This window comes from Pseudophryne corroboree, chromosome 8, assembly GCF_028390025.1.
Source record: "Pseudophryne corroboree isolate aPseCor3 chromosome 8, aPseCor3.hap2, whole genome shotgun sequence".
Classification (NCBI taxonomy): domain Eukaryota; kingdom Metazoa; phylum Chordata; class Amphibia; order Anura; family Myobatrachidae; genus Pseudophryne; species Pseudophryne corroboree.
Window position 1 is genome coordinate 401,095,557 of NC_086451.1, and position 288,358 is coordinate 401,383,914.

A 288,358-nucleotide genomic window follows, 5' to 3' on the forward strand; every position below is an offset into this window, starting at 1 on the left:
TATATGACTGTGACAGCCCACTGGGTATATGTATGGACTCCCGCCGCAAGAACAGCAGCGGCGGCACCAGTAGCAGCATCTCGCAAACGCCAACTCTTTCCTAGGCAGGCTACGCTTTGTATCACCGGTTTCCAGAATACGCACACAGCTGAAAACCTCTTACTGCAACTGAGGAAGATCATCGCGGAATGGCTTACCCCAATTGGACTCTCCTGTGGATTTGTGGCATCGGACAACGCCAGCAATATTGTGTGTGCATTAAATATGGGCAAATTCCAGCACGTCCCATGTTTTGCACATACCTTGAATTTGGTGGTGCAGAATTTTTTAAAAAACGACAGGGGCGTGCAAGAGATGCTGACGGTGGCCAGAAGAATTGCGGGACACTTTCGGCGTACAGGCACCACATACAGAAGACTGGAGCAACACCAAAAACGCCTGAACCTGCCCTGCCATCATCTGAAGCAAGAAGTGGTAACGAGGTGGAATTCAACCCTATATATGCTTCAGAGGTTGGAGGAGCAGCAAAAGGCCATTCAAGCCTATACAATTCAGCACAATATAGGAGGTGGAATGCACCTGTCTCAAGCGCAGTGGATAATGATTTCAACGTTGTGCAAGGTTCTGCTGCCCTTTGAACTTGCCACACGTGAAGTCAGTTCAGACACTGCCAGCCTGAGTCAGGTCATTCCCCTCATCAGGCTTTTGCAGAAGAAGCTGGAGACATTGAAGGAGGAGCTAACACGGAGCGATTCCGCTAGGCATGTGGGACTTGTGGATGGAGCCCTTAATTCGCTTAACAAGGATTCACGGGTGGTCAATCTGTTGAAATCAGAGCACTACATTTTGGCCACCGTGCTCGATCCTAGATTTAAAACCTACCTTGGATCTCTCTTTCCGGCACACACAAGTCTGCTGGGGTTCAAAGACCTGCTGGTGAGAAAATTGTCAAGTCAAGCGGAACGCGACCTGTCAACATCTCCTCCTTCACATTCTCCCGCAACTGGGGGTGCGAGGAAAAGGCTCAGAATTCCGAGCCCACCCGCTGGCGGTGATGCAGGGCAGTCTGGAGCGACTGCTGATGCTGACATCTGGTCCGGACTGAAGGACCTGACAACGATTACGGACATGTCGTCTACTGTCACTGCATATGATTCTCTCCCCATTGAAAGAATGGTGGAGGATTATATGAGTGACCGCATCCAAGTAGGCACGTCAGACAGTCCGTACTTATACTGGCAGGAAAAAGAGGCAATTTGGAGGCCCTTGCACAAACTGGCTTTATTCTACCTAAGTTGCCCTCCCACAAGTGTGTACTCCGAAAGAGTGTTTAGTGCCGCCGCTCACCTTGTCAGCAATCGGCGTACAAGGTTACATCCAGAAAATGTGGAGAAGATGATGTTCATTAAAATGAATTATAATCAATTCCTCCGTGGAGACATTCACCAGCAGCAATTGCCTCCACAAAGTACACAGGGAGCTGAGATGGTGGATTCCAGTGGGGACGAATTGATAATCTGTGAGGAGGGGGATGTACACGGTGATATATCGGAGGATGATGATGAGGTGGACATCTTGCCTCTGTAGAGCCAGTTTGTGCAAGGAGAGATTAATTGCTTCTTTTTTGGTGGGGGTCCAAACCAACCCGTCATTTCAGTCACAGTCGTGTGGCAGACCCTGTCACTGAAATGATGGGTTGGTTAAAGTGTGCATGTCCTGTTTATACAACATAAGGGTGGGTGGGAGGGCCCAAGGACAATTCCATCTTGCACCTCTTTTTTCTTTAATTTTTCTTTGCGTCATGTGCTGTTTGGGGAGTGTTTTTTGGAAGGGCCATCCTGCGTGACACTGCAGTGCCACTCCTAGATGGGCCAGGTGTTTGTGTCGGCCACTAGGGTCGCTTATCTTACTCACACAGCTACCTCATTGCGCCTCTTTTTTTCTTTGCGTCATGTGCTGTTTGGGGAGTGTTTTTTGGAAGGGCCATCCTGCGTGACACTGCAGTGCCACTCCTAGATGGGCCAGGTGTTTGTGTCGGCCACTAGGGTCGCTTATCTTACTCACACAGCTACCTCATTGCGCCTCTTTTTTTCTTTGCGTCATGTGCTGTTTGGGGAGTGTTTTTTGGAAGGGCCATCCTGCGTGACACTGCAGTGCCACTCCTAGATGGGCCAGGTGTTTGTGTCGGCCACTAGGGTCGCTTATCTTACTCACACAGCTACCTCATTGCGCCTCTTTTTTTCTTTGCGTCATGTGCTGTTTGGGGAGTGTTTTTTGGAAGGGCCATCCTGCGTGACACTGCAGTGCCACTCCTAGATGGGCCAGGTGTTTGTGTCGGCCACTAGGGTCGCTTAGCTTACTCACACAGCTACCTCATTGCGCCTCTTTTTTTCTTTGCGTCATGTGCTGTTTGGGGAGTGTTTTTTGGAAGGGCCATCCTGCGTGACACTGCAGTGCCACTCCTAGATGGGCCAGGTGTTTGTGTCGGCCACTAGGGTCGCTTAGCTTACTCACACAGCTACCTCATTGCGCCTCTTTTTTTCTTTGCGTCATGTGCTGTTTGGGGAGTGTTTTTTGGAAGGGCCATCCTGCGTGACACTGCAGTGCCACTCCTAGATGGGCCAGGTGTTTGTGTCGGCCACTAGGGTCGCTTATCTTACTCACACAGCTACCTCATTGCGCCTCTTTTTTTCTTTGCGTCATGTGCTGTTTGGGGAGTGTTTTTTGGAAGGGCCATCCTGCGTGACACTGCAGTGCCACTCCTAGATGGGCCAGGTGTTTGTGTCGGCCACTAGGGTCGCTTATCTTACTCACACAGCTACCTCATTGCGCCTCTTTTTTTCTTTGCGTCATGTGCTGTTTGGGGAGTGTTTTTTGGAAGGGCCATCCTGCGTGACACTGCAGTGCCACTCCTAGATGGGCCAGGTGTTTGTGTCGGCCACTAGGGTCGCTTAGCTTACTCACACAGCTACCTCATTGCGCCTCTTTTTTTCTTTGCGTCATGTGCTGTTTGGGGAGTGTTTTTTGGAAGGGCCATCCTGCGTGACACTGCAGTGCCACTCCTAGATGGGCCAGGTGTTTGTGTCGGCCACTAGGGTCGCTTATCTTACTCACACAGCTACCTCATTGCGCCTCTTTTTTTCTTTGCGTCATGTGCTGTTTGGGGAGTGTTTTTTGGAAGGGCCATCCTGCGTGACACTGCAGTGCCACTCCTAGATGGGCCAGGTGTTTGTGTCGGCCACTAGGGTCGCTTATCTTACTCACACAGCTACCTCATTGCGCCTCTTTTTTTCTTTGCGTCATGTGCTATTTGGGGAGTGTTTTTTGGAAGGGCCATCCTGCGTGACACTGCAGTGCCACTCCTAGATGGGCCAGGTGTTTGTGTCGGCCACTAGGGTCACTTAGCTTAGTCATCCAGCGACCTCGGTGCAAATTTTAGGACTAAAAATAATATTGTGAGGTGTGAGGTATTCAGAATAGACTGAAAATGAGTGGAAATTATGGTTTTTGAGGTTAATAATACTTTGGGATCAGAATGACCCCCAAATTCTATGATTTAAGCTGTTTTTTAGTGTTTTTTGAAAAAAACACCCGAATCCAAAACACACCCGAATCCGACAAAAAAAATTCGGTGAGGTTTTGCCAAAACGCGGTCGAACCCAAAACACGGCCGCGGAACCGAACCCAAAACCAAAACACAAAACCCGAAAAATTTCAAGTGCACATCTCTAATATAAACATCTATTATAATTATGTCAATGGACTATCTGACTAACAATTATTTTGTTGGTCCCTGAATCTGGATTATTGAAAAATACTGCTTAAAACCATTTCTGACTGACTGTCCGTCCATTTTTTGGAGAGAGTAGATTATAATATCCTATATATAATAACCCCTTGTAAAATATTCTTTCCTTGCTTTATCTAAATAGTGAAATTAATCTATTTCTTGTTACATTTAATTGTATGACTCTTTTATGTTCAAGGAGTGCTATATTGGTCATATTTGTTACACAAATTCAATGTATTTTTAGAAAATATGTCACTGTGTCTTTAAGTTGTTACTGTGTCTTTAAGCGGCCATTACTAGTTACTGCTCCAATCTGGGGTTTTTCTTTTTTTAGCATTAGAAGTTATTAGTACAGATGGAACCTCCGTTATCTTGGCTGTTTCTCCGCCTAAACGGAGGTTTAGTCGCACCTAAGCAATAGCTTAGGTTGCTGAGTTTAATCATGGATAGGCACGTTAAGGTACGACTACATACTCAGCATGCAATACACATCACCACCACTGGGTGGCTAATGCTACACTAATACAGTACTTTAGAGTGAATAGCGGCGGAATGATCTACAGTACAAGCTCTGGCAAATGGTCAGTGACGACGGTAATGTTAATGTACACACAAACCAATGGTCAGATGGAGAGGGTCAATTAAAAAATAAATGCAATAGACGCAAACGAACGTATTAAACGAATGAACGTATTAAAACACTTGTCATTTGCCGTGTTACTGCATGTGAGCATCCAAGTCCCGTAGACAAAGCAATAGTGTATGCAGACGCAACTAATGTGTGAAAGCAATAATGTAGTTCATTGACGTTAAAGTATGTAAAGCATACTGTATATTTTGTACAATATGAGTATCCAAGTCCCTTAATGGCATAAACAGATACCAATGGGAAGGAATCGCTGCTTACAGTACTTTTACACATGAGCTTGTGTGTCTTCCATGTAGCAGTGTGGGCAAGTGGTGAAGTCTTTCACCTCCCATGCTGAGAGTCCCGGGTTTGATGTCCAAAATGCGGGTATATTTATTTATTTTCTGACACTTCATTAATTGTTTTTCTTAATCTATTGTAATATACCTCCACATTTAATAGAAGTGTGCACACAGGTTTTGCATAAATCAGGGTAAATCTGCAGGAGCGACTCATTACCGCTATCTAAAATACACAGTGGCTATGAGGACCCATAGACATACCAATTAATATAAATTAGTGTATTCTGATGCAACTAACTATTCAAGCAACACAGTACTGTAGATCATTGGTGTAAGAGAATCTGTGTTGTACTTTATGAGAAGGGATCACTGCTTTTGTACCATTTACACATCTATCAAAGCGACTGCAGTTCTCTATCTGATTTTTATATACAGTACAGTATTGTGTTGTACATTTATTGTAACCTGACCTCCCTCTGTGTCTACTATATGAACTGAGAAGGCTCCCAGGGGGGAAGTGGGATGGGGTAAGGGGAGGTGGTGGCTAAATACCATGTTCTGCAATATGAGTGTCCAAGTCCTTTAATGGCATAAACAAACACCAATGGTAAGGAATCGCTGCTTACAGTACTTTTACACATGAGCTTGTGTATCTTCCATGAAGTGGTGTGGGCAAGTAGTGAAGTCTTCCGCCTCCCATGCTGAGAATACTGTGTTCAATTAGCAAAGAGCAAGTGTATTTTTTTTCAGACACTTACTTTATTATTATTTTTTTAATCTATTGGTATATACTTTCACATTCAATAAAGTGTGCACACTTCTAGCCATTACAGCAGAGTACAATACAAGCTGTTCATGCTATTTATTACTCAAATAAAAATTACTGTACAGAGATACTAAGCACGGTAATTTGGCATCCATGAACTAAGGAAGGCTCTTTTATCTCTCCCCATTATACTTAGAAAGATAACACTTGCCGCTGTACGTTACAAGCTGTTCGTGCTATTTATTACTCAAATGCAAAATACTGTACAGATATGCTAAGCAAGGTGATTTGGCATCCAGTAACTTAGAGAGGAGCTTTTATCTCTCCCCATTATACTTAAAAAGATAACTCTTGCCACTGTAACCATTACAGCAGAGTATGTTACAAGATGTTCGTGCTATTTAGTACTCAAATAGAAAATACTGTACAGAGATACTAAATGCACTGATTTGGCATCCAGGATCTTAGGGAGGAGCTTTTATCTCTCCCCATTATACTTAGAAAGATAACACTTTCCGCTGTACGTTACAAGCTGTTCATTCTATATAGTACTCAAATGCAAAATACTGTACAGAGATGCTAAGCACAGTGACTTGGCATCCATGAACTTAGGTAGGAGCTTTTATCTCTCCGCATTATACTTAGAAAGATAACACTTGCCACTCTAACCATTACAGCAGAGTATGTTACAAGCTGTTTGTGCTGTTTAGTACTCAAATACAAAATACTGTACAGAGATACAAAGGACAGTGATTTGGCATCCAGGATCTTAGGGAGGAGCTTCTATCTCTCTATTATACTTAGAAAGATAAAACTTGCCGCTGTACATTACAAACTGTTCATGCTATTTAGTACTCAAATGCAAAATACTGTACAGAGATGCTAAGCACAGTTATTTGACATCCAGGAACTTAGGGAGGAGCTTTTATCTCTCCCCATTATACTTAGATAACACTTACCACTGTACGTTACAAGCTGTTCATGTTATTTAGTACTCAAATTCAAAATACTGTATAGAGATAATAAGCATAGTGATTTGGCATCCAGGAACTTAGGGCAGAGATTTTATCTCTACCTATTATACTTAGAAAGATAACACTTACCACTGTTCGTTACAAGCTGTTCATGCTGTTTAGTACTCAAATGCAAAATACTGTACAGAGATGCTAAGCACGGTGATTTGGCACCCAGGAACTTAAGAAGAAGCTTTTATCTCTCCCCATTATACATATAAAGATAACATTTCCCACTGTACGTTACAAGCTGTTCGTGCTATTTAGTACTCAAATACAAAATACTGTATAGAGACACTAAGCACAGTGATTTGGCATCCAGGAACTTAGAGAAGAGGTTTTATCTCTCACCATTATACTTAGAAAGATAACAGTTGCCACTGAACATTACAAGTTGTTCATGCTATTTAGTACTCAAATGCAAAATACTGTACAGAGATGCTAAGCATGGTGATTTGGCATCCAGGAACTTAGAGAGGAGCTTTTGTATCTCCCCTTTATACTAATAAATATAACACTTGCTGCTGTAACCATTACAACAGAGTATGTTACAAGCTGTTTGTGCTGTTTAGTACTCAAATATAAAATACTGTACAGAGAAACTAAGGATGGTGATTTGCCATCCAGGAATTTAGGGAGGAGCTTTTATCCCTTCCCATTTTTCTTAGAAAGATAACACTTGTTGCTGTACATTACAAGCTGTTTGTGCTATTTAGTATTCAAATGCAAAATACTGTACAGAGATGCTAAGCATGGTGATTTGGCATCCTGGAATGTATGAAGAAGCTTTTATCTCTCCCCATTATACTTAGAAAGATAACACTTGCCGCTCTAGCCTTTACAGCAGAGTACTGTACATTACAAGCTTTTCATACTATTTAGTACACAAATCCAAAATACTGTACAGAGATGTAAAGCACAGTGGTTTGGCATCCAGGTTCTTAGGGAGGAGCTTTTATCTCATCATTATACTTAGAGAGATAACACTTGCCGCTGTACTTTACAAGCTGTTTGTGCTATTTAGTACTCAAATGCAAAATACTATACAGAGGGGTAATTCTGAGTTGATCGCAGCAGGAATTTTGTTAGCAGTTGGGCAAAACCATGTGCACTGCAGGAGAGGTAGATATAACATGTGCAGAGAGAGTTAGATTTGGGTGGGTTATTTTGTTTCTGTGCAGGGTAAATACTGGCTGCTTAATTTTTACACTGCAATTTAGATTGCAGATTGAACACACCACACCCAAATCTAACTCTCTCTGCACATGTTATATCTTCCTCCCCTGCAGTGCACATGGTTTTGCCCAACTGCTAACAAAATTCCTGCTGCAATCAACTCAGAATTACCCCCAGAGATGCTAAGCACAGTTTTTTGGCATTCAGGAACTAAGGGAGGAGCTTTTATCTCTCCCCATTATACTTAGAAAGATAACACTTGCTGCTATAGCCTTTACCGCAGATTACTGTACGTTACAAGCTGTTCATGCGATTTAGTACTCAAATGCAAAATACTGTACACAGATGCTAAGCACAGTGATTTGACATCCAGGAACTAAGGGAGGAGTTTTTATCTCTCTCCATTATACTTAGAAAGATAACACTTGCTGCTGTACGTTACAAGCTGTTTGTGCTACAGTATTTTAGTATTCAAATACAAAATACTGTTAGTATTCAAATACAAAATACTGTACAGAGATGCTAAGCACTGTAATTTGGCATCCAGGAACTTAGGTAGGAGCTTTTATCTCTCCTCATTATACTTAATACTACTTGGTTTGGACGCTCACATATTCCTAACAATAGACCATACTGTACCTATAACACGTTCGTTTGCATCTGTATTTGCTGTACTATTATCATCTAAACTGTATATACTGTTATATACTGTATGACATACTGTAGCATATTGCAGTGTAATGAGATGCACCACTAAAGTAGTTCTTACGCTGTAGTTCAGTATTATATTTTATTGGAGACCACACGCATGTGCAATGGTGATTTTAAAAAGCAACATCTGGTGGATAATCACAGGTATTATACTCAAAGGTAATGCCAAACGCTCTGTGAGCCTCCCTGTGAATAAGCGCGCCTAATTGCGCCCGGGCACGCTGCGTTTGCACGATTGCGACTAACAACTCAGCCAGCCAAGATAATGGAGGTTCCATCTATATATAGTTGTCTGCTGCTGACCACTAGCGGTCGCTTATTTTCCTCTTTCTTTTTTGAATATCAACATCTTTTAATCTAACAATAAATCGTCATGATTAAAAATGTGTCTGATATAATTAATAAATAATAATATAAATTACATACAGGAAATAATGATAATGAAAACTAAACTAATATTAAAATGAATGACTTGAAGAGATCTCAGGGACTTGAACCCAGTATGCCAGTTCTCTTTGCTGGGCAACATACAGCTATAGCCCATTAGGATATGGGAAACATACTGAAAATACTGGGTATCTAACATATTTGTTCTCTTGTTGATTATCCAACACTGTTTCAGACTGATGGCCATTTATTATTGTGTTATATTAATTCCTTTCTGTATTGTGATGCTCATGTATTATCCATATTAATTATATGACTCTTTTGTGTTCAAAGAGCACCATATTAGTCATCTTTGTTACACAAATTCAACATATTCTTAAAAAATGTGTCACTGTCTCTTAAAGTTGTTACTGTGTCTTTAAGCGATCACTACCACTTATTGCTCCAATCTGGGGTTTTCCATTTTTGAGCACTAGAAGTTATCAGTATATAATTGTCTGCTGTTATTCTCTAGCGGTTGCTTATTTTCTTTTTTATTATCAACATCTTTTTAATTTAACAATAAATCTTCATGAATACAAATGTGTCTGATATACTCAATAAATAATAATATAATTTAGACACAGAAAATAATGATAATGAAAATGTTAATTAAAATTAATAACTTGAAAAGATATCTGGGACCTGAACCTGGTATACTGGTTCTCTCTGCTTAGTGATATGCAGCCTTAGCCCACTAGGTTACAAGAAACACAGTGAGGATAATGAGTATCTGACATTTTTGTTCTCTTGTTGATTATCCAACAATGCTTCAAACTGATGGCCATTTATTGTTTTTTATACTCTGTTATACTAATTCCTTTCTGTATTGAGATGCCTATATATTATCCATATTCAAATTTTTTCTACTTTGATGTACTTAATTCAGGGAGAAACTACTAGTTACATAAAAACCTTTTCAAACAAACCTGGATACTGATTTGTTACACCTGCATTGCACTAATTAACCTGCTACCATTGGAGGATTCACATTAAATATGGGGCTTATTGGACACTGAATCCAACCTTCTGATGAAACCGCCATTTCGGGATAGTGGAGAAACGCGTCAAGGAACCCCTGGTGATTATAGTAAACTACGCACTATGCTCCTAAATCTGCATGTTGATCCTTCGCAGCAAGAATCATGATGGATAAGTGGACATATACTGCTCATATTTCACTTGCAGAGCTGGGCCCTCCCTCCTCACTTGAGCTACAAACTCCCGCTTCTGATTTAGGACACGAGAGAGAGAGAGAGAGTATTGTCCCCCGCTGGACATACACAGCTCAAAGATCCGGCGGTCCCCCTTGCCTACTGGGAGGATTCACATCCTATGTGCGGTGAGCATACATCTAATGTGGGAGGTGTTAACATAGCGCAGCTTTCCTATATAGAGAACGCTTGATCCATCAATCTATATTTACCCAACTTGCTGTGCTTGCAATACCAATCGACCAGCCACAACACTCAATCTATTTGCTGTATTTGCATCATAAATTGAACATCTGGAACCACACCAATATAATCCAGCATATGCTTAGGAGCAACAGTGGGACTGCACCAGTTACTCAATTTGAGGTTTTTTTTGTATGCAACAAGCTCTTTTTAATACTGTGAAACATTATCTTTTATTTTGTATATTAACAATTACATTTGTATCTTATTAATATTCATTGTGCTCTCTTGTATGTTGTTTTGTTTACCTGGATTGATACATGAAGAGTATCTATTGGGAGCTGCATTTTTTATTATGTGTAATGGTGTAACCTTTTTTAATAGAATTTAACTCCAATGTGCTTTTGCGCCTGATTGATATTTCCAGAAAAAGTTCTCTTTGGTAATATTTATACATCCTTAAAAACAATCTATCCTTTTGATTCATCACATTGTGGGTAATGGTATATTCAGGATCTTGACTACTGTATTTCATCACAAAATTTTTAACTTTGTAAATGTCAAACTGTCCTCATATATGGAAACAACTATAATTCTAGGCAACACACCAAGGGGGTCATTCCGACCTGATCGTTCACTCTCTGCAGTTTATCGCAGCGCAGCGATTGGGTCAGAATTGCGCATGCGCCGGTGCCGTAGTGCGCCAGCGCATGCCGGGTGGCTGAAGGCCATCGTTCAGTAGCGATCGCCTCTGCCTGATTGACAGGCAGAGGCGGTCACAGGGCGGGAGGGGGCTGGAAGGCAGCATTATGCCGCCGTTTAGGGGGCACGGTCCGGCCAATGCAGGCGTAGCTGGACCGTTGGGGGGGCGGGCCGCGGCGGCTGCGTGATGTCTGATGCAGCCGCTACGGCCAGTGGCAGCGACGATCAACTCCCGGCCAGCCGCAATAGCTGTGCTGGCCGTGGAGTTACTCCTGTGCAATGCTTTTGTATTTGTGCGGGGTGGGGGGGGGGGGGGGGGGGCAGACTGACATGTGGGGCAGACTAGCCCTGTGCTGGGAGCCCCTCCACATGTCAGGGAAGATGATCATAGCTGTGCTAAATTTAGCACAGCTACGATCAACTCGGAATGACTCCCCAAATGCCTTTGATGAGCTAAAAGGCAACATTTGGATTTAATTTCAGGTATAAATGAATCACTGTTTGAAACAAGATGTTTTGTATCACTTATTCATATAAACACAGTGACTTAAGAAAAGCAAACACAAGGAAGACGCTCAGCTGTTTTTAAATATTCAGTGTATTCTTTATTCTTCTCTCTTTTGTTATTCAGTGTTGTCAAACTTTCACATTATTTCTATATATGGTTTTAATACTTTGCAAAAAAAGTTTATTTTCAAGATTCATGTTAATTAATAGATATTATCTATTTTAAATAACTAATAAAAGTAAAATTTAAAATTTTTCGTGCACCAGAAACAGATCATTTTCCTCTCCTTTGTTTTCTCTACAAAATAACTTTGATTATGGCCAGAGCCGGAGATACAGATGTAGCCGCACTCATCGGATGTGACCCATCGCAAACATGCACTCCCAGCGGGACTAGGCGATCCGTCTGCCTAGTCATGCCGGGAGTGCACAGAGACGCTCCCATTCTGAGCTTCTCCATCCTGGCGGGTGCGCCCGCCCTGATGGAGACGCTCTCCATTCAAGTGAATGGGGCACATCTCTGTCATGGGTGCGCGCGCCGGGCAGGATGAAGACGCTCTTGGCATCACAGACGGAGCCATGACTAGCATGTCTCCATCTGTATTAGCCTTCCAGCAGTCCCTGCTCCAGCTACATGCCTGAGGTGCAGTTATATATTTTTGTAGGCCGATTGCTCCGGCACCTGAACACCATCCCCAAGTACCCAGTACCTCTTGATAGGTGGGACTCTCTAGTTTTTTTATCCAATTGAAACCTAAGAAATGCACTCCCAGGAACCAGAGATATCCGTGGTCAAGCAAGCTGCCCTCTTACTGAAAAATTATGAATATTAAGCCCACTCCACTATTCACCCCTCCCTGCATAGTAAACACCCACTACCACCCTGGACGTCATGTACTTACTACCACCCTCAAAGTCATGTACTTGAGCCCCTTGATTCAGCCCGGTGCCCCCTTCTACAGTTTAGTGTTCTCCCTTCTGCCCCATCTCACTAAACCACCAACATCCATGCATCAATGGAGTAATTAGCAGTAATTATTGCTCCCAGTCTTACATTTGTAGCGAATTACCCCTACTGCCCACAAGACATCACAGCCATAGCTGATAGCACCCCCCCCCCCCCCCCAATGCTGTAGGATGGGTAAGGGCCCAGTGCATTGCTTCGCCCAGGGGGCTATACTGTGAAGACAGCCTGGAGAGGGATGTGGGCCATATGAGATGGTGCAGGCTGGACTCTATCAGATTAGGGACCTGTCCACTGCCTCAGAGCCCCACCCTCTACTGTGTGGGGACAGGGGTTAAATCTTCTGCAAATTGTCATAGCTGCATAGCCTCTCACAGTAGTCCTGGACTCCCATTCTACAATGTGACTCTTCTGGATTTCAGATGTCAGAGATGGAGGAGACTGAGCCATGTTGGGACAAGAGGATGGGGAGTGGGACGGGGGGGACAGGTACGGACTGGGGGCAGAGCCTTGATAGTGTGTGTGGAAGGGTCACAGGAAGGTATGGAGTCCATTGTGGCATCGTGGCAAAGGCAGCAGATGATTATTCACACTGAATCTGTGGGCACTTCAGCAGTTAGTGACTCTAAAGGCTTAATTGTTAAAGACTGGGGTCTATCCATGAAGCAGTGAAAACAGTAGAGAAGTGAGCATGTGGAGAAGTTGCCCATGGCAACTAATCAGCTGCATCCATACAACTGTATAGTATGCAAATTATAAATGTTACTTCAATGCTGATTGGTTGCCATGGGCAACTTCTCCACTGGTTCACTTCTCCACACTTTTCACTGCTTCAATAATAGACCCCTGACAGTTAAAGTGGTGGCTGGAGGCAGAGCTGGGAGTGACAGGCAGTGAAAGTGGGGATAGGAGCTGGCTATGGCAGGCAGCAAAAGTGGGCCCATGAACTGGGAGTGGCAGGTGGTGATAGTGGGGACAAGAGATCGGAGTTGCAGGATGTGAAAATGGATTCAGGAGCAAAGTGCAGCAGCTTGTGATCCATTTTGCCAGTAGAGAGTACGGCGGGACCATGCCAAGTTCAGCAGAATAATTGGTTTTATTTGTTTTAATTTGATCTTGCACTGTATATAAATCCCTCCAAAGTTGTGGCACTCAGCAGAAAAACATGGACACAGGTATATCAATGTATCCGTGTTTTTGTCACTATCTTCTGTATAAAAATAACACCACAATTTTACCTTATACATCTTAAGACACCTAGTAAATAGCCGCACCAGACTCTGGGACATCACACCTGTCCGGCGTCCATGGCTGAACGTTCATGTGCCCGGCGTATACACCAGATGAATGACGCTGTGCTCACCATCACCAGGGAAAAACAAAAAAGCCACTACAAAATACATATAAATGACATAGAACACTTGGCATGTACAATAGTCAACATAAAAAGATCCAGATAAATAAATAAATATGGATAATGCCACATATAATAAATGCAAATTACCTGATAGACATCTTACAATAAAAACATAATCAAAAACATATAAATGACATAGAACACTTGCCATGTACAACACTCAAAATAAAAAGATCCAGATAACAATATATATACATATATAGACATCTTACAATAAAAACAAAAGGAACTGTCAAAAGTAGATAGCATTGATGATTCATTTAATCCCCTAGAGCAGTGGTTCCCAAACTTTTTGGACTCATAGCACCCTAGAGTATCAGAATTTTATTCACGGCACCCCTAGGCCAAAAATTTCTTAGCGATAAATTTTGAAATGAATATTAAATCAAAAATTGTGTTTATATGTCATCTTTAGGTTCCACTGTGTGGTGAGGAACAAGATCTGCTTCTGTTTGTCCACATATTTTATGATTGGCACCCAACAGCACTGGTTTTGCTTATTACATTGACCAGAAATAATTTTGATTGGTCCTGGACCACCAACCCGAGGCACACCTGCAAGTGTTCTGAGGCACCCCAGGGTGCCTAGGCACACAGTTTGGGAACCACTGCCCTAGAGGCAATGAAATCTAAGTGGTGTATCCACCGAGCTTCACACTGAAGTACTGTAAAAGCAATCTGCAATCACCCCGTCTTGCTGGCTGTGGGACATGACCATGCAGTAATGGATACTAGCAAGACTTTGATTAGCAGCAACAAAGTACCGTGCAAATGGCTGTTCACTAGATCCACTACATATTGGTTGATTATTGAATCTGATTCATCTTAGCTATTGACTGCTACCCAAAGTGCAGTGGCATCACAATAGGGGGTGCAGGGAATGCAGCCCACTTCCGGGTGTCACCAAAGTGATGGCTCCTGCTCAGTTACAGGTACCGGCTGCACCCCTGTAACATTACATGCAGCATCAGGCTCCTGCCTCTATGTAGAAGCCAGCACCATCCATGGGGCGCAGCCTGCATCTTCTGGACCCCTTAGGTCATAGAAGTGGGAGCCAGGATGGTTAGTTACACCCCCATCCCACAAAGCCACACCCTGTCTCGATACTGACTGCGGCATCCCAACAATGAAAGTGCAGACATTGGAGCGGGTAGGTATTTGTACACCCCTGTCCCCTACCCTAACTCTTGGGGGAGTGTCAGCTATGGCTAACCCTCAAAGTACCTAACCATAACCCTTTCCCAACCTGGGCCCTAACCCCATGCCTGAACCCCAATACTCACCTGTGGGATGTTGGCTATCGGTGATCTGGCGCCGGTCTCCTGAGTGGTGTCAGGATTCTGGCGTCGGTCACATCCCATTGCAGATGTACAGTACCTGCATGACCTGAAGCTATTTAATCCCGGGAGATAAGTTCTTTGCTGCATTTGGGGGGGGAAATTAAGATCATGACGCTTGTCATTTATCAAATAATTTAGAAATGCCGTCTTTCATATGTGGGCAAGACCGAATGTAAATTTAAGATAGAATGACTGGAAATAAATCCACTATATGGCAGCCCTACTTAGTGTAACCAGTGAGCAGCTGGTTGCATGGCACTTTGCTGCTTCTAATCATAGTCTTGCAAGTATCCATGTCCCACAGCCAGCAAGAGGGGGTGATCTCAATTTGAAGCTGGGTACAGTGTATCTGGAAAGTATTCACAGTGCTTCACTTTTTCTATATTTTGCTATATTATAGCCTAATTTCAAAATGGAATAAATTCATTTTTCCCTCAAAATTCTACACACAATACCCTATAATGACAATGTGAAAAAGGTAATTTTGAGATTTTTGCAAATTTATTAAAAATAAAAAACTAAGAAATCACATCCGTATAATTCCAGTGATACTGCTGTAAAATTCCAGTAATACTGCTGTAAAATTCCAGTGATACTGCTGTATAATTCCAGTGATACTGCCGTATAATTCCAGTGGTACTGGCATATAAATCCAGTGATACTGCTGTATAAATGCACTTTAGTGGTACTGCCGTATAAGTCCAGTGATACTGCCGTATAATTCCAGTGATACTGCCGTATAATTCCAGTGGTACTGTCGTATAAAACCAGTGATACTGGCGTATAAATCCAGTACAGTGGTAATGCTGTATAATTCCAGTGATACTGCCGTATAATTCCAGTGGTACTGGTGTATAAATCCAGTGATACTGCCGTATAAATCCAGTCCAGTGGTACTGCCGTATAATTCCAGTGATACTGCCGTATAATTCCAGTGATACTGCTGTATAATTCCAGTGGTACTGCCGTATAAATCCAGTCCAGTGGTGCTGCCTTGTGCTGCATCAGTCCAGTGGTGGTTTCTTTAGCTGCCATAAGTCCAGTGGTGGTATCTTGTGCTGCCATAAGTCCAGTAGTGGTGTTCTGTGCTGTATACATTCTTCAAAGGAAGAGAAGTATTAGAACTTGAGGACATACACTGAGACTGGAGGGGGGGGGGGGGGGGGTTCAGGGGAAATTTAAGTAAAAATGACTTCACAGAAAGTGTAGTGGATAAGTGGAATAGCCTCCAATCAGAGGTGGAAGAGGCTAAGACTGTAGAGCAATTTAAACATGCTTGGGATAGGCATATGAATATCCTTACAAAGAATTAAGGTTCAAAAAGGGTTGAGATTTCCTAAAGGATAAAAAAAAGGGGCAGACTAGATGGGCCAAGTGGTTCTTATCTGCTGTCAAATTCTATGTTTCTATATTATTTACTCCAAATAAAAGGGTTATATACATTACTTATATTTTTATCCAAATAATTTTTACAGGGTTAGCTGTTTTATTGTTTTATTTCAAAAATCATCCAGATCCAAAACCAAAACCAAAACACGAAATGGTGGTTTTGGCAAAACCAATCCAGATCCAAAACACGAGCATGGAACCAGAACCAAAACTAAAACACAAAGCACGAAAAGTATATACAACAAACAATGAAAGTGGCACTCCTTGACTCTTTTCAAGGTGTAAGAAAGCTGTGTTTAATCAATTTTTGGGTGTTCTTTCCCCATCATCAGGAAACACAAAAACGGGAGGAAGTACCCCGAAACATTGATTAAACACAGCTCAAACAGTGCACCTGTTCAAGGGATAGTATGATAATACTATATATATATATATATATATATATATATACACAGATGTGTCCGCATACATCTTTGCTATATCCCAACATGTATATCACAGTTTTGCATGCGATAGACTTAGAGATTTAGCCATGTCTTGTGATTTTTCATAATTTGCTTCTTTAATATGTTACTTTATACATATTCTATTATGGCAAGCAAAAATTTTAAATTACATCCACTCACTACTCGTGAAAAACAGCTTAGCCGTGTTTTGCATGTTGTGCTAAATTTATCAAAATAGCAAAGATGTAAGTGGACACATCTGTATATATGTATATATATATTAAGCCAAACACATTCTACACATTTTACATACATTTCATACTGTAATACCAAATATCCAAATATATATATATATATAGGATGTAGTTATGTGACCAGTAGTCAGGAGACCGATGGTCTCAATACCTCACCATACATCTCACCCCCTTACAATCCCGATGGTCGGCATGCTGACCAACAGGGACTATTCCCACTCCTGGGTATCCACGGCACTCATAGAGTGGGAATAGAATCTGTGGTGATTGCGGCGTGGCGAGTGCAGCAAGACCACAAGGGGCTTCTTGTGGTTTGCCCCCCTTCCATTTTGCTGCCGGGATCCCGCGCAGGTATGTTGACCGCCGGTCACGCATGCCCAACCTTATATATATATATATATATATATATATATATCCAATGTATCCACACTCTCAGCTTCTATAAATAAATGAGCGGTGCTCCATAATGGGCCTCAAAAGTCCATACATTTCAGAAACCAGTAGTACAGGCACTCACCACTTAAGTGTCAAAACGTAATTTATTATACCTTACAGGTACATAACTGGAAGTCAGCAGCAATCTTAATGGCAGCATATCAGCAGCAAATCTGTCAACTTTTCGGTTCGCACAGAACCATTGTCTAGAAGGACAATATAGCAACAGGTCTTCACCCAGCAGTCACAACTATATATATATATATATATATATATATATATATACAGTATATCCCACCCGTCCTCTTCGCTCTGCTAATGCATGCCGACTCTCCTGTCTTCTGATTACTTCCTCCCACTCCTATCTCCAAGATTTTTCACGTGCTGCTCCCTTCCTCTGGAATTCTTTACCTCTCCCCCTCAGACTCTCCACCTCTCTACAAAACTTCAAACGGGCTCTTAAGACCCATTTCTTTACCAAACCCAGCCAAAAATCTCATCCTAACCCTCTGTTCCACACTCTCCATGTACCCCATTTGTGTCACCTCTGTCTGTCTACCCCTCCCCTTAGAATGTAAGCTCTCACGAGTAGGGCCACTTCCCTCATGTGCTTTACTTTTCTTACTTTAATAATCCTCAACTGCCCAGATCCCGCAGTTTTTTGGCCACCTGGAACTTATCTCTATGTTGTTTACTGGTGTACATATGCTTAGTTACCCTGTACTATATTGTCTTCAGCTGTAAGTCACTGTTTTCCTGTTTTGATTATGTGCATATGTACTCTGTAATTGGGCGCTGCGGAACGCTTGTGGCGCCATATAAAAAAAGGATAATAATAATAATAATATAAATATATATATATATATATATATATATATATATATATATATATATACTGTAATACCGAATAGATGGATGGATGGATGGATGGATGGATGGATGGATGGATGGATGGATGGATGGATGGATAGATAGATAGATAGATAGATAGATAGATAGATATTTGCTATTACAGTGAAAAATACTCTGACCAGACAACTCTATTATATACAAATAGAAATCTGTTTATGTTGTAGCACCCTGTATGAAAAAAAAGGTGATTGCTGCACCTTAGAAAAAAACATTGTGTAACCCTTTACATAATCGCAGCATTCTGTGATTTTATTCCTTCCAGAAATGTTTGATAATCATGCTCCACCTACATATTTTTTTAAGCAACTTCATGATCCTTCTTCTATCATACAGTACATACAGGAGGTAAAACTGACTGTCTGTGCTCAGTGTGTTGTCAGACCATTAGACGCTCAGAGAACACAAGCCATTGGGAAATAACTCAGAATGGATTTACCACAAGATTTTGCACTACTACTGGTTATATGTGCCTCATGCCTCTTCTTGTATTTAAGATTGAAGAGGTTTTGGACCTGTCAAAACTTTCCCCCTGGACCAACACCTCTACCACTGCTGGGGAACATCCTAGAGATAAAACTAGGAGGCATGGTGAACTCTGTGATGAAAGTAAGTCCTTTTTAACATTTTCTTTAATTGGCTGAAGTTGGTCAGGTGTTAAATATTACACAAGTGACATATTATTAGATTCCTATTTCGAAATATTTAAAGTCTCGAACTGTAAAAGTGCATATGAGTATAGGATAGGGAGAGCTGATCATTGCTAGTGGGGCAGACCATGCTGCTTTTGTCATTTCTTAGATTGACCCCACTTGTGTGAAACATGATGAGACATATCTGAGGATATTTATAACATGCAACTGCAGGGCATACAGAAAGCTAGAAACTCCATAACTGCAATATAATGTCATCACGTTGTGTATTTGTGGTTAAGGGCAGGATCTTACGACTTTGTTAGAGGATGGAAGGGGATGCGGTCATGTGACACGAGCGATCAAAATGCTGGCAAACAGAATACCGACATACAGGGACTATTCCCACTCATGGATGTCCATGACACCCACAGAGTGGTATTAGAACCTGTGGTGAGCGCAGCAAGCTACTGAGCCCACTGCATGGTGAGCACAGCAAGCCCGCAAGGAGCTTTTATTGTGCTCATACCTCCGCCGGTATTCTGCTGCTGGGTTCCCGGGGTTGGTATGCTGACGCCAGAGTGCCCAGTGCCAGCCTCCCAGCCTCAATCCTTAGAAAGTAATGTATCGGTGATGGCTCCGTGAATGTAATGGTGGGAGCACAGTGACAGGCTTTTGGTTCCACTATGTAGTTATAGACATGCTGGGAGCGAAAACAAAATGTGCAGGTTATTAATAAACATTTTGAAATTAATATACAGTTACTGGTGTTGATTGGTCAACATAGATGTGCCCTTCATTGCGGCTCCTGTAGACTTTATAGAAATGATATAACTGGATTTCTGATCAGGGGCAGCAAACGTGAATGTTCAATATGAAGTTGTGGGTATTGACATAGAGATACAATGTATTTAAAAAGTTTTAAATTGATAATTGCTTTTAACCAAATTGCTATTTTTTGGTTGTTTAGGACTTGCTTGCTGGCACAAACAAATTATAATTTATAAAATTACTGATAAAGCACCCAGACTAAGAGGGTTTAATTACCCTGCTACTACACATTTGAAGTTGATCATTATAAAATTATAGTAACAAAATAAAGTTGATTTTAATAGGGTTAGCCAATTCAGAATCTTGGGCACCTGCTTTGTGTTCAGATGGGACATACAAAAGTGTGAAAATCTCAGACAGTAAAGCTAGGCAGACATTTGTACAAACATACATTAGATGCATGCAACTTTACTTTTCATTACAGTAGGTATCATAAGTCCTGAGCAGAAGTGCCAATTTGTGTGTACACCATTAGCGCATGCAGGAGGAAGGGGGTTCTGAGTACCCAGAACCCTCCCACCCCCACCCTTGCCACCCCCCCCCCCCCCCCCACCCCTCCCCCCGACACAGTAATGATTTTTTTTTTCATTAAAGAAGCATTTGCTGCAGCCCTATATTTAAGCACTGCCACCTTGGGGAATTTTCTCCATACACTTAAAGACCAGCAAATCACGGGTTGTGCAATGTGCACTTATCCCTATATGGCTTGGCAGCTGCATCCTCCTGCAGTGTAATTTCAATGTGTATATGTGATGAAGTCTATTTGACAAAACGCGTTGGGAGACCTGTACTTACCTCATACCCAGATAAGGAAACATATTTTTACTTGATCTTATTGTAGTTCTATATTTTTAAGTGTTTTAGTTCAGTTGTGATTGTATTATTGTCCCATTTTTTATGTCTCTTTCTTATGTCTCTTTTTTATGGTAATAAATTATTGTTTTTATATATTTTTTGCTGGCAATTTTATCTTATTATTTGACACCATTGGTCGCTGTATATCCCTCATCCCCCCACTTCTCATATATATATATATACTAGGTGCTTCATCGCGCCCTACGGGCGCTCTTCACACCGTCGCAAGGGGCTACGCCCCCTTAACCCTTGCATTCCTTTCTGGGGTTCAATATTTGTATTATATGGAGTATTACCTGCATTCCTTTGTTAGTGGTTAAATATTGCACAATGAAAGGGCGTGCGATGGTGAAAGAGGCACTGCCCCTTGTGACGACGTGAACAGTAGGGGGTCTGGAGGTGCCGTGGGTAGGGGAGGGGCAGGTACGGGTGGTGCGGTGGATGGGGAAGGGGGTCTGGAGGCGCTGCAGGTGGTGGAGGGGTAGGTGCGGGGGTGCCATGGGTGGGGGAGGGGTGGGTGAGGGGGGGGACCGCAGATGGAGGAAGGTGTCTGCAGATGCTGCGGGTGGAGGGGGGCAGGTGTGGGGGAAGACATATATGGGGGGTGGATGGTGGAGGAGGTCTGGAGGTGCTGTGGGTGGTGGGGGAGTGGGAGCCACGGGTGGTGTAGGGGTTCTGGAGGCACAGCGTGTGGGGGAGGGGTGAAGTGCCGCATGTGGTGGAGGGGAAGGTGCGGAGGTGTGGTGCATTGAGGAGGCGTCTGGAGGCGCTGTGGGTACTGTACCTGCCAAAAAGGTAGTTGGAGGGCATGCAGTAACAGGGCCAGGACAGGAGTGACAGGGTCAGAACAGGGGTGACAGAGCCAGGATAGGGGTAACAGGGCCAGCATAAGGGTGAAAGGGCCAGGATAAGGGTGACGGGGCAAGGCCAGGGGTGACAGGGACATGACAGAACACAGGGCACGGGAGAGATTGGTATTAGGGACAAAACAGTGGTGACAGACAGATGTGTCTTACCGGAGTCACTGCTGCTGGCTGCTGCTGTTCCACTCCAACCTGTTGGGATCTGCTGCTGGTGGAGACTTGGCATGGCTGACGCTCTCAGGCTGGAGTCCTGCTTCCTCTGCCCGTCGGCATCCCTCCCCCCCTCCTCAGTCACACACCGTAGACCTCGCGCAGCTGCCGGGCACTGTGGTAAGGGGTGACTGGTACCCCCAGGAGACGCTGCGGCTGGAGGGAGGAGGGGGTCAGAGCCTGCAAGCAGCTCGGACTTCTGCAGCGCTACCCGCTAGCTAAAGTACGGAACCTGCACAGCAGCAGGTGCCCCACAAAACTGCAGCTAAGAAGTGTGGAGTGTGCTAGAAAGTGACGCTCCTCCGCGCCAGAGAGCCCCTGCTGAGTATGCTGATGTGGGGGGTCAAGCACACAGTGAGCCGGTGCCCGTCTGTCTGTCCGGCATACCCCCTCACACACCCCCATACCTCCCAACTGTCCCGGGGTTCCGGCAGCAGAGCCGGATATAGGGGGGGGGGGGGGGGGCAGGGGGTACGTACCATGGGCCCCACAGTTTTAGGGGACCCCCGGCTGGAGTAGCTCTGTCCCAGCTCAGAAGCTCCCCCGTCCTGCCAGTAACAGCGCCAGCATTGTACTATAGTCAGCACACGCTGCTGCGTGTTGGCAGGTCTGTGGTGGTGCAGGGAGGCAGCAGTCTCCCTGCTTTCTTCTGCCTGTGCGGGTGTGTAGGGGGGAGCAACCACCCCCTCTGGATTTAGCCTTAGCTGAGGGGCCAAAATTCCATACAAAAAAAAAAAATCCCGGAATTTGAATATGGGGGCGTGGCCACGTGTCCCGCGATTAGGCCACGCCCCCATCCCCACTGCAGGCACAGCCATGAGATATGGCTCGGCTGTCTCAAGTGCCCTGGGCCCCCCGGACTCATAATCAGCCCCTGGGGGCATGCCAGCAGCTCACAGAGCGCTGGGCATGACCCCTCACTGACGAAAATGGGGGCAAGCCGGTGAAGCCACGCCCCTTTTCGCTGACCACGCCCCTTTTCGCCGAGAGTGTGTGTGTGTGTGTGTGTGTGTGTGTGTGTGTGTGCCCTCCTTCTGCCTGAAGAAAGCTGGGAGGTATGCACCCCTGTCTGCCTGAAGAAAGCTGGGAGGTATGCACCCCTGCCTGTGCCATTCCCATACCATCTGCTTCTGCTCCTCGTCTCCTATAGATTTGCCCAGATCTGTGACTCATTCGACTAACTCCGCCCAGTGTTGTGACTCCGCCCAGCGTTAGCAAATGAAGCACAAAGTCACAGATCTGGGCTATTATATAGGAGATATATGTGTGTGTTTGTGTGTGTGTGTGTGTGTGTGTGTGTGTGTAGAACCAGCGGTGTCTGACACTCTATTAACAAGGGTACCCTTCTGGTGCCCTCATGGCCATGATTGAGAATTCCACCACACTTATAAGCACTTTGTCCTCTATTCTTCTAGAGTGACACACCACTATATATATATATATTTATATATGTGTGTATGTTTGTGTGTGTGTGTGTGTGTGTAGTTATGAAGAATGATTGTTCTCATAAACTCAGGTGCGGATCACATTACAACAAACACAAACACACACACACACACACACACACACACACACACACACACACACACACACACATATATATACTGTTTATGTACACACACATTATTTGCAGGATGGAGGCACTCAAGGACGACTTTAAACTGATAACACAGAAATCCTCAATGAGATGTCATTGTGGACTTCTGTATCATCTATTTAAAGTTGTCCTCTGGAACTGCATTAAAAATATTTGCACTGGTGCCCTTCCAGGTCAATCAAGCCCCATTTAATGGACCCGGCAAATACTGGGTAGGGATGAGCAGGTTTGGATCTCTGAGATCCAAACTGCCTTGGACTTCAGGATCCGAGTCCGGAACCGACTCTGTCTTAGGACTTCCCACCAGACTCAGATCCCAGATCGAGGCAAAACGTCATCATCCCGCAGTCGGATCTCGTGGGTTATGGATTCTATATAAGGAGACGCGTGTTGTCACTATTTTCACTCCAGACTTTAGAGTGAGGGAGACAGTCCTCTGTCTGTGGGTGGTGGCATACAGCGGTGCTTCTGTCCTGTGCTGTTCTGGGTTGGTGACTTGTGCTGGTGTACTGTGCTGTTAGGGGTTCTGCTGTCCTGTGTTTTTTCTGGGTGGTGTCCTGTGCTGGTGTACTGTGCTGTAAGGGGTGCTGCTGTACTGTTCTGTAAAGGGGGCTGTTCTGGATGTCCGGTGCTGTACGAGGTACAGTACAGGGGTGCTGCAGTCCTGTGCTGTACAGGGACACTGTTCTGTGTGGTGTAAAACTAAAGGGGCACTGTGACCCTGTCAGGAGCTGTAAAAATAAAGGAATGCTGTGGCCCTGTCAGTATGCTGTAAAAATAAAGGAACACTGTGGCCCTGTCCTGCATGCTGTAAAAATACAAGGGTGCTGTGGCCCTATCCTATACGCTGTAAAAATACATGGGTGCTGTAGAAATAAAGGAACACTGTGGCCCTATCCTGCATGCTGTAAAAATACAAGGGTGCTGTGGCCCTATCCTATACGCTGTAAAAATACATGGGTGCTGTAGAAATAAAGGAACACTGTGGCCCTGTCCTGTATGCTGTAAAAATACATGGGTGCTGTGGCCCTGTTCTGTATGCTGCAAAAATAGAGGGGTACTGTAAAAATAAAGGAACACTGTGGCCCTGTCCTGCATGCTGTAAAAATACACGGGTGCTGTAAAAATACAGGTGAGCTGTAGTCCTGTCCTGAATTCTGTAAAATTACAGAAGTGCTATAAAAATAAAGGAACGCTGTGGCACTGTCCTGTATGCTGTGCAAATACAGGGGTGCTGTAAAAATGTAGGGGTGCTGTTGTCCTATCCTGTATGCTGCAAAAATACATGGGTGCTGTAAAAATACAGGTGTGCTGTAAAAATAAAGGGGCACTGTTCTGTGTGCTGTAATAATAAAGGGGTGCTGTCCTGTGAAATGGAGAACACAAATTTGGAGGAAAAAACAGTGAAAGATCAGGATCCACTTCCAGTTCCTAATACTAGTGCTGAAGCTGCTGCTGCCACCAGTCATGACATTGATGATGCAATTCCATCAACGGCTTCTGCTAAGGCAGATGCCCAGTGTCATAGAAGGCATGCAAAATACTGAAGCAAATATTAATAACAAAACAAAAAAATAAATTATCTGATGAGAAACGTAAAATTGTCAATATGTTATTCATGATGGAGTGGCATGGAAAGGCTAAGGCCTTGGTCTATGGTGCAAGGCTGCAAGGCTGAGAAGTTGGGAAAGTACTTACTGGCATTGGACCAGTCCAAGGCCTTTGACCGAGTCAACCATGAATACCTATGGACTTTGCTTGAAAGGTATGGCATTCCAGTTAAATTGGTAAATTGGCTACATGTATTTTACAGCAAGGCCAAGAGCTTCCAACTTGTTAATGGTTGGGTAGGGCCTACCTTTGTGGTAAACTCGGGAGTCCATCAGGGTTGCCCCATGAGCCCTCTTCTTTACGTGTTCGCGATCAATCCTTTTATTTGGAGGATTGAGAACGGCATGGTGGGAGGGGTACAGCTGGGCCCGGGTGAGCCACTAAGGGTAACTGCCTATGCTGATGATGTCACAGTGGTTCTGTCATCAGGGACCGAGGCTTGTGATGTTGACCAACTGATAGGTGAATACTCTGGAGCCTCGGGTTCCATGATAAATCAGGACAAGCGTGAAGTTTTCTGGATGGGGGAGGAAGGTAAAGAATTTTGCGTTCCTGACAGCTTCCCCATAGCCAGTCAGCAAATTAAAATTCTCGGTATAAGATTTGATCAGGGCAATTATGCCACAGCAAATTGGGAACGGAAACTGGAAGAGGCGACCGGAAAGTAAAGTGCTGGAGAGGACGGAAGATCTCTCTGAAAGAAAGGGTTGACTTGTGCAAAACCTATCTGATCCCATTGTTTTTATATGTCAGATATGTATGTTTTTTGCCGCAACCACTATGTAAAAAATTGGTTCGTTATTTTTCCCGCTGTTGTGGGGAAACGAAATGAACATGGTCAAAAGGGGCATCGCATGCAAACCAAGGGCCGAAGGGGGACTGGATATGGTCAACCCTGTCGTTTTTTTCATAACAGCTTTTTTAAAGATGAACTTCGGGGGTCTGCTTTCAGAGACCCCCCCTCGGTGGGCACACGGTTTCAGAGAATGGGTATCCCCCTTTCTCACAGCATGGGTAGAAGGAGGTCATTTAAAAAGTATTCGGGCCAGGAGAGGCTACCTCCCGATCTACGTGATCCAGTGCTTGAGAGTGATTGGGCGATGGGGCTTGTGGGTGGGGAAGTTAAGGGACCTCGGTAGGAAGGAGTTGGGGAAGAGGGTCTTGCAAACTCAGTTCCATGTCTCATTGGCTATGAAGGATTGCCCAGGAACTGTTTGTTCTGAAGGGATCTCTCTGTTAAATTCTCAGAGGATCCCGTTGAAATTTAGGGACATTGTCTGGCTCTCATTCCAAGGGAAACTCTATGTTGGGGGAACCTGAAGTTTAGAAGACCCGATTATTGTGATTGTCCACGGGAGGAGTGTCAAGGTCAGGAGGAGAGTATGGACCATTTCTTGCTTCAGTGTCCCTTTAATGTAGATATTTATAAAAGAGTGTCAAGTGCTCTGGGCATACCTTGTCTTTCTGGTTTGGATTACCAGGGAGGGGCATATGGGACACTCAAAAGGTATGAGAATTTTGATTTATGCACAATCTTTATTATTAGTTTAGAGGTCAGGTATCACTTATGGAATGCACGGTGCCAAGTTTCTCTGAGAAATAAAGTCCTTCCCTGTGAGGAGGTGGAGGGTTTAATATTACATGAGGTAAAACGGATGATGGAAATGGAGGAGGAGAGATTGGACGTCATCAGCTGGTCCCTTTTGTGGCGCCAGCTGAAGCCCCCTTAGTGGGAGGCGGAAGATCTCCAGTCCTTCAAATTACTGGTATAACTTTGCTATAACTGTCTCACTTTTTAGTTGACTAGATTTTCAGGCTTTGGTTTGTTTTTTGAAAATGGTTGCATACACTGAAACGGCTACCTAAATTCATTAATTACTTCTCATCTAAATGTTGGATATGTCCAGGGTGAAAGCAGAATGCAATTTGAGAGTGTGTGTGTGTGTGGGAGTGGGGGGAGTACGGAGGTGGTGGAGGAGGTTTATATTGGAAAAATAGTAAATTTTGGGTGATCGTTAAATCAAGTTATAAATTAAATGAATAGGCAGGATTAAATTATTTGCCAAATGAGAAATGGTATGTGATTTTGCCAGTATAAAGATTTGTAAATGCTGTTCCTTTTATTTATTTATTTGTAAATATGTATATATTATAGTGTATGTAAGTTGCAATATTTAAAAAAAAAAATATTGCCTTGATCTATGTTCATGACTGTTGGTTCTGCTTCTCATGAAGATAGAAGCCCTCCTCCCTCTCATAAAATTAAAAAAATAAAGCTTGTCAAAACACAGGAAAAATACTGTGCGTTCGCATTCAGAGATATCACAAATCCCAAAGGAGAGTCAAAGTATGTCTGAGGTTGCGATAGGCCTTACCTTTCCGAGACTGTACTGGAAGAGGAGGCTCCTACCACCATTTGCACACACTCTGCAAGTGTTGGGAAGATCACCATTAGTCCAGTTGCTGAAATTGCGATTGAAGATGTCACTGTAGAAGTACAAAAGGATGTGGAGGATATTGGTGTAGCAGGCATTGTGGAAGAAGTTGATGATAAGGATTCTGATGGTGACGTGGTTTGTTTAAAAGATGCACCAGTGGAGACATTTGTTGTCCGTGGGATGAAAAAGCCATAGTCATGCCTCTGCAAAATACCAAAAAATCCACCTCTAAAGTGTGGAATTATTTCTCCACAAATCCGGACAACAGGTGTCAAGCCATGTGTTGCCTTTGCCAATCCATAATAAGTAGGGGTAATGACGTTAACAATCTAGAAACATCCTCCTTTATGCATCACCTGCAGCGCATTTATAAGTCATTCTCAAGTTCAGAAACTTTGGGGTAAGAGCGTAAGCAGTCCATTGACATCTAAATCACTTTTTTCTGTTGTATCCAAGCTCCTGCAATCCACACCTCCAACTCCGTCATCGTAAATATCCTCCTCATTCAGGATTAGAAGTAGTCCTGCAGGCCATGTCACTGAGTCCTCTTCTATCTGGGATTCCTTCGGAGGATCCGTGAGCGCTACACCTACTGCTGCCACTTCTGTTGTTGCTGTTGGGAGTCGATCATCATCCCAGAGCGGAAGTCAGAAGACCACTTGTACTACTTTAAGCTATTTACTGTCCAACAGTCCTTTGTGAGGAAGCAGAAATATGACAGCAGTCACCCTGTTGCAAAACAGATTACTGAGGCAATAACAACTATGCTGGTGTTAGACAGGCATCCGGTATCTGCCAAAAGTGCATTGGGATTTAGACAGTTGATGGTGTCCCCGGTACCAAATCCCATTTAGATTCCACTTCACTAGGCAAGCGACTGTACAGGGACACTAAGAAAAGTGTCCTTAAAAATGCAGTTATACCCACTGTCCACTTAACCATGGACATGTGGACAAGTGGAGCAGGGCAAACAAATGACACATGACTGCGACAGCCCACTGGGTAGATGTATTGCCTTCTGCAGCAACAACAGCAGCTGCATCTGACAAACACCAACTTGATCCTAGGCAGGCTATGCTGTGTATCACCGGTTTCCATAAGAGGCACACTGCTGACAACCTCTTACAGAAACTGAGAGACATAATCGCACAATGGCTTTCCCCACTTAGACTCTCCTGGGTGTTTGTGATATCTGACAATGCCACCAATATTATGCGTGCATTACATCTGGGAAAATTCCAGACGTGCCATTTTTAAAAAATAACAGGGGCATGCAGGAGATGCTGTCAGTAGCCAGAAAAATTGCGGGCCACTTCCGACATTCAGCGACTGCTTGCCGAAGACTGGAACACCAGCAAACACTCTTGAACCTGCCCTGCCATCACCTGAGGCAAGGGGTAGTAACGAGGTGGAAATCAACCCACTATATGCTTCAGAGGATGGAGGAGCAGCAAAAGGCCATTCAAGCCTATGCATCAACCTGTAACATAGGCAAAGGAGGGGGAATGCACCTGGCTCAAGCGCTTCCATTTTGTGCAAGGTTTGCCAACCCTTTGAACTTGCCACATGTGAAGTCAGTTCAGACACTGCAAACTTGAGTGAGGTCATTCCCCTCATCAGGATTTTGCAGAAGCAGCTGGGGAATTTGAAGGAGGAGCTAAAACGGAGTGATTCCGCTAAGTATGTGGGACTTGTAGATGGAGACCTTTATTTGCTTTGCCAGGATTTAAGGGTGGTCAATCTGTTGAATTCAGATCACTACATTTGGCCACCGTGCTCGATTCTAGGTTTAAAGCTTACGTTGTATCTCTCTTTCTGGAGGACACAGTCTGCAAAGACCTGCTGGTGAGAAAATTGTCAGCTTAAGCGAAACGTGACACATCAATAGCTCCTCCTTCTTTATTTTTTCTGGCAACTGCCGGAGAAAACTAGATTTTCCAAACACACCTATGTCTATAATATGTCTGCCATATAATTCCAGGGGTGCCCTGTTTGAAATCGCTCATCTTTAGTAGATATATCTTCTAGTGTGCACTGTGTACCCAGCATTAGAGAGAGATTCTTCTCAAATATTTCATGTTAAGGACTCAAATTAATGGCTCCAATTATTCAACCTTAATTTTGATTTACTAATGTTCCACATTTTGGGATTATTTTGACAAATGTGCATTTGTTGTACAGTGTTCTTTTCCTATATTTTGTAAATGTTTTCTCCTTAACAATTGTACAATGTAAGGGCTGCGTAAGGTTATCACAATACTTCACGGTGTTAGAAGAACAGAGTTTCAGCGATCTTGCATAGCAAAATGAAATCTCAGCTTTCCATTGCACTGCAGCACTAGATGGGCCAGGAGCTCCTGTGAGGCACAAACAGTTACTGAATAAGGCCCAGTATGGAGTCTCATGGTGACTTACAGCCAGGAAGATGTCTGGCTTGGCAGGCTGAGGCATGCTGTGGGCACAGAGGTTAGCATTGCTTCCTCCCACAGTCCTACTTATAGTATGAAATGAGTTTGGACTGTAGAGTGTTAAGCTCCACTAGGGCAGGGGCTCAATAACAAAATATTTACTGCACAGTCCTGCTTAGTACTGTACCTAACCCACCCGAACTCATCTTGCCTGATCCGGGGCTGCTGTGGGGGCTCACAAGGCGCTGCTAAATCATCTAAGTGGCTGCTTTATTTAAAGATAAAATATGAATAAAATAAACAAGACACACAGGTATGCTCACATGCATGTAACTGGGAGCTGTGAAAAACAAAAAAAAGGCATCTGCCACAAAATGTGTAAATAAAAATGCAATTGAAAAAAATGGATGAAAAGAAACCCACAGAAACCCAGACTCCGTGGAGGGGAAAATATCCAATCTTGATCCTGTGGTATAAACTAGAGATGTGCGGGTTCGGTTTTACTCGGATTTACTCTGGGCTCGAAACGGCATCTTATTGGATCACGGATGACACGCATTTTGGATAGCCAATAAGCAAAACCCGAAATACCCAAGTAAATCCAACTAAAACCGAACCCGCACATCTCTAGTATAAACCAATTTATTTGCATCCCAGCATTAAATACGAGACTATCAGAATCCCAGAAAACGTTGAAGGGGATACAGATTCGGAGGCTTTGGCCCCTAGTTTTTCAGTTTGTTCAGTAATTGGTTAAAGTCCTTTCTGTTCCACACCAAGGTAGGAGTGAAGGTGAAAGCCTTTGTGTTGTTCCCGATTGCAAGTGCATATCTAATTTATAATCACCTTCTTGGCGCTGTCCTCTTGCCTCTTCTAATAATGTGAAAAGTCATCAAATATGGAGGTGGTATGTTTGTAGCTAGCTATGATTCAGAGAACTTGGCAAGCTTTTTCCCGGGGCACCACCTGTCGCTGAAATGATGGGTTTATTAACTGTGCATGTCTTGTTTAAACAATATATAGATGGGTGGGAGGGACCAAGGACAATTCCATCTTGCGCCTCTTTTTTTTTTCTTTGCATTATGTGCTCTTTGGGTCTATGTTTTTAAAACTGCCATCCTGTCTGCCACTGTGGTGCCACTCCTAGATGGGCCATGTGTATGTGCGGCCCACTTGTGTCGAATAGCTTAGTCATCCAGCTACAGTAACTTGGTGCAACCTTTTGGCCTAAAAACAATATTAGGAGGTGTGAGGTGTTAAGAATAGACTGGAAATGAGTGGAAATTAATGATATTGAGGTTAATAATACTGTAGAAACAGACAAAAAAATTATGTGATTTTAGCTGTTTTTATGTTTTGTTTTTTGTTTTTTTTTTAAATCCAGATCCAAATCCAAAACACAAAACATGAAAAGTGTCCAGTGTACATCTCTAATACTGGGTCACCTCAGCCTCCACCCCCATGCTTGACTCCACTCCTCTCTGGAAACCCCTTTCTACAAATCCTGTGTTTGCCCCTGTAGACACCTTTACAGTCTGTCTTGTGATCAACAAAACTCATTTGTCTAAAATATATGCTGAAAAGTCATAAAAGCGTCACTGCTGCTGGAAGACCTTGGGCAGAGCATCAGACAGAATGGTCCATAGTGTGTGCACACCTTAAATTTTAGAGCTGATTCAGAGGTGGACATTGTAGCAAATTTTTCGTAATTTTTGGATGCTTACAGATATGTGCATATGTAGTAGCTACACCGCGTATTATGTCACTCGCAGTGCCCCAAATGGTACAGCATGAGTGATATGATGTCGGTGTTTGGGGGTTGTGTCAGGAAGCATACAGAAGCCAAGAGAAATATATTTTCATGCTTTAAATAAACCCATGTGGAAATATACTAAACGTGGTTTGTGTGGCAGTTATATATATCTCACCAGGGGTGTAACTCCCAGAGACAATGGAGACACCTGCCACCAGGCTACAAGCCCTGAAAAGGCACCTGCATGTATAGCAGCACCTATGGGGTTCACAGTGGGATCAAAGTGTGATCGCTGCTCTTCCAACTTCTGTGGGGCACCTTCTGTTGCTTCAGAGTTAATTGGCTCTATCACAGGAGCCCTCCTAATATCTTAAAAAAAGACATATTGACCTTTTCATGTGTCAAACATTTGTCCATGTCGACCAATAGTGGTCGACCTAGTGAATGTCGACCTTAACATTTTCGACCATCTGAACGGATACCACCCTAACCTCCCTCATCCCCCACAGGCTAACCCTAACCCTAAAACGGAGTGAAAGGAGCGCTTAAGATGTATGAAAGAAAAAAAAAAAAAAAAATAAGGGAAAAAGAAAATAATAATAAATTTAAATGAAAAAGAATTTTTCTGCAAACACCTGTGAAAAGAAAAAATGGTTAGTGAGAAATGTTTACAGCACTTTCGTGCTAATGTGAGTAGTCCTGTGTGGGAGTCCTTTTTATAAATGCCGGCACTTTTGTCCGTACTGCGGCTGCAGTTGGGACGTCTAGCTAACTATCCCTATTGCTGCCTACCTTTCAGTCACGTCCAGACTGTAATTCTTTCTTGCGGATCGCGTCCTGCCGGCTGGTCCCAATGCTGGTGCACGCGCTCCCGTCTTTACACCTGTTCGGCGCAGGTGGGATGACGTCAGGGCTTCACTCACAGATTGTTTTCCTGCGTGAAGCCCTGACGTCATCCCACCTGCGCCGAACAGGTGTAAAGACGGGAGCGCGTGCACCAGCATTGGGACCAGCCGGCAGGACGCGATCCGCAAGAAAGAATTACAGTCTGGACGTGACTGAAAGGTAGGCAGCAATAGGGACCAGCCGGCAGGACGCGATCCGCAAGAAAGAATTACAGTCTGGACGTGACTGAAAGGTAGGCAGCAATAGGGATAGTCCTTTTTTAAAGGAGCAGCTCCACATTATTTCTAAAGCGCGGGTTATCCATTACATATAATCCTAACCCTCCTCGGTGGTGCCTAAAACAAACCCCCCCTCCCAAACAACCTATACCTAACCATTCCACCCCGCTGCAGCCTAACCCTAACACTTCCCAGTGGAGCCTAACCTTAATCCCCCTCGCCCACAGTCTAATCCTAACCATCCCCCTACCCTGCAGCCAAAACCTAATATCCCCCCCCCCACCGTCCCCCCCTCATGGCCTGACACTAAGGCGCCCCGGTATACTTACATTTGGGATGCCAGCAGTTGAGATTCCGCTGCCGGTTTTTTGATCCATGTCAGGGTTCTGTTGTCGGCAATGTGACCGGTGCCGGGATTCCGGCGTCTGTATTCCGACTGCCGGCATCCTGAATGACAGTATGCTGACTGGATCCCCCGCAAACTGTTGTTGATGTGTGATGTTTAGAAGCCAAATCATCAGCAGTTTCACCGAACCAGCCACCACACACTGCCAGAAATATATCTGTAATCAGAAGGTGAGGGTCAGTGTTACTTACTGAATATGCTAGGGGGTCAAATTAATAAGTAATCAGATTAACAGAACAACACTATTTATTACTTATTTTAAGTTGACGCAGAGTAAATGATTGCTTATATTGACAATAAAAATGTATTTATGATGGCAAAAATATAATAATAGTAATAATAATAGTAGTAATAATAATTATTATTATTATTTTATTTCTATAGCAAATTACTTCAAAAAGGTCTGAAGAACGGTTTACAGAAAGTTGCAGAAAATACAGAAGCCATGAACATAATAGAGAGGTGTAAAAGTCATTTTGGGTCATCAATTCCAAGGATTATTTATCCTGCCCCAAAAAAGGTACCAGGCAAGGCAGTCATCATGGGTGCACTACTTAGTACAGTAAGCAATATAGGCAATGCCTGAACAAAATGGCACTTAAGAAGGAACTACAGAATACTAAAGTGACAAACATGACCCTTAACAAATCATCAGATCCATAATTTGTTCAATCTTCTTATGAGACTATCGGGAGAGTCAGCCTTCTTGGTCACATTACATTGGTTACAATGTGCCAGATAAGCAGTACATATGCCATATAAGCAGCACCCAGTGAACAAATAGCTCCATGTGTTGTTCAACCTGTCCTTGAAAGGAAATGCAACCATCTGGGCCGCACTACAAAGCTTATAGTGGCAAGGATAAGCAATTTGTAGAAGTGTAAAATACTGTACAGTGGAGAACTGAAGAATAAAAAGAGAGAAAACAGAGAAGCACCTAGAAGGGGACAGGGGACAGATTGAAGAAAAAGGAGAGAAGGGTGCATGACGGTGTAATATGGGGAGACATGGAAAGTTGTCAGCATATTGCAGGTAAAGTTTAAGATAACAACAGATTAATAACAAAGTTGACATACTGCATAATGGGGGTCATTCAGACCTGATCACTTGCTAGCATTTTTTGCAGCACTGCGATCAGGTTAGAACTGTGCATGCGTATGCACCACAATGCACAGGCGCGTTGCACGGGAACAAAGCAGATCATTTCTGTGCGATGGGTTTTACGAAGAATCCATTCGCACAGCGGATCGCAAAGAGATTGACAGGAAGAAGGCGTTTGTGTGTTGGCAACTGACCACTTTCTGGGAGTTGTTGGAAAAACGCAGGCGTGTCCAAGCGTTTGCAGGGCAGGTGTCTGACGTCAATTCCAGTCCCGGACAGGCTGATGTGATCGCAGCGGCTGAGTAAGTTCTGAACAACTCAGAAACTGCACAAAGTTTAGTTGTGCTGCTCAGCAAGTTCGCACACTTGCACAGCTAAAATACACTCCCCTGTAGGTGGCGACAATCTGATCGCAGGACTGCAAAAAACTGCTAGTGAGCGATGAGGTCTGAATTACCCCCTATGAGCGAAGTGTGAAGACTGATTGTAATAACAGTAGTAATAATAGTGAACACTAGAATTTCCAGATGATGTTTAAGGGGGATGGAGAAGTAGCTTGGGATGTAGTGCTTGGAAAAGTGTTATATCTGAGCATAGAGTAGACCAAAGTTAAGTCCAAATCAGATTCAAATTCCAGTTTTATAAGACATGCTTAAGATGCTTGCTTGCAGATGGCAGGCAGTCCTGTAAGCAGACCTTTAAAGGGGATGTGGTCATGAACCCGGTTTTTTGGATCCTGGCAGTCAAAATACAAACTCTGGAAACCCGACACACCTTGGAATGCCGGCGCTGGCATCCTGACTGGGATCACATTCCCAGTGCTGGCATCCTGACACCCCGGATCCCGAACGAGACATTGCAGGCTGCTGGAGAGGTAGGCCGCAAAGTGGGAGGTTAGGATTAGGCTGTGGGGGGAAGGGTTATGTGTAGGCTGCGGTGAGGGGAGGTTAGGTTTAGGCTGCAGGAAGGGGGGTTAGGATTAAGCACCATTGGGGAGGGTTAAGGTTAGGCTAGTGGGGGGGAGAGGGAGGGTTAGCTTTATGCTGCAAGAAGTGGGAGTTGGGTTAAGGAAGCACCAGGGAGGGTTAAGGTTAGGTTATGTGTGTGGGGGGAGGGTTAGACTTAGGCTGCATGAAGGTAGGGTTAGGGGGCCATTGGGGGAAGGAAAGTGGGAGGTTAGGTTTAGGCTGCAGGGGGAAGGTTAGAGCTAGGCTGCAGTGAGGGGAGGTTAGGTTTAGGCACCCCCGGGGAGAGTTAAGCTTAGGCTGGCAGGGGGAAGGGAGGGTTATCTTTAGGCTGCAAGAAGGGAAGTTTAGGTTAAGGATGCACCAGGGAGAGTTAAGGTTAGGCTATGTGTGTGGGGGGGAGGGTTAGGTTTAAGCTGCATGAAGGTAGGGTTAGGGGGCCATTGGGGGAAGGAAAGTATCTTCCCCCTGTTGAGATTCTGAACAGCTGGATGTCGCAGTCAATATTTTGACCATTGGCATCTCAAACTCCGGCATAACGAATCCAACCCCTTTCAAGTTGTAGACTTAAGTTATAGTCACTGGGTAAGCTGGTACAAGGAGAAGAAATGTTTTATCAGTTTGTTCATCAATCTATTTATCACAGTTGCTTTTTGTTCAATAAATAGCTATGTTTGATTAACACACTATATCAAATATAATAAGCTAATGTTCTTCATGTGCTTTATTTATGTCATTCAGCTCAGAGAGAAATATGGTGATGTGTTTGTCATCTATCTTGGGTCCCGTCCAATTGTGATTGTCACTGGATACAAATTAGTGAAAGAAATCTATTTAGACAGTGGAGATGATTTCATAAATCGGGGGATCATACCATGCTGGCAACCTTTCTATAAGGATCACGGTGAGTAATATTTTTTTTTTTTTTTACATCAATAGTTTATATTGAAATTTTATACAGATATGGGGAGTACAGAAAAAAGAGTGGGGAGTATAGAAGGGGGAACATTAGAAAACGGGGAGGGGGATGTATACACCAATAACATCATACATATATTCAATAAAGATAAAGAGAGGGACACTTTAGTGAACCAGATAATATTGATCAATAAATGAACAAGAGAAAACTACATAGCAAAAGTATGTAGAGGAGAACAACCTCAAAATTAAAAACAATTTGACAAACTAGGTAATAGTATTACAGTTATCGTGACCAAGGAAACAATTAAGAGGTAGGATTCTCAGTGAGACTAAACTGGAATAGAGATGAGAGAGAGGGGTGAGATATGAGGGCAGCACCGTCTCCCGCTGTAACATCGTCATGCCAGGGTAACCTTCTCACAATGAGTGAGGAAGGGGAATAAGGAATGTATGCAGTCTCCATGGTATAAAGAAAGTGAATCTTGTGAAAAACTTTTTTAGCAGGGTGTGCTACTGACTGCTTCCAAGCCTGAGCTATAGTGGCTCTTGCAGCTATACAGATGTGTCCCAGTAAATATCTATGATGAGCTGGAACTTAGGGTAAATATGAAGCAACGCCAACATAGGGGATGGGTGTAAGGTCATTTGCAAAACTTTATTTATCAGTGTGAAAACATCTGACCAGAAAGTTCGGCGTGAGGGACATGACCAAAAAACATGAAACAAGTGGTCTATTTCCCCGCAATTCCTCCAGCAATATTGAGAGCATGAAGGCCAAAAGGAGTGTAACCTATCTGGTGTTAGATATAATCTGTTCAATAGTTTGACATGCATTTCTGAATGATTTAAACATCTATACATATGGAATGTTAAACAATACAATTTTTCCCATTGCATATCAGTTATGGTGACGTTTAAAGCTGTCTCCCAGCGTTTCTGAGCATTAGACTTTTGGGATGGAGCTAATGCTATAAGTGTATTATACCCAAAAGTTATATCTTTAGAGGAAGCAGTTAAAGAGACACGGGATAGAACATATTGAGTTATAGAGCTGGGAGGGGTTTGTGAATGGGGCAGGCTCTTAAACCAGTGTCTAATTTGGAAGTAATGAAATAGTTTGTTATGAAGGAGAGAGAATTGGTCATGTATTTGGGGAAACGTGAGGAGAGTGTTGCCATCCATCAAATCTCCTATAGAAGAAATACTGCAGGCGTTCCAAGCAGAAATATTCAAATGAGGTATTAACTTACTTAAAGCTTTCAATGAAAGTGCTGCATATGGGCAGTAAATCCTGGAAGTTTGCCTATTAGATTATCCCACACTCGTAAAGATGAAATCATAGAAGGAAAACTGGATACATTTGAGGGACAGAGGGCTTTTGAAGTCCATAGCAAGTCCTCTAGGGGGTAATCCGAACATCCAACACTCTCGACATGTCAACCGTCAATATTTTAGTTGAGCTAGCAGACAAGCGTCCTGGTATAAAACTAAATCAGGGAGAGCAAGACCTTCATGAGTATGAGGAAGGATCATTCTAGTGCGTGCTAATTTAATGCGATGGGATTTCCATAAATACTTTGTCAAAATAAGTCTGCATTTATCAAGATAATATTTAGGGAAAGAATAAGGTATGGTGCAAAACAGATACATAATCTTGGGCAATAAGGTCATTTTAAATGCAGCTAAACGTCCTAACCAGGATATTTCATATAAAAGCCAAGAGGATGTCAAAGCTTGAAAGGTAACTATCAGGGAAGGTAGATTCACATAAAAGACTTTAGCGGTCGAGGAGGGAATATGTATCCCTAGATATGTAAACAAGTCAGATTTCCAATTACGTGGGTAGCGAGAGCGCAAAGAAGCTATAACTGTATCTGACAAATTGATAGGCAAAGCGTCAGTTTTGGTTGTGTTTAATTTGTAATAGGAGACTTTGCTAAAACTATTCAGTAAAGAGTGTAGATGAGGCAGAGAGGAGGAAGGTTGTAAAACAAAGAGAAGTACATCATCAGCAAAGAGACATAGTTTATGAGAAAATTGACCACAAGGTAATCCTGGAAATGCATTGTCCAATCTAACCTTAGCAGCTAAAGGTACTATCACTAGCACAAATATCAGGGGCGAAAGAGGGCAACCCTGACGTTTACCATTAGAAATTGGGAATGTGTCTGACAGGAAGCCATTACTGAACACCCTTGCCATCGGTGAACTGTATGATGCTAGGATTGATGACAAAATCTGATCAGAAAAACCATATTTAGTTAGGACAGTGCGCATGTAAGATCAGTTCAACCTGTCGAATGCTTTCTCGGCATCCAGAGAGAGCAAAAGAAAACCATCGTCTCCAGAGGATGCATCAATCAAATGAAAGACTGTATGGGTCTTATCGGAGGCCTGCCTGCCAGGCACAAACCCAACCTGGTCCAAGTGTACCATTAAGCGTTAAGACGGGAAGCTATTATTGTAGCATATAGTTTTACATCACTATTAAGCAGTGCAATTGGACGGTAATTTTGGCAATAGGCCGGGTCCTTCCCTGGTTTAGGAATTGCTACTACTTAGGCCTCTAACATTTCTCCTTGGATGGAGCCAACATGGGTAACTTTGTTAAATAAAGAAGCCAACGTATTAGAAAACCAATCAGCAAAGGGAATATAGAAATCATTACTAAATCCATCAGGGCCAGGGGCCTTGTTTTGGGGAGTGATTTAATTACCATCTCAACTTCGAGAGAGGTCCAAGAGGCATTTGAGGAATCTAGCTGGTCGGGAGTCAGGAAGGGTAAATTAACAGAGGATAAAAAGGATTGTCTGGATTCAGCAGAAGGTTGGTGTGTTAGATGGTCAGATTGTAAATTATACAACTGTGCGTAATAATCTGCAAATTGGTTAGCAATATCTAAAGGATTTGCTAATTTAGAACCAGTAGAGGAAATAACATATTTAATCCTATTACGAGCTTGTTGAACCCATAGCCGATGTGCAAGCATTTTACCAGGCCTATTGCCAACTAAATAGAACTTTTGTCTATTGAGAGTTGCCTGAGTTTTAACAACTAAAAGTTTTTGTATTTGGCTACGAATATCAGATAATTCCTTGCGTAAGGTGTGAGTAGGGTGTCGTTTATTTTTTTATCTTCAGCTATTTTAAGTTTATCTTCTAAATCGGTTTGAAGTTGTTTGGTTTGTTGTTTAAGGGTAGCTCTGGCTTTTATAGCTGAACCACGGACCACTGCTTTAAATGCGCAACAGAAATTTTTAATAGAAGTATCAGAGGGGGAGTTTGTATCTATGTATAAAGAAATACAGTCAGAAAAGTTTTTCGCTATTGGGTCAGATAAAAGGTGGGGAGATAGTCGCCATGGTCTAGGGCAGAGGTTCTCAAACTCGGTCCTCGGGGGCACACACAGTGCATGTTTTGCAGGTAACCCAGCAGGTGCACAGGTGTATTAATTACTCACTGACACATTTTAAAAGGTCCACAGGTGGAGCTAATTATTTCACTTGCGATTCTGTGAGGAGACCTGCAAAACATGCACTGTGTGTGCCCCCGAGGACCGAGTTTGAGAACCTCTGGTCTAGGGGGTATGAATGCGTTATTGATATCCCATTTCCAATAGAGTGGTGCGTGATCGGACCAAGTGATGGGTAAAATATCTACGGAACCAGAGTGTTGTAAAGTCCATTTATCACACAATATAAGGTCAATACATGAAGAGGAATTGTGAACTGGTGAAAAAAACGTATAGTCTCTACTGGAGGGATTGTGAATGCGCCAGATGTCGTATGGATCAATCTCAGTTAAAACATTACAAAAAGCCAACGATGGGACTAGCCTATGGCTGGCTGTTGCAGGAGAAGGCTGAGTTGATTTATCCAGTTTCGGGTCAAGTACTAAATTAAAATCACCCAATAGAATTAAGGATCCGACACGTATCTTTTGAATAAATAAGCAAAGTTTTCTAATAAAGGCTACCTGATTTGAATTGGAGGCGTATAAAGACACAATAGTAACAAGCTTATTTTCCAAAGCACCTGTGAGAATCAGGTAACGACCCGATTTATCAGCATGCTGAGAATGCAGGGTGAAAGAAATATTTTTCAAAATAAAATAGCCACTCCATTCCTCCTAAATGAGCCATTAGCGAAATAACCCATGGGTTATCTCTGATCTTTAAATATAGGTGGGTTGTGAGAGGAGAAGTTGGTTTCTTGTAAGGCATCTATATCAGCTTTATATTTGTAAAAGGAGGACAAAGCTAACCTACGTTTGTTAGGGGAATTCAAACCTTTAACATTTAAAGTAGAGATGAGCGGGTTCGGTTTTACTCAGCATTACTCGGATTTACTCGGTTCTCAAAATGACATCTTATTGGCTCACGGGTCTCTTGTTTTGGGTAGCCATTAAGATTCCGTTTTGAGAATGAGTAAATCTGAATAAAACACAAACCCACTCATCTCTAGGTTAAAGAGACAATTCCTACCATAACGGTTTAGTCAAAAAACTTTGGAACTGGTGACATCCCATAGGGGAGGGGGAGGAAGTAAGAGAGAACAGATAAGGGAAATAGAAAAAGAAGAAAAACAAAATGACCCAGTATATCAGGTCTGCATTGCTACTGTAGGGGAAAAAGAATACAGTAGATAATAGGGGGGGCAAGTGGCCTTGGCATGCCACCCAGGGTCAAACAGGGATAACTGAAAACATATACAAATAAGGGTAAGGAAGGCCCATCTCTAACCACAGTAATGTGGTATATGAAAAGGAAATCTATAGCCTTATAAAGGATGTAGCCTTCATTTGCAATCCCAGTTAAAATACCAATATAATCTAAATGAAAACATAATCTAGACATATAGTAAAGATAGACATTTAGAACCAACATAAAGAATTTTAAACTTTTTCAACGAACCATAGCAATCAATACTACAAATCGAACCTGTATGAAACAGTATATCTCTAAGAGGGTATAGTAAAACAAGTAATGGAAATGGTTACAGAGCTTATTCAGGTAGTAGACCATTCCGACCGAGGCGGGGGACTTCTTTATGAAGCCGTCGGCAATTTTACAGAAATGTCCCAGTCCGCAAGCAATTTTACTCCGGCCTCCAAATCAGATATAATAAACAAGGAACTGTCATAGGTAGTTATCAATTTCACTGGAAATCCCCATCTGTAGCGGATCTCTCGAGCTCAGAGGGCAGATGTAATAGGGGCCAATTATTGTCTTTTAGAGATAGTAAATGTGGAGAAATCCTGGTAGATTTGTAATCTGCCTAGAATTTCAGAGTCTTCTGCGTCCCACACTGCCTGAAGAATACGCTCCTTAATAGTGAAGAAATGTACTCGTAGTAAATGTTATGAGCCACGGCTGTGGCTCATTCCTGTTTTGCATGTCGGTTAGGTATTTTATGTTATACTTCTGTTTATGTTCCCCGTGGGTGTCATGGGGTGCTTGGAGCTCTCCCTTAAGGAGACGATACTGTTATGAACCACAGGTAGTGGTTCATTCCTATTTTTATGTTTATAGTTCTCTTGCAGGCCAGGATTTCCCTTTGCTCTGGTTTAGAGGATTATTGTTTGCTGTCAGTGGTCAGTCTGTGTAATTGCAGTCTGTTCCCATGTGTTCAGCCTCACCTGGCTGCTAATTGCATCTTGTCAGTTTGGAGTCATGCAACAGGGCAGCTGCATGACATAATTAATTAGGCCTCTCTGTTATATGCTGGCTGAGTGCAATTCACAGATGCTGGTGATATTTCTAGGTTTCCAGTCTGCTTGAGTTCTGAGCTTGTTCCTGCCAGTTCCTGAGCTCCTGTGTAGCAGTGTCTATCGAGCTGCTTCCTGTGTCGATTCCTGTGTCAGTCCCTGTGTCGATTCCTGTGTCTCATCCCGTGTCCTGCCGTGAAGCATTCCTGTCCAGAAGTCCTGTGGCTTTGCCTATGCCTGGTCGAGTTTCTGGCTTCTTGGTGTCCACCGGTCTGTCGTTTGGGATTCTGCCTGTCCTCCAGTTCTGAGAGTCTGTGTCGGCAGCATTGGGGGTTCCTGTCCGTTTGCCAGTATTCGTACCGGTTCCATGTGTAGCGGCTCTGCCGCGTCCGTCGGCCTAGGCCGCTGTGTTCCGTTATTATTTCTGTCACTGGTGTTTTGCAGAGGGTTCTGCTTATGCTGTCACTGCCGGTACACAAAAGTATTGTGTCGGCGTGTGGTCAGCATTTCCTTTGTTGTTCTTTTCCTTTGGCGGCAAGCCGCACATACTTTGGTTTTAGGTTTGTTAGTAGCCCCTGGCCTTGTTGTTTAGTTAGAGGGCCCCTTGTTATCACCCTGTCTCGGTTCACTCTTTGTCTCTCATTAAGACCTGAGGGGGCATCGAAGTTGGGCAGACGTAATCCGCCCTTCAAACGCGGCTGCCATGGGCTCAAGCAACCATAGTCTCGCAAGAGTGTACTGACAGCACGGGCGAGACAACGGAGATAGGGCGCCAGGGGCTATTCCCTTTCCATTCCCCTTTCCCAGCATTACGTCCTGGTGCTCTGGACTCACTTCATAACATCTCCCTTGTTCTGAGCACCAGGAACCTAACATTATCACCAGCCATACCACAAAAAAGAAATAAAACTTTTTTCTTTTTTGGCCCAGTCCAGTGTCTAGTTTAGAATCCAGTCCTGTCTAGAATTCAGTGTGCAGAATCCAGTCCGGTGTTTAGAATCCAGTCCGGTGTTTAGAATCCAGTCCGGTGTTTAAAAAATAACCAGTCTTGTTTTGTCTAGTTTTAAAATTCAGTCTTGCCTTGTCTAGTCTTGCCTTGTCTAGTCTTGCCTTGTCTAGTCTTGCCTTGTCTTGTCTAGTTTTAAATCCTCCTATGTCTACTATGCAAGCCCTGCAGGCATCTCTCTCAGCCCTGAACTCTGCTTTCAGTGCTTTGAGACCAGAGCGACTAGATGTTTTGCAGCAATCTTTAAAGCAACTGCAAAACCTTCTGACTAAAATCTTGCTCATCTTGCCAGAAGTCGTTGAGAGTACATCTATCTCTAAAGAGACTCTTGTTCACAGTATGGTGACAAGAGAATCCTCTGGTTTAATTGAAGAGAAAAGGTTTAAAAGTTTTCTGCGGCCCAGGCTCTCAGAAGAGGAGCGTCTGCATCGCAGAAACTTAAACTTATGCCTATATTGTGGGGGTTTAGGCCACTATTTGCAGACCTGTGAGTTGCGCAAGCCAAAGTGGGGTGACGAGTCTTGCCCTCTGGCCAAGTTGAGTCAGGATACAAGACCTACTCCTGTCTCTACTGTGGCAGAGGTACTTGTCACACAACCCACACTAAAAAGCTCTCTGTCCTATAATTGGGGTCCTTGGGCAAGGGAGCCCCATTATAGATTCAGGAATCAAAAGAGAATGTTTCTCTCAACTCTTGAGGTTCCTGTCGAAGCAGAGTTGCAAGCCCCTGGAGTGGTGCCCGATGCCCAGGTTCCTGGAGTGGTGCCCGATGCCCATGTTCCTGGAGTGGTGCCCGTTGCCCAGGGTCCTGGAGTGGTGCCCGTTGCCCAGGGTCCTGGAGTGGTGCCCATTGCCCAGGGTCCTGGAGTGGTGCCCGTTGCCCAGGGTCCTGGAGTGGTGCCCGTTGCCCAGGGTCCTGGAGTGGTGCCCGTTGCCCAGGGTCCTGGAGTGGTGCCCGTTGCCCAGGGTCCTGGAGAGGTGCCCGATGCTCAGGATCTTGGTGCGGTAGCCAATGCCCAGAGTGCTGGAGCGGTGCCCGACGCCCAGAGTGCTGGAGCGGTGCCCGATGCCCAGAGTGCTGGAACGGTACCCGATGCCCAGAGCGCTGGAGCGGTACCCGATGCTCTAGCTTATAGAGGGACATCAAATATTATAGCTCAGGTTTCCATACCAGAAGGGGTCTCAGAAGCTGTTATCCCAGGTAGGGACTTGAAGAGCGCAACCCCAGAAAGGGTATCTAAAACCATAGTTCTAGAAGGGAACTCGAGAAGCAAAACCCCAGAAGGGATCTTTGAAGTAATATCCCCAAGTGGGGTCTCGAGAGATGCAGCCTCAAAGAAGGGTCTAGAGGTCGCTTTCCCAGGAAAGAACTTAAGAGGCATAGCATTTGTGGAGGTTCTGAAGGTTATAGCTTCAGCAAAAGTCCCGGAAGTCATAGTCCCGGGAGAAGTTTCGATAATTATCGACTCAGAGAGGGAGGCCAATGGCTCACTCCCAGTGAGGGAAGCCGATGGCTCGGTCCTAGTGAGGGAGGCCGATGGCTCGGTCCCAGTGGGGGAGGCCGACGGCTCGGTCCCAGTAAAAGAATCCGAGGTGCTGACCCCAGCGGGGTTCCCGGAGGCCACTGCCCCAGCGGGGTTCCCGGAGGCCACTGCCCCAGCGGGGTTCCCGGAGGCCACTGCCCCGTGTGGGGTTCAGAAAGTCACTGCCCCTGGTGGGGTTCAGAGAGTCTCAGCCTCGAGTAAGGTCAATAGTGACCAGGTCCTAGCAAAGCACTCCAGTCAGTCAGATGGGAAGGAAACACATCCTGACTCTGTTGATATCTCAACATCCATAATCTTTGATGGGGACTTAGCCCAATTTCTGGCGCTTTACAAACACTATTACATTATTATGTTGTCTAGACCATTTCTGGGCATCACTTCAGAAAACCTTGTGCTCTATCTGATTTATTCTTTTAGAGGAGAGCCTTTTGAGTGGGCGACCAGCCTAATGAAAGCTGAAGATCCCATTCTTCAGGATCCTCCAGCATTCAGTGATGCAATTATTAAAAGATATGGTTCCAAAGAAATTGGTTCAGGTTCCTCTAAGTCACCCGTCTTGTCTGCTGAGAGTCCACCAAATACTGTAAACTCGGCACAAGAGTCTCAGCCCGTTGTTTTGACTGCAGGATGTGCTTTTCTGACTTCTTCTTCTAATAGGAGTACTTTGCCTGAAAGTTCAGCTCCCAAGGGTAAGAAACCTATCTCTGATTTGAACGCAGCCTTGCTGGGTGGTACCATCAGTTCAGACAATGTTTGGGGAATTACCTTGGTCAGACCTAAAGAGCTTTGTAAAAAGAAGAAGAAGAAAAATAAATAATTTTTGACTCTTGCCTTGATAAAAAAAAAAAAAAAAATCCTTGTCTTGTGTCCAGTGGCCACCGTCAAGGGGAGGGCACTGTTACAAGCTGTTGTTACAGCTTGTTTCTGTTTTCTTGTCTGTTAGACCAGTGTGTCAGGTTTTTTTTTGTATCCCTTGTTTTGGATAGTCTGTATTTTGGGGTCCTTTGACCCCTCCTTAAGGGGGGGGTACTGTTATGAGCCACGGCTGTGGCTCATTCCTGTTTTGCATGTCGGTTAGGTATTTTATGTTATACTTCTGTTTATGTTCCCCGTGGGTGTCATGGGGTGCTTGGAGCTCTCCCTTAAGGAGAGGATGCTGTTATGAACCACAGGTAGTGGTTCATTCCTATTTTTATGTTTATAGTTCTCTTGCAGGCCAGGATTTCCCTTTGCTCTTGTTTAGAGGATTATTGTTTGCTGTCAGTGGTCAGTCTGTGTAATTGCAGTCTGTTCCCATGTGTTCAGCCTCACCTGGCTGCTAATTGCATCTTGTCAGTTTGGAGTCATGCAACAGGGCAGCTGCATGACATAATTAATTAGGCCTCTCTGTTATATGCTGGCTGAGTGCAATTCACAGACGCTGGTGATATTTCTAGGTTTCCAGTCTGCTTGAGTTCTGAGCTTGTTCCTGCCAGTTCCTGAGCTCCTGTGTAGCAGTGTCTGTCGAGCTGCTTCCTGTGTCGATTCCTGTGTCAGTCCCTGTGTCGATTCCTGTGTCTGATCCCGTGTCCTGCCGTGAAGTGTTCCTGTCCAGAAGTCCTGTGGCTTTGCCTATGCCTGGTCGAGTTTCTGGCTTCTTGGTGTCCACCGGTCTGTCGTTTGGGATTCTGCCTGTCCTCCAGTTCTGAGAGTCTGTGTCGGCAGCATTGGGGGTTCCTGTCCGTTTGCCAGTATTCGTACCGGTTCCGTGAGTAGCGGCTCTGCCGCGTCCGTCGGCCTAGGCCGCTGTATTCCGTTATTATTTCTGTCACTGGTGTTTTGCAGAGGGTTCTGCTTATGCTGTCACCGCCGGTACACAAAAGTATTGTGTCGGCGTGTGGTCAGCATTTCCTTTGTTGTTCTTTTCCTTTGGCGGCAAGCCGCACATACTTTGGTTTTAGGTTTGTTAGTAGCCCCTGGCCTTGTTGTTTAGTTAGAGGGCCCCTTGTTATCACCCTGTCTCGGTTCACTCTTTGTCTCTCATTAAGACCTGAGGGGGCATCGAAGTTGGGCAGACGTAATCCGCCCTTCAAACGCGGCTGCCATGGGCTCAAGCAACCATAGTCTCGCAAGAGTGTACTGACAGCACGGGCGAGACAACGGAGATAGGGCGCCAGGGGCTATTCCCTTTCCATTCCCCTTTCCCAGCATTACGTCCTGGTGCTCTGGACTCACTTCATAACATCTCCCTTGTTCTGAGCACCAGGAACCTAACAGTAACGTATCTCTAGGTGAAGAAGTAGGTAAAGAACGAGGTTTAGACAGGCGATGTATCCGATCAATAAGCAGTTCTGAGTCTCCTATGTTGGGTAGCAGATTACAGAACAATGACATAGCAAAATCCAGCAGTTCCATTAGCTACGGAATCAGGTAATCCACATATTTTTATAGTGTTCCATCTGGAATGATCCTCCATAGCCACCATTTTCTTTTTGAATGCTTCCAGTTCACTTTGTTGGTGATCATGAGCAGTAATGAGGTCATTGTGTGATGCCACTAGCTCCTCCATTTCAGGGCCGAAACTAGGATTTTCTTCACCCGGGGCAAGGCAATAGTTTGCGCCCCCCCAAAAAAAAAAACCAAAAAACAACAGTAAAACAAACCCTGTCAGACTAAAATATCAGATTACCAGGAAATTTGAAAAAAGTAGATACTATTGGACAATATTCCCCTATGTGCATCAAATGCCCTACAGTATGCATCACATGCCCTGCCAGTGTGTTCAACTACATGATCCACTGTGTGTCCCCATACATTGCACTATATCATAACACTTCGTCACTGCACTACATTCTCCTATCCACTGCACTACATCACTATACTACATCCCCTACACACTGAACTACATCACTACACTACATGCCCCTATGCTCTGCACTACATACCCTATATGCTACACTACATCACTACACTACATCCCCTTATATGCTACACCACATCAGTGCACTACATGCCCCTATATACTGCAATACATTACTACACTACATACCCAATATGGTACACTATATCACTACACTACATCCCCCTATAAGCTACACCAAATCCCCCAATCTGGGAGGCAAAGTGGAGCTTGATACTGCTAACTGAGAGCACAGTGCACTTCTATAGCTTGTACAGTGCACCGCACGCTAGTCGCAGCACTGCATGGCAAAGAAGAGAGTTTAAGACAGTAGCTGGCATAGAAGAGATCCCAGGTACTGGAGCTCACCTGCACAGCATTGGAGCCAGCTGTGGGCAGGCAGGTGGGTCAGAGACATTGCCAAGGGTGCTGTCTGGTACCTCACTGGAGCAGCACAGCACTGCCGGTAAAAAAAACCCTGTTCCTCTGTAACTCCTTGGCGCCCCCTCAAATCCTGCACCAGGGGCACGTACCCCCTTGCCCCCCCCCCCCCCCCTAGTTATGGCCCTGCTCCATTTTCTGTTCAATGTTAGCCATCCTATTACCAATAGCTGAGAGTTCGACCTTGACTTCACGTATAGCAGCTTTCAGGTCTTGAGAAAGATCCGATTTAAAGCCCGCCAAGACCTGGCAGAGGGTTTTCACCGTGAGGGGGTTCTCAGAGTTGGGATCTACACCTGGTACCTTGAAGGAACTGGTCGGGTCATTCTGATTAGAATGTTTGGTAGGAGGAACAGGATTTCCTTGCCCTGAGGGCGATGACCTTGGGTGCTTCTGAATCGAAAAAGAAATTGGAGGAGGGAGCGTTCCCTTAGTTTTCTTGTGTGGCATGATGAAAGAGACAGAAAGGAAGCTGATGGAAAAGTAAGTGGAAGGAGGCCTTAGAGGGAGGTATGGTATAGAGTTGAGGGGATATCGGTTCTAAGATGAAGCCATCTATTCAGCAAGAAGACCCTGGCATGGAAGGCACAGACAGGAGATCACATCTCTCACTCACTGTGAGAATGCATTGCCATGTAGTAGCTTAATAGCAAGCAGAAGTAGACTGTGGAAGTGCCAGGGAGAATAATATAACAGGCCGGATTTGTTTATTCACAGTGCCTTCCAGTGAAAGGGCAGTATGTAACTTTACAGTATGAGCAATAGCAACTGCATTGCGGAGTATGAAGATGGCCGCCGTCAATGCCACAGCTAGGGGATTCCACGCTTTCAGCCTCTGCCTATAGGCAATTGCTGGGGGTCTGCAGCAATGAGCCAAGGGGAAAATGGAAGTGGTAGGCCGCCTCAGAACTTCACTGGCCGTGCTCTGGTTCTGGAGCTCACGCCAGGGCCGTCCCCAAACTCAAGGCCCCCGCTGCATCACACAGAGCCCCGTTGTATCCAGCAGATTGCAGTAGCACTGGGTCTCCAGCTGCCGCTCCATGGTCATGGAGCTCAACTGCAGGAGAGATGACCTCGGCTGCTAGAGGGTCACTGCTGGGCCACCAGTAGCTCCCCGATATGCAGGAGATCAGCATGGCGGCGGGCAAGAGGAGGAAGCTGCGGCGCGAGGCAGACGGGACCCGCGCCAGGAAGGTGAGGGTGTCGCTGTGGGGAAAGTCCTGGGCGGTTGGGAGCCTCCTTCGGTGATTCAGCAGTAAGGCTCCTGGGCACAGATGAGGGAGGGATGTGGGGCTGATCAGCGGGCAACACAACTTTGTGTCCACGGGAGGAGTTCACCGACTCCTGGCTCCTATAAAAATCTAGCTCCTGGCTTCTGTGGGGTGTGCAGCCCCCCCCCCCCCCCCCCCGGCTCCGAGACCATGCACATTTGGATCAGACAGGAGAAGGGAACTGCAGATGGTGTGGAGGGAGCCAAACGTGGGCGAAAGAGGTGCTGCAAATGGCTTATAATTATCAAAAGCCTGGAGCTCCACATAAGCATGTCTGTCCTAGTCACTGTTCAGGCCACGCCCCTCAGTAATAATTATTTTAATAACATATTCTAGTTTTTTTAAGAAGGAATTTTCCATTTCTATTATAAACACATTTATTGGGGGAGATTCAAATGTTTGAAAAGTCGGTTGGGTGTCTGTTTTTTCCTGTCTATTAGATAGGAAAAAACAGACTCCCAACTGACTTTTCAAACATTTGAATCTCCCCTATTGAATCACTTTACAGTACTGCTTCTATAACTTGCATTCTGCAAATACAAAGACACCTGCCCCGAGGTTACCATTTTGTCTATAATGTAAGCCTGGTCACATAAATGCACATTTTTTTTGGAACTCTTGGTTATTTTCAGTCAATGTGTAGACCCACAAACAATTATCCTTAAAGATTAAGGGCCTAATTCAGATCTGATCACAGCAGCAAATTTGTTGGCTAATGATCAAAACCATGGGGGTCATTCCAAGTTGATCGCTCGCTAGCTATTTTTTGCAGCGCTGCGAATAGATAGACGCCGCCTATAGGGGAGTGTATTTTTGCTTTGCAAGTGTGCGAACGCTTTTGCAGCCGAGCGGTACAAAAAAGTTTTGTGCAGTTTCTGAGTTGCCCAGGACTTAATCAGCCACTGCGATCAATTCAGTCTGTTTTTGTCCGGAATTGACGTCAGACACCCGCCCTGCAAACGCTTGGACACGCCTACATTTTTCCAAACACTCCCAGAAAACGGTCAGTTGACACCCACAAATGCCCTCCTCCTGTCAATCTCCTTGCGATCGGCTGTGCGAATGGATTCATCGTTAAATCCATCGCTCAGCAATGATCTGCTTTGTACCCGTACGACATGCCTGCGCATTGCGGTGCATGCGCAGTTGTGACCTGATTGCAGCGATGCGAAAAATGGCAGCGTGCGATCAACTCGTAATGACCTCCCATATGCAGTGTAGGGGGGGGGCAGATATAACGTGCAGAGAGAGAGTTGGGTGGGGTGTGTGTAAACTGAAATCTAAATTGCAGTGTAAAGATAAAGCAGCCAGTATTTACCCTGCCCAGAAACAAAATAACTTACTCAAATCTAACTCTCACTGCACATGTTATATCTGCCTCCCCTGCAGCGCACATGGGGGGTCATTACGAGTTGATTGCAAGGTAGCAATTTTTTGCAGCCGTGCAATCAGATAGTCACTGCCTATGGGGGAGTGTATTGTAGCTTAGCAAGTGTGCGATCGCTTGTGCAGGGGAGCTGTGCAAAAAGTTTTTGTGCAGTTTCTGAGTAGCTCTGAACTTACTCAGCCACTGCAATCACTTCAGCCTGTCAGGTCCCGGAATTGACGTCAGACACCCGCCCTGCAAACGCCTGGACATGCCTGTGTTTTCCACGGCACTCCCAGAAAACTGTCAGTTGCCACCCAGAAACGCCTTCTTGCTGTTAATCACCTTGCGATCACCTTCTCCCACGCTGCCCGTTGTTTCCCGTCGCCGGTCAGTGGCAAGCCTGCACATTGCGGTCACGGCACGTGCGCAGTTCAGGCCCGATTGCACTGCTGTGAACAACTGCAGCGTGGGATCGGGTCAGAATGACCCCCATTGTTTTGCCCATTAGCTAACAAATTTGCTGCTGCGATCAGATCTGAAATATTTTTATTTATTAACAGTTTCTTATATAGCGCAGCAAATTCTGTTTAACTTTACAATTGGACATAATCAGAAGACAAAACTGGGTAAAAACAAACAGTCATAAAGGTAGGAGGACCCTGCTCGCAAGCTTACAATATATGGGGAAATAGGCATTGATAGACAAAGGTAGGTGCTAGCTATTGCATAGTTGTCCACTAGATTGCAAAGGTTTTTGGTGGGCTACATGATAACACATCACAACAGTGATGAACCAGAGTTAGGAGGAAGGGAGAGTGTAGAAACAAAACATGTGGGGGATATGTGTGGACTGTACTGTGGGGATATAATTGGATAGGAAAGCTATGAAGGTAATGTGAGCCGAGCGGTTCTAGAATTTGAAAAGCTTGTCTGAATAGGTGAGTTTTCAGGGAACGCTTAAAGGTTTGAAGACTAGAGGAGAGCCTTATTGTACGTGGTAGGGCATTCCTCAGAGTGGATGCAGCCCGATGATAGTCCTGTAAATGTGCATGGAAGCAAGTAATGAGTGTGGATGATAGACATAGATCTTGTGAAGAGCAAAGAGGACGGGTTGGTAGACATTTTGAGATAAGCAAAGAGATTTATGTTGGTGTAGTATGGTTAATAGCTTTGTGTGTAAGTAACAGTATTTTATATTGAATACGGTAGAATAAAAGTAGCCAGTGGAGGGACTGACATAGTGGGTCTGCCGACGATGAACGTCTAGCGAGGAATATTAGCCTCGCAGCTGCATTCAGAATGAATTGTAATGGTGAGAGTCCTAAATTCATCTGAATCACATTATAATAATAAGATGGGAAGGCCAAGTGAACACTTATGGCACATTGTAAGACAAAATACCTTTATTTTCAAATCTGGCTATTCAGCATAAGTTTGAATAAACCGGATTTGTATCATTTGATCTTGTAAATGTGTTGCCAATTTGTCACCTTTGGAAATACAGACAGACAGATAGTAAAATTCTGCATTCTGTCACTGCAAATAACTACAGATAGTTATACAGGTTGAGTATCCCTTATCCAAAATTCTAAATCCCACATTTTTGGGTCCCCTACGCTGTATTGAAAGATGAATATGCAGATAATCCAACATAACCCCCTTCATCCCGATACATAATATGCTACTGCCAAACTTCCCATTCAACTATTGTAGTGTAGATGCCTGTGTTGAATTCATTAATTGATGAGCAGCATTTTTTATTAAGCACCAATTAATTCAGCACAACTGGCCAAAATATCTTATTAGGTTGGATATAAAAGGGCAAACATTTTGTATTAGATGGAAGGTGTCACACTTGGGATGCCGGCGGTCAGAATACTGATAGTAGCATCCCAATGAGCAGGATCCCAACACCTGGAAGATAAGTATGCCAACCCTCCCCTTCCACCCTGCTAACCCCAACCATCTCCCCTTTCCCCACCACAGCCTATCTCTAATGGTTCTCGTGGTGCCTAAACCTAATACTTCATCCCCCCCAGCCTACACCTAACCCTCCCACTCCAGCACCCTAATCCTCCCTGATGGTGCCTAACCCTAACCCCCCTCCCCACAGTCTAAACCTAAATTCCCACCCCCCACAGCCTAGCATACTTACTTTTAGGATGCCGGCAGTCAGGATTTTAGCATGGGCATTCCGACCAGTGTCGGGATTCCGTCACTGCCAGCACCCCAGTATGCTGACCGGATCCCTCTTGCTCTTTGCTCTACATATGTATTTGATAGTTTTTGTCATAGGGGCCCCCTCAAGTTTGTTGCCCAGGGGCCCCCACAAGCCTTAATTCGGTCCTGTACTACGCACATACATTTTGACAACATCAAATAATGTGATACCTTCTAATCCCTAAAATGCAAGCTAAGGTACCTACCTACTTGACTTTGATATACCATAAAAAGGAGACAGTGCAGATTATACACATTAGTAAATGGTGTGAGATTACATTGAACTAAAATAAAATTATTACAATACACATCTAAAATAAGTTTAGGTACTGGTACACATAATAAACACATGGTTCTGGCGTAAACATAGGTGTGCGCACAGGGGGTGCCTGGTGCGCACAGGCACCCCCTAATGTCCAGAACCCCCACCCCGCACGCCTGTTGCTGCTGCCACCGATTCCAGTCTCAGTCTGACGCTGAACTTGGAGGGAGTAGAGCGCTGTGCGCGTCTCTCCTGCCCCTCACTGTGTGTCCCTGTCTCCGGCAGTCATTTACAATGTCTCTCGGCTGTCAGCCAATCAGAGCTCGCAGGCCAGCTCTTGATTGGCTCACAAGCCAGCGCCATATTTCAAATGGCCGCCGGAGACAGCCAGGGACTCAGTGAAGTGAGGCACAGGAGAGACACGCGCTGCGCTCTCCTCCACTCAGGGGCAGAGACGGAAGTCATTGTCACTGGCAACAGAGGAGGGTGAGCACAAGTGGGGGCAAGTGTGTATCTGGCACCGCTGGGGCAAGTGTGTATCTGGCACCGCTGGGGGTATTGAGTAAGGTGCACCGCGGGGGCATATGTTTATATTGCTTTGAGTGCCAATAGGCGGTGCTAGATACGCCCAATAGGTGGTGCCAAACACACCCCTCTGACGGTCACCCCCTAATAAAATGTTCTGTGCACGCCTATGGGCGTAAACATGTATTAATGTACATCCATACATACAAAAGGTCAACCCTGAGCTTGATTGTTGTATAGTAAATTGCCAATAGTCAGTAGCCACTGTGGAAATTATAAAAAAAGAAATGTTCTTTGCTTAGAATGGAGGAATAAATTACCGTGTCCACATGTAGGTGTAAATTTACTAAGATGGGAGTTCTATTTAAGATGGGATGTTGTCCATAGCAACCAATCAGATTGTACTTCTCATTTATTTAGCACCTTCTAGAAGATAATACCTGGAATCTGATTGGTTGCTATGGGCAACATCCAATCTTAAATAGAACTCCCGTCTTAGTAAATTTTCCTGTAATAGTCAGGGATGTGTGGTGAGCTAAATTGCTCAAGAGGCACTGGCTAGAACCAGAGCCAGATTTACACTAAATATATAAGAGCCAAAGGGTACGTCTGGGCATTGGGGGTCATTCCGAGTTGTTCGCTCGGTAAATTTCTTCGCATCGCAGTGATTTTCTGCTTAGTGCGCATGCGCAATGTCCGCACTGCGACTGCGCCAAGTAAATTTGCTATGCAGTTAGGAATTTTACTCACGGTTTTTTCTTCGTTCTGGTGATCGTAATGTGATTGACAGGAAGTGGGTGTTTCTGGGCGGAAACTGGCCGTTTTATAGGTGTGTGTGAAAAAACGCTACCATTTCTGGGAAAAACGCGGGAGTGGCTGGAGAAACGGAGGAGTGTCTGGGCGAACGCTGGGTGTGTTTGTGACGTCAAACCAGGAACGACAAGCACTGAACTGATCGCAGATGCCGAGTAAGTCTCGAGTTACTCAGAAACTGCACAGAGATGTCTTATCGCAATATTGCGAATCTTTCGTTCGCAATTTTGATAAGCTAAGATTCACTCCCAGTAGGCGGCGGCTTAGCGTGTGCAAAGCTGCTAAAAGCAGCTTGCGAGCGAACAACTCGGAATGACCCCCATTATACACAGGTGCAGCAGTATATACATGTGGGCATTATACACAGGTGCAGCAGTATAAACTCCTGGAAATTTGCTGAGTTTTGATCAGAAATGTGCGTGAAAAGATAGGCAGGGGAGGCATTACCTCACCTGCCATAGACTTTTTACTGCAGAGTTTTAGCTATAAAAATGTTTAGAATAATGCAAAGAAAATATTTCAAACATATTCTTTGTATTTTTCATATAATTAACACGGTCAAAACTCTGGCACAAACGTTAGTATGACAGGAAAAGCTTTGCCTCACCTGCCTCACCCCACTGCACGACACTGCTAATAGTCCAGATAATAAGGCGGCGAGGTACCAAGAGGGGAAATGCAGTCAGAGTATGTGGGTGATGGGGGGGGGGGTATTCAAAGGTTTGGGTCTACTGTAGGTATACACCAGGATAATAAACTAATATTTCAATTTGGTTATTTATATATACAGTCTATCTATCTATCTATCTATCTATCTATCTATCTATCTATCTATCTCTCTAATCTATGAACAATGGGGGTAATTCTGAGTTGATCGTAGCAGGATTTTTGTTAGCAGTTGGGCAAAACCATGTGCACTGCAGGGGGGGGGGGCAGATATAACGTGCAGAGAGAGTTAGATTTGGGTGTGGTGTGTTCAATCTGCAATCTAAATTGCAGTGTAAAAATAAAGCAGCCAGTATTTACCCTGCACAGAAACAAAATAACCCACCCAAATCTAACTCTCTCTGCACATGTTATATCTGCCTCCCCTGCAGTGCACATGGTTTTGCCCAACTGCTTACAAAAATCCTGCTGCGATCAACTCAGAATTACCCCCTATAGGTTTTGATTAAGCCTGTGCATAGAATATGAATTCATTCATTCTCTCTCAGAGCAAATTGTCTGGTCTCTACATTTACTCTGAAATCTCCAGACATTACAATACGAAAAGTAGGCAACTATGATCTGTATTAAAATACTTGTATTTTATGTATATATATTATTTTAACCATTGTTATGCCCAGATATGTTAAGTAAAGTTTCTGTCAGGAATTGCAATTTTTTTGGATCCAAAACAGTAGCCGAGTATGTATTGCTGGAGGTCATGTAATAGAAACTTTGAGGTTTAATTAAGTCTCTCCGCATAGGTAATTACAACAAACATTTTTATTAGATAACTTCAAAGAAATGGCAGGGGCACTTGAAACAGTCTCTGAAAAACCAGCGGTGCCAGCAAATATGATCAATCTCCAGGCAGCTGTAGGGAGTGCCCAACAGTACATAAGTCTCTGTGATTCCTAGAAATAAATTATGCATTCTAGCAGCAAGGAACAGGAGGAGGTTGAGCAGGGCTAAGAGCAAATATGAAAATGTCTCTACTCAGGTTTTCACCAGAGTATGGCACTCTGGAGCTCTTACTGGTTGCTGGAAATGCTGCAGATGTAGGAGACTGTAGATGCCAGTGGCGTATCTGTAATGAGTGCAGTGTGTGTAGTGCACATGGGCACCTGGGTCCAGAGTGGGCCCACACCGCACACACTGCACCAATTTCTTCTATATAGCTGATCCTTGGCAAGATGGCAGCTCCCATCTCCTGCCAGTGCTTTATTCAAACGATAATTGGAAACAGTTTTAAAGATGTTTAAGATCTGATATATGTTTTGGTAACTTAGTAGAGTGTTGCGGAGCCAGGAGGTAGCCGCTTTGTGTGCAGACATGGGCTTTGCCAGTCCAATGTGTGACAGGTCAGATGCAGTTACGTGACTGGCGGTCAGGAGTCCACCGGTCACAATGCAACCTCTGGATCCCGTCCGCTCAGAATCCAGATGGTCACATGCCGTGCCGACCAACAGGGACAATTCCCACTCATGAGTGTCCACAACACCCACAGAGTGGGAATATAATGTGTTGCGAGTGCTTGTGTCGGTATGCTGACCAGCAGTCTCCTGACCATCAGCCACGTATACCCAACCCGTGAAAGGTTGTAATGAAGCAGGGAAAATGAGCCAATAGGTGATTAGATAAACTTGCCCTAAGTTGGTATACATGGATAAAAAATAATTGTATATGTAATATTTAAGTTCATATATTCTTTAAGGTCAAAGAGCGGTCAGAATGTAACCTCCACTCAATGGCAAGGATTAGAAACAAGGGTCCCAGAATACAAAACAACCAGTTGCATACTGGATTTTACCCAGGGGTGCAGCCCCCCCAGTAGAAATCAGCCACCACCAGTGAGTCCTGAGTGATTGTAGTGGCTTCCTATTGGATGTACAATCTGCTAATCACATGCAGGACTGTGATCGGCAGATAGAGCTGTCCTGTCCCCGACAGTGGCTTTGGCTGGCGCACATGCTCAGGCTGTGGGCAGTGCAGTGGAAGTTGCCTGCTCCGGCAGCCCCCTGAAGACTGCAGGTAGGACCCGCCGCTGAAAACAACATTCATAATGGATAAGGGACAAGAAAAAGCTGCAGATCTTCTAAATCGTTGACATGGAAAAGATTGCAGAACATAAATAATGTTTCCATTAACGCTGAGATGTCAGGAAAACAAGAACTTACAGTATTTATTTCTTTCTTTTTCTTACTAAAATTAAGGTTCCACTGTTAAAGAACTCTAGTTCCTGTAACACAATCAGTTTAGGCCAATATTCTAGGACCATTTCCAGCGCTGTCTATATAGTGTACATGGTTGAACTACTTGAAACAGTTTCATCACCTATAAATGAAGACATTTCACAATTGTTCAGACATGCAAAAAAGGATTGGCAAGATCTTGACACAGTAATTGTTATAGGACAAATATGTCTTGTTTTAACTAGTATGAAATGAACAGAAATGTACTCCTCTAATTACATATACTGTATACAGTATATACTGTATACCAAACACTGATCATATTATGAATTATAGTCAGGCATTATTCATATCATTCCTTTAGTCTCATCTAAAACCAGATCACAGTATTAACCCTATTGAGAATTGCGAGTTATATACTCCTTTGTAATGAAAAAAAAAATTTGATGCTACAGTACATTTTTCAAATCTGGAGCAAAAACTCTCCTGACTCCTGTGTCAAAATAACCATTGTAGGGGGCGTGGCCTGGAGGCCGAACGGACTGGCAGCCCGAAAGGGGAGCTCTACTGCAGCTGGGGAGATAATTCCTCCGTGCCTCTCCCCTCGTGCCCTGTATCCCTCCTAAACATTGGCCCCTGCTCTCCTGTGATCCCCCTCTCTGAGATGGACCAGCGCCGCGGAATCGGGGAGCCGGATTCCTGGCTCCTGCGGATTGCAGCCTGTCCACCATCCAGACGCCGGGGCCTCGATTTAGGTCCGGCGCCGCCAGCCGCCTACTGTACCTGCCTGTGGAGAGCCAGCCGGGGGCCCACGCCCTGCCGTCTGTGCCCGGACCCCCTTCTTCGGGACCGCTGTGGCTGGTGGTGCTCGGGGGGGGCTGGAGGAGTGGCCGTATGCGGCCGCGGGGAGTCCGGAGTCGCGGCGGCGGCAATCTTTGACCTCCTGAGCCGGGGGGAGCTGCGGGAGACGCACGGCCCGGTTGACGCCACATAGAGCAGAGGTGAGCCGCCCTTCTGCCCGGAGATGTTTCTCTTCCCACTGCGGCCTTACACTCCCTCCCTGTGGGTGCCTGCCGCCGGGGGCCCTGGTTGGAGTGCCGGGGGAAGCACCAGCCTGTCCCTCCTGAGCTCTTGTCCTGGGGCTGGCTCCGTGGGCCTCTACTATTGCACCGGCCCTACCTAGATTACTTTGCCGGACCCCATCCCCCTGTGCTCCCGCTGTTTGGAGGGCTCTGCCTTCCCCCTCCCCCTGACGGCCTGCGCCTCTCTGTCGCTCCTGCGGATCAGCACCCCGTGTTGGGGTTCCCCCCGCTGCAGCCCTCCGGAGCCCACATTATACTCTGCCTGGGGGCCTCAGCTCCCTCTCTGGCCCTGCACGCTCCTGCTCCTCCCTGCGGCCTCTTGCTGCTCCCGGTCCCCGGGGGGGGGGGCATCACTGCTACTGAGCACAGACGCCCCTTACCCTGCTGCCTGGTCCTGGTGCTGCCCCGGTCACTGGCTGGTCCATGCCCGGGGCTCATCTCCGCAGTTCCTAAACAGGGGTGGTCCTCCAGAGAGCCCTGCCTTCTACAACCTCTGACTGTCTGGCTCCTCTCCGGGACCACGTGGGCCCCCCTCTCTGCCGAGACTCCCGGACCTGCTCTGCCCGCCTTGCTGGCCACGTCATGATGCCTCTCTAGGGCCCCCGCCTTACCCCCCCCCCCCTGGTCCTGAGCCTTACTGCTGGAGCGCCATCTCTACTTCCCACCCTGCTGTCCACCCCCTTTCTCATATGTTCACGATGCCCAGGGGTGGCAAAAAGTCACAGAGGTCCGATCTCACACCATACCTTACTAAAAAGAGCACCCTGGAAAAGAGCAGGCCTGATGCTCCTGAACCCCAACATGGTCCCTCCGACTCTGAGGCCGAAGACGACGACCTCACACCCCTTACCCGCAGGGACTTTCTCTCCCTCCTTAAGGATATGCGGGATGTTAAAACCTCTGTCCAGGCTCTCCACTCCCTGACATCCGATATTGCCGACATTGGCTCCAGAACCGATCAACTTGAACGACGAGCGGAAGAGGTGGTGTCGTTCCAGCAAACGGTCGAGACCGACTTCCATCAACTCCGCCAAGATGTTGCCCACTTGCGGGAGGAGCATGAGGACCAAGACAATAGGGCGATGAGAAACAACCTGAGGATCCGGGGTATTCCTGAGGAGGTCGAGGCGGCCCACCTTGACCTTTACCTTAAGCGCCTCTTTGCCCACCTGTCACCTGACACCCATGAAGAACATCTTCTCCTAGATCGAGCGCATCGAGCCCTGCAACCTCGCTCTCAAGACTCCTCCCAGCCCAGGGATGTCATCCTCCGACTGTACTACTTCACTGCGAAATAGGCCATTATGAGAGAAGCCCGACGGCTGGGGTCTGTGACTTTCCAGAATACCCCGCTGCAGATTTTTCAGGACTTATTCCCGCTCACCCTGGCCAAACGTAGAGACTTTAAACCCGTCACTTCCCTGCTCTCCCGTCATATGGGTATATGCAATTAGCGGCAAATCGCGGCAATTTTTCGGCCGTTTTTTAATTCGACACAATTCAAAAATCTAATTTCGGCAAGTGGGTGCCGAAATTGACCATATTCAATAAAAAACGGATTCGACAGTCCCGCTGACGAAAAACGGCCGATTTGACGGATTTTGTTTCGATTTTTAAAAAGCGGGGGAAAACGGGGAAAAACCCGAAAAAAAATTGCGTGGGGTCTCCCCTCCAAAGCATAACCAGCCTCGGGCTCTTCGAGCCGGTCCTGGTTCTAAAAATCCAGGGGAAAAAATTTTATGGGATCCCCCGTGTTTTTAAAACCAGCACCGGGCTCTGCGCCTGGTGCTGGTGCAAAAAATACGGGGGACAAAAAGAGTAGGGGTCCCCCGTATTTTTTACACCAGCATCGGGCTCCACTAGCTGGACAGATAATGCCACAGCCGGGGGTCACTTTTATACAGCGCCCTGCGGCCGTGGCATTAAATATCCAACTAGTCACCCCTGGCCGGGGTACCCTGGGGAAGTGGGGACCCCTTCAATCAAGGGGTCCCCCCCCATCCACCCAAGGGCCAGGTGTGAAGCCCGAGGCTGTCCCCCCATCCAAGGGCTGCGGATGGGGGGCTGATAGCCTTTGGAAAAATGAAAGAATATTGTTTTTTCCAGTAGTACTACAAGTCCCAGCAAGCCTCCCCCGCAAGCTGGTACTTGGAGAACCACAAATACCAGCATGCGGAGAAAAACGGGCCCGCTGGTACCTGTAGTTCTACTGGAAAAAAAATACCCAAATAAAAACATGAGACACACACCGTGAAAGTAAAAGTTTATTTCATACATGCCGACACATACATACTTACCTATAATGACCCGCCGACTGCCACGTCTGCAATGTCGCCGACGATCCGGGGTACCTGTGAATAAAATTATACTCACCTCAATCCAGTGTCCAGGTTATAATCCACGTACTTGGCAAAAAAAAAAAAAAAACACCCGGACCAAACGGACTGAAAGGGGTCCCATGTTTACACATGGGACTCCTTTCCACGAATGCCGGGACCCCACGTGACTGCTGTCACAGAAGGTCCCTTCAGCCAATCAGGAAGCGCTACTTCGTGGCACTCTCGTGATTGGCTGTATGCGCGTCTGCTGTCAGACAGCGCATCGCAAAGCCTCTCCATTATATTCAATGGTGGGAACTTTGCGTCAGCGGTGAGGTCACCCGCGGTCAGCGGCTGACCGCGGGTAACCCCACCGCTACCCGCAAAGTTCCCACCATTGAAACTAATGGAGGGAGCTGTGCGATGTGCTGTCTGACAGCAGACGCGCATACAGCCAATCAGGTGAGTGCCACGAAGTAGCGCTACCTGATTGGCTGAAGGGACCTTCTGTGACAGCAGTCACGTGGGGTCCCGGCATTCGTGGAAAGGGGTCCCATGTGTAAACATGGGACCCCTTTCAGTCCGTTTGGTCCGGGTGTTCGTTTTTTTTTTTTTGCCAAGTACGTGGATTATAACCTGGACACTGGATTGAGGTGAGTATAATTTTATTCACAGGTACCCCGGATTCTACTTGGACAAGTGGACCGAACGTCGTGTCAACATAGGTAAGTATGTGTGTGTCGGCAGGTGTGAAATAAAGTTGTACTTTAACGGTGTGCGTGTCCTGTTTTTATTTGGGTTTTTTTTTCCAGTAGAACTACAGGTACCAGCGGGCCCGTTTTTCTCCCGCATGCTGGTACTTGTGGTTCTCCAAGTACCAGCTTGCGGGGGAGGCTTGCTGGGACTTGTAGTACTACTGGAAAAAAACAATATTCTTTCATTTTTCCAAAGGCTATCAGCCCCCCATCCGCAGCCCTTGGATGGGGGGGACAGCCTCGGGCTTCACCCCTGGCCCTTGGGTGGCTGGGGGGGACCCCTTGATTGAAGGGGTCCCCACTCCTCCAGGGTACCCCGGCCAGGGGTGACTAGTTGGATATTTAATGCCACGGCCGCAGGCCGCTGTATAAAAGTGACCCCCGGCTGTGGCATTATCTGTCCAGCTAGTGGAGCCCGATGCTGGTGTAAAAAATACGGGGGACCCCTACTCTTTTTGTCCCCAGTATTTTTTGCACCAGCCCCAGGCGCAGAGCCCGGTGCTGGTTTTAAAAATACGGGGGATCCCCTGTCATTTTTCCCCCCGGATTTTTAGAACCAGGACTGGCTCGAAGAGCCCGGGGCTGGTTATGCTTTGGAGGGGGGACCCCACGCCATTTTTTGGGGGGATTTTACCATTCCATTTAAAAAAATAATAATAATGATAATATTTTTAAAAATATATAAATAATACTTGTGCCTCCAAAATAGACAAACCAAGTACCTAATTCATTCTAATATAAATAGATATGCTATTACCAATAAAAAAAACACCAAAAAAAACATGTTTTAATTTTTTTTATTAGATTCCCCCACCAAAGTGTGGCGGATTGAAAATGACGAATTTACTGTCTAAAAGCACTGTTGTCGAATTTCCAAACTTCAATTGAATATACTTTTGGCGAATTGCTGCATTTGTACCATTGCAGAAATGTCGAATTTGACAAATGTCGAATTTCCAAAAGTCGAATTTTGAAAGTCCGTTTTTTTTGACGGAAAGTACTGAATTGCATTGTCGATTTTTTTTTTTTTGGCGAAAAAGTCCAGTTTTTCAACAATTTCGGGAATTCGACTGCAATTGCATATACCCCATAATGTTAAATACCGCTGGGGTTTCCCTTTCCGTATCCTGGGATTGGCACCAAGGGAAGCTCCTCACGGCCAGGAATCTACCCGAGGCTCAAACGCTGCTCTCCAAGCTGGGTATCCACACCGCCGAACAGGATATTCCTACTCAACGCCTGCCTCCCTGGACACAGCGGGACCCGCTTCAGCCCCCTCGATCTGAGTGGTTTACGGTCCCAACTTCTGTGGCCTCCCCAGCTCCACCTCCAGTTCCCTGATGGACTTTCAGCTCTCTAATTTAATGCCGTCTCTATATAATTATGTCGACCTTTCCTGGTCGCACTCCCCTACCCGGGGAGTTGTTTCACTTTAGATCTCCCGTATCCTGATTTCCCGGCCCCTTAGTTGATTCTCGACTGTTTCGTTGTTACCTCTTGTTAAAATGTTACACTGTTGACATGTTAATATGCTGAAAACTGATATTCTGTTTTTTTCTCTAACCCCTGCCCCTCCCTTCCTTTCTGGAACTGGCGCTCCATCTGTTCTTTGTCCCTGTTTTCTTTCCAGCTTTTTCCCTCAGGTCCTCCCAGGGGAGGTTTGCCTCCTACCGCTCGCTATGTGGTTTGTGATCCATTATCTGGACCCCATGCCGCGCCCCCTTAGGGCTTTGAGCCCCCTTGCTGACCTAGGTGCCCTCCCGACACCTAGTATCCCTTCCCCCTGTCAGCACTATCGGTCCTGGCCCCTACTGCCGGATGACCAACCACCCGTCCTTCCCCCCGGTTTCCTTTCCTTCCTCCCTCCCTTCTGACCACGTTGTCTCACGCTTTATATCCTTCTTCTCTGTCTCTCTTCCTCCTTCCTCTACTTTCAGTGCTCTCCGCTCTTTCTATTCTGCCTACCTCTTTGCTGCTTGCCCATGGGTCTCTGGGTACTATCCTTTAATGTGAAGGGCTTGAATAGCCCTCAAAAGAGAGCTCTTTGCCTCCCTTAAACTCCATAAAGGCGACCTGGTCTTTCTCCAGGAGACTCACTTCCTACATAACTCCCATCCTACGCTGCAATGTAAACCATACCCTGATTCTTTCCATGCCTGTGACCATTCGGCTAAGAAATGGGGGGTTGCGATTTTATTTGCCCGCCACCTCACCTTTGAGCTTCTAGATTCTCATGCCGACAAGGATGGCCGGTTTCTTGTCTTGGTGGTTAAACTTAATAACAAACTCTGTACCCTAGCCAATGTCTCTGCCAGGCATTCCCAACCACGGTCCTCAAGGCACACCAACAGTCCAGGTTTTAGTGATATCCAGGTTGAATCAAAATAACTGAGCTACTAATTAAGTCACCTGTGCTGAAGCCTGGATATCACTAAAACCAGGACTGTTAGTGTGCCTTGAGGACCGTGGTCGGGAATGCCTGGTCTATGCCCCTAACCAACGACAGGAACGATTCTTTACAAAGCTAGATACTCTCCTTACTCGAGTCCGGCAAGGCAACCTCATACTTGCTGGGGACTTTAACTCCGTTTTAAACCCACAGATAGACCGCTCTCCCTCTCCCCCCACTGCTTCTCCGTCGGACTCCCTCCGCTCCAGATCCCTCCTCCGTCTCATGCGATCCCAGCTTCTCTATGACTCCTGGAGGATAAAAGACCCCTCTGCTCGTGACTATACCTTTTATTCTGCTCCTCATAATTCCTACTCCCGCATTGATATGGTCCTGCTCAGCCACGATCTCGCCTTAAATCTCCACGATGCCCATATTCACCCATTGATCTGGTCTGATCATGCCCCTATCTTCTGCGATCTCTCGTGTCTGATCTCACGCCCCCGCCCCATGACATGGCTTCTTAACGACTCCCTCCTTCACAACCCGGAGATACGTTCCCATCTTCGGGACACGATCTCTGACTATTTTACCCTGAACGATGCCCCTGACATTTCTAGGTCCACTCTCTGGCTGGCACACAAGGCAGTCCTTCGTGGGCACGTTATCAGCCTGGCCTCAAAAACCAAAAAGCAATCCCTCACCCAGTTTAACAAACTCTCTATTAAACTCCACACACTTGAGACCCAGCATAAGGCGTCCTCCGACCAGGCTGTCTTGTCTGAACTCCGTACTGTTAAGGCAGAACTTCTCGGGTGGCCAAACGTCTTAAGTGGCTTTGCCAGTCTTTTTACGAGAAGGGAGACAAGGCGGACAAGATCCTAGCGGTACGACTCCGTTCCACGAGAGCCAAAACTAATATTATCTCTGTCAGAAACTCTCTCAATCAGCTTGTTCAAGACCCCACCGCCATCAGGGCTGCCTTCCAATCCTATTACGCTGACCTGTACAACCTTCCACCCCCCTCACCTGGTTCTTCCCCTCTGCCCCACTCCGACCTAGTCTCTCACTTTCTTTCTGCTTCTAACTTGCCTAAATTGCCTCAGGACGCCATGGACCATCTTAACAGTGAGATCTTGGTGGAAGAAATTGCTCAGACTATACTCATGCAAAAAATTGGTAAATCCCCGTCCCGGATGGGTTCACAGCTCTTTACTACAAATTTTATTTCGATCTTCTCTCCCCCCACCGTCAGTCCCTGTTTAATAGGATTGTCCATGGCGACCCCTTTCCCCCTGAGATGTTGGAGGCTAGAATTGTGATGATCCCTAAGGAAGGCAAGGATACCCTTAACTGCGCTAGCTACCGCCCTATATCTCTCTTGAACTTGGACTTGAAAATCTTCGCTAAGATCCTAGCCAACCGCCTTAACCCGTACCTCCCTTCCCTTGTCCATTACGACCAGGTGGGGTTTATCCCGGGCCATCAAGCGAGAGATAACACCAGATGTGCTATTGATCTTATACATATCTCGAACTCCAGGAGATCCCCCACTATCATGCTCTCCTTAGATGCTGAAAAGGCATTTGACCGGATCTCCTGGAGTTTCCTGAGTGCCGCCCTGGAGGCCTATGGCTTGTCTGGTGGCTTTCTCACTGGTGTCCAGGCACTATACTCCGCCCCCTCTGCCACAGTCTTAATCAATGGCGTCCCGTCTGCTCCGGTCAGCATTTGAAATGGTACACGTCAGGGATGCCCCCTCTCACCGCTAATATTTGCCCTCATTATTGAGCCCCTCGCTTCTCAAATTAGAGCTCATCCAGATATACACGGTATACAAATAGGCTGTATCGATCCTAAAATCTCCCTCTTCGCTGACGACATTCTACTTTCTCTGACCCAACCCCTTATCTCACTTCCAAACTTATTTTCAGTCCTGCATTCTTACAGCCTTATATCAGGGTACAAGATCAACTATTCCAAGTCCAAGGCTATGCTGCTTCATGTCCCTCACCGAGAGGCTGAGTCCCTTCGCGCCAACTTTAATTTTAATTGGCAGCCCACAAAGATTAAATATTTGGGGATTTATTTGACCTCCCGCTATGACTCTCTCTTCCAGGAAAACTTTCCATCCCTCCTCACCAACACACTCGCTGACCTGACATCCTGGAACAGTCTTTTAATTTCGTGGCTGGGCAGGATCATAGCGGTTAAAATGACCATAGTCCCCAAATGGCTTTAGCTTTTCCAGACCCTCCCGGTGGCAGTCCCGGCCTCCTTTCTTCGCACTATCCAACGAGCCCTTGTGCATTTTATCTGGAACCACAGACCCCCCCGCATCGCCGCCAATACCCTGAAACGGCCAACCTCCGCTGGCGGTAGGGGTCTTCCTGATATCAAACTCTACTATCTAGCCTCTCACCTATCCCATATTGTCACCTCTTATGCTCCTCCGGGATCTGTATCCTGGTTGGATATTGAGGCAGCCCTCGTTAGCCTCTCGGACCTGACCCCCTTATGGGGTCTGCCCTCTACCTCCCGACCCCCAACCTCCAAACTTCTCCCCACTATTAAATTTAACCTTAAAATTTGGGACTCCCTCTCCCTGAAGATGGGTCTTACCACTACCCTCTCGCCCTTGACCCCTATCTGGCAGAACCCTATGTTTCCTCCTGGATTTTCAATTACGAGATTCCGTTCATGGATAACGCTGGGCTTCAAATTCCCAACTAATTTTGCCGATCGGGGTCAATGGCTGTCCATACCTGGCCTCCAACATAAGACCCCTTCGTATCCACTTAATCCCTTCCAATTTCTACAAATCCGCCACTTCCTAGGTTCTCTGCCCTCCTCGGCCTTGCTTCATGTCCTCACCCCCTTTGAAAGTTTATGCATTAACTCTATCCTCTCCAAAGGCTTAATCTCCCAACTTTACTCCCTTTTACTAGATTCTTCCCTTCCCTCCTCCCGGCCCCACGAGCTTGCATGGGAACGTGATCTTGGGCCTCCCCCAGAGAGTGAGGATTGGGAGGACATGAGACTGGTGATTGCTAAATGCTCTATTGCTACTGCTTTTAAGGAGACGTCCTACAGAATTTACTACCGTTGGTACTACACTCCTGACAGACTTACAAACTCTTTCCGTCTTCCTCCCCTAATTGCTGGAGGAACTGCGGGTCTAGAGGCACTATGCTGCACATATGGTGGACCTGCCCGTCCATCGCTTACTTTTGGTACCTAGTCCACTCCTTCCTTAATTCGCTTTTGGATTCCCCCGTGCTGAAAGATCCCTGGATCTTTTTGCTGTGTTACCCTCCCCTGATGCTAAATAAATTCTCCCAAAAACTGGCCACAGATATTCTAACGGCGGCGAAGTCGCTGATAGCTCTTAACTGGAAGAACCCCTCTCCGCCCTCTTTCCCATCCCTTAAAACTAAAATTTGGCATATTGCGTCATTGGAAAAGATTACATATTATCTCCACGACCGGGGTCACATTTTTGAGCAGGTCTGGGCCCCCTGGCTCGCTGCTGAACGTAGATTGCTGTCCCCCCCCTCTTGCTCCTAGTTTCTTCTGCAGACCCATGGGCATTGCCTACTGCTCCTCCTTCATGCCTCCCTCCTTTTCTTCTCTTTTCTCTCTCTCTCTCCCCTTCCTTCTCTCTTTCTTATCTTCTCTCGTCTCTCCCTTGACCTCATTCTCCCTCTTTCTCCCGATCTTACTATTTCCACGATATGTACTGTAAATAGATTATACCGTGGTTTCCCCCCTGTCCCCCTTTCCCTTCTCCCCTTCCCCCCCGAATCTCATACTTGATTGTTATTGTTCTTTCTTTTTTGATTAATCTCGCTGTTTATTTTAAAATCTGTGGTTTCTGCTGGACGTTGGATCTTATGGCCACCTGTCCCATGTGTTCATGTAATGTTTCCCTATTATGTTTAACCACGTACAAATAAAGAATTTAAAAAAAATAAAATAACCATTGTAGACTAGGCACAGTAATATGTGGGTTGGTATTGAAATACCGATAGTCAGTAGCCTGACAGCGGAATCCTGATGTCAGAATGCAGATGGAGGATCCCAGTCAGTATTGTAAGCCTAACCCTCACACGGTGAGATTTTGACTATCTTCGATTTTGACTATGCGATATGGACTATGCAATTTTCACTATGTGTGCTTGCAATATTGCCTTCGTGCAATTGACTAAGTGCCAATTTTGACTATACTTTAGTACTAGATGGTCAAAATTGACTTGCCTGCACAGTCTATCTAACCTTGCGATACCGACCCCATGGGACCACGGATTGGGATCACTGTGATATTGCAAGGTGGCTAATACCTTGTGATTTGCACTAACTTTCCTTGCGATTTTGACTATATAGTCAAAATCGCAAGGCAATATCGCACCTTGTGTACACACCTTTACTCACCCCTCCTGCCGCCTACCCCTAACCATCCCCTCCTTCAGGTTAAACCTAACAGCCCCACCCCAGCCCGTAGCCTAACCCTTAACCTCCCACTATTGCCTCCCATCCTAGCCCTAATCCCGACCTTAATCTGAGTATTTACCATTGTCTACTGTTGGTATCCTGACCACATACCTAATACTGTATATTACATTTCAGGTAATATTATAACATATTAAACTGAATGTTTACTATTTGAAATTGAAATCTATGTTAGGTGTCATACAGTTAATGGTCGATTCAATTAAGTGCAAGTTGAGTCCTGCAAACTGTTCTCATGGTGATCTCACACTCTGAATTACATTTGAAATTTTAATGTTGGGACTTAAATGTAAAGAACCCCTTGGACACTCCCGCTAATGACTAATTAGGAAATTGGAGATTTTAAATTAACTTAATTGGGCCAATAATTGCATGTCATTATTGTGGTGGAAAAAACAATGGCCTCAAATTACCTCAATCAACTTTTTCATTTAGCTATTCACCCCTAATTTAAATTTAAGTACTTATTTAAAGGAAAATAATTTGGTTTTTATAATTCTTTTTTTATTTTTCTTTAAAGTGGCCACAAATTATCCCAAAATTACCTCTTTACTACATTTTTGTTTTATTCAATTATATTTAAAAGATAAAAGTTTGTTACTTATAATTTTTTTTCTTAAAATTTTATGCTCAAATCAGCCATTTGACATCTTTTTAAAAACCTCCAGTACTTATCTTATGTAACCCCCGGAGGTGGCAAGTTCAAATGAGCAAAGTAACCCATTTGGGCACACTAACGGCACTTTTTGCTTTGGTCTCAGAACGTTTGTTGGGTTTAGTCATTTTACGTGGCTAAACCCAGGATGTCTGGATATGATCAGCATGAATAATAAACATTTTAAATATCACCCCCTCGATCTCCCATCACTTTAGACAGGAGATCGGGTGCAATAAACAATTGAATACCACCCATAATTTCCCACTCTTTCAGAAATGAACATGAGGACAAAACATCACTTTCCCATAATGCTGGAATCTCATGAGATTTGGTTTATATAAAGTGCATACATATCACTAGCTCATTATGACCATTATTTTGTGTTGTGAGATGGTCCAGAGCCTGGAAGACTGATGGGTTTACATACTAATGGTCTATTTGAATTGTTTTTTATCGATTTTAATTGTTCTTTATCAATTTAAAATCAATGTAAATAGATTTAAATTGATATTGTATTTCACATGCTAAAACAAACTTAACTAACATTAAAAACTAATATTAAAAATTCTCTCAGTAAATGTGTGTTTTAAGGGGATACACACTAGGCGATTTCAGCCTAAAAAATTAACAATAACATAATAAATGTCTTTATCGTTCATTTTTAGGCTTATTGTATATTGTCCAGCATGTATGGGGATAATATTGGTGACAGATGACCAATGCACAGTCCTGCACACCATTGAACGATAACCAATATTGAGCTGACATGCAGTTCAACCTGTCAATGTCAAGCTGAGCTGCCTGTTCGGGAATGCCGGCGGTGACGTCACTGAATGTTATCGTTGAACGATAAGATTCAGTGTGTACGCACTATATCATTGAATGCTATATCGTTCAATGAAATAGTTGACTATCGCCGGCATTCAAGAATCGGCTAGTATGTATCCGCCTTTAGCCACTGGAAAACATCGACTGAGATCGATTTCCATAATTTAAAAATCAACCTTTAGTAAATATTTCCCAGAGTCCGCAAAATATAACTGTGCATTTTAAAGCTGCAGTGCAAAGCAAATGCAAACAACTTTAATATTAACAATAACTTTGTCAATTGCTTATGTAGCCCATGCCTTGCCATGCATCTGTGTGTTCCTGGCAAAATAAAAATGGTATCAGTAATTAGCGTGGGATTAGGTAATTATGATCCAAACAGTATTAAAGACTTAACTTTTAGCATGTCATCACTTGAACCTGGAAGTGAGCCTAATGTGTGCAGTATTCACACTCAAAATTACAGGTCCACACCTTAGACTAATCAGCAAGTAATCAACCCAAAGGCGATAACATGAAATAACAAGAACACTGTAACACTGTGACTTGGGGAAATGAAAACAATTGGCATAAGTCTTGACTCTGAGACAGACAACATAAGGTACTGTAGCATCAAGTAACATTGATTTTTAAGCACAAATAGTAATGGAAATTATGTGGAGTAGCCCAAACAATATTAATGACTACTATGGAGTAGGGATGAGCTGGTTCAGTTATCAGAGAACCGAACCCCCCTGAGCCTAGGGGATCCGGGCGATCCGAGCGACATCTCATACCTCCCTATCTGTCCCAGGGTCCCCAATCGAGGCAAAACCTCAGGATTCCACTTTTTGATCTTGAGGTTTTGACTCGGACGCCAGTCTCCATAGTAACCTATGGAAGACTGCTGATTGGCTGAGAGAGTCATCTGTCATGGGTCTGAGCCAATCAGCATGTCCCCATAGGCTTCAATGGCCAAGATAGATGCACCCACATCGCTAATAGTGCTGCCTTCCACACTGCCGACACCACCTCCTGCACTGCCAACACCATCGCCCACACTGCCGACACTCCCCCACTGCTGGTACCCCCGTACTGTCCACACAGCCCGCACTACAGACACTGGCAAACATGCACCAGGGACACTGCCAGCACTCCTGCACTGAGGACACCTCCCACACTGTCGAAACTGCCAGCACCCCTGCAGTGAGGACACCTCCAACACTCCTGAACTGCCGACACTGCTGGTACCCCTGCACTCCTGCACTAAGGGCACCTCCAGCACTCCCGCATTGCAAACACTACTGGAATCTCTGCACTGAGGACACCTTTGTCACTCCCGCATTGCCTACACTGCCGGCACCCCTGCACTGAGGACACATCTGACAGTCCCGCACTGCCGACACTGCTGGCACTCTTGCACTGAGGGCACCTCCAGCACTCCCGCATTGCCTACACTACTGGAATCCCTGCACTGACGACACCTCCGGCACTCCCGCATTGCCAACACTGCCGGCACCCCTGCACTGAGGACACTTCTGACACTCCCGCACTGCCGACACTCCTGCACTGAGGACACCTCCAGCACTCCCGCACTGCCAACACTACTGGCACCCCTGCACTGAGGACACTGCCAGTCCTCCTGCACCGATGGCACCTTCCGGCACTACTGCAATTGCTGACAATGCAGGCACCACTTCACTGAGGACACTGCTGGTACCCCGGCTATGCCGACACTGCTGACACCACCACAGTGAGGACACCACTGGCACCCTTGCACTACTGACACTGTTGGCACCACCGCACTGGGGACAATGCTGGTACTACTCCTGCACTACCGACACTACTGCCACCACAGCATTGAGGACACCACTGGCACCTTGCACTGCCGACACTGCTGGCACCACCACACTGAAGACACCTCTGACAACCCCACACTGAGGACCCTCTGTCACACTAAGTTCACTATTGGTATATCTAAGTTCACTATCGGTATATCTAACCTGCACTTTATCTGACCTGCATTGTAACCTGTGTGGTATCTGACCCATACTGTCCGACCCACAATTAATTTGGCCTGGAATGAAAGCCGTGCTGTATCCAACCTACAGTGCATCTGACCTGCATTGTATTTGACCTGCTATTCATCAAGCCCACACTGTATCCAACCCACACTGTATCCAACCCACACTGTATCCAACCTGCACTGTATCCAACACACACTGTGTTTGATCCACAATGTAGCCTGCACTTTATCCGGTCCATGCTTTATCTAACCCACAATATATACAACTCACAGTGAATGTGACCAGTACTGTATCTGACCTGCACTGTATCTTGCACTGTATCCAACATGCATAGTATATGACCTTGCACTGTAGCCAGCCCTCACTGTATGTGATACGCACTGTAATCAACTTAGAACTGTAGCCTACACTGTATCCAACCCACACTATCGCCCTCATTCCGAGTTGATCGCATCAAGCAACTTTTTGCTGCTGGTGCAATCAACTAATCTCCTCCTATGGGGGGTGTATTTTAGCATAGCAGGGCTGCGAACGCTTGTGCAGCCATGCTATGCTAAAAAAGTTTCACTCAAAACAAGACTAGCCCTGCAGCTACTCACCCAGTGTGAGAGATCTGCAGTAGACTGCGAGGTTAAGTGGGGCAACCACAAGAGTGACCACACTTAACCTCGTGGTCTACCACAGACCGCAAAGTTCCCACCATTGGATACAATGGAGCGTCTATGCACTACATTGTATTTACAGTGCGCAGCCTGACTGACAGCTCAGGCGCGCACAGCCAATCAGGAGAGTGCCATGACGTGGCGCTCCCTGATTGGCTGAAGGGACCCTCTTTGACAGCAGTCACAGGGGGTCCCGCCAGTCGGGGAAAGGGGATCCATGTGTAAACATGGATCCCCTTTCAGTGCGTGGTCCGTGTAATCCATTTTTTTATTTTGCCAAGTCCCTGGATTACAAATTTAAAGAAGAGGACCGATCTACACAGGATTGTTTGTGAGTATAATTTTATTTACAGGTACCCCGTGGATTCTACTGGAGAAGAGGACCGACTGCTTCATGTCAACATAGGTAAATATGTATGAATGTAAGTGTGCATGTATGTTTAATAAAATTGTACTATCACGGTGTGTGTGTTTTTGTTTTTATTTGGGTATTTTTTTGAAGTAGAGCTACAGGTACCAGAGGGCCAGTTTCCCCCCCGCATGCTGGTACTTGTGGTTCTCCAAGTACCAGCTTGTGGAGGAGGCTTGCTGGGACTTGTAGTACTGCTACAAAAAATATTCTTATTTTTACACAAAAGGCTATTAGCCCCCCATCCGCCACCCTTGGATGGGGGGGACAGCCTTGGGCTTTACCCTTGGCCCTTGGGTGGCTGGAAGGGGGGACCCCTTGATGTAAGGGGTCCCCACTCCTCCAGGATACCCCGGCCAGGGTTGACTAGTTGGTGATTTAATGCCAGGGCCACAGGGACCAATATAAAAGTGTCCCCCGGCTGTGGCATTATCTCTCTGACTAGTGGAGCCCGGTGCTGGTGTTAAAAATACGGGGGACCCCTACATCTTTTGTCCCCTGTATTTTTTGCATCAGGACAAGGCGCAGAGCCTGGTGCTGGTTGTTAAAATATGGGGGGAACCCCTGTCAATTTTTTCCCTGTATTTTTACAACCAGGACCGGCTCAAAGAGCCCGAGGCTGGTTATGCTTAGGAGGGGGGACGCAATTTTTTTTCCTGATTTTTAACTCTTTCACACCCCTTCCCACTGATAAACATGCACGGATCTCACTGATCCATGCATGCCTACTAGAACATGGTAAAAAAAAGCAGGTCTATTTTAAAACTGCTTTTTTTATGATTTGTATTTTTTCACGGCAGTGTTTGGCTATTGCCGGCAGTGTTTGCGAATTCTAATTTGTAGTAAATTACCGCGTTGTATAAAATAACAGGCGTATTTGACCGATGGTGTATTCATTCGTATTTTTTTTCTTTGACTTCCAAAAAAATACGAATGCCCTCATCACTGCTGACATTTCAGTTTAGTAAATTCCCGAGATGACACTTTGATGAAAAAGCACCACATCGGTCAAAATCGGGAGCTTAGTAAATATACCCCTATGTCTGATTCTGGATATATGTGTATTGAAAACCTTAAGAATTTTTTTTATACAAAACAAAAAAAAAGTTACACAATTCGATAATACAAACTGATGTGAATATAAATATGTTACTCACACAGATATACTTGTTTTTAATAATAACCACTGGTAATGGATTCTGTAGCTGTGAGTATAGAACTGAGGGGCAAATCATCATGAAAAAAATGTGCAATGAGAATTTTTAGTTCAATTTAGTTTCAATTTTCATTGCATTCTGTCACAATTTTTTCAGTATTCGTTATGCCCTCATGAGAAATTGATCACTTTTCGAAAAACCGTTCTTTTTGAGAAGACAGTTTTTACGAAAAGTAAACAGGTTGCAAAACAGTTTGTTTCAATCTGTAATTGTTAGTTTACATTTTTAATGTTGTTATATTTTTTTAAATCTGGAGCTGTGAGAGTGCATTGTAATTTCACTAATGCAATTTTAATGTAACAATAAACAAATTAAATGGAATGAAAATATATTGCTCAGTATTTAGCAACTAATCTGCTCCACAGGAGGTTACTCTCCTCCATGAGCTCATACAGTTAATTAAAGTAACACAAGCCAGAATCATGGGTTAGATACAGAGAAAGTCATTTACATGGGTCAGAGTTAGTTGCACAAAATTGTAGTCAGGAGTGAAAGCCAAAGTCAAAAGAACAATTGGTTACTACTGTAGCAGAACGATCACTGGCTATGAGGCTGATCACACTGCATGTTCATGAAGAAAGGAACACTTTCCTGTTTGTCTGAGCACCACAGCTGTAGTTCACTACAATATCATTAGAGCACAGAGAGAACTGTTTGTGTTCTCGATCAACTTTTCTATCATGTGACTCAAAAAACCCAACCAGTCAACATCAACATGTCATCCAAAGTAGTACTGTGTGCTTCCACAAAATCTCAAATTTAGATGTACAACAAAAACCATGCTACTGATCCCCAGTAATGAATATCTAGGAATACTGTATAATTACATGATCAATGTTCACTATGAATTCAAAGTCTATAAAGAACAGAGTTAAGAGATTACCGTGAGATTCCACTCTTTAGAACTGCATTCACAATATGTTTAATTGCAAGTACAATTTTAACTAGAGAAAAGTAGGTCCAGTTCTCTGAGAACCATACCCACCCTAACAATGAGATCCGAGCTAGGATCCGAGTCCAGCTCAGGTTTTCCCACCAGACTCGGATCCCAAAGAGAGGCCCAACATCATCTTCTGGATTTTGTGTTCCTGATGGTTTTGGATTTTATAAAGGTCCCCGTAAGGTCCATCTTCACTACAGCTATGGAGAGTGTAAGGGATGGAGGTGACCATCAGTACTGTGTATATTTGGGGTGGGGTGTATCAGTCCAGGGGTGCTCTGTGGGCTCTACTGTATCAGTTATGGGGTACTCTTCCAGCTCTGCTGTATCAGTCCAGGGGGTGCTCTGTCAGCTCTGCTGTATCAGTCCAGGGGTGCTTTGTCCATCCATCCAGGGGCTCTATCCTACTGTACAATTAAAATAATAAATGCTAAAAACAAAAAAAATAAAAATATAATTGTAAATATATATATAAATATTTATTTATAGTTTTATATATATATATATATATATATATATATATATTTATTTGTTTATGCTGTACCCCAGTGTACTATACAATTTTTATATAAGTAGTACTGTGATACTGCCGGTCAGACTGCAGTATATTATTATTTCATAGTCATACACGTATTGTTTGACACTGTGGGTGAAGGTGGTACGACAGTAATATATTGTATTTCCTACTCATACAGCTATTGTGTGCAGGGGAGCTTTAATAGAGGAGGAGGCCTGTGTGCTGCCTATTCTGTTCATCCCCCTCCTCTGCCAGCAGCGCTGGAGAGACTGAGTACTAGAGGGCTCAGACTCTACTGCGCATGCGCAGGTAACTGGGAAATTGGCACGGCAACCATTTTCCTAGTAATTTCTCTACTGCGCATGTGCAGAGCACAGTAAAAAGGTGATTCCACAGCGCTGCTGATGTCAGCGTGAGACTCTGTATGGGTAAGTATTAAAAAATGGGTGCAGCGTGTGCGGTGGGGGCCACCTCTGGAATCAGGGGCCTGTGCACAGAGTGCATCCATTATAGATACGCCAGTGATTGTCTGATGCTGTGGGTGAAGGTGGTACCACAGTAATATATTGTATTTCCTACTCATAAAGGTATTGTGTGATGTTGTGGGTGAAGGTGGTACCAGGGGTGTATCTAGGGGTCTGAGCGCCTCTGGCAAAGTCTGGAAGTGGCACCCCCCACCTCCCCCACCCAGAGACACAGAGGGGGGAGTTACAGATAGGCTAGGGTCGGGGACACTGAGGGAGAATTACAGGGAGGGTGTGGGTAGGGACAATGAGGTAGAGGGCTTACAGGGAGGCTGAGGTCAGGGACACTGAGGGGGCAATTACAGGGAGGGTGTGGGCAGGTACACTGAGGGGGAATTACAGGAGTGTGCGGGCAGGGACACTGAGGGAGAATTACGGGGAGGGTATGGGCAGGGACACTGAGGTGGAATTACAGGAGGGTGTGAGCAGGGACACTGAGATGGGAGTTACATTGAGGCTGAGGTCAGGGACACTAAGGGGGAATTACAGGGAGGGTTCGGGTAGGGAAAATGAGTGGGAGGGGCTACAGGGAGGCTGAGGTCAAGGACACTGAGTTGCAATACAGGGAGGGTGGGGGAAGGGACACTGAGAGGGAATTACTGGAGTGTGCGGGCAGGTACACTGAGGGGGGAGTCACAGGGAGGTTGAGGTCAGGAACACTGAGGGAGAATTACAGGGAGGGTGCAGACAGGCATACTGAGGGGGAATTACGGTTAGGGTGCGGGTAGGGACACTGAGGGGGAATTACGGTTAGGGTGCAGGTAGGGACACTGAGGGGCTGAGGGGGAATTACAGTTAGGGTGCGGGTAGGGACACTGAGAGGGAATTATGGGGAGGGTGCGGGCAGGCATACTGAGGGGGAATTATGGGAAGGGTGCGGACTGGGACAGAGGAAATTATAAGGAGGGGGCAGTTACAGGGATGGTGCGGACAGGGACACTGAGGGGGATTTATAAGGAGGGTGTGGACAGGGACACCGAGGGGATATATGCACACATACATACAGTTAAAAACCCCTCTCTAGGTGTGATGGCACTACATGTCCCAGCAAATCCAGCTGACAAGGTGTGCTGGGACTTGTAGTCTCAACACAGTTGGACAGGCAGTCACTGGTCTAGATACCTCTCCATACAGAGCTCTTTGCAAGCTGTGATCCAGACTGCCAGGATAGACCATGCAGTGCAGCTATGGTACCGTAGAAAATGTACAGGTATGCTCATGCTTCACTGCTGACTGGTGCTGATTGTAGGGGCCGGTGTTTGATGACCGAACAAGTGGGACCAATGAGAAGGGGAGCGGATGAGGAAAAGGAGGTGCCTTGCCCCTCCCCATACCTGGAAGTGCCCCGCTCCCTGGCTATATTCACCATCATTGTGACTGTAACTGTAGTCACAGAGAGTGCCAGAGTGCAATACACTTCTGAGAGTCCAGCAGTGGATGAGCACTGCTAAGGGATGTACTCAGTGAGAACTACTATGTCATTCTACTCCCTGGCGTGGGTGGCACTGCTGGGCGGCACTACCCTTCCCCCCCCCTCTTGGCCAGCACCCCCTGGCAAGTGCCATCCTGGCCAATAGGAAGATACACCCATGGGTGGTACCACAGTAATATATTGTATTTCCTACTCATAAAGGTATTATGGTACTACCTCGCTGCAACCTTTAGGCCTTAATGGATGAAAACAATATTGTGAGCTGTGAGGTTGTCAAAATTGACTGGAAATGAGTGGACATTAATGATATTGAGGTTAATAATACGGTAGGAACAAAAACAGGCCACAATTCTGTGATTTTATCTGTTTGTATGATTTTTTTCAAAAAAATACAGATCTAAAACCAATACAGAAAGCATGAAGGAGATATAAAACCAAAACCCAGAGAAAAGGCTCGGCGCACATCTCTAATTTTAACACTATCATTTAATGATTTCCTAGATTAGAAGAAACAGTGTACAGTATATTATATGATTTACTTTTCTTTTCATAGGTTTGGTTTTTACAAGGAATGTAGAGAGGTGGAGGGAGCTTCGTCGATTTTCCATGTCCATTTTGCGTGATTTTGGCTTTGGAAAAAGGAGCGCTGAAGAGCGCATTCAGGAAGAGGCTAGTTGGCTGGTGGAAGAGCTGAAGAAGACTCAAGGTTAGTACGGGAAAAACACAGGGCCTAATTCATGTTTGTACACACATGCAATCGAAAATGCAATTTTTTCATATGCGTCTTGCTAGGAAAACCATTGTCCTTTTAATTGTCTGCCATAAATATGATAATATGGGCCGGGTTTTACAATGTGATGTTTCATAAATAACCTCCCTGATCTCTGGCATCTCAGAGGTAACACATTTATCCGACAAGGATCCGACATGTGAGTATTCAATGCCCGGCCATACACGACAGGTTTGGCCCATTCCCAACATTGCCAATCCTGTCGGGTTTGGCCACACTTCCGACAGAACACGTGGATTCCGACAATCCACATGTTTTCCGACAAGTCGGGAATTCCAGACTTGTCGGAAAAATACAAGGGGCATTGAATAGGTAAGAAACCTTTCCGACCAAAACCTATCGGAAACAGCCATCTTTCCGACAAGACGTCAGTTTCCGACAAGAATTGAGTCCCCCATTAGCAAGGAAGAATCAAGGTCCTCTTTATACATCTGTCCACTCATGAAAAACTTATGTAGGATAAATTATATCTGCTAAGTTCAAATTTCCATATCCATTGACAAGGAGGCTTCTGTACAGTCGTACAGATCAACAACAGGTTGTAATTTTCTTTACAGTTATCATTATTCTGGGTTCGCTTTAAGAAAAGAAAAACCCAGCTGTATTTGATTGATGAACATACTGTATTTCTCTATCGTCCTAGTGGATGCTGGGGTTCCTGAAAGGACCATGGGGAATAGCGGCTCCGCAGGAGACAGGGCACAAAAAGTAAAGCTTTACGATCAGGTGGTGTGTACTGGCTCCTCCCCCTATGACCCTCCTCCAAGCCTCAGTTAGATTTTTGTGCCCGGCCGAGAAGGGTGCAATCTAGGTGGCTCTCCTAAAGAGCTGCTTAGAAAAGTTTAGCTTAGGTTTTTTATTTTACAGTGAGTCCTGCTGGCAACAGGATCACTGCAACGAGGGACTTAGGGGAGAAGAAGTGAACTCACCTGCGTGCAGGATGGATTGGCTTCTTTGGCTACTGGACATTAGCTCCAGAGGGACGATCACAGGTACAGCCTGGATGGTCACCGGAGCCTCGCCGCCGGCCCCCTTGCAGATGCTGAAACGAGAAGAAGGTCCAGAATCGGCGGCAGAAGACTCCTCAGTCTTCTTAAGGTAGCGCACAGCACTGCAGCTGTGCGCCATTTCCTCTCAGCACACTTCACACGGCAGTCACTGAGGGTGCAGGGCGCTGGGAGGGGGGCGCCCTGGGAGGCAATGTAAACCTATTTTTTGGCAAAAAATACCTCACATATAGCCTCCGGGGGCTATATGGAGATATTTAACCCCTGCCAGAATCCGTTAAAGAGCGGGAGACGAGCCCGCCGAAAAAGGGGCGGGGCCTATCTCCTCAGCACACAGCTCCATTTTCCTCACACAGCTCCGCTGGTCAGGAAGGCTCCCAGGCTCTCCCCTGCACTGCACTACAGAAACAGGGTAAAACAAGAGAGGGGGGGCAAAATTGTGGCAAAAATATATATATTAAAGCAGCTATACAGGGAGCACTTATTATAAGGCTATCCCTGTCATATATAGCGCTTTTGGTGTGTGCTGGCAAACTCTCCCTCTGTCTCCCCAAAGGGCTAGTGGGGTCCTGTCTTCTTTAAGAGCATTCCCTGTGTGTCTGCTGTGTGTCGGTACGTGTGTGTCGACATGTATGAGGACGATATTGGTGTGGAGGCGGAGCAATTGCCAAATATGGGGATGTCACCCCCTAGGGAGTCGACACCAGAATGGATGGCTTTATTTATGGAATTACGGGATAGTGTCAACACGCTAAAGCAGTCGTTTGACGACATGAGACGGCCGGACAATCAATTAGCACCTGTCCAGGCGCCTCAAACACCGTCAGGGGCTGTAAAACGCCCGTTACCTCAGTCGGTCGACACGGACCCAGACACAGGCACTGATTCCAGTGGCGACGGTGACGAATCTACCGTATTTTCCAGTAGGGCCACACGTTATATGATTTTGGCAATGAAGGAGGCGTTACATATTGCTGATACTACAGGTACCACAAAACAGGGTATTATGTGGGGTGTGAAAAAACTACCTATAGTTTTTCCTGAATCAGATGAATTAAATGAGGTGTGTGATGAAGCGTGGGTTGCCCCCGATAAAAAACTGCTAATTTCAAAGAAGTTATTGGCTTTATACCCTTTCCCGCCAGAGGTTAGGGCGCGCTGGGAAACACCTTCTAGGGTGGACAAGGCGCTCACACGCTTATCAAAACAAGTGGCGTTACCCTCTCCTGAGACGGCCGCACTTAAAGATCCAGCAGATAGGAGGATGGAAAATATACAAAAAAGTATATACACACATACAGGTGTTATACTACGACCAGCTATAGCGACAGCCTGGATGTGCAGTGCTGGGGTAGCTTGGTCAGAGTCCCTGATTGAAAATAGTGATACCCTGGATAGGGACAATGTTTTACTGTCTTTAGAGCAAATAAAGGATGCATTTCTTTATATGCGTGATGCACAGAGGGATATTTGCACACTGGCATCACGGGTAAGTGCTATGTCCATTTCGGCCAGAAGAAGTTTATGGACGCGACAGTGGTCAGGTGATGCGGACTCAAAACGGCATATGGAAGTTTTGCCGTATAAAGGGGAGGAGTTATTTGGTGTTGGTCTATCGGATTTGGTGGCCACGGCTACAGCCGGGAAATCCACCTTTTTACCTCAAGTCACTCCCCAACAGAAAAAGACACCGACTTTTCAACCGCAGCCCTTTCGTTCCTTTAAAAACAAGAGAGCAAAGGGATATTCATATCTGCCACGAGGCAGAGGAAGGGGGAAGAGACTGCAACAGGCAGCTCCTTCCCAGGAACAGAAGCCCTCCCCCGCTTCTACAAAAGCCTCAGCATGACGCTGGGGCTTCTCAAGCGGACTCGGGGGCGGTGGGCGGTCGTCTCAAGAATTTCAGCGCGCAGTGGGCTCACTCGCAGGTAGATCCCTGGATCCTGCAGATAATATCTCAGGGGTACAGGTTGGAACTAGAGACGGATCCACCTCGCCGTTTCCTGAAGTCTGCTTTACCAACGTCCCCCTCTGACAGGGTGACGGTCTTGGAAGCCATTCACAAGCTGTACTCTCAGCAGGTGATTGTCAAGGTACCTCTTTTACAACAAGGAAAGGGGTATTATTCCACTCTATTTGTGGTACCGAAGCCGGATGGCTCGGTAAGACCTATTCTAAATCTGAAATCCTTGAACCTGTACATAAAAAAGTTCAAGTTCAAGATGGAGTCACTCAGAGCAGTGATAGCGAACCTGGAAGAAGGGGACTTTATGGTATCCTTGGACATCAAGGATGCGTATCTCCACGTTCCAATTTACCCCTCACACCAGGGGTACCTCAGGTTCGTCGTACAGAACTGTCACTATCAGTTTCAGACGCTGCCGTTTGGATTGTCCACGGCACCTCGGGTCTTTACCAAGGTAATGGCCGAGATGATGATTCTTCTTCGAAGAAAAGGCGTATTAATTATCCCATACTTGGACGATCTCCTAATAAGGGCAAGGTCCAGAGAACAGCTAGAGATGGGATTAGCACTGTCTCAAGAAGTGCTAAAGCAGCACGGGTGGATTCTGAATATTCCAAAATCCCAGTTAATTCCGACAACACGTCTGCTGTTCCTAGGGATGATTCTGGACACGGTTCAGAAAAAGGTTTTTCTCCCGGAGGAAAAAGCCAAGGAGTTATCCGAACTTGTCAGGAACCTCCTAAAACCAGGAAAGGTGTCTGTACATCAATGCACAAGAGTCCTGGGAAAAATGGTGGCTTCTTACGAAGCAATTCCATTCGGCAGATTCCACGCAAGAATTTTCCAGAGGGATCTGCTGGACAAATGGTCAGGGTCGCATCTTCAGATGCACCAGCGGATAACCCTGTCTCCAAGGACAAGGGTATCTCTTCTGTGGTGGTTGCAGAGTGCTCATCTATTGGAGGGCCGCAGATTCGGCATACAGGATTGGATCCTGGTGACCACGGACGCCAGCCTGAGAGGCTGGGGAGCAGTCACACAAGGAAGAAACTTCCAGGGCGTGTGGTCGAGCCTGGAAACGTCTCTTCACATAAACATTCTGGAACTAAGAGCAATCTACAATGCTCTAAGCCAGGCAGAACCTCTGCTTCAAGGAAAACCGGTGTTGATCCAGTCGGACAACATCACGGCAGTCGCCCATGTAAACAGACAGGGCGGCACAAGAAGCAGGAGTGCAATGGCAGAAGCTGCAAGGATTCTTCGCTGGGCAGAGAATCATGTGATAGCACTGTCAGCAGTGTTCATCCCGGGAGTGGACAACTGGGAAGCAGACTTCCTCAGCAGACACGACCTTCACCCGGGAGAGTGGGGACTTCATCCAGAAGTTTTCCACATGCTTGTAACCCGTTGGGAAAGACCAATGGTGGACATGATGGCGTCTCGCCTCAACAAAAAACTGGACAGGTATTGCGCCAGGTCAAGAGACCCGCAGGCAATAGCTGTGGACGCGCTGGTAACGCCTTGGGTGTACCAGTCGGTGTATGTGTTTCCTCCTCTGCCTCTCATACCAAAAGTATTGAGAATTATATGGCAAAGAGGCGTAAGAACGATACTAGTGGTTCCGGATTGGCCAAGAAGGACTTGGTACCCGGAACTTCAAGAGATGATCACGGAGGATCCGTGGCCTCTACCTCTGAGAAGGGACTTGCTTCAGCAGGGTCCCTGTCTGTTTCAAGACTTACCGCGGCTGCGTTTGACGGCATGGCGGTTGAACGCCGGATCCTAAAGGAAAAAGGCATGCCGGAAGAAGTCATTCCTACCTTGATTAAAGCAAGGAAGGAAGTAACCGCGCAACATTATCACCGCATTTGGCGAAAATATGTTGCGTGGTGCGAGGATCGGAGTGCTCCGACGGAGGAATTTCAACTGGGTCGATTCCTACATTTCCTGCAATCAGGATTGTCTATGGGTCTCAAATTGGGATCTATTAAGGTTCAAATTTCGGCCCTGTCGATTTTCTTCCAGAAAGAATTGGCTTCAGTTCCTGAAGTCCAGACCTTTGTTAAGGGAGTACTGCATATACAGCCCCCTGTGGTGCCTCCAGTGGCACCGTGGGATCTCAATGTTGTTTTGGACTTTCTCAAATCTCATTGGTTTGAACCACTAAAAAATGTGGATTTGAAATATCTCACATGGAAAGTGACCATGCTACTAGCCCTGGCTTCGGCCAGGAGAGTGTCAGAACTGGCAGCTTTATCTTACAAAAGCCCATATCTGATTTTCCATTCGGACAGGGCAGAACTGCGGACTCGTCCACATTTTCTCCCTAAGGTGGTGTCAGCATTTCATCTGAACCAGCCTATTGTAGTGCCTGCGGCTACAAGCGACTTGGAGGACTCCAAGTTGTTGGACGTTGTCAGAGCTTTAAAAATATACATTTCAAGGACAGCTGGAGTCAGGAAATCTGACTCACTGTTTATACTATATGCTCCCAACAAGTTGGGCGCTCCTGCGTCTAAGCAGACTATTGCTCGCTGGATTTGTAGTACGATTCAGCTTGCACATTCTGTGGCAGGCCTGCCACAGCCAAAATCGGTAAAAGCCCACTCCACAAGGAAGGTGGGTTCTTCTTGGGCGGCTGCCCGAGGGGTCTCGGCATTACAACTCTGCCGAGCGGCTACGTGGTCGGGGGAGAACACGTTTGTAAAATTCTACAAATTTGATACCCTGGCTAAGGAGGACCTGGAGTTCTCTCATTCGGTGCTGCAGAGTCATCCGCACTCTCCCGCCCGTTTGGGAGCTTTGGTATAATCCCCATGGTCCTTTCAGGAACCCCAGCATCCACTAGGACGATAGAGAAAATAAGAATTTACTTACCGATAATTCTATTTCTCGGAGTCCGTAGTGGATGCTGGGCGCCCATCCCAAGTGCGGATTATCTGCAATAATTGTACATAGTTATTGTTACCTAAATCGGGTTATTGTTGTAGGGAGCCATCTTTCAGAGGCTCCTCTGTTATCATACTGTTAACTGGGTTTAGATCACAGGTTGTACGGTGTGATTGGTGTGGCTGGTATGAGTCTTACCCGGGATTCATAAATCCTTCCTTATTGTGTACGCTCGTCCGGGCACAGTATCCTAACTGAGGCTTGGAGGAGGGTCATAGGGGGAGGAGCCAGTACACACCACCTGATCGTAAAGCTTTACTTTTTGTGCCCTGTCTCCTGCGGAGCCGCTATTCCCCATGGTCCTTTCAGGAACCCCAGCATCCACTACGGACTCCGAGAAATAGAATTATCGGTAAGTAAATTCTTATTATTTCTGCATTTGGGAATGTTGCTGCTATATTACTAATGTAATCTGTCATAAAATTAAATTAAATAATATTCCTTTTTACTTATAGTAAATATACAGTAAATATCACACTTAGGCTTATAGATAAAAACTTTCTAATATTTTTCTTACCTTCCAGAATCATTCTTTGATCCTTGGCACTGTGTCAGCAAAGCTATTGGCAATATAATTTTTTCCATCATGTTTGGAAATCATCATGAATATGAGGACAAGGACATGGATAATGTTTTGTCTTATATAAATGAAACATTTTTGATTATCTGCTCATCCTGGGGGCAGGTAAGTATAACATTATTTTAACATAGTACATTTATTGAACCAGGGGATGAAAAAGCATTTCCAGACCCCATAGCTAAATGTGGGTAAGGATTTAGTGATTTTACTCCAGCTTTTTTGGTGGCAGTTCTGCTCTAGAGAACAACAGTATTAAAAATTCTGAAAGAAGTAATCAAGGTTTTAAAACTATAGATTACACTTTACATTTTTGAGTGACACTTCTCTTTACTTGCGGATGCAATATGTACAGTATCTAAAACTCACATGCAGTACTCAAAAAAATTAATACACCCAATGCAATGTTATAAATCTGGTATTTCAGACAGGGCCTGTTCTAGACTTTGTGGTGCCAAAGGAGAAAGTTTCTTTTGGCGCTCCGCAAAATTAAAAATAGAGACAGTGCACAAAAATATAGCAGTATTGCTTCATGGGGAAGGGGCCACAGAATAGTACCAGGTAGAGCCTCTTTTATATACTTTACAACAATTTGATCTCCTTATACACATTACACCAAGTATAGCTCTTTATACACATTATGACAGGAAGAGCCCCGTATACACATAACATCAAGTAGAGCCCCTTACACACATTACACGCCAGCAGAGCCATTTTAATTGTCTCAACTATAAATGTCCTATACTCAGTATAAATGTTATGGAAGTGTCTCACCTTGGCAGCATACCGCTGGTGCAGATAACTTAACAATGTTCCTATGTGTGTTGTCCTCCCTTTGCTGTCCTGCAGTGAAATTTGGGTAGCCACAATGTTCGACCTGCTAGGTGACTCTGCAGCTACTTCACATCCTCCTTCGCTTCAGTGGTGGTCAGCAGGGGCACCAGGCTCATGGTGCCAGTGGTCCTTGTGGCAAAGGACACTGTAGAGCAGGCCTGGCCAACCTGTGGCTCTCCAGATGTTGTGAAACTACACATCCCAGCATTCCCTGCCACAGTTCTAGTATTCCCTAATAGCAAAACTGTGGCAAAGCATGATGGGACTTGTAGTTTTACAACATCTGGAGAGCCACAGGTTGGCCAGGCCTGCTGTAGAGTGTAGCTCCTATGGCCGTGACTTCCTGGTTGCGGGTCATTAGTACAGTGATTTCATGATAGATGATAGTGTGGGGATTGCAGGATAGCTGCCGGGGAAGCTAGTGCACAGCGAAGACTGCTGTTCTGATGCTGGTGTGGACCCCAACACATGTACTCTACAGCCTTTTTTGGGTACAAGTATATATATATATATATATATATATATATACATCCAAAAAGGACCGGCACTCCCACTAATACTTGCACAGGTGCTCCGGTGCCCTCCAGGGAAAGTCCACAATCAAAAAAGAAGAGGCGGCACTCGAAGGCTTAAAGGTGCTAAACTGTATTGTCACAAATGAGAACTAACGTTTCGGGGTCACACTACCCCTTTGTCAAAGTGAACATGTGTATAGAGAAACAAATGGTTACCTTAAATACCCAAGAATCCCCCTCAGGTGAGCCGACGCTGATCGGGCCGCGCTGGCTGTGCACTTCGTTTCCGGTCCTGTACGGATGACGTCAGTCAATTCGCGTCTGGTTGTCATAGTAACTGGAGACGCCAGGCGGCCCGGCTACAGCGCTGTATATATATATACTCAGGACTTGGAAGCGGCACTCAGGACACAGACACAGCGATCCAAGTCCTGAGTATATACTGCTGCCATGCAGTGCTGAAGGCACCGGACCAAGTTTTCCTTGTCTATGGGAGTGCCGAGTCTCTTGGTGTTTGTGTATATATATATATATATATATATATATATATACAAACAGAAAGTTCAGCACTCACCAGATGGGGGTTTAGTTAGTGAATTGGCCAATGCATGGAAGCCTGCAAACCGCTCGCCAAGGTACCCCACCTTCTTGCAGGTCCTACACTATCACAAAGTCTTAAAAATGGAAACCTGGCCACTGCATCACACATAATATAACTGCAAATATGCCCACTAGGTTTAATGTGTACCTGCCACACATCTTATGGCTTTTAAAGGTACACTAGTCACCTGACACTGGCTGATAAATTACTAAGGAGTAGCTGACACAGGTTTAGAACAATTGAGTTTACACAGGGGTGCATGAAAAGGCCTGTGGCCACAGTTAATAAGAGTTAACCAAAGATTAACCCTGCAATATGCAAACAAATATAAAACCATATGGGCGGCGAGTGCTGCGGTTTTATATTTGTTTGCATATTGTGTAAACTCAATTGTTCTAAACCTGTGTCAGCTGCTCCTTAGTAATTTATCATACCACAAAAAATGTCCAAATTCTGCAACTCTAATGTGATATATGCGGTTCAGCGCACATGTACAATCAACACTAAGGCTCCTGGGTGGAACCTTCACCAAAGAGAGCTTGATAGTGGTAGATATCACTCTGCTTCTATCAGGACAGGAGTTGTTTGCAAGTTCTGTCCCAGCATCTGTTAGATAATAATTGCAAGTTGTAAGTTACATTACTGTATTGCAATTATGGGAAATATCTTAATACATTATAAAGTACACTAAAAGAGAATAAGATATGAGATTAATACTAGCCAATTAGATTGGGGCAGAAGTGAAGGTTAAACAGACATCATTATTATTATTATTATTATTAATTATTATTATTATTATTATTATTAAATTTTATTTATAAGGCACCACAAGTGTTTTGTATGACTGTACATACGGCACACATTAGAACAATACAGGGTACACAGAACGTAACATTACAGTAACTGAAAAACTAAAACAGAGCCCAGGTAAGAAATAGCAGCACAGTTGTCAGTATACACTACAGCTGGGATGTCAGGAAACAAAGGAGCAATGGGCATACTTCTAGTGGAAGAGATAAATGGTAAAAAGCAAGAGGAGATGTGGGTATGCAGTAGATATTCACTGAGTAGTAAAGAGATGCAATTGAAGTGCGAGAGAAGAGGGTTGTGAAAACAAGAGGCAAGTGGGCCCTGGTCAGAGAAGGTTACAATCTAGTGGTGAGGGGGAGACAGACAGGTGACATGAAGCACGAGCAAGCATAAGGTGGTCTGATGGCAGGAAAAAAGTGAGACAGAGATGGCTATGGCATGAGGCAGGGGTTTGGGGGAGCCACCTTGAAACTAGGTTATGCTGAAGGGTAATGAACAGGTGGGTTTTCAGTGACCATTTGAAGTTTTGCAAGGTCAAGGAGAGTCTAATAGAGCAAGGGAGCTAGGGGGCAGTGAGGGCAAAAGCTTGGATTCACGCATGGGATGCAGTGACCAATGTAGAGGAGAGGCAACGGTTATTGGCCGGGCAGGAGGGAGTATGTAAGAAGATAAAGTTGGAGATGTAGAGCACAGTGGAGTTAGAGAGGACCTTGTATGTGAGGGTGAAGAGTTTGAAGAGGATTCTGTAGGGGATTTATAGCCAGTGCAGGTTGAAGTGGACTGGCATATGTGGAGGGCTGAGAGATGATAAGACTAGCTAAGAACAGATTGGAGTGGAGTGAGATGGGAGTGTGGGAGGCCAATGAGGAGAATGTTTCCATAGTCGAGCCATGAGATGATCAGTGACTGGATAATAAGTTTAGTCACACTCTGGGAGTGGAACGGCCTGATATGAGCAATGCTGCTTAGCTGTATCCAATAGGATTGGACATGTGGGGCAAAAGAGAGGGAGGAGTCAAGAGTGACACCCAAGCACTGGAGTTGGGGAACTGAGGAGATGATGGTGTTGTCAACATTGATAGACATATTGGGGGGGGGTGGGGGGTTAACTCTGGATGGAGGAAAAATTATGAGTTCAGTATTGTCCACATTGAGCTTTAGGGAATACTCACACATCCAGGAAGAGATGGAGAAGAGACAGATGGATACTCGAGAGGACAGGGGAGAGTTTAAAGTTTAAAGTGGTTGTACTAAAAGCATTTTATTTCTGTAACCTCATATGTATAATTATATTAGCAGTGCCCATGAGAGAAGAACAATCAGCACTGTACAGAGATCAGTAACTTTCCGCAGCACTTTATCTAGAAATATTGTGGCAAAAAATAAGTTTTATATTTCAAAATATAACACTTGATTGTAATCAAGTAACCTAAAATGGGGATACAGTTACATTGCTGGCAGTCAGGATACCAGCAGTCAAGAGACTGACGCCAGAATCCCAACCACTGGCAATGCTGCCAGCCAGAATCCCAGCTAACAGGGGCTATTCCCTCTCGAGAGTGTCCATGACACCCATAAAGTGGGAATATAACCTTTGGCGAACATAGCAAGCTACCGAGTCCACAGCTCACCGGAATTCTAGCGGCCGAGATCCCGGCATCAGTATGCTGACTGATGGAATCCCGGACGCCGGCAACGCCTACCCAATGCCTTAAAATATTTATTTTCTTTGCTCCACAGTACAGATGATTACTGAGGTAGGTTGTGTCATTGTTAACAAGTGCTGACCACAATTTATTATGAACAGAATTTATCATTGATTAAAAAAAAATTATATCATAAATATCTTACAGTACATAAATTTGTATGTTACATCATTCATTTCCATTCCCAGATGTATGATACATTACCATGGCTGATGAGATATATTCCTGGCCGTCACCACAAGATAAAACATCTGCTAAAGAAGCTCAGCCACTTTGTTGAAACAAGAGTCCAAATTAACTTGAAAACTTTGGATCCTAATAACCCAAGAGATTATGTTGATGCTTTCCTCATTAAACTGGACAAGGTAATATGTAAAGATAGTAATTAGGAAAGATTAATATAGTTTTTACATAATTACTGTACCTATAGAAAACAGATTTGTTTCAGATAGGAAGTATATGAGCTATAGTGACTATCGCATGGAGTACTTGGAAGAGTTATGAGGATGTTCTTTAGTAAGTAATAGGAGGAACATATTGGAAAGAATTGTATGGAGTCATGTGAACAGTTATATTGTTGGAAGTAAATTAAATGTATTTTCCTGAGGTGTTCAATTTCCAATATCCCTAAATTGGGTGTCACATATGGTTCCTGTATGAATGGTCGACCATGTTATGGTCGACAGTCATTAGGTCGACCACTATTGGTCGACATTGACATGGTCGACATGGACACATGGTCGACACATGAAAATGGTCGACACATGAAAGATCGACATATGAAAAGGTCGACGTAAGTTTTTTTACTTTTTTTGGTGTCGTTTTTTGCGTAAAGTGACTGGGAACCCCAATTAGTGCACCGCGTTCGCTCGCCATGCTTCGGGCATGGTGCCTTTGCTCCGCTACCGCTTCGCTCGGCACACTTTACCGTTCCAATCGTAGTCCATGTGGATCGTAAAGTATGGAAAAGTTCCCCAAAAGAAAAAAAAGTTAAAAAACTCATGTCGACCTTTTCATGTGTCGACCTTTCATGTGTCGACCATTTTCATGTGTCGACCATGTGTCCATGTCAACCATGTCAATGTCGACCAATAGTGGTCGACCTAATGACTGTCGACCATAACATGGTCGACCATGTGAACGGATACCGTCACATATACAGAGACAGAGAGGAGGTTGCTAGAAAATCACAGGTGAACTGAAAAAGTTTTATGGGCGTGTCACACTGCAAATTCTCAAGCAGCTAGAGAGGTCCACTCATCTAAGGTGAGTGGATCTCTCCACTCACTTCTGAGGCACTCACTTCTGAGGCAGGATAGAGCTGCTCAGAGATTCGGTTATGCAGTTGATGTTCCCACTTTTGTACATAAGCAGCTGATGTGAGATGCCAGCAGTGGGAGTCTCTAAGCACAAGATGGTGTCTGCGTCATTAGTATATTTTAGCAAGTCCGCTGCATAGGAAATCACAGCTGTGCGTGCAACTGTGTGTACCTCTGTATCAGGCCCTGTGTGTGAATGCATCTGCATCCGTAAATGACAAATTGTTCCTGGTGCAAGTGTAATTTAAAAGGTCATATATAATGTTCAGTAACAACAAATTTATCTTATCCATATGCATCCATGCAGATATAAGGCCTGGATGAGAATTCTCAGATACAAAACAATTATACCCATTCACCCAGAGCCGGATTTAGGCTATGGGGTCCTGGGAACTTCAGACTCTATCTATCTATCTATCTATCTATCTATCTATCTATCTAGCTCTATAATAGAGATATCTCAGGTGCGCAAATGAATAATATCAAATAGAGGAGCTTCCTTCTTCTAAAATTACCCTTTGGTTATATAGTCAATCAAAAAATAAAAATGTATACTATTGACACATAGTCAGGTAGCTAAAACATTAATTATTGTTATACAGACAGAGTTGTATCATAACTTCACTTGGATTACAATACAATAATTTTGCATGGACAATAGTAACATATAAACCTGCCCAAACATGGAGGGTGCAGTATGATGCTGATTGTTACCTCACGCACTCTATGCGCGTTTCGTCCATATGTTGGACTTCATCAGGGGTATGGATCTTTAAAAATATATAAGACAGCATACAATTAATTTCTAAAACATAACTAAAATAGCATATAATAAATTTCTTAAAAAGGAGTGACATATATAGATAAATAGCTTTAAAGGATTTATGTTTTGAGGGTATATCCATAACATTTGCAAATCATTCACAATAGAATGTATGGGTAGTACCCTTAACATTACCTAAAATATTTCTCATGTATGTATTTATGGCTACCTGTATCACACAAGCAATTCTGTACGTATCAATAGATTCAAATTGTGTGTTAATCGGCGATGTTGGATTATGTTTCTTCACAGAATCAGGAGGATTCAACAGATCAACTTTTGTGATGCCTATTGTAAAAATATGGAGTGTTAATTATACTATATAAACTTAACCCCTAATTGGACAATGGAATTTACCTATTCTGATACATACTAAATAGGTACACATAGGAGTATAATTATAGATAAGTATGTTTTTACAATGGGTTGACACCCAAAGCCTGGAACCCGGTGTGGAAAGTTTTAGGACACAATAAAGCCCAGTACTCACGGGCCGATCAAGGAGAGATGCGTGCTGAGCGAACCGCTCAGCACACATCTCTCCTGCCGCTCAGCACAGCGCGATCTGTGCTGAGCGTGCGGGGGGAGACGGGGGGGCCGCTCACTTCACCCAGCGGGTGAAGTGAGCGACCCGCTAGATTGGCCTGCATGCAGGCCAATCTAGCAGCGGCGATAGCGATGTGCGGGGCCGCGCATCGCTATCGCCGAGGGGGCTACACACGGAGCGATCCTGCCGATATTCTAAGCAATCTAGTCAGATTGCTTAGAATATCGCTCCGTGAGTACCCCCCTTAAGTCAATAGGTCTACTCCTAATTTACTTATATTTATATATATGTAAAGGATCATAAGGTCCAAGTTCCTGAGTGTAATCTATACACAATCTGCAATGAAATAATTGTTTTATAAAGTTATAAAGGTTCCCACCACCATTTTTTCAGTTCATTTATTATGGATGATGGCATACCCTCCAATTGCACCATTTTAGCAGGTATAGTACCTTTTTTATGGTCTGTACCGATTTTTGGCTCTCCAAACCTACATTGAAAGTATAGGAAAAGGGGCATAGCCACGCCCCGTTTACCCATGGCCATGCTACTTTCCCTAATTTGTACCGGTTTTTATGTGTAAAATGTTGGAGGGTATGTGATGGTACCACAAAAGATCATATCTAAATGAATTCTGCTAGATCGATTCTATCAACACAAATTAGCTGTTTTTATATGTGTATATGTATATCTCTTTATAGGGACAATATGATATATGCCCTATCTTACAGTTAGGGCCACTATGCGATTTATATACAACAGCTTTTAAATATACGGCTGTAATATAATATAGCATTGTAAATTATAAACTATCATAACATAAACAGCTATAATGTGATGTAGCATTACATACAAATTATGAACAATCACAGAATAGAAAGCTGCATATACATAGATGGCTATATTATAATGCAGCTTCTCATAACAAATATACACAATCAGAGAGTGTAATATTGTGTACTCATATTAGAGATGTGCGACAGGCACTTATCGTATTTTGTGTTTTGGTTTTGGATCTAATTCCCCGCTTATGTTTTGGTTTTGGTATGGTTTTGCCAAAACCACTCTTTCGTGTTTTAGTTTTGTATCTGGATGATTTTTGGAAAAAAAAACCAATAAAAACAGCTAAAAGCACAGCATTTGGGGGTAATTTTGCTCCTACGGTATTATTAACCTCAATAACATTAATTTCCACTCAATTCCAGTCTATTCTGAACACATCACACCTCACAATATTGTTTTCAGGCCAAAAGGTTGCACCGAGGTGGCTTGATGACTAAGCTAAGTGACACAAGTGTGCAGCACAAACACCTGGCCCATCTAGGAGTGGCACTGCTGTGGCAGACATGATGGCAGATTTAAATATTAGGCCCCAAACAGCACATGATGCAAAGAAGAAAAAAAGATGCAATGAGGTAGCTGGATGGCTAAGCTAAGTGACACAAGTGTGCGGCACAAACACCTGGCTCATGTAGGAGTGGCACTGCAGTGGCAGACAGGATGGCACTTAAAAAAACTAGTCCCCAAACAGCACATGATGCAAAGAAGAAAAAGAGGTGCAAGATGGAATTGTCCTTGGGCCCTGCATCCCACCCTTATGTTGTATAAACAGGACATGTACACTTTAACAAACCTATCATTTCAGCAACAGGGTCTGCCACATGACTGTGGCTGAAATGACTGGTTTGTTTGGGCCCCCACCAAAAAAGAAGCAATCAACCTCTCCTTGCACAAACTTGCTCTATAGAGACAAGATGTCGACCTCATCCTCATCCTCCAATTCCTCACCCCTTTCACTGTGTACCTCCTCCTCCTCACAGAGTATTAAGTTGGAATCCACCATCACAGGTCCCTGGGTACTTTCTGGAGGCAATTGCTGGTCAAGATCTTCCCGGAGGAATTTATAATTCATTTTGATGAACATCATCTTCTCCACATTTTGTGGAAGAAACCTCCTATGTCGATCACTGACAAGGTTACCGGCTTCACTAAATACTCTTTCGGAGTACACACTGGAGGTGGGACAACTTAGGTAAAATAAAGCCAGTTTGTGCAAGAGCATCCAAATTAGTGATGTGCACCGGAAATTTTTCGGGTATTGTGTTTTGGTTTTGGGTTCGGTTCCGCGGCCGTGTTTTGGGTTCGAACGCGTTTTGGAAAAACTTCACCTAATTTTTTTTGTCGGATTCGGGTGTGTTTTGGATTCGGGTGTTTTTTTCAAAAAACCCTAAAAAACAGCTTAAATCATAGAATTTGGGGGTCATTTTGATCCCATAGTATTATTAACCTCAATAACCATAATTTCCACTCATTTTCAGTCTATTCTGAACACCTCACACCTCACAATATTATTTTTAGTCCTAAAATTTGCACCGAGGTAGCTGTGTGACTAAGCTAAGCGACCCAAGTGGCCAACACAAACACCTGGCCCATCTAGGAGTGGCACTGCAGTGTCAGACAGGATGGCCCTTCAAAAAAATACTCCCCAAACAGCACATGATGCAAAGAAAAAAAGAGGCGCAATGAGGTAGCTGTGTGACTAAGATAAGCGACCCAAGTGGCCGACACAAACACCTGGCCCATCTAGGAGTGGCACTGCAGTGTCACGCAGGATGGCCCTTCTAAAAAATACTCCCCAAACAGCACATGACGCAAAGAAAAAAAGAGGCGCAATGAGGTAGCTGTGTGACTAAGATAAGCGACCCAAGTGGCCGACACAAACACCTGGCCCATCTAGGAGTGGCACTGCAGTGTCACGCAGGATGGCCCTTCAAAAAAATACTCCCCAAACAGCACATGACGCAAAGAAAAAAAGAGGCGCACCAAGGTCGCTGTGTGACTAAGTTAAGCGACACAAGTGGCCGACACAAACACCTTGCCCATCTAGGAGTGTCACGCAGGATGGCCCTTCAAAAAAATACTCCCCAAACAGCACATGACGCAAAGAAAAAAAGAGGCGCACCAAGGTCGCTGTGTGACTAAGATAAGCGACCCAAGTGGCCGACACAAGCACCTGGCCCATCTAGGAGTGGCACTGCAGTGTCACGCAGGATGGCCCTTCAAAAAAATACTCCCCAAACAGCACATGACGTAAAGAAAAAAAGAGGCGCAATGAGGTAGCTGTGTGACTAAGATAAGCGACCCAAGTGGCCGACACAAACACCTGGCCCATCTAGGAGTGGCACTGCAGTGTCACGCAGGATGGCCCTTCAAAAAAATACTCCCCAAATAGCACATGACGCAAAGAAAAAAAGAGGCGCCCCAAGGTCGCTGTGTGACTAAGATAAGCGACCCAAGTGGCCGACACAAACACCTGGCCCATCTAGGAGTGGCACTGCAGTGTCACGCAGGATGGCCCTTCAAAAAAATACTCCCCAAACAGCAAATGACGCAAAGAAAAATGAAAGAAAAAAGAGGTGCAAATTGGAATTGTCCTTGGGCCCTCCCACCCACCCTTATGTTGTAAAAACAGGACATGCACACTTTAACAAACCCATCATTTCAGCGACAGGGTCTGTCACACGACTGTGACTAAAATGACTGGTTGGTTTGGGCCCCCACCAAAAAAGAAGCAATCAATCTCTCCTTGCACAAACTGGCTCTACGGAGGCAAGATGTCCACCTCATCATCATCGTCCGATTCATCACCCCTTTCACTGTGTACATCCCCCTCCTCACAGATTATTAATTCGTCCCCACTGGAATCCACCATCTCAGGTCCCCGTGTACTTTCTGGAGGCAATTGCTGCTGTTGAATGTCTCCACGGAGGAATTGATTATAATTCATTTTAATGAACATCATCTTCTCCACATTTTCTGGAAGTAACCTCGTACGCCGATTGCTGACAAGGTGAGCGGCGGCACTAAACACTCTTTCGGAGTACACACTGGAGGGAGGGCAACTTAGGTAGAAAAAAGCCAGTTTCTGCAAGGGCCTCCAAATTGCCTCTTTTTCCTGCCAGTATACGTACGGACTATCTGACGTGCCTACTTGGATGCGGTCACTCATATAATCCTCCACCATTCTTTCAATGGTGACAGAATCATGTGCAGTGACAGTAGACGACATGTCAGTAATCGTTGCCAGGTCCTTCAGTCCGGACCAGATGTCAGCACTCGCTCCAGACTGCCCTGCATCACCGCCAGCGGGTGGGCTCGGAATTCGTAGCCTTTTCCTCGCACCCCCAGTTGCGGGAGAATGTGAAGGAGGAGCTGTTGACGGGTCGCGTTCCACTTGACTTGACATTTTTCTCACCAGCAGGTCTTTGAACCTCTGCAGACTTGTGTCTGCCAGAAAGAGAGATACAACGTAGGTTTTAAATCTAGGATCGAGCACGGTGGCCAAAATGTAGTGCTCTGATTTCAACAGATTGACCACCCGTGAATCCTGGTTAAGCGAATGAAGGGCTCCATCCACAAGTCCCACATGCCTAGCGGAATCGCTCTGTTTTAGCTCCTACTTCAATGCCTCCAGCTTCTTCTGCAAAAGCCTGATGAGGGGAATGACCTGACTCAGGCTGGCAGTGTCTGAACTGACTTCACGTGTGGCAAGTTCAAAAGGTTGCAGAACCTTGCACAACGTTGAAATCATTCTCCACTGCGCTTGAGACAGGTGCATTCCACCTCCTTTGCCTATATCGTGAGCAGATGTATAGGCTTGAATGGCCTTTTGCTGCTCCTCCATCCTCTGAAGCATATAGAGGGTTGAATTCCACCTCGTTACCACCTCTTGCTTCAGATGATGGCAGGGCAGGTTCAGGTGTTTTTGGTGGTGCTCCAGTCTTCTGTACGCGGTGCCTGTACGCCGAAAGTGGCCCGCAATTCTTCTGGCCACCGACAGCATCTCTTGCACGCCCCTATTGTTTTTTAAATAATTCTGCACCACCAAATTCAAGGTATGTGCAAAACATGGGACGTGCTGGAATTTGCCCAGATGTAATGCACGCACAATATTACTGGCGTTGTCCGATGCCACAAATCCCCAGGAGAGTCCAATTGGGGTAAGCCATTCTGCGATGATCTTCCTCAGTTGCCGTAAGAGGTTTTCAGCTGTGTGCGTATTCTGGAAAGCGGTGATACAAAGCGTAGCCTGCCTAGGAACGAGTGCATATAATGTATATTATTATTAATATTATTATAATATTATTATTCTGTATATATAATATATACAGAATAATAATAACAACGGACCTGGTGGACACTGTCAGCAGACTGCTAAACTAGTATGAAGAAAAAAAAAGCCACCACAGGTATACAATGTAGATGGATGGATAGTATACTATTATTACTTATGGACGACGAGTGACGACACAGAGGTAGGTACAGCCGTGGCCTACCGTACTGCTATATATATAATATATACAGAATAATAATAACGGACCTGGTGGACACTGTCAGCAGACTGCTAAACTAGTATGAAGAAAAAAAAGCCACCACAGGTATACAATGTAGATGGATGGATAGTATAGTATTATTACTTATGGACGACGAGTGACGACACAGAGGTAGGTACAGCCGTGGCCTACCGTACTGCTATATATATAATATATACAGAATAATAATAACGGACTTGGTGGACACTGTCAGCAGACTACTAAACTAGTATGAAGAAAAAAAAGCCACCACAGGTATACAATGTAGATGGATGGATAGTATACTATTATTACTTATGGACGACGAGTGACGACACAGAGGTAGGTACAGCCGTGGCCTACCGTACTGCTATATATATAATATATACAGCATAATAATAACGGACCTGGTGGACACTGTCAGCAGACTGCTAAACTAGTATGAAGAAAAAACAGCCACCACAGGTATACAATGTAGATGGATGGATAGTATAGTATTATTACTTAGGGACGACGAGTGACGACACAGAGGTAGGTACAGCCGTGGCCTACCGTACTGCTATATATATAATATATACAGAATAATAATAACGGACCTGGTGGACACTGTCAGCAGATTGCTAAACTAGTATGAAGAAAAAAAAGCCACCACAGGTATACAATGTAGATGGATGGATAGTATAGTATTATTACTTATGGACGACGAGTGACGACACAGAGGTAGGTACAGCCGTGGCCTACCGTACTGCTATATATATAATATATACAGAATAATAATAACGGACCTGGTGGACACTGTCAGCAGACTGCTAAACTAGTATGAAGAAAAAAAAGCCACCACAGGTATACAATGTAGATGGATGGATAGTATAGTATTATTACTTATGGACGACGAGTGACGACACAGAGGTAGGTACAGCCGTGGCCTACCGTACTGCTATATATATAATATATACAGAATAATAATAACGGACCTGGTGGACACTGTCAGCAGACTGCTAAACTAGTATGAAGAAAAAAAAGCCACCACAGGTATACAATGTAGATGGATGGATAGTATAGTATTATTACTTATGGACGACGAGTGACGACACAGATGTAGGTACAGCCGTGGCCTACCGTACTGCTATATATATATAATATATACAGAATAATAATAACGGACCTGGTGGACACTGTCAGCAGACTGCTAAACTAGTATGAAGAAAAAAAAGCCACCACAGGTATACAATGTAGATGGATGGATAGTATAGTATTATTACTTATGGACGACGAGTGACGACACAGAGGTAGGTACAGCCGTGGCCTACCGTACTACTATATATATAATATATACAGAATAATAATAACGGACCTGGTGGACACTGTCAGCAGACTGCTAAACTAGTATGAAGAAAAAAAAGCCACCACAGGTATACAATGTAGATGGATGGATGGATAGTATACTATTATTACTTATGGACGACGAGTGACGACACAGAGGTAGGTACAGCCGTGGCCTACCGTACTGCTATATATATAATATACTGTATAATAAATGGACCTGGTGGACACTGTCAGCAGACTGCTAAACTACTAGTATAAAGAAAAAAAGCCACCACAGGAGTGTTTTTCAGGCAGACAAACGTATACTGGACTGGTGGTCACTGTCAGCAAAACTGTGCACTGTACTCCTGCTAGAACTGCTCCCCAGTCCCCCCAATTAGGCAGTGTGAGCAGTGCACTCAGCACAGATATATCATGCAGCACACTGAGCACAGATATGGTATGGAGCGTTTTTTTCAGGCAGAGAACGGATTAAACTGGTGGTCAGGTCACACTCACTACTATCAGCAAAACCCTGCACTGTACTCCTAACAGCTGCTCCCTGTCCCCAATCCTCCCCACAATTATAACAATGTCACTCTTAGTCTTTTCTATTATGACTATAACGGAGAGGACGCCAGCCACGTCCTCTCCCTATCAATCTCAATGCACGTGTGAAAATGGCGGCGACGCGCGGCTGCTTATATAGAATCCGAATCTCGCGAGAATCCGACAGCGGAATGATGACGTTCGGGCGCGCTCGGTTTACCCGAGCCACACGGGAGAATCCGAGCACGGCTCGGACTCGTGTAAAAAGGCTGAAGTTCGGGGGGGTTCGGTTTCCGAGAAACCGAACCCGCTCATCACTAATCCAAATTGCCTCTTTTTCCTTCCAGTATATGTACGGACTGTCTGACATGCCTACTTGGATGCTGTCACTCATATAATCGTCCACCATTCTTTCAATGGTGACAGAATCATATGCAGTGACAGTAGACATGTCAGTATTCGTTGGCAGGTCCTTCAGTCCAGACCAGATGTGAGCACTTGCTCCTGCCTGCCATGCCCCACCACCAGCAGGTGGGCTAGGAAATCTTATCCTTTTCCTCGCAGCCCCAGTTGCGGGAGAAAGTGAAGGGGGAGCTGTTGGTGGGTCACGTTCCGCTTGAGTTGACAATTTTCTCACCAGCAGGTCTTTGAACCTCTGCAGGCTTGTGTCTGCTGGAAAGAGAGATACAATGTTGGCTTTAAAACTAGGATTGAGCATGGTGGCCAAAATGTAGTGCTCTGATTTCAACAAATTGACCACCCTTGAATCCTGGCAAAGCGAATGAAGTGCTCCATCCACAAGTCCCCCATACTTTGCAGAATTGCTCCATCTTAGCTCCTCCCTCAATTTCTCCAGCTGCTTCTGCAAAAGCCTGATGAGGGGAATGACCTGACTCAAGCTGGCAGTGTCTGAACTGACTTCATGTGTGGCAAGTTCGAAGGGTTGGAGAACCTTGCACAAGACAGAAATCATTCTCAACTGCGCTTGAGTCAGGTGCATTCCCTCTCCTTTGCCTATATTGTAGGTGGCTGTATAGGTTTGAATGGCCTTTTGCTGCTCCTCCATCCTCTGAAGCATATAGAGTGTTGAATTCTACCTCGTTACCACCTCTTGCTTCAGGTGATGGCAGGGCAGGTTCAGGTGTGTTGGATGGCGCTCCAGTCTTCGGCACGCGGTGGCTGAATGCCAAAAGTGGGCCGCAATTTTTCGGGCCACCGACAGCATCTCCTGCACGCCCCTGTCATTTTTCAAAAATTTCTGCACAACCAAATTAATTGTATGTGCAAAACATGGGACATGCTGGAATTTGCCCCGATATAATGCACGCACAATATTGGTGGTGGTGTCCGATATCACAAATCCCCAGGAGAGTCTAAGTGGGGTAAGCCATTGTGCAATGATGATGTTTCCGTAAAAGGTTGCCAGCAGTGTGCCTCTTACGGAAAGCGAGGATACATAGCGTAGCCTGCCTAGGAACGAGTTGGCGTTTGCGAGATGCTGCTACTGGTGCCGCTGCTGTTGTTGCAGCGTTAGGCCATACATCTACCCAGTGGGCTGTTACAGTCTCATAGTCCTTAGTCTGCCCTGTTCCACCTGTTCACATGTCCGTGGTTAAGTGGACAGTGGGTACAACTGCATTTTGTAGGACACTGAGGACACTTTTTCTGACATCTCTGAACATTCTCGGTATCGCCTGCCTAGTGATGTGGAACCTAGATGGGATTTGATACTGGGGACACAGTACCTCACACAATTCTCTAAGTCCCACTGAACTAATGGCAGATACCGAATGCACGTCTAACACCAACATAGCTGTCAAGGCCTCAGTTTTCCGCTTTGCAAAAGGATGACTGCTGTCATATTTAATCTTCCTCACAAAGGACAGTCAATTGCTTAGTTGAAGTAGTACAAGTGGTCTTCCGACTCCCAGCAGCAACAACAGCAGCGGCAGCAGCAACAGCAGGCATACCACTCAAGGATCCTCCGGAGGAATCTCAGTTAGGAGAGGATAACTCAATCTTGCCAGTAACATGGCCTGCAGGACTACTGACGTTCTTGACTGAGGAGAAAGTTGACGTTGAGGGAGTTGGTGGTGTGGCTTGCAGGAGCTTGTGTACAAGAGGAAGAAGGGATTTAGGTGTCAGTGGACTGCTTACGCTCTTACCCAAAGTTTCACAACTTGACCCTGACTTCTGATGAATGCGCTGCAGGTGACATATAAGGGAGGATGTTCCTGGGTGGTTAACGTCCTTTCCCCTCCAAATTACAGATTGACAGACAACACACGGCTTGACACCTGTTGTCTAGATTTGTGGAGAAATAATTCCACACCGAAGAGGTGGCTTTTTTGGTATTTTGCCCAGACATTACAATGGGCTTCTTGGTCCCACGGACGTGTCTCCAATGGTGACTGATTAAAACACACCACATCACCATCAGAATCCTCATTGTCAACTTCCTCCTTAGCGCCAGAAACACCCATATCCTCTTCCTGGTGTACTTCAACAGTGACATCTTCAATTTGTATATCAGGAACTGGACTGTGGGTGCTCCTTCCAGCACTTGCAGGGGGCGTGCAAATGTTGGAAGGAGCCACCTCTTCCCATCCAGTGTTGGGAAGATCAGGCATCGCAACCACCGACACACTTGGACTTTCCTTGGGGATTTGTCATACCATCTTAGAACACACAGTTCTTTTCTTATCTTTTTCCAACTTAACTCTTTTCATTTTTCGGGAGGATGAGGGTTTCCATCGTCATGTGAAGCTGACCCACTAGTCATGAACATAGGGCAGGGCCTTAGCCATTCCTTGCCACTCCGTGTCGTAAATGGCATATTGGCAAGTTTAAGTTTCTCCTCAGACCATTTAAATTTATTTTTTGGGGTTTATTTACTGAACTTTGGCTTTTTGGATTTTACATGCCTTCTACAATCACATTGGGAATCGGCCTTGGCAGACGACGTTGATGGCATTTCATCATCTATGTCATGACTAGTGGCAACAGCTTCAGCACTAGGAGGAAGTGTTTTTTTGATCTTTCGCTATTTTATCCTCCAAATTTTTGTTCTCTATTATTTTTCTGCAGTTATATAATAATATGCGGTACAGGAGAGCGTACCTCTATACCACACAGGGCAAACCCTGTGAAAATTATTTGGATTAAATTTTAATAAACCCTTTATTTGGAGTAATTATTATACAGCACAGGACAGCACCACTGAATTTATATGGCAGCACCACTGGCCTGGATTTATACGGAATTATATAGATTTATATGGAATTACACGGCAGGATCATTGGATTTATATGCCAGTGTCACAGGAATTATACACCAGTATCACAGGAATTACATGCCAAAATCACTGGAATTATACAGCAATATCACCGGAATTATACGCAAGTATCATAGGAATTATACGGCTATATCACTGGAATTATACGCCAGTATCACAGGAATTATATGGCAATATCACTGGAATTATACGGCAGTATCATGGGAATTATTCGCCAGTATCACAGGAATTATATGCCCAGTGCTTAAAGTGGTCCTAGAGAGGTGGTGGAACTCACACCCCCCACCTCCACCTGGCGCCCATGCAATAAAAGAATTGCTCGCGCGGCAAGCATGCAGCCCAAAAAAGGGGCGTGGTCTCCAAAAGAAAGGGGCATACCCACAATTGTTGCACCCCTAATACACATAATGCCCACAGTAGTAGCACCCCATAATACACAATGCCCACAGCTGTAGTACCCCTTTTACAATGACCACAGTAGTAGTGCTCATTATGCAATGTCCACTGTACTGGTAGTGCTCACATTGGTAGTGCCTCTTATATAGAGCCCATAGTAGTGGTGCCCCTTATGCAAATGTCCCCTTTAGTAATGCCCATTATGTCCCCAGAAGTGATGCCCCTTATGAAGTGCCCCCTTTATAATGCCCTCAGTAGTGCACTTAATGGTATTGCCCCTGTGTAGTATTGCCCCCAGTAGTTTTGCCCCCTTGTAGTTTAGCCCCCAGTAGTAATGCCCCCAGTAGTTTAGCCCCTGTAGTTATGCCCTCAGTAGTTTGCACCAAGTAGTAATACACCCCTGTAGTTATGTCCCCAGTAGTAATACGCCCCTGTAGTTGCCCCATGTAGCTTGCCCCAAGTAATAATGCCCCCTGTAGTTTAGCCCCTTTGTAGTTTGCCCCCTTTTAGTTTAGACCCCTGTAGTTCAGCTCCCTGTAGTTTGCTCCATTGTAGTTTAGCCACCCCGTAGTTTAGCCCCCAAATATTTTTGCCCCCAGTAGTTTGCCCCAAGTAGTAATGCCCCCAGTAGTTTAGCCCCTGTAGTTTAGTCCTCATGTAGTTTAGCCCCCAGTGGTAATGCCCAATGTAGTTTAGCCCCTGCAGTTATGCCCCCAGTAGTTTAGCCCCTGCAGTTATGTCCCCAGTAGTTTAGCCCCCCAGTAGTTTGCCCCAAGTAGTAATGCCCCCAGTTGTTTAGCCCATGTAGTTATGCCCCCCTGTAGTTTGCTCCATTGTAGTTTAGCCACCCTGTAGTTATGCCCCCAGTAGTAATGCACCCCTGTAGTTATGCCCCCAGTAGTAATGCCCCCAGTAGTTTATCCCCCAGTAGTTTATCCCCCAGTAGTAATGCCCCCTTATAGTTTAGCCCCCAAGTGGTAATGACCCCAGTAGTTTAGCCCCTGTAGTTATGCCCCCAGTAGTTTGCCCCAAGTAGTAATGCACCCCTGTAGTTATGTCCCCAGTAGTAATGCGCACCTGTAGTTTGCTCCATGTAGCTTGCCCCAAGTAATAAAGCCCCCTGTAGTTTAGCCCCCTTGTAGTTTGCCCTCTTGTAGTTTAGCCCCCACTAGTAATGCCCCCTGTAGTTTGCTCCATTGTAGTTTAGCCCCCTGTCGTTTAGCCCCCAAATAGTTTTGCCCCCAGTAGTTTGCCCCAAGTTGTAACGCCCCCAGTAGTAATGTGCCCCTGTATTTTGCACCCAGTAGTTTACCCTTTGTAGCTAACCCCCAGTGGTTAGCCCCCAATTGCTTGCCCCAGTGGTTAGCCCCCTGTAGCTTGCCCCCAGTAGTTTTCCACCTGTAGCATCCCCCAGTACACGCACCGCTAACACACTTAATTAAAAAAACAACAACACCATACTTACCAAACCCAGCTCCCACGTCCGACCGCTGTGATCCTCCTGCCATCTGGACTCCGTCTCTCTCATAGCGCGCACTGACTGAGCCGGGAGCCGGAAAGCCAGAGCTCAGTACTGAGCTCCTGCTGCCAGCTTCCGCTGTGCAGGGAGAGCCAGGTGCCACTGGTAACACAATCTCAGCGGGCGACCGGCATCTCCCTGTGGCGCCGGCACACATCGGGTTAGGTGAGCCAGAGGAGGCGGAACTGCGTTCCGTCTCCAAGTGGAACTGACGGAATGCAGTTCTGCCCCGTTCCGGCTCGCTTTAACCCCTGAATACGCCAGTATCACAAGAATTATACGACAGTATTACAGGAATTATACGGCAATATCACTGGAATTATACGTCAGTATCACAGGAATTATGGGGGTCATTCCGAGTTGACCATAGCTGTGCTAAATTTAGCACAGCTACGATCGTAAACTCAGACATGCGGGAGGGGACGCCCAGCACAGGGCTAGTCCACCCCGCATGTCAGTGCTGCCCCTCCGCACAAATACAAAAGCATCGCACAGAGGCGATGCCTTTGTATCTGTGGAGTAACTCCCGGCCAGTGCAGCTCCTGCGGCTGGCTGGGAGTTGTGTGTCGTTGCTGCTTGCCGCAGCGGCTGTGTGAGATGTCACGCAGCCGCCGCGCCACGCCCTCCCTACTAAACGGCGGCTTAACGCTGCCGTTCAGCCCCCTCCCGCCCAGTGACCGCATCTGTCTCAGAGGCGATCACTAAGAACCGACGACTGCCATGCACCGGCGCACTGCCGCGCTGGCACATGCGCAGTTCCGACCCGATCGCTGCAATGCGACAAACTGCAGCGAGCGATCAGGTCGGAATGACCCCTTATATGCCCGTATCACAGGAATTATACGGAAATATCACTGGAATTATACACCAGTATCACTGGAATTATACGGCAGTAACACTGGATATATGGCAGCAGAGGACACCACCACTGTGACTGGTTACTGGACTGATGCTGCACAAGACACTACACCTCATCTGATGCAGGACAACACAGCACCACTGAAAGGGACTTATACAGCTACACCGGATATATGGCAGCAGAGGACACCACCACTGTGACTGGTCGCTGGAATGATGCTGCACAAGATACTACCCCTGGTCTGATGCAAGACAACACAGCAAAACTGCAAGGGACTTATACAGCAGCACAGGGGACATATAGCAGCAGAGGACACCACCACTGTGACTGGCTGGACTGATGCAGCATAAGACACTACACTGGACTGAGCAGCACAAGACAGCACTGGAATCGCCAACCCACTTTCCCGCCCACACAGACACTGAGGACGGAGACACGTACTCTCAATACACTCTACGAGTCTGGAGTGAAAATGGCGGTGACGCGCGGGTCCTTATATGGAATCCAAACCCCGCGAGAATCCAATAGGCGGATGATGACATTTTGCCTCGTTCTGGTTTCTGAGTCAGACAGGAAAACTCGAGCCTGACTCGGTTCCGGGCTCATGACACGAAGTCTGGTAGGGTTCGGTTCTCTGAGAACCATACCCACTTATCTCTAATTCATATGACTATAATTTGATACAGTATTACATACAAAGTATAAATAATTGGATAGTGGAAAGTTGCTTATACAATACAATCAGTCCCATAACAAGTAGTTATCAAAAAGGTAGCTTACTTACTCAATCCTAGTGATGTGTGCCTCTCCCTCTGTCAGACTACAATAGTACAAGGGTTTCTCCCTGCTGGTTATTTAAACCTCCCTTCTAATTGCTTGGTTACATACTCATGGATCAATTTTGTGATATAGGAATTAATATGGTTTTATTCCTTTCATTTTATAGCTATAATTTACTTCAACCATATAGGTTGTATATTTAACAATATGCATACTTTTTAATATAATAATAATAATAATAATAATAATAATAATAATAATTATTATTATTATTATTATTATTATTATTATTACTGTTATTTTATTATATCAATTACAGCCTCCTTGAGCTTACAATATTTAAATTAGATTACTGGAGGGACCCAAAGTGCATTGCACCAGTGGGAATGCATGCCATGCGCTCTATCTGCATTGGTGTATGCTATACTTGGGCTTTACTTGGACTCCACTTCTGAACCGAGTGGTTGCCATGGCGCCAAGAGCCTTGCCAGAGACGTCCTTTCACGCACGGTCCTGTACTAGGCCTGTGTGTCTCTGAGAGACGTCTGGCATTTGGAACGCATGACACTAAGCGCATGCGTTCCAATCACCCTCCTGCTTCCGTTCTACATATCCTGGTATTTAGAATGCACACCTCTTCCTATGTGCTTTCCACTAACTATATTATCGCTACATCGGTCTGTACTATTAGTATAGTGTATCCATAATGTATTATATTATTATACACATCATATATTTTATATATATATATATATATATATACTGTATATAATTTCATGTGTATAATTTATATATATATTTATGTATTAATAATGTATGTTAGTAATGTGTATTATGAATTTTTGCCTATTATGGAGTGAAGCTACAACCATACCTCAATGCAGCTACTTTTAAAAATATGTATATTATTTGTGTACATGTATACTGGTGTGTGAGAGCTGGAAAATCCTAATATGTATTATTTGTTTTTATAATAATAAAATGTATATGTGGTAAAATTAGTACCCTAATTTATTAATGTATAAAAGATATATATGTGGTATATATTAGTGCCCTTATTTAGTGAAGGTATACTAATAACTAAGTGTAACTACTTTTAAAAAGTTGAGTGAATGGTACTTCGCTACCTTTGTGACCATCTCTTATTTCACAAATAATTCATATTACAGTTTATACCTTTTGTGGAAACATTTATACAACAGTACATGGATATATAAGGTATATAGAGATACAGGTTTACAAAAACGATCTAGCTCCTCATTAAGACCATTTGGAGAGAGAGTATTTAATATGTAAATCAAATATGACTCCTCAAGAGGTGTAACTCTCTACTACCTTATCTGGGGTTCACTTTAATATGCTCAAGTATAGTAAAAGATATGTCATTAACATTGGAACTATGGTGTACAGTCAAGTGCCTGAGTAGGCTATGCGTTTTTTAATGTTATTTTTAATATTTCTAAGATGTTCTTGCATACATATTTTTGTGCATCTTGTAGTTTTAACTAGATAAATTAAATTACAGATATTGTAAGTAATTCTATAAATTACAAAACAAGTATTACATGTAACCAAATCCTGTATAGTGTAGGTAAACCATTTTCTTGTTTTAAACTAAATGTTTAATTCTCCATGAATCTACAACAGTTGCAGCGGTTACAAGGGTAGCAGCCTTTTTTTTGGCAAGAACTGCATTTGATTTTGGTCGCAATTAAAAGGGGGCTATACAGGTTGAGTATCCCATATCCAAATATTCCGAAATACGGAATATTCTGAAATACGGACTTTTTGAGTGAGAGTGAAATAATGAAACCTTTGTTTTTTGATGGCTCAATGTACACAAACTTTGTTTATTACAAGAAGTTATTACAAATATTGTATTAGATGACCTTCAGGCTGTGTGTATAAGGTGTATATGAAACATAAATGAATTGTGTGAATGTAGACACACTTTGTTTAATGCACAAAGTTATAAAAAATATTGGATAAAATTACCTTCAGGCTGTGTGTATAGGGTGAATATAAAACATAAATGCATTCTGTGCTTAGATTTAGGTCACATAACTATGATATCTCAATATGGTTTGCAATTATTCCAAAATACGGAAAAATCCAATATCCAAAATACCTCTGGTCCCAAGCATTTTGGATAAGGGATACTCAATCTGTAATACATTTCAAATTTTTAGAGCATCGGTATATAATATTAGATTTTTCTGGGATATGTGGCCCCAAAACTGGCCAATGTCAATCTAGAGTTTTCTTAATGGCATGATTTTCTTGTTGTATTGGGTAATGAATGGCCAATGGTTCCATTTGTTGGGAACCTTTTTATTTTCTTTAGTTTTTGAATATTCTTTCTTTGGTTTTTGTATAAGCCTTAATTCTAGCATTTTCAACTTTTGTTAAATCATATCCTTTTTCTACAAAGTATTCCTTTATCTTTAGTGATTGGAGTAGATAGTCATCTGAGTAGCTAGTTATTTCTTAGTTTTAAGAACTGAGCATAAGGTACATTGTTTATCCATGAAGGATGGTGGCAACTAGTAGATGGAATTAAACTATTTGCATCAGTCACTTTGAAATAAGTACATGTGGTAATATGAATACTATGATTTATTTCCAAAATGAGATCCAAATAATAATTTTTAATTGCATGGGATTTATGTGTAAATTTTAAGTTGAAATCATTATTATGTATACAGTATAAGTGACAAAGTCACATATACTTTGTTCATCACCAGACCATATGAATATGAGATCATCTATATGTCGGTAATATAAATCAATGTGGTTCTTTTCAGTCAGACTAGTATATAAATTTATCTACCCACTCCCCCATCAGCAGGATTGCATATGTTGGGCAAATTTAGTCCCCATTGCAGTCCCCTGTTGCTGGAGGTAGAAGGACTCTTCAAACTCAAAAAAGATATGTTTAAGTATATACATTATACTATCTATGATTAATTTTATCTTTTATCTCGACCTTAGATTTTCAGTGTACTTTTCTAATATCCTCTGTACTGCTTCTAGGTTTTTTTTGTGGGGGATGGATTAGAAAAGTGCCTGAACATCTATGATGACCCGCTGGTTTTCTGAAGACCAATTTTTTTCTTTAAGAAGCCTTATGAATTTTTTTAGATGGGATTGTTGACTTTTGACATAGGGTTGCCATTTTAAGTCTATGTAGTGGAACAAATTTGTTGTAAGGAGTTGCTACCTGCTATAATGGGTCTCCCCATGAATGTTCATTAGCTTTATGTTCCTTCGGAGTAGGTAATGATTGGATTAGTGGATAGTTTTTTGTATGTGGAAGCATCATCAAATATTTTCTAGGCTTCTTGTATATAGGAATTTCTTTCTTGTATTACAACTGCTCCACCTTTAGCAGCACTTTTGATTACTATACATTTTAGATCCATTTAGCTATGATTTTTTGTGGTACCATCATCCATAATAAATGAACTTAGAAAATAGCGGTGGGTACCACTATAAATTTATAAAACAATTATTTCATTGAAGATTATGTATACATTACACACAGGAGCTTGGACATTATGATCCTTTACATATATATAAATATCTGTAATTTAGGAGTAGACCTATTGACTTAGTGTATACTAATATTTTCCACACGAGGTTACAGGCTTTGGGTGCAAACCCATTGGAAAAAACACAATACTTATCTATTATTACTGTATACTCCTATGTGGACCTATTTGTTATGTATCATAATAGGTAAATTCCATTGTCAAATTAGGGGTTAAGCTTACTGTATATACTATAAGTAACACTCCATATTTGAAAAATAGTAATCACAAAAGTTGATCTGTTAAATCCTCCTGATTCTGTGAAGAAACATAATCCAACATCGCCGATTAACACACAATTTGAATCTATTGGTACGTACATAATTGCTTGTGTGTTACAGGTAGCCATAAACACATACATGAGAAATATTTTAGTTAATGTTAAGGGTACTAACCATACATTCTATTATGAAAGATTTATAAATGTTATGTATATTGTGACAAGAACACTGGGATAGTGTTTGAGGGCAGGTATATTTGTCCCAGGTTCTTGTCTTACATGTTTTAGAAAATGTTAACTTCTAGGAAAAATGCTTTTTGTTTTGTCTGAACCTTTTCAGTTTGCTGTAAAAGCTGGGTAAAGGCTCTGAGAGAGAGATAAGGCGAGTTCTAGACATTGGGCCCAGTTCGGGTCTTTGGCCTCACAGAGGGCTAATCAGGGTTTCAGCTGTGTAAGTGTGTTATAGTGCTGCTAACCTGATTAGTATGGGCAGACTGCCTGGGAAGGCTGAGGGATCTGTGTGTGAGAGACACGCTTTCTGATGCAAGTAAGCTATACAGTATGTACTGAAGAACTCTGTGTTTTGTTTAGTGACAGTTAGGAATATCTTATGTTTAGTTAGTGCCGGACAGGCAAGGTATTTTTATTTTGGGGTTTGTTTTATTTTCTGTTTCAATAAAACTGGCCGGGGTCAGTTGTACCAGAAACTGGACTTGTGTTGTTCCCCAGCTGCTGCGTGCTACCATATTCCCCAGGAAAAGGCGCCTTGCACCCCTACAGTGTTACAACTTGGTGGAGAATGCGAGCAACCCCGTTCTGCGCATAAGTGAAAGCAGCAGCTTTGTGAGGCCTGCAGAAAACGGTGGTTTATGCAGATACAGCCCAGTGTGAAGTTACTGAGACTCACCCCTGAGGGTTTGATATATGTCTTGGGTGAAAGCAGCTACAAAGCCGCCTGAAAAATCTGTCGACATGGAGGATCTGCTTAAAGCCTTGCTGCAAGCTACAGCGGCTCAGCAGGAGGCCAACCGACAGCAGCAGGTGGCAATGGAGGAAAATAGGAGACAGCAGCAGGTGGCTATTGACGAACTTTACCGGCAACAGCGTCAGGATAGAGAGGCCTTAACAGAAGTGGTGCAGAGCCTTGCAGCCCGGATTGGAGATGTGGCCGTCAGTGCTCCGACCAGCTCTAGTTCTATACGGGCCAGTCACTTCTTGCAGAAAATGACAGAGGCTGACGATGTGGAGGCCTACTTGACCACGTTTGAAAGGACTGCAGAGCGTGAGAACTGGCCAAAAGCACAGTGGGCCAGTCTGCTGGCACCTTTTCTGTCAGGTGAGCCCCAAAAAGCGTACTTTGATTTAAGCCCTGCTGAGGCTCGGGACTATGATAAACTAAAGACTGAGATCCTGACCCGCCTGGGAGTCACGCTGTCAGTACGAGCACAACGGGTGCACCGTTGGGTGTACGCCATGGAGAAGCCTCCGCGCTCTCAGATGCACGACCTTATTCAGCTAACAAAAAAATGGCTACAGCCAGAGACATTAACTGGTCCCCAGATGGTTGAAAGAGTCGTCATGGACCGCTACTTGAGATCTTTGCCCATGGTCCTGCGCAAGTGGGTGAGCCATGGAAACCCGGGTACTGCTGACCAATTAGTAGACATGGTAGAGCGGTATTTGGCAGCAGAGGAACTACTGATGACCACCCAGCAACCCATAGATCCTCGACAGCGCCCTTCAGTAAAGACTGGTAAGACTGTTCCGTGGGAAAACGTTGCTGGGCGGTTAAGAGAACGCAAGGCTGGAGAGACTGTAAACACTGGCCCTGGAGACAGGCCAATGGGGCTAGAACGGTCTATGTTGCCCAAACGGGTTGATAATCGTGTGGTTAAATGTTTTAGATGTGGTATGCCAGGTCATGTTGTTGCCAATTGCCCAGTCATGCAAGAACCCATGCAATGTGATGCTGCCTTTGAATGTCGCAGAATGTCTTTCTTTGCTAGGTTAGCCTGTACTGTGGTACCTTCACCTGAGCTGGAAAAACAAATGTGTGATGTGTTCTTAGAGGGTAACCGGGTAGAGGCCTTGCTAGATTCAGGAAGTTTAGTTACCCTCGTGAAAGCTGGGTTAGTGAACCCCTTAAAGGTCCAGCAAATACCTATTGGGGTAACTTGCATACATGGGGATACCCAACATTATGCCACTGCTGAGGTGAATATAGAAACTTGTTGTGGGTCAGCAATGGTTAAAGTGGGACTGGTCCCTACCTTGGTGCATGAGGCCATAATAGGGAGGGATTTTCCTCATTTTTGGAAACTGTGGGAATCACGGTTATCAACAGATGTGAGAAGTAAAAAGCCAGTTGATAATACCGGTGATTTTATGGATGTACGTGGGTCTTCGGAACTTTCTGGCCCTTTGCCTTTTGCTAGTTTGGCTGGGGAAGTGACAGATGGGGAGTCCAGTGAGGACCCTCTTGCCGGGAACAGAGACATAGTAGTTAGAACTGAAAGCGTGCCTGACCTGGAGGTAAAGAAGGATCTGTTTGCGTCTGAACAGTTAAAGGATCCTACCTTAATAAAGGCTAGAGAGAATGTTAAGATTGTTAATGGGGAACCTGTGGTACCAGGTGACAGGGTTACGTATCCCCACATGGCCATCTGTAATGAGCTCTTGTACCACATTGTCAAAAGGGGTGAGGATGTGGTAGAACAGCTGGTAGTTCCCCAGCCTTATCGGAGAACGGTACTAGATTTAGCTCATAGTCACGTTACCGCAGGACATTTAGGGGCAGAAAAAACCACTGAAAGAGTTTTACAAAGGTTCTTTTGGCCAGGGGTTTATAAAGAAGTGTCTGAATATTGTTCTTCCTGTCCTGAATGCCAGTATCATGCCCCTAGACCCCATTTCAGGAGCCCACTAGTTCCCATGCCTATTATAGAGGTCCCGTTTGACAGAATAGCCATGGATCTCGTGGGGCCCTTGTTAAAGTCTGCTCGGGGCCATCAGTATATCCTGGTAATTATGGACTATGCCACTCGATATCCTGAGGCTGTCCCTTTACGCACTATCACAACCAAGGCGATAGCTAAGGAGCTGGTGCAGGTATTTAGTAGAGTGGGAATACCAAAAGAAATTTTGACTGACCAAGGTACTCCATTTATGTCAAGGATCATGAAAGAATTGTGCAAGTTATTTAAGGTCACTCACCTCAGGACGTCCATCTACCATCCCCAAACTGACGGGTTGGTGGAAAGGTTTAATAAAACATTAAAAAGTATGTTAAAAAAGGTTGTTGAGAGAGATGGGAAAAACTGGGATTGTTTGTTGCCCTACTTGTTAATGGCCATCAGAGAAGTTCCTCAGTCCTCTACGGGGTTTTCTCCGTTTGATTTGTTGTATGGTAGACACCCCAGAGGGTTGTTGGATATTGCCAAAGAGACGTGGGAAGGACAGCCCACTCCTTATAGAAGCGTTATTGAGCATGTAACACAAATGCAGGATAGGATTGCAGCCGTGGTACCTGTTGTCAGAGAGCACATGGAACAGGCCCAAAGTGCTCAACAGAGGGTCTATAACCGGAGTGCCAAGATACGGGAATTTGCTCCTGGAGATAGAGTTCTTGTTTTGGTACCCACTGTGGAAAGCAAATTCCTAGCTAAATGGCAGGGTCCATTTGAGATTAGGGAAAAAGTGAATGAGGTTAATTACAAAGTATACCAGCCGGGAAAGAGAAAACCCGAACAGATTTACCATGTTAACTTAATCAAACCCTGGAAAGATAGGTTGTCTCTGTCAGCGGAGCCTTGCCCTTCGGTGTCTTCACCCCGGTTGCTTCCCGCAGTGAAGGTGTCAGAGACATTATCAGCTGATCAGAACAATCAGGTTAAAGAATTTCTCATCCAAAATAGGGAGGTATTTTCAGAGCTGCCTGGCCGAACGACCATAATAAAACATGACATTGTCACAGAACCAGGGGTCAGGGTTCATTTAAAGCCATATAGGATTCCTGAAGCTCAGCGAGAAGGTATTTCTAAGGAAGTTAAAACCATGTTAGAACTTGGAGTCATAGAGGAGTCTAACAGTGAGTGGTCCAGTCCCATAGTGCTCATCCCGAAGCCCGACGGTAGCATACGCTTCTGTAATGACTTTCGTAAGTTAAATGAGGTGTCCAAGTTTGACGCATACCCCATGCCCCGTGTGGATGAGCTTGTAGAAAGGCTGGGAACAGCCAGGTTTCTCACCACATTGGACCTGACCAAAGGTTACTGGCAAATACCTTTATCTGATAGCGCCAAAGAAAAAACAGCCTTTTCGGTTCCGGAGGGGCTGTACCAGTATAAGATGTTACCCTTTGGGTTGCATGGGGCTCCAGCAACCTTTCAACGGGCGATGGATAAAATTTTGAGGCCCCATAGAAAATATGCAGCTGCCTATTTGGATGATGTGGTAATTCACAGTACAGACTGGGGGTCCCATTTGGTTAAAGTACAAGCAGTACTGGACTCAATCAGAGAGGCAGGGTTAACTGCTAACCCAAAGAAGTGCTGCCTCGCAATGGAGGAGGTCAAATACTTGGGCTTCACCATAGGCAGAGGTCTGATTAGGCCCCAATTGAATAAAGTTGATGCTATTCAAAACTGGCCTCGTCCAGTGAATAAAAAACAGGTAAGGGCTTTTTTGGGAATTACTGGGTACTATAGACGGTTTATTCCTAATTTTGCGACCACAGCGGTGCCGTTGTCAGACCTTACCAAAGGGAAGCAGTCAAATGTGGTGAAATGGAACCCTGATGCAGAAAAGGCGTTCCAAGCGTTAAAAGTGGCTTTGTGTTCACAACCGGTGTTGATAACACCAGATTTTTCAAAAGAATTTGTGGTACAGACAGATGCCTCAGAGGTAGGGATAGGTGCTGTGCTGTCCCAAACCAGAGATGGGGACGAACACCCTATCATTTATTTGAGTAGGAAACTCAATGAGCATGAAAAAAGGTATGCCATTGTGGAAAAGGAGGCTTTGGCCATTAAGTGGGCACTAGATACCTTGAGATATTACCTCTTGGGTAGACAATTCAGACTAGTGACAGACCATGCCCCTTTAAAATGGATGTATGTAAATAGAGGCAAGAATGCTCGTGTAACTAGATGGTTTCTAGCGTTGCAGGACTTTAAGTTTACTGTCGAACATAGACCGGGAACACAATTGGCCAACGCAGATGCATTGTCTCGCATCTTCTGTTTGGGGGCTACAAGTGTTCCGGCCCCTAGGTCGAAACAGGGGAGGGGGATATGTGACAAGAACACTGGGATAGTGTTTGAGGGCAGGTATATTTGTCCCAGGTTCTTGTCTTACATGTTTTAGAAAATGTTAACTTCTAGGAAAAATGCTTTTTGTTTTGTCTGAACCTTTTCAGTTTGCTGTAAAAGCTGGGTAAAGGCTCTGAGAGAGAGATAAGGCGAGTTCTAGACATTGGGCCCAGTTCGGGTCTTTGGCCTCACAGAGGGCTAATCAGGGTTTCAGCTGTGTAAGTGTGTTATAGTGCTGCTAACCTGATTAGTATGGGCAGACTGCCTGGGAAGGCTGAGGGATCTGTGTGTGAGAGACACGCTTTCTGATGCAAGTAAGCTATACAGTATGTACTGAAGAACTCTGTGTTTTGTTTAGTGACAGTTAGGAATATCTTATGTTTAGTTAGTGCCGGACAGGCAAGGTATTTTTATTTTGGGGTTTGTTTTATTTTCTGTTTCAATAAAACTGGCCGGGGTCAGTTGTACCAGAAACTGGACTTGTGTTGTTCCCCAGCTGCTGCGTGCTACCATATTCCCCAGGAAAAGGCGCCTTGCACCCCTACAGTGTTACAATATACTCTCAAAATATAAATCCTTTAAAGCTATATATCTATATATGTCACTCCTTTTTAAGAAATGTATTGTATGCTATTTTATATATGTTTAAGAAATTAATTGTATGTTGTCTTATATATTTTTAAAGATCCATAACCCTGATGAAGTCTAACATGTGGACGAAATGCGTAGGGTGATCTTCATAAAAGCCTTTATCACTTGTGGGGGGAACTCACCTACGAGCTCACACCCACAAGGGTGAGGTGACAATCAATCATCATACCCTCCATATTTGGGCAGGTTTATATGTTACTATTGTCCATGCAAAATTATTGTATTGTTATCCATGTGAAATTATGGTACACCACTGTCTGTATAACAATAATACATGTTTTAGCTGCCTAAGTGTCAATAGTATAAATTTTTAATATCAGAGTGACTATATAACCAAAGGGTAATTTTAAAAGAGGGAAGCCCCCTATTTGGTATTATACTAACTATTGTCAGTATACTAACTATACGATACTAACGTCATTATCCTGCACCACTAGTGGGTGCCTTTAAGTATTAGCTGCTGCTCAAACAGTGTTCTCAGAAGGACTAAAAAATAGAGATAAGAATTGATTTGTAAGCGAGTGCTTGTTTAGTACACACCTATTTAAAGGTGGTCAGTTATTAAAATATGGTAGGAAGGGCTAAGTAGGTGTACCCCTAAACAGCTTAGTAAGAAATATAAAAAATTACAACAGCATTCTTTATAAAAATGACATTCAGATTTATTACAATGAAAATTCACATAAAATTGTCACAATTCTGTATGACAACTTTAAAATAATCATTTTTTTGGATGTATACAATTGGTTCTTCATGAGTACAATGATTTGAAGTGGAATGCTCATTCAGAATAAAACAGAAACCCTATGCGTTTTTGTCTCCTTGGGGACTTCTTCACGGGTATGTCTCTATAGTATGTCAATCAGAATTCCAATCTCCATTCTATCACATCTTTTGATGAAGTTTTTACTGAAACAATGGTTCTCTTGGATGGCCCTCTGTTATAGGCTTAAGGTTACGGGCTGCATTCACTTATAATTTGTTTAACAACAAATAGTTGAAAACCAATATATAATGAGGATTTGGAAAATAAATGGTTCCTACGTCTTGACTATCAGATCCACCACTATCAGATCCACCAGTCTCTGTGAAGATACAGCAAACAGCGTCTATTCAGCTAAATAAGTTTACACACATATTTATATATACATACACATATATATATATATATATATATATATTTATAAATATATATATATACACACACACACACACACACACACACACATATATGTATATAGACAGATAGAGAGAGAGATTGGGTCTGGATGACTGGCAATGGGGATCCCAGTGGTCAGCATACTGACCCCAGGATCCCTGCTGTAGAATGCCGGTGGTAAGGTACACACAACAAAGTCCCTTGTGGGCTCGCTGGGCTCACCAGGCCGCAGGCTCAGTGGCTCGCTGTGCTCACCACAGGGTCTATTCCCACTCTATGGGTGTCGTGGACACCCACTAGTGGGAATAGTCCCTGTTAGTCGGGATGCCGACTGTTGGGCTCTTTTTTACTCGTAATCCTGACATCGGCATGGTGACATCAGGATCCCGAGTGCCGCCCACATGACCGGATCCCATATATGTATGTATATATATATATATATATATATATATATAGAGGAGGTGTCCTTCCCCACCTGTGGCTCAGGTGTTTGCAGCGAAGGAACTGAGGCGGCACTCCATGGACTTATTCAAAAAGGTTAGTTGTATTTAAAACATAGTGACATCAAAGTAACATCGTGTCAATCAAAACAAACCAAAAACAGAAACAGGTATCTTACGACGTTTCAAGGCATGGCAGCCTTTTCACCAGGTAAGTGACCCTAGTGCTTTTTTTTTTTTTGGTCCTTTATCTGTTTCACAGCACTAGGGTCACTTACCTGATGAAAAGGCTGCCATGCCTTGAAACGTCGTAAGATACCTGTTTCTGTTTTTGGTTTGTCTTGATTGACACGATGTTACTTTGATGTCACTATGTTTTAAATACAACTAACCTTTTTGAATAAGTCCATGGAGTGCCGCCTCAGTTCCTTCGCTGCAAACACCTGAGCCACAGGTGGGGAAGGACACCTCCTCTGCATTACCATTAGGAGGGCACCCTGGCATCTACACGTTAATTCTGGAGTGCCGGATATTTTTTGTTGCATACATATATATATATATATATATATATATATACCAGTTCCAATAAATAGCACTCCCCAGACTTTGCATAAATAGAACACGTCGACACGAGTTTCCTTTAGCAAGCTTTTGGGCTTTAATGCCCTTCATCAGGCGACATGTACAGACAAATGAACAAAGCAGTGCTCACCGTAAATAACCCCTTCCGCAGACCTGAGATGCTTGGCTGCCGCGGGTCCCGGCGGTAATACTGAAAGGACTTCCAGGAACAAGCTCCTCCATGACCTCCCTACATCACACCTCTCATTGCTGCGGCAACCTGTTTCCGTGTCTGGTAACAAAACAGACCCAGCATAATGAATAAAAGTAAAAACAAATTGGCAAATACATATCCAGCAATCACAATATATCAATAACAATCACAGTAACATATACAATTAAATAATGAACATCATACTGTAGGTTGCCAATCAATCACACCCAAAGTGTTCAAATAAATAATTACATAAACATATATTACATATACAGAATACCTATCAAAAGAGCTATATACAGTACATATAAAATACATATGAAAAGAGTACTACAGTTTATACCTAACTTATAAAAATATATTCAGGTTCAAATGATCATTTAATTCTCTAGGCTTGACTGTGTCCAAGATATGGATCCATTTGGACTCTAACTCAGGGGTGGGGAACCTTTTTTCTACAAGAGCCATTTGGATATTTATAAAAATCCTTTGTGGGCCATACAGAAAATCTCAACTAAAAAATTAGACTTCCGCCAGTAGTTATGCCCCCAGTAGTTATGACCCTCAGTGGTACTGCGCCAAAAAATGGGTGTGGCCACATGCCACACAGGGCGTGGCCAATTAAAATGGGGCGTGATACACATATGCCCCCAATAGTGCAGTGCCAGATACACAAATGCCCCACAGTGGCAGATACACAAATGCCCCACAGTGCCAGATACACATTGCCCCACAGTGCCAGATACACATTGCCCCACAGTGACTACCCCTGCTGTTCTTCGCTGCCTCTGTTGTTGCTGCTATGTGAGGGTAGGAGAACGCAACAAAGCACCTCTCCTGCCCCTCAATGCACCGTGAAGTCCAGTCTCCGGTGGTGGGTATCTCAAATGAGGCGCTGGTTCGTTAGCCAATCACAGCTCGTGGACCCACAGCCAATCAGCAGCCGGGATTGCTGGTCCACAAGCCCTGATTTGCTAACAAACCAATGAGATTCACCCCACCTCCCCCAGAGACCGGACATCACTGAGCACACTGAGGGTCAGGAGAGGCGCTGCACTGCACTCTTCTCCCTTCACATACCATCGGCTGCAGTACTGGCTGCCAGGCCAGATGAAGAGGCTGTGCATGCCTTATACAGCCCGTGGGCCAGTTGTTCCCCACCCCTGCTCTAACTGGAGCAATATTTTATATCTATCGCCTCTCCTTTTACTCTCCAGAACATGATCAATAATGATGTGTCTGAAATTAGAGAAATTGTGTTTGCATGCAGCAAAGTGTCAAGCTAATGGTTGCTCAGACACTTTACCATTAAGTGCAGCCCTAACGGATGTCCGATGCATCGCCATCCGTTCTTTAAAAAAATGGATAGTCTTGCCAATATAACCGCATGGACATTTAACCATGTATACAACATATGAGCTGCTACACATCAACACATGTCTGATACTAAATGGTTATCCTGTATGTGGATGATAGAAATAGCGAGTTGCAATCATGTGTTGACATGTTGTGCAGCCAATGCGCTTATAACAACCAGGACTTTTCTTCTGAATTCTGACATCTGTTTGCATAAAATCTGTGATGTCGGAAGGACGACACATTCTCGGATGTTTCTACCTCTTTTAAAACATGGCATGATATTCGTGTGTCTAAAACACCTTAACTCTTTGTCAACACGAAGAATGGGCCATAATGTTTTAATTGTATTTATGTTTGTCTTTTTTTTTATTTACAACAGAATGGGTAAGGGCTGTCTCTCTGGAAACCTTATCAACGTTATCTTGTGCCTTTTTCAAGGTACTGTCAGAATATCTCCTCTTTAAACTGGGTGTAGTATGGTATGCCGACAGCCGGGCTCCCGGCGCCAGCATACCGGCACTGGAATCCTGACCGCCAGCATACCAACAGCTGGGCAAGTGCAAATGAGCCCCTTGCGGGCTCACTGCGCATATCAAGCTGTGCTCGCCATGCTGCGGGCATGCTGGCACGCTAAGTATGCCACACTATCTATTCTCCCTCCAGGGGTGGTCGTGGACCCCAAAGAGGGAGAAAAGGTGTCGGTATGCCAGGTGCCGACTGCCGGCAAACTGAAGACCACCCCTTTAAACCTACTGTATTAGTCATCTTGTTTAGATTAGATTCAAGTTTTTGGATATCACTGGTGAGTCTTTTTACCATAAGGTATTGGGAGTATGGTAAACTGGATTTCATAGCTGGAGGATGATAACTCTCAGCACGGAGGAGATTATTGTGGTCTGAGGGTTTGGAAAAACACTAGTTGATATGACATTATCTATAATGTCTATCTGTACATCCAAAAAGTATATAGATTCAAGACTCATCTGATAAGTAAATTTTTTAGGACAGTCAAGTTTGTTAATGTTTTCAGAGATAAAAATTCATCCAGACGACCATACCAAAATAGAAGGACATCATCTATGCACCTTTTATAAAGGAATATTTTTATCTTGATGACTCTATTAAAAAATACTTCTGTTTCTATATTAAACATAAAGGTATTAAGGTATTTGCATGGGCTGGTGCCATGGGAGAACCCATGGCACACCCACTTACTTGTAAATAATAATCATTATTAAAATAAAAATAATTACGAGTAAGTACCAGATTGAGAAGCAATAGAATAAAATGTATGTCTATGTCAGAGTGCATAACCATACATTATCAGGTAAATTGCATAACTTGTCAAGTTCTAGCAATAGGTTAGTAGTATCTTGTAAATAGGAGTCTCTGGCTTTGACACAAGGTTGCAAATGAAAGTCAAGATATTCTGATTCTTTATTGCACAATGAATCTCTGGCGGAAATTATAGGCTGCCCGGGAGACTCTATGAGCAGTTTGTGAATTTTGGGCAGGGTAAAAATTAGTGGTACCTTAGGAAAATCTGTTTTCAGGAAATTGCAAGTTTCAACAGGAATAAACCCTTCAATTGTTGCCTTATCCTGAACTGCCGGTCATCCATACCACATCCCTCTATAGCCATTAAGGTCTTTAAGAGTTTTCCATTCTGTTGCAGTAAAATTATTTCTGTACTGTTTAGGGTTAGTTTGTGTATCCATTATTTGAGCATCTAAGGCTCTCATAAACCCCAAAATTAAAGGATTATGTGTAAAAGGTTCAAAAGTTGATTACTTTTTAAAGTGAGGTGATGTAGATAAAGGTATAATTGTATCAACATTAGCCTCTCTAGCACTAAAAAATTCTTTTAACTTCACCTGACGGTTAAGGTACTGCAAATCAACTTTCCACTAAAGACTTTTAAAGGCATTTGTGGAATCGAAGCTTAAACCTTTATTAAGTACAGACACTTCTGCATTAGAGAGAGTCCTATTTGATGAATTAAAGACAAAACAAAAGTCTTCCTTGGTCTTCCTCTTCCCGATCTTCCAGCGGCCCTTGCAGCTTTTCCATGTGCGTTTATTGCACACACACCCGCCCTAAAGGGGGCTTCTCACTAGTATTAGCATTATAAACTTCATTACCAGAGGAAGATTGAAAGTCATTGTAATGTAGGGGTGTTTCTGCACTGACAAAAATTACAAGAGGAATACAGAAAAATCTACAAATCCAACTTCAAATAGTCACATTGCTAATATTGCTGCTTAATAATGAACTTGGTGGTGCACCGAGGGTACAGTAGAATATTCCTGGTTAGTCACTTGGCACAAAACAGGAAAGAAAGACCCTTGAATGGCACACTCCTTAAAAACAAAAGTATGAATGTAGTATAGAAACCTGCAAGATGCGACAGCGGAATGATGATGTTTTGCCTTGGTGTTGGATCCGAGCTGATCTCGGATCCGGAAGCTATATCCTGATGTCTTGGGGTGGGGGGGGGGGGGGGGGGAGATTGGATCTCTGAGATGCGAACCCATAAATGATTTAATCCAGAGAAGCTTTCATCCAGTGACCAGTGACTTCCAATCTTCGCACAAGACAGGAAAGAAAGACCCTTGAATGGCACACTCCTTAAAAACAAAAGTATGAAGGTAGTATAGAAAGTTAAAATATAACCTTTAATTAAATCAGTTTAAAATTAAGCGGTCCTTGCTAGGCAAACTATTGCAAAAATAGGACCTTAAATTATAAAATTTATTAGGTCAATCACCTTATAAGAAAAATTTTGTATACAAATTTAGACAATACAGGCTACAAGCCGAATACACAGCATGATACCTCCATCTGGGATTTCAACAACAGCATCCCTGTTAAGTATTCTTATAATATCGTACACCCTATCCATCCAAACAATATTGGAAAATAATTTCTTGTTTGTGATTATAGTCAGCCTAAGAATTATTCACTGTGAATAAGATGCGAACAATATCGAAAAATAAAAGGTTACAATTCACCGTCAGTTGTTGTATGCAAGGCTAGTAATAAAAAGTATGTCAGAAAAAGTAGGAAAAAAGACAAATGTATGAATCTCCTGTCAATGTAAGACTGGCTATATTTTTCTTCGTATACCTTACTACAAAGGATATTCTCAGGAGGTCTCCCACCAGATACTAGTCCGGCCCAACACCTTATTGTTTCCAAGATCGGATGAGATTGGGCAAATTAAGTGTGGTTTGGTAGTAAAAAATCTATATCTTATACCAGAATCGTTGATGAGAGTTCATGAATTTGGAAATTGAATAAAGAATAAAGAAAAAGTCACAGTTATAGTTATATTAAAGGATGGATCTGCTGCTGGCGTTAGACTGTGAGAGACCCGAGGGAACTCACCGAATCACCAATGAGAATCCAGAAAATAGAAAGTAGGATTTAAGGGAATTATAGGAACATCCAACAGTCAGAATGTATAATATCGGATGGATACTGAGTTGACATATAGGATTTTACGCAAGCAAAAAGGGGAGGGGCTTGATTAGATTAGCAATGTATACCTTATACAGTACTAAATTACTGAGTTATTATTATATGTAACTCACCGCATATAATCACACGGTGAGTGGACTTGATATTCAAAATATTATGGAACTTCTGTAATTATAATATCCTGGAGTAAAAATATCTTCTAGTCACTGAGCTATTGCTACTGCTGCTCAGCTGCTAAATTGCAGCCAGACAGACACTTGCAACATATGAATAAGAAAAAGTATCAAAGATTAGGAAGGAAAGAATGCCATTATACTATGTATCAAATTCCTTCTGAGCTTCAAAGAGGACATGAGCATAACAAGCAGAAGAAAAAGTATCTGTATAAAAGTAACAATCTTATTCACAACAGAGCGTATGGTGATATGCAAAGATGCTGTGTAGATCTAAATGCAAATGCAGCTGAGGCAATTAGCCCAAGGATTACTACCAAAAGGCATATGCACATATTTTGTCACAATGCATCCTTCCTGAACACTAAAAAGTGTAACCAAAAAGTATAAGCACACAATATTAGCAAGTAAAATCAACAGTTCCTATTAGGGTGATCCCTCTGCAATCTCTTATACACAACAAAGCATATAATAATCTGCATAGATACTGTGTAAGTCTAAGGGGTATATTCAATAAGAGTTGGATCCATTCCAACATGCATTTGTCTGAATGGATCCAACAACCCCTATTCAAAGAGTGGTCAAATCTGACTGTTGGATTTGAGCCTAATCCGACTGTCAGATTTGGCCGCTGCTCACCTGTGCGCTGCTCCTCTCTCGTCCCAGCACTGCTCCTCCCCTGGGTGCTGCTGCTCACCTGGCACTGCTATATCCCTGGGCGCTGCTGCACTATGCCCAGGCGCTGCTGCTCTCCCTGGCACTTCTCCTTTCTAACCCCGGATCATCAGCTGGGCAGGGTGGTTGGAGGAGGCGGTGGCAATGTCAATCTGACTTTTTACAAAGTCGGATTGACATTGTCGGAAAAGGGACCAAATCCTGATGGATTTGGTCCCCTTTCCAACAGAAGCACGCTGATCGGCGTCTATTCTGCCGATCCACGTGCATTCTGACAGCTTTCCGACAAGTCGGATTTCCCGATTTACACAGTATCTTTGCAGATTATTATATGCTTTGTTGTGTGTAAGAGATTAGAGGGGTCACCCTAATAGGAACTGTTGATTTTATTTGCTATTATTGTTTGCTTATACTTTTTGGTTACACTTTTTAGTGTTCAGGAAGGATGCATTCTGACAAAATATGTGCATATGCCTTTTGGTAGTAATCCTTGGGCTAATTGCCTCAGCTGATTGACTTTCTGCATTTAGATCTACACAGCATACACTCTGTTTTGAATAAGAGATTGTTACTTTTATACAGATACTTTATCTTCTGCTTGTTATGCTTATGCCCTCTTTGAAGCTCAGAAGGAATTTGATACATAGTATAATAGTATTCTTTCCTTCCTAATCTTTGATACTTTTTCTTATTCATATGTTGCAAGTGTCTGTCTGGCTGCAATTTAGCAGCTGAGCAGCAGTAGCAATGGCTCAGTGACTAGAAAATGTTTTTACTCCAGCATATTATAATTACAGAAGGCCCATAATATTCTGAATATCAAGTCCGCTCACCGTGTGATTATATGCGGTAAGTTACATATAATAATAACTCAGTGATTTACTACTGTATAAGGTATACATTGCTAATCTAGTCAAGTCCCTCCCCTTTTTGCTTGGCTAAAATCCTATATGTCAACTCAGTATCCAACCGATTTTATACATTCCGACTGTTGGATGTTGCTATAATTCCTTTAATCCTACTTTCTATTTTCTGGACTCTCATTGGTGATTCGGTGAGTTCCCTCGGGTCTCTCACTGTCAAATGCCAACAGCAGATCCATCCTTTAATACAACTATAACTGTGACTTTTTCTTTATTTTATATTCAATTTCCAAATTCATGAACAATCATCAACGATTCTGGTATAAGATATAGATTTTTTACTACCAAACCACACTTAATTTGCCCAATCTCATCCGATCTTGGAAGCAATAAGGTGTTGGGCCAGACTAGTATCTGGTGGGAGACCTCCCAAGAATATCCGGTGTAGTAAGGTATCCAAAGAAAAATATAGCCAGTCTAACATTGACAGCAGATACATACATTTGTCTTTTCTCCTACTTTTTCTAACATACTTTTTATTACTAGCCTTGCATTCAACAACTGAAGGTGAATTGTAACTTTTTATTTTTCGATATTGTTCGGATCTTATTCACAGTGGATAATTCTTGGGCTGACTATAATCACAAAAAAAAAACAATTTTCCAGTACTGTTTGGATGGATAGGGTGTACAATATTATAATAATACTTACCAGGGATGCTGTTGTTTAAATCCCAGATGGACGTATCCTGCTGCGTATTTGGCTTGTAGCCTGTATTGTCTAAATTTGTATACAACATTTTTCTTATAAGGTGATTGACCTAATAAATTTAATAGTTTAAGGTCTTATTTTTGCAATAGCTTGCCTAGGAAGGACCGCTTAATTTTAAATTGATTTACTTAAAGGTTATATTTTAACTTTCTATACTACCTTCATACTTTTGTTTTTAAGGAGTGTGCCATTCAAGGGTCTTTCTTTCCTGTCTTGTGCGAAGATTGGAAGTCACTGGTCACTGGATGAAAGCTTCTCTGGCTTAAATCATTTATGGGTTCGCATCTCACAGATCCAAGCTCCCCCCCCCCCACACCCCAAGACATCAGGATATAGCTTCTGGATCCGAGATCAGCTCGGATCCAACACCAAGGCAAAACATCATCATTCCGCTGTCGCATCTTGCAGGTTTTGGATTCCATATAAGGAGCCATGTGTCGCCGCCATTTTCACTCTGGACTTGGAGAGTGAGGGACACAGACCTCTGTCTCTCTTTGGGTGGTGGCGTACAGGGGTGCTGCTGTCCTGTGCTGTTCTTGGGTGGTCACCTGTGCTGTTTGGGGTGCTGCTGTCTTGTCCTGTACAGGGGTGCTGTTCTGGGGTGCTGTCTTGTGGTGTCCTGTGCTGTTAGGGGTGCTGCTGTCCTTTGTAGTACAGGGGTGCTTTTCTGGGGTGCTGTCCTGTGGTGTCCTGTGCTGTTTGGGGTGCTGTACAGGGGTGCTGCAGTCCTTTTCTGTACAGGGTCACTGTTCTGTATGCTGTAAAAAAAGGGGCACAGTTTTCTGTGCTGTAAAAATAAAGGGGCACTGTCCTATATGCTGTCAAAATAAAGGGGTGCTGTAATTATAAAGGGTGCACTGTTCTATGTGATGTTAAAAAAAAGTGGTGCTGGGGCACTGTCCTGCATGCTGTAAAAATAAAGGGGCACTGTTCTGTGTGCTGTAAAACTAAAGGGGAGCTGTGGCCCTGTCCTGTAGGCTGTAAACATAAAAGAGTGCTGTAAAAATAAACATGCCCTGTTTTGTGTGCTGTAAAAATAAAGGGGTGATGTGGCCCTGTTCTGTATTCAGTAAAATTAAAGGGGTGCATTAATAATAAAGGGGTACTGTTCTGTGTGCTGTAAAAATAAAGGGTTACTGTGGCCCTGTCCTGTGTACTGTAAAAATAAAGGGGCACTGTTCTGTGTGCTGTAAAAACAAAGGGGTGCAGTAAAAATAAAGGGGCACTGTACTGTGTGCTGTAAAGATAAAGGGAGCCTGTCCTGAATGCTGTAAAAAATAAAGGGGTGCTATAAAAATAAAGGGGCACTGTTCTATTTGCTGTAAAAACAAAAGGGGCACTGTTCTATGTGCTGTAAAAATAAAAGGCAGCTGTAAAATTAAAGGGGAGCTGTCCTGTAAAATGGAGAACTAAATTTGAAGGAAAAAATAGTGAAAGATCAGGAACTATTACCTACAGATGGATCCTCCGTTATCTTTACTACATCTGTGTCAAGGCATGCGCTCCTGGGCGCACCTAGTCACTGTGAGCATCTCCGTCTGGACGGGTACACGCACCCGGATGGAGATGCTCCCCATTCACTTGACACGCCCAAACAGAGACGCTTACAATGAGAAGCGGCTCTTTGAACATCCGGCCTAGTCACGCCGGGAGTGCACACTTGCGCCTCAGCCAGCAAAGATAATGGAGGCTGTGTAATAGTAGTAATAGTGTAATAATCTGTAATAGTAGTGCTGAAGCTGCTGCCACCAGTCATGACATTGATGATGCAATTTCATCAACGTCGTCTGATAAGGCCAATGCCCAATGTCATAGAGGACATCTGAAATCATAGAAGCAAAAATTAATAACCCCCTTAAAATAGGAAATTTTCTGATGAGAAACGTAAATTGGCAATATTAAGAGCTAGGGATAGGGCATTTAGAGTAAAAGATAAATTAGCTTATACAATTGCCCGTTTTAACTTAAAAAAAGGTATTCGTCTTGCTATGGAAGCTTATTCAAGTAAGATTGAAAACCATTTTAAGGAATCAGGTGATGCAAGAACGATGTGGAGAGGAATTGAATGCATCTCTGATTACAAAAGTTCTACTTCTGTCAGGACAGGCGGTCCTTCGGCAGATGAGCTAAATCATTTTTATGCACGTTTTGAAGAGGTTGACTCTCCTATTAGTAATTCATTTAGATTCCACTCAGATAGTTTTCTGACCCTAACTGAAGTTGAGGTTAGGGATTGTTTTAGCAGAAGGAACGTAAGGAAGGCTCCTGGCCTGGATTATATTCCAGGCAGAGTATTATGGGCATGTGCTGAGCAGCTGGCAGGCATTTTTACAAAGATTTTTAACTTTTCACCGAGTCAATGCACTGTTCCACGGTGTTTTAAAACTTCAATAATTGTTCCAATTCCTAAGACTGCGTCGGTCATTGGTCTGAACGACTATAGGCCGATTGCTCTCAATTCATTGATCATGAAATGTTTTGAGAGAATTGTTTGGGTCCATCTAAAAAGTGTCATCACATCGGGATTTGACCCTAATCAGTTTGCCTATCGGTCGAACAGATCAACTGACGACGCAGCTCTTATGCTGCTTCATAGAGTGCTTTGTCATCTCGAAAATAGAGACACCTATTCTAAGTTGTTATTTGTGGATTATAGTTCCGCCTTTAACACGGTAGTGCCGGCGGTGTTAGTAAAAAAGCTTTTATATGTAATTGGCTGTTGGATTTCCTGACAGATCGCCTGCAGACAATCAGATGTAGGAGTTCCGCAGGGTTGTGTTTTAAGTCCCTTTTTATATTCTTTGTATACCTCTGACTGAGAGTCTAATTTGGAGACAATCTCTGTGATTAAGTTTGCGGATGATACCACTCTGGTAGGTTTGATAACCGGTGGAGATGAGAGCAGTTATAGAGAGGAAGTGAGAAGGCTCGCTGAGTGGGGGGTAAAAAACAACCTGTTATTAAACAGTAAGAAAACTAAGAAGGTTGTGATAGATTTTAAGAAATCTAAAAAAAACTAGCATCTGTCCATTGATTTTGAATGGTGAGGAGGTGGAAAGGGTCACCGATGTGAAATTTTTGGGGATCAAATTTACGGAGGATTTATCATGGTCCTTGCATATCACGTCTGTGGTCGGGAAGGCTCAGCAGCGTCTCTTTTTCTTACAGAAGCTCCAAGTAGCAGGTCTGCAGCAATCTACTCTTGTTAATTTTTATTGCTGCGTGATTGAGAGCTTGCTGACCTACGCAATTACGGTGTGGTATGGTAATGCCAAGTTTTCGGATCTTGTTGCTTTGGAAAGAGTGATTAAATCTGCGGAGAGGATCATTGGCCAACCCTTGCATAGGCTGGCGGATGTACTAACTGTGAGGAGTCTGTCGAAGGCAACCAAGATGATTGAAGATAGAGGTCACCCCTGTAATATGTTTTTTTTTCCTTTTTGCCATCGGGGAGACGTTATAGGTGTTTAAGATGTCGTACCACTAGGTTAAGTAATAGTTTCTTCCCTTCTGTGATTGTTAGTTTGAATTCTCAACTTTGCTAAACTTATGTGATGTATTTTATCTGGTGTATATGACATGAGAACTGTATGTAATTTCGCTATACATGTCCATGTACAGTGACAATAAATTATTCTTATCTTATCTATGCCATTCAGAACACAAGGTGGCAAGGAAAGTCTAAGGCCTTGTCCTATGTTCATGACTGGTGGTTCAGCTTCTCATGAAGATGGAAGCCCTCCTCTGTCTTGAAAAATAAAAAAATAGCTTGTTTAAGCACAGGAAACAAATATACGTTCAGACTCACTAATATCACAAATCTCCAAGGAGAGTCCAAGTGTGTCCGCTGTTGTGATGTTTAGGCCTGACCTTACCAAGACTGTATGGGAAGAGGAGGCTCCTACAACCATTTGCATGCCCTTTTTCAAGTGCTGAGTGGAGCACCGCCACATCAAGTTGATGATATTGAGATTGAGGATGTCACTGTAGAAGTACACCAGGATGAGGAGGATATTGATGTAGCTGGTGTTGAGGAGGAAGTTGGCAATGAGGATTCTGATGGTGATTTGGTTTGTTTGAATAAGTCATCAGTGGAGATGGTTGTTGACCATGGGATGAAAAAGCCCATTGTGATGACACTCTTCGGTGTGGAATTGTTTTTCCATAAATCCAGTTGACAAGTGTCAAGCCGTGTGTTGCCTTTGTTATTCCATAATAAGTAGGGGTAAGAATGTTAACCACCTAGGAACATCATTGCTTATACGTCACCTGCTGTACATTCATCATAAGTCATTGTCAAGTTCAGAAACTTTGGCTAAGAGCGTTAGCAGTTCAGTGACACCTAAATCCCTTTTTCCTATTGTATCCAAGCTCCTGCAATCCACACCACCAACTCCCAACTCCCTCATTGTCAAATTTCCTCCTCAGTCAAGATCAGAAGTAGTCCTGCAGGCCATGTCACTCGCATGACTGATGCATCTTCTATCCGGGATTCCTCTGGAGGATCCTTGAGTGCTAAGCCTACTGCTATCGCTGCTGCTGTTGTTGCTGCTGGGAGTCGATAGTCATCCCACAGAGGAAGTTGGAAGACCACTTGTACTACTTTATCTAAGAAATTGACTGTACAACAGTAGTTTGCAAATAAGATGAAGTAAGACAGCAGTCACCCTGTTGCATAACAACTATGCTGGTGTTAGATGTGCGTCCAGTATCTGCAATTAGTGCAGTGGGATTTAGATAGTAGATGGACGTATTGTATCCCTGGTAGCAAATCCCGTCTAGATTCAACTTCACTGGGAAAGCGATTCCCGGACATTAAGAAAAGTGTCCTCAGTGTCGTCAAAAATATGGTACCCACTGTGCATTTAACCACGGACATTGGACAAGTGGAGCAGGGCAAATAAAGGACTTCATGACTAGACCGCCCACTGGGTAGATGTATTGCCTTCCACAGCAACAACAGCAGTGGCACCAGCAGCAGCATCTCACAAATGGCAACTCATTCCTAGGCAGGCTACGCTATGTATCACCCGTTTCCATAAGTGGCATACCGCTGACGAAAACTGAGAGACATCATCGCACAATGGCTAACCCCACTTAGACTCTCCTGGTGATTTGTGATATCTGACATTGCCACCAATATTGTGTGAGCATTATATCTGGGCAAATTCCAGCACATCCCATGTTTTGCTCACACAATTAGTTTGGTGGTGCAGAATTTTTTTTAAAATGACAGGGTGTGCAAGGGATGCTGTCGGTGGCCCAAAAAATTGCAGGCCACTTTTGACATTCAGCGACTGCATGCCAAAGACTGGAGTGCCAGCAAAAACTCTTGAACCTGCCCTGCCATCACCTGAAGCAAGAGGTAGTAACGAGGTGGAATTCAACACTCTATATGCTTCAGAGGATGGAGGAGCAGCAAAAGGCCATTCAAGCCTGATTAGTGACTCAAGCGCAGCAGAGAATGTTTTCCGTGTTGTGCAAGGTACTCCAACCCTTCGAACTTGCCACACGTGAAGTCAGTTCAGACACTGCCAGAGTCGGGTCATTCTCCTAATCAGGCTTTTGCAGAATCAGCTGGAGAAATAGAAGGAGGAGCTTAAACAGAGCGAATCTGCTAAGTATGTGGGACTTGTAGATGGAGCCCTTCATTCGCTTTGCCAGGATTCAAGGGTGGTCAGTCTGTTGAAATCAGATGACTAAATTTTGGACACCGTGCTCAATCGTAGGTTTAAAGCCTACATTGTATCACTCTTTCCAGCAGACACAACTCTGCAGAGGTGCAAAGACCTGCTAGTGACAAAATTGTCATCGCAAGCAGAACGTGTCACGTCAACAGCTTCTAATTCTTTTTCTCCGACAACTGGGGTTGCGAGGAAAAGAATAACATTTCCTAGCTGACCTGCTGACAGTGATGCAGGGCAGTCATGACCAAGTTTTGACATCTGGTCAGGACTGAAGGAGCTTCCAAAAATTACTGACATGTCTACTGTCACTGCATATGATGCTGTCACCGTTGAAAGAATGAAGAATTATATCTGTGACAGCATCCAAGCAGACATGTCAGACAGTCCACATGTTCACTGGCAGCAAAATGAGGCAATTTGTAGGCACTTGCAGAAACTGGCTTTATTTTACCTAAGTTGCCCCCCTCCAGTGTGATCTCTGAAAGAGTGATGCAGCCAGTAACCTTGTCAGCGATCAATGTAGGAGGTTACTTCCACAAAATGTGGAGCAGATGATGTTCATCAAAATTAATTACAAATTCCTCCAGGAAGACCTTTACCAGCAATTGCCTCCAGAAAGTACCCAGGGACCTGTGATGGTGGATTCCAGTGGGGACGAATTAATACTCTGTGAGGATGAGAATGTAAACACTGGCTGAGGTTAAGAATTGGAGGATGAGGATGAGGATTACATCTTGCCTCTGTAGAGCCAGTTTGTGTAGGGTGAGATAAATTGCTTCCTTTGGTGGGGCCCAAACAAACCAATCATTTCAGCCACAGTCATGTGGCAGACCCTGTCACTAAAATTATTGGTTTGTTAAAGTGTGCATATCCTGTTTATACAACATAAGAGTGGGTGGGAGGGCCAAAGGACAATTCTATTTTGCACGTCTTTTCTTTGTCTGCCATATCATTCCAGGGGTGCTTCCTTCCTGTCCTATAAATCAAGGGGTGCTGTCCCTCTGCCATTTAAGTCCAGGGGTACTGGGGTGCTACTGCTAGTCTGCTGTGTAGTGTAACTAATTAGCTGGTTGAAGATGTACTGGAGTACGTTTCGGACAATTGTGAGATAAGTGCAGAAGTCAACTGAAAGATGCAGTCTGTAGTCCTGGAGCAAGACTAAATGGACAGGGGTGGTGTACAGGGGTGCTGCCTATCTACCTATCAGTCCAGGGGTGCTGCCTCATTATCATTTAAGTCCAGGGGTGCTACTGCCTGTCTGCTGTGCTGTGTAATTCTAAAGGGGTGCTGCCTATGCTTTATAAGTCCACTAGTGTTGCCTATCTGCTGTATAAGTCCAGGGGTGTTGCTTATCTGCTATGTAAGTCCAGGAATGCTGCCTATCTGCTGTATATGTCCAGAGGCGCTGCTATATAATTCACAAGGTGCTGCTGTACTTGATCCTAGGTTTAATCTAAATCCTACAGCGAAATATGAAACAAGCTTCAACATCACAACCAGATTTGTGAAAACATAAAGCCACAAAGGTGGAAATGGAAATTCCAAGTTTGACGAAGTGTGTTCCAATAAAGTTGGGAGAGACCACATTCGTGGACAAAGTCATTCAGACTCAGAAGAGACAGAAACATAATCCATGGCAACTGCCGGAGAAAACAAGATTTTCCAAACACACCTATGTCTATAATATGTTTGCCATATAATTCCAGGGGTGCCCTGTCTGAACCTGCTCATCTCTAGTAGATATATTTTCTATTGTGCATTGTGTACCCAGCATTAGAGAGAGGTTTTTCTCTATTATTTAATGTTAGGGACTCAAATGAATGGCCCCAATTAGTCAACCCTTTGCGCATTTGTTGTACAGGGTTCTTTTCCTTTATTTTGTAATTGTTTTTGTCTTAATAATTGTACAATGTTAGGGCTGCATAGTATTATTGCAATACCTCACGGTGATAGAAGAGCAGAGATTCAGTGATCTTGAATTGCAAACTGAAATTTCAGTTTTCCATTGCACTGCAGCACTAGATGGGCCAGGAGTTCATTTGAGGCACAAACAGTTACTGAGTAAGGGCCCAGTATGGAGTATCATGGTATCTTACAGCCAGGAAACTATCTGGCTTGCCAGGCTGAAACATGCTGGTGGCACAGAGGTTAGCATTGCTTCCTCCCACAGTCCTACTTCTAGTATGAAATGAGTTTGGACTGTAGAGTGGCAAACTCCATTAGGGCAGGGGCTCAATAACAAAAAAATCAATGCACAGTCCTGCTTAGTACTGTACTGAACAAACCCGAACTCAACTTGCCCGATATGGGGCTGCTGTTGGGCTCACAAAGGGCTGCTATAACATCTAAGGGGCTGTTTTATTTAAAAATAAAATATGAGTAAGTACCCCGGGCCCCCCTTTTGAAAAGGGCCCCCCAGCACTTGCACACAGATTGGACCTCCACACTGTGCTGCCAGCACCTCCCTATAGGTTGCCCTGGCAAACTAACAGCAGCACAGCATAGAAGTACAGGACAGCTGAGTGACGGCTCAGCTGTCCAATGGTGTGTAAAGGTGCTGCGCTGCCAGCGGCTCCCTATAGGTTGCCCTGGTAACCTAACAGCACTGCCACTGCTTAGAAGTACAGGACAGCTGAGTGACGGCTATTCTTAAATATAAATTATATATAAATATATATATGTATGTATATGTGTGCGTGTGTGACCGGCGGCCACCATACTAACATCGGGATCCTGGCATGGAGATTGCCAGGGGGAGCCAGCACAACGAAGCTGCGCTCGCCACACTGCGGGCTTGGTGGTGAGCTGCGCTCACCACAGGTTCTAGTCCCACTCTATGGGTGTCTAGGACACCGACGAGTGGGAATAGTCCCTGTTAGTCGGCATGCCGACTATCGGGATTGTTAGGGGTTTGAATCCTGGCATTGATATTGTCACCAGCGGTCTCCTGACCGTCAGTCACCTAACTACATCCCGTATATATATATATATATATATATATATATATATATACACTGCTCAAAAAAATAAAGGGAACACTTAAACAACACAATGTAACTCCAAGTCAATCACACTTCTGTGAAATCAAACTGTCCACTTAGGAAGCAACACTGATTGACAATCAATTTCACATGCTGTTGTGCAAATGGAATAGACAACAGGTGGAAATTATAGGCAATTAGTAAGAAACCCCCAATAAAGGAGTTGTTCTGCAGGTGGTGACCACAGACCACTTCTCAGCTCCTATGCTTTCTGGCTGATGTTTTGGTCACTTTGAAAGCTGGCGGTGCTTTTACTCTATTGGTAGCATGAGATGGAGTCTACAACCCACACAAGTGGCTCAGGTAGTGCAGCTCATCCAGGATGGCACATCAATGCGAGCTGTGGCAGGAAGGTTTGCTGTGTCTGTCAGCGTAGTGTCCAGAGCATGGAGGCGCTACCAGGAGACAGGCCAGTACATCAGGAGACGTGGAGGAGGCCGTAGGAGGGCAACAACCCAGCAGCAGGACCGCTACCTCCACCTTTGTGCAAGGAGGAACAGGAGGAGCACTGCCAGAGCCCTGCAAAATGACCTCCAGCAAGCCACAAATGTGCATGTGTCTACTCAAACGATCAGAAACAGACTCCATGAGGGTGGTATGAGGGCCCGACGTCCACAGATGGGGGCTGTGCTTACAGCCCAACACCGTGCAGGACGTTTGGCATTTGGCAGAGAACACCAAGATTGGCAAATTCGCCACTGGCGCCCTGTGCTCTTCAAAGATGAAAGCAGGTTCTCACTGAGCACATGTGACAGACGTGACAGAGTCTGGAGACGCCAAGGAAAACAATCTGCTGCCTGCAATATCCTCCAGCATGACCAGTTTGGGTCAGTAATGGTGTGGGGTGGCATTTCTTTGGGGGGGCCGCACAGCCTCCATGTGCTCGCCAGAGGTAGCCTGACTGCCATTAGGTACCGAGATGAGATCCTCAGACCCCTTGTGAGACCATATGCTGGTGCGGTTGGCCCTGGGTTCCTCCTAATGCAAGACAATGCTAGACCTCATGTGGCTGGAGTGTGTCAGCAGTTCCTGCAAGACGAAGGCATTGATGCTATTGACTGGCCCGCCCGTTCCCCAGACCTGAATCCAATTGAGCACATCTGGGACATCATGTCTCGCTCCATCCACCATTGCACCACAGACTGTCCAGGAGTTGGCAGATGTTTTAGTCCAGGTCTGGGAGGAGATCCCTCAGGAGACCATCCGCCACCTCATCAGGAGCATGCCCAGGCATTGTGGGGAGGTCATACAGGCACGTGGAGGCCACACACACTACTGAGCCACATTTTGATTTGTTTTAAGGACATTACATCAAAGTTGAATCAGCCTGTAGTGTGTTTTTCCACTTTAATTTGAGTGTGACTCCAAATCCAGACCTCCATGGGTTAATAAATTTGATTTACATTGATAATTTTTGTGTGATTTTGTTGTCAGCACAGTCAACTACGTAAAGAACAAAGTATTTAATAAGAATATTTCATTCATTCAGATCTAGGATGCGTTGTTTAAGTGTTCCCTTTATTTTTTTGAGCAGTGTATATATTTATATATTTTATATATATATATATATATATATGTAAACATATACTGTATATGCATGTGTGTGTGTGTGTGTGTGTGTGTATATCTCCTATATATTAGCCCTGTGACTCTGTGCCTGCATTTCTAACGCTGGGTGGAGTCACAGACCTGGGCGGACTTGGACAGGCCAGTAGCTGCTCAGTGTCAGCACACCACAGAAGGGACCACCAGCCACAGATTCAACAGACCATTTCCAGCAGTGCACTGACGCCCCAAACTGCAAGGTACGTATGGACACCCAGACACCCTCACCCCACACCACCCCTCCCCTGCAAACACCAACCACCACCTAACACACCCACCTTCCCCACCACGGTGGGACACTCACCCGCTACCGAGGCCGCCGCTAACATCCCCTACCATCTGTAAGAGTGCAGCCGCGGCCACACACTGACGGCTAACACCCAGCCCGCACAAATCGCTCCCCCCCCCCCTCTCCCCACTACCGCTGCACACACTGGCCGGCAGTGGGGGGAGCGGAGGCCGCTGCGGCTATATGACCCGGGGAACAGGGCCGGCGGTGGGGGGAGCAGAGCTGGGGGGAGCACCCGATGGCACAGACGGGACACACTGCCCGGGAGCCCACTGACACCCGCACCCCTCCCTCCGCACCAGCCCGTCGCCTGTTCCCACATGCAGCCACTGACACGCTGCCTGGGACCCGCCATCCACAACCCGGAGTAACAGAAACACTGGCCATAGCTGTACATGCGGCATCACCCTGACAGCACGCCGCACCTGACTCTGTACCAGCGTTATCTCTGTCACCGCTGCTGCCCCCGGACCTGACGAATCTATCTGTTTCCAAACATCCAGCGGGGTCGTCGGGTCCGAGCCAGCAGCAGCGACAGAGATAACGCTGGTACAGAGTCAGGTGCGGCGTGCTGTCAGGGTGATGCCGTATGTACAGCTATGGCCGGTGTTACTGTTACTCCGTGTTGTGCAGACAGCGCCCTCACCCACCCACTCACATACGGTGTGCCCCCCATATCACCCATCCCACCAGGTGCACCCCGTCCATCACAAAGGGGGAAACAAGTAGCAGCCTCATGGCCCCACATATACCAACACCTATCACCACATACACGGCAACCACTTCTACCTTACACACACACTTACACTCCACACTTCTAACAATGCGCACGCACCCTCCACTTCCCTTTCCCCTCCCTCCAACACACACACACGCACTCACCCTCCACACTCCTACCAACACGCCCGCACCCTCCACTTCCCTTTCCCCTTCCCCCAACACACACACACTCTCACCTTCCTACCCACACGCACGCACCCTCCACTTCCCTCCCCCCCCTACACACACACACACTCACCCTCCACACTCCTACCAACATGCCCGCACCCTCCACTTCACTTTCCCCTTCCCCCAACACACACACACTCTCACTCTCCACACTCCTAACAACACGCCCGCACCCTCCACTCCCCCCCCAACGCACACATTCACCCTCCACACTCCTAACACGCACGCACCCTCCACTGCCTCCCCCCCTCCTCCCCCTTTTTCCTCTCCCCCCTTTTTCCTCTTCCCCCCTCCACACACACACACACACTCACCATCCACACTCCTAACAACACGCACGCACCCTCCACTTCCCTTTCCCCTCCCCCCAACACACTCACAAAACACCTTACCCATCTTTGCTACACCACCACCCAACAACAACCACCCCTTCCCCCATTGCCTTCACACCACTAGGGGAAACAACCCTAACACACACAACACTGCATTTAACAAAAAAAACCACACCTACGCAACCACCTGGCCAACACCACCGCGCACACCGCAAGCCCATCCCACGACCGCAATACACCCATACCGCCCACCCAGCCACCACAAATACAACACCCATCCAACACAACCACAGCACAACCTTACCCATCTGACTAATCCTGCCACCCCCTCCCCTCCCCTCCCATGCACACACCACAAACCCCACAAAAACCCTCCACCATCCAACCACCCATCCTATGTGGACCTCCTCCACCCATGCCAACTTCAAACCCCCTCCTCCATCCCCCTGCCACCCAACTCCTTCCCACACTACACCTCCTATCACCACCCCCATCCCTCACCCCTACGCAAAAACATATACAGGCAGTGACCCCTCTCCACACTCTTGCCCAAGGACCTTAAATCATTACCCACAGCATTTCAGCAAACCACACCCCAAACTACGTACCCTTCACAAAAAACACTCCACCACACACATTCCCTTCAACACCCTCCACAATCCATCCACACACCACCTTAACCCTATCGCACACCCACCTCCCTCCCTCTGCACCCAACTAATTTGGTCAAACCATCAAAACACCATCTACCCCACAACACTACCCCCATAGCCTAAAGCCACTAATACGCCAATTCCAACTCCAACATCTGCTAACACAACACACCTCTGCCCCCAACAAACACCCTAACACCACATCCTCTTCACCTTGCCACACACATAAACAATCCACCCACCGCTCCCACAAAAACACAATAGACGCACCCTCCAAACACACCCCAGATCCCACAATAACAGTTCAGCATACTCCCTAAACCCCCCCCCACCAACACCACCTTGCAGATGGCTTTGCCACACCCTGCACCCCCTCTCAACCTACCTGTCCACCAGCCCTTTCTCCCTCACACACACACTTTGCCTACACCCACCCTGATTGCCATCCCCCCATAGCAAACCCTTCACCACTCACATCATGTACACACCACATTTCCACCCACCACTCTAAAACATCACCCCCATCCACCCGACCCTTTCACATAAAACCATCTTCGACATGCACCGCACACAACACCATCCCTCTCTGCATGCTATCGCTACCTACATCATAAAACACAACCACCACCCAAAAACCCCTACCCCTCAAAACAACCCCACCCGCAACTGCACCTCACCCACCTCCACCACATCAGCTGCACCTCACAAGCACATCCCCCAAACAAGCTAACCCCATACCTAACATCCACCGTCCACACATACACCACCCAACCATTACCCCATGCACCATCCCCCTAACTCACTCCGCACCCCCCCTTCCTTACAGCAGCCCACCCCAAATACCCTCCATCATCCCACCACACTACCCATGTGCAACTCCCCCACCCATGCCACGTTCCAACACCCACCCCTGTCCCCGTGTACCGCACAAACACAAATGCAACAAGTACTACACCACCTACCACCTACACCATCCCTTACCCCTTGCCCCTGTATACGCAGTCACCGGCCACCATCCACGGTTCAGCCCATACACACTCATTCACCCTCCCCAGCATCTTACAGGGCCACAGGCTAAACCTACTAACACTCACACACACCACCACACCAAACACATTACCTTCACCACCATCAACAATCCAAAGCCAAACCTCACACTCCCTAACACATACATCCTCAATCCCTAACCCATCTAACCTCCCCACCACACCCACAAAACCCCCTAAGCACCTCTGCACACCCTGCCAAACGCAACACTCCCTCTCAACCCACCTACACACCACATGTTCCTCCCTCACATACAGCACATCCGTTCCCCCTTCAAAAATGTCATACCCCCCACTGCCAACCCTCCACCACTCCCAACATCCACATACCCCATTTATACCACCACCTCTGCACCAACATCCCCATCAACAAGGCCATTTTACAATCAAACATCCACCACACGCACCACCTACAACAACCCTCCCCACAAACAGTCAATACCTCAATCCCAGGGCAACGCCAGCACACACACCTCCACCTCACTACACCCACCCCCTTTCACATATAAATAACATACCATGTACACTTTTACCCCACATCCACACAACATACACCTGCCCAACACCCACAACACCTCAAAATAACATCCACCAAACACTGTAGCCCCATACTTGACACACAGCTTATGCAAATACACCACCCCTGCAGCTCACACGAAACCTCAACAAACCATCAACCTCCCCCTACCCTGCTCAACACCCCTCCCATGAACACTACAAAGCCCCCCATACCCTTCATCATCCACCCACACACCCCATGTGGAACTCCACCACCTATGGAAGCCTCGGACATACCCTCCCCAATCCCCCTGCCACACTCACCCACAACTCCAACAAGCCCAACACCTCCTGCCCCCTCCACGATCCCTCAGCGCACAGGGGTGTAGCCCTTTACGACGGTGTGAAGAGCGCCCGTAGGGCGCGATGAATCACCTAGTATATATATAAATATATATATTTATATATATATATATATATATATAAAATTTGCCTGCCTCCTAGTTAAGGGCCCCGCCATTTGAGGTGCCCGGGGCCTTAATCTGGATCTGGTGTGCCTCTCTAATTTTTAATCACCTTCTTGATAGTGTCCTCATCCTCTTGCCTCTTCTCATAATGTGAAAAGTCATCAAATATGGAGGTGGTATGTTTGTAGCGAGCTATGATTCGGAGAACTTGGCAAGCTTTTTCCAGGGTACCACCTGTCCCTGAAATTATGAGTTTATTAAACTGTGCATGTCCTGTTTAAACAACATAAGGGTGGGTGGGAGGGCCCAAGGACAATTCCATCTTGCACCTCTTTTTTTTCTTTGCATTATGTGCTGTTTGGGGCCTAGTTTTTAAAACTATCATCCTGTAGGCCACTTCAGTGCCACTCCTATATGGGCCAGGTGTTTGTGCCGCCCACTTGTGTCGCTTAGCTTAGTCATACAGCTACCTCATTGCACCTCTTTTACTTCTTTTTATGATGTGCTGTTTGGGGCCTATTTTTTTCAAATCTGCCATCCTGTCTGCCACTGCAGTGCCACTCCTAGATGGGCCAGGTGTTTGTGATGCCCACTTGTGTCACTTAGTCATCCAGCTACCATGTGCAACCTTTTGGCCTAAAAACAATATTGTGAGGTATGAGGTTTTCAGAAAAAGACTGGAAACGAGTGGAAATGAATGTTATTGAGGTTAATAATACTGTAGGAACAAAACAAAAAAAAAATTCTATGATTTTAGCTTTTTTTATGTTTTTGTTTTTGTTTTGTTTTTCAAAAAAATCCAGATCCAAAACCAAAACCTGAAAGGGTGGTTTTGGCAAAACCAATCCAGATCCAAAACACAAAAGGAGATCCAGATCCAAAACCAAAACACAAAACCTGAAAAGTGTCCGGTGCACATCTCTAACTATAAGGAGATAGGTTGTTTTAGCAAATTATGGGGCAGATGTATTAACCTGGAGAAGGCATAAGGAAGTGATAAACCAGTGATATGTGCAAGGTGATAAAGGCACCAGCCAATCAGCTCCAATATGTAAATTAACAGTTAGGATCTGATTGGCTGGTGCCTTCATCACCTTGCACATATCACTGGTTTATCACTTCCTTATGCCTTCTCCAGGTTAGTAACATCTACCCCAATGGGACGTATTGCTAAGATTCATATAATAGGCGTTTGTTGAAGTTATATTTATGCAATGGAGCCTATGTAGCAATTGCAGGAGTTATTTGTTTGAGTGTACATTATGGTCATAAAGTACATAGGAATACTTACTGATTACCAGCGGACGAGATCCCAGCTGTCATGATCCCAACAGTGGGATCCCATCTGCCAGTATGCCAGCAGCAGGGCGAGTGCTAGAAAGCCCCTTGCAGACTCACTGCACTCGCTGCGCAGCGGGCACTGTGGCTCGCTGCGCTCGCCACAGGTTATATTCTCCCTCTGTGGGTGTTGTGGACACCCACAGAGGGAGAATAGCATGTGTCACAGAATTTCACTGTCTGTTGGGATTCCAGTGTCGGCTTTGTGGCCACCGTAATCCCGACTAGCGTTATCGCGATTTCCTCCCAGTACATAATATATACAGTATGTAGGGACACAGGAAGTGTTAATAGAGACTTTTCATAGAATCAGTGATATTTATTGATGCATGATCTTTATTTTATCAGGAGAAAGCTAACCCAGACAGTGAATTTAACATGAAGAATTTACTGGCGTGCACCTTACAGATCTTCTTTGCTGGGGTGGACACTGTCAACACAACGCTAATCTATTCTCTCTTAATTCTTCTGAAATATCCTGATGTTCTTGGTAAGTATGGCACTAAGGGGCTCATTTATCAGAAAGTGATAAAACTTATTGTGTATGTTAAGATTGTAAGCTGGCAAGAGCAGGGACTTCATTCCTCATGTGCCTTTCCTTTTCTTACTTACACTATCTTATACTTCATACTCCCTTTGATGGCACCTAACCCCAGGTTTTCTATACCTGTCCTATTTTGTCCTGTACTGTAAGTGCGGTTTTCTTGTTTGCTCATTTTATTATGTACTGTGTAATGGGCGCTGCGGAACCCTTGTGGTGCCATATAAATAAAGGATAATAATAATAATAATAATAATAATAATAATAATAATAATAAATGGTCTTCCAGCCAATCAGCTTCCATCTGTAATTGTTTTAATTACATTACAGGAGCTGATTGACTGGAGCACCATTTATCATCTGCAGTAAGTTTCATCATTCACAACAAGTGTATCACTTGTTGGTAAATGAGCCACTAAATCCTTTATCTTTATGGTTACCATCATCACATTGATCACTAGCTCTTCATTTTTGAACAATGGATAAAAGTCCAACTAAAGAATTGTTCTGCAGATCAACAGTGAATTCTTTGTATTCTTCATACTAACAAGCATTGAAGCAACCCTAATTGGCCAGTAATCTGCACTTTGAAAGAGAGCTATCCAAGTATGTTCATCAATATGAAAAATAAATTCCATTCAATAAGATGACTAATAGGTAACATGTATTAACATGTCAATTATCTCTTCGTTAAGTGCCATTCTGCATCTCTGTTTATCACATCTCCATTTGTCACAGTGATGCAGGATGTCTTAGTCCAGCAATGTTATATAACAGAGTTAAGGGAGAGAAAGGACTGGCACAAGGTCTCTCTGCACCCTAGGCAAAGCTTCAGCATAGTGCCCCCCAAGTGCTGGCCCTAGGTATAGGCAAACTAAGGCAAATGCCTTGGGCATTTGGAATGCCTAGAGGAACAAGCAGATTCTGCTGATTAAAATGATATGCAGCATGCCTATATTCTGTGTGTGACTGTGGCTGTATCTGCATACGAAATTCTACATTACAGTGTATTCCTGGAAATCACTGTAACATAACATTTCAAATGCAGATAAAGCCACAGTTGCACACAGAATATAGGCTTGCTAATTATCATTTAATCAGCAGAAGCTGCTTCTGCATCCTAGGTCACATAGCAATGAAAATAAGACACATTTTTTGCAAAAAAATAAATAAAATAAAAGTGCCCAGCGTTAGTAGAGCCGGACGTGGACGGGAGCTGCATGGCATATTGAGGCAAGATGTATGAGGACACATTGCATACAAACAGAGGCAGAGGTCACAGTGGTAGCCACCGTGAGAGGGCTGTGTGTGGGTAGATTTGTTATGCAGCAGTGACGTGCAGTGAGGTCATAGGCTGGGGATGTACTGATATATATATATATATATATATATATATATGTGTGTGTATATATATATATATATATTGATCAGTGCAATACCCAGCCCTGCCTGACCTGGGTTCCGGGACTGTGCCACCGGACCTGGGTTCCGGGACTGTGCCGACTGTGCTGGCTGGGAAGGAGAGGGAAGTGCGCTGTCCGCTGCCGCACCCATCACTGCCTTTAGGACTACTGCTTTCACCCGCCAGTCACCGCTGGGTCCCACCGCTTCCACCCGCCAGCCACCGCTGGGTCCTGCCACTTCCACCTGCCAGTCATCGCCAGGTCCTGAAGCTTCTGCCTGCCGCATATAGGGGTGATTGGACAGCAGATCCAGCACTGGATCTGCTGTCCAATCACAGCTGCCTTGCTGACATGGGCATGGTGTTCCTGTCAACGAGGCACTTATCCTGCCTCAACAACTGGCAGCCACTATCTACTGACACAGCCAACATCCATGGTCCCTGGCAAAAGAAAACATCATTAATTATATGTAACATGGGAGAGCTTGTTACAAAATGGAATGTGAACGCTCATACCTGTAAAAATAAGGATTTTGGTTAGTTTAATGTAAACAGCTCTTTTGAGTGAACGTTTGGATGGAGTATTTTTTACAGAGCATTGAGGGTTCTGATAAATGATCCGGACACATTAATTTGACAAAAAAGCATTTATATCAATTTCTACATTTAATCTGGCAGGATGTAATGTTTGCATATAGTAGATCTATTTAATATCTTTTTTTCTAAGTTCCAAGTAGATATTTCCTTCTCGCCAATTGTTGTGCACTTTTTTTATACCTAGGAATTTTAGACTTTCCCATGATAGTCCTTATAGTACAGGTTGAGTATCCCATATCCAAATATCCGAAATACGGAATATTCCGAAATACAGACTTTTTTGAGCGAGAGTGAGATAGTGAAACTTGTGTTTTTTGATGGCTCAATGTACACAAACTTTGTTTAATACACACAGTTATTAAAAATATTGTATTAAATGACCTTCAGACTGTGTATATAAGGTGTATATGAAACATAAATGAATTGTGTGAATGTAGACACACTTTGTTTAATGCACAAAGTTTAAAAAAAATATTGGCTAAAATTACCTTCAGGCTGTGTGTATAAGGTGTATATGAAACATAGATGCATTCTGGGCTTAGATTTAGGTCCCATTGCCATGATATCTCATTATGGTATGCAAGTAATCCAAAATACGGAAAAAATCCGATATCCAAAATACCTCTGGTCCCAAGCAATTTGGATAAGGGATACTCAACCTGTATTTAGAAATACTATGAGTAAACAACCCTTGTTTTATATTATATATGTGTTTCGAGTTTCTTACTTTGATTTTCCTTCTAGTTTGTCCAATATACTGATGACCACACGGAAATTCTAGTAAATATATGATTCCTTCAGATTAACATGTTATTCTTTCTTTTATTGCATATGTGTACCTTGTTGTATTGGAATTAAATTCAGTTATAGGATGTGTGGATTTCTTTTTTGTTGTTTTGCATGCAAAACAATTTAGGCACTGGAAACTCCCTTTTCCTTCCAGTTTGTCTTTTGTTTCCATTTGAACATAGCTCTTCACTAGGTTCTGTTTCAAAAAAAAATTTCCTTTATGTATATGATTTGAGGTTTTCCCTTTATATATGGAGCCATTTGTTTGTCAAGATGTAAGATATTCCAGTGTTTTTATAAGATATGTTCAAACTGAAGACGATGGCTATAGAATTGAGTTACAAAAGCCATGTTAAAGTTGTTTTCTGTTGTTTCATGTCTATATTGAATCATGGTGCCCCTGTCCATGTATGATATTCGATCGATTTCTTTCTGTATTGTTGTGTCATTGTAACCTCTATCTACAATTTTTTTTTTCTTAATCTCACTTAGTTGCTGGTATGTTTCTTGATGTGTACAATTTCTTCTGAGTTATCTGAATTAGCCACTCAGAATATTTTGGAGCCAGTTCTTATGATGATTACTCGTTTGGCTCAACATATTGTTTCCACTGACTTCTTTGATTTGGTTCCTTGTATTGATCTTGTTATCCTGAATGAAGATGTGCGTTCATTATATACTTGCATAGCCCATGACATCGACTGTGAAGCAAGCAGATTCTTTCTTTCAAATGACACAAGATTACCCAATACCCAAATATCATCAGCTGTATACAATATATCCTGAGTCGAAACTATTTCTGGAACCAGGGATTGTTCTACAACCAAATAAAAGGAACTACGATGGGATCCTCCGTTGCACCTAGCTACGCAAATTTATTCGTGGCTAGGTAGGAGGAGGAAAAATTGGAACAACAACCCTTTTGAAAAACATATCTTGGTCTGGAAAAGATACATAGATGACCTGTTGTTTATATGGAGTGACCCGGAAGACACATGAATAGCATTTCTGGGGTATATGGAGAAGAATACATTTACCATGGTATTTACATCTACCACCAGTAAAGAAACAGTGACATAGTTAGATTTAGAAATCTTCATACAGGATAACAAGATCAACACAATGAACCACATCAAAGAAGTTAGTGAAAACAATATGTTCAGCCAAGGGAGTAATCATAAGAACTGGCTCCAAAATATTCTGAGTGGCCAAATCAGACAACTCAGTAGAAATTGCACACATCAAGAAACATACCAGCAACAAAGTGAGATTCTGAAAAAGAAATTTGTACAGCGCATCCAGAAAGTATTCACTTTTTCCACATTTTGTTATGTTACAGCCTTATTCCAAAATGGAATACATATTTTTTCCCTTCACAATTCTACACATAATACCCCATAACAACAATGTGAAAAAAGTTTTTTTGAGATTTTTGCAAGTTTATTAAAAATAAAAAAACGAAGAAATCACATGTACATTAGTACAGATGGAGCCATGCTAGTCATGGCTACATGTGTGAGTAGGTGCACCCATCCAGGCATGCCTATCAGTAAAAAGATTCCCATCCACCAGGGTGCACGTGCCCATGACGGAGATGCACGACCACAACGGAGATGCTCCCCATTCACTCCGTGCCCGGAAAGAGACACTTTGAATGGGAGCCTCTCTGCACACTCCCAGTTTGACTAGGCAGACAGGTCACCTAGTCATGCCCAGACTGCATGTTTGCATTGGAGCCACCTCAGATGAGTGCGAGTCCATTTGTATTCACAGCATTTGCTATGAAGCTCAAAATTGATCTTAGGTGCATCTTGTTTCCACTGGTCATCCTTGAGATGTTCCTACATCTTAATTGGAGTCCATTTGTGGTAAATTTAGTTGATTGGACATGATTTGAAAAGGCACACAGCTGTCTATATAAGGTCACACACTTGATAGTGCATGTCTGAGCACAAACCAAGCATGAAGTCAAAGGAATTGTCTGTAGACCTCCGATATAGGATTGTCTCAAGGCACAAATCTGGGGAAGGGTACAGAAAAATATCTGCTGATTTCAAGGTCCCAATGAGCACATTGGCCTCCGTCATCCATAAATGGAAGTAGTTCGGAACCACCAGGACTCTTACTAGAGCTAGCCGGCCATCTAAACTGAGTTATTGGGAGAGAAGGGCACTAGTCAGGGAGGTAATCAAGAACCCAATGGTCACTCTTTCAGAGCTATAGCATTCCTCTGTTGAGAGAGGAGAACCTTCCAGAAGGACAACCATCTCTGCAGTAATCAGCCGATCAGGCCTGTATGGTATAGTGGCCAGACGGAAGCTACTGCTTAGTAAAAATCACATGGTAGCCTGCCTGGAGTTTGCCAAAATACACCTGAAGGACTGTAAAACCATGAGAAACAAAATTCTCTGGTCTGATAAGACAAAGCGTGAATGCTAGGCATCATGTTTGGAGAAAACCAGGAACCGCTCATCAACAAGCCAATACCATCACTATAGTGAAGCATGGTGGTGGCAGTTCTGGTGGGCGGGGCACCAGAAGTGCCACCACCATGGCCGCTTTTTACATGAGGTCCAGACCTTGCTCGATTTAATTGTTTTAAAATCGGGTTTTGTACGTTAAGTTTTACTTCTAGCTGTGCGTTACAGCTACACTAGACTCTAGCAAAGTCTTTGATCGTGCCCTTAGGTCTGGAGTCACCTTTTATATGAAGTGAACGCCCTGGCCATCTTTGGGCGCGAATGCTGGGATTGACGGATGACCTCTCCCGCTGTGACTGCTCTAATTCTAGCTGTGGGCTGGTGTGCTCAGTAGCCCCAGTGATTGTATGCTGCACCCCTGTGTGTCTCCCGGAGCTAGATCTTACTTATCAAACAGCCTTCCTCCGCTGCTGGTGTCTGGCTCGCCTCCTCGCTGGACTCCGGCTCTTCCTGAAGCTGATAACCTGAGGTGCTCTCAGTGAATGATCTCCCTCCCTCTGCACCTGGTGTACATACCATGGCTGCTGTGTCAGGAAACGCTGCTCTCAATGTGGGAGACCTATTATTGAACATCTGCTTCTGGTGCTTATTGTTCCTGTGAAGCTCCAGATTGCCTTGCTCTGCGGATGGGCAGTGATCTGGAACACCATCCCTGCAGTGTTGCCTTGCATCTTGTATACTGAAGGCTGTTCCCGATTGCCTGCAGCTCCAGGGTATCTGAGATCCTCTGTTACTTCGGATTACTGTGTTGGTGCATCCAGAGTGACTGTTACTCCTGGCTGGAACTGTACTCTGACTGCCCAGCTGTCACAGAAGTCTCCTGTTCGGAATCACTGAAGTTTACTCCCATCTAGTCACTTTAAAGTCCGTGGACATTGACTCTGCTGGTTCTCATTTCACCTAAACTCCAGTTTGTTCCGAACATTTCTGAGGCAGGAATAGTGTCCATATTAACTGATAAAATACCCTGCTGGAGGGTTTTTCTTTTGACGTTTTTCATACTAGTTAATGGATATTATATTAGTTTTTTTTTTCATATATATATATATATATATATATGGGGCACATTGTTATTGTTGCTTCTGCTGTGTAACACCCACATTTAAGTACCAAGCTGACTTTAACAAGTATAATTTTGAATTTTAATTTACTGGGCTATGTGAATTCTACATCATTTTATTAGCCATACTTCAGTTTGTATGTTGTAATACTACCACCTTGTGGTACACTTGAGTATAACACCTCCTTTTACAGTGTAATTATTTCATACACTCGATATCTGAAATTTCTTTTTCCAGGATTATTTCAACTTTATATCTGTGTTAATGTTATCGTGTTAGGTGACCCCTGAGTTTTATAACCTTGCTTTACAATTAAGATTTCCCTGGTCTTTTTTCTTTAAGCAAGATACACTGTTTCTGGTATCATGTCTGCTCATGGAATTTCCCAATTGGAAGCGTGCTCCTCTTCACCCTATATCCTTCCTGTTTTGCCAACTGCAGAGGTTCTGCCTTCAGGTCTCAAAGTTACAGGTTATGCTATTCATTTGGAAATGGAATTATTGGAAATTCTAACGCCCTATCTAGATGAAAAATTTAATAACTTATTGTCTCTATTTGACACTGACCCGATCCCTTTGCATTCCCACACCCCTATCCCTGGTACTCTAACCAATATCCAGAGTGACTCTGAAAGTAATGAGCCAGCTCCAGTTAGTGCTAACGCTAAAACTGTTGATTTGATGCCCATGCCTCTTCCTGAGGATGTTGGCATCAATTTTGACTTAACACCTTCTCAACATGTTGCTTCTCTTACTTTAGAGGGGCACCCTGCTACTCTCCTCTTTGCCACCCAGGATTTACTTTGTGGGCCTGGGGTCTCATTAATACACATGGACAGCGAACTTGCCCTCAGTTTTACTGACACTTTTACGTTTAATATTCCAGATAAGCAGCTGTGCTTACTTAATGGGATAAAACGTACTCATATGCGACAAATGCTCTTTTGACAATTAGGATTACCCCCCACTGAGTTTATACCATCTCTGTATCAAGGCCCCCGCGGTGCTGTTACTTACATGACGGTTAACTGTCCTTGCCCTATAGTATTCCTTATATTGGATCTTTCACCAATATGTACTAATCTGACATAGCAATTGATAATTAATATTCTACTTGTAATTGACATGTTTCCTGATTATTTGTCTCCCTATGTTGGCTTTCTTATTTTTGTTCCCTTCTTTTTAATGACCCTATACTTTCCAACTGTTTGCACTTAGTCCCGCCTTTATGTTGCCTATTACATTTTTTGTAAGTATATGTGTATTTATACTTACTGTATGTATTTGGGCAGTAAGTTGCTTCTTAGTACGGATTCACACAGCTTAATACTAAAATCTTTTCATCTATATGCGATCAAATAACTCCCTGTAGTCTGTTCTTACTTACGATCTTGTTTATGAAGCCTTATGGATATCAATACTTACCTGATGTGTCCTGCATATACGTCTCACCTTTTTTATGTTAATTCAATTTATTTTTTGTACTCTCTCCTGTTGCTGTAATGTTTCTTATAATTTGTATTATTTCTTTGTTTAAACACTGATTTTATTTATTTTCTTCATGAAGCTTTTGGTGACTGCCCTATACTGGTCACCTCAGCAATCATTGTTCAACTTATGTGAACCTGACTTTGTTTCTCATACATTACCATTGTGTCTGAGTACCGTTCATTTCGTAGCATAAATGCTACGTAAATACTTTGTTTAGTATTTTATTATTCACGTAAGTTTTCATATTATTTATACAGTATATGCTCTCAAGCTATTTGGTATATTGCAACAGAATGCTGCCGAAATGCTTACCTCCTGATTGCATTATCAAAATTGCTAGTTGAGCTGAGTGACTAATATTGTCTTGAATTAATTTCTGTTCATTAAAATATACCATAATGTTTAGTGTAAGGTTTTCCGGGAAATAGACTGCTGACTAGCAGTTGCTTCCTACTTCTTTTGGTTTGGAAAAATTAGAAAAGGCAGTGGTGAAGCTGAGGCTTTCAGTGCAGACATTCTCTGCTGTATTATGCAGATTTATCAAGTGGTTTTCATTATTGTGTCTAGAACTGTTTTCTTTGTCTCAGCTAAGGTTCTTTTTGAATGGTCTGTAACAACATAGTCATATTGTATCAAAGTGCTCACTTCAAAATGTTACATATGTTGTATCTACTATTTGTCATGTCTGTTACTGATACTCTATGCTTCAATAAAAAAAAAGCATGGTGGTGGCAGCATCATGCTGTGGTGATATGTTTTAGCGGCAGGAACTGGGAGACTAGTCAGGATAGAGGGAAAGATGAATGCAGCAATCAATGTATAGAGACATCCTGGATGAAAACCTGCTCTAAAGCACTTTTGACCTCAGACTGGGGGGAGGGGGGGGGGCGGTTCATCTTTCAGCAGGACAACGACCCTAAGCACACAGTCAAGATATCAAAGGAGTGGCTTCAGGACAACTCTGTGAATTTCCTTGAGTGGCCCAGCCAAAGCCCCCACTTGAATCCGATTGAACATCTCTGGAGAGATCTAAAAATGGCTGTGCACCAACGCTTCCCATCCAACCTGATGGAGCTTGAGAGGTGCTGCAAAGAGGAATGGGCGAAAATCCCCAAAGATAAGTGTGCCAAGCTTGTGGCATCATATTCAAAAAGATTTGAGGCTGTAATTGCTGCCAAAGGTTCATCAGCAAAGTATTGAGCAAAGGCTGTGAATACTTACGTACATGTGATTTCTTAGTTTTTTATTTTTAATAAATTTGCAAAAATCGAATAAACACTTTTTCACATTTTCATTATGAGATATTGGGGGGTCATTCTGAGTTGATCGTGGCTGTGCTAAATTTAGCACAGCTACGATCATCTTCCCTGACATTCGGGGGGACGCCCAGCGCAGGGCTAGTCCGCCCCGCATGTCAGTGCCACCCCCCCTGCACAAATACAAAAGCATCGCACATTGGCGATGCTTTTGTATTTCAGGAGTTACTCCTGGCCAGCGCAGCTCCTGCGACTGGCCGGGAGTAGTTTGTCGCTGCCACTGTCCGCAGCAGCTGCGTGAGACGTCACGCAGCCGCCGCGGCCCGCCCCACCAATGGTCCGGCCACGCATGCGTTGGCTGGACCGCGCCTCCAAAATGGCGGCTTGACGGCGCCGTTCAGCCCCCTTTCACCCAGCGACCACCTCTGTCTCAGAGGCAATCGCTAGGAAGCGACGACTGCCATGTGCCGGTTCACTGCGGTGCCAAAACATGCGCGGTTCCGACCCGATCGCTGCGCTGCGACATACTGCAGCGAGCGATCCGGTCAGAATGACCCCCATTGTGTGTAGAATTTTTAGAGAGAAATTAATTCATTCCATTTCAGAATAAGGCTGTAACATAACAAAATGTGGAAAAAGTGAAGTGCTGTGAATACTTTCCAGACGCACTGTAGATAGGGATTACAATGACACAACACTTCAGAAAGAAATTGCCTTCCTACCTCTATGTCTGTCTGTTTTTACCCAGTTTTGTTCTATTACTGTTGTTCTAATTGTAAAGCGCAACGGAATATGCTGCGCTATATAAGAAACTGTTAATAAATAAATAAATAAATAAATTGATCAAATATCATCCATGCACAGGTGCACCATGATTCAATATAGACATAAAATGACAGAAAACAACTTTATCATGGCCTTTGTCACTCACTTATATAGCCATCAACATAAATTTGAACATATCTAACAAAAACACTGGCATATCTTACATCTGGACAAACAACTGGCTCCATATATTAAGGAAAACCCTCAAATCATATACAAGAAGGTAAAAAACTTGAAACAGAACCTAGTGAAGAGTTATGTACAAATGGAAACAGAAGAAAAACTGGAAGGAAAAGGGAGTTTCCATTGCCTAAATTGTTTTGCATGCAAAACAACAAAAATTAAATCCACACATCCTATAACTGAATTTAAATACAATACAACAAGAAAGAAATACGCAATAAAAAAGAATAACATGTGAATCGGAAGGAATCATATATTTACTAGAATGTCCATGTGGTTATCAGTATATTGGACAATGGAAACTCATAAGAGAATCTCGGAACATATATACAATATTAAAAAAGGGTTGGATTCTTATAGTGTTTCTAAATACTATAAGGACTATCATGGGAAAGATCCAACTAGTCTAAAATGTATAGGTTCCTATATACAAAACATGCACAACAATTGGCGAGGAGGAAATATCTCTTTGGAACTTAGAAAAAAAGAGACAAAATGGATCTACTATATGCAAACAATGCAACCTGCCTGATTAAATGTAGAAATCGATATAAATGCTTCTTTGTCAATTCATAATTGTTTTAAATAATCACACACTTCATTAAAATGTATTATATACAACTTATTTTATACATGAATGCCATACCATATTTTTTAATTTGCCAATGTATTGTTACAAAACACATGGTTGCTGCTGTTTGAATGTGACATCCTGTTTTACATGTCCTGTTTTAAGCATTCTTGAAACAGGAAATGTAAAACAGGATGTCCCTTCAAATGCCACAATAAAGTTTTTTTATCAATAAAAGGAGATCCCCAGCCATTATCTCTATCCTTGAAAAAGGGCATGAGAGACTGAAACGCGTTGTAGAGAGCCGCTGGAGTGAGCACACTACCGAGACAGAATACAGGGACACGAGAGTGAAGTCATTGTCAAGCGCAGATGGATGCCACAGACACAATAGGGAACCAGGAGCCGGACAACACTGTGTAACTACTTAGGCGGATGGAAGGTAGGGACAGCAGGGAAAGTAATCTCTTGTAACTACTAAAATTGCCAAACTGTCTGGAACATTTATCAGAACCCTCAATGCTCTGTAAAAATACATCATACAAAAGTACACTCAAAAGAGCTGTTTACATTAAACTAACCAAAATCCGTTTTTTACAGGTATGAGCATTCACATTCCATTTTGTAACAAACGCTCCCATGTTACATACTGTATAATCAATGCCAATTTTATTGGAACTTCTAACAATTAATTAAACATATTCAGCATGGTATCTATTACTATACTAACAAGAAAACGGCAGCGTACTCGATGGCCTCTAACAGGCATCAGTGGGTGTATGGGCAGTGTCAGACTGGGGCATGAAGGGCCTACTGGGGAATGCTGTGATAGGGGCCCATACTTGTGGGAGTGGCCAGCCACAGAGGCTTGGAGAACCATTAGAGTGTGCATGTCCTTTTATAAATGTACAGTTTATATATATATATATATATATATATATACAGATGGAGCCACACTAGTTGTGGCTCCGTCTGTTCATAGGCATGCCCGCACAGGCTCTCCTAATGCTGAGAGCATCTCCGTCTGGCTGGACGCGCACCAGTGATGGAGACGTGCCCCATTCACTTGAATAAAGACTGTCTCCATCCGCACGCCCGGATGGAGATGCTCAAAATGGGAGCATCTCTGTGCACATCTGGTGTGACTAGGTGGAGGGATCACCTAGTCACACTGGGAGTGCATGCCTGTGATGGAGCTGCCTCAGATGAGTGCAGCTCCATCCATCTGTATATATATATATATATATATTGTATATAATACTGCTAGTGCATGCATGAAAATATGCCAAATGAATAACAGTCCTGTGAAGTATATATAATTCAAATGCACAGTCTGGATCCTGATCCCTAGAGGAGTGGATGGGCACTCAGTCAGTGGGACCCACCAGGGAATTCCCCCTGTGCCCCCTGTGGGCCAGACAAGCCCTGTGTATGGGGGTTTTAAACACCTCTCCTGCTTCTGACTTCCTGCAGGCTCTGATTGAGCTGGAAAACATATAATTCTATCTTCCCACATTAAACTGTGCAGTCCAGAAATCCTAAAGTTCCAGATTACTACTGTTGGTGCAGAATGAGAAGGTATTATTTCTCTCTCCCTTGGAGGGAGCTTACCCCATGGAAATGTGACCAAATGTGGTGAGACAAGCTCTCTCACCCCATATCCCCCCTTTTCACTTTTACAAGCTTGGTGAATTACAGTTTTCTCTATGCAACAGCCGGGACCAATCAGCTTTTCAATTAACCTTTCCAGGGGTGCCTTCATGAACGAGGTGCCCTCTGGCAGAGAAGCAACCATCCTCTTCTTGTGGATGCCAGGTTCTTCTCTTTTCTGCTGCCTCACAGAGAAAGTATCCCACAAAAAGACATAAGGCAAAATAAAGTGACCTAGCCAGGGGCACAGGAATCAATCTCTTGCCAAGGTTTCAGCAAGTTTATATGGTATGTTTGCTCTGTACAGTATGTCTTCTTCCTGGCTGTTTGAAATGGTAATTTACTGGTCCCACAGGTTACTTTGAAGGCCCCGTGACAATGGGCAAACTACTTGCTCTCTTGCATCGGTACTAAGAGCAACACTTTGTCCCCTGGACAAAACTTCTACACTTTTGCAGAAACAGCATAGGTTTGTTTCTGCTACAATAACTTTGAGCCTGTATAAGAGTTTCTCGCACAATAGGACCTATTTTATACAGTCACTCATACAGTGTTCTAATGAACTCCACAAAATTCAGTTTATGCGCCTTCTACTATTCCAAGCCTACTTTGAAAATTTCCAAAAAGCCTCTATGCTTTCTTCCAAAAAAAGCTTGAAAGGGCTGAATACAGTTGAGTACTGGGTTACTTCACGTAAATGGGAATTAATCCCATTCCGTTTACTATCTAGGAAAGCCCAGCAGATCATAGACTTTATGGTCATGTCCACCAACCCAACCTACTGTGGGTGGTAAACTAAAGTATGCAGACATACTATTCCTAACTTCTTACATCCTGTAGCTCTGCCATTTCTTGGGACATGAATGGGGTCCATTGATCTATAATAATTTCTTTAGGGATTCTGAGGCGAGAAAAGATGAGCATTAATGTTTTGGCAATAGAGGCTTTGGGTTGGTCTTCTGGCACAGGGACTCCATTGGCAGAATCTTTTTACTTTAGCCATGATTCCTGGCCAAAAAAAGTGGAGCACTATACATTCCAGTGTTTTCACTTCTCCAAAATGACCTCCCCAATGATTCGGTTTGAGCGTCTCGCAAAACTAGTGGTATATGTACCCTGGGCACCAATAACTTCTCAATCTTCTTACCTTGCTCAACTTTCATTCTATATAGAAGATCAGCTTTAAGGACAAAATATGGAGTGCCCACTGGGTAGGCAGATTTTGCCACACCATTAACTTCTATGATACTAGATGTGACATGCCCAAAGGCAACATTGTTTTGTTGTTCCCATGCAAATCTTTGCAGGTCTATGTCAGCTGGTAGCAATTCCCAATCCAGACTGAGGGCATCCTCATTCAATAGTGGTAAGTCAGACGTTCCTCCTCCAAATAGGACTGAACGTGCTTTTCCACTCTTCTCCTTTTTACGAGGTAGGGTCTTGGAGACTTTCCAGTGGTTTTGTATCTGTGGTTTTTTAAGAGCTCACTAAATTCCTGATTGATTAGGATCAAGAGTGGCAACCACCTCATAAGTGCACCCATTTATTGTGAGGTTCACTTACACCCTGGAGAAGTTTTCTGAAGGTCCGTGATTGCAGAGTACTTCAACTAACCCTGGCACCTTTTCCACTGGCCTGGGCAGTACGGTCTCTGAGATCAGGGTCATCTCACTGACTGAGTCTATAATAGTTGGGAGCTCTCGGCCATTTAGCAACACAGTTTCCCACATTAATGGAAGTCTGATGGAAAAGTGGGGTACTTAGTGCCCATACTAGAAACCCCACACTGCATAGGCTCTGTTTTTCTAGGACAGTCCCATCTTATATGACCTGGCTCTCCGCATTCATAACAAATGACCCTGTCATCTCCAGCTGTGTTTCCTTGTGGAGTGGTGGCAAATGGGGACACAGGCCACTGAGATATCATCTTAACGGTCACCCATTTCCTGGTTTCTGCCAATTTTGACATATTTCATGCAGTCTCATACCACTCCAATACTTTAATTAGTTCCTCCAAAATCTGAGGATCAGCGTGTATGACCCAGCACTGCATTTACTGCCCTAGGGTTCTTATACACTGGTCAATAACCATCAATCTGAGCATCACTGTAGTCTTCTGGCTGGAGCCAACTCCACCCCTATCTGGCAAGTTCTGCCACCTGCTTCCAGATTGGGACCAATGGTAATAGGGCTCATTTGTGGAAGCGATGCACTTTCCCACAAGGAGTGAGACCTGACCAGGCCAGAATGGCACTGTTAACTAAGTCACATTTCTCTGCATCAGCAAATGATAGCTCAGCCTTTGCTTTCTGAGCCTCACTGGTAAGACAGGGGCAAGCTTATCAGCCCTAGTAACTACTGCCCATTTATGCACTGTGCCACCCTTTCAAGTATTAACAAATACACCTCTGGGTCATCTGAAGCTGACATTTTCTTCAGATGCCCTGTAGCATTTGTTGTGCCCATTGATTGGGTCACTAATTGTAACATTTGCTCTTCTGTCTTTTGATGTGAAGCTAGCAAATTTATCACCATATGGAAAACTTCCTCCATTTTTAAAATGGGGGGTGTATGCATAAAGATAGGTGATTTAAAATTAGCCAGTTTACACAAATAAATTTGTCTTTAGAGCTGCACACAGTCAACTAAGTTCAGCACAGTAAAAACAAAACACTGGGATTTTTTTTGTTCAGATTTTTTTTCAGCGACGCATGGGTTAACAGAATACTGGGGAAAATTTTTTTTTAACCTTTTTCATCAATGCAATGCTTAATTAAACCTCAGTGAGCTCTGCTCAGTCATCAGGTGTACTTGATTGCATCAGCCAAATCTAGCTTGTGACAGTATTTGAATTTATGAGGAAAATTAAAATAAGTAACTGTTTCTTTTCACAGTGGCAATTTATATCACAATACACATCAGATTACCCAGTGATTTAATATAACTACAGTTATTTAGGTCCACCAAGCTTTATTCACATAATCCAGAATATTTGACTTCAAATCCTTGGCCACACAGGAAGCGGCTGGTGTTTGTGTGGCGACTCAGCAGCACAATGTTTTCCCCAGAGTATGGGCCACCTTATGCAAAATGGTTAATGGAAAAAAGGACTCTTAGGCAGGTTTTCTGGTAAAACACAGTGTCTTTACTGGCATCAGACACTGAATATAGCATATACAGGCTTGGGCCTGGTCACACAGGTATATCACTTAAACGCAGAGCCGGCCCTAACCAATATGATGCCCTAGGCAAGATTTTGGCTGGTGCCCCCTAGCACCACCGCTGGTTCCGCCTCTGACCTTGTACCCCCTATATTTTAAATAGGAACAGTTTGCACATTTGGCGCACAGCCCCAAAAGGGGTATGTTTTTGCTGGCAAGGGGGATGGCCACACAATAACCCCAATTCCAATTACGCCACACAGTACTGCAACTTTATTCACATTTTATCTTGCGATAGTGTCCATAATTCATTTTACATCCCACAGTAGTATCACTTTACCTTATAAACGTTACTCCTCACAGTAGAGCCCCTTATTCACATTACATCACACTGAATTGCTCCTTATTCACATTACACCACACCCTATTGCTCTTTATTCACATTAGACAACACAGTAGTGCTCTTTCTATACGCAACGCCCCATAGTAGAGCACCTTATACACATAATGCCACACATTAGTAATGCATTTACACACATTCCACACAGTAATGCCCCTTACACATGAGACACCTTATTAATGTCCTTATAAACAAAATGCGCCTTACACATTATTACAACCTTTATTAATGCCCTTTTACACATAATGTCCCTTACACATATGCCGCATATTTTTAATACCCTTATACACATAATGACACACATAGTGCCCCCTACACATTTGCTGTACATTATTAGTGCACCTATACACATAATGACACACATACAGTAGTACCCTGTTACACATATGCCTCACATTATTAATGCCCTTATACACATAATGACACACATAGTGCCCCTTACACATATGTTGCACATTATTAATGCATTTTTACATGACACACATAATGTTCCTTACACATATTCCGAACACTACTACACAACCAACCCACTCACATGCACACAGCACTCACACTGCCACTAACACTGTGACCTCTGCGTCTGCTTGGATACAGATGTGTCCTCATAAATATTGCCTCAATGCTAACGTCGGGCACACCTTTTTTTATGAAAATGCATCTTATTTGCATCGCTATGTGGCTAGGATGCACAATCAGCTTCTGCTGATTAAAATGATATGCAGTATGCCTATATACTGTGTGAGACTGTGGCTGTATCTGCATATGAAATGCTACACACAGAATATAGGCATGCCACATATCATTTTAATCAGCAGAAGCTGCTGATGCCCCTAGGCATATCAAATGCCCTAGGCAATTGCCTATGCCCGGCTCTGCTTAAACGCTGTCATTCACAGGTATATCGCAGCGGTCCTGTAGCACAGCAAATGACTAATATATCTACCAATATATTTGTGCATTGCTGTGTGTGTACGAGCGGTCAGCCGACCACCTGTACACATGCTGCACCAGCCGGCGGTGATTGACAGCAGAACTGGGTGGGTGGAAGTAAACACCCACCCAGTTCATGATGCCAGTCCAGACTGATCAGGCAGTGTGTATGCTCAACACACCTCCCGGTCTGTCCATAGATATATCTGCAGTTCAATTGATCTGCAGATATATCTACTACTGTGTACCCAGCATTAGACACAAGTTATGGTGGACACACATGGGTGAATGGTGTAGCTGACCACATAAATGTGCCCACACACAGTATGATTTTTTTAAACATTGTGGGAATTTACAACTAATCCGAATGACAGATCTTTTAAAAACAGTACATGTGTGGGCATGTCAATGATGTGTTGCATGCACCCACGGGTCATTCATAGGTTGCTCAGATCTCTTAAACATGCATAAAAATCTGAGGAGTTGGCAAATGATGCCATGCCTCTGAATGCATCATGGACCCGCTAACCCCCTCCCCACCACTGTCGCTCATCATTGCCGGCATCCGCAAGTGTTTGTGCACTTGCCGATGCACTTGACGATGCTGGCACCCTGTTGGTTCCCGTCGCTACTGATGTGTTGTGGGTTCAAACATTGCTACATGTCTGGGAACGTTAAGAGGTGACTAGCAACCACCAAACTAAAGGAGGGTGCATACATTTAACATGACTAAGATAAACACAAACACAGCTGTTCATATTGCCAAACATGAAAATAAACAAAACTCCTATGAAAACCATTGCCTACTAACGCAAAAAACACTAACCAACCTTAAAGCCTCAGGACAAAGAGGTTGGGTAGACAGTTCCAAATTAGGATAATTGCCCTAGGATCTAATATTTCCTCAGTTACTGATCAATGATTCCCTACTTTTGGTATTGATGGGCAGAAGTGCAATCCACTACAATGTTGCAAGGCTGCCCAGTTTGCAGGGTCTTATATGTCCTGGGGGTATATTTACTAAAGTTAAATTTTAAGTTTTGAGGGATTTGCCATTTGATTTCCATTCAATTTCCAATTGATTTTCCCTTTGGAGATTTACTAAAGGCAAAATTGAATGTCAAATCGAATCTAAAATGGTATTCAATTCAAATACCACTCAAAATCGAGTTTCTGAAAAACATCAATGTTTTCTTTTAGTTCAAAATAGGATCTCCTCATTTACTAAAATTCCATTTGCAAATCGATTTCAAATCGAACTCTAAGTCAAACCTCAAATCACCAAATGTATAGAATAATGAGAGATATATTCGATTTGAGATTCTAAAACCATTTTAGTGGTTAGAAATTGATTGTGATGATTTTAAAAGTTCCCAAAAGCATGTGGGGCATTGTGTTTGTAGGAATATTGGCTCTTCAATTGTATGCTCTTCTGTGCACCTACCTGCAAATCACCACCTGACTGAAAAAACCCAGGAGCATCAATCAGAGCAACATACTACACATATGTGTACAACTAGGCATCAACCTATTCTATGAATGTGCAGGTGGTCTGTAATGCAAAATTAAAAATCAGTGTAGTGTAGTGGCTGGCTATCCTGGTTCGTGCCATGATGACTACATCCTCAGCAATTAATTCTTGTCTAGAAAATTTGAGGTGGATCAATTGCCAGATGGTTGGTTGTTGGGTTAGTTACCTGTATGTGTTAATTAAGCAGCTAATAGTACTTGCTACTATATTGTTTAAATCCATCCCCTCCCCCTTCAACAGGTGATTTAGACTATGGCTGTTGCTCCTGGCTTCTGTCTCCACTGTCCAATCAGCAATCTCCTGTAAGCATAAGTATAACAAGGCACATTTACTGTAGCTACCCAATCCATGACAGACTGTACCTTTGGGCAATTGAAAACAAGGTTGATAAATCAAGAGACATATTATCATATCATCTGGCAAAAGTGTCCTATATTGTGCTCTGCTGCTGTCTATTGCATAATATCACATTAAATCAACCACTCCCTCAGATTATGCAATAATCAGTGAACAAGCAGACAGGTAGGCAGATTATGGCTATGCTTATTGCCAACTAATTCAGCTTTTTTTTAATTATTATTATTATTATTATTATTATCATCATCAAATACCACCAAATGTTATTCTTCAGTTAGGTGTTCATGTATAAAACAGTGTAAATAGAGAGTTTCCCCTTTAATTAGTGTGCTTGTGGTACATTTGGGCCAATATGAAGGAATGAGGAAGTTCTGTCTGATTTTGCATTCAATTGCAAGGGGATTTTAGGTTCGAATTTAGACGGGATTTCAGAAGACAAAATCCCTTCTAAAAATTGCTCAAATTGAATTTGATTTGAAGATTGGATGCAAAATCGATTATCAGTAAATGAGGGATTTTTTAGGGGATTTTGCAGTTTGATTAAAATCGATTTCAGTCAAAAGATTTAAAACTTTAGTTAATTTTGCCCCCAGGTAATCACATGATCACACTCTACATGTGTATGAGGTTCATTAAGCCAGCTCTCCTGTAAGTTTCTGCTTGTCATTTTTAAACTAGGATGTTTTGTGGCGTTGCACTTTTTATGGGTCCTATACACTAGGCCTATTAATTTGCTGGACTAATCTTGGCACTGACTTTGTAACAAGCAGCCTCCTTGCTGCTGTGCTTTAGGTCTTTCTATTACTCTGGCTAATTTTGTGCCTAGATTCTGATCACTCTCACTGCATAGCGCCCAGCTGTTCCAATTTGCTTGGGACAGTTCCATTTTTTAGGCACTGTTTCAAGGTCCCAACCACAGGCCTCATTCCCTCTGGGGAGGGAAAGCTTTCTGGGGAGTCTTTCGTTCTGCATAGCAGAGCAGCAGTGAATGTACTATAAGCTGTGGGCAGCCCAGCAGCTTGGAAAATGCTGGATATGCCCCAAAACATGATGAGGAATGGGGAAGTGATACCTGGACATTCGCGGCATTTTAAGAGAGGAGGGGACTCACGTGCAGCCCCCATTGCAGGACCCCTCCTCTCTGGTAGCTAGTAGACTCTGGCATAATGCCAGTGTCTTATGTGCATGCGCAGGTCTCCGGGAACATGATGCCCATGCCTTGTTCCTGCAGAAATCTCCAGTGTGCATGCACAAATCACTCACAAATGGCCGCGGCAGACATTTTCCAAGTAATTTGTGCCCGCACTAGAGGACTGCCACTGCAGCACTCGGGAGGGGTATGTATACTATTTGGGTGCAGTGTGTGTGGTGTGGGCCCCCCAGATCTAGGGGCCCATGTGCACCACACACACTGCACCCATTATAAAAACGCATACGATGGACATGCCCCCAATATGGCACAATGGGGGTGTGGCACAAAGAAGCATCTATGGTGTCCCAATCCATTCCTCCCAAATGTTGGGAAATATGCTTAATGTCTGCCATCTACCTTAACCTTGTGTCTGGATTCTGACCCCTTACTATCTGACAGATACCTTTATCTGGATTCTGACTACTCTTCCTGTTTGCTACTTGGATACTCGGCTTGGAGTTTCACCTGCTAAACTGCGCTATGCCACAACATTTTAATAAACCTATACCAGAGGTGTTTTAATGGCCTGTGTACAGTGCTCTTCCCTTGCTCCATGCTGCACCACAGCACTTTCAGCTATTGGCACCTTATTCAGTTTAATATCTTCAATATGTAGAACATGCAGTACACACTGAAAATTGCAACAGAGCTGGCACCGTGCCACAACCTTTACTATCATCTACATCTGTGTTATGTCTCCAAATATTTTACATGAAATATGGTCCGGCTGGCAGATTGAATAGAGGGTAATCTGCTGCAGGCACACGGTGGCATCTGATCTGGCTGCACCCATTATAGATACTGCAAGCCACTGACCTAGACAACTACCTGTCATGGCAAACTTCACTAATAGTTTTTATCTTTGGGAAAATAGGCTGATCATACACTATGTAGTCAAAAGTGATTGGAACCCCAGTCCTCCTGCACAAGCAAATTGGTGTGCTTCTGCAGGAGACACGTGTCCATGAAAGTACATTATAAAATGGGTAGAGGGGCCTGATTAGGTAATTTGCTACTAAATTGGCTTGCTTAAAGTAGGTAACAAAGGGAGTAATTCAGATCTGAACGATGAGCTGCTAATTTTGCTGTCCTGCGGTCAGATAGTTGCCGCCTCCAGGGGGAGAGTAAATTTGCCATGCAAGTGTGCGATCGCATATGTAACTGAGCTGCAAAAATTATTTGTGTGCAGTTTCTGCACAGCCTAGGACTTACTCTTCCAGTGAGATAGAATCAGACTGATCGGAGCCTAAGCTGATGTCAGACACCCTCCCTGAAAATGCTTGTGAATGCCTGCGTTTTCCCATACACTACCAGTAAGCGCTCAGTTGCCACCCACAAAGGGCCTTTTCCTGTCAATCACCTTGTGAATGCCCATGCAATCGTATTTTTTGCACCATCCCGTTGCTGACCAGCAATGCCCGTTGTTGCTGTTCGATGCGCGTGCGCATTGTGGTACATACTCATGCGCAGTTAGGATCTGATGCAGCGATCAGATCTGAATTACCCCCTAAGTTTGAAAATGGGATCATCCTAGGCTGTGCAATGTTATGTCTCCAGGGCCATGCTGTACTGGCATACAGAAAATTTGGTAACCCATATTGACTGGCCAGCACCGAGTTTAGAACTTAAACCCATTGAGAACCTCTGGGCCAAGTTGGAGAGATGGATGTGTTCTAAACTGGCTCAGTTGGTCACTGTACTGTACTTAAGGTGGAATGGCAAAAAATACCGCCTGCTGTTGTCCAGGAACTTGTGGACACCATGCCAAGAAGGGTGCTTTCAGTGATCACTGCATGTGGTGGACATACAAAGCACTGATATAAATAAAATCTTGTTCATTTATTTGCTGTCAATGTCCAATCACATTTTGTCTACATAGTCTGTATTGATACCATGCATATACTGACTGTACTAAATAGTATTTTGTACCCTGCTGCTGTCATCTATGAGATTCTGTAAAACAAAAATGTAATGTTGAGTAGCTTGAATTATGTTCTTTTTTAAACAAACACATTGTTCAAAATCAACTGAATAGTGTAATTTGTTATCTTCTTTTACAAGATTTTAAAGATCTCTAAGGAACTGCATATAGTGGTTATTTTGGTTTTATAGCAACACTCTAACCCAATGACATAGCAGGACACAATTGTCATCAACATCTTTGCTATAATTATTAAGATTACCTGAATAATTTTCTATATTTTTCCTGCTTTCAAGCCAAAGTGCATGATGAAATTGACCATGTCATTGGTCGACTTCGTAGTCCAACTGTTCAAGACCGGAACAACATGCCTTATACAGAAGCAGTGATCCATGAAATGCAAAGATTCACTGAACTGGCTCCACTGGGTTTTCCACGGGCAACAACAAAAGAGGTGAAGATAAATGGATACACACTACCAAAGGTATATCTCTTTATGGATGTAATTGTAAGTCTACATATTTCACCAAAAGGCAATTCTAATAACTACTGTACATACGTCAAATGGCTTGTTCCGGGTGCCACAATCAGACCTTGTAATGATGCAAAATGCCATGTACCCGGAATTATTAGATATCGTGTTTTTGATCTCATAATCTAAACTAAGGTGTAGTATGTTAAACGTCATTTCCCCATAATTCTCTGTTCTTACATTTTTCAATCACTTTTAAGGGCACTTTAAGGAGTCTTATCTACCTTTCTGACACTAGCGTGTGTAGGGAAAGGAGAAATGAGCACCGCCTGTCAGTATTACAGAGCTGATGTCCAGAGGCTGGCTGCTCTTCATCTATCACTTATACTGGAGATGTGTCCTCTTATAATGTTGCACGCGATGCATGCATTATATCCAGGCATACTGTAGTGTAGAATATGGGAGTGGAAGCACTACACAGAAAGCAGATCCATTAATTGCAGATAGAGGCATTGGGGGAGTGATGATCAAGTAATGCTACCCGCAAGAAGTAGGGGAAGCCGGGAAGCTTTTTTAATAGACTTGGCAGTGGTAGTGGGAGCATGCGTACGCATGTTGCAGTGACTAATAGCAGGACAATTGAGAGCTGTTGGCTGTGGGAGGCAGCTGCATGCCGCAATGCATACCACCAGAGTAAACTGCCTCCCCCAGCAATTATATAAGAGGATAAATCTGTATATTTATTAGGGACAATAAAGATAATTAAACAGTCTTTCTGCATTAACCTTTCTCTACAATTAGAACCCTTCTCTGCAATAAAACTTTCAAAGTGGGACCCTATAATTTTTACTACCGAGGCTATTAAGCTACTACAGTATATTCTCCATAATCAGGTAGAGGACACCTAAGGAGAAACATTCTCTCCTTGTGAAATTGCAAAACTTTTTTATAATGTCACCCCTGAATACATATCTTACCCATGATAATTTAAAAACACCAAAAAATAGTTGTTGTTACTATTATTACTTAGTATTATATATTGGGTGCTGAGACATATCACAGTTTACCTAGGAACCTGCAAAAGCATTGGCTACTATGCAGGTATTGTCAACTTACTTATCTACCCCCCCCCCCCCCCCCCCATCCTCCCCTCCCCACACACACAAAAACATTTCCAACAGTGTTTAAAAAAACACTAATAATTATTTTATCATGGCATAATTCTAAATAATTTTTAATTTTGGAGGCTTTTGGAGGAGTTTTCATTACAAAAAAAAAATCCTCCACCAAGTACTTAAATTTTACCTAAAATAATAGGTCAAATTTAAGGGCTTGGAGGAGTTTCTTTTACGAAAATCCTTTGATACATTTAGGTGATTCTAAAAAATGATCAAAAGGCGTGAAAACACCTATTTTCACATTATTTAAAAAAATATATATATTTATAATTATGCCAATATAATATATTTGTAGGTTTTTTGTGAACTGTTGGAAATGTTATTTTGCAATATTTTAGTAAGGAGATCAGATTTCCCATACTTGCAATGGGAAATGTGATCTCTTTCTTATTTACTAAAGGTAAATTGTAAAATAATAACGGAGGGAGCCTTGCGATAATAATTCCATCTTCAGATGGCATTATGCACGCTTCCCTCTGTTTCTCTTACCCCTACTCTGCCCTTCCTGTATGTTGGCAGGATGAGCAGACCACAGAGCTGGCTACTGTAAACAGCCAGTATGTATAATAGACCACAGGCTGATCACAGAGAAAATAGTAATAATAGAAAATAATTAAAATTAAACTTACCTCCATTCAGGGATTGGTGATCAGTGGGCACCTTCTCTATGACCTGGTCAGCTGATATCTGTTATCAGCTAATGTGCTGACCAGGATTTTCACTGCACTTCAGCTGACCATACAGATTAGCTGAACGGGTGGCAAAGAAGGGGCCCACTGATCGCTGATCCTGGTGCAGGTAGGTTTAATTTTATTTATTTTCTATTACAACTGGGAGACAGGCAGGGGAGGATGTAGGAAGCAAGGCAGCAGGAGAGGGGCCAGGGCGACTCAGGAGCACAGCAGAAGCAGGGGAGACATTGGAGGTAGGAGCATAGCAGTGGGACAGCAGACACACTCTCAGAGTAATTTTTGCTAAAAATACCTTGAGATGTGTGGGTAGAGGGTTCCAAGGGACAGAGCTTTCTTGCAAGCTCTGTCCTGTGATGCGATTTTAAATACATTATTGCAATGTATTTTAATTTCGTATTTCAAATTCAGTAGATTTTTTCACATCACAATTGCATTTTATTTTCAGATTACGAAAAATACAGTATGCCCCTAAGTCTGCGACGTAGCATGTAGTTCAGCAGCAGACTGTAAGTGATTGACAGTCTGCTGTCATTTGGGGCAGGGAAGGGGCTTTGATGGCCTCTGTTTCCCAAAATGGTGGCATGTTGCGGCTTTTGTGGGGGAGGGATGAGGCCAGGATCTCTGTCAGAGAATTTCTGGCCTCTTGGTAAGACCTGTGGTGGCCTGCTTGCTCAACCCCATGGGTCACACAGCCGGCCAATGCTGTTGCAGATTGTCCAATGCTGTGTCCTATAATGCAGCTCAGATCACTAATGCAAGTGCTGAATTACTATATTATAGCTGTCGCTGCTGCTTTCCAGGGCCGGATTAAGGTCTGTGGGGGCCCTTGGGCAACACATTTGTGGGGCCCCCACAGACTGTCCTCACAACTACAAAAAAACATTGGATTAGAAGTACAGCATTTACCTGTCTCCTCTCCGTCCTCCTCGGCAGCTGAGCTGTTCCTTTACTGCTGTGGCCGCCGAGGAGCTTCACTCACAGCAGTGGGACATCTTGCGAGATAATGTCAAATCTCGCGAGACTTCACACTGCAGTGAGTGAAGCTCCTCATCAGCCGCAGCTGTAATGGAACGTCTCAGCTGCCGAGGAGGACGGAGAGGAGACAGGTAATTGCTTTTCTCTATCGTCCTTGTGGATGCTGGGGTTCCTGAAAGGACCATGGGGAATAGCGGCTCCGCAGGAGACAGGGCACAAAAAGTAAAGCTTTCCGATCAGGTGGTGTGCACTGGCTCCTCCCCCTATGACCCTCCTCCAGACTCCAGTTAGATTTTTGTGCCCGGCCGAGAAGGGTGCAATCTAGGTGGCTCTCCTAAAGAGCTGCTTAGAGAAAGTTTAGCTTAGGTTTTTTATTTTACAGTGAGTCCTGCTGGCAACAGGATCACTGCAACGAGGGACTTAGGGGAGAAGGAGTGAACTCACCTGCGTGCAGGATGGATTGGCTTCTTGGCTACTGGACATCAGCTCCAGAGGGACGATCACAGGTACAGCCTGGATGGTCACCGGAGCCGCGCCGCCGGCCCCCTTGCAGATGCTGAAGTAAGAAGAGGTCCAGAATCGGCGGCTGAAGACTCCTGCAGTCTTCTAAAGGTAGCGCACAGCACTGCAGCTGTGCGCCATTTTCCTCTCAGCACACTTCACACGGCAGTCACTGAGGGTGCAGGGCGCTGGGAGGGGGGCGCCCTGGGAGGCAAATGAAAACCTTTTTTGGCGAAAAATACCTCACATATAGCCCCCAGAGGCTATATGGAGATATTTAACCCCTGCCAAGATTCACTAAATAGCGGGAGACGAGCCCGCCGAAAAAGGGGCGGGGCCTATCTCCTCAGCACACAGCGCCATTTTCTCTCACAGAAAGCCTGGAGAGAAGGCTCCCAGGCTCTCCCCTGCACTGCACTACAGAAACAGGGTTAAAACAGAGAGGGGGGGCACTGATTTTGGCGATATTGAGATATATAAAGATGCTATAAGGGAAAACACTTATATAAGGTTGTCCCTATATAATTATAGCGTTTTGGTGTGTGCTGGCAAACTCTCCCTCTGTCTCCCCAAAGGGCTAGTGTGGGTCCTGTCCTCTGTCAGAGCATTCCCGGTGTGTGTGCTGTGTGTCGGTACGTGTGTGTCGACATGTTGAGGACGATGTTGGTGAGGAGGCGGAGAAATTGCCTGTAATGGTGATGTCACTCTCTAGGGAGTCGACACCGGAATGGATGGCTTATTTAGGGAATTACGTGAGAATGTCAACACGCTGCAAGGTCGGTTGACGACGTGAGACGGCCGACAAACTATTAGTACCGGTCCAGGCGTCTCAGAAACACCGTCAGGGGCGTTAAAAACGCCCATTTACCTCAGTCGGTCGACACAGACACAGACACGGACACTGAATCCAGTGTCGACGGTGAATAAACAAACGTATTTCTCATTAGGGCCACACGTTAAGGGCAATGAAGGAGGTGTTGCATATTTCTGATACTACAAGTACCACAAAAAAGGGTATTATGTGGGAGTGAAAAAACTACCTGTAGTTTTTCCTGAATCAGATAAAATAAAATGAAGTGTGTGATGATGCGTGGGGTTACCCCGATAGCAAATATTGGCGTTATACCCTTTCCCGCCAAAAATTAGGGCGCGTTGGGAAACACCCCTTAGGGTGATAAGGCGCTCACACGCTTATCAAGTGGCGTTACCGTCTCCAGATACGGCCGCCCTCAAGGAGCCAGCTGATAGGAAGCTGGAAAGATATCCTAAAAAGTATATACACACATACGGTGGTTATACTGCGACCAGCGATCGCCATCAGCCTGGAGATGCAGTGCTGGGTTGGCTTGGTCGGATTCCCTGACTGAAAATATTTTATTCATATAGGGCATTTAATAGGATGCATTCTATATATATGTACGTGAGATGCACAGAGGGATATTTGCTCTCTGGCATCAAGATAAGTACGTTGTCCATATCACCCAGAAGATGTCATGGACACGACAGTGGTCAGGTGATACAGATCCCATACGGCACATGGAAGTATTGCCGTATAAAGGGAAGGAGTTAGTTGGGGTCGGTCCATCGGACCTGGGGACCACGGCAACAGCTGGGAAATCCAACCTTTTTACCCCAAGTTACATCTCAGCTGAAAAAGACACCGTCTTTTCAGCCTCAATCCTTCCTTTCCCATGAGGGCATGCAGGCAAAAGGCCAGTCATATCTGCCCAGACATAGAGGTAAGGGAAGTAGACTGCAGCAGGCAGCCCCTTCCCAGGAAAAGAAGCCCTCCACCGCGTCTGCCAAGTCCTCAGCATGACGCTGGGGCCATGCAAGCGGACTCAAGGTGGGGGGGTAGTCTCAAGAGTCTCAGCGCGCAGTGGGATCACTCGCAGGTTGACCCCTAGATAGTACAAGTATTATCCCAGGGGTACAGATTGGAGAGTCGAGACATCTTCTCCTCGCAGGTTTCTGAAGTCTGCTTTACCAACGGCTCCCTCCGACAGGGAGGCAGCATTGGAAACAATTCACAAGCTGTATATCCAGCAGGTGATAATCAAAGTACCCCTCCTACAACAAGGAAAAGGGTATTATTTTTCCACACTATATTGTGGTACTGACGCCAGACGGCTTGGTGAGACATAGTCTAAACTGAAATCTTTGAACACTTACATAAAAGGTTCAAATCGAGATGGAGTCACTCAGAGCAGTGATAGCGAACCGGAAAAAAGGGGACTATATGGTGTCCCTGGACATCAAGGATTACCTCCATGTCCAAATTTGCCCTTCTCAACAAGGGTACCTCTGGTTCGTGGTACAGAACTGTCAATATCAGTTTCAGACGATGCCGTTTGAATTATCCACGGCACCCCGGGCCTTTTACCAAGGTAATGGCCGAAAAGATGTTTCTTCAAAGAAAAAAGGCATCTAAATTATCCCTTACTTGGACGATATCCTGAAAAGGGCAAGTTCCAGAGAACAGTTGGAGGTCGGAAGAGCACTATCTAAAGTAGTTCTACGACAGCACGACTGGATTCTAAATATTCCAAGAATCGCAGCTGTTTTCCGACGATACGTCTGCTGTTCCTAGGAATGATTCTGGGCATAGTCCAGAAAAAGGTGTTCCTCCGGGAGGAAAAAGCCAAGGAGTTATTCGACCTAGTCAGAAACCTCCTAAAACCAGGCCAAGTATCAGTGCATCAATGCACAGGAGTCCTGGGAAAAATGGTGGCTTCTTACGAAGCGATTCCATTCGGCAGATCTCAGGGGATTTGCTGGACGAATGGTCCGGATCGCATTTTCAGATGCATCAGCGGATAATCCTGTCTCCAAGGACAAGGGTGTCTCTTCTGTGGGGGCTGCAGAGTGCTCATCTTTTAGAGGGCAGCACACTCAGCATTCAGGACTGTGTTCTGGGGACCACGGATACCAGCCTGAGAGGCTGGGGAGTAGTCACACAGGGAAAAAATTTCCAAGGAAGTGTGGTCAAGTCTGGAGACTTCTCTCCACATGAATATACTGGAGCTAAGGGCAATTTACAATGCTCTGAGCCTAGGAAGACTCCTGCTTCAAAGTCAACCGGTGCTGATCCAGTAGGACATCATCATGGCGGTCGCCCACGTTATCAGACGGGGCGACACAAGAAGCAGGAGGGCAATGACAGATTCTTCGCTGGGCGGAAAATCATGTGATAACACTGTCAGCAGTGTTCATTCCGGGAGTGGGCAACTGGGAAGATTTCCTCAGCATAAATGAATTCCACCCGGAAAAGTGGAAACTTAATCTGGAAGTTTCCACATGATTGTAAACCGTTGGGAAAGACCAAAGGTGGTTATGATGGCGTCCCACCTGAAGCGCCAGGTCAAGAGACACTCAGGCAATAGCTGGGACGCTCTGGTAACACCGTCGGTGTACCAGTCGGTGTATGTGTTCCATCCTCTGCTTTTCATACCCAATGTATTGAAAATGATAGGAAGGAGAGGAGTAAGAACTATACTCGTGGCTCCGGTTTGGCCAAGAAGGACTTGGTTCCCGGAACTTCAAGAGATACTAAGAAGGGTCTTGATTCGGCAAGAACCGTGTCTGTTCCGGGACTTACCGCAACTGCGTTGACGCCAAGGCGGGTGAACGCCGGATCCTAAGGGAAAGAGGCATTCCGGAAGAGGTCATCCCTACCCTGGTCAGAGCCAGGAAGGAGGTGACCGCACAACATTATCACCACTTAGGTGAAAATATGTGCCAGGGTGTGAGTCCAGGAAGGCTCCACGGAAGAATTTCAACTAGGTTAATTTCTACATTTCCTGCAAACAGGAGTGTCTATGGGTCTCAAATTGGGTCCATTAAGGTTCAAATTTTGGCCTGTTGATTTTCTTCCAGAAAGAAATTGGCTTCAGTTCCTGAAGTCCAGAAGTTGTTAAGGGATTACTGCATATACAGCCCCTTTGATGTCTCCAGTGGCACTGGGCGATCTCAACGTAGTTTTGGGATTCCTAAAAAATCACATTGGTTTAAACAACTCAAATCTGTGGATTTGATATATCTCACATGGAAAATGACCATGCTGTTGGTCCTGGCCTCGGCCAGGCGAGTGTCAGAATTGGCGGCTTTATCTCACAAAGCCATATCTGATTGTCCATTCGGACAGAGCAAAGCTGCGGACTCGTCCCCAGTTTTCTCCTTAAGGTGGTGTCAGCGTTTCACCTGAACCAGCTTATTGTGGTACCTGCGGCTACTAGGGACTTGGAGGACTCCAAGTTGCTGGATGTTATCAGGGCCCTGAAAATATAGTTTCCAGGTTGGCTGGAGTCAGGAAATCTGACTTGCTGTTTATCCTGTATGCACCCAACAATGCTGGGTGCTTCTGCTTCTAAGCAGTCGATTGCTCGTGGGATTGGTAGCACAATTCAACTTGCACATTCTGTGGCAGGCCTGCCACAGTCTAAATCTGTTAAGGCCCATTCCACAAGGAAGGTGGGCTCATCTTGGGCGGCTGCCCGAGGGGTCTCGGCATTACAACTTTGCCGAGCAGCTACGTGGTCGGGGGAGAACACGTTTGTAAAATTCTACAAATTTGATACCCTGGCAAAAGAGGACCTGGAGTTCTCTCATTCGGTGCTGCAGAGTCATCCGCACTCTCCCGCCCGTTTGGGAGCTTTGGTATAATCCCCATGGTCCTTTCAGGAACCCCAGCATCCACAAGGATGATAGAGAAAATAAGAATTTACTTACCGATAATTCTATTTCTCGGAGTCCGTAGTGGATGCTGGGCGCCCATCCCAAGTGCGGATTATCTGCAATACTTGTACATAGTTATTGCTAACTAAATCGGGTTATTGTTGTTGTGAGCCATCTTTTCAGAGGCTCCGCTGTTATCATACTGTTAACTGGGTTCAGATCACAGGTTGTACAGTGTGATTGGTGTGGCTGGTATGAGTCTTACCCGGGATTCAAAATTCCTCCCTTATTGTGTACGCTCGTCCGGGCACAGTACCTAACTGGAGTCTGGAGGAGGGTCATAGGGGGAGGAGCCAGTGCACACCACCTGATCGGAAAGCTTTACTTTTTGTGCCCTGTCTCCTGCGGAGCCGCTATTCCCCATGGTCCTTTCAGGAACCCCAGCATCCACTACGGACTCCGAGAAATAGAATTATCGGTAAGTAAATTCTTATTTACTCCTACTCCAATGTTTTCTTGCAGTTGTGAGGACAGTGTTTGTGGTCCCCGGGACGACTGCCCCTTCCGCCCCGCCATTAATCTGGCTCTGCAGCTGGCGTAAGCAGCAGCGATAGCTACTCCATCAACATTTGAATTAGGCCCTCTGTGACATTCTATTACTAGCAACACTTAAACTAGTAGTACTAGTAATTCAACATGTTCTACTTGTGGAAGACAAGTCCATGTTGGAAAAAGAAAGTTTAAGTGATAAAAAATCTTTCACGATGTCAAATGTCAAATAAAACAGCTCATGGTGCAAATAGTTAACATTGCATATACCACCAACAGTACAAAGAAAGGCTCAGGCCATGCCCACGTTTTGTACAACATGGTATAGAAACAAGCCAACGTCAAAAGTGATTAACCAACACAGTTATGCATCGCCTGCAACTTCCAAAGCACTAGCTTCTCGCTCTACAGTAAGTGTAGCAGTAGCGCATGCAGGGGGGGGGGGGGGTTTCTGGGACTTACTCCCTTACTTTAGAAATGGAAATAGCTGCGTCTCCGTTACAAGGAAAGCCGCGATCGCATCTACCGCTGCACAAAGCTATTGCCGGCAAAGCTCTCTGCCTACATAGTGATCTGCGGTGACTGGGAGCTGCTGCGCATGCACAGCAACTCCAAAATATGTCCTCACAATTCCAGTAGCTGTTCCGTGGCTGGTACTGGCAGTGTCTCTCCTCTGCAACCCCTGGGTATGTGTGCAGTACACTATACATGTATGTTTGTTTAAATGTACAGTACTGTGTGTGTGTGGTATACAATGTATGTTTGTGTGTGGAGTGTATGTGCAGTCTGTGTCTGTTTATATTGTCATAGACACACACACACACACAAATAAGTATATACACACACATTTATATATATATATATATATATATATATATATATATATACTGTATATATATATATATATATATATATATGCTGCAGTGGCCGGCACTCTGTCTGCAGCAAAGTACTGGCCTTGGTGCCCTCCTTACCACTCAAAGTGGAATTTAGATATGGAGAAAGATTGGCGGCACTCTCAGGACTTTGTAGGTATAGGAAGTATAAAGGCAATTACAGCCTGTCTGTCATCAACGTTTCAGTTTTATTATAAAAACTTTCTTCAGGATACAATACTATAGTGAACACATACCTTTATAGAGTGAAAACCCTCACAGTGTGAACTCGTGGTCCCGAGGCTGCGGCTGGGGTCAATGACGTCACACCAAGTGCGACGGGTGCCGGGACCGCACCGGATTCCCATAAGCCGTTGCCAGGTGACCTTACAAAACAGAAACAATAAACCCATATAGAAAAACACAAAACACATATATATAAACAGAAAATCAAAAAACAGGAGAAGTATTAGCAGGGTGTGATGATTGCACGGAACTGCTCTTAACCTGAAGCATACTTCTTGAAAAGAAATAAATATATAGCTGCAAGAACGGTGTGTAATCTGTGTTACTACAGGACAAGGTTCTATAATGGTCAGAAATACATGTTAATGTCACGCATTGCTCCACTTGCATCTATTTTGTAAATATAAGGCGCTCAAAGGGGTAGGTCGCGCCAATATAAATAGATGCAAGACATAAATGCTAGTTAGCCGCAACATGTTGAATCTGTATTAATTCTAAAGTCTAAGAAGGTGAAGCTAATTACAATTTGCATGGCACAATGAAAACTTATGCAATAAAGTTAGTTCAAACACAAAAATGCAGATAGCCAAAATACTGATATTGAATATGAAGCACACAGCATATTATCACTAGACGTGCAGAGGAATCGCAACAAATGTAGAGGCAACAATGACAACTGGTTTGTTAAAGCAACAAAAAATAAGTTACAAATAACAATTCCATGAAATGTATTCATTTAACCTGGCTGATGATACAGTGTTTAATCTGTGTATCCAGTGGGTTTCTAGACATAAGAGCTGTTTTGCTCTGTCTCCCCCTCTGATATTGATTGGCACATGGTCAATAATCTTGTATTTGAGTGAAGATAAATTATGTTTAGACATTTTGAAATGTCTCGCCACTGGTTGGTCTTGATTTGCTCCTTCCAGGGCTTGTCTAATGGCCATTCGATGTGTGGCCATTCTCTCTTTGAACATACAGGTAGTTTTGCCTATACAGAGCAATCCGCATGGGCATCGGATGTAGTATATGACAAATCTAGTACTGCAGGTAAGTATGTGTTTTATGGGAATGCGGATCCCTGTATGTGGATGATTGAAATCTTTGCCGGTCTCCATGTAGCTGCAGGTTATGCAGCCTGTGCATCTATAGCAACCCGGCTTGCGACTTAAAAAGTGTGACTGGTACGTACTGCTAATAGTGGAGATGTCATTTCTAACCAGTATATCCTTCAAATTTTTGTTCCTAGTAAAACTAGGTAAAATGCTTGTTTTTTTTTGCAAACTGAAGATCAGGATCTAGAGCTATTACTGGCCACAATTGCTTTGCTTTCCTGGAAATGGAAGTGCTGAGCGGATGGTATTGCTGCACAAACACCTGTTTGTTCTGTAGTGCAGTTCTGGATGTAGCTGGCGCTAACAGTTGTGACCTAGGGAGAGCCAATGCTTTCCTTTTTGCCTGTTGTAAGTCATCGTGTTTGTAGCCCCGTTGCATGAATTGTATAATCATAGCATCTATGTCTGTAGCAGCTTTGTCTTTTGCATCAGAAATTCTGCACACTCGCAAGAATTGTGAGTATGGTAGGCCTTTGATGCATGCTGGTGGATGTTGGCTATGTGCATGCAGATAAGTATTTCTGTCTGTGGGCTTTTTGTACAGGCCAGTATGTTTGACGCCTTGCTCAAGTGATATGTTCACATCTAGATAGTGAACCTGTGTCTCACTTATATCCCATGTAAACTTAATTGTAGGGTCCAAGGTGTTAATGTGTGACAACTGTAGTTCTAACTGTAATTTGGTACCTGTCCAAATTAGCAGGAGGTCATCTATGTAACGGATTATCCAACATAGATTATCTGTAATTTCTCTATTGGAGAAAAATAGATCCTGTTCAATTTTGAACATATAGATGTTTGCAAACGACGGAGCCACGCAAGAACCCATTGAGCAGCCCCGCCGCTGGCGGTACCATCTATTGTCAAAAAGAAAGTAATTGCGCTTTAGTGTAAGATCTAGTAGAGTCAGAAAGAAAGACAAATCAGGTCCTGTATATAGCTCATTATCAGTTAGAAAAGATCTTACCGCTTGTATGCCCAAATCATGCGGAATGTTAGTATATAGTTAGACGACCAGAGACGTGCGGTGAGCTAAATGTCTCAACTCTGGTTTAAACGTAAGTATGACAGGAAAGGCTCTGCCTCACCTGCCTCACCCCACCGCACGTCACTGGAGACGACATCATGCGTACATAGTATGCTGTGCTCTGGAACTGGTGAAACAGAGATTAGTTTGTTGATCAGGGTGGTAGTATCTTTCAAAAACATTTTGTGTGACTGTATGAGGGGCTGATGGTAAGTATCCAAGTACTGAGAAATCTTATAATAAATGGAATCTCTTGCCGATATGATGGGGCGGCCTGAAGGGTGTTGTGGATTTTTATGTAGCTTGGGAATTGTGTACAAAGCCGGGGCAATTGGAAAATCCTGTACTAAATTACGGCTGACCTGGTCAGAGATAATGCCTGAAGAAACAGCTTGTTTCAGGATAGCATCCAGTTCAGTCTTGTATAATTGTGTGGGGTCTCCCTGCAATGTTTCATATACATTCAAGTCCTGTAATTGTGAATAGATTTCACTTTTATAGTCAGATAATTTTTGTAAAACAATCCCGCCTCCCTTGTCTGCGGGACGGATAATCAAATTGGAGTCCGTTTTCAGATTTTGTAAAGCTTGCCGTTCATGTTCGGATAAATTATTGAAGACAACAGGATTATTTTTAGTGTATGTTTCTACAAATCTCAAAGTCTTTGAGAAACATTTAATTGACTGGTTGGTCGAGGTAGGGTCAAATCTTGATTTCATTTTTATGCAGGCAGGAATGTCATTGCATTTTGGATGCACATTTGTAGGTGCTTTTTCAAAATACTCTTTAATACGTAAAGAACGTGCAAACTTATACGAATCAATTTACCATTGTTGATCATTAAATCGTCCAGATGGAACAAAGGACAAACCTTTGCTGAGTACCGACATTTCGGCTGTACTAAGTGTACGGTTTGATAAATTAAATACAGATGTTATTTGCGACCTTTTTGCTTCTTTGACCCGGTCCCTCTGCCCCTGCCCGCCGTGCCGCATGCGGGTCCGGTTTTGCCCTCGCGCTGAGCGCGTGTGCGTACCCCTAAAGGGGGTTTACCTGTGGTAGTAGAGCTATTTTCTTCAATTTCGCTCTGAGAGGCGTATTCTCCTCTTGATGGATCCGTATCCAATGGTCTAAATCGTCTACGGGGGTTGTCGGCAATGGGATCTTACACTGCCTCCTGGATTTTGTGCCCAAGCATACACATTACATTCCTGATAATCTCGTTGCACCTTTGTCAGTTTTTCCCTTTTGTATTTTACAAAATTTCGTTTGTACTTATCTACTTGTTCTCCCAGTTTTGGATAGCCCGTCCATTTCAGTGTCCTGTATCAGTGTATCTTTGTGCGTGGATTCAAAAGTAGTGATTTTAGCCTTAATCAGATTCAATTCTCTCGAGGATTCTTCTATAACAAGTAGATTGCTATAGATACACAGGCTGCATAACCTGCAGCTACATGGAGACCGGCAAAGATTTCAATCATCCACATACAGGGATCCGCATTCCCATAAAACACATACTTAACTGCAGTACTAGATTTGTCATATACTACATCTGATGCACATGCGGATTGTTCTATATAGGCAAAACTACCTGTATGTTCAAAGAAAGAATGGCCACACATCGAATGGCCATTAGACAAGCCCTGGAAGGAGCAAATCAAGACCAACCAGTGGCGAGACATTTCAAAATGTCTAAACATAATTTATCTTCACTCAAATACAAGATTATTGACCATGTGCCAATCAATATCAGATGGGGCGACAGAGCAAAACAGCTCTTATGTCTAGAAACCCACTGGATACACAAATTAAACACTGTATCACCAGCCGGGTTAAATAAATACATTTCATGGAATTGTTTATTTGTAACTTATTTTTTGTTGCTTTAACAAACCAGTTGTCATTGTTGCCTCTACATTTGTTGCAATTCCTCTGCACGTCTAGTGATAATATGCTGTGTGCTTCATATTCAATATCAGTATTTTGGCTATCTGCATTTTTGTGTTTGAACTAACTTTATTGCATAAGTTTTCATTGTGCCATGCAAATTGTAATTAGCTTCATCTTCTTAGACTTTAGAATTGATACAGATTCAACATGTTGCGGCTAACTAGCATTTATGTCTTGCATCTATTTATATTGGCGCGACCTACCCCTTTGAGCGCCTTATATTTACAAAATAGATGCAAGTGGAGCAATGCATGACATTAACATGTATTTCTGACCATTATAGAACCTTGTCCTGTAGTAACACAGATTAGACACCGTTCTTGCAGCTATATATTTATTTCTTTTCAAGAAGTATGCTTCAGGTTAAGAGCTGTTCCATGCAATCATCACACCCCGCTAATACTTCTCCTGTTTTTTGATTTTCTGTTTATATATATGTGTTTTGTGTTTTTCTATATGGGTTTATTGTTTCTGTTTTGTAAGGTCTCCAGGCAACGGCTTATGGGAATCTGGTGCGGTCCCGGCACCCGTCGCACTTGGTGTGACGTCATTGAACCCAGCCGCAGCCTCGGGACCACGAGTTCACACTGTGAGGGTTTTCACTCTCTAAAGGTATGTGTTCACTATAGTATTGTATCCTGACGAAAGTTTTTATAATAAAACTGAAACGTTGATGACAGACAGGCTGTAATTGCCTTTATACTTCCTATTCCTACAAAGTCCTGAGAGTGCCGCCAATCTTTCTCCATATCTATATATATATATCTATATATATATCTATATATATATATATATATACTAGAGATGTGCACCGGAAATTTTTCGGGTTTTGTGTTTTGGTTTTGGATTCGGTACCGCGGCCGTGTTTTGGATTCGGACGCGTTTTGGCAAAACATCCCTGAAAATTTTTTGTCGGATACGGGTGTGTTTTGGATTCGGGTGTTTTTTAAAAAACAAACCCTCAAAAACAGCTTAAATAATAGAGTTTGGGGGTCATTTTGATCCCATAGTATTATTAACCTCAATAACCATAATTTCCACTCATTTCCAGTCTATTCTGAACACCTCACACCTCACAATATTATTTTTAGTCCTAAAATTTGCACCGAGGTCGCTGAATGACTAAGTTAAGCGACCCAAGTGGCTGGCACAAACACCTGGCTTATCTAGGAGTGGCAATGCAGTGTCAGACAGGATGGCACTTAAAAAATAGTAAATGTTACTTTAACAGCTGCAGTACCCATACATTTTAATACCATACAGGGCCAGTGTAATGTTATTTTAACACCAACACCCCTATATTTTACAGCATTCAGGAGCAGTGTGCTTTTAATTTTTAACAACAGCACCTTAAATTTTTACAACATACAGGACCAGCAGCACCCCTAAATTTTACATCATACAGGAGCAGTGTGCTTTTAATTTGTAACAACTGTACTCCTGAATGCTTACAACATACAAGGCCAGTGTAATGTTATTTGAACAGCAGCACCCCTATATTTTACAGCATACAGGAGCAGTGTACTTTTAATTTTTAACAACTGTACCCCTAGATTTTTACAACATACAGGGCCAGCAGCACCCCTATATTTTACAGCATACAGGAGCAGTGTGCTTTTAATTTTTAACAACTGCTCCCCTGAATTTTTACAACATAAAGTGCCAGCAGCACCCCTATATTTTAAAACATACAGGAGTAGTGTGCTTTTTATTTTTAACAACTGTACCCCTACTTTTTTTTATAGCATACAGGGCAAGTGTAATTTTATTTGAACAGCAGCACCCCAATATTTTACAGCATACAGGAACAGTGTGCTTTTAATTTTTAACAACTGCTCCCCTGAATTTTTGCAACATACAGGGCTAGCAGCACCCCTATATTTTACAGCATGCAGGAGCAGTGTGCTTTTAATTTTTAACAACTGCAACCCTGAATTTTTATAACATACAGGGCTAGCAACACCCCTATATTTTACAGCATACATGAGCACTGTGCTTTTCATTTTTAACAACTGAACCCCTAATTTTTCAAGAGTAATGTTATTTGAACAGCAGCACCCCTATATTTTAAAGCATATAGGAGCATTGTGCTTTTACTGTTTAACAACTGTGAGGGAGCAATACTAATCACTGTACCACTGTGCTGCTTATAATAGTAGACTTGTGTTTTACTGATGGTGGTGCACTGTGCACAGTAATAAAACTGACATTTTTTTAAACAGTTACTTTGGTGCTTATTGATTTATTGTGATTACCTTTCCATAACCATTAAGCTAGCTTATCTTCTAAAATAAATGACACAGACACAATAAGACACAGACAACATCTGCATAAGTTTTAAAAGGTCATTAATGTATTTATTAAGTGAAATTACCCTTCTGGTAAGGGATGGCAAGGAAATCGCTTGATGACCAGCTCTAGACAATTGATGTTATATAATAATGAGGGCGACTTAAACGCCCCAACTTTCTGATATGAGGCGACTTAAATGCCTCATCCGGCAAAAAGCATAACCAATCCTGATAAGGCAAACACTACCCTTTACTATGGCATAGTGTTACCATTTCCTACAAAAATGCCCATCGTCCCCCCATCCGGGCAGAACTCACTAGCTATCCTTGGAAAGGGTAATTGCCCCTCAAAGACCATTTATGCCCCATGTGGCCGCTGGTCAAAAGCACCTAACCACCACTGCCAGGTTCTAACCCCATTGATAAATGGCCTAACAGAACCACAGACCGCCATCCAGCACCAAGAAGACTACACACCGAAACCATTCCAAACAGAAAAACCTCCAAGCCTGCCTCAGGCAAATGGACACTGTCCGGCCTAAAATACCAGGGATTCTCAGGCAACAACAATGGTGTCGAACAGCAAAACCACTGTCAGCACGAACAAACTATGAAACTGCAAAATTAACCTTCTTCCGGGCCTTGTCAATGGTTAAATGACTGACGGAACCCCTCCAGTGCGTTCTAGGAACAATGTCAGACCACACAACACAAACACCTGACCACCATGACCGCAAAAAACACAAATCTTCCCTAACCTGGAGAGTCAAATCAATACCCTTCATCTGGCCAATGTCGTTACCCCCTAGGGGAACAATAGCAACATCTGGACGACCCCAGCACCACTCTCTGCTAAACAACAGCGACAAAAAGCCAGACCACCGTAAACCCCGAACACCCAGCCACCTCACCATGCGAACGCCTAACAGTTCTGCAGTTAAGGGGTGATGCTCCACCCAGAAAATGTATGAATGGCCCACTACCCAGACCTGGGAAGAAGAAAATTTATGAGCTGAAAAAGAAAGTAACCTAATTGTTAGTAAGCATGACAAATATCACATGGACAAACATAATGAGAAAACAGACCCAAGTGAAGGCGAAAACTTTTAAAAAACCTCTGGTGAACCTGTTGATCAGCAAAGTGTAATTAGTCCACAAACTGAGGAAAAATTAAAAAACAATCCTTCATGCCCCCAGTTCCAGAATGCTAACCATTCCAAAACTGGTGGGCAAACTATGTTTTTGGGTGAACACCAACGGGCGCAACTTACAACTTATCAACACGTACATAGGATTTATAAGCAGCGTACTTCCACCGACCCATGATCTGGGTGGTCGTCAGAGAAAGCCCGCTGGCGGCAGCCCAGTTAGCCGCACTAATCCGAAAGGAATGCATCCCGTAGTCCACCACATCAAGTCCTAAATGTTTCAAACAACTCTTAAAAACGGCAGTGAACTGGAAATGAGTGAGAGGTAACGAGTTAGAGTGCAGCTAAAATTGAGGACCGGCCAATGGTCTGGTGGGCAAATAAGCTTCTGGCAAACGAACGGGGCACAAAGTGGCCTCAGTGAATGCCTTCAGCAACACCCACTTGCCATGTCCCAGCTGATCTGTCTTTGACCGGGCAATCTTACACAAGACCAGCCCGTCCCGGCGTACCACGTCCTTAAAGAGAAGCCCCGTGTCAGAGGAAAACTTGTTATCGGCCACCAGTTTGCTAATCCTAAAAGCACCAAAAAAGGCAAAAGAAAATGCCACTCGAAACAGAGATTCCTCCAAATTTTCTCCAGTCACAGCAGAAACCGCATCCAACAACTCGCGCAATAGTCGCAGGTCAATGGTCCTGCGGGAATCAGCAACCAAAGGGGTCTCCTTGGCCCACCATCTTAGTACCTTATCTAATATGAACGACCTTGTGGGGTCAACAGTCCCCAGCATCCTGGCGTGAAAGGATATACCTGCGATAGTTTTGGACATAGACGCCCTAGATTTTCCCGGCGCATAATGGCCCCATACATACTCAAGTGGCCTATTCACAGGAGGTGTCGTCATGTACTTTTAGAAAAAAATAGTGAAAAAAATTGTATTTTAAGAACCTCCATGGCCACACTGCAGCCCAGTACACAGCAGCATGTGCTGGGCTGAGGAGAAGAACTGCAGCTGCTACTGCCAGGTAAGGGGGATGGGGTCTGGGCCCCTACTGGTGGCTTGTAACAGACTTACAAGCCACCAAGTGAGAAGTCTGGTAGGTCTCCCTATCCCTCCAGGCCACCAAGTAGGCCCGCAAGGTGGAAGGCTCCAAGGATTTTACTGCCAACACCCTCAAGCCTGCTTTACAATCTGCCAGATAGAATGTGGACAAGTTAGACCGAGAGTCGAGGCTCTCGGGGCTAACTCCCCAAATCTACGGAAGTTGAAACGCAATAAAGCATCCGCGATATCGTTGTCAACCCCGGGGACGTGCCTGGCCGTGAAGCTGATGTTAAAATGCAAGTACATCAGAACCAGATGGCGCAGCAGATGCAAAGCCTGGGGGGAGGATGACCATTGATTATTCACCGCATGAACCACCCCCAAATTGTCGCACCAAAAAATGATCATCTGATTAGCCAACCGAGGCGACCACAATTCGACTGCCATAATGATTGGGAACAATTCGAGCAACAGCATATTCGCAGTGAAACCCCGCGCCACCCACGACTGGGGCCAAGGAGCGACGCACCATTCGCCCTGGAAAAAGGCACCAAAAACCAGAGAAACCCGCAGCATCAGTAAAGAGCTGCAGGTGGGGACTGGACACTGGTGGAAGGGACCATAACAACTGCCTATTAAAGTGCTCCAAAAATGACACTCAGGGTCTAGGGGTTGTCCTTAATTTCCCGAGACAGGCAAATGGTGTGATGCGGTTTGGATACCCCAGCGGTGGCCCTCTCCAACTTGCGGCAAAAAACCCTACCCATCGGTATGATCCTACATGTGAAATTGAAGGAACCCAAAAGGAACTGAACCTGATGGAACCTGACCATGCTCTTGCCCAAACAATCCCCAATCAACGCTAACAGCGTATGGATCTTATCATCGGGAAGACGACAACAATCAACAGCCGTGTCAATTTCGATACCGAGATTAGAAAGGCAACACACAGGGTCCTCTCGTCTTGTCCTCCGCGATGGGAATGCCCAAACTCTCAAACAAAATGGATGCAAGACGCGCAAGCAAACCTCGCTATCCCTGGGGCCTACCTATAAAGAGGAAATCATCTAAATAGTGAGCAATACCGGTATGACCCGTGCTCACCTGAATGCACCAGTGTAAAAAACTACTGAATTTTTCAAAATAGGCACTTATCAATGTAGTAGGACCAATCCAGCCTTAAACCCATGAACCTAAAGGAACCGAGATGTAAAGGGAGGAGCCGTAAAGCCGGCTCGATGTCAAGCTTAGCCAGCAGGGCACGCTCACCAAATCCCCGAACCAGTTCAAGAGCTTCGTCAAAGAGTTGATAACGCACAAGGCAACACTCCGAAGGGATGGCGTCATTAATGGAACCTCCCCAGGGGTAGGACAAATGCTGGATCAAACGGAACTTGCCCGGAACCTTCTTGGGCACCACCCCCAAAGGGGAGATGTACAAGTTGGGCAAAGGTACACAGGAAAAAGGTCCGCACATCCGGCCCAATCTCACTTCTGCATCCACCTTCTGCCTAACCATGTGCAGCGAATCCAGAGCAGACTGCTAATTCCTGCGGGACACAACCAAAACCGAGTGGGGGATGGGTAACTGGAAACCGAAACAAAAACCATCAACCAAAAACCCGGAATCTGCAGAATGTGGGTAACGCGCCAGCCATTTTGAAAGCTCTGGAACGAGTATGGGTGAAGGGGCCTTACTGAGTACTAGTGGCGGGGTCCTTGTGATCGGCGCGGCGGCCGCCGGGCATGGACTTACAGTCCTTGGCAGGGTGGCCTGCTCCGCAAATTCGAGAGTAGTGGCGAAAATTACATTTTGCCCCCCTGTCGTACTTGGAGTCATTAAATGCGAAAAACTTACCCTTACTCAAGGACCCCGCACCCTTCCTGCTACCAGAAAAAACTTTTTTGGAAGGGGCCTCAGCCTGTTGCCTGTCTTAGTTGGTGACCTCCAACCAAACCTCAACATCTTTACAACCGAAGGGCATGACCTTGGACCTGTCGTGTTTTTCTTGGAACTTGGTGTCATACATCCGCCAAACGCAACCCTTATACTGTATGAGGGTTTCATTAATCAAAAACAAATACCGGACAATGTACTTGTATTCCCCCCGGCCTAGTGTTCAAGTAGCAGGCCGAAAAAATTAAGAAACCACGCAACCATTGTTGAAAGTTGCGAAATAATTTTTTGCTGGCGGATCATGCCTTTTTAGCCTCAGCATAAGCTTTCTTTATCTCCGCTGTGATAGTAAAAACGTCAATAAATTTACCCTAATTAATCCTGTCCTTAACGCTCTTCCTCAAACCCGTAGTGACCGCCGTGTTAGTGCAATGTATCATGTCTGAGAAATCAGGCACCTCAGGCAGGCTCCTGGCCTTCTGCAGGTGCCTGACGTCACCCAGTACCTTCCTAACTGCCCTAACCACCAGCCTGGCCATCAGCGCAGGCATGAGGGGAGCCGGACCTGTTGCTGCTAGCATCACAACCAGAAGTAGAAACTACAGAGGAGGAATCAAAAACAACAAGCTCACCATCAGCGGAAGGGCCAGCCGGCGGATCCGGAGCCGGCACTGACACCAAAAGCAGACACACCAGGACATCTGAGGCCATGGGAGCCCTGTCCGGGCTGGCCATACGATTCCCACCACGGACCTGGAACGACACCAGAGACCCACTATCTCCACTGCCAGTCACCTCGGGAGAGAGCAAAGGGTGATTCACCAGGCTTTCAGTAGCGGCCACTACTAGTGTACCCGCCACCCCTGGGGAAGACTCAAGCGGAGCGGGATGGGGCAGCAGAGACAACGCCGGGAGAGGGAGAGGAGCCCGTTACACGCTAGAAGGTGTGTCATAAATCTGCACCCACGGGCCAGCCCCAAAAGCGGAGGAAGTCCACCCCACCTGATAGGGACCGCCGGGCATAGGAAAAGGGTTATCCGTCTGCTGGTAAAATCGGGGCGTTGCAAAAGCGGATACTCCCACCTGTTTGTTTTTACCCAGTTTTGTCTTCTATTTGTGTCCAGTTTTAAAGCGCAGCGGAATTTGCTGCGCTATATAAGAAACTGTTAATAAATAATAAATAATATCCACAGTTTTCTACCTCTGGCTAAAGTAGAACAATGCAAGCAATCAGCCTGAAATTCAGATAATAGATAATTAAATACACAGGAGGAACCTGTAACAATTTGCTTTTCAAATATTCCCTCTTCACATCCTACCAGCTGGTCAACTATATTGTATTACCTGTAGCCCTGTGCTAATTGGGATTTTCTGCCATTTTTGTTAGGAAAACATGGACACAGTGTTTGGGGGCCAGTAAGCCATCAGCACCTAAGTTATCAAATGGATCTAGTATCCAGCTTACTGTACTAATGGGGTATGGGTCGATTGCCTGACCTACTGTAACTACAGGACATGGGCCTACTGCTCATCCTAACTGTGGGACACGGGCCTAGTTCCCAATTTTAGCTTTGGGGTGTGGATCTTCCTTGTATGGGGAGACTTCTTTAAGCTCTTTTGCCTGCCACCACTACAAGCCTTCCCAGTCTTCATCTTCATTCTTAATTGGATGTTGCCACTAGCCAACAGTCTTCTCCTACTATCTCCAAAATTTTCTTGCTTAAGAGCAGTGTCTTCTGTCCTCTTCTGTGGCTGACAGAGCTCTTCTTCCTTGGAGGTTCATCTCCTGCTCTCGCTGCTGCGGAACTGAGCTCCAAGCACTTGCACTAGCTATTTGAACCTTCATGAATCCTTACAATTTCTAATGTATTTGCAAACATTTTATTGTCTTTGTCATATAGAATGTGCACAAATTTCTAGAATATACTGAAAGTACTCACTAGATAACTTTTGCATCTCTTTCTTCCAAGTGGGACACCCTGCACCCATAGATAGGGTCAGGTATAAAGCCAAAGGGGATAATTCACACTGATCTCTATTTATGGATACAAACAGAGTTTTTGCATAGAGGGGGTCATTCCGAGTTGTTCGCTCGCTAGCTGCTTTTAGCAGCATTGCACGCGCTAGGTCGCCGCCCTCTGGGAGTGTATCTTAGCATAGCAGAATTGCTAACGAAAGATTAGCAGAATTGCTACTAAATAATTATTTGAAGTTTCTGAGTAGCTCCAGACCTACTCACAGATTGCAATCAGCTCAGTCCGTTTAGTTCCTGGTTTGACGTCACAAACACGCCCTGCGTTCGGCCAGCCACTCCTCCATTTCCCCAGCCACTCCCACGTTTTTCCCTGACACGCCTGCGTTTTTTTGCAACCGCCGTGAAAACACTGAGTTGCCGCCCAGAAACACCCACTTCCTGTCAATCACTCACCGATCAGCAGAGCGATTGAAAAGCGCTGCTGAAGACACAGCAAAACTGCTAAGTTTTTAGTAAAATAACTAAGCGCATGCGCTCTGCGTTCCATGCGCATGTGCAGTTAGCAACAAATCGCAGCATAGCGAAAATCGGCAATGAGCGAACAACTCAGAATGATCCCCACAATGCAAGTGCAGAAGTAACTGACCCACCTGTCTACTTGCAGCTGGCTCTGCCGCTGTGTGTGTGGGTGAGCTCCAATACCTCTCCTATGCCGGCTACTGTCTTAAATTCACTTCTTTGCCATGCAGTGCTGTGACTAGCGTGCGGTGCACCATGCAAGCTATAGAAGTGAGCTGTTGGTGCTGTGTTTTTCAGCAGGCTATGATCCCGGCTGCCTGCCTAGCACCAACCGATAGCAAGCTGCCGGCTACACACCATTGAGAAGACACGCTGCCTCAGGCTTTTGCTTGTTAACAGGTGCAATCACCAATGTTACAGAAATCAAAGGCACACTTTGTTAGATATCCACTGTGCTCCCATTTAGCAGTATCAACCTCTGCTTTGCCTACCAGATGGGGAGATTTGGTGCAGCTTATAGGGGGATGTAGTGTAGTGATGTAGAGTACCATATAGGGTATGTAGTGTAGTAATGTATAGCAGTATATAGGGGCATATATTGCACTGATGTGGTGTAGCATATAAGGGGATGTAGTATAATGATGTAGTGTATCATATAGGGTAAGTAGTGCAGTGTATAGGTGCATGTAGTGTAGTGATGTAGTTCAGCATGAAGGGGATATATTATAGTGATGTAGTGCAGTGGATACGGGGAATGTAGTGCAGTAATGAAGTGTTATGATATGCTAGTGCAGTGATATAGTGTAATGTATGGGGAAACACGGGGGGACATGTAACACTTAGGGCATTTGGGTCACATAGGGGAATGTTGTCCAATAGTATCTCCTTTTTTTCTACATTTTTGATAATCTGATTAATTTAGTCTGACAGGGTTTTTTTGTTGTTGTTTTTGTGTGTGTTTGTGTGTGTGTGTGTGTGTGTGTGTGTGTGTGTGTGTGTGTGTGTGTGGGGGGGGGGGAGAATTACTGCCTTGCCCCGAATGACAAAATTCCTAGTTTCGGCCCTGCAGGTGCAAATGCAATTGCTGAATTATTGATGACAGTTGTGGCTTCCAGCATAAAATCAATAGGTGGCAGAGTGTCCTGCTTGCAAAGCATGATCCCCTACATTAGTTGAATGTATTCTCACATTAGCATAGAGTAGTATACCAGGATTCCGTTGCTGGCCACAACTACAGCCACTTTGTGTGTGATTCAGAATCAGACCCAAGGTTTGGTATGTGGAAATTCAAAGAGAGACAACATGCTAGAACCTGATCCAAGGACCTAAATGATCTGCCAATTTGAGAATTACATTGCCAGATACTTACTGTATAGATACAGAGGTGTGCCAGGCACTTTTGACGACAAGACAGCATATTCAATAAAAATCGCTGTATCTCTTACAAATTCAGGTAGAACTGTGATCCAATGACAATTTATAATGTCATTCACAGAAGCAGGTGCAATGTGTGCTGAGGGGATGCAGTTACAATGCCAGCTGTCGGGATCCCGGTGTTCAACACATTATGTAGCATAAATACAACACATGTACTGTAGCATAAATACAACACATTACATAGCATAAATACAACACATTACATAGCATAAATACAGCACATTACATAGCATAAATACAACACATTATGTAGCATAAATACAACACATAACATAGCATAAATACAACACATTACATAGCATAAATACAACACATTATGTAGCATAAATACAACACATGTACTGTAGCATAAATACAACACATTACATAGCATAAATACAACACATTACATAGCATAAATACAACACATTATGTAGCATAAATACAACACATGTACTGTAGCATAAATACAACACATAACATAGCATAAATACAACACATTACATAGCATAAATACAACACATTATGTAGCATAAATACAACATATACCATAGCATAAACATTAACAAATTACATAGCATAAATACAACACATTACATAGCATAATTACAACACATTATGTATCATAAATATAACACATTACATAGCATAAACATTAACAAATTACATAGCATAAATACAACACATTACATAGCATAAATACAACACATTATGTAGCATAAATACAACACATTACATAGCATAAATACAACACATTACATAGCATAAATACAACACATGATGTATCATAAATATAACACATTACATAGCATAAACATTAAAACAATTACATAGCATAAATACAACACATTACATAGCATAAATACAACACATTATGTAGCATAAATACAACACATTACATAGCATAAATACAACACATAACATAGCATAAATACAACACATAACATAGCATAAATACAACACATTGGCCCTCATTCCGAGTTGTTATTTTCCTTCGCATCGGTGCGATTTTCCGCTAACTGCGCATGCGCAATGTTCGCACTGCGGCTGCGCCAAGTAAATTTGCTAGGAAGTTTGGTATTTTACTCACGGCATTACGAGGTTTTTTCTTCGTTCTGGTGATCGGAATGTGATTGACAGGAAGTGGGTGTTTCTGGGCAGAAACTGGCCGTTTTAGGGGTGTGTGTGAAAAAACGCTGCAGTTTCTGGGAAAAACGCGGGAGTGGCTGGAGAAACGGGGGAGTGCCTGGGCGAACGCTGGGTGTGTTTGTGACGTCAAACCAGGAACAAAACTGACTTAACTGATCGCAATGGCAGAGTAAGTCTCGAGCTACTCAGAAACTGCTAAGAAATTTCTATTCGCAATTTTGCAAATCTTTCTTTCGCAATTCTGCTAAGCTAAGATACAGTCCCAGAGGGCGGCGGCTTAGCGTGTGCAATGCTGCGAAAAGCGGCTAGCGAGCGAACAACTCGGAATGAGGGCCATTATGTAGCATAAATACAACATATAACATAGCATAAATACAACACATTACATAGCATAAATACAACAAATTACATAGCATAAATACAACACATTACATAGCATAAATACAACACATTATGTATCATAAATATAACACATTACATAGCATAAACATTAACAAATTACATAGCATAAATACAACACATTACATAGCATAAATACATCACATTGGGGGTAATTCCAAGTTGATCGCAGCAGGAAATTTTTTAGCAGTTGGGCAAAACCATGTGCACTGCAGGGGGGCAGATATAACATTTGCAGAGAGAGTTAGATTTGAGTGGGTTATTTTGTTTCTGTGCAGGGTAAATACTGGCTGCTTTATTTTTACACTGTAATTTAGATTGCAGATTGAACACACTCCACCCAAATCTATCTCTCTCTGCACGTTATATCTGCCTCCCCTGCAGTGCACATGGTTTTGCCCAATTGCTAAAAAATTTCCTGCTGCGATCAACTTGGAATTACCCCCATTATGCAGCATAAATGTAACACATTACGTAGCATAAATACAACATATGTAGCATAAACATGACACATTACATAGCATAAACACAGCACAATATATAGCATAAATAAAACACGTTCCATAGCATAAATGCAATATCTTAAATACAACACATTACATAGCATAAATACAACACAGTGCACAGCATAAATATTAAACATACAGCATATATACAAGACACTGCATAGCATAAATACAACACATTACATAGCATAAATACTGTACAACACATATAGCATAAATTTAACACATTACATAGCATAAATTAGAGATAAGTGGCGGGCACTTTTCGTGTATTGTGTTTTGGTTCTAATTCCACTTTCGTGTTTTGGTTTTTTGCCAAAACCACCCTTTCATTTTTTGATTTTGGATCTGGATGATTTTTAAAAAAAAACATAAAAACAGCTAAAATCACAGACATTGGGGGTAACATTGCTCCTACGGTATTATTAACCTCAATAACATTCATTTCCACTCATTTCCAGTCTATTCTAAACACCTCACAATATTGTTTTTAGGCCTAAAAGTTGTACCAAGGTGGCTGCATGACTAAGCTAAGCGACACAAGTGTACCGCACAAACACCTGGCCCATCTAGGAGTGGCACTGCAGTTGCAGACAAGATGGCACTATTCAAAAACTAGTCCCCAAACAGCACATGATGCAAAGAAGAAAAAGAGATGCAATTAGGTAGCTGGATGGCCAAGCTAAGCGACACAAGTGTGCATCACAAACACCTTGCCCATCTAGGGGTGGCACTGCAGTGTAAGACAGGATTGCACTTAAAAAAGCTAGTCCCCAAACAGCACATGATGCAAAGAAGAAAAAGAGGTGCAAGATGGAATTGTCAGTGGGCCCTCCCACTCACCCTTATGTTGTGTAAACAGGACATGCACACTTTAACAAACCAAAAATTTTAGCAACAGGGTCTGCCACATGACTGTGGCTGAAATGACTGGTTTGTTTGGGCCCCCACCAAAAAAGAAGCAATCAAACTCTCCTTGCACAAACTGGCTCTACAGAGGCAAGATGTCAACCTCATCATCATCCTCTGATTCCTCAACCCTTTCACTGTGTACATCCTCCTCACTGAGTATTAATTCGTCCCCATTGGAATCCACCATCATTGGTCCCTGTGTACTTTCTGGAGGCAATAGCTGGTAAAGGTCTTCCTGGAGGAATTTATAATTCATATTGATGAACATCATCTTCTCCACATTTAGTGGAAGTAACCTCATACGCCGATCGCTGAGAAAGTTACCGGCTGCACTAAACACTCTTTCGGAGTAAACACTGGAGGGGGGGCAACTTAGGTAAAATAAAGCCAGTTTGTGCAAGGGCCTCCAAATTGCCTCTTTTTCCTGCCAGTATACATATGGACTGTCTGCCATGCCTAATTGGATGCTGTCACTCATAGAATCCTCCACGATACTTTCAATGGTGACAGAATCATATGCAGTGACAGTAGAAATTTCTGTGATCGTTGGCAGGTCCTTCAGTCCGAAGCAGATGTCAGCTTTCGCTCCTGACTGCCCTGCATCACCACTAGCGGGTGGGCTAGGACATTTTATCCTTTTTCTTGCAGCCCCAGTGGTGGAAGAAAATGAATGAGGAGCTGTTGACGGGTCACGTTCCGCTTGAGTTGACAATTTACTAACCAGCAGGTCTTTGCACCTCTGCACACTTGTGTCTGCTGGAAAGACAGATACAACGTAGGCTTTAAACCTAGGATCAAGCACGGTGGCCAAAATGTAGTGCTCTGATTTCAACAGATTGACCACCCTTGAATCCTGCCAAAGCGAATGTAGGGCTCCATCCACAAGTCCCATATACTTTGCGGAATCGCTCTGTCTTAGCTCCTCCTTCAATTTCTCCTGCTGCTTCTGCAAAAGCCTGATGACGGGAATGACCTGACTCAAGCTGGCAGTGTCTGAACTGACTTCACGTGTGCCAAGTTCGAAGGGTTGGAGAACCTTTTACAAGATGGAAATCATTCTCCACTGTGCTTGAGTCAGGTGCATTAAACCTCCTTTGCCTATATCGTAGGTAGCTGTATAGGCTTGAATGGCCTTTTGCTGCTCCTCCATCCTCTGAAGCATATAGTGTTGAATTCAACCTCGTTACCACCTCTTGCTTTAGTTGATGGCGGGGCAGGTTCAGGAGTGTTTGCTGGCACTCCAGTCTTCGGCACGCAGTGGCAGAATGCCGAAAGTGGCCCGCAATTGTTTGGGTCACCAACAGCATCTCCTGCACACCCCTGTCATTTTTCAAAAAATTCTGCACCACCAAATTAATTGTATGTGCAAAACATGGGACATGCTGGAATTTGCCCAGATGTAATACATGCACAATATTGGTGGGGTTGTCCAATATCACAAATCCCCACAAGAGTACAATTGGGGTAAGCCATTCTGCGATGATGTTCCTCAGTTTTCATAAGAGGTTGTCGGCTGTGTGCCTCTAATGGAAAGCGGTGATACATAGCGTAGCCCGCCTAGGAATGAGTTGACGTTTGCGAGATGCTGCTACTGGTGCCGCTGCTGTTGTTGCTGCGGGAGGCCATACATCTACCCAGTGGCCTGTTACAGCCATATAGTCCTTAGTCTGCCCTGTTCCACTTGTCCACATGTCTGTGGTTAAGTGGACACTAAATACAACTGCATTTTGTAGGACACTGGTGACTCTTTCTGACATCTGTGTACATTCTCGGTATCGCCTGCCTAGAGAAGTGGAACCTAGATGGGATTTGATACCGGGGATACACTATCTCCATCAATTCTCTAAGTCCCACTGAACTAATGGTGGATACTGGATGACCTCTATCACCAACATAGCTGTCAAGGCCTCAGTTATCCACTTTGAAAAGGATGACTGCTGTCATATTTAATCTTCCTCACAAAGGACTGTTGGACAGTCAATTGCTTACTGGAAGTAGTACAAGTGGTCTTCCAACTTCCCCCCTGGATGACGATCGACTCCCAGCAGCAACAACAGCAGCAGCAACAACAGCAAGTGTACCACTCAAGGATCCTATGGAGGAATCCCAGTTAGGAGAGGACTCCTCAGTCTTGACAGTGACATGGACTGCAGGACTACGGATGTTTCTGACTTAGGAGGAAGTTGATGTTGAGGGAGTTGGTGGTGTGGCTTGCAGGAGCTTGGGTACAGGAGGAAGAAGGGATTTAGGTGTCAATGGACTGCTTACGCTCTTACCCAAAGTTTCACAACTTGACACTGACTTCTGATGAATGCGCAGCAGGTGACGTATAAGGGAGGATGTTCCTGGGTGGTTAACATCCTTACTCCTACTTATTACAGATTGAGGCCACAGATGGCTTGACACCGAAGAGGTGGCATTTTTGGTAGTTTGCCCAGGCATCACAATGGACTTCTTTGTCCAAAGGACAACAGTTGTCTCGGTGCCTGACTCAAACAAACCACATCACACCCATATCCTCATCCTGGTGTACTTCAACAGTGACATCATCAATTTCAATATCAGGAACTGGACTGTGGGTGCTCCTTCCAGCACTTGCAGGTGGCGTGCAAATGGTGGAAGGAGCCAACTCTTCCTGTCCAGTGTTGGGAAGGTCAGGCATCGCAACTGCATGCACACTTGACCTCTCCTTGGGGATTTGTGATACCACCTCAGAGCGCACAGTTCTTTATGTGCTCTTTCCAGCTTAACTCTTTTAATTTTTCTAGTGGGAGGATGAGGGCTTACATCGTCATGTGAAGCTGAACCACTAGCCATGAAAATAGGCCAGGGCCTCAGCCGTTCCTTGCCACTCCGTGTCGTAAATGGCATATTGGCAAGCTTACGTTTCTCCTCAGATGATTTAAATTTATTTTTTTTGTTCTTTTTACTGAACTTTGGCTTTTTGTACTTTAAATGCCCTCTACTATCACATTGGGCATCGGCCTTGGCAGACGACGTTGATGGCATTTCATCATCTATGTCATGGCTAGTGGCAGCAGCTTCAGCACTAGGAGGAAGTGGTTCTTCTTGATCTTTCCCTATTTAATCCTCAAAATTTTTGTTCTCCATTATTTTTTGGGAGTTATATGAGACAATATGCGGCACAGGAATGACTGGAATGACTGATGAGACAGGACACTACCACTGGTCAGATGCAGCAAAACAGGTTGTTGTTGTTGTTATAATTATTATACTGCAGCAGTGGACATATAGCAGCAGCTTATATCATCACTGGAATGACTGATGAGACAGGACACTAACACTGGTCTGATGCAGCAAAACAGGTTGTTGTTATAATTATTATACTGCAGCAGTGGACATATAGCAGCAGTTTATATCATCACTGGAATGACTGATGAGACAGGACACTAACACTGGTCTGATGCAGCAAAACAGGTTTTTGTTATAATTATTATACTGCAGCAGTGGACATATAGCAGCAGCGTATATAGTCACTGGAATGACTGATGAGACAGGACACTACCACTGGTCTGCGCAACACAGCATCACTTTATACAGCTACACTGGATATATGGCAGCAGAGAACACCAACACTGTGACTGGCTGGACTGATGCAGCACAATGCACTGACTACACTGGACTGGACAGCACAACAGAGCACAAGACTTGCCACCCCACTTTCCCGCCCCCACACAGACACTGAACACTGAGGACACGTCCTCTCAATACACTCTCCGAGACTGGAGTGAAAATGGCCGCGACGCGCAGCTCCTTATATGGAATCCAAATCCCGTGAGAATCTGACAGCGGGATGATGACGTTTTGCCACGTTCGGATTTCCGAGTCAGGCGGGAAAACTCGAGCCTGACTCGGATCCGGGCTTGGAAGGCAAAGTCCGGTAGGGTTCGGTTCTCTGAGAACCGAACCCGCTCATCTCTAGCATAAATACAACACAATACATAGCATAAATACAACACATGTAGCATAAATTCAACACATTACATAGCATAAATACAACACATTATATAGCATAAATACAACACATTACATAGCATAAATACAACACATTACATATCATAAATACAACACATTGCATATCATAATCACAGCACAATACATAGCATAAATACAACACATAACCTTAATTAAAGTCTGACGACAGTGCTGGGGTACTGAAACATTACTCAAAATACGTGACCGCTGTATGTCCGTTACTTGATGCCACGAGTGCCGCACCTCCATTCTGGTATATGTTACATTTGTGAGGGCACCGGCTGTTTTATAAACTATTGCTTTGGAAGTGCCATTCTCTCCTCCATATACAACACATTACCTAGCATAAATACAACACATTACATATCATAAATACAACACATTACATATCATAAATACAGCACAATACATAGCATAAATACAAAACATTACCTAGCATAAATAAAGCACAATATACTGTATAGCATAAATACAACATATTAAATAGCATAAATACAACTCATCACATTGTATAAATACAGCACATTATTATAACAATGGTAAGAGCAGAGGAACTTGCTGTAGATTTAAGTTGCATGGATGGGTGAGTTGTGGGGAGCCCTTTCAATGCTCAAAGAACATGTACGTAACATACTGTATGTGTAATCAAACAGCGTAAGAGTTGCTGAAGGGGTGAAATAGGGGATGTGGTCAATTTACCTACAATCAAAATCCAGATGGTCAAAATCCCGATAACCATTGACAGATGGTCAAAATCCCGACAAGGTCAGATTACCAACATTTAAAATACCGACAAGGTCAAAATACCGACATTTAAAATGTTGGCAGGTCAAAATGTCAACATGAGTTTTTCATGATTTTTTTATTGAAACTGACTTGTTCATACTTTACCATCGCAGTGGACCTTGAGGGGGAATATAATAGTGTGTTGAGCACAGCGAGGCACCGTGCTCGAAGCATGGCAAGCGCAGCGAGCCATGCGAGGGAACGTGGTACACATTATACAGTGTCCATGTCAACCTATGTCGACATACACACAAAAAAACTATGAAAAACCTGTGTCGACTTTTTGACCTGTTGACATTTTAAATGTCAATATTTTGACCTTGTCGGGATTTTGACCTTGTCAGTAATTTGACCTTGTGGTGGAGGAGTGGTTTAGGACTTTATATTATTATTATTATTATTATTATCCTTTATTTATATGGCGCCACAAGGGATCCGCAGCGCCCATTACACAGTACATTATAAAATGAGCAAACAAGAAAACCGCACTTACAGTACTGGACAAAATAGGACAGGTATAGAAAACCCGGGGTTAGGTGCCATCAGAGGGAGTATGGAGTATAAGATAGTGTAAGTATGAAAAGGAAAGGTGCATGTGGAAAGAAGTCCTTGCTCTTGCCTGCTTACAATCTATATGTGAGGGTGAGGAGTTTGAACTGAATTTTGAGAGAGACTGGGAACTAGTCTAGCATGTGTGTGTGTGTGTGTGTGCGTGCGTGCGTGCGTGCGTGCGTGCGTGTGTGTGTGTGTGTGTGTGTGTGTGTGGGGTGGGGGCATATATCATATGGCAAGAAAGGAAAATGAGATTGCAACAGTGTTACAGTAAGCATTAACTGAAGTGGGAGAGGTGGTGACTGAGAGGGCAGATAGATGCAGCAGTCTAATCTAGAAATGATTAGTATGTGGATGATGTTTCAGGGTTGAGAACAGACCAAGTCCTCTCAGACCAAGTGCACACATATATACATTGATAAATTTTGAATATCAAGATCACTGTATAAAATAATGATTGCAAGTGATCAAATAAAGGCAGGCATTAAATTAACATCACCTGGGAATAGTGTGTATATATGTGTGTTATAAATTACAAAATCTGCATAGATACATCTCAAACGGGCAGAGGTAGATAATATCCTAACCACACGAATTATGGCAATAGTGTGAAACCCAACTGTGTATTAATCAGTGAAACACAAACAGCATGAGCAGCCAATAAAGATACTTTGTGTATCTTTTCCTTTTTTAAATTGTAACCAATTGCAGTCAATGCAAAGCTGACTACAGTGGCAAACAGATATTCAGATCAGAGCTGATTAAGCCTATGAAAACAGTGAATGGACAATTGTAAAATATATGCCACATTATAGGGCCGATAATCGTATGAATAACTACAGTAAGCATCTTTCAAAATAAACACACTTATAATAAAGACAGGACGCATCTAATAATTTTATCATTTTTCTTTATCCACAGAACACATCTTTTTATTCACCTCACACAATTTCTTACATAAAACTTACATTTCACTCCAGTTAACCCCAGAGTGGGTTATTATGTAAATATTAAAATATCACATCCGCCAGATAGGCTAAGAGTATGTGAAATTGATGAGAACATTTTAAAACATAAAGTTAATAAAAGTTATATTTTATTTATATAGTGGGAAAATGTGCACCCATTAAAATCCAATTATTTTTTCCTTTCTTGATATTATTTAGTCAGTTGTATATTGGAGGGTGGGACTTGATTCTATGATTGATGTACTAATAACAGGACATAAAGTATGTGGTTGATTACTAGTGATAAACCAATAGTAGGGCATCTTTGCAGTCCATCAAATAGATCAATATTTCCCCTAGCCTACACAAGATCTGGTGCGGAAAACTCTCTTTTCTCTCTCCTAAAATTTCTAATGTTTGCAGGATATCGATGTTTTCCCAATACTGACATCTGTGCTGAATGATCCGTCCTGTTTTAAGTACCCGAAAGAATTCAACCCTGAAAATTTCCTGAACGAGAAGGGACAGTTTCAGAAGAATAATGCCTTCATGCCTCTAGCTGCAGGTAAATACCATATACAGTATACTGTACATAATAAAACTTGTATTTCCCTTTTTAAATACAGTATATGTGTTTGAAATAGTTCAAGGCCAAAGTAAGATTTATGGGGACCCCATAAGAAGCAGTTTGTGAGGGCCCTTGATGCTAAGATTTTAATTGTAAAAATGATTTATTGTACTGATTGAAATATATATGGGTTTTTATTTTGCAGATCCCCTTAAATAGAGGAATTAGCTTGCTTCTCCCCACCCAGACTGCACATAGGTATATCAGTCAAACACCACACTGACTGCAACTTATATCTCTTTCATATTGCCACTTTTGCCAGGGTTATTGCAAGGTTAACTCAGGACACTGCTGGGTGTGAAAGCATAGCCAAAAAAGAACCCAGGTCGAGTGAAATAGCAATCCAATCCAGGTAGCGACCTAGATTGGACACGGGAATTACCTGTTTTAAAGGGCAGGGTTAACAGCATAGGGAGAGGTGTATTCCCAGCTCTTGGAGATGAAGTCATCTTCACGTGTCGGCAGAAGAATGAATACTACATCTGTGTGCAGTGTAAATGTCTCCGACCCGAGAATGACTCGGAGCCAGGTTTGACCCGTAATGGAACCACGTTCCAAATCATGGGCCAGACCCAGGATTTTGGTGTGAAAATCCTCCCAACTTCTGTCCCTTCCAAAGAGGGACACGCCGCACCAGGGGCGCAGCCATTCCCAAAAGGGGGTGGAGCTTCAGGCAGGTGGTGTCTCATGGTAAGGTGCTTGGCCTATTGCCACAACCCTTGTTTTCAGCATTTTGGGGGTATGCCCAGCGCTCCATGAATTGCTGGACAGCCCTCGGCTTCTCTCCTTGTGCTGATAGATGCCGTGCGCACAGCATCTATTCAGTGATCACCGGCTGCTTTGCAAAGCAGAGCAGCAGTGATCACAGCATCTCCCAACTGCCCCCCCTGCTGCGGGACACGGTAACCCGCGGGAGGGACAGCACCCAATTAGCGGGACTTTCCCACTGAAATCGGGACAGTTGGGAGGTATGGTATAATATTGTAATATTCACGTGTCAGGAGTGTACACACCTTTCTATGAAAAGCACATGCTGCTCTGCTGTGCCACGAGGAAGGCCTTAGATGCTCCTTGGCTGGGGGGAACAAATAGTTTGTGGGGGGCACAGTGACAAGAGCCCTGTTAGTACTGTCTCTGATATGCTTCTTAAATAGTGCACTTTGCTCTATGTACTGTCCAATAGATGTAAAAAAATTCTCTGTCTAGGAGAAAGCAGAGAAAAACCGTGCACGCTGGATGCAATTTCACTGATTCTGCTTCAGAATATGGCAACATTCTGTGTTGTGATTATTAACTAATGTCTTCTATCCTATATCACAGCTCTGAATCGCTTCTCTTGTCTTTGTGTAAAACACTGTGGGCCTGATCTACAGGTGGATGCTAGTGCAGCGTTGCAGCGGCACTAGTATGCATTGTTGACAGTGTTTATGGTCGACAGGTCCAAAAGGTCAAAAGGTGAAAGTGGCCGACATGCATATGGTCGACACTTATTTGGTTTAGTTTTTTTCCCTTTTGAAACTTTTTCATACTTTACCATCCATGTGGACTATGATTGGGAATAGTAACCTGTGCCGAGCGCAGCGGTTGCGGAGCGTGGCATCTTGCACAAAGCCACGAACAATGCAAGGGGACGCTGTACACTAATTGGGTTTTGCTGTACTCTTACAAAGAAAACACCAAAAAATATGAAAACATTTGGTGTTGACCTTTTTTGTGTTGACCTTTTATCCGTGTCAACATTTTCCTGTGTCATCATTTGTCCTTGTCAACTTTCCCTGTGTCGACTTATTCACATGTTAACCTTTCACATGTCGACTTTTTCTTCATGTCAACCTTTGCAAAGTCGACCAAAGGTGGTTAACCTAATAAGTATCGACCAAATTAGGGTAGACCCTGCATTCCATATGCATAATCCATGAAGTCCTGGTTTACAGGGATAGATTTGTAAGCCTATGCAAGAGGGTTGTCTATTCTCAAGGAAACCACGCAAAGTTCCACAAATTTGAGTGAATCATGGAAGAAAAAGCAAATATGATATAAGGATACAGTAGGTTATATGGAAATAGCCGCCGAGAAATGGATCCCTTAGAAAAAACAGTTATGAGATAGGGAGTTAGTCAATTGACCGCCAGTCGAGAGCCCGGCTGTCAGGATACCAACACTGGAATCCCAACACCAGGTGAAATACCAGAGGTCAGAATCCCAACCATCGGCTGGTATCCGCACTCAGGTGGTGGTCCACTAAGAGAATAGGACCATATGGCGATCGTTCGCCATCGAAACTGAAGTGTGGCAAGCACTGTGAGCCCATGAGGGGAAACACTGCGCTCTCCACTGGGATCCAGGCTGTCGGGATTTTGGCGTTGGCCTCGTGACCGCCCAGATCTCATACTGATCCCATGAGATATTATGAATGATTTAATATAGAAATGAACAATCATATGGTCAAGTTGCTAATATTGCATTTAGATGCAAACTTTCCAATGAGCACGGCACCCAATCAGTTAGCTTTTATCTAGTGCTTAAAAGCAGGCAGTGAAAGCAAGTATTTGCACTTACTGTATAAATGTAATGATGTTAAGTTAGCCCAAATGTATCTAATTTAAATCACTTTCTATAGCTGGATACCTGCAATTTGTGATTGTATTTTATATAGTGTATTTATAGTTTTCCTTTGTTTTAATTCCTAAATCAATGAGTATTAGCTTAGAGCTTCTATTTCCTAAATGTAAGATAAGCTACTATAGTTTTATGTGACACATCATTATCTGTTATGCCCTCACGCTCCTCAGGAAAGAGAAACTGCATCGGAGAGCCCCTAGTACGAATGGAACTGTTCCTCTTCTTTGTCACCATCCTGCAAAATTTTAACTTGAAGTCCCCTGTGCCACGGGAAGAACTGGACCTTACACCCAATGTATCAGGACTGTTGAACTTTCCCAAACCATATAAAGTTGCCTTTATTCCTCGTTAACTACTAAAATGGGCTCAGAACATTCAGGTGTCCATCCCAACTTATTTTGGAGTGTATATTTACTAATGTTATGGTGTTGAGAAATGAAGATATTACCAATAACAACCAAGCAAATTCTAGCTATTATCTTCGGGAAGGTGCTCGATGAATAAAAAGTAAAATCTGATTGGTTGCTGTGGGCAACCTCTCCACTTCTAAAAATCTGCACTATATTAAATACTGTGTACCCCTAAGTATTTACTTGCTGAGAATTTAAGGTGACTTAGGGGTACATTTACTAAGCAGTGATAAGAATGGAGAAGTGAGCCAGTGGAGAAATTTCCCCATCAACCAATCAGTAGCTCTGTATCATTTTATAGAATGCAAATTATAGATGTTACTTCAGTGCTGATTGGTTGCTATGGGCAACTTCTCCACTGGCTCACTTCTCCGCTCTTATCACTGCTTAGTAAATGTACCCCTATATACTGTATGCAAATTTTTGTAGTCTTTGCTTTGTGCACTCACAATGATTTATAGAATTTATCTGAACATATTTACTTTACGTGTGTGTGTATCCTGTATACTGTATATATAAAGTAGACCTTTGTGGGTTCCATCTGGTGGTGGTAGGAGAGCTAGGAGAGCGGGGGGCAACATGCCACATATCTGTTGCACATCAATTAACCCCATCTATAATGCAGTGATCTTGCCAGGATACTTTAGGATGACGGTCTTACTGATATGCTAATTCGGTTTTTCTGACACAGGCACGATGGGACAAATATTGCCCAACCAGTGTATCGTCCTCCTCCTCCTCCTGCTCTCACTACCCAAAGATCTCCTTCTTGCAGTTAGATTGACTGGTCAGTGTTGACCCAGTAGATGTCCTCCCGGACGACTCTGTTCCCATGGCTGCTGCTGCCGCTAGTTGTGCCGGCATGTACATGAGTCAGTGAGGGAAGAAAGCAGTGCAGAGCAGCACAGCACACACTGTGTGACTGACCGATGACCTCGCAGATCGCCTTCTGCTGCTGCAATCTTCTCAGCTCCTCTCCTTGTGTGCACAACACAGTGACAGAGAAGGGAAGAGGAGACAGAGTGGCGGGCGCTGGTCTGGAGCCAGCCTGGCAGCTGTCCAGTCAATGTGCTGACAGTGTACCAGGGCCCAGAAGTATTCAACAAACCAGCGGTGCCATATGCTGCTTGTATTGTTTGTGGTCAATCCGCTACAGTCTGGGTGCAAGGGGAGTGGTGTGCCATAAAAGGCAGCTCATGCCCCATAGCCACAGGTCCTTTTTCTCACAGCTCACTCTAATTTTACTGCATAAACAAATATGGGAACACCGAAATTGTAGTAAGCTGGTCTGCACTCAGTACTGAAAGAATCACACATAGAGAGGATTGACTATCCAATGTTTCAATGTCTTACTGTATTTCACATTGTTACCATGGCTAAAACAAGCACTGAAAATAGTCTTACAGTGCCTTATATGCCACAAAATACCATGTGGACATCTAGACAGCTCAAATAACGTCACCTAGAGACCCATCAGACAAACAACTAACATAAACATACAAATAGAGTAAGCATGCTGGGCCTGATTCTTGTGTTGCAACTTTGATGGTGCTGCAACTGAGCGACTATCGGCAGACAGCACATGCGTTGCGGCTACAGTGCGCACATGTCAAGGTACCTTTGCGATACTGCTCACAGGGAGGAATCTGTCGCAGAGTGACTGCAGGAAGAGGCCGTTTGGGGGTGGTAACGGTGAGTGTCTGTAAAAATGCAGTCTGTTTTGACTGTTTTCATGGCATGTCTCAGCATGCAACTGTGATCTCCTACACATAAAACATAACGCCAGGGTTGCAGCACCTGTTGCCATTCTGCATGGCCGTGGAGGCACTTAGGGAGTCGATGTTCTTTTTATCTGTGTTGTGGTTGTGAAAGAGTCTGTAGTTGCTTAGCAAGTTGTAATGACTTTGCGTTGCCTCGCAGTTCTGACACTATAAAAGATCGCTGCTGTATCAGCATTGCCACCGCATCTGAATCAGACCCATGGTTGCAAAAGTTAATGAAGAATTTAACTCACTAAAATACAGAAAAACTCCCAAACATAATGCAAATGTACATAAGCCAATAAAGTGGTTACTATGACAAACCAAAACCATCAGATTAATGGCTACACAACCAGACTGATGGTGGAGACAAAGATTTATAAAGCACAGAGGTCATGTCATGAATAGCATTACCATACCGTCTCTTTAAACTGGGATGCTCATGAATTACGCTGGTTCTGTGTCTGGCTGACTTCAAGTCTGCATTTCACCTGGTTTTTAAACCTTTCAAAGGCTGAGGCTTGCCCTGATTGTGTACCAGCAACCACTTAAACCATTACCATAATTAAATAACGACACAGAGTTTTGCATTTGGCAGGAAAAAAGTCTGCTATTTATTCAATTGAATTATAACCTTGAAACCTGTAAGAATTAAAGGTTACAGTATAAGAATTAAACTAACATGGTAACATAGATACTGCCCAAATGCGCTGCAGCGTTTCATAAATCCCGGCAAGCCCACAGTAGCTGCTCTACCATGGGTCATGGAGGTGTAGCAGAAGCCTCTTGGTCATGCAGCATCACAGGGGAAGGCCCCTTGGATCAGGGGACATAACAGCTACCAGGGGACCCAATGCCGCCACCATGGACAAAATCGCAGCTGATGAATCCATGGTGTCAAAACTTTCAGCAACTGCACCAGGACTCCCTATGCTCTGCACAACAGCCTCTGATTCCTCTAGTATGAATGTGATGTGTGGCGGGATGTACACCACAAGGTTAGTATATCCCATTCAGAAAGAGAGTGGCAGCAGTGACAGAGAGAGACAGCAGGGACATAGAGAGTGTGGCAGTAGGGACAGAGAGAGAGTAGCAGATGCAGGGACAGAGAGAGAACGGAAGCAGGGGCATAGAGAGAATGGCAGCAGGGATAGAGAGAGAGTGGCAGCAAGGACAGAGAGAGAATGGCAGCAGGAACATAGAGAGAATGGCAGCAGGGATAGAGAGAGAGTGGCAGCAAGGACAGAGAGAGAATGGCAGCAGGAACAAAGAGAGAATGGCAGCAGGGATATAGAGAAATGTTCCCCTTGATTAAGTCCAAAACAGAGGACGAAATGCGTTGGAAATGGGACTGACTACATACCCTTGACAGCCCTAATGGACACATAAGTTCTATTGAATTTTATTTCTTGTAGAGTACATATGTTACCTGTCTTTTGCTGCTGATTTTTTTTTCTGAATAATGTTTTTATTGTATTCAGTGTGGTATAATAATCATTATAAAACATTGTATTACAATGAATAGGGCCTAAGACCTCCCTACCGCTATGTCTGTCTGTTATTCCCCAGATTGTCTTGTTGTTTCCAATTGTAAAGTGCAACAGAATATGCTGCGCTATCTAAGAAACTGTAAATAAATAAATAAGAACAAACAATAAAGAAATATATTGGCACCAACATAAATGAATACCTTTGTTTTTTACTGGGGAAGGAACAAAGAAGGGGGGAGGGGGTCTACAACAATGAGGACTTCCAATCATTCCTGTATATTTTCCAGAATATTTATACAACCATCTTGAAGATGAAGTCACTACAATATTTTCAAAATATTGTGGAAAGTATCAGTGGTAAGTAGGATAAATATAATTCCCATTATGTATGAAACCGTTTAACCCCTTTTTCAATGTCATAAAGAGCAGTTTGTCTATCGAAGTAAAGGAAGGTTAATAATTCAAATTTCAAAAACTCTACATATTTTGGAGAATTGCCACACATTATGAAGAAATGTCGCAGAGGAAAAGGAGCATTGCGGGTAACAACTAGTCTTAGAACGAGTTATGTGGCCCCACTGTCCTTGGGATAGATATCACCTCTTAATACATTTTATATGAATTTCCAGAAGTTTAGCCAATTTTACCCATTGTAAGACATACAGGATTTGTTTCTAAACCAATGTTGAGCATGTGAAGTCAGGAAAGTCACTAGACCAAGAAGACCAGACTCCTTTCCATGGTTTATCTATATCTGAGGGTGTGGCAGAATGGGACATTTACTTGCACCCAGCAATATAAAACCTGTATGTAGTGTCTAAATGTATAATGCTACTGTATTATGTGAAACAACATAGATGCTAGCCTGTCCTCTAGGTGATCTCGTAGGTACACAGACATGGGAGTAGAGAACACTTGATGTATAGTGAAGAGTCAAAGGTTAGTTTATGGCCCTTATCTAAGAAGCTATAAACTATAGTTAGAAGAGACATTACAGAAAAGCCAGGTTAGGATAAGAAAGCTGACCTCTTCAAACTTAAGAAGACAGCTGTTTAAAAAGTAAAACCAAAGGAAATCTGGTTTCTCACTGCCCAGGTACACAGCATTGAGAGAGTTAAGGAAAAGGTGGGGGCCACAGCTGTGAGGTTATATCTGCCACTCTCACACACCTCCCCCCCACTTCCTGGGTTGTTCATTTCTGAGGGAAGCAGCCAGGAGCTGGGAATGCACAATCTTTATTACATTGTGAAATCCCTCCACACAGAAGGCCTACCTGCTGTTGAGTAAGTTAGGTTTCTGAAATTATCCTCCATTTTGTGTTATTTGAAATTGTGTCCTAATCTGTGTGTACTTTTAAAAATGTCTCATAATCTTTTTAATTCTTTTTTGTAAATAAAAAGCTTTGAAGATATTCTTGAAATTAAAAACCTAATTTCTAGTTTTGGTCTGTGTTCTAGAGCGTTAAAACATCACCCCTGAGGCTTACCGACAGAAGTTCAGAGACTCAAAGCGCAACAACGGTCTTCACTGATGCCTTATTCAAACAAACCGCATCACCATCAAAATCTTCATCGTCAACTACCTCCGCAGTGCCAGCTTCACCCATATCCTCCTCATCCTGGTTTACTTCTACTGTGACATCCTCAATCTCAATATCAGCAACTGGACTGGCGGTGTTCCTCCCAGCACTTGCAGAGGGCATGCAGATGGTGGTAGGAGCCTCCTCTCCCCATTCAGTGTTGTGAAGGTCAGGCCTAGACATCGCAACTGTGGAGAAGTACCAGCACCCCTGTATTTTTACAACACCCCTGTAATTTTACAGCATACAAGACAAGGCCAGTGTACATTTGTTTTCTCTGCTCCCCTGGTTTTTACAGCATACAGGGTCAGTGTACTTTTATTTTAACAACAGCACTCCTGTATTTTTACAGCATACATGGCCAGTGTACATTGATTTTCACTGCACCCCAGAATTTTTACATCATACAAGACAGGGCCAGTGTACTTTTATTTATTTATTTTCTGAATACTGAGGAATGTACTTTAGTACCATGGAGTATAGATCGGGTCCACTGGAGCCTGGCACTTTAAGAATTAATTAGTGTGTGCTGGCTCCTCCCCTCTATGCTCTTTCTAGCAGACTTAGTTTAGAAAATGTGCCCAAGGAGCCGGGTGCAGCTCCAGAGAGTTTTCTTAAGAATTTGATTTAGTTAATTTTTTTCAGGCAGTACTGGTTGGCAACCAGTCTGCCTGCATTGTGGGACTTAGGGGGGTCCAAACCAACTTAATATATAGTTAATGGTTCGTATCCCTGCTGACAGGACACTAAGCTCCTGAGGTGCTGTTTCTCACACTCCCAGAGTGTGAGCCCACACCGGCACCATGCTGCCACCCCTAATAGATGCCGAAGACAAATGCAGTGTGGGGAGTGTTACACTGGGGTACCAGTTAGTGGGTCCATGGTGACAATGGTGGTATAAGAGCGCTGCAGTCATGGGCCACGAGCTGCTGTGCCCGCCGCAGACCCCCACTGGCTGAAGAAACAAGGGGTTGTTTTCTCTGTTTTTTTACATCAAATCTGCTTTTTACACACAGTATAAGCCAGTATAATAGACAGGGACCATGCGCCGTGAAAGGTGCAGGGCTTCCTGGAGAGCGGTACCAGCAACCAGAAGGCACCATTTCCTGCTGTGGCTACTGCTACAGGCTGCATGCTGACGCTGCTCCTCTACATAGGCCACTGAAACACCACTGCACTGGTACCAGGGGGTTACACCACTGTTCACTTAGCAAACAAATCCTGTCACCTTTCCTGTATTAAAGGAGCTAAACTCCCTGTCTCAGGAGGCATGGATAAACCCAGACAAGAAATGAATTACCCCCAAAACGGTTATTCCTGCAGAGGACAGAAAAGTTTGGGTAAATCCGCCATCAGTTTCCAGGCTGTCACGTAAAATTGTACTGCCTGTACCTGGGGATCTCTCTCTCAAAGACCCAGCCAACCATAAAATTGAGACTATACTCAAATCAATTTATACTGCAATGGGCGTAGGTCAAAGGCCCTCTATTGCTTGCGGCTGGATTTCTAGGGACATGGTAAAATGGTCTGAAAATATAGTGAGTGGGTTGGACTCCCTGCCGCAGGAGGAGATCATTACCCTACTGCATCATATAAAGGATGCACCTAACTTTGTGAGCGAAGCCGTTAAGGAATTATACCTCCTCAATGGCTGTACTACAGCTACGGTGGTCTCGGCCCGCAGGGCTCTGTGGCCACGACAGTGGTCAGCAAATGATGATTCCAAAAAAGGTGCTGAAAACCTTCCTTTTACAGGGGATGCCCTTTTTCATGGGATTGAAGAGGAGCTGAACAAGTGGATCTCCCAGGCAATGGCGGGTAAGTCTACCTATCTGCCATCTGCTGCACTTCCTGCTAGATGTCCTTAACCTGGGCCCTCTTTGCAGTCCTTTCGTGCGGCAAGATTCAGAGGCAAAGCCAGAGGTGCCTCCAATGCTGCTAGAGGATCTTGTAGTAAGTCCCCTAAGCCAGCGACTACTGGTTCTCTGGATCAGTCCTCCAGATCCTTATCCATGAAGCCCTCTGCATGATGGTTGGCCCCAGAAGAAAGGTGACTTCCAGGTAGGTGCTCGACTTCAGCACTTTGCCCACGTCTGGGCACTGTCCTGCCAGGATAATTGGGTGAGGGACCTCATATCCCAAGGATACCGGTTGGAGTTTCAAGCACTACCTCCTCTCAGATTCTTCAAGTCACGCTTGCCAGCTTTACCCATAGCAAGGGTTACCTTGCAAGACGCCATTCAAAAAATACTACAAACAGAGGTTGTTGTCTCAGTACCTGCTTCATCACAGAAACAGGGGTTTTACTCCAGTCTGTTTGTTGTTCCGAAACAGGACGGTCCATCTTGAACCTCAAATCTCTGAATCCATACCTACGTGTGTTCAAATTCAAAATGGTTCACAATGCAGTGGTTCAGTTTTGAGGTGGGGGAATTCCTTGTATCCCTGGATGTCAAGGATGCTTACCTGCATATTCCCATATGTTGTCCCCATCAGGCTTACCTTCGGTCCGCTCTCCACAGCTCCGAGGGTATTCACGAAAGTCTTGGCGGAGATGATGCTCCAATTGCGCTTAATGGGAGTCAACATTGTCCCCTACTTGGATGATCTCCTGATAAAGGTGATGTCCATCGAACGTCTGCTGCACAGCATTGACCTGAAGACTTGCCTGCTTGCGGATCATGGCTGGATCCTAAATTTCCAGAAATCTCATCTAGAAACATCACAAAGCCTTCAGTTCCTGGGAATGATACATGGACACAATGTCTTAGAAGGTGTTCCTTCCATTAGACAAAGCCTTGACTATCCAGGCTATGGACCGCTCGGTGCAAGGCCCCGCAAGATTTTGATTCATATTTGCATTCACCTACTGGGCAAGATGGTGGCCTCATACAAGGCCATCCAGTACAGCAGGTTTCATGCCCATCCATTCCAGCTGGATCTGCTGGACAAATGGTCTGAGTCTCAGCTACATATGCACCTGATGGTAACTCTGTTGCCAAAAGCACGGATTTCCCTGTTATGGTGGCTGCAGGTCCCTCACCTTTTGGAGGGTCGGAGTTTCAGTATCCAGTCATGGATACTACTGACAACGGATGGCAGCCTCCGAGGATGGGGGGCAGTGACCCAAAGGGCCCAATTCCAAGGGAAGTGGTCGAGTCAAGAATCTTCACTACCGATATATGTATTGGAACTCAGGGTACTTTACAATGCTCTCCTGCAGGCCTCCTCTCTTCTCCGAAATCAAGCCATCCAGGTGCAGTTGGACAATGCCACGACGATGGCGTACATAAATCGATAAGGAGGAACAAAAATCAGGGCCACAATGTGAGAGTTGTCCAGGATACTCCTCTTGGTTAAGGCTAACACAAGGACCATATCGGCCATCTTCATTCCAGGTGTGGATACTTGAGATGCGGACTTCCTCAGAAGGCTCCAAACCTGGAGAATGAGGCCTTCACCATCAGGTTTTCAACAATTGATTCACTGGTGGGGCTGTCCACAGATAGATCTGATGGCTTCTCGTATCAACAAGAAGCTTTGTTGTTACTGAAAGCACCATGGACTTACCAGTTTATATACCTGTTTCCACTAATCCCTCTTATTTCTAAAAATGACTTAAAAGTGAAAGAGTTCAGGCAATTCTGATTGTGCCGGATTGGCCTTGACGGGCATGGTATGCAGACCTTCTGATGATGTCACTGGAGGACCCCTGGCCTCTGTCGCTTCTCAAGGTTCTCCTTCAGCAAGGGCAATTCATCTATCCAGACTTAAAGCGGCTACGTTAAACGGCTTGTAGGTTGAGAGGGAAATTCTAGCCAGAAAATGCTTCCCCTCCAAGGTTCTTTCTACTTTGGTCCAGGCCAGGAAGGTGGTTATGTCAAAACATTACCACCGTATTTGGAAAATATATTTCTCTTGGTAGGAAATATTTTCCTGTGGCGCTTTGACTGGGTTGTTTCCTACTATTCCTTCAAGCAGTTGTGGACATGGGCCTACGATTGGGCTCTATCAAGGTTCAGATTTTGGCTCTCTCCATCTTCTTCCAGAAATGGCTTGCAGTTATGCCAGAAGTACAGACATTACGGAAGGGGGATCTTCACATTCAGCCACCCTTCGTACCTCCCATGGCACCGTGGCATCTTAATATGGTCTTGACATTTCTCCAGTCGGACTGGTCGGACTGGTTTGAACCCTTGCATAGGGTGGACTTGAAATATCTCACTTAGAAGACTGTCATGTTGCTGGCATTAGTCTCTGAAAGACGCGTGTCAAAAATGGGGGCCTTGTCCTGTATGATCCCATATTTGATATTTCACGAGGATAGTGCTGAGCTCAGGACTCGCCCGCAGTTTTTGCCGAAAGTAGTGTTGGTTTTTCAGATTAATCAACCTATGTTGGTTCCGGTAATGGCTGACATATCAGTTTCTCCAAAGTTCCTGGATGGTGTGATGGCTTTGAAGGTTTACGTCAAGTGGATGGGTCATCACAGGAAATCTGACTCGCTTTTTGTCCTTTATGACGCTAACAAATTTGGTCGTCCTGCTTCTAAGCAGTCAATTGCTCGTTGGTTCAGGTTGACCATTCAACAAGCCTATTATTCAGCAGCATTACCGCTGCCAATTTCTATCCAGGCCCACAACACAAGGTCTGTGGGTTCTTTCTGGGTGGCTGCCCGGGGTGTTTCAGCCCTACAGTTATGCCGTGAAGCTAGCTGGTCAGGGACGAACACGTTTGTTCTACAGTTTCGACACCTTGGCCAGTGATGACTTTCAGTTTGGTTAGGCGGTTTTGCTGGGGCCTCAGCACTCTCCCATCCATTCTGGGAGCTTTGGGACTTCCCCACAGTACTAAAGTACATTCCTCAGTATCCATTAGGATGTTAGAGAAAATAGGAATTTAATACCTACCGGTAATTCCTTTTCTCGTAGTCCATAGTTGATACTGGGTGCCCGCCTCAGTGCTTCGAATTCCTGCTTACAAGGTTGTAAGTGTTCTTGTTTGGTTCTGCTGTTGCTTTCCCTGATCCATGTTGGGTTAGCATTGCGATCCTTGTTCTTGTTAGCGTTGGTATCCTCTGTTCTTGTTAGCTCTGCTACCTGTTACTGTTGTGTGTTGGTTTGTTACCTCAACGCTATGTCACCTGTTATGCTTCCCTTATAGTATGTCCGTCTCAGTGCCGTAACTTGGTATGTGCGCTGTGTGCCTTGCACACAGTTCAGTGTGAGCTGGGGCGCATCCAGCCACCAACAAAATGTAACGTATATACATCTCCGCCGCCTTTCCCCCCAAAGCCGATGTTAAATCGGCAGCGCGGAAAACACCCCCCGGGACACTGGAGGCGGAGGGAGAGGCATCGGGCACAGGACAGCGCTGCATGCAGTAGAGAAGAGCAGGCAGCGCTGAAGATGGAGAATGCCACGCCACCCGTCAGCCGCCACAGGTCGGATCTTCACCGATCCGAGCTGCAGCTCTCCCGGATCCCCGCGGCACTGGCAGGCAAACTCGTAGCCGCCAGCGCAGCATAAAAGACAGGACGGGTCAGCTGAGCGCAGCAGGAGGCGGAGGAAGTGGCCAGCCTGCTGCGCTTATAGATGTTGCTCCCGTCACTGCTGTAGCTCCGCCCACATGTGATGCACCGGTTCTCATCCCTGCTGCTGCCGGGCTCCCACTTGGGGTGCTCACTCCTTGTTCCTGCCGCCGCCACCGGGCACCCACATCGTGGGGTGCACGGCGCACCCAGTTCCTGCCGCCACTGGAGCAATGCAGTGCACCTAGTGGTCTGGTAGGCTTTTATATATGAATTCAACATCATCATACGTATATCTATGTTCCTCTCCCACCCTGCACAACCCACTCTCACCCTGCGTCCACTCTCACCCTGTACACCCCCCTCTCACCGTGCACAACCCCCTCTTACCGGGCGTACTCTCTCACCCTGTACACCCCCCTCTCACCCTGCACAACCCCCTCTCACCCTGCATCTTCTCTCACCCTGTACGCCCCCCTCTCACCCTGCATCATCTCACCCTGTGCACCCCCCTCTCACCCTGCGTCCCCTCTCACCCTGTACACCCCCCTCTCACCCTGCGTCCTCTCTCACCCTGTACACCCCCTCTCACCCTGCATCCCCTCTCACCCTGCGTCCTCTCTCACACTGTACACCCCCCTCATACCCTGTGTCCCCTCTCACCCTGCGTCCTCTCTCACCCTGTACACCCCCCTCACCCTGCTTCCTCTCTTACCCTGAATACCCCCCTCTCACCCTGCACACCCCCCTCTCACCCTGCGTCCTCTCCCACACTGCACACCCCCTTCTCACCTGGTGCCCCTCTCCCACCCTGCAACCCTCTCCCACGCAGTGTCCCAATCCCCAATATGTCCCTATCCAACCCTGCATCCCTCCCTTGTTCTGTCCCTCTCCCTATTATGTCCTCCTCCCACCCAATGCCCCCACCCCCTCCGTCCTTCTTCCACCATGTGTCCTCCCTCTCATCCAGTGCCTCTTAAGGACACGCCCCTTTTTCAGCGCACGTGCCTTTGACATGCGCAACAGTACACCCCGGAGTGGAAACTTTACCCCTTTAAATTTACATACCCTCACTTCAAAATTCCCACTCCACTATATATATATATATATATATATATATATATAGGTAGGTAAAGAAGGCGGCACTCAGGCAGACGTTTTATGCAATTAAAAGCTGTGGTCAGTTTATTCCGACATGTTTCGGGGTAATCACCCCGTCCTCAGGGTCATCATGATGACCCTGAGGACGGGGTGATTACCCCGAAACATGTCGGAATAAACTGACCACAGCTTTTAATTGCATAAAACATCTGCCTGAGTGCCGCCTTCTTTACCTACCAGTATCCAGAGGTATTTGCCTCCAGGAGGGCACCGCAGCATATACTACTCGTTAAGAGTGAGTGCCGGGCACACAGTACAAGATGTATATATATATATATATATATATATATATATAATTCTTCTGCCTGCCTCTTTATTAGGGGCCCCATTGTCTGAAGTGCCCCGGGCCCCCTATAGCCTTAATCCGGCTCTGGGCAGCAGGCACAGGACAGCGCTGTCTGCAGTAGAGGACAGCAGGCAGCGCTGACGATGGAGAGTACACTGCTGTGATGCAGAGAGAATGGGGAGCCAGGAAACAAGGAAGAAGCAGCAGGACAGCTCTGGAGACTGGTGAGTTAAGTGAGCGCAATGTAATGTGTAAAAAAGGGGACGCTGTCTGCCGTAGTGTGTAAAAAGGGGGACGCTGTCTGCCGAAATGTGTAAAAAAGGGGACGCTGTCTACCATAATGTGTAAAAAGGGGGACGCTGTCTGACGAAATGTGTAAAAAAGGGGACGCTGTCTGCCGTAATGTGTAAAAAGGGGACGTTGTCTGCCGTAATGTGTAAAAAGGGGGCGCTGTCTGCTGTAATGTGTAAAAGGGGGACGCTGTCTGTCGTAATGTGTAAAAGGGGCGCTACATTTTGTAGTGGCGCTACTGTGCAGCGTAATTTGATAATGGAGACTACTGTGCACCGTAGTATGAATTAGTATTATATTGTGGCCACGCCTCTATATATTTTTTGTGCGCCTGCGCCTATCTTGCATTGGGGGGGCGCCAATGCCGTTTCTTGCACACAGCGCTAAAATGCCTAGTTACGGCACTGGTCCGTCTACTTGGACACAGTTTCTATGCTGAGTCTGCTAGGAGGAACATAGGTGGTCATTCCGAGTTGTTCGCTCGCAAGCTGCTTTTAGCAGCTTTGTACACGCTAAGCCACCGCCTACTGGGAGTGAATCTTAGCATATTAAAATTGCGAACGAAGGATTCGCAAAATTGCGATTAGACACCTCTTAGCAGTTTCTGAGTAACTTCAACCTTACTCGGCATCTGCGATCAGTTCAGTGCTTGTCGTTCCTGGTTTGACGTCACAAACACACCCAGCGTTCGCCCAGACACTCCTCCGTTTCTCCAGCCACTCCCGCGTTTTTCCCAGAAACGGTAGCGTTTTTTCCCACACGCCCATAAAACGGCCTGTTTCCGCCCAGAAACACCCACTTCCTGTCAATCACACTCCGATCGCCTGAACGAAGAAAAAGCCGTGAGTAAAATACCTAACTGTATAGCAAATTTACTTGGCGCAGTCGCAGTGCGAACATTGCGCATGCGCACTAAGCGGAAAAGCGCTGCGATGCCAAAAAATAAACCGAGCGAACAACTCGGAATGACCCCCATAGTGTAGAGGTGCCAGCAGACACCAATTAATTCTTATTATGCCAGGCTTCAATGGACCTTATCTATACCCCACGGTACTAAAGTACATTCCCCAGTATCCACTACGGACTACGAGAAAAGGATTTACCGGTAGGTATTAAAAACATATTTATTTATTTTTTTCAAAATGTTTTCTTTATTGAAGCATGAACATGCAATGTGCTGTATAATGGTTTATAAACATTGCAAGCCTCAGTTGAACAAGTAACTGATCAAATTGACATCTTAAACTGAGTAATACATTTGATTACATTTATAGTTGGTATGCAAACAATTAAAATTAAAACAAAAGATTAATTTCTTTCTGGAACCACGCCCCGTGATCACCTAAATATGATCATTGTCAACAATCGGAGGATCAGAAGAACATACACATGTCCCGCACCATAGGATATTTTTGAAACCGCTCCCAAGTTGATTTTTGATTGTCAGAGATAAAGTGTCAATATAGCTCTCCCATGTTATAAAAAACTTTTCCGTGAATATTTCCTTTTCTTGGGAGGCTTCCAATCAGTATATTCTGAATATATAAAATAATTTTTCCAAAAAAGAGAGAATGGCGGTATGGAGAGTTGAATCCATAATTGCAAAATACATTTCTTAGCAACTGCTGAGATTATTTTTGATAACTTCTCGTGTTACATTTATACCACTCAGTATAACACCGAATACAGCCCGTTCTGGTGTTAGGTATAGATTGCTAAGTAAATGTTTAGTCACATAACGCCATATTTGGTTCCAAAAGCAGTGCATCACAGGACATGCATACAGAGCCGGCCATAGGCACAGGCAAACTAGGCAATTGCCTAGGGCATTTGATATGCCTAGGGGCATCAGTAGCTTCTGCTGATTAAAATGATATGCGGCATGCCTATATTCTTTGTGTAGCATTTCATATGCAGATACAGCCACAGTCTCACACAATATATAGGCATGCTGCATATCATTTTAATCAGCAGAAGCTGCTTTTGCATCCAAGCTAGTGATGTGCACCGGACATTTTTCGGGTTTTGTGTTTTGGTTTTGGATTTGGTTCCGCGGCCGTGTTTTGGATTCGGACGCGTTTTGGCAAAACCTCACCGAAAATTTTTTGTCGGATTCGGGTGTGTTTTGGATTCGGGTGTTTTTTTCAAAAACCCCTAAAAAACAGCTTACATCATAGAATTCGGGGGTCATTTTGATCCCATCGTATTATTAACCTCAATTACCATAATTTCCACTCATTTCCAGTCTATTCTGAACACCTCACACCTCACAATATTTTTTAAGTCCTACAATTTGCACCAAGGTCGCTGGATGACTAAGCTAAGCGACCCAAGTGGCCGACACAAACACCTGGCCCATCTAGGAGTGGCACTGCAGTGTCAGACAGGATGGCTGATTTAAAAAATAGTCCCCAAACAGCACATGATGCAAAGAAAAAAAGAGGCGCACCAAGGTGGCTGTTTGACTAAGCTAAGCGACACAAGTGGCCGACACAAACACCTGGCCCATCTAGGAGTGGCACTGCAGTGTCAATCAAGACAGGATGGCACTTCCAAAAAATTGTCCCCAAACAGCAAATGATGCAAAGAAAAAAAGAGGCGCACCAAGGTGGCTGTGTGACTAAGCTAAGCGACACAAGTGGCCGACACAAACACCTGGCCCATCTAGGAGTGGCACTGCAGTGTCAATCAAGACAGGATGGCACTTCCAAAAAATTATCCCCAAACAGCACATGATGCAAAGAAAAATGAAAGAAAAAAGAGGTGCAAGATGGAATTGTCCTTGGGCCCTCCCACCCACCCTCCTACCCACCCTTATGTTGTATAAACTGGACATGCACACTTTAACGAAACCATCATTTCAGCGACAGGGTCTGCCACACGACTGTGACTGAAATGACTGGTTGGTTTGTGCCCCCACCAAAAAAGAAGCAATCAATCTCTCCTTGCACAAACTGGCTCTACAGAGGCAAGATGTCCACCTCATCATCATCCTCCGATTCCTCACCCCTTTCACTGTGTACATCCCCCTCCTCACAGATTATTAATTCATCCCCACTGGAATCCACCATCTCAGGTCCCCGTGTACTTTCTGGAGGCAATTGCTGCTGGTGAATGTCTCCACGGAGGAATTGATTATAATTCATTTTGATGAACATCATCTTCTCCACATTTTCAGGAAGTAACCTCGTACGCCGATTGCTGACAAGGTGAGCGGCTGCACTAAACACTCTTTCGGAGTACACACTGGAGGGAGGGCAACTTAGGTAGAATAAAGCCAGTTTGTGCAAGGGCCTCCAAATTGCCTCTTTTTCCTGCCAGTATACGTACGGACTGTCTGACGTGCCTACTTGGATGCGGTCACTCATATAATCCTCCACCATTCTTTCCATGGTGAGAGAATCATATGCAGTGACAGTAGACGACATGTCAGTAATCATTGGCAGGTCCGTCAGTCCGGACCAGATGTCAGCACTCGCTCCAGACTGCCCTGCATCACCGCCAGCGGGTGGGCTAGGAATTCTTAGCCTTTTCCTCGCACCCCCAGTTGCGGGAGAATGTGAAGGAGGAGATGTTGACGGGTCACGTTCCGCTTGACTTGACAATTTTCTCATCAGCAGGTCTTTGAACCTCTGCAGACTTGTGTCTGCCGGAAAGAGAGATACAACGTAGGCTTTAAATCTAGGATCGAGCATGGTGGCCAAAATGTAGTGCTCTGATTTCAACAGATTGACCACCCTGAATCCTGGTTAAGCGAATTAAGGGCTCCATCCACAACTCCCACATGCCTAGCGGAATCGCTCTGTTTTAGCTCCTCCTTCAATGTCTCCAGCTTCTTCTGCAAAAGCCTGATGAGGGGAATGACCTGACTCAGGCTGGCAGTGTCTGAACTGACTTCACGTGTGGCAAGTTCAAAGGATTGCAGAACCTTGCACAACGTTGAAATCATTCTCCACTGCGCTTGAGTCAGGTGCATTCCCCCTCCTTTGCCTATATCGTGGGCAGATGTATAGGCTTGAATGGCCTTTTGCTGCTCCTCCATCCTCTGAAGCATATAGAGGGTTGAATTCTGCCTTGTTACCACCTCTTGCTTCAGATGATGGCAGGGCAGGTTCAGGATGTTTGGTGGTGCTCCAGTCTTCTGTACGCGGTGCCTGAATGCCAAAAGTGGCCCGCAATTCTTCGGGCCACCGACAGCATCTCTTGCACGCCCCTGTCGTTTTTTAAATAATTCTGCACCACCAAATTCAATGTATGTGCAAAACATGGGACGTGCTGGAATTTGCCCAGATGTAATGCACGCACAATATTGCTGGCGTTGTCCGATGTCACAAATCCCCAGGAGAGTCTAATTGGGGTAAGCCATTCTGCGATGATCTTCCTCAGTTGCCGTAAGAGGTTGTCAGCTGTGTGCCTATTCTGGAAAGCGGTGATACAAAGCGTAGCCTGCCTAGGAACGAGTTGGCGTTTGCGAGATGCTGCTACTGGTGCAGCCGCTGCTGTTCTTGCTGCTGGAGGCAATACATCTACCCAGTGGGCTGTCACAGTCATATAGTCCTGAGTCTGCCCTGCTCCACTTGTCCACATGTCCGTGGTTAAGTGGACATTGGGTACAACTGCATTTTTTAGGACACTGGTGAGTCTTTTTCTGAGGTCTGTGTACATTTTCGGTATCGCCTGCCTAGAGAAATGGAACCTAGATGGTATTTGGTAACGGGGACACAGTACCTCAATCAAGTCTATAGTTGCCTCTGAATTAACGATGGATACCGGAACCACGTTTCTCACCGCCCAGGCTGCCAAGGCCTGAGTTATCTGCTTTGCAGCAGGATGACTGCTGTGATATTTCATCTTCCTCGCAAAGGACTGCTGGACAGTCAATTGCTTACTGGAAGTAGTACAAGTGGTCTTCCGACTTCCCCTCTTGGATGACGATCGACTCCCAGCAGCAACAACAGCAGCGCCAGCAGCAGTAGGTGTTACACTCAAGGTTGCATCGGAGGAATCCCAGGCAGGAGAGGACTCGTCAGACTTGACAGTGACATGGCCTGCAGGACTATTGGCTTTCCTGACTAAGGAGGAAATTGACACTGAGGGAGTTGGTGGTGTGGTTTGCAGGAGCTTGGTTACAAGAGTTAGGGATTTAGTGGTCAGTGGACTGCTTCCGCTGTCACCCAAAGTTTTTGAACTTGTCACTGACTTATGATGAATGCGCTGCAGGTGACGTATAAGGGAGGATGTTCCGAGGTGGTTAACGTCCTAACCCCTACTTATTACAGCTTGACAAAGGCAACACACGGCTTGACACCAGTTGTCCGCATTTGTGTTGAAATAATTCCACACCGAAGAGCTGATTTTTTTTGTATTTTGACCAGGCATGTCAATGGCCATATTCCTCCCACGGACAACAGGTGTCTCCCCGGGTGCCTGACTTAAACAAACCACCTCACCATCAGAATCCTCCTTGTCAATTTCCTCCCCAGCGCCAGCAACACCCATATCCTCATCCTGGTGTACTTCAACAGTGACATCTTCAATTTGACTATCAGGAACTGGACTGCGGGTGATCCTTCCAGCACTTGCAGGGGGCGTGCAAATGGTGGAAGGCGCAAGCTCTTCCCGTCCAGTGTTGGGAAGGTCAGGCATCGCAACCGACACAATTGGACTCTCCTTGGGGATTTGTGATTTTGAAGAACGCACAGTTCTTTGCTGTGCTTTTGCCAGCTTAAGTCTTTTCTTTTTTCTAGCGAGAGGATGAGTGCTTCCATCCTCATGTGAAGCTGAACCACTAGCCATGAACATAGGCCAGGGCCTCAGCCGTTCCTTGCCACTCCGTGTCGTAAATGGCATATTGGCAAGTTTACGCTTCTCCTCAGACGCTTTTAATATTGATTTTTGGGTCATTTTACAGAACTTTTGTGTTTTGGATTTTACATGCTCTGTACTATGACATTGGGCATCGGCCTTGGCAGACGACGTTGATGGCATTTCATCGTCTCGGCCATGACTAGTGGCAGCAGCTTCAGCACGAGGTGGAAGTGGATCTTGATCTTTCCCTTTAACCTCCACATTTTTGTTCTCCATTTTTTAATGTGTGGAATTATATGCCAGTATCAATAGCAATGGCCTACTACTATATTTACTGCGCAAAACTAAAATGCACCACAGGTATAGAATGTAGATGGATAGTATAATTAATGGATGACGAGTGACGACACAGAGGTAGGTACAGTAGTGGCCTACCGTACTGCTATATATAGTATACTGGTGGACACTGTCAGCAAACTGCAAAACTAAAATGCACCACAGGTATAGAATGTAGATGGATAGTATACTTAATGGATGACGACACAGAGGTAGGTACAGCAGTGGCCTACCGTATTGCTATATATAGTATACTGGTGGACACTGTGTCAGCAAACTGCAAAACTAAAATGCACCACAGGTATAGAATGTAGATGGATAGTATACTTAATGGATGACGAGTGACGACACAGAGGTAGGTACAGCAGTGGCCTACCGTACTGCTATATATAGTATACTGGTGGACACTGTCAGCAAACTGCAAAACTAAAATGCACCACAGGTATAGAATGTAGATGGATAGTATACTTAATGGATGACGACACAGAGGTAGGTACAGCAGTGGCCTACCGTACTGCTATATATAGTATACTGGTGGACACTGTGTCAGCAAACTGCAAAACTAAAATGCACCACAGGTATAGAATGTAGATGGATAGTATACTTAATGTATGACGAGTGACGACACAGAGGTAGGTACAGCAGTGGCCTACCGTACTGCTATATATAGTATGCTGGTGGACACTGTCAGCAAACTGCAAAACTAAAATGCACCACAGGTATAGAATGTAGATGGATAGTATACTTAATGGATGACGACACAGAGGTAGGTACAGCAGTGGCCTACCGTACTACTATATATAGTATACTGGTGGACACTGTGTCAGCAAACTGCAAAACTAAAATGCAGCACAGGTATAGAATGTAGATGGATAGTATACTTAATGGATGACGAGTGACGACACAGAGGTAGGTACAGCATTGGCCTTCCGTACTGCTATATATAGTATACTGGTGGACACTGTAAGCAAACTGCAAAACTAAAATTCACCACAGGTATAGAATGTAGATGGATAGTATACTTAATGGATGACGACACAGAGGTAGGTACAGCAGTGGCCTACCGTACTGCTATAAGTATATATAGTATACTGGTGGACACTGTCAGCAAACTGCAATACTAAAATGCACCACAGGTATAGAATGTAGATGGATAGTATACTTAATGGATGACGAGTGACGACACAGAGGTAGGTACAGCAGTGGCCTACCGTACTGCAATATATAGTATACTGGTGGACACTGTGTCAGCAAACTGCAAAACTAAAATGCACCACAGGTATAGAATGTAGATGGATAGTATACTTAATGGATGACGAGTGACGACACAGAGGTAGGTACAGCAGTGGCCTACCGTACTGCTATATATAGTATACTGGTGGACACTGTCAGTAAACTGCAAAACTAAAATGCACCACAGGTATAGAATGTAGATGGATAGTATACTTAATGGATGACGACACAGAGGTAGGTACAGCAGTGGCCTACCGTACTGCTATAAGTATATATAGTATACTGGTGGACACTGTCAGCAAACTGCAAAACTAAAATGCACCACAGGTATAGAATGTAGATGGATAGTATACTTAATGGATGACGAGTGACGACACAGAGGTAGGTACAGCAGTGGCCTACCGTACTGCTATATATAGTATACTGGTGGACACTGTGTCAGCAAACTGCAAAACTAAAATGCACCACAGGTATAGAATGTAGATGGATAGTATACTTAATGGATGACGAGTGACGACACAGAGGTAGGTACAGCAGTGGCCTACCGTACTGCTATATATAGTATACTGGTGGACTCTGTCAGCAAACTGCAAAACTAAAATGCACCACAGGTTTTGAATGTAGATGGATAGTATACTTAATGGATGACGACACAGAGGCCTACCGTACTGATAAAGTATATATAGTATACTAGTGGACACTGTCAGCAAACTGCAAAACTAAAATGCACCACAGGTATAGAATGTAGATGGATAGTATACTTAATGGATGACGACACAGAGGTAGGTACAGCAGTGCACTCTGCACTGTACTCCTCCTATATAATATTAATTATACTGGTGGTCCCCAGTCCCCACAATAAAGCAGCACACTGAGCACAGATATGGAGTGTTTTTCAGGCAGACAACGTATACTGGTGGTCACTGTCAGCAAAACTCTGCACTGTACTCCTGCTATAGCTGCTCCCCAGTCCCCACAATTAAGCAGTGTGAGCACTCAGCACAGATATATTATGCAGCACACTGAGCACAGATATGGTATGGAGCGTTTTTTTCAGGCAGAGAACGGATAAAAACTGGTGGTCACTTATCAGCAAAACTCTGCACTGTACTCCTCCTAACAGCTGCTCCCCAATCCTCCCCACAATTAAGCAATAAACCAATCAACTTCTACAATAAACGGAGAGGACGCCAGCCACGTCCTCTCCCTATCATCTCCAATGCACGAGTGAAAATGGCGGCGACGCGCGGCTGCTTATATAGAATCCGAATCTCGCGAGAATCCGACAGCGGGATGATGACGTTCGGGCGCGCTCGGGTTAGCCGAGCAAGGCGGGAAGGTTCTAACCTGCCTCGGACCCGTGTAAAAAAGGTGAAGTTCGGGGGGGTTCGGTTTCCGAGAAACCGAACCCGCTCATCACTAATCCTAGCCACATAGCAATGCAAATAAGATGCATTTTCATTAAAAAAAAATGTGTCCCCGATGTTAGCATTGAGGCAAGATTTATGAGGACACATCTGTATCCAAGCAGAGGCAGAGGTCACAATGTTAGTGGCAGTGTGAGTGCTGTGTGCATGTGAGTGGGTTTGTTGTGCAGTAGTGTTCGGAATATGTAAGGAGCATTATGTGTGTCATGTAAAAATGCATTAATAACGTGCAACATATGTGTAAGGGGCACTATGTGTGTCATTATGTGTATAAGGGCATTAATAATGTGCGGCATATGTGTAACAGGGTACTACTGTATGTGTGTCATTATGTGTATAGGGGCACTAATAATGTGCAGCAAATGTGTATGGGGCACTATGTGTGTCATTATGTGAATAAGGGCATTAATAATGTGTGGCATATGTGTAACAGGGTACTACTGTATGTGTGTCATTATGTGTATAGGGGCACTAATAATGTGCAGCAAATGTGTAGGCGGCACTATGTGTGTCATTATGTGTATAAGGGCATTAATAATGTGCAGCATATGTGTAAGGGACATTATGTGTAAAAGGGCATTAATAAAGGTTGTCATAATGTGTAAGGCACATTATGTTTATAAGGACATTAATAATGTGTGTCATATGTGTAAGGGACATTACTGTGTGGCATTATGTGTATAAGTTGCTCTACTATGTGGCATTGCATATAGAAAGGGCACTACTCTGTCGTCTAATGTGAATAAAGAGCAATAGGGTGTGGTGTAATGTGAATAAGGAGCAATTCAGTGTGATGTAATGTGAATAAGGGGCTCTACTGTGAGGAGTAACATTTATAAGGTAAAGTGATACTACTGTGGGATGTAATATGAATTCTGGACACTATCGTATGATCAAATGTGAATAAAGTTGCAGTACTGTGTGGCGTAATTGGAATTGGGGTTACTATTGTGTGGCCATGCCCCTTGCCAGCAAAAACACACCCCTTTTTGGGCTGTGCGCCAAATGTGCAAACTGTTCCTATTTAAAATATAGGGGGTACAAACACCAAAATAAGGACTGTTATGGATGAGGGGTGGTGGTGCTGGGAAAGAGGTGCAAGGTCAGAGGCGGAACCAGCGGTGGTGCTAGGGGGCACCAGCCAAAATCTTACCTAGGGCATCTTATTGGTTAGGGCCGCCTCTGCATGCATAAATACAATGTAATAAATCCGCTCTTGGGGACCATTATCTGGGACAAGCGTGAGTCGTTACTAATCCCGTTAAGAATCTTTGATGCGAAGTAAGATATGTTTTATGAAAGATATTTAGAAAAAGTTCCACGTACGTTGCTTCAGGGACCAATTTAATAGACTGAGCCAAAGTTTTTAACAAAACTTTGTTGGTTAATGTTGTTAATTGCTCCCTCCCCTGAGCCAGGCCTGTGGTAATTATATCATATTAAAGTGTAGTGAGTAAAATTGAATAATGTAGAGAGATGGCTTTATACGGGGAGTTTACCTCCTTTAGGATTCCATCTAAGGGGTTGTCCCAGTCTGCTGGGGTTAATTTTTTAATTAGCATTGCAGCATAATATTAAACTTGCAGAAATTATACTGGGTAAGATTTTAAGATCGGGTATGTATCAACTTTTGAATATAGCATTTGGTCTTTTAGTAGAGGGATCAGTAAATTGACACACACACACATGTAAGGCCCGAGTGTGACCACAAAATAAAGGGATGCATTGCTACCCCATTCTGAAAATCAGGATAATTTGTTAAGGGTTAAAAAAAAAATCAATACTTATGGATTTAAAAGAAATTTGTGCCTAAGAATGTGTCACAATTTTCTTTGTGATGTCAATAATGGATTATTTTGAACCTTTAGGGCTATTTCATTGTCCTGTAAATGTACAAATGCATTCAGACTAGTCCCTTTAAAAAGGCAGATTCTATTGATACTGTACATTAGTATATATGTTTGTATTGTGCAACTAGTCCCTTAATGTAAATGTAAATGAACCGCATGACTGTATGCTGTGATATTGGGTAAATTGATACCCCCATTGGCCTTAGTTTGTTGGAGTTTCACTAGACTTATTCTTGCTTTTTACCATTTCAAATAAATGTTCTAGTCATACCTTCAATGGCTAGAGTGTCTTTCTTCATTAAAAGAATGGGTAGAGATTGGAGAGGATACAGCAGCCTTGGGAATAAAATCATTTTAACCAGGTTAGCGCATCCCAAATAAGATACAGTAAGTTTGCATCATCTCATAGTGTCCTCTCTTATACTATTTAAAAATGTTTTCAGATTATAATTATATAGATTTGTGATGTTTTTAGGGATTTTTAGCCACAAATAAACAATAAATTTAGTTGCCCACGTCATATGGGTTTGATAAATACTGTATAAGAGAACATCATCTGCGAAAGCCGATATTTTAACTGTCTGTTGACCAATCTCAATCCCTTGGAAAGAAGACCAATTTTGCAACACTCTCAGCATTGGGTGTAAGGTCAGGTTGAACAAAATGACTGATAAGGGACAACCCTTTGTCGAAGTCAAAAATATTACATAGAGAGAACATACAGACTACACACATTATAAGTTGCTATGCTTGCAAATACACGCAGCGAGCACAGCAATATATGGTAACATACGCATTTACACGGACATGCCACGGAGATGGATTCTACACATATTTCATACAGCACATAATTATAATAATATCAAGCGCCAGACATCATAATGATTTAAAATGATATAATGGAGTAATGTCATGTATGTGTTTTATTGGAATGAAGCAAGATAGACCTGTCGTATTTGGTATTAAAGCAACCAGATTAATGTGTATATCAATTTGATGCCTGTTATTAAGTTGTAGGACATTGCAACAAGTAGTTATGATTAAACGTATGAAAGCTAAAGTCACTTTTATTAGAACAATAGACATTTCCAAACAGGTGGTGGACAGGAAACTCAAGCCAGCCCTTTTGATGTCTTCAAGGCTGAACCTGGTTAGCATACGAACACACCAGTGACTCATAATGAATGAGAAAGTACCCTCCCTTAGACTAGATGTGTGCACTCCCCCAACTAGATAACACATTACAGAGACACACAGGAGTTAGTTGCTGTTTTGTCCCAGACGATGGTGGAGATGTTGCCAGACCAGTTCCTGTATTTATTTGCTGAGAGAGATTGATATATTAAGAGGAGGATGCATTGAGGGAATGGTAATTGTATCGCTGGCCTGTAACTGTATGTATTAACTGCTTACTGTATAAATTGTAACCATGTAACTATATGTATACTGTACATTGTGATATATTGAATACATATCCTTTTAATAACAAATATATACATCAATGAGCTTTGGAACTCAGATAATGTGTGGGTGTATTGTTTTCTCTTATTTATGCAGTGTTTTGCGATGTATAGCGCACATTCATGGCACATGGTAATAAGATGTGCAGGCGTCTACAATATATATTAGAGCGGGCATTTAAAATATTTGTTAGAAAGCAATTTAGTATTTACAGATGAGGGCTCATCCGCGATATCACGGTCTTAATGGTGCACTGTACATTACAAACGCAGCTGTGATCGACCGGCTAACGATGGACGCATTGCGACGCTGACGAATAACATCCACGTGTATTGTTGTGTTACCAGTAAGCCGATGATATGAAAATTCAAGGGACAATGTGTTTCTCATAATATTTAAGATGCTAAAGCGTATTTTTATTGTTGCAAAACAAAATTCAAATAAGTCATATTGTGTTTGATTCAGATTGGATTGTTTATCTGTTAAGTAGATTTAAAAGTACATTTAAAAGTTGCTGCATAGCCTTGATATAGTTTTTTTTTAAAACTCAGGCCTAAAGTAACTTCTGGTGCTTGCATAATTTGTGATTTATTTGTGACAATGGAGCCGCATGGTTTGTCCTCCATTTTGGCCTAACCACATGGCCTGTCCACCATCTTGTGTAAACCTCATGGATGTGGAAAGGGGAGGAGCAGTGGCCATTTTAGGAAGGTCACTTTCTAAATAGCTGATTTTCAGTGTGCTCAGAACAATCAGTTTCCTTTGTCACATTCATAGCAGCATTTATGAGTTACCAGTGCATTTATTTAACCCATGCCATAGTCAATTACAAATAGTTTCAATTGGGCTTAGTGAGAGAAAATGGTGAGATAAATGTTTTTTTTTCCCTTCTTGTCTGCGTAATTACTTTACATAAAGTGGGGGGGTTGCACACAGATAGAAAAAGGAAAGAAAGAGTTTTGTTTTTGTTTTGTTTTTTCTTTTTCTTCCAAGACTTGTAGAATCTGCTTACTAGGGAGGATAGCAATTGAAATGCAAATTAACCTGTGTAACTACTTTTTTTAGCAGTGAAAAGCAAATATCTTTGATATGCAAATTAGAGGTAAGGTGTCTCATAGGAGGCCAGTGAATGGTACATATATATAATATTATTATAATTATATATATATTTATATCAGTGTATGTTCTGCAAGATATCTATCCAATCTGAATCATATCATTTAAATTATAGATTATTGCAGTCATTATAGATCTGTGTGAAATCGGATACATTTGTTGCTAAATAGTTAAATTTGAAATAAATGTATTTAAGGGAGTAATAATAGACATGAAATGCAGTTCTGGCCTGGTTGTTAAGAAAAAAAAACTGGGTGTTGTGTTAAGTGAGCGATTATAGTTAGTATTGCTCACATTTATAGAGACTGTGTGGTAGAGCGCTCGTAGTGTAAAAGGCACGCTGGTCACATGTTTACGCAAGGTTGTGTAGGAATACGGACGCTAAGTACAAAGCACACGATATTTGTTCAATTAATGTGGGATAGTAGACATTTAATACAATAGCACATAACTATCCGATTTCAAAAGCTAAAATTTAGTTTAAAAACTGTAAGCACCTCTGGAATAAAGCTACTGACCTAAAGCTAGTAAAACTATTTTCTGTACAGAAAAAACAGGTGTATTTGAGTGAGTGAAAGCATAGTGAGTGGAGCTGAACCTGGGAATTCAGGATCCCGTTGTGGTTAGTAGAGGCCCAGTGGCGTAGAGTTCGCTACCTTACGTGATAAGAAATAGGTGTTCAAATTGAACTAAGTGTTCAAAGTGAACTATGTGTTCACAGTCCCAAGTGAACTAGGTGTTCAAAGTGAACTAGGTGTTCAAAGTGAACTAGGTGTTCAGGTGGTCTACAGCAATCGTAGGGCATATAGATAACTAGTATCTATAGGCAGTGCAATTGAATACCACGTCCGTGTGTTCTACACAGCACAACGTGATACCATTGTGTCATATGCGCTGTGGAAAGGCATACGCAGACATGATTGTATAGACAAAGGGGTTTTTCTTTGATAACGTCAGGAAATCTCCTTTGGTGGGCTTCCACTGGAAAGGGTGAAGAATAGTTATCTAATTTCTCTGTTTTTCACCCTACAAAAATTCCAGTGGAAAGATACCGAAAAGGAATTTTTGCTGCCTCTCTCTGGAAAATATTCCAACAGAACGTCCACCGAGAGAAATCATGGTGCTGTAAGGTCTTATAGGAGCCCTAAGTTGGGTACATCGCGATCCTTTATCAACAGTGTATCATAGTACTGGCCAGCGTGGGCGAGAGCGCGTGAAAGGCGCTCGAGTTACTTTCACCGTCTGCTTGCATTGAGTATTTTGGTGTTTGTGGGAATGGCCGAGAGGGCAAGACCCACAAATATGGGAGCCAGTTGCTCAAGCGATAGACGTTTAGCCAGGGTTCAGGGAGGAGAATTGTGGCCCGAGAGGGTCAGCAAGGTTTATAAGAACTAGGTGTTCAAAGTGAACTAGGTGTTCAAAGTGCAATGAATGGGTACGTATGACTGCGGAAGATAGGGCATCATTCCCTAGGGTGGGCAGCTTTGAGCCAGAGGTACTGTAGAACGTAAAGATTAAAATATGTCTGATTAAATCCAGAAAACAAAGGGTCAGACATGCAAATTGTTTAAACCTGTGGCAGCAAGAGGGGTTGGTGAGTTTGATCCTAAGGTATTGCAGGTGGTATGTCTAACCAAAATCATATAAGACAAGAATGGAAATATAAGAACTATTTGAACTTGTAGCAACAATAAACAAGTAGGAAGAAAAAAGAGAATGCAAGTACACCGCCATATGTAGATGTGGAAGCAGTTACGGCCAGCATACAAACTATAGAAAATAATAAAAATATGAAAAATATGACTGTAACCTATATATGTACTAATGAATGTTGAAGTTTTATTTAGGAGGAGAAGGTGACCTGTTTCAGCCATTTCTCATGCACTCAGAGGAGTATCCAACCAGTAAAAGAAGAGCAGTAGCCTGCGGGGGAAGTGGCTGAGACCAGTGGAACTGGTAAGTATGGTATCATTCGTCTACATATATCGTAAAACCCCAAAATAAAACAAAAATCAAGAAATCAACTTCAGAAATGGAGAAAAACCTGTCCGCCCTTTAGTATTTGCCAGTAGGAAAGCGAACAGAGACAGGGTAACCCCCGGGAATTTCTTTTAGTTACCATATAAGAAGTATTCATTCCTAGTAATGCCCCTAGTCAAGATGAGCTCGGAAATGTTTGTTGGACCATGTACAGACCCTTAATACGGGATGAGAAGGATTGAATGAATACTTCGCATGACCTAGAAGCTTGTTAAAAAAAAATTTTTTGTCGTTTGCAGTAATAGAAAACTCCGTCTGGATAAAATCACTGGTAAACACTAATTTGGCAAATGGGAGGTAGCTGTCTCTGTGCTAATGGACGGGCTCAATAAGGCATTGAGGGTCAGGGTACAGACTTCTTTGCCAAATTGGAAAGGGGTCACAGTAGCTAATCTTAGAGAGTGTGCTATTGAGCATCACAAGAATAGTGCTAGGCGCACTGAACAACAGGTGGAGGAAGGATGAGAATACTGGTGAAGGGAAATTTTGTATAGACACTGATATGCCTGTTGGTGAATGGCAAACCTGACATTTTCTTTTTCATTTTCTTCTTTCTCTCCTCTAGAGATGTTTTTTTTTTCTTTTTCTTTTTTTTGAGTTATGCTCATGGTACTCTACATTGCAAACACACAATGACTTCATACAGTTAACACCCTTTAGGAATTATTGTTATGTATTGGTGTGCACTGATGTTTTCTCAAACTGGGAAGAGGCATTTCCTGCCACCACGGATGTGTTTACCTCAAAGAATTGCGCAGAAATTTGAGTGTAGATAATGGTACCCCTAGAAGTAGGAGAAAAGCTTGAAATTGTACTATTGTGATCATAGATACTGCCACTAGTATTATGTAGCATCGGAACCACTCCCAGATCTTCACTTAACGAATCACCCTCTTCGAAATTTGTTTATGTTTTTGTTTTGGTATTTGTGTTTTTTTTTTGTTTTGGAAGACAACCTCATGTCATGATTGATCCGCCCAATGATCAGAAATACACCAATGAGGTGACAGTACAGTACTTTATTGAGATGAGCCAGCATTTGAGAACTTGACAAAAGAACTTGAAACTGTTGATTGCTGGTATGCCAAATACTAACTGTCTTGATTGTGAACCAAGAGACTGTGTGATTGTTCTTACGCTCAGGTTGCCTAATAGAAAGGTGGGAAGGACCGTACCAAGTTTTGTTGACAGCACTATCCCAGGAAAGTAGCCGAGAGAGAGACTTGGGTCCACGATTCCCATTGCAGGAAAGTCGGTAGTCCGGAAGGAACTCGTAAATGGAGTGAGATCGCAAAAGTATCACCAATGACTCTGTTCCGTGAAGACTGAGAGGCGGCACTGTTGAACACTACCTGAGCGTACTAAAGGATTGCAGAAAGACCAGTCATTGTAATTGATTTGTTATGAACAAGAGTTGTTTTGTTCTATTTCTCTTTTCTCTCTTTCCCGCTGACAAACATTTTTTTTCAGGACATTCTATTTTTGCGAGGTTTTTTTATGAGGAGTCGAGTGTGGGACTGGAACTTGTTCTGGAGGAAGGAGTGATTTCCTTATAGGATCCCAGGAGTAGCCGATCAGTTTGTTATAGCCAGAGAAAAAGGTCTAGTAGTTATGGAGTTCGGAGGTAATCAGGAACAATCAGACAATGGCTATTCACACATTGCAGATAAAGAGCTCATTAATATATGTGGAAGAAAGGTTTATGAGTGGCTCTCCCCGAACTCCGAAGGTTTATGTTATTTAGGAAGGACACTTTTTGTAACCCTTGTTCAATGATTAAACAGACCTAGCATACGTTCCAGAAATGGAAACAATGGGGTAAATTTACTAACATTCGTAATTTTCCGTTTGAGGTCAAAGTTCAATCACGAATGACATCGAAAGTGTAAATATGCAACTTTTTGAATTTATTACGACTAATTTACTAAGCTGCCGTATTCTGCATTTTCGGTTTTTCCGATGTCGATGTCATTCGTTTTTTTATGCAGTGTTTTACGTGAGTGACTTGTAAAACACTGCCGACTTTAATACAATGAATCTCGGACGGATCTGAGAGATCCATGCTGGGCTTCATTGTGCACCTTGTAAAAAAAAAAAAAAATGTTTAAACTTAAAAAAAAAATTGCGTGGGGTCCCCCCTGCAAAGCATAACCAGCCTCGGGCTCTTCGAGCCGGTCCTGGTTCTAAAAATCCGGGGGGAAAACGGACAGGGGATCCCCCGTATTTTTAAAACCAGCACCGGGCTCTGCGCCTGGTGCTGGTGCAAAAAATACGGGGGACAAAAAGAGTAGGGGTCCCCCGTATTTTTTACACCAGCATCAGGCTCCACTAGCTGGACAGATAATGCCACAGCCGGGGGTCACTTTTATACAGCGCCCTGCGGCTGTGGCATTAAATACCCAACTAGTCACCCCTGGCCGGGGTACCCTGGAGGAGTGGGAACCCCATCAATCAAGGGGTCCCGCCCCTCCAGCCACCCAAGGGCCAGGGGTGAAGCCCGAGGCTGTCCCCCCCATCCATGGGCTGCGGATGGGAGGCTGATAGCCATTGTGTAAAAAAATTATTATTGTTTTTAGTAGCAGTACTACAAGTCCCGGCAAGCCTCCCCCGCAAGCTGGTACTTGGAGAACCACGAGTACCAGCATGCGGCGGAAAACCGGGCCCGCTGGTACCTGTAGTACTACTACTAAAAAAATACCCCAATAAAAACATAAGACACACACCTTGAAAGTATAACTTTAATACATACATCCACACCACCATATACACATACTTACCTTATGTTCACACGAGGGTCGGTCCTCTTCTCCATGTAGAATCCATGGTGTACCTGTTGAAAAAATTATACTCACAAAGTCCAGGGTAGAAGCCTCTTCTTCTTGTAATCCATTTGTAATCCACGTACTTGTCAAAATAAAAAAACGGACACCCGACCTCGAACTGAAAGGGGCCCCATGTTTTCACATGGGACCCCTTTCCCCGAATGCCAGAAACCCCCTCTGACTTATGTCTAAGTGGGTTTCTTCAGCCAATCAGGGAGCGCCATGCTGTGGCACCCTCCTGATCGGCTGTGTGCTCCTGTACTGTCTGACAGGCGGCACACGGCAGTGTTACAATGTAGCGCCTATGCGCTCCATTATAACCAATGGTGGGAACTTTGTGGTCAGCGGTGAGGTTACTTTCGGTCAACCGCTAACCACAAAGTTCCCACCATTGGTTATAATGGAGCGCATAGGCGCTACATTGTAACACTGCCGTGTGCCGCCAGTCAGACAGTACAGGAGCACACAGCCGATCAGGAGGGTGCCACAACGTGGCGCTCCCTGATTGGCTGAAGAAACCCACTTAGACATAAGACAGAGGGGGTTTCTGGCATTCGGGGAAAGGGGTCCCATGTGAAAACATGGGGCCCCTTTCAGTTCGAGGTCGGGTGTCCGTTTTTTTATTTTGACAAGTACGTGGATTACAAATGGATTACAAGAAGAAGAGGCTTCTACCCTGGATTTTGTGAGTATAATTTTTTCAACAGGTACACCATGGATTCTACATGGAGAAGAGGACCGACCCTTGTGTGAACATAAGGTAAGTATGTGTATATGGTGGTGTGGATGTATGTATTAAAGTTATACTTTCAAGGTGTGTGTCTTATGTTTTTATTGGGGTATTTTTTTATTAGTAGTACTACAGGTACCAGCGGGCCCGGTTTTCCGTCGTCGTGGTTCATTTTTTACACAATGGCTATCAGCCTCCCATCCGCAGCCCATGGATGCTGGGGACAGCCTCGGGCTTCACCCCTGGCCCTTGGGTGGCTGGAGGGGGGGACCCCTTGATTGAAGGGGTTCCCACTCCTCCAGGGTACCCCGGCCAGGGGTGACTAGTTGGGTATTTAATGCCACGGCCGCAGGGCGCTGTATAAAAGTGACCCCCGGCTGTGGCATTATCTGTCCAGCTAGTGGAGCCCGGTGCTGGTTTCAAAAATACGGGGGACCCCTACGCTTTTTGTCCCCCGTATTTTTGGAACCAGGACCAGGCGCAGAGCCCGGTGCTGGTTGTTTAAATATGGGGGAACCCCTGTCAATTTTTTTCCCATATTTTTGCAACCAGGACCGGCTCAAAGAGCCCGAGGCTGGTTTGGCTTAGGAGGGGGGACCCCACGCTATTTTTTTTCCTAAAAATGAACACTTTCCCATCCCCTTCCCACTGATAAACATGCACGGATCTCATGGATCCCTGCATGCCTATCCAAACACGGGATAAAAAAGCAGGTCTGTTTTTTTTAGCACTTTTTAACGAATTGTATTTCTGCACGGCAGTGTTTGGCTATTGTCGGCAGTGTTTGTGATTTGCACTTTTTAGTAAATTCACGATTTCTACCAAATTGCAGAAGTATTTGACCGATGGTGTATTGATTCGTGATTTTTTCCTAGGACTTCCAAAATATTACGAATGCCCTCATCACTGCCGTGATTTTTGCTTAGTAAATTACCGAGATGACACTTTGAAGAAAAAACGGCATCTCGGTCAAAATCGAGACCTTAGTAAATATACCCCAATGTTCAGAAAATGATAGGAATATGTAGATCATGAAAATTTTATATGTCACTTTCACGATTTGTTTGTGTCTTCTTCATCTACCCAGCAGAACCTCAATTGAATCCAAAAATCAGTGTACAAAGACGTAGGTACATGTATGTGTGAAATGTTCGTCCAAATTAGACATTATAGGCCAAAGCACTGTCCCAGCATACTCTATAGGTTGAATGTTGTCCCACATCCAACCAGTGGTTCCGTGACCGCCGAGTGCATATAGAGGATGTCTCGTCCTCCTCCCTGTCTTCCCCAAATATGGTCAAACATCTGATTTGCGAAATGAATACATACTTGTGTCTAGGTCACCGATTATTGTCTGAAATATTTTTTTTTCTTATGTTAATAATTGATGGCAGTTATTGTTTACTGCCAAAGGGTGGACTGTCGAAGTCAAAAATATTACATAGAGAGAACATACAGACTACACACATTATAAGTCGCTATGCTTGCAAATACATGCAGCGAGCACAGCAATATATGGTAACTTACGCATTTACACGGACATGCCACAGAGATGGATTCTACACATATTTCATACAGCACATAATTATAATAATATCAAGCGCCAGACATCATAATGATTTAAAATTATATAATGGAGTAATGTCATGTATGTGTATTATTGGAACGAAGCAAGATAGACCTATCGTATTTGGTATTAAAGCAACCAGATTAATGTGTATATCAATTTGATGCCTGTTATTAAGTTGTAGGACATTGCAACAAGTAGTTATGATTAAATGTATGAAAGCTAAAGTCACTTTTATTAGAACAATAGACATTTCCAAACAGGTGGTGGACAGGAAACTCAAGCCAGCCCTTTTGATGTCTTCAAGGCTGAACCTGGTTAGCATACGAACAAACCAGTGACTCATCATGAATGAGAATGTTCCCATCTAGACTAGATGTGTGCACTCCCCCAAACTAGATAACACATTACAGAGACACACAGGAGTTAGTTGCTGTTTTGTCCCAGACGATGGTGGAGATGTTGCCAGACCAGTTCCTGTATTTATTTGCTGAGAGAGATTGATATATTAAGAGGAGGATGCATTGAGGGAATGGTAATTGTATCGCTGGCCTGTAACTGTATGTATTAACTGCTTACTGTATAAATTGTAACCATGTAACTATATGTATACTGTACATTGTGATATATTGAATACATATCCTTTTAATAACAAATATATACATCAATGAGCTTTGGAACTCAGATAATGTGTGGGTGTATTGTTTTCTCTTATTTATGCAGTGTTTTGCGATGTATAGCGCACATTCATGGCACATGGTAATAAGATGTGCAGGCGTCTACAATATATATTAGAGCGGGCATTTAAAATATTTGTTAGAAAGCAATTTAGTATTTACAGATGAGGGCTCATCCGCGATATCACGGTCTTAATGGTGCACTGTACATTACAAACGCAGCTGTGATCGACCGGCTAACGATGGACGCATTGCGACGCTGACGAATAACATCCACGTGTATTGTTGTGTTACCAGTAAGCCGATGATATGAAAATTCAAGGGACAATGTGTTTCTCATAATATTTAAGATGCTAAAGCGTATTTTTATTGTTGCAAAACAAAATTCAAATAAGTCATATTGTGTTTGATTCAGATTGGATTGTTTATCTGTTAAGTAGATTTAAAAGTACATTTAAAAGTTGCTGCATAGCCTTGATATAGTTTTTTTTAAAACTCAGGCCTAAAGTAACTTCTGGTGCTTGCATAATTTGCACGCCCGAGTGAAAACTATATGTTTTATCATTCTGGTTGAAAAGTCACCATGGATCCACCAGTGAGTGTGTAAGAATATAGCTTTTTATATCATTCTAATTGAGAGATGAGGGATTGCTCGGAGCTGGAAATTTATCGATTAAAGGCTCAGCCACAGTATTGAAATCACCTCCTATGAGGAGACGATGATTTAACCTTGATGATAATAACTGAGATATTTGATGAAAAAAAACCCTCTTGCCCTGAATTAGGCGCATATATGTTAAGTAGTGTAAATTTTACATTGTGTATCTGTACGTCAAGTAAATATATCGACCTTCAGTGTCCAGTATAGTATCTAAAATGGTATATGGGAGATTTCTGGCAAATATTATAGCTACTCCATGGGCTTTAGAATGGTAGGAGGCTGAAATACATTCTCCTATCCACCCATCCCGTTGTTATGCACACCAGTGCCAGCAGGAATGTACTGGTGTCTGAACGGAGAGGGATGCAAAACAAATGAACTCACAGACAGACTGGGGAATATGACATTACATACACAGAAGGTGATAGGGTAACAAAATAAACACAAAGTGAACAGAGAAGCCCAAAGGCTAAGAAACTGGGTGTCTCCCTAGTATTAGGAATGCTCAGATGGAAAGAAGCGAGATGTAGTGATTTAATATGTAGAGAACCGGAAATGCTGTTGCTAAGGGCTACAGCAAAACCCTAAAGGGTTACCAACGGGTGTGGCAGTAAACTCCTTGGTCAGAGATGGAATAATAGACACAAGGAGAGTCTCCACAATCCTAGTCCTCACTTGCAGTGCACTGGTTCAGCTTACTGCCACTAAACTGACACCTGAACACCTTGCACAGTGAGAAAGGATTTTGGCAGGCAAGTCTGAGAATACAGCCGCAAACTTGCTAGGTTCACAGAGTAGCAAAAGAACCTCAGCAGGTTAAACGACTGACTCCAGTCTTACTGCTAGGTCTGGATTGGCAGAGTGTAATACCAAATCCCAAGGCCTATTTGCAGTAAGCAACAAACAAATACAAAGTTTACACAGTACTAGCTAGCTTTCAGGAACTGACTAACCAACAAAGATTCAGCAGCATCTGCCTAACCTGAGAAGAGGGTTTATATAGCAGGTGCTGTCCACGCCCCACTCAGAGCTCACAGACTGTGAGCACAAAAACCAGCACCGGATCCCCTGCCGTGCACAGAGCCTGTAACCACTGCACAGCAAAAGACCCGAACCGGAGTATCAGCTACGCTCAGGTTACTCCGCTAGCACTTGTCTCCCGGTTGCCATGACGACGTGGCAGCACAGAGCAGGAGACCCTAACACCCGTAAAGCACTATTAGCCTTCCAGTGTGTTTCCTGAAGATAAATTATATCCGATCGTGTCTTTTTTAAGAAAGAAGAAATTGTTTTCCGTTTTATGGGAGTATTGAGTCCGCCTACATTCCAGGATGTCAATTTAAAATAGGGGGTAGTACATGACTGGTGTGGTGATGTTGTGTGTATAGGCATATTTAACCTACCCCGACCCATGGGAGTGGACTAACTATGGGTTCTATAATCAGAAAAAGATTTTCCCTGTCACAGCAAGCAGGAAGGATTCTCATTATCCCAGGTTTCAACAAGCGGCCACAGGGACGTGGGTTCGAGTAAACAGAAACAATAATGCACGCATCACATAAATAAACAAAATAACATGCCTCAATGTATTTTCCCAACCAAAAACAAAAATAATTGAGCCCTGGAGGGTAATCCAGGGGTCAATGGATTTGTCAAAAAGATTAGCAAATAGATCGTAAACTGTAAGAAACAAACATTTTTGAACATGGTTCATTAAGAACTATATGTGTCAATGACAATCTAGGGTAACTTGTGAACTCTAACATTGGTGGAGAAAGACAGTAAGACATCATGCATTACCATTACTCCCTTCAGGGAGGGGTGCGGTTAGGTGACTTTCTAGAAGGACTTTGTAGTAGAAAGTGATACCGTGCTACCAGTGGATCATCAAATACATATGTTTGCCCATTATCAATGACTCTTAATTTGGCCGGATATAAGAGAGCAAAGCGCTTGTTGTTCTCTACCAGGAATCTACACACTGATGAAAATTCCTTATTCTTCTTGGTTACCGCAAACGAGAAATCCTGAAACATGAGGATCCACCTATCCTCAATTTTTAACTCTTTTGCATTTGTATGCTGAGAGAATCTTCTCTTTGGCTCAGTAGACCAGAAATTTGGCTATCAGCAGTCTGGGCCTCTCATTGTTCCCCTCCTTTTCAGGCACCAGCCAAAGTGCTCTATCGATTTGAGGAATGTTGAGCTACATTTGAAGATTAACAGCGGCAAAAAGTGTAATACTTACGTAGTCAAATAGAGCCTTGCCCTTGACACGTTCCAGAATCCCAACAAATCTTAGATTGTTTCGCTTGTGATTTTCTAAATCGTCCACCTTGTCCACCAGAGCTTGAAATGTGATTGTGGAAGATACTGATGACATTTGAAATGTCTGGACTGAGTCCTCAAAGTCACTAACTCTCTGCTCAACCGCATCTAAATGGTTGGTATGGTCCAACATGCGAATTAGGGCATTGTCTAAGGAGGCCTGGAACTTAACCTGTCTTTTGTCTATTTTGGGCATTAATTGGTCGATTCTCTCTTCCACCCTTGGTAGAAATTGATGAAATTTGTTGTCTATCACGGACATCAGGGAATCAAATTTTTAATCTATTTTAGGCATAATAGCATTTAGTACCAAGTCCATTTTTTAGACTCTAGCATTTCAGCAGAATCAGAACCTGTTGGTGAAGGTGGAGAGGTACCTGCTTTGGGTGAAGCTTTATGGAGTCTAGCCATGGTTCTGGCAGACAACCTAGGTGGCAAACGCGGTAGTGATTTGTTGAAAAATGTGTCCATGCACCAAAAAAAGTAGACTCTAAAGTCTATTATTGGCAGCTAATGTGGGTCACCAAAAATATTTGTAACTATTGTTTATACATGTAGTGATGCAGAGAGGAAAATTAGTGAGAGTAGTCTCCCCTGTATATGACTGTAATATCTTGCTAAAGTACAGATATTGATATAAAAATAGTAAATGCAGTCACCGCAAAATAAATGATGGGGCGACTTTGGTATTTACCCGCTTGTTGCGGATCAAAATCAAACCAATATTGAACTGGCTAGAACAGTTGAAATTTGAGCTAGCATAAGCTATTCAATGTACAATTACTTATACTGTAGGTAAAGTGTACTTTTATTTTAACAACAGCACCCCCTGTATTTTTACAGCATACAGGGCCAGTGAACATTTATTTTACTGCACCTCAGAACTTTTACAGCATACAAGACAGGGCCAGTGTACTTTTATTTTAAAAACAGCACCGCAGAAGTTTTACAGCATACAAGATAGGGCCAGTGTACATTTATTTTCACTGCTCCCCATATTTTTTACAGCATACAAGACAGGGCCAGTGTACATTTATTTTCACTGATCTCCAGATTTTTTTCCAGCATACAAATCAGGGCCAGTGTACATTTATTTTCACTGCTACCCAGATTTTTTCCAGCATACTAGACAGGGCCAGTTTATATTTATGTTCACTGCACCCCACATTATTTACAGCCAGGGCCATTGGAGGTTTTTTGGGGGTGTCCCATGCCCTAGACTTGAACCCTGAGATTGTTAGGGGCCTGCAGAATAGTGGGGTCCCGTGACGGGGGCTGCATACTTAAATGCATTGATCAATACATGAACTAAAACTCTAGTGGTTATTGTTATGCAAAAAGTCGCATATTGCAAATTGTATAATCTGTATTATTATTATTATTATTATTATTATTATTATTATATTTTTATTATTATTCAGTAATGTTTGTATAGTGTAGAACTACAGCTCTCAGCTGGTAGCACCTGCATTACTGGCAGCTAGGGTGTGCAGTCTAGGGCCCCCTTTCCCTAGATACTGTGCTGTGTATTTTTATACACTTAAAGTTGTTGAGACTACCTTCAGCCTAGATTAGCACCCCTGCCCCACCTGTCACCAATTGATTTTAAATAGGGAACCTAGCACATTATGGCTGCACATTTAGAGCCAGGCACCATGAAGGTAAGACCTATACATTTATATGCCAGTTGTGGGGTGAGTTACTGGGGCGTGGGTCCCCTTGAATGGCTCTTTTGCTGGGCTGCTCAAGGGCATCACCATTAGGCCTACTTTAGCACTCTCCAACATTTGTATTGTTTGTTTTTATATATGTAACAATTTCAACACATTTCATTTTTCACCCTTATAACACAAATACATGCAGTATCTGCTCTTACTTATCCTATGCTCCCTCACATTTCACTTTCTTCACTAGTGTGATGACTTGTGGTAGCTCTGGCTAGAGGTTTTTTGGGTGCGTCCCACGTCCTAGACTTGAACCCCGAGATTGTTAGGGACCTGCAGAATAGTGGGGTCCCATGACGGGGCTGCATGCTTAAATGCATTGATCAATACATGAACTAAAACTCCGCTGGTTATTGTTATGCAGAAATCCACATATTGCAAATTGTATAATCTATATTATTATTATTATTATTATTATTATTATTTTTTTTTAATAATAATTATTATTATTATTATTATTATTATTATTCAATAGTGTTTGTATAGTGTAGCACTACATCTATCAGCTGGTAGCACCTGCATTACTGGCAGCTAGGGTGTGCAGTCTAGGGCCCCCTTGCCCTAGATACTCTGTGCTGTGCATTTTTATACACTTAAAGTTGTTGAGACTACCTTCAGCCTAGATTAGAACCCCTGCCCCACCTGTCACCAATTGATTTTAAATAGGGAACCTTGCACATCATGGCTGCAAATTTAGAGCCAGGCACCATGAAGGTGAGACCTATAAATTTATATGCCAGTTGTGGGGTGAGTTACTGGGGCGTGGGTCCCCTTGAATGGCTCTTTTGCTGTGCTGCTCAAGGGCATCACCACTAGACCTACTTTAGCACTCTCCAACATTTGTATTGTTTGTTTTTATATATGTAACAATTTCAACACATTTCATTTTTCACCTTTATAACACAAATACATGCAGTATCTGTTCTTACTTATCCTATGCTCCCTCACATTTCACTTTCTTCACTAGTGTGATGACTTGTGGTAGCTCTGGCTGGAGGTTTTTTGGGTGCATCCCATGTCCTAGACTTGAACCCCAAGATTGTTAGGGACCTGCAGAATAGTGGGGTCATGTGATGGAGGCTGCAGGCTTAAATGCATTGATCAATACATGAACTAAAAGTCCACTGGTTATTGTTATGCAGAAATCCACATATTGCAAACTGTATTATTATTATTATTATTATTATTATTATTCAGTACTGTTTGCATAGTGCACCGGCACTCTCTCTCTCTGTGCTGTGTAGCACTTGCATTACTGGCAGTTAGGGTGTGCAGTCTAGGGCCCCCTTTCCCTAGATACTCTGTGCTGTGTATTTTTATACACTTGAAGTTGTTGAGACTACTGTCAGCCTACATTAGCGCCCCTGCCCCACCTGTCACCAATTGATTTTAAATAGGGAACCTAGCACATCATGGCTGCACATTTAGAGGCAGGCACCATGAAGGTTAGACCTATTAATTTATATGCCAGCTGTGGGGTGAGTGACTGGGGCGTGGATCCCCGTGATGGCTCTTTTGCTGGGCTGCTCAAGGGCATCACCATTATACCTACTTTAACACTCTCCAACATTTGTATTGTTTGTTTTTATATACAGTATGTAACAATTTCAACACATTTATTTTTTCACCCCTATGAACACGAATACATGCAGTATCTGCTCTTACTAATCTTATGCTCCCCCACATTTCACTTTCTTCACTAGTGTGATGCCTTGTGGTAGCTCTGGCTTGAGGTTTTTTGGGGGTGTACCGCACCCTAGACTTGAACCCCGAGATTGTTAGGAACCTGCAGAATAGTGAGGTCCCGTGACAGGGGCTGCAGGCTTAAATGCACTGATCAATACATGAACTAAAACTCAACTGGTTACTGTTATGCAAAAAGCCGCAGATTGCTAATTGTATTATTATTATTATAATTTTATTATTATTCAGTTTGTATAGTGCACCGGCACTCTCTCTCTCTCTCTCTCTCTCTCTCTCTCTCTGTGTAGCACTACAGGGCTCAGCTGGTAGCACCTGCATTACTGGCAGTTAGGGTGTGCAGTCTAGGGCCCCCTTTCCCAAGACAGGGCCAGTGTACATTTATTTTCACTGCTCTCCAGATTTTTTACAGCATACAAGACAGGGCCAGTGTACATTTATGTTCACTGCACCCCAGATTTTTTACAGCCAGCAGTGACAGGAACAGCACTCCTACAGAGTACACACTGACCCCACCTGATGCCACCACCCACAGAGAGAGATAGAGGTCTTTCTCCAGGAGTAAAAATGGCGGCGACGCGCCTCACTCTGGTTTCCGAGTCTGGCAGAAAGTCCTGAGACTGGTCTTAGAGAGTGAAGTTCGGGGGTGGGGGGTGGTGGGGGGGGGGGGTCGGTTCTCTGAGAACCGAACCCGATTGTCTCTATTTTAAATATATGTTCTTCACCTAATTCACTCAATAAAAATACGACAAATTTGGAGAGGTTTTTGGGGGAAAAAATTGCCTGTTAAGTGGTTAAGGTCACAGAGCAGTCAGAATGTTCCCTCTGCTCAATGGCCAGGATTAGAAACAAGGGTACCCAAATACAAAACAACATTCAAAATGGATAAGAGACAAGCAAATGCAGTAGACCTTTTATATTGCTGACATGAAAAAGATTGCAAAACATAAAGATAATTTCCAATAACACTGAAATGTCAGGAAAACAAGTACTTATTGATATCTTTCTTTTTCTTACTAAAATTAGGGATCCACCATTAAAGAACTCTAGTTCCTGTAACACAATCAGTTTTGGCCAATGTTCCAGGGTCATTACCCAACGCTGTGTATACAATGTACATGGCTGAACTCCTTGGAACCGTTTTCGTCAGTTAAAAATTAATACATTTCACAATTGTTCAGATACTGTTTGCAAAAAAGAATTGGCTAGCTTTAAAACACAAATTTCCTGATAAATGTTACAGGAAAAAAATCTGTCTTCTTTTAACCAGTATGTAAGATGAACAGAAATGTACTTCTTGGATGACATATGTATATTCCAAACACCAAGGATAGACTGGGGGCTGAAATCGGCCTTGGCATGTGCGTAAAGTGGGGTCTTGCGGGCAAGGGGCTTGGTCGCACTATAATACCCCCAATTCCAATTATGCCACACAGTAGTGCCCCTTATTTAAAATACACTACATATTAGCGTCCCTTTGAGAAGTTATGGGACACAGTAGTATTGTAACTTGCACAATAGTAATGCCCCTTACACATGCCCACAGTAGTAATGTTCCATACACATTATAACACACAATAGCCTTTGTCCCCTTTCTTACACATTATACCACACAGCAGAAATCCCCCCTCCTTAAAACAGAAGCATATTGCAGCATTAGCTTTAATGCTACAATGCTAAAATGTAATTATGTGTGCCACATTCATGCCATGATAACCCACACTTTTGGCACTGGCAGCTACAGTATATGAAGCTGAGTATGTGCCGCAGGAGTTTGGACACAGCCTGAGAGTAACAGCATTGCCCCACCCCCCTCACTTCCAGGACTAGATTTCCAAACCACCAGCTGGAGTGACAGGGAAGTGACCTCCCCAGGTAATGCACTGTACAGGTTAGGGAGGTCAGAGAGAAAGGGTTAACCCCATGATATTAAGAAGAGGCATTGGAGGATCGTGTGCCATGACTCAAAGGTTGCACAGATGAGCCCCGGGCATTGCTCTGTCCTACTTTCTTGGAGTTTTTCTGCAGAACATTTTACTCAACTGTCATGGCCTAGCTCTTCCCCACTTTGCTACTGAGATCCCGGGTATGGATTTGTATCAGCATCCATGGGAGGGAGGGGTGAATCAGATGTCAGGGCAACTGAGCGGGAATATGGGTCAGGGCAGGGGAGCTGGAGACTGGAACCATTCGGTACTTTAATGGGCCACATTTGAAATAGATAAAGTCGGAAGGAGTCAAAAATGATGTGTGTTTAAGATGAGTTTATATAGCAGCAGACAAGGGGGATAGTGAGCCAGGTAAAGATGGGACTGAGGATGATGACCTGTCTACAGTACCATCAATCATCTCATTAAAATCACCTGCCATAATAACGTCTCCCGGACAAACCTGAGAGAAGAGAGAATCCAGTTTTGAGAAAAAATATCACTGGTTTTGATTAGGGGCATACACATTCACTAGGTTACATCAGGTGTTGTGATTTACTAACTAGAATAAGCCATCTACCTTCATTGTCTGCATGAGTATGTTAGCGCAAAGGTTAAATGGGAAGCAATAAGAATAAAAACCCTCGTTTTTTCTGTTTGGAATCACAAGCTTGAAAAAATAGTATGACCTTGATAACAATTCTGGGTTTTTTGAAGTGGGTCTCCTAAGGAAAATGAAGTAACTTTTAAATTGTTTAAGAGTTGAGGGACTGTTGAAACCTTTGATGTTCTGGATGCTAATAGCCATGGTGATTGTCCATATAAGCTTTCTCAAGTCCCCCTGGAAGGGTCAAATAACCTAGAAAAAAAGCAAAAATAAAACATGCTGTATCTTTAAATTGAATGTGATAAGTATTAACAACATTACTGTATGTACCTGAATGAAAAAAAGATGAAAAAAAGGAAAGGGAGGAGGGTACAAGTGGAGACCAGAGTAAAAGATTAAGTCTGGTCTAAAATGGCGGCCAGGGATAGAAAAATGAATACCAAGTAATGGGAAAGGCCAGAACGGGTGCAACACCCTTTGTTGGGTATGTGGCATAATACAGGGACATGGGTGAAATTGCTGGAAAGAGAAACTTTCCCCAACCCAGGACCCTAATCAACATGTATATAAGAAACAAGTAAAATGGGAGGGAAAAGGAAGATAACTACTCCACACCTCTTCGGAGGTAACAAAAACAACAGGGAAATGGAGCTGTAATAAAAATAGCAGTTAACTAAACAATCAATACCGAATAAAGCTAAAGTAGATATGGGAGACAAGACCAGTAACAACAGAAACACCTAACTTTTGCAGCTATATAGAATACATAATATATACAGATAGCTTATATGGTGGATAAGACAAATCTATATACTGTATATATAAATGTGAAAACACTCACTCACTCACTCACTCACTCACTCACTCACTCACTCGCTGACTGTCTGACTCATCACTTTTACTTCCTGATAGGTTAGGAAGCTGAAATTCAACATAGGCATTCTTCAGGTGGCAAATTGAAAAACGATGTAATCAGAATTTTAATAAACCTCCCCTAAAGGGATGAAAAGGGGGTTGACATAATGACGTCACTACCTGTGTGTGGATTGCGTTGCGTGAACGATAACCCCCAAAATGGACAATTGGATCAAAATTTGGATTGCACCTCCAGTGTGTAGACATTAATAAACTACAAAAATGTTCCTGTCACTTTTTACTGTATCTGCTATGGGTGCTCCTCAGGTAACGCCAAGAACCATGGATTAATATTTACTTACATTAACACGTCTCAAATTTACATCTCTATAAATTTAACAAATTAGTAACCCTCATGTATACGTACAACCATGAAAATCAGAAACTTCCGTGCGAGTTTTCTGTCCTCCATGAGCTCGCCCAGTTAAAGTAAAACAAGCCAGAATCATGGGTTAGAGACAGAGAAAGCCACATAGGTCAGGGATGGCTGAACAAAATTGTAGTCAAGAGTGAAAGCCAATGTCAAAAGAACAATAAGTCACCACTGGAGCAGAACGATCACTGGCTATATGGCGGATCACACTTCATGTTCATGAAAAAATGAGCATTTCCTGTTTGTCTGAGCACCACAGCTGTAGTTCACTAAAATATCAGAGCACATAGAGAACTGTTTATGTTCTGGTTCAGCTTTCTTTCATGCAAATCAGACAACCCAACCAGTCCCAATCAACATGTCATCCAAAACAGTGCGGCCAGTGTCGTACTGGTACATGATGGGCAAACTGGTTGAATGCAATGGCAGGGGCCCATGCTGAGTGGTGTGGCTATCCACTATAGAGGCTCAGATAACTATTAGAGAGTGCATAATACATAGTAACATAGTAACATAGTAACTAAGGTTGAAAAAAGACAATTGTCCATCGAGTTCAACCTATTTGTGGTCTCCTATGCAGTCTTATTATAGGACTAGTTTTTTTTATGTTAGGACAAGTTAAATTAACTATAATGCGTGCCTACGCACCATAACCCTGAATATCTTTATCCAATAGGAATTTATCTAACCCATTCTTAAAGGTGTTGACTGAGTCCGCAGTTACTACTCTCTCAGGCAGGGAATTCCAAACACGTATTGTCCTTACTGTGAAAAAACCTTTTTGCCTCAATGTGCGGAAACTCCTCTCCTCTAACCTAAGCGAGTGACCACGTGTTCTCTGTGCTGATCTTATAGAAAACAGGTCCCTCCCAAGCTCTGTGTATTGACCCCTTATATATTTGTAGATGTTGATCATGTCCCCTCTTAGTCTCCTCTTTTCCAATGTAAACATGCCTAGCCTTGCAAGTCTTTCCTCGTATTCCAGCGTCTCCATGCTCTTGATTAGTTTGGTTGCCCACCTCTGAACCTTTTCTAGCACCAGGATATCGTTTTTGTAATATGGTGCCCAAAATTGCACACATTATTCAAGATGTGGCCTCACTAGTGATTTATATAATGGGAGTATAATACTCTCGTCCCTTGCATCAATTCCCGTTTTATGCATGCTAATATCTTATTAGCCTTCTTTGCTGCATTCCTACTTTGGGTACTGCTGCTTAATTTGTTATCTATGTGAACCCCTAAGTCTTTTTCCAGTACAGAATCCCCTAATATTACCCCATTTAAAGTATTATATACTGCTAGTCACTGGTGGATTTTACCTATCAACTGCAGCCTTCCCAGGTAAAATCTATCACCTCAGCTCAGTGTCAGTGAAGTCAAATGCAGTCTGTGACTACACTGGCTATACTATGATTGGCAGTGACTTCCTATTGGAAGTCCTACCTGTCAGTCACAGACACTACAGGCAGTCCCATTGGGAGATACTTCCTTCCTCTGGGATTGCCAGACCAGGCTGTGATAAGCAGAGAGAGAGCATGTACCTCATCGGCCCTAGCCAGCTCTAATGGGCTGCAACCGATGCAGTCCATAGATGCTGGGGGTGGCCAATATTGGGAATGCTTCACAGTCTGGATATTGGCAAATCTGGCAGCATCGCATCCCCCATAGAAACCTGTGGGGAAAGCAGCTGCCGACGGGAATGGAGGGATCATAGGAGACCGTGACATGCGGTGTGGTGAGGCAGAGCCTTTCCTGTCATACTAACATATACGTCAGAGTTTTACTTTATAAGGTATATAGAAAATACAAATAATATATTAGAAATATCTTTTTTGCATTATTCTAATCATTTTCATAGTAAAAACTCTGTAGTAATAAGTCTATGACAGGTGAGGCAGTGCCTCACCTGAATATTTTTCTGCACATCTCTAATCAAAACTCACCAAATTTCCAGCAGTATAAACCGCTGCACCTGTGTATAATGCCCACATGAACCCTTGATCTCATATATTGTGTGTAACTCTGGCTCTGGTACTAGCCAGTGCCTCCTGAGCTATTTACCTCACTGCACGTCCCTGACAGGTATCAGAGACACCTGCTGTAGTCCCACCTACATACATTCGGGTGATACCTAATATTTGTGACTAAAGGTCCATACACACTTAACGATATAATGAGCGACGTAGCTCATTTTCCCCCTCCTTGAGCGACGTCGCTCATTTTATCGTTAAGTGTGTATGCCGCCAGCGACGACCGATGCGCTGCCCCACGGGTCGGCAACGATCGTCTCTGTCGGTAGGGCATGCATGAAGGATGTGGACTGTCGTCCACAACCTTCATGCAGGGCTGGCGGGGGCGTGACGTCACTGAGCGATATGAGCGGTCATATCGCTCAGTGCGTACAGGCGGCCGCCGACCGGCCGGCCCGGGAGGGGGAAACGTTAGACGATGTCACTCACAGAGCGACATCGTCTAATGTGTATGGGCCTTAACTCCCCAAAACATTTATTTTTTAGGGAAATAGCAGCAAAGATGCAATGATAAATGGGCACCAACATGTATGCAGCCTGAGGTGATCGCACATAATTGTTCTTTATTATATTCAGAAGCAATAGTGCAGTTATAAGGGACATAGGGCTCGTTGCCTTAAACTTGTGTTTTTGCGCTAATTTTAAGTGTACATTTAATAATGAGAGAGGGGGGTAATTAAAGGGATAATGTGTAGTGTAATCTCATGTACAAAATGGAATATAACGGTTGCCAGTAAATCTCTGAATGATTAGTGATACTTATAGAGTGGTCTGTGAATTTCTTATATTTCATAACACTGCACCCAATGCTACAGTATATATATTATATCATGCTGACCTGGGAAATGGCTGACAACTTTGTTTCTCCACAATACAGCTCTCACATATGGGTTTCTCCACAATACAGCTCTCACATATGGGTTTCTCTGTGTCAGTCACTGACATCCTGTGACCATCGCATACTATAGCTTTTGATCATTGTTGTATCCAAGGTGACCAAGGGATCGACACTTAAGAGAGATAAAGTGGACAGAGATAATGAAAGGCCCATCAGCTCCTAACTGTAATTTTTCAAGCATAGCCTGTACATTAGGAGCTGATTGACTGGTACTTTATCTCTGTCCACTTTATCTCTCGTCAAAGCTTATTTGAGGAAGATGGGGGGGGGGGAATTGGTGTTTTGCTTGGGACCCCATGAGGTCTAAATCTTTCTCAGTGTAACATATGTATAATGTATAATTCAAGTGCATAGTCTAAAACATGTTCCCTAGGGGAGGTGGTGGGCCTTGAGGCAGTGGGGCCCACCGGTGGTTTCCTCTGTACCTCTATGGGCCAGTCCGACCCTGAGTATCTTATAAAGGTTACAGTTTATTTATGACAATAAAATAATATACTGCATGTAAAGAGTGCGCCACAAAAAAAAAGAGTCTTCGTTTTCTACAGTAAACAAGTTGTAGCATTGTAAATAGGAAACAGTCATGTTGCTCTACCACAGTAACCAGGGCCAGATCTAGACCTTGTGACGCCCAGGACAAACATTTACTTTGGTGCCCCCCACATCGAAAACAGGGACACTGCACGCCAAAGGTGTGGCTTCATGGGGGAAGGACTGTGGCCACAGAATAGTACCAACACACTACACAGTAGTGTTCATCAGTCACATTGCCCCACACAGTAGTACCCCTTATACACATTGTGCCATGTTAGAGACCCTTACACGCATTACACCACAGTAGAGCTGAGCCCCTTATACACATTATGACAGGTAGAGCACCTTAAACATTATGTCAGGTAGAGCACCTTATAAATATTACACCAGGTACAGCCCCTTACACACTTTATGCCAGGTAGAGCACCTTTTTTTACACATTACGCCAGGTAGAGCCCCTTTTATACCTTTACACCAGTTAGACCCCTTTATACATATTTTGTCAAGTAGAGCCCCTTATACACATTGCACCAGGTACAGCCTCTTATACACATAAAGTTTGTGACTCTGCACACAGAGTATACCTGTTCGGGCTAGCTGCAGAACTTAGGTAACTAATCTATAAACAGTAATTGGTGATTAAATGCTGCGCTCGGCCCTATTCGTTGTGTGGGTGTCTCCTATATATACAATAGGAAAATGGGCAATGTGTAGAAATATGGACCTTGCACAATATATGTAATAAATCTTTACTGATCAATTCAAAAAGTAATTAATGACATAGATCTTCCAAACAAATGAGAAATATAAGTAACGTAAGAATTAAATGCAGTTAATCCTGCAAATAAATTAAAAGTAAAGTAAATTAGAGTATAATGTCCCGCAACAAGTGATATTAACCTCCTGGTCAACACGGTAATGTGAGCGGTACCTGACCCTTGGTGAGTGACCAAAGAGACTAAGGGAAACACAGTGTTAAATGTCCTTCGGACGGCGGCATCCCGCTCGTCCGAGTAGCTACTTGCACTTAGGTATACCTTATGGGAGTAGTTCTTCACGGTGTTCAGTGGGTATTGACCGGGTGTGTGTTGGGAGCAATACCCTCCCGACTGGTCCGCCCTATTGCAGCCCCGTTCCGTTGCAGGGCGCCGGTTCACCAGTGCTCCCTGGGTGATCGTATACTGTCTAAGCAGGGACCTGTCTCTGCAGGGAGTGTATCACGGCAGCGGCTGTGTGCGACGCTCGCCGTGTTCACCGCCGTACGGATAGGGTCTGTCAAACTGCCCCCCCGGGGACTAGTCAGGCTGCCTCAGCTCTGAACTCCGGCGGCGCTTCGGTGTACGGACGCTCGCCGGATCTCAGTCAGCCGCTGAAGCACGAACTGTCTGGACGGGGGACTAATCAAGCCACCCCGGCCCTGAACTCCAGTGACGCGTCAGTGTACGGATGCTCACCAGATGTCAGTCAGCCGTGGAGGCAAGAAACGTCTGCACGGGGGATGAAGAACAGTCGCGGCTCAATGAACCGCTGACCGTTTCCCCCGCCGTGTAGGGAAGTTGACTCTGCTCACCTGTCACCGCCGATAATGGCCTCCCGTCACCGGCTTCTTCCTCTGGTGTCGCCTTGTAGTGTTTGCTAGCGGAGTTCTCGATCACGCGTTCTCAGCCTAGTGTCCTGTCTTTCTCCCGTGCACGGGTCCTGTACTTTGTCGAGGTGGTTTCCAATGTGTGTCTCACCAACGCGTTTCAGCCCACTAGGGGCCTTCCTCTGGGAGTCTTTCAGAGGAAGGCCCCTAGTGGGCTGAAACGCGTTGGAGAGACACACATTGGAAGAAGCCGGTGACGGGAGGCCATTATCTGCGGTGACAGGTAAGCAGAGTCAACTTCCCTACACGGCGGGGGGACGGTCAGCGGTTCATTGAGCCGCGACTGTTCTTCATCCCCCGTGCAGACGTTTCTTGCCTCCACGGCTGACTGACATCTGGTGAGCGTCCGTACACTGACGCATCACTGGAGTTCAGGGCCGGGGTGGCTTGATTAGTCCCCTGTCCAGACAGTTCATGCTTCAGCGGCTGACTGAGATCTGGCGAGCGTCTGTATACCGACGCGCCGCCGGAGTTCAGAGCCGAGGCAGCCTGACTAGTCCCCGGGGGGGCAGTGTGACAGACCCTATCCATACGGCGGGGAACATGGCGAGCGTCGCACACAGCCGCTGCCGTGATACACTCCCTGCCGAGACAGGTCCCTGCTTACACAGCACACGATCACCCAGGGAGCGCTGGTGAACCGACGCCCTGCAGGGGAATGGGGCTGCAATAGGGCGGACCAGTCCGGAGGGTATTGCTCCCAACACACACCCGGTCAATACCCACCGAACACCGTGAAGAACTACTCCCAGAAGGTATTCCTAAGTGCAAGTAGCTACTCGGACGAGCGGGCCGCCGCCGTCTGAAGGACATTCAAGACTGTGTTTCCCTTAGTCTCTTTGGTCACTCACCAAGGGTCAGGTACCGCTCACATTACCGTGTTGACCAGGAGGTTAATATCACTTGTTGCGGGACATTATACTCTAATTTACTATACTGCATTTAATCCTTACGTTACTTATATTTCTCATTTGTTTGGAAGATCTATGTCATTAATTACTTTTTGAATTGATCAGTAAAGATTTATTACATATATTGTGCAAGTTCCATATTTCTACACATTGGCCATTTTCCTATTGTATATATAGGAGACATCCACACAACGAATAGGGCCGAGCGCAGCATTTAATCACCAATTACTCTTATACACATATCAGGTAGAGCCCCTTATATACATTACAGCAGGTAGATCCCCCTCACACATGTTACACCAGGTATTGTAGGGCCTCTTATATACATTACACCAGATAGAGTCTCATACACATTGTTAGCGTAATTCAGTCCCGATCGCTATGGTGTGTTTTTTTGCATCTCTGCGATCAGGTAGTCGCCGCCTACAGGGGGTGGGGTATTTGCTATGAGCAGGTGTGTGATAGCATTTGTAGGAGAGATGCACAAACATCAGTTTGTGCAGTCTCTGCTCAGCCCAGGACTTACTCTGCTGCTGCAATGATCGGAGCCGGAGCTGACGTCAGAAACCCTCCCTCCAAACGCCTGAGTCCGCCTGCGTTTTTCTGGACATTCCTTTAAAATGGTCAGTTGCAACCCACAAAAATCCTCTTCCTGTCAATCACCTTGGCGCTATGCACCGATGCCCGGTTCAGTCATCCGATGCGCCTGCACATTGCGGTGCATACACATGCGCAGTTCGGATCTGATCACAGCCTGTGAAAAAACTCAGCCTAGAAATCAGGTCTGAATTACCCCCTATGTCAGGTAGAGCCGGTCTATAGAGAGAGAGAGAGAGTGTGAGTGTGTGTATATGCCATCTCTCCTACTTCTGGTTGTGGGTAGTTTATACCTCACTTTTACCCAGCGTGAATCTGGGTGGAAGGGAGTAGTGAGAAGCAGGAAGCAGCCAGCGTGATACAGGCAGTGGGCACATAAAAATAATATGGCACGGATAGGGTGACTGTGGCCACGCCCTCAACTGCAGTGCCCCAGGTGGCTGCCTTGCTAGCCTGCACCTAAAACCACCACTGATAGAAGCAGAAGATTAATATTAATGGGCAGAGCCCAAAGTCAAAAACTTTGGGCCTGATTCAATGGTGGATGCAAAGCCGATGTTTGCTCAGTTGCCCAATGTTTTCTCCACTGCTCAAGCATCTAAGATACATCTGCGAAGGTGTCACAATGGTTTACAGTTGGTGCTTGTAGTGAGGATTTGGACACAGAGTTATTGACAGTCAGTGAGCGTTTATGGGAAGTAATGGGTATGGTTAGTCAAACACAGGTGTATCATGAGTATTTTGTGGGCATGTCATAGCCAGGGTGTCAGGGGTATTTTAAAAGAGGAGGAGGCCAGTGTGCAGCCTCTCCATCCAGAACCCTTCTTCTCTAGCTGGAAGTGCATTAGAGTCTGAGCACTAGAGGCTAAGACTTTAAGGCGCATATGCAGATCTCTGGGAAAATGACACAGCGGACAGTCTCCTGACAGTTTCTCTAATATGCTTGTGCAAAATGCCGGGAAAATAGCCACTGGATTTTGGAGGCTAAAGTCTTGAACTCAATGATGTATTGACCAACGGTCCTGGAACCTTGGCAAATCCTCATGATTTCAACTGAAGCAGAGTTAGGACGTCCTGGTTCCTTGAAAATCCCCTGGAACTCCTCCAGAAATTTGGAATAGTCACTGAGAAGGGGATCCGACCTATCCCACAATGGTGACACCCTTTCCAGGGCATTCCCGGACATCAGGGACAAAATGAAGGCCACCGTGGTCTTGGAAGTAGGGAAGTTCTCAGGCTGGAGTGTGAAGTGTACATCACAGAGGTTGAGGACCCTCTACACCTTTTGAATTCCCATCAAATTTTCCAGGTGTTGTTAGGCAAAGGGTCTTGGTTATCCCAGAAGGATTCCACAGCGGATCACGAACTGAGGATGCTGTAGTAGAAGACAAAGATGCCTAAAACCCGTCTTGTCAGGCAGATAAATCTTTTAAGCCTTTCACCTTCTGACACTGTACTAACTCAAGTCCTTACAGCTGCTATTGCTTGAAGCAGGTCTGGACTTAACCCAGTACTGCTAGCCGGATCCATTGGGTCAGTGCTTACTGTCATGGCTGAATAAGGTTGTGCAGCCAGTCTAGTACTGGACACTGGGTTGTGCTGTGGACAGAACTGGGCTGGCTTAAGAATTGGTCTGCTCATTCAGGCGTGACAGTCAGGCAGTATAAACTGTGATGTTAGGTGACCAGCTATGGGTACAGGAACAGTTATGGAGGGAGTCACCAGTGCAATGGGTAGCTGGGTAACACCTATAGAGAGTCACGTGAGGACTGGTGAGTAACAGAATTCTGAGAGGATCAGCAATGCAGGAGAGGCTCGGGTCACTGGTTGGAACCAGTGTGGTAGCTGTGAAGAGGTAGAGGTCTATGGCAATGACTGTAGACAAGAACTGAGGATATCAGCAGTAACTGTAGAAGAAGCTGAGGGCACCAGCAATACTTGTAGACAAAGCCAAGGACATCAGCAATACTTTCAGATGAAGCTGAGGATGTCGGCAATACGTGTAGATGAAGCTGAGGACATCAACAATACTTGTAGACAAAGCCCAGGATGTCGGCAATGCTTGTAGACGAAGCTGAGGACTTCAGCAATACGTGTAGATGAAGCTGAGGATGTCAGCGATGCTTGTAGCCGAAGCTGAGGACATCAACAATACTTGTAGACAAAGCAAAGGATGTCAGCAATGCTTGCAGCCGAAGCTGAGGACATCAGCAATACTTGTAGATGAATTACAACAACAGATGTTTTCAGTGAATATGCGCAATAAACCCAGTAGGCAGCTGAATAGTGTGCAAAAAGAGGTATATCCCAAAACCTCAAAGGAAATGTATACAAGAATAAAGATTGCACACACCACTAAAGCGCTCACCAGGTGCCATGACACCATACATGCGTGGCTCCTGTTTTTATTTGCACCTGACTTTGGGACACACGGACGAATTTATCCTTTGGGGACTGAGTTTGCATGCTGTCAGAGATCCGGAAAACCTGCCAGCATTCCACACAGATACCATCTGTGGCTTCAGGAACCATTTGGGTGATATGCCTGCTGTTTTGCCGTATTGAGTCCATTGTGATATGCTGTATTTCATTTTAAATCTTTTAAATTTAATCTGTGCTATTAAATTGGTGCGTGTTTTTACCTACTACACTATGGTCTGCGTTTCATAGTGCCTCCTATCAGTCCCATTCATATTGGGAGTGGAGGCGCTAATCTTCACAGGTTCCAGCAAGAACAAATTAGATCTGGTCATTACCCGGATTCATGAGAAACATTCCTATAGGAAGAACACCTCTCTTTCTTGTGAACTCATTGAGGATATCATCCAATTAAAGGGTGGTTGTTTTTATTTACATCTCTGTGTTCTCATATCTATATGTTATCCACCATGCATGTATGGTGTCATGGCACCTGGTGAGCACTTTTAGATGAAGCCAAGGATGTCGGATGCTTGTAGACAAAGCTTAAAACATCAGCATTACTTGTAGACAAAGCTGAGGATGTTGGCAATGCTTGTAGACAAAGCGGAGGATGTCAGCAATACTTGTAGATGAAGCCAAGAATGACGGTGATGCTTGTAAATGAAGCTGAGGATGTCTGCAATGTTTGTAGAAGAAGCCAAGGATGTCAGCAGTGTGGGTTTCCAGATGCTGGGCAGCTGAGATAGCGCAATGGGGATTTTGTATACTGTGCAGTGCAGTGTAGAGATGTGCACTTGAAATTTTTCGGGTTTTGTGTTTTGGTTTTGGGTTCGGTTCCGCGGCCGTGTTTTGGGTTCGACCGCGTTTTGGCAAAACCTCACCGAATTTTTTTTGTCGGATTCGGGTGTGTTTTGGATTCGGGTGTTTTTTTCAAAAAACCCTAAAAAACAACTTAAATCATAGAATGTGGGGGTCATTTTGATCCCAAAGTATTATTAACCTCAAAAACCATAATTTCCACTCATTTTCAGTCTATTCTGAATACCTCACACCTCACAATATTATTTTTAGTCCTAAAATTTGCACCGAGGTAGCTGTGTGAGTAAGATAAGCGACCCTAGTGGCCGACACAAACACCGGGCCCATCTAGGAGTGGCACTGCAGTGTCACGCAGGATGGCCCTTCCAAAAAACACTCCCCAAACAGCACATGACGCAAAGAAAAAAAGAGGCGCAATGAGGTAGCTGTGTGAGTAAGATAAGCGACCCTAGTGGCCGACACAAACACCGGGCCCATCTAGGAGTGGCACTGCAGTGTCACGCAGGATGGCCCTTCCAAAAAACACTCCCCAAACAGCACATGACGCAAAGAAAAAAAGAGGCGCAATGAGGTAGCTGTGTGAGTAAGATAAGCGACCCTAGTGGCCGACACAAACACCGGGCCCATCTAGGAGTGGCACTGCAGTGTCACGCAGGATGGCCCTTCCAAAAAACACTCCCCAAACAGCACATGACGCAAAGAAAAAAAGAGGCGCAATGAGGTAGCTGTGTGAGTAAGATAAGCGACCCTAGTGGCCGACACAAACACCGGGCCCATCTAGGAGTGGCACTGCAGTGTCACGCAGGATGGCCCTTCCAAAAAAAACTCCCCAAACAGCACATGACGCAAAGAAAAAAAGAGGCGCAATGAGGTAGCTGTGTGAGTAAGATAAGCGACCCTAGTGGCCGACACAAACACCTGGCCCATCTAGGAGTGGCACTGCAGTGTCACGCAGGATGGCCCTTCCAAAAAACTCTCCCCAAACAGCACATGACGCAAAGAAAAATTAAAGAAAAAAGAGGTGCAAGATGGAATTGTCCTTGGGCCCTCCCACCCACCCTTATGTTGTATAAACAGGACATGCACACTTTAACCAACCCATCATTTCAGTGACAGGGTCTGCCACACGACTGTGACTGAAATGACGGGTTGGTTTGGACCCCCACCGAAAAAGAAGCAATTAATATCTCCTTGCACAAACTGGCTCTACAGAGGCAAGATGTCCACCTCATCATCATCCTCCGATATATCACCGTGTACATCCCCCTCCTCACAGATTATCAATTCGTCCCCACTGGAATCCACCATCTCAGCTCCCTGTGTACTTTGTGGAGGCAATTGCTGCTGGTCAATGTCTCCACGGAGGAATTGATTATAATTCATTTTAATGAACATCATCTTCTCCACATTTTCTGGAAGTAACCTCGTACGCCGATTGCTGACAAGGTGAGCGGCGGCACTAAACACTCTTTCGGAGTACACACTTGTGGGAGGGCAACTTAGGTAGAATAAAGCCAGTTTGTGCAAGGGCCTCCAAATTGCCTCTTTTTCCTGCCAGTATAAGTACGGACTGTGTGACGTGCCTACTTGGATGCGGTCACTCATATAATCCTCCACCATTCTTTCAATGGGGAGAGAATCATATGCAGTGACAGTAGACGACATGTCCGTAATCGTTGACAGGTCCTTCAGTCCGGACCAGATGTCAGCATCAGCAGTCGCTCCAGACTGCCCTGCATCACCGCCAGCGGGTGGGCTCGGAATTCTGAGCCTTTTCCTCGCACCCCCAGTTGCGGGAGAATGTGAAGGAGGAGATGTTGACAGGTCGCGTTCCGCTTGACTTGACAATTTTCTCCGTGTGGTAAATGGCATATTGGCAAGTTTACGCTTCTCCTCCGACAATTTTATTTTAGATTTTGGAGTCCTTTTTTTACTGATATTTGGTGTTTTTGATTTTACATGCTCTGTACTATGACATTGGGCATCGGCCTTGGCAGACGACGTTGCTGGCATTTCATCGTCTCGGCCATGACTAGTGGCAGCAGCTTCAGCACGAGGTGGAAGTGGATCTTGATCTTTCCCTAATTTTGGAACCTCAACATTTTTGTTCTCCATATTTTAATAGGCACAACTAAAAGGCACCTCAGGTAAACAATGGAGATGGATGGATACTAGTATACTTATGGATGGACGAGCGACTGCCGACACAGAGGTAGCTACAGCCGTGGACTACCGTACTGTGTCTGCTGCTAATATAGACTGGATGATAATGAGATGAAATCAATATATATTATATCACACTAGTACTGCAGCCGGACAGGTAGATATATTTATTATGTAATGACTGATGACGGACCTGCTGGACACTGTCAGCTCAGCAGCACCGCAGACTGCTACAGTAAGCTACTATAGTAGTATGTATAAAGAAGAAAGAAAAAAAAAAAAAAACGGGTAGGTGGTATACAATTATGGATGGACGAGCGACTGCCGACACAGAAGTAGCTACAGCCGTGGACTACCGTACTGTGTCTGCTGCTAATATAGACTGGATGATAATGAGATGAAATCAATATATATTATATCACACTAGTACTGCAGCCGGACAGGTAGATATATTTATTATGTAATGACTGATGACGGACCTGCTGGACACAGTCAGCTCAGCAGCACCGCAGACTGCTACAGTAAGCTACTATAGTAGTATGTATAAAGAAGAAAAAAAAAAAAAAAACCACGGGTAGGTGGTATACAATTATGGATGGACGAGCGACTGCCGACACAGAGGTAGCTACAGCCGTGGACTACCGTACTGTGTCTGCTGCTAATATAGACTAGATGATAATGAGATGAAATCAATATATATGTATATATAATATCACTAGTACTGCAGCCGGACAGGTATATATATTTATTATGTAATGACTGATGACGGACCTGCTGGACACTGTCAGCTCAGCAGCACCGCAGACTGCTACAGTAAGCTACTATAGTAGTATGTATAAAGAAGAAAGAAAAAAAAAAAACACGGGTAGGTGGTATACAATTATGGATGGACGAGCGACTGCCGACACAGAGGTAGCTACAGCCGTGGACTACCGTACTGTGTCTGCTGCTAATATAGACTGGATGATAATGAGATGAAATCAATATATATATATATATAATATCACTAGTACTGCAGCCGGACAGGTATATATATTTATTATGTAATGACTGATGACGGACCTGCTGGACACTGTCAGCTCAGCAGCACCGCAGACTGCTACAGTAAGCTACTATAGTAGTATGTATAAAGAAGAAAGAAAAAAAAAAACCACGGGTAGGTGGTATACAATTATGGATGGACGAGCGACTGCCGACACAAAGGTAGCTACAGCCGTGGACTACCGTACTGTGTCTGCTGCTAATATAGACTGGATGATAATGAGATGAAATCAATATATATATATATAATATCACTAGTACTGCAGCCGGACAGGTATATATATTTATTATGTAATGACTGATGACGGACCTGCTGGACACAGTCAGCTCAGCAGCACCGCAGACTGCTACAGTAAGCTACTATAGTAGTATGTATAAAGAAGAAAGAAAAAAAAAAAAACCACGGGTAGGTGGTATACAATATTATATATATATTATATACAATTATATATATATATATATATATATATATATATATTAAACTGGTGGTGACTGGTGGTCAGGTCACTGGTCACACTATCAGCAACTTGCAAGTAGTACTCCTAAGCAGACAATCACAATATATATTATACTGGTGGTCAGTGTGGTCACAATGGCAGTGTGGCACTCTGGCAGCAAAAGTGTGCACTGTACGTTATATGTACTCCTGAGTCCTGCTCTCAGACTCTAACTGCTCCCCACTGTCAGTGTCTCCCCCACAAGTCAGATAATATACAGTCACACTATCTATCACTTCAGCAAGTAACTAGTACTCCTCCTAATGCTCCCCAAAATTACTACTGTGTCTCTCTCTACTGTCTCACTCTCTTCTCTATAAACGGAGAGGACGCCAGCCACGTCCTCTCCCTATGAATCTCAATGCACGTGTGAAAATGGCGGCGACGCGCGGCTCCTTATATAGAATCCGAGTCTCGCGATAGAATCCGAGCCTCGCGAGAATCCGACAGCGGGATGATGACGTTCGGGCGCGCTCGGGTTAACCGAGCAAGGCAGGAAGATCCGAGTCGCTCGGACCCGTGTAAAAAAACATGAAGTTCGGGCGGGTTCGGATTCCGAGGAACCGAACCCGCTCATCCCTAATGCAGTGTCGGCACTTCTGGTTTCCAAGTAGCTGTGATGCAGTGGTTCTGCACAATCGATACTGCAATGTTGTAGACAGCAGTGGCAGGTTTTCTGGATACTATGGTGCGCTACCTTGCGCAGTGGTTAACTGGAAGCTGACAAGAACCAGCAAAATCTCTAATTCCATTAGGGATATTGGGTAGTCCCTTTGGATCACTGAAGGACTTCCAATGATTCTGGAGATGCCAGCATGTAGCGGCAGTGATTGCTCTTTAAATCATCCAGGGAGTCAGGCAGTGCGGGGGATGGTAACTTGCACTGAGTCTATTACCAGCAGGAGATTCTGGAGCTCACTCCAGGCTGAGAGACAGCAAAGCACTGACAGCTTGTTAGTGCTGAGAGCTGGAACTAATACCCAGTACTTGCAGCTGAGTGGAAGAGTGGATCACATGAAGCGGAGAGACTCCGGAGTGGCTCATGGGGAATCAGCTGAGTGGAGACTGTTATGTCGCTGCCCATGGAGGGGAGCAATGGGAACTCCGGCATGCTGTAACCTGGGCCAACGGCCGCCAGCAGGGAGATGTTGGAGCACAGTCATGGATGCTACGGCGAGTGGCAGGACACAGCTGGGACGTGATTGAATGAGGGATCGCGCCCAGGCTTGCAGCGAAGGTAGACCAAGGCACGCCTAAAGAGTGCAGGTAACCTCCGTTTTGTGACACACAGGATTTGGGGGTAATTTTGATCCTACAGTATTATTAACCTCAATAATATTCATTTCCACTCATTTCCAGTATATTCTGAACACCTCACAATATTGTTTTTAGGCCAAAAGGTTGCACCGAGGTCGCTGCAGTACAATGGAAAGCTGATGCAATGCAAGATCACTGAAATTGTTCTTCTAACACCGCAAGGTCTTGCGATAACCCTACACAGTCCTTAGGAATGAATCCTGTGCAACAAATGCGCATCTTCTTAATAAATAATCCCAAAATGTGAAACATCAATAATAAATCAAAATTAAGGTTGACTAATTGGAGCCATTCATTTGAGCGAGTCCGTAACATGAAATAATTGAGAACCTCTCTTTAATGCTTCGACAGAAAATCTCACTTTTACCTCTCCGGCAGTTGTGCTGGATTATGATTCAGGGGGTCATTCCGAGTTGATCGCTCGCTGACAATTTTCGCAGCGCAGTGATCAGGTAAATAAAAGGAAAACTGTGCATGCGTATGCACTGCAATGCACAGGTGTGTCGTACGGGTACAAAGAGGATCGGTGCTGGACGATGGGTTTAGCAAAGATTCCATTCGCACAGCCGAATGCAAGGTGACTGACAGAAAGAGGGCATTTATGGGTGTCAACTGTAGGGATGTGCACCTGAAATTTTTCGGGTTATGTGTTTTGGTTTTGGGTTCGGTTCCGTGGCCGTGTTTTGGATTCGAACGCGTTTTGGCAAAACCTCACCGATTTTTTTTTGTCGGATTCGGGTGTGTTTTGGATTCAGGTGTTTTTTTCAAAAAACCCTAAAAAACAGCTTAAATCATTGAATTTGGGGGTCATTTTGATCCCATAGTATTATTAACCTCAATAACCATAATTTCCACTCATTTCCAGTCTATTCTGAACACCTCACACCTCACAATATTATTTTTAGTCCTAAAATTTGCACCAAGGTGGCTGGATGACTAAGCTAAGCGACCCTAGTGGCCGACACAAACACCTGGCCCATCTAGGAGTGGCACTGCAGTGTCAGGCAGGATGGCCCTTCCAAAAACTACTCCCCAAACAGCACATGACGCAAAGAAGAAAAAAAAGAGGCGCAATGAGGTAGCTGTGTGAGTAAGCTAAGCGACCCTAGTGGCCGACACAAACACCTGGCCCATCTAGGAGTGTCACTGCAGTGTCACGCAGGATGGCCCTTCCAAAAAACACTCCCCAAACAGCACATGACGCAAAGAAGAAAAAAAGAAAAAAGAGGAGCAAGATGGAATTGTCCTTGGGCCCTCCCACCCACCCTTATGTTGTATAAACAGGACATGCACACTTTAACAAACCCATCATTTCAGCGACAGGGTCTGCCACACGACTGTGACTGAAATGACTGGTTGGTTTGGGCCCCCACCAAAAAAGAAGCAATCAATCTCTCCTTGCACAAACTGGCTCTACAGAGGCAAGATGTCCACCTCATCATCATCGTCTGATTCATCATCCCTTTCACTGTGTACATCCCCCTCCTCACAGATTATTAATTCGTCCCCACTGGAATCCACCATCTCAGATCCCCGTTTACTTTCTGGAGGCAATTGCTGCTGGTGAATGTCTCCAAGGAGTAATTGATTATAATTCATTTTAATGAACATCATCTTCTCCACATTTTCTGGAAGTAGCCTCGTACGCCGATTGCTGACAAGGTGAGCGGCGGCACTAAACACTCTTTCGGAGTACACACTGGAGGGAGGGCAACTTAGGTAGAATAAAGCCAGTTTGTGCAAGGGCCTCCAAATTGCTTCTTTTCCCTGCCAGTATACGTACGGACTGTCTGACATGCCTACTTGGATGCGGTCACTGTGTACATCCCCCTCCTCACAGATTATTAATTCGTCCCCACTGGAATCCACCATCTCAGATCCCCGTGTACTTTCTGGAGGCAATTGCTGCTGGTGAATGTCTCCAAGGAGTAATTGATTATAATTCATTTTAATGAACATCATCTTCTCCACATTTTCTGGAAGTAGCCTCGTACGCCGATTGCTGACAAGGTGAGCGGCGGCACTAAACACTCTTTCGGAGTACACACTGGAGGGAGGGCAACTTAGGTAGAATAAAGCCAGTTTGTGCAAGGGCCTCCAAATTGCTTCTTTTCCCTGCCAGTATACGTACGGACTGTCTGACATGCCTACTTGGATGCGGTCACTCATATAATCCTCCACCATTCTTTCAATGGTGAGAGAATCATATGCAGTGACAGTAGACGACATGTCAGTAATCGTTGGCAGGTCCTTCAGTCCGGACCAGATGTCAGCATCAGCAGTCGCTCCAGACTGCCCTGCATCACCGCCAGCGGGTGGGCTCGGAATTCTGAGCCTTTTCCTCGCACCCCCAGTTGCGGGAGAATGTGAAGGAGGAGATGTTGACAGGTCGCGTTCCGCTTGACTTGACAATTTTCTCACCAGCAGTTCTTTGAACCCCTGCAGACTTGTGTCTGCCGGAAAGAGAGATCCAACGTAGGTTTTAAATCTAGGATCGAGCACGGTGGCCAAAATGTAGTGCTCTGATTTCAACAGATTGACCACACGTGAATCCTGGTTAAGCGAATTAAGGGCTCCATCCACAAGTCCCACATGCCTAGCGGAATCGCTCTGTTTTAGCTCCTCCTTCAATGCCTCCAGCTTCTTCTGCAAAAGCCTGATGAGGGGAAAGACCTGACTCAGGCTGGCAGTGTCTGAACTGACTTCACGTGTGGCAAGTTCAAAGGGCAGCAGAACCTTGCACAACGTTGAAATCATTCTCCACTGCGCTTGAGTCAGGTGCATTCCACCTCCTTTGCCTATATCGTGGGCAGATGTATAGGCTTGAATGGCCTTTTGCTGCTCCTCCATCCTCTGAAGCATATAGAGGGTTGAATTCCACCTCGTTACCACCTCTTGCTTCAGATGATGGCAGGGCAGGTTCAGGTTTTTTTGGTTGTGCTCCAGTCTTCTGTACACGGTGCCTGTACGCCGAAAGTGGCCCGCAATTCTTCTGGCCACCGACAGCATCTCTTGCACGCCCCTGTCGTTTTTTTTAAATAATTCTGCACCACCAAATTCAAGGTATGTGCAAAACATGGGACGTGCTGGAATTTGCCCAGATGTAATGTGCGCACAATATTGCCGATGTCACAAATCCCCAGGAGAGTCCAATTGGGGTAAGCCATTCTGCGATGATCTTCCTCGGTTGCCGTAAGAGGTTTTCAGCTGTGTGCGTATTCTGGAAAGCGGTGATACAAAGCGTAGCCTGCCTAGGAACGAGTTGGCGTTTGCGAGATCCTGCTACTGGTGCCGCTGCTGCTGTTCTTGCAGCGGGAGGCAATACATCTACCCAGTGGGCTGTCACAGTCATGTAGTCCTGAGTCTGCCCTGCTCCACTTGTCCACATGTCCGTGGTTAAGTGGACATTGGGTACAACTGCATTTTTTAGGACACTGGTGAGTCTTTTTCTGACGTCCGTGTACATTCTCGGTATCGCCTGCCTAGAGAAGTGGAACCTAGATGGCATTTGGTAATGGGGGCACACTGCCTCAATAAATTGTCTAGTTCCCTGTGAACTAACGGCGGATACCGGACGCACGTCTAACACCAACATAGTTGTCAAGGCCTCAGTTATCCGCTTTGCAGCAGGATGACTGCTGTGATATTTCATCTTCCTCGCAAAGGACTGTTGGACAGTCAATTGCTTACTGGAAGTAGTACAAGTGGTCTTCCGACTTCCCCTCTGGGATGACGATCGACTCCCAGCAGCAACAACAGCAGCGCCAGCAGCAGTAGGCGTTACACTCAATGATGCATCGGAGGAATCCCAGGCAGGAGAGGACTCGTCAGACTTGCCAGTGACATGGCCTGCAGGACTAATGGCTTTCCTGGGTAAGGAGGAAATTGACACTGAGGGAGTTGGTAGTGTGGTTTGCGCGAGCTTGGTTACAAGAGGAAGGGATTTACTGGTCAATGGACTGCTTCCGCTGTCGCCCAAAGTTTTTGAACTTGTCACTGACTTATTATGAATGCGCTGCAGGTGACGTATAAGGGAGGATGTTCTGAGGTGGTTAACGTCCTTACCCCTACTTATTACAGCTTGACAAAGGCAACACACGGCTTGACACCTGTTGTCCGCATTTCTGTTGAAAAATACTTCCACACTGAAGAGCTGATTTTTTTGGTATTTTCACCAGGCATGTCAATGGCCATATTCCTCCCACGGACAACAGGTGTCTCCCCGGGTGCCTGACTTAAACAAACCACCTCACCATCAGAATCCTCCTTGTCAATTTCCTCCCCTGCCCAAGCAACACCCATATCCTCAACCTGGTGTACTTCAACACTGACATCTTCAATTTCACTATCAGGAACTGGACTGCGGGTGCTCCTTCCAACACTTGCAGGGGGCGTGCAAATGGTGGAAGGCGCAAGCTCTTCCCGTCCAGTGTTGGGAAGGTCAGGCATCGCCACCGACACAATTGGACTCTCCTTTGGGATTTGGGATTTCGAAGAACGCACAGTTCTTTGCTGTGCTTTTGCCGCAAGTCTTTTCTTTTTTCTAGCGAGAGGATGAGTGCTTCCATCCTCATGTGAAGCTGAACCACTAGCCATGAACATAGGCCAGGGCCTCAACCGTTCATTGCCACTCCGTGTCGTAAATGGCATATTGGCAAGTTTACGCTTCTCCTCAGACGCTTTTAATTTTGATTTTTGGGTCATTTTTTTACTGATCTTTTGTGTTTTGGATTTTACATGCTCTGTACTATGACATTGGGCATCGGCCTTGGCAGACGACGTTGATGGCATTTCATCGTCTCGGCCATGACTAGTGGCAGCAGCTTCAGCACGAGGTGGAAGTGGATCTTGATCTTTCCCTATTTTTTTAACCTCCACATTTTTGTTCTCCATATTTTGCGCACAAGTAAAAGCCACCACAGGTATACAATGTAGATGGATGGATAGTATTACTTATACGTATGGACGACGAGTCGACACAGAGGTAGGTACAGCCGTGGCCTACCGTACTGCTGCTTAGTGCTTATATATAAATATATTATACTGTATAACGGACCTGGTGGACAGTGTCAGCAGACTGCTAAACTAGTATGAAGAAAGAAAAAAAAACACCACAGGTATACAATGTAGATGGATGGATAGTATTACTTATACTTATGGACGACGAGTGACGAGTCGACACAGAGGTAGGTACAGCCGTGGCCTACCGTACTGCTGCTTAGTGCTTATATATAAATATAATATACTGTATAACGGACCTGGTGGACAGTGTCAGCAGACTGCTAAACTAGTATGAAGAAAGAAAAAAAAACACCACAGGTATACAATGTAGATGGATGGATAGTATTACTTATACTTATGGACGACGAGTGACGAGTCGACACAGAGTTAGGTACAGCCGTGGCCTACCGTACTGCTGCTTAGTGCTTATATATAAATATAATATACTGTATAACGGACCTGGTGGACAGTGTCAGCAGACTGCTAAACGAGTATGAAGAAAGAAAAAAAAAACACCACAGGTATAATGTAGATGGATGGATAGTATTACTTATACTTATGGACGACGAGTGACGAGTCGACACAGAGGTAGGTACAGCCGTGGCCTACCGTACTGCTGCTTAGTGCTTATATATAAATATAATATACTGTATAACGGACATGGTGGACAGTGTCAGCAGACTGCTAAACTAGTATGAAGAAAGAAAAAAAAACACCACAGGTATAATGTAGATGGATGGATAGTATTACTTATACTTATGGACGACGAGTGACGAGTCGACACAGAGGTAGGTACAGCCGTGGCCTACCGTACTGCTGTTAAGTGCTTAATTATATATATAATATACTGTATAACGGACCTGGTGGACACTGTCAGCAGACTGCTAAACAAACTAGCATGAAGAAAGAAAAAAAAAACCACCACACTGTTTTTCAGGCAGACAAACGTATACTGGACTGGTGGTCACTGTCAGCAAAACTGTGCACTGTACTCCTGCTATAACTGCTCCCCAGTCCCCACAATTAAGCAGTGTGAGCAGTGCACTCAGCACAGATATATCATGCAGCAGTGCAGCACACTGAGTGAGCACAGATATGGTGGAGCGTTTTTTTTCAGACAGAGAAACAACGGATTAATTAAACTCAAAACCCTGCACTCCCTAACAGCTGCTCCCCGTCCCCAATCCTCCCCACAATTTATAACTAACTAAGTTCTACTATAGTTCTACTATAACGGAGAGGACGCCAGCCACGTCCTCTCCCTATCAATCTCAATGCACGTGTGAAAATGTCGGCGACGTGCGGCTCCTTATATAGAATCCGAGTCTCGCGAGAATCCGACAGCGGGATGATGACGTTTGGGCGCGCTCGGGTTAACCGAGCAAGGCGGGAGGATCCGAGTCGCTCGGACCCGTGTAAAAAAAAAGGTGAAGTTCGGGCGGGTTCGGATTCCGAGGAACCGAACCCGCTCATCACTAGTCAACTGACCGTATTCTGGGAGTGTTTTGGAAAACGCAGGCGTGTCCAGGCGTTTGCAGGGCGGTTGTCTGACGTCAATTGCGGCACCAAAATGACTGAAGTAATCGCAAGGGCTGACTAAGTCCAGAGCTACTCGGAAACTGCACAAAATGTTTTTGCTGCGCTTGACTGCAAAGGCGTTCGCACACTTGCAAACAAAAATACACTCCCCCATGTGCGGCGACTATGCGTTTGCATGGCTGCTAAAAGTAGCTAGCGAGCGATCAACTCAGAATGACCCCCTCAGTCTCTTCTGAGTCACACTGACTTTGGCCACAAATGTGGTCACTCCCCACTTTATTTAAAAACACTTAATCAAAAAGCAACTTTAATTTCCACCTTTGCAGCCATGTTTTCACAAATCTGTTTGTGATGTTGAAGCTTGTTTCATATCTGCTCTATGCTTTCATTTAAACCTAGGATCAAGTACAGAAGCACCCCTGGACTTATACAGCATAGGTAGCACCCCTGGAGAATTACACAGCACAGCAGACAGGCAACAGCACCCCTGGACTTAAACGGTAGTGGGGCAGCACCCCTGGACTGATAGGGCAGAGAGGAGGCACCCCATAAAAGGCTGCACCCCTGGAATGATGTGGAAAAGAAAAGACGTGCAAGATGGAATTACCAATCATTTCAGCGAAAGGGTCTGCCACATGTCTGTGGCTGAATCTATTGGTTTGTTTGGTCCCCGACCAAAAAAGAAGCAATTAATCTCCCCTTGCACAAACTGGCTCCATAGTGGCAAGATGTCATCCTCATCCTCAGATCCCCCCCCCCTTCAGTGTATACATCCTCATCCTCACAGAGAAATACTATTCAAACAAACAAACCTTATCATTTAGGTGTCACTGGACTGCTTACGCTATGACTCAAAATTTCTGAACTTGACAATGACTTATGATGAATGCGCTGCAGGTGACGTATAAGGGAGGATGTTTCTAGTTGGTTAACGTCCTTACCCCTACTTATTATGGATTGACAAAGGCAACACATGGCTTTACACCTGCTGTCCGGATTTGTGGAGAAAAAAATTCACACATAAGAAGAGGTGGCTTTTTTGATATTTTGTCCAGGCAATGGGCTTTTTCATCCCATGGCCAACAACTGTCTCCCCTGGAGCCTTATTCAAACACACCATATCACCATCAGAATCCTCATCATCACCTTCCTCCGCAGCGCCAGCTACACCCATGTCCTCCTCATCCTGGTGTACTTCTACAGTGACATCCTCAATCTCAAAATCAGCAACTGGACTGGTGGTGCTCCTCCCTGCACTTGCAGGGGGTGTGCAAATGGTGGTAGGAGCCTTCTCTTCCCAAACAGTGTTGTGAAGATCAGGCCTAGACATCACAACCTCAGATAGTGCCAGCACCACTTTATTTTCACAGCATACAAGGCAGGTTCAGTGTACATTGATTTTCACTGCACCCTAGAATTATTACAGCATACAAGACAGGGCTAGTGTACATTGATTTTTACTGCACCCTAGAATAATAACAGCATACAAGACAGGGCCAGTGTACATTGATTTTTACATCAGCCTAGAATTATTACAGCATACAAGACATGGCCAGTGTACATTGATTTTCACTGCACCCATTAATTTTTACAGCATACAAGACAGGGCCAGTGTACATTTTTTTACTGCAACCCTGAATTTTTATAGCATACAGGACCAGTGTAATGTTATTTTAACACCCCTATATTTTACAGCACACAGCAGTGTGCTTTTAATTTTTAACAACTACACTCCTGAATTTTTACAATATACAGTGCCAGTGTAATGTTTTTTTGAACAGCAGCACCCTATATTTTACAGCATACCGCAGTGTGCTTTTAATTTTTGCAACTGCATCCCTGTATTTTTACAACATTCAGGTCCAGTGTAATGTTATTTGAACAGCAACAACCCTATATTTTACAGCATACAGCAATGTGCTTTTCATTTTTAACAACTGCACCCCTGAATTTTTACAACATACAGGGCCATGTTATTTAAACATCAACACCCCTATATTTTACAGCATACAGCAGTTTGCTTTTAATTTTACAACAGCACCCCTTAATTTTTAAAACATATAGGGCCAGTGTAATGTTATTTGAACAGCAACAACCTTATATTTTACAGCATGCAGCAGTATGCTTTTAATTTTTAACAACTGCACCCCTGAATTTTTACAACATAGAGGAACAGCAGCACCCCTAGATTTTTCAGCATACAGGAGGACAGAGCCCCTGCACCCTGTACAACACAGTGACTGCCAGGACAGCAACATCCATGTACAGCTGCAGCACATGATACACCAGTGACAGCCAGGACAGCACCCCTAACACTGCACAGGTACAGCACAGTGACAGGAGCAGTACCCCTACAGAGCACACACTAGCACCATCTGATGTCACCAGCCACAGAGAGAGACAGAGGTCTGTCTCCCTCACTCCCCAAGTCCAGAGTGAAAATGGCAGTGATGTGCGGCTGTTTATATGGGATCCAAATCCCGCAAAGAATCCAACAGCGGGATGATGAAATTTTGCCTCTTTCTCATTTGCGGGAAGTCCCGATCTGGACATGGATCCGGGCTTGGAATATGATGTTCGGGAATGGGGGGGGGGGGGGTTCGGTTCTCAGGGAACCGAACCCGCTCATCTGTAGTACATATCTACAGAAATATAGATGGAAGACAAACCAGTTATATTAAAGGGAAAATCCCTTAACAAGATAAGATAGAGAGATAAGTAAACCAACAAATGCACAAAAAAATCTTTCTTATCAAGGACTTAGTTCTGTGGTGAACCATTAACTTCTTGTTAATAAAGTATCAGGATTGACAGAGGTGTGTTCTGTACAGTAATGTATAGCATACATTTTTATTCCCATGCCACAGTATGTCTTTGTATTGGTACTCAGCTGCAGTCATTGTACTACAGCCGGGTACACACTGGGTATGTAAACTTTTTATCAGGGTCATTTGGGTAGTTTCTGTTGTCATTATAATTTAAAAAGAGTAAACACAGTTGTTTGACAATAAATGACTGATAAAGATGGAAGCCATATTTGTTCATAAGACTCCATTTATAATTGACATCTGACAAGCTTTCAAATTGTTTTCAGCTTAGAGCTGACACAGGAAAAAGTACAGACACTGCACTTTGTTTGAACCCATATTGTGAAGTTATGACCTTTATCTAAGATATATTTTACTGTGATTTCCTAGCAGAAATATAATGTCAGCAGCTAAACATGTGAGCTTCAAAGGGTATTTGTCAGTTTGCGGTATAGCAGGTGTAAAAATATAACCAGACATATGTAGGTTTCGAGGTTAGCAAAACTTATGAGCACAACTGTATATTTGTTAAAAAAATATTTGTAGCCCTATTTGCTCAATACCACATAATTTAAATGTGTGTAATCCCTGACTGACATAATGTGCATTACACAGTTTACCATAAATGCTTTTTGGTTTAGTCTGTGTTAAAATGGGGAGTGATAAAGTATCAAACAATCAGCTCCTAATTGTCATGTCACAGCCTTTGGTTTTTAAGTGTCGGTTAATAGTTGAATAACTAGTCATTTCTCAATCTTCATTTTAACCCTTTACAAGTGATGAAACATCTCTAAATATATGTTATTTTACCTTTTACAGAACACAACACAACAATTTTGGAGTTGAAATTTTTATTTTTAAAACATGCTTTTTATCTTTTTTTTTAATACAAACAAAAAATTAGTGAAACATTTGTTTCAAGGCCAGGATTTCGTCCAGGAGGCCATGGCAGTGGTGCTCCATCCTGCCCAATATTTGAGACATTCCCACATTGGGATCTCCAAGCACAACATCTGTAATGAATGTAAACAATACAAAATTATTTACTCACATTACGCAATTTAGAAGCAAGGCACAAAGCACATTTTAACCGGTCACTACCTAGGTCAGGGATGTTGAACGTTTTGGCCCTCCAGCTGTTGCTATACATATCAGCATGGGCCTCAGCTGCCCACTCTCCTGGGTAGCTTGGGATGGGGGAAGGGGGTTGAATGGGGTGGGTAGTTTGGATGAGGTAAGGGTGTTGAAATTGGGGGTAGTTTGGATGAGGTAAGGGTGTTGAAAGGGGGGGTTAGTTTGGATGGGGGAAAGGTCTTGGATGGGTGTTGTAGGTTGGGTGGGGGAAGCAGGATCAGATTGGGAAGGTGTTGGAAAGTCCAGGGTGGTTGGATTGGGGGGAGAGTGGGAGGAGGAGGAGGAGGAGTGAGGAGGGAGGAGGGAGGAGGGAGGAGGGAAGAGGAGGAGGAGGAAGTTTGATGTGGTGTGGTTTGTTGAGAGAGGGAGGATACTTGATGGGGGAGGGTTGTTGAGAGAGGGAGTAGGCTTGATGGGGAGGGTTGTTGAGAGGGGGAGGAGTCTTGATGGGATAAGGGTTGTTAAGAGGGGGAGGAGGATGGGGGAGGGTTGCTGAGAAGGGGAGGATCCCTCAGCTTGTGTGGCCTGCCTTTGTGCTCTCCCTAAAGAGATAGAAACACACAAATATGTAATTATGTGTACTATACCATTTTAAACCATTCAATATTTGTTAGAGTGTTATATGGTACCATTGTGGTGTGTTTTAATAAATATGTTATATAGTTTGTTTTCGTTTTTTTTACCAATAAAAAAGGTTTTGTTTTGTTTTTTATTTTGTTTTCGTGGAAACACAACTAATAGATTTTCACATACATACATACATGAATCACTGTGCGTTGGCCCTCCACCTGCGCTTCAAGGGATAATGATATAGCTTGTGCACTTTAATTAAACAGAACCCATATGTAAGCGTTGCCTACGCTGGCCTCTGTTTTTTAGGATTCATTTGTTTGCTATTAACATGCTTGCATTATTAATGTTTACTGTATATATATTAGATATCTATTTAAGTGTCACTGTGATCGTGTCCTGTGTGCCGCTGTTGAGGACTCTATATCTACTGCTGCCATGCAGTTATGAGGGCACCGGACCAAGTTCTGCTGACTATTTATGGGAGTGCCGAGTCTTTGTCCGACTATATATGTGTATATATATATATATATATATATATATATATATATATAAAAGCAGAATTGAATCGGCACTCTCTCCTACCATGAATTAATGCCCTGGTGCCATCCGGAACAATCCAATACTTAACACATCCAGCAGCGGCGGCACTCACGGGTCTTACTCACAGTCAATAAAGTGCAAAAAGTGCTTTTATTCCATCACTTTGTGTCCGACGTTTCGGGGCCACAACGCCCCTTTTTTCGAGGTAATACAACAAACATAAATAAACACAACATACCTTTTAAATAGAAGAAAAGACCCGCGAACGGGACGAGCTCCCGGCCCCGTGTGTAAGACACGCCCCCGGCCTGGCTCTGCAGTGCTACGTGACAACGTACTTCCGTCCCTGAGCCGTGGAGACGTCGGCTTCCTGGAGACCAGGGTTTGGTAGCGTTGCCTGGGTAACCAATGCTTCCTAGCAACCAGGTGCATGACGGACCCCTCGTCTCGGGCTGGAATGATACGAAAATGTGATAATTAAAATAAACAGTGGACATGATTGTGAAACCATAGACACCAGAGACAATATCAATCATACATATTGTTAACTAGATCACCGACAATACTAGTGACATAATGTATTATAATATATTACATGAGGAGGAACCCTTAATGATCTAAAATAAACTACAGAACCATAGATGTGGACTAGCTGGAAGATGACTGTGTGTATTTTCTTTGCTTTACTGGAATGTATTCCACAGAATCTTGTCATTAAGTTCGGCCGGCTTAATGGTGCCGAGGGTATAGATCCACCTGGCCTCCATCTTTAGGAGGAGGCTCCCCCGATCATCCCCCCTCACTGATTTGGGAACGTGATCTATAATCTGAAATTTTAAGTCGCTTAAAGTATGTTTTTTCTCAGCATAGTGTCTAGCCACTGGTTGGTCAGACATCTTGCCTGACAGTGCGCTTTTCACAGCTGATCTGTGCAATGCTTGTCTCTCCCTGGCAGTTTGCACAGTTTTACCAACATACTGTAACTGACAGGGACATGTAATAACATATATAATATAGGATGTGGTACAGGTAAGGACATGCTTAATTTTAAATGATCTACCCGTCACACTTGAAATAAACGTTGACCCTGCCACTAAACTGCTGCAAGTTTTGCATCCTAGGCACCGATAGCAACCCGGTGATTTGGATAGAAAATTAGTAGCGGGAGAAACTTCAAACCCAGTGATGTCTGTATGCACCACATGGTCTTTGATGCTTTTACCTTTGGTAAAACAAGTGAGTGGTCGTTTACTTTTAAATGTCGGCAAATTTCTATTAGATGCCACTATAGGCCATAAGGCCTTAAGCGCCCTGGGAACCACCGGACTGGATGTGTTGTACTTGGTAACAAGAGGTAGGACCTGTTGTCCTGTTCTCTTTCTAGATGTCAGCAAATCGGTCCTTACTTCTGCTTTGGTTCGCATTAACTCTTTACGCTCATATCCTCGTGACGCAAACCTCTCCACTACCGTAGTGAGTGTTTCCTCAAGTTTACTGCTATCACTGGTAATTCTGGCTGCTCTGATAAGTTGTGATCACGGAAGACCCTTTTTAAGGGCCCTAGGGTGGTGGCTATTATATCTCAATAGAGTATTTTTATCTGTGGGTTTGCAATAAACCTCCGTGTGAATCCTACCATCCTTCACACATACCTTAACATCCGGATAATTAAGAGACTCAGAGTCACACTGCGCTGTAATTCTGATTGGTGAGGGTCTGCTGTTGATTCTGACTACCAATGCATTAAACCTATCAAGCCCCCCTGTCCATAAAATGCAGATGTCATCAATAAACCTTGAATAATGCAAGATATACTGACTGACTTCTGGCACATTGAAAAACATCTCTTGTTCCTCCTGTATCATAAAGATGTTAGCAAAGGATGGGGAGACATTGCTCCCCATCGCACACCCACTTGTTTGGCAAAAAAACTTGCCATCAAAAAAGAAGTAATTTCTACTTAATGTGAGTTCCAACAACTGTAAAAATAACTCAACATCAATACCCGTTACTTTCTCGTTTATTAAAAAAGATCTCATAGCTGCCAGTCCTTGAGCATGAGGTATGCTAGTATAAAGACTGCAAATGTCAATTGTACAGATCAATGTACCGCTGGGAATGTCATTCACGTTCTTAAGGCGAGTCAGGAATGCAGTAGTATCCTTGATGAAATTGGGTTGTTTCTGAATTAAAGGTTGCAAAATGCTGTCCAGAAAAATGGAGATTGGCTGATAAAGTGACTGACGTGCAGAGATTATAGGCCTGCCTGGTGGCATAGTTAGGCTCTTATGGACTTTAGGCACTGTGAAAAATACTGGTACTTTGGGGTACTCTTGCTTCAATGCTGCACATCATTTTTTAGAAATCTTATTGGATCTCACAGCTTGATCCAGGATATCATCGACCTCTGTTTTAAATCCTGACGTAGGATCAGTCGCCAAAGGTTTGTATACCCAGTGTCCGATAATTGGGCATAAATCTCCGCCTTGTAGTCAACCAAATTCTGAACGACAATCCCGCCCCCCTTATCGGCGGGGCGGATCACGATGTCCTGATATGCTCCCAGTTGCTTCAACGCTCTAAATTCAGATTTGGAGAGGTTGAAATTGGGACTGGTATTGGCCATGGTGTATTTGCCAACTGATTCATCCAGTAAACGTGTCACAGTCTTAATCGATGAGTTATTGGACTGAGGGTCAAAAGTGGACTTGTGCCTTTGGTTAATAAAGTGCTGGTGCGGATCATTTGAAACCTCCTCCTCCCGGTTTTGAAAGAATTCTTGAAGTCGCATTTTGCGAGCAAATTTATGTAACTCCATCTGCCATTCAAAGCTATCAAACCTATTGGTAGGCGTAAAAGATAGACCATTGTTGAGTACCTTCATCTCAAGGCTACTCAATTGTCTATCAGAAAGATTGTAAACTAGGTTTTCTTTCTGGTGGAGGCATTTCTGGATCCGGTGGTTCTGGTGGCCCCTGCGGGTGGGCGTCCTTTTGCTTTCACCAGTTCTGAAGGAGTCGGAGAGGTCCCTAAAGGGATCCTACTACTGTTGTCAGAAGGAACCTCCGATTCTGCCATTGCAAATTCATTGTCACTATTAGACGTGGCAGAATCTTTATGCTGCATTTCACGGCGGTTCCGCCAACTATGCCTGGCTCTGTAATTATAAGGCCTGTGGTTGCCCGGTTCTCCTCCTGAGGCCCAGCGGTACACTCTATTATTTTCATAATCTTCCTTAACAGTCAGATGTTTATTACGTTTAAATTTAATGAGCTCCTTTCTATAATTCTCACACTGGGTCTGCAGTTTGTGCAATAATTGTTGGCTGCTTTCTGACGTTAAAGTGCTTTTGTGCTCCATCTCCAACTCCTGGATCCTATCCCTGGTCACTTTTAGCTCCCGCCCAGCTTCCTCTATTACCAATAGTACCAAGTCGAAGCTGCACTTATTCAAAATTCCCATCCATTTGGTACAAAATTCCTGATTAAAACGACCAATCGTGGGCACATTGCGAATTCTAAACCCACGAGGTATCATTCTATCACGGAAATAATCCGATAATGAGATGCCATGCATCAAATAATCCGTTTCTCGCCTCTTTAATTTATACAATTGATGATAAATATTGTCCATGCTAAGGCCTCTCTCGGTCTCTGCCAGTTCCTCCGTGAAAAGAACTCTAGATGCATCTGCATCGGTGAAGCTGTATAACCCAGCAGTGCTGGTGGTCATGCTGTCTGTATTGTCTCACTGGTCCACAGCAAAAAAGTGTCCTTAGTGCTTTAAAGTGCTGTGCAGTGTAATGTAACAAGTGCTCGTGCTCGATCCAGGGTATTTCACCTTCTCATAAAACGTAGGTAGTGTCAGACCAATTTGTAAATATATTCTTCGCAAACAATGTCAAACTTTAGGAGGTGCCTTATTCCAAATGAGGTATGTAGTCCACAGACCCAATCCTCCAATGTACACAAGCAGAATTGAATCGACATACCTATTTTTGTTGTATCACCTCGAAAAAGGGGCGTTGTGGCCCCGAAACGTCGGACACAAAGTGATGGAATAAAAGCACTTTTTGCACTTTATTGACTGTGAGTAAGACCCGTGAGTGCCGCCGCTGCTGGATGTGTTAAGTATTGGATTGTTCCGGATGGCACCAGGGCATTAATTCATGGTAGGAGAGAGTGCCGATTCAATTCTGCTTGTGTACATTGGAGGATTGGGTCTGCGGACTACATACCTCATTTGGAATATGGCACCGCCTAAAGTTGGACATTGTTTGCGAAGAATATATTTACAAATTGGTCTGACACTACCTACGTTTTATGAGAAGGTGAAATACCCTGGATCGAGCACGAGCACTTGATACATTACACTGCACTGCACTTTAAAGCACTAAGGACACTTTTTTGCTGTGGACCAGTGAGACCATACAGACAGCATGACCACCAGCACTGCTGGGTTATACAGCTTCACCGATGCAGATGCATCTAGAGTTCTTTTCACGGAGGAACTGGCAGAGACCGAGAGAGGCCTTAGCATGGACGATATTTATCATCAATTGTTTAAATTAAAGAGGCGAGAAACGGATTATTTGATGCATGGCATCTCATTATCGGATTATTTCCGTGATAGAATGATACCTCGTGGGTTTAGAATTCGCAATGTGCCCACGATTGGTCGTTTTAATCAGGAATTTTGTACCAAATGGATAGGCATTTTGAATAAGTGCAGCTTCGACTTGGTACTATTGGTAATAGAGGAAGCTGGGCGGGAGCTAAAAGTGACCAGGGATAGGATCCAGGAGTTGGAGATGGAGCACAAAAGCACTTTAACGTCAGAAAGCAGCCAACAATTATTGCACAAACTGCAGACCCAGTGTGAGAATTATAGAAAGGAGCTCATTAAATTTAAACGTAATAAACATCTGACTGTTAAGGAAGATTATGAAAATAATAGAGTGTACTGCTGGGCCTCAGGAGGAGAACCGGGCAACCACAGGCCTTATAATTACAGAGCCAGGCATAGTTGGCGGAACCGCCGTGAAATGCAGCATAAAGATTCTGCCACGTCTAATAGTGACAATGAATTTGCAATGGCAGAATCGGAGGTTCCTTCTGACAACAGTAGTAGGATCCCTTTAGGGACCTCTCCGACTCCTTCAGAACTGGTAAAAGCAAAAGGACGCCCACTCGCAGGGGCCATCAGAACCACCGGATCCAGAAATGCCTCCACCAGAAAGAAAACCTAGTTTACAATCTTTCTGATAGACAATTGAGTAGCCTTGAGATGAAGGTACTCAACAATGGTCTATCTTTTACGCCTACCAATAGGTTTGATAGCTTTGAATGGCAGATGGAGTTACATAAATTTGCTCGCAAAATGCGACTTCAAGAATTCTTTCAAAACCGGGAGGAGGAGGTTTCAAATGATCCGTACCAGCACTTTATTAACCAAAGGCACAAGTCCACTTTTGACCCTCAGTCCAATAACTCATCGATTAAGACTGTGACACGTTTACTGGATGAATCAGTTGGCAAATACACCATTGCAAATACCAGTCCCAATTTCAACCTCTCCAAATCTGAATTTAGAGCATTGAAGCAACTGGGAGCATATCAGGACATCGTGATCCGCCCCACCGATAAGGGGGGCGGGATAGTCGTTCAGAATTTGGTTGACTACAAGGCGGAGATTTATGCCCAATTATCGGACACTGTGGTATACAAACCTTTGGCGACTGATCCTACGTCAGGATTTAAAACAGAGGTCGATGATATCCTGGATCAAGTTGTGAGATCCAATAAGATTTCTAAAACATTATGTGCAGCATTGAAGCAAGAGTACCCCAAAGAACCAGTATTTTTCACAGTGCCTAAAGTCCATAAGAGCCTAACTAGGCCACCAGGCAGGCCTATAATCTCTGCACGTCAGTCACTTTATCAGCCAATCTCCATTTTTCTGGACAGCATTTTGCAACCTTTAATTCAGAAACAACCCAATTTCATCAAGGATACTACTGCATTCCTGACTCGCCTTAAGAACGTGAATGACATTCCCAGCGGTACATTGATCTGTACAATTGACATTTGCAGTCTTTATACTAGCATACCTCATGCTCAAGGACTGGCAGCTATGAGATCTTTTTTAATTAACGAGAAAGTAACGGGTATTGATGTTGAGTTATTTTTACAGTTGTTGGAACTCACATTAAGTAGAAATTACTTCTTTTTTGATGGCAAGTTTTTTTGCCAAACAAGTGGGTGTGCGATGGGGAGCAATGTCTCCCCATCCTTTGCTAACATCTTTATGATACAGGAGGAACAAGAGATGTTTTTCAATGTGCCAGAAGTCAGTCAGTATATCTTGCATTATTCAAGGTTTATTGATGACATCTGCATTTTATGGACAGGGGGGCTTGATAGGTTTAATGCATTGGTAGTCAGAATCAACAGCAGACCCTCACCAATCAGAATTACAGCGCAGTGTGACTCTGAGTCTCTTAATTATCTGGATGTTAAGGTATGTGTGAAGGATGGTAGGATTCACACGGAGGTTTATTACAAACCCACAGATAAAAATACTCTATTGAGATATAATAGCCACCACCCTAGGGCCCTTAAAAAGGGTCTTCCGCGATCACAACTTATCAGAGCAGCCAGAATTACCAGTGATAGCAGTAAACTTGAGGAAACACTCACTACGGTAGTGGAGAGGTTTGCGTCACAAGGATATGAGCATAAAGAGTTAATGCGAACCAAAGCAGAAGTAATGACCATACCCAGGACCGATTTGCTGACATCTAGAAAGAGAACAGGACAACAGGTCCTACCTCTTGTTACCAAGTACAACACATCCAGTCCGGTGGTTCCCAGGGCGCTTAAGGCCTTATGGCCTATAGTGGCATCTGATAGAAATTTGCCGACATTTAAAAGTAAATGACCACTCACTTGTTTTACCAAAGGTAAAAGCATCAAAGACCATGTGGTGCATACAGACATCACTGGGTTTGAAGTTTCTCCCGCTACTAATTTTCTATCCAAATCACCGGGTTGCTATCGGTGCCTAGGATGCAAAACTTGCAGCAGTTTAGTGGCAGGGTCAACGTTTATTTCAAGTGTGACGGGTAGATCATTTAAAATTAAGCATGACCTTACCTGTACCACATCCTATATTATATATGTTATTACATGTCCCTGTCAGTTACAGTATGTTGGTAAAACGGTGCGAACTGCCAGGGAGAGACAAGCATTGCACAGATCAGCTGTGAAAAGCGCACTGTCAGGCAAGATGTCTGACCAACCAGTGGCTAGACACTATGCTGAGAAAAAACATACTTTAAGCGACTTAAAATTTCAGATTATAGATCACGTTCCCAAATCAGTGAGGGGGGGTGATCGGGAGAGCCTCCTCCTAAAGATGGAGGCCAGGTGGATCTATACCCTTGGCACCATTAAGCCGGCCGGACTTAATGACAAGATTCTGTGGAATACATTCCAGTAAAGCAAAGAAAATACACACAGTCATCTTCCAGCTAGTCCACATCTATGGTTCTGTAGTTTATTTTAGATCATTAAGGGTTCCTCCTCATGTAATATATAATAATACATTATGTCACTAGTATTGTCGGTGATCTAGTTAACAATATGTATGATTGATATTGTCTCTGGTGTCTATGGTTTCACAATCATGTCCACTGTTTATTTTAATTATCACATTTTCGTATCATTCCAGCCCGAGACGAGGGGTCCGTCATGCACCTGGTTGCTAGGAAGCATTGGTTACCCAGGCAACGCTACCAAACCCTGGTCTCCAGGAAGCCGACGTCTCCACGGCTCAGGGACGGAAGTACGTTGTCACGTAGCACTGCAGAGCCAGGCCGGGGGCGTGTCTTACACACAGGGCCGGGAGCTCGTCCCGTTCGCGGGTCTTTTCTTCTATTTAAAAGGTATGTTGTGTTTATTTATGTTTGTTGTATCACCTCGAAAAAGGGGCGTTGTGGCCCCGAAACGTCGGACACAAAGTGATGGAATAAAAGCACTTTTTGCACTTTATTGACTGTGAGTAAGAACCGTGAGCGCCGCCGCTGCTGGATGTGTTAAGTATATATATATATATATATATATATATATATACTAGGTGCTTCATCGCGCCCTACGGGCGCTCTTCACACCGTCGCAAGGGGCTACGCCCCCTTAACCCTTGCATGCCTTTCTGGGGTTTAATATTTGTATTATATGGAGTATTACCTGCATTCCTTTGTTAGTGGTTAAATATTGCACAATGAAAGGGCGTGCGATGGTGAAGGAGGCGCATCCCCTTGCGACGGCGTGAACAGCACCTGCAGGGCACGATGTACAGAATGTAGCGGGTGCGGGGGGGACTGCGGATGGTGTCTGTAGATGCTGCGGGTGGAGGGGAGGCAGAAGTGGGGGTGGGGCCAGGATGGGGAAGGTTCGGGAGGTGCTGCGCGTGGGGGAGGGGCAGAGGAGTGGGGGATGCAGATGGGGGAGGGGTCCGGAGGCACTGCAGGTGGGGGAGGGGCAGGGGTGCCATAGGTGGGAGAGGGGCAGGTGTGGGGATGTTGTGGATGGGTGAAGGGTTCCGGAGCTGCTGTGGGATGGGAAGGGACGGGAGTGCCGGGGGTTGAGTAGGGGACCGCAGGCACCATGGGTAGGGTAGGGGCAGGTACGGGTGTTGCGGCGGATGGGAAAGGAGGTCCGGAGGTGCTGCAGGTGGTGGAGGGGCAGGTGCGGGGGTGCCATTGGTGGGGGAGGGGTGGGTGAGGGGGGGACCGCTGATGGAGGAGGGTGTCTGCAGATGCTGTGGGTGGAGGGGGGCAGGTGTGGGGGGAGACATATAAGGGGGGTGAATGGTGGAAGGGGCCTGGAGGTGCTGTGGGTGGTGAAGGGGTGGAGGAGTGGGAGCCACGGGTGGTGTAGGGGGTCTGGAGGCACAGCATGTGGGGGAGGGGTGGAGTGCCGCATGTGGTGGAGGGGAAGGTGCGGAGGTGTGGTGCATTGGGGAGAGGTCTGGAGGCGCTGCAGGTACTGTACATGCCATAAAAGGTAGTTTGAGGGTATGCAGTAACAGGGCCAGGACAGGGGTGACAGGGTCAGTACAGGGTTGACGGGGTCAGGACAGGGGTGACAGGGTAAGAACAGGGGTGACGGTGCCAGGACAGGGGTGACGGGGCCAGGACAGGGGTGACGGGGCCAGGACAGGGGTGACGGGGCCAGGACAGAAATGATAGGGACAGGATAGGGGTGACAGGGCCAGGGTAGGGGCGGCAGGACCAGGACAGGGGTGACGGGGCCAGTATAGGGTAGACAGGGCAAGCACAGGGGTGACAGGGCCAGGATAGGGGTAACAGGGCCAGCATAAGGGTGACAGGGCCAGGATAATGGTGAAAGGGCCAGGATAAGGGTGAAAAGGCCAGGATAAGGGTGGCAGGGCAAGGCCAGGGGTAACAGGGACATGACAGAACATAGGGCACGGGAGAGATTGGTATTAGGGACAAAACAGTGGTGACAGACAGATGTGTCTTACCGGAGTCACTGCTGCTGGCTGCTGCTGTTCCACTCCAACCTGTTGGGATCTGCTGCTGCTGGAGACTTGGCATGGCTGACTCTCTCAGGCTGGAGTCCTGCTTTCTCTGCCCGTCCGCATCCCTCCCCCCCTCCTCAGTCACACACCGCAGACCTCGCGCAGCTGCCGGGCACTGTGGTAAGGTGAGACTGGAAATGACTGGTTAGCCCCCAGGAGATGCTGCGGCTGGAGGGAGGAGGGGGTCATAGCATGCACGTGGCGCGGACCTCACGGCTTCCGGGCACTGTGGTAAGGGGAGACTGGGAGTGACTGGTTAGCTCCAAGGAGACGCTGCGGCTGGAGGGAGGAGTGAGTCAGAGCCTGCAAGGAGCTCGGATTTCTGCAGCGCTACCCGCCAGCTAAAGTGTGTGAATGAGCTGGGCGCACTCCACTGCGGGTGGCAGCGCTGCAGCTAGCGGTGGGGTTGCCGGGGCTGGAGATAACAGAGGCAGTATGGAACCTGCACAGCGGCAGGTGCCCCACTAAACTGCAGCTAAGAAGCGTGGAGTGTGCCAGAAAGTGACGCTCCTCCACACCAGAGAGACCCTGCTGAGTATGCTGATGTGGGGGGTCAAGCACACAGTGAGACGGTGCCCGTCTGTCTGTATGACATACCCCTCACACACCCCCATACCTCCCAAATGTCCCGATTTTCGCGGGACAGTCCCATTTTTTTGGGTCTGTCCCGCTGTCCCACCCGCGGGTCGCAGTGTCCGGCGGTGGGGGGCACAGCAATGATATAGGGCTCCCCTGTCTCAAGAGCCCTGGGCCCCCCGGACTCATAATCAGCCCCTGGGAGCATGCCAGCAGCTCACAGAGCGCTGGGCATGCTCCCTCACTGACGAAAACGGGGACCCTCCCGTGAAGCCACGCCCCCTTTTCGCCGAGTGTGTTTCCCTCCTTCTGCCTGGAGAAAGCTCCTGCAGAAAGCTGGGAGGTCTGCACCCCTGCCTGTGACATGCCCAATGCCCATGCTATCTGCTTCTGCTCCTAGTCTCCTGTAGATTTGGCCAGATCTCTGTGACTCATTTGACTAACTCCGCCCAGTGTTGTAACTCCGCCCAGCGTTAGCAAATGAATCACAAGGTCACAGAATAGGGCTATTATATAGGAGATATATATATATATATATATATATATATATATACTGCTCAAAAAAATAAAGGGAACACTAAAATAACACATCCTAGATCTGAATGAATGAAATATTCTTAATAAATACTTTGTTCTTTACATAGTTGAATGTGCTTACAACAAAATCACATGAAAATTATCAATGGAAATCAAATTTATTAACCCATGGAGGTCGGAATTTGGATTCACACTCAAAATTAAAGTGGAAAAACACACTACAGGCTGATCCAACTTTGATGTAATGTCCTTAAAACAAGTCAAAATGAGGCCCAGTAGTGTGTGTGGCCTCCACATGCCTGTATGACCTCACTACAACGCTTGGGCATGCTCCTGATGAGGTGGCGGATGGTCTCCTGAGGGATCTCCTCCCATACCTGGACTAAAGCATCCACCAACTCCTGGACAGTCTGTGATGCAAGGTGACGTTGGTGGATGGAGCGAGAGATGATGTCCCAGATGTGCTCAATTGGATTTAGGTCTGGGGAACGGGCAGGCCAGTCCATAGCATCAATGCCTTCGTCTTGCAGGAACTGCTGACACACTCCAGCCACATGAGGTCTAGCATTGTCTTGCATTAGGAGGAACCCAGGGCCAACCGCACCAGCATATGGTCTCACAAGGGGTCTGAGGATCTCATCTCGGTACCTAATGGTAGTCAGGCTACCTCTGGCGAGCACATGGAGGGCTGTGTGGCCCCCCAAAGAAATGCCACCCCACACCATTACTGACCCACTGCCAAACCGGTCATGCTGGAGGATGTTGCAGGCAGCAGAACGTTCTCCTTGACGTCTCCAGACTCTGTCACGTCTGTCGCATGTGCTCAGTAAGAACCTACTTTCATTTGTGAAGAGCACAGGGCACCAGTGGCGAATTTGCCAATCTTGGTGTTCTCTGGCAAATGCCAAACGTCCTGCACGGTGTTGGGCTGTAAGCACATCCCCCACCTGTGGAAGTTGGGCCCTCATACCACCCTCATGGAGTCTGTTTCTGATCGTTTGAGTAGACACATGCACATTTGTGGCTTGCTGGAGGTCATTTTACAGGGCTCTGGCAGTGCTCCCCCTGTTACTCCTTGCACAAAGGCGGAGGTAACGGTCCTGCTGCTGGGTTGTTGCCCTCCTACAGCCTCCTCCACGTCTCCTGATGTACTGGCCTGTCTCCTGGTAGCGTCTCCATGCTCTGGACACTACGCTGACAGACACAGCAAACCTTCTTGCCACAGCTCGCATTGATGTGCCATCCTGGATGAGCTGCACTACCTGAGCCACTTGTGTGGGTTGTAGACTCCGTCTCATGCTACCACTAGAGTGAAAGCACCGCCAGCTTTCAAAAGTGACCAAAACATCAGCCAGAAAGCATTGGAGCTGAGAAGTGGTCTGTGGTCACCACCTGCAGAACAACTCCTTTATTGGGGGTGTCTTGCTAATTGCCTATAGTTTCCACCTGTTGTCTATTCCATTTGCACAACAGCATGTGAAATTGATTGTCAATCAGTGTTGTTTACTAAGTGGACAGTTTAATTTCACAGAAGTGTGATTGACTTGGAGTTACATTGTGTTGTTTAAGTGTTCCCTTTATTTTTTGAGCAATATTGCTGATTGTTTACATTGTGTTGTGTGTTCCTATTGCATACACATATGCGACTATTTGTGATTTGCATTGCTAATATCCTAATTTTTGTGAAATATAATAACTCACCAAATTTCTCAGCACCATTCAGCTAAACATTCCAGGATTGTCGTATTAGGGTGGTCAGATGTTGTTAAGTTTTTTGTTGTTTTTAAAAAAATAAAAAAAACAATGTCAAAATAACATTTACATTAAATAATATACCATTTTATAATGAGCAAGAAAAACAAAGTATTGTACAAAATAAAGTAACATTATGATCTTAGAAAAAATAGGAGTTTTTCCCCAAACAATACTGATGCTCTTTTAACATTTGCAGACAGATCCATTTCGCACAAAGTTAAGTACCTATTCCAAACTCAGACACATTTTTTTTGGCCAATTTTGTTTATATTCTTAAATAGAAAAAAAATCTTTTAAAAAATCCAAAAACAAGTGTTTAACGTGTTCTTGACCTAAGCCTACCTGAAATATTGCCTGACTATTCATGCCCTAACAGCATGTCCCCGCTGGGCCTTCAAACCCCGGATCCTTGTTTGCCCAACCCCTGGCTCCTCATCCTCTCGGGACTATACCTCATTATTAGGCAGCTCAACACGCCTCCTCACAGCAATATTGTGCAGGATTGCACACAGGACCACAATTTTACTTACCATTTTCAGCGAATACATGAGGTCACCACCAGTGCGGTAGAGCACACGGAAGCGTCCTTTCAGGATGCCAATTGTGCGCTCCATCAGCTGCCTAGTGGCTGTAAGCGTGGAATTAAATGCTGCTTTTGGCCCTGGTGTGGGTGTGCTGTAAGGAGTCACGAGCCAGGGGGTGCAAGGGTATCAACAATCTCCTGTATAAATGAAATAACATAAGTAACAAATATGTTCTGAAAAACATAAGTTTGGTTTTATCAAAAAAACATGATGCCAATACAACTCACCAAATAGCCACATGTCTTGGCCTTCCATCTGTCTTAATCTTTGCCAGATCCCTGATTGCCTAATGATGTAGGAATCATGGGCACTACCTGGGTACTTGGCGTTCAGGGACAGGATCTGGAGGGATGGGCCACAAACAACCATCACATTCAGAGAGTGGAACATTTTTCTGTTATGATATATTTCTTCATTATGTTTAGGCACCACAAGTGGGACATGTGTCCCATCCACAACCCCAATAACGTGTGGGAAGCAACTTCCTCCTTCCTCGAATTGCCGCTTCAACACAGCTAGGGGCCCAGATCCAATGGCATTGATATGAACTGCTTAATTCTTGAGAAAAAGCACCAATTATGCGTCTGAGGATTTTCAAAAAGGCAGACTGTGACATTCCTACCAGCACCCCAACCACGTGCTGGTGGGAACCTGTTGCGCAGAAATGTAACATAGCAAAAAATTGTGTCAATGCTGGTATTGCTGTAGGATACCGAATTAATGTATCTAGATCACTCTCTATTATGGAGACAGTTTCTAGGATGACATTAGAGGTCAGCCTGTAGCGCCGCACGACCTCATCATCTGGCATACCAAAAATGCTGACAAGTATACGGAAAATACTAGGCCTTGCACGCCTCCATTGCCTTCAAGAATGAGGGGCAGGTTGGGGTTGGACAGCTTTGGAGGCTAGATATGTGGCAACCAGCATCTTGAAAATGAGCAAAAAATGTATCAAAACAACATCCAATGTTGTTCAAACATTGCAACATTTAAATATATGCTTCATGAAAAAAACACTTACTTCCGTCTCATAATCCATATCTAAATGTATGACACCAGGAGGCAAGAAATTGTAAGAATTAGCCCCCAAAAACAAAACAAAACAAAATATAATTTGGATACAAAAACAACAAACACCATTAACACTAAAAAAAAACCACACTTAGCATACATATACTTACCTTAAACATACAATTAACACACAAATATATTTACATGGGTAACTAGAAACAAAACATGAGCCAACACCCCACCACCCAAAACACACCAAAGAACATGCAGATACCAGCAGATCTAGATATGAAGGTCCACAAAAAGGCAAAAGGCCAGAAGAAAATAAAACAAGCCTACTTTGGCAAAAGCAAAAATGAAAAAAAAAAAAAAAAAACTTGATCCCTGGAGAAGGAAAAGTGACACAAGAATAAGGAGCATACTCACAGAATACTACACCCCACCACCCAAAACACACCAAAGAACATGTAGATACTTACCAGCACATATAGATATACTGTTGGTCCAATTAGAATAAAGGAAAATAGATTACAATTACAATGAAGGACATCACCACCACAAATATCAGACAATACAGTCAACGCAACACGGTGGAAGCATACACAAACATATCTTACCGTACCTCTCACACAACTTTAAAGCACTCCTACTCTTCCTCTTCTTCCTTCCTCCCTCCCTCTCTCTCTCGCTCTCTGTCTCTCCTCTCCAACTCCTGCAACTCCTCTCCAACTCCTGCATACACGCACAAACACAGGCCGCATGGAACTTGTTTAAATAGTGTACGCAATTAAAGTACATCGACCAATTGTGTTTGCATCACCTGTGCAATTCCCTGCAACATTTTGCATAGGCAGGTATAAAAACACACCACAGATTCATACGCACATCCTATCACTATCATGGTCCTGATCCAGAGATAAAGCTAATCACTGCTGAGATAAACCTATTGCAACAGCAGATGCATGACATTGTAGCCAGGAGAAGAAGGCTGCAACAACAATGGATGCAACAAACACCTGCCAGTGCAGAGGAAGTATCAGGACCCAGTAGTCAACAACCCCCATCTCCTGGCCCACAAACAAGACAAGAGGCTGGTATGAGGGCCTTGCCTGAGGAAGATGTGGGCCAAACTGATGAAGATTCTGGTCACAATACCCAAACACAGCAAAGCCAACCACAAACTGAAGTGGAAGGTGGTGACAATTTGCAGGATGATGCTTCACAGGCAGCAGCCAAAAAGAGAAAGCGGCAGCCCCCATTCACAAGGAGGGAGTTGGGTATTTTGGTTCCACAAGCCACTGATAAAATCCATTTTGGGAACAAAAACATGGGTGCTGCTGCCAAAGACCGTATCCTGAGAGAAATAACTGACTAGATTAATGAAATTGGCCCAATTGTCCGCACACCTCAGGAAGTCCGAAGATGGTAAGTACATAATGAGACACAATGACTAACACGATAGTATGTATAAACTAAGATTTAAGCAACATTTTTCAAGTGAGGTTGCCTATAGCAATCCAAACCATGACATGTGTTAAAAAAGTATGCTTCACATTCACTTACATTTCATTTACTCTACTTTTCCCAAAACCAATAAACATATGTAGTTGGGCCGACTTCAAGTCCAGCCTAAAGCAGAAAAAGACTGTGGAATATACAGATCTAGAGGAGCTAGCAATGGTCTGTGTGTTCTATGAGAAGGTGGCAGGTGTGTCACAAATGGACACCGACACACCTGACATGCTATGGCCACATGACTTGGCAGGTAAGTTTCCAAACATATATTGTAAAGCATTTCCTGTATATTTGTCTTAGTTGAGAGTATTTAAAAAGAAAATAATTTTCCTCCCAAACACAGCACAGGAGGGGCAGCTCAGAGAGTCACACTGAGGCTGAGGCGGGGGGAGGTAGTGACACCTCCAGTTTGGGACAGGAAATACCACCTGCCCAGCCCCACACTGGCCCCCCCACCCAACCCTCTCACCCGGCGATTCTTAGCAAAATAGCCAGTCATGAAATTATCAGCACCCAATTCAATGACGTGATGACCCGGGAGGCAAGTGAGATGTCCTTACGGGTCACTGACCTGACCACCTGTGTTCGCCAAGATATGGCCGACCTCACCTCCTCGGTGCAACAATTGAACAACACAATTGGCCAATTAAATACCACAATTGGCCAAGGCATACAGACCATTGCTGGCCACCTTGCCCACAGTGTCAGGGAGGATCCAACACCTGGCCCATCCCCTACCCCTGCCCAGGTACCAGATCTCACTGGGCTGGGCCCTCAGTCAGTTCGCAGACCGAGCACTGAACGACATCCACTTCAGGCGGGCCGGAAAAAGAAAAAAAAAATCTCCATATGCGGTCACATTTACCAGCACCCATGTTGAATCAGTTCCAAAATGGATTATCAATGGCTTGTGGGACTAGAGTGCCAAACTACATCATGCTGAATGGGGTTTGCTGGCTTATCTTTTTGGTATTAGCCTGAGATGCATTAGCCTGTGAACTTGTCCCACCTTCCTCTTCATATTGTGATATAAACGAAAAGAAGGGCTGCGCTATAGAATCAATAGTATATAAAGGAATGCCGGTGGATTAATTAAATAACATTTATTTTCCACATATATATCAATCAATAAAAAAGTTTAGATTTAAAAACAATATTAGAAACAAATATCAGTGAATAAATTGTTGCAACGATAACTGGATATTTAGTAACATCGAATAAGGAAACATGTAATTGTTCCTTTCAAATAGATCAATCTGTTACTATTAGCTGAAGACCTCATAAAAATACACTTTTGATGTAAATAGACTGCTTCACTCTGTATCTCTGCTAATAAGTAAATTGCAGGCTGCACTGTTCAATAAATTGTATAAAGTTCAAAACCGCACAGTAGGTTAGATTGCTGCTGGGCGCTATTACTCACTATATACCTGCTGTCCGAGACCCTTTGATGGATGTGAGAAAGGTAATTCCCGAGCGTCCTCGGGAAATTACCTGTGAGAGGTAGCCGTGTATGAATGGCAGCAGTGAACTCCGGCCGATTCGCGGTCACAAAAGTGCAGGCGGTGATCTCCGTCTATGAGCGGCAGCCGTGTGCGGTTGACAGCGGTGGGCTCCTAGCCGATTCACGGTTGCACAAGGAGCGAGCAGTGATATCCGCCTGTGAGCGGTAGCCGGGTATGAATGGCAGCAGTGGACTCCGGCCAATTCGCAGCCACAAACGGAGCAGACGGTGATCTTCGTCTATAAGTGGCAGCCGTGTACGTTTGACAGCGGTGAGCTCCTA

The 288,358-nt window shown here is 44.2% G+C and overlaps 1 protein-coding gene and 1 pseudogene across 2 annotated transcripts; both read left to right on the forward strand.

The window, feature by feature from the left end:
• The first annotated feature begins 18,907 nt into the window (after positions 1-18,907).
• Positions 18,908-201,345, forward strand: LOC134949297 (cytochrome P450 2G1-like). 2 transcript variants are annotated; one of them, XM_063937792.1, is made up of 9 exons: positions 18,908-19,181; positions 36,108-36,270; positions 78,018-78,170; positions 84,701-84,861; positions 89,408-89,584; positions 141,680-141,821; positions 163,965-164,152; positions 197,885-198,026; positions 200,882-201,345. In XM_063937792.1, exons 1-9 carry the CDS (start codon positions 19,002-19,004, stop codon positions 201,061-201,063), a joined length of 1,488 nt encoding a protein of 495 aa, XP_063793862.1. In that variant the 5' UTR covers positions 18,908-19,001; the 3' UTR covers positions 201,064-201,345. The 2 variants fall into 2 exon arrangements, with proteins under 2 accessions (XP_063793862.1, XP_063793863.1); XM_063937793.1 differs by lacking the exon at positions 197,885-198,026 and having other exon boundaries at positions 200,882-201,008.
• On the forward strand, positions 124,993-125,110 carry LOC134950024 (5S ribosomal RNA; annotated as a pseudogene).
• Positions 201,346-288,358: the final 87,013 nt, after the last annotated feature.

Excerpts from the sequence above, each read along its gene's own strand:
- LOC134949297 (XM_063937792.1), top strand. The coding sequence starts at position 19,002 with ATGGATTTACCACAAGATTTTGCACTACTACTGGTTATATGTGCCTCA. Across the intron at positions 36,271-78,017 it reads ACCTTTCTATAAGGATCACG|GTTTGGTTTTTACAAGGAAT; the intron begins GTGAGTAATATT and ends TTCTTTTCATAG. Across the intron at positions 198,027-200,881 it reads CTTCATGCCTCTAGCTGCAG|GAAAGAGAAACTGCATCGGA; the intron begins GTAAATACCATA and ends CACGCTCCTCAG.